General features: G+C 38.8%; 4 protein-coding genes and 1 non-coding gene across 22 annotated transcripts; 3 read left to right on the forward strand and 2 right to left on the reverse strand.

The window, feature by feature from the left end:
* The first annotated feature begins 34,205 nt into the window (after positions 1-34,205).
* Positions 34,206-45,474, forward strand: MSMB (microseminoprotein beta). The gene is made up of 4 exons (XM_059052826.2): positions 34,206-34,262; positions 38,206-38,302; positions 39,369-39,474; positions 45,368-45,474. Exons 1-4 carry the CDS (start codon positions 34,206-34,208, stop codon positions 45,429-45,431), a joined length of 324 nt encoding a protein of 107 aa, XP_058908809.2. The 3' UTR covers positions 45,432-45,474.
* NCOA4 (nuclear receptor coactivator 4) lies at positions 45,460-68,083 on the forward strand. 13 transcript variants are annotated; one of them, XM_059055126.2, is made up of 10 exons: positions 45,460-45,604; positions 59,291-59,445; positions 60,921-61,061; positions 61,252-61,340; positions 61,642-61,750; positions 62,514-62,603; positions 63,383-63,526; positions 64,611-65,624; positions 66,027-66,167; positions 66,518-68,083. In XM_059055126.2, the coding sequence occupies exons 2-10, from the start codon at positions 59,305-59,307 to the stop codon at positions 66,521-66,523; spliced, it is 1,875 nt and encodes a 624-aa protein (XP_058911109.1). In that variant the 5' UTR covers positions 45,460-45,604; positions 59,291-59,304; the 3' UTR covers positions 66,524-68,083. The 13 variants fall into 13 exon arrangements, with proteins under 13 accessions (XP_058911109.1, XP_058911107.1, XP_066881278.1 ...); XM_059055124.2 differs by having other exon boundaries at positions 45,479-45,604; positions 63,380-63,526; XM_067025177.1 differs by having other exon boundaries at positions 45,483-45,601.
* A 796-nt stretch (positions 68,084-68,879) lies between these two features.
* On the reverse strand, positions 68,880-91,574 carry LOC131751396 (mitochondrial import inner membrane translocase subunit Tim23). The gene is made up of 7 exons (XM_059055145.2): positions 91,307-91,574; positions 88,757-88,815; positions 82,607-82,700; positions 82,289-82,373; positions 79,494-79,552; positions 77,393-77,503; positions 68,880-69,411 (listed from the first exon to the last, which is right to left on the reverse strand). Exons 1-7 carry the CDS (start codon positions 91,410-91,412, stop codon positions 69,296-69,298), a joined length of 630 nt encoding a protein of 209 aa, XP_058911128.1. The 5' UTR covers positions 91,413-91,574; the 3' UTR covers positions 68,880-69,295.
* Positions 80,067-80,270, reverse strand: LOC131751686 (small nucleolar RNA SNORA74). The gene has a single exon (XR_009334255.1). It is a non-coding gene; the product is annotated as a small nucleolar RNA SNORA74 (small nucleolar RNA).
* A 28-nt stretch (positions 91,575-91,602) lies between the features above and the next one.
* PARG (poly(ADP-ribose) glycohydrolase) lies at positions 91,603-212,629 on the forward strand. 6 transcript variants are annotated; one of them, XM_067025186.1, is made up of 19 exons: positions 91,603-91,671; positions 98,361-98,427; positions 99,039-100,019; positions 100,921-101,104; positions 109,129-109,251; positions 109,386-109,469; positions 114,244-114,318; positions 129,506-129,556; positions 145,060-145,152; positions 150,968-151,125; positions 158,341-158,420; positions 163,126-163,186; positions 168,395-168,470; positions 174,020-174,167; positions 184,105-184,183; positions 185,606-185,714; positions 193,247-193,352; positions 211,099-211,227; positions 211,931-212,629. In XM_067025186.1, the coding sequence occupies exons 2-19, from the start codon at positions 98,390-98,392 to the stop codon at positions 212,083-212,085; spliced, it is 2,730 nt and encodes a 909-aa protein (XP_066881287.1). In that variant the 5' UTR covers positions 91,603-91,671; positions 98,361-98,389; the 3' UTR covers positions 212,086-212,629. The 6 variants fall into 6 exon arrangements, with proteins under 6 accessions (XP_066881287.1, XP_058911097.1, XP_066881288.1 ...); XM_067025185.1 differs by having other exon boundaries at positions 91,605-91,820; XM_067025184.1 differs by having other exon boundaries at positions 91,621-92,100.
* The last annotated feature ends 75,729 nt before the right edge of the window (positions 212,630-288,358 follow it).

A 288,358-nucleotide genomic window follows, 5' to 3' on the forward strand; every position in this document is an offset into this window, starting at 1 on the left:
TAGCAGATGCAAACTATTACATACAGAATGGATGAATAAGGTCCTACTGTATAATACAGGGAACTATATTCAATATCCTGTGGTAAGTCATAATGGAAAAGAATATGAAAAAAAGTTTATATATGTATAACTGAGTCACTTTGCTATACAGAAGAAATTAAAACAATGCTGTAAATCAACTACAATAAAATAAAATTTTTAAAAAATTATTTCACTAAAAAAAGAGAGCAAGCGTGCAGACGCCAGGGGGCGCTGAAGGGGTGGGTCAGCCGGGTTGCGCTTCAGCTGGAGGGCGCAGGTGGAGGCGCGTGGTTAGCCCCGGAAGCACGCAGGCCGCCAGGTGTGTTTAGAGAGAGGAGCCAAAAGGAGGTGTGGGAGAACAAGCATAGGGGCTTTAAACAACCGGCGATGTGGAAGGAGGAAGAGCTCGCCGCCGCTGCTCCTCTTCCTTGCTGAGTTTCCTCTGCCTGTCTGGCGGTTAGCCCAGATTTACTGGAGATTGATGTATCTGGCTGTCATCGTACTTTTAACGACGTGCTCGGTTTCAGCTCACTGTGTAGGGCCTCCTTAAAAATCCTTTACTCCCTCTGCATTGCCCTCAGACTCAAGTCCAAACTTCTCATATGACAGGCAAAAGCCATTTATAATCTGATCCCTGCATGTGAATCCATCCTCAACTTTCCCAGCTTCCCACGAGCGCTCAGTGATTTACCTATTCCACCTCACACTTCCTTGAAGGCCCCTCTGCAGAGTTCTTCTTCTTCCAGACCAACTTGCTTTTTAAAATGAAGATTCCGGCTTCCCTGGTGGCGCAGTGGTTGAGAGTGCGCCTGCCGATGCAGGGGACACGGGTTCGTGCCCCGGTCCGGGAAGATCCCACATGCCGCGGAGCGGCTGGGCCCGTGAGCCATGGCCACTGAGCCTGTGCGTCCGGAGCCTGTGCTCCACAACAGGAGAGGCCACAACAGTGAGAGGCCCGCGTACGGCAAAAAAATAAAAAATAAAAATAAATAAAATGAAGATTCCAATTTCTTTCCATTCCTGTGTGCCCAAGTTATTTAATCCCTGTGAGTTTTCCTCAGTGAAAGGAAGTTACAGGACTTGCAGGGATGTGATGTTAAATGTGATAATATTTGTAAAATAGCATGGTGCCTGTCATACTGTGAGCATTGAACATAGATCCTACCACTTCCCCTATGCCCTTTGTTTATCAAACTCTTGGACTTTGTTTTGTTTTTGCTTCTGTCTCTTTACTGAAGACTTCCCTGGTTATCCCAAGGATAGTTTTAAGTGCCCCCCCCAGTTATTTTCTACATGCTTGTACAAATATTCATCATAGAGTATCACATTATATTATAGTTTATTTATAATGTCTCATCTTTAATAACAATACCTAACATTTACGAAATGTTCAGCATTTACCACTTTATACATGTTAATTCATTTAATTCTCACAATGACTTGAGTTGGGTAGTCTTATGCTCATTTTATAGTTGAGGAAACTGAGGCACAGGGAGGATAAGTAACTTACTCAGGGTTAGACAGCCAGTAAAGGAACAGAGCCAGGAACCCACACCATTAGCCATTATGTTACTCTATAGCTAGTAGTTTCTTGAAGGAACTTTATTTTTTAATTGCAGTCTACCAACCTCCTGGCCATTCCCATACATTCATTTAAAATATTTTTAAATAAAACCACTTAAGAACTTGGTTGGTAAAATTGAGGTGAGCCAGTTACCAAACTTACATCTTATATAACATCATCATGGTCAACTTCGGTGGCCATGTGGATGACCCTGGCCTCAATGTGCCTTAATAACCTTAATCTACATTCAAATTCTCAAAGTCCGTGGATTACCCATACCCTGGACCTTAGCAGCTGAAACTTTCTGACTTTTAAATCTGGACTGCAATAGAGCTGCGTCTTAAACTTCCAAGTCTCTCTCTTATTCCCTGGTCTGTTCTCAACTAACCCAAGCCTCAGTCTCTCAGTGCCCCTCCTCCCCATTTCACCCTCTTAGCTTCATTTCCCTGCTTGTCCTGCCTGCAGCCCATGATATTAGCCTTCACCTTCTCTTGACAGCCCTTTAATATCCCCACCTTATGTTTCTGACACATGGTCCCTACTAACTCCTAGCTTTGAATCAGTCCAACTATGCCCTTTCTCCTTTCCTACACCTAGGTTACTCAAGGAAATCACTGCGATTTCATATTCTGCAAACTTAGCTGGCCCCTCAGCACTGACTGGCAGTTCTTTTACTTATACTTGCTCTATGTACTTATCCTTGATTAGATTCCTTACATACCTTTACCATGTGGTTCAAACTATCCATCCTATTTGCCTCTGCCAAAGAAAACAGACTTCTCACCTCAACTTAAAATGTTTCTGTGTCTACACCTTCTGTTTGTTATACAGTTCTTTCTTTGCACACAACATAATTTGACTGGCAAACTCAAACAAACCAGAATTTGGGGGAAAGATATTGCAGAGCTCACAGAACTTAAGGAAAGCAAGCAGACACTGGTCTTGGGAAGAGCATAAAGCAGAGGAACCTAGGGCAGTCTCCTGAGCCCCTGCCACTAGAAGGACTCAGTTCCAGTCATTTCTCTTCTTGGTTTCCTCCTCTGAATTTCACATTCCTGAGATAAATAGAATCTCATTAGGTTCCCTTGGGTCAGATTCCCAGTCCCCTAATTGGCTTTTCTATCAAGACCACATAGAATGGACAGAAGTGGTCCCCAAACAAGAAGTTGGGGGCTTCCCTGGTTGCGCAGTGGTTGAGAGTCCGCCTGCCGATGCAGGGGACACGAGTTCGTGCCCCGGTGCGGGAAGATCCCACATGCCGTGGAGCTGCTGGGCCCGTGAGCCATGGCCGCTGAGCCTGCACGTCTGGAGCCTGTGCTCCACAAGGGGAGAGGTCACAGCAGTGAGAGGCCCGCGTACCAAAAAAAAAAAAAAAAAGAAAGAAGAAAAAAAGAAGTTGGGACTGTTACCAAAAGCAGGAAGAAGGGATGCTAGGCAAACAAAAACAGCAGGCTGCATGCTGCCTCCACTCCTTTCTTTCAGTCTCTGGAAGAGTCATCCCCCCTTTCGCCCAAGGCCAGTGACCACTATGTTCTTGATTGAACCTTTCCTGCTTCTCCTGGGATGGTGCTGTTTTGAACTCCCCTTCCTGTGTGTTCAATCTTACTCTCTTTACTAGTATTCCTTCAAATGTTTTTGAGTCATGCTTTGTATTGAATTTGTTCATGTTAAAGAGATCTTGCACTGCAATAACCATGCCTGAGAATTCAGATAAATCTACCTGTCATACTGGTCATTCTCTTGCTATACTTACATGATTAAAACTGTCAACCAGTGAAAATCCTAGAGGAGCTTTCTGCCATGGTATTTGTGAAGTCAACTGTATCAGGGGAGATCCCAGGCCTAGAGCCTTAATCTGAGCTTCTCTGAGCTTAATTTGAGTTTCTGTGCCCAGGTGTCTGCCAGGGATCTTGTTAAAAAGAAGATTCTAAATGAATAAGTCTGAGATGGGGCCTGAGACACTGCATTTCTGACAAGCTCCAAGGTGATATCCAGGCTCCTGAAATTAAAGAATGTTGTGATAAAGAGCCAGGCTAAGTGTTCCGGGAGCAGTGCAGCTCCATGGTACTAACCTTGACAGCCAGTGTGTCTCTGTGTCATATGGAAAATGATTAAGAAAGAGCTGTCATAGTGGAGAGAGGCCAGGACTTGCTTCTGGAAGACCCCATGGAGGCAGGGAACTGGGCCCCACAAATTATGTAGTGGATCCTTGGTGGGAGCGGGGTGTATTGGGGCCAAACTCCTTGGGTGGTAATGGAAGAAAAGTGCTTAGGCTTAGAAACTGAAGTAGCCCTCTCTTGGACTGTTGGCTTTAGGGAGGCTCAGACTCAGCAGGACTCCCCACAATTTCCTTGCAACATCCTGGGCTAATGGACCACAGGGGAGAAGATGAGGGGTCTGCCCAGACATTGTCCCAGGCACCTAGCCAACACTAGCTCAGGGAACCAAGCATTAATGATGATTATACACCAGCTACTTCCAGATTCTAATCAATCAAGTAACCAATCAACCATTGCATTAGGAACTTCAAAGGAGAGAAAGAAATAGAAAGATAGAAGGAAACAGTGGTACAATACAATTGGCAATACTATAGGAATTCAATATTGTAAATTCCAAATGGATCCTGCAGATTATAACTTACTACTGGGGTTTCAGAGTATGGAGAAAGTTCTGAGAGCCGTGGGGGTCAGAGAGGAAGAGAGGAAACACACTGGACTTTGCAGTGTGGAATTTGGAGAACCAGAAAGAATTGTTGTTTTGATGTTGTCCTAAGTATTTTACTTCTACAACATCATTATAGAAGAGCTCTAATTAAATATTTCCAGGTTGCCAAATGGAAAGATTCATAAGCAGTTGGTTTGAAATAAGGGAAATATTTAAAATAGCAAAATGCATAAGCCTGAGACTAATCAGTGACGTAAAGAGTTGTTCTGGCTGTGTTTCCAACTTCTCATTGCCAAAGAGGAGAAGGTTCCTCCTTTTCTTGATGTTGCACATTAGAGCTCAGAAAGTGGATAGCTCAAGGGAGGTCACAAAAAAAATATTTAATAGTTTAGAAGCTGTAGGGTTCATTGTGCCCCTGAAACTTGACCTGAAGTATAATTTTTCCAGCGTACTTACATAAAAGATGACTTCCCAGCACACATACATGCGTACACACAAACACACAGCTTCACTTAGCGGGGTGCTGGTAACCTGCTTATTCAAGAGTGGGTGCTACCATCCTTAGTCCACAGCTGGATATGGCAGCCCCATTTCCTTACTTAAGATTCCAGCATCTGGGGAGTACTGTGGGGTAGAAGGGAGGGAGAAGAGAGGTCATGAATCCTGTTGTGCAAGGGTTGGTAAACCACTTGTGCCTACTCAGCCCGTTCCCTGAATGCCTAGATAGCCTAGGTTAGCAAATCTGCCATTTGTGCAAAGGCAGGCACATCCAGAGGAAAAAAATAACTGTAATCAAACTCATTCAACAAATAATACACAAATATTTCTTTGAAAGTAAAATCAGACTTTACAAAGAAGACTAAAGCCCTTGCATCTACCCCACCCCAAACTCTCCCCACAAGCCAGCACACACCACTCACTCCACTCTTCATCTCATCTCATCCACTCAGAGGCGATCTTAACTCTGAGTCTGATGTTTAAGACTTCAGAGCTTTTTCTAGGTGTTTATGTACATGTGTCTCTCTGTCTGTCTATCTACACACACAGTATTTATTTATGTTGTTTTACATGTATAAACTAATTCTGTACCTTTCATTCTGTGTATTTTTAAATATTCACAATATGCCTGTCCATATTATCACAAATAAATCTAAATTATTATTTTTAACGACTGCAGAGTATTCTGCAGTATGAACATGCTATGGCTTATTTAGTTGTTCTCCCAATTTTGGGAAACATTTAGGTTCTTTCCAATATCTCATTGTTATAAGCCATGCTGCTAGAATATCCTTGACTATACTTCCTTGCACCCGTATGCAAATGTTTTGGTTTTAATAGAGATGATAAATTGTTCTCCAGATTGTGCCAATATACACTCCCAATGGTGGGCTATAAGGGTAACTGCTTGCCCAACTTCCTAACTAACACATGCTATTACCAAAATTAAAAGTATTTGCCAATCTGCTCAGTAAAGATGGCATCTCAATGCCATATATTTGTATTCCTTGATAACTGGTGAGATTGAACATCTTTTCTTAATTTTAATTTTCCTTGAATGGTGTTTTCACATGAATCTCCCTTTTTTTTTTTTTTTTCGGTACGCGGGCCTCTCACTGTTGCGGCCTCTCCCGTTGCGGAGCACAGGCTCCGGATGCGCAGGCTCAGCGGCCATGGCTCATGGGCCCAGCCGCTCTGCGGCATGCGGGATCCTCCCGGACCGGGGCACGAACTCGTGTCCCCTGCATCGGCAGGCGGACTCTCAACCACTGAGCCACCAGGGAAGCCCTGAACCTGCCATTTTTTATTCACTTAAATCTTTTTTCCTATTATAGTCAATCATTTGTTTGGATTTAACCGTATTACCTTACTTTGTGTTTTCTATTTCTTATGGTCTCTTTGTTTCTTTTTTCTCCCCATTCCTGATTTCTGTTGGGTTGATTGAATTTTCTTTGTTGCATTTCTTTTCCTCTGTTGGTGTGAAATTTATACATTCCATTGCTTTTTTTTCTAATGGTTACTCTTAATTTTGTATACCCACACATAAAGTTATACTTGCCTAACAAAATCTAAAGGTAATCAGTATGTATATACTCTTCCTAAACAGGACAAGACATTTTCACTTCCTTCTACTGTTTCCCTTCTCCCCAACTCCCCTGTTCATATCATCCAGAATTCTAATTCTAAATTGTTTTAAACATGTTTGGCAATTAATACTAATTTAGTCTTAAACTATGGGATTGACTGAATTGTGTAAGATTGCTTGGCTAAGATTACGTTTTTTCATACTGCTTTTTCCTCTGTATTCCTTCAGCCTTTTTTGTATGTAGGCGTACATCTTAAGTAGTTCTTTCAGTGAGAATCTGTTGGTGCTAAACGTTCTTAAATGCTGAATACTTAAAATATACCTTCGTTTCGCCTGTGCTTTAAAGTGATACTGTAGCTGAGTGTAGAATTCTAAAATGACAGTTATTTTCCAACAGCTCATTGAAGATATCATCTCATTGTCTTCTTGGTGTGTTGCTAATGAAATTTACAATGAAAATCTGATCCTTATTTCTTTAAAGTTAAGCTATCTTTCTGCTATGATAGCTTTTAGCATCTTTTTCTTTCTTTCTTTATTATTTTTTTATTTTATTTATTTATTTTTTTGCGGTACGCAGGCCTCTCACTGTTGTGGCCTCTCCCGCTGCGGAGCACAGGCTCCGGACGCACAGGCTCAGCGGCCATGGCTCACGGGCCCAGCCGCTCCGCGGCATGTGGGATCTTCCCGGACCGGGGCACGAACCCGTGTCCGCTGCATCGGCAGGCGGACTCTCAACCACTGCGCCACCAGGGAAGCCCTTTTTCTTTATTTTGATGTTCTGAAATTTCTTAGCTTTCTTCACTTCTGGGGAATGCTTAGCCATTGATTAAATACTACCTCCTCCTTTCTCTATATATTCTCCCTCTGGAATTCCTAAATGAAAGGTAAAATGTCCTTATCCATTCTTTATGTCCCTAAACTTTCTCATCTTCTTTTTTTCTTTGTTCTATTCTGTAAGACCCCATAAACTTAATCCCCAGCTTGCTAATTCACACGGTGTGTCTGTTCTGTTACTCAGACTATCTTTTGAGGTTTTTCTTTTCAACAATTTGGGCTTTAATTTTCAAGATTTCTAATTGGTTCTTTTTCATAATTCTTTGGTTTTATTTTGCTTTATGTTGCTGAAGATACTACATGAATTTGTTTTCATTGATCACGTATAAGATCTTCCATTTGCTAGTTTTTAGATAGTTTGTTATCTATCTTCCATGGCAGTGGCATTCCTCGGACACTAGCACTTCTTGACTGTATACTAATTCTCTGGTTTACAATTCTCCCACCTGATTCAGGATTCAGCAGAATTCCTATGGGTGTAAACTTAGGTTTCCTGGGGGGGCTTGGCTTCTCCCATGGTTTCATATCAATTTCTTTCTTTGGGGGGCCACATTGTTTGTTTCTGTGCTCTCAGGCAATCCCCCTTCATGATTTCAAGCCGAGGCATGAAGTCAACAATTTATTTCTTATATCTGTTGTATCACTTATAAGGATACAGCATGGAGGGGAGTAACTTTCAGACTGTTTTTATTGCATAATCTTAAATCCCTAAATTACACTTTTTAAAAAATCTCAGCAAAAGTTTTGTTCTTTACTTAGGAGAGTAGAAAATATCAGACACAGGCTCAAAGTAGGTTTGTGTGTGTGTGTGTGCACGCATGCACATACTATGACATTTGAACTTGTTTTTACAATGTATTGCAATAATGTTTTAGTGTCAGTGCACTAAAGGGTTCAGTTTAACTTAAATATATGTCAACCTGGAATCTCTTGTTTAAAAAAAAAAGGAGGGTTAATATCTGTAGGGAGGACCTTAAAGGAGTAGCTGACAAATAATTCTAAATCTCATGATAATCTGCTTGTTTTTTTGTTTGTTTCTTTGGTTTTTTATAAATTTATTTTTGTTTATTTTTGGCTGTATTGGGTCTTCGTTGCTGTGCGCAGGCCTTCTCTAGTTGTGGTGAGCGGGGGCTACTCTTCGTTGTGGTGCATGGGCTTCTCGTTGTCATGGCTTCTCTTGTTGCAGAGCACGGGCTCTAGGCAAGCGGGCTTCAGTAGTTGTGGCACGTGGGCTCAGTAGTTATGGCTGTGGGCTCTAGAGCGCAGGCTCAGTAGTTGTGGAGCACGGGCTTAGTTGCTCCGCAGCTTGTGGGATCTTCCTGGACCGGGTCACGAACCCGTGTCCCCTGCATTGGCAGCCAGACTCTTAACCACTGTGCCACCAGCGAAGGCCAATCTGCTTGTTTTTTGATGTGCATATTGTTGCTCAGTCCAACCTAAAATAAAATTCACAGAGCTGGTTCAGATATCTCCCTCCTTGTCTCTCATTACAATCTGCAACAAGAATGGGGACTTTCTCCTCTGAGGCTTAGGTTTAACACTTAAACTACCAGGCAGGTGCCAGTGGGAAATATCCTCTCTGCCTTGGCTATAAATCTTGAGTCCTCTGGCAAAAGGCCACAGGATGATAACGTGATGCTTCGAAAAGAGATGCACTTCCTTTGTAACTGGGACTGACTCTGCAGTTTTCTTCAATGAAATTTTTCTTTATTGAATGTAAGAAAAGAGTTTAGGGATTTTTCTTTGTTGAGTGTAAGAAACAGAGGTCATTTTATGAATGTCTGTGCTTCTAAGCTTTGGAAAGGAGTCTTTTTAAAAAATTGTTTGAGGTATAACCGACATATCACATATTAGTTTCAAGTGTACAGCATAATGATTTGATATTCATGTATATTGCAAAATGGATCACCACAGCAGGTCAACTTAACATCCATCACCACACATAGTTACAAATTTTTTCCTTGTGATGAGAACTTTTAAGATTACTCTCTTGGCAACCTTCAAATATAAAATAAGTATTATTAATTATAGTCACCATGCTGTAAATTACATCCCCATGACTTATTTATTTTATAACTGGAAGTCTGTACCTTTTGACCACATTCACCCATTTCTCACACCCCCCACCCTCCGCCTGGGGCAATCCGAGTTCATTTTGAGGAGGAGCATTGTTTGCTTGCTTGGTTTTGTCTTTGATTTTATATTCCACATTTAATTGATATCATATGATATTTGTCTTCCTGGAAAGGAAGCTTTATAACCTATTCTGACCCTATGGAGATAAAAACATCTGTGTTTCTATCTTTTTTTGTTGTCTCTTGCTTCCTTTTGTCTCTTTCTTGATCTGTGAATACTATGCCATCTTTATCTTCTTTTTCTTGTCTTCTCCTTTGCCATCTGGGCCCAAGTTCTCATCTCTTTGGCCTTTGCTTCTTCTCATTTACTGACCATATGTGAACCAGAAAAATAATTATAAAAATGATTTGTTGTTTTAGCTAATATAAATGTATTATCCCTGTGTTCATTGCCAAGCCAATGAGTAAGAATTTTTACCATTCCTTCACTGAAAAAAACACACAAAAAACCTCTGCCCAAACTAACATAATTATTATTTGGGGGGGGATTATAATATACCTACAGAAAAGAGCACCTATTGTAGCTATACAGCTCAGCTAATTTTCACAAATGGAACAAAGTCATATAACTGGTACTTAGATCAAGAAACAGAACATTACAAACACCCCAGGAGCCCCACTTCTGTCCCCAGCCAGCTCTACCCAGACTTCTAATAGCATGGATTAAGTCTAGCTATTTTGGTGCTTTATATCAGTGGAACGAAATGTCCTAGTTTCACTTCCCTTAGGAGCTGACCTTGCAACAAGGACTTCAGAGCAGGTAGTTTATTGGGGAGGTAGAGTGAACACTAGGCAGGGAGTGAGGAAACAGAGAATGGAAGGCAGCAGCCAATGAAGGACGTATTAAGAATCAAGCTATCACAGTGAGTGACTGGAGCCTTCTCCTGTAGGGAGTCTTTGGAAGGCACCACAAAACACACTCCTCAGAATTCTGTCTTGGCGGGGGGAGCTGGTATATTCATATAGCCAATTATTATTTGTCCTTCTAATGCCTTTTCCTGCCCCAGCATCCCACCTAACAGCTCACATTGCATTCGGTTGTTGTGTCTCTTTAGTCTCCTTTAATCTGGGATGGTTCTTTAGTCTTGTTATTTTTAAAATTTTCCTTTCATGACCTTGATACTTGGAAAGTACTGGCCAGTCATTTTGTGGAATGTCCCCATTCTACAAAATTTAGGTTTGTCTGCATTACTCCTCATTTTAAGATAAACAAACTGAGGCTCAGAGAGGGTAAATAACTTACTCAAGGTCACACAGCTCACAAATAATAGAGCCAGTACTTGAATCCAGACCATCTGGCTCCAGGGTGCTTGTTCTTAACAACTAAGCAATGGTGAATTCTTAGACCATTTAACTGAACTATTTTATGTTACAAAGTGATAATACCATTCTTATCTGGAAAAAAATATCATTTTTGCATATATTAGAAAATTAATAAATATCGATAAAGCAATGAGTATTTAAGAACCGCAACAGTGCACAATTGTGTACTAAGTACTCAGAGTACAGAGTAATCATGAGCTTAGCACTGGACTGCAGTAAACCACCATCTAATAAATGATTGTGTGATCTAAATTCACAATATAGTGTGATTCGTGATGCTACAAAATTTGTTTTAGAATTAATGCTTAATATATCCTAATAACTCACTATTTTAATAAAAATACAACATGCTTTGTGTAAAAATAAAAACTACATCAAAAACTCACTTACGGAGAAAACAAATTTTTGTGCCTCAGTTTTCTCATCTGTAAAAAGGACAATAATCCCTATTTCACAGGGTTATGTACAATTAACGAGTTAATACATGCAGAGCACTTAGAAATGCTTGGCACATAGAAAACACTCAAGAAGAATGTGTGTCCTTAACATAATAAAGGTCATACATGAAAAACCCACAGCTAAAATCATACTCAATGATGAAACACTGAAAGCTTTCCCCCAAGATCAGGAACAAGACAAGCATGTCCACTCTTGCCACTTCTGTTCATCATAGTAATAGAAGTTCTAGACATAGTAATTCGGCAATAAAAAGAAATAAAAGGCATTCAAAATGGAAAGAAGATGTAAAACTATCTCTGCAGATGACATGATCTTATATATAGTGATGGGGTTCTGGATACACTACCCCAAAATATGGCACTGTGGCATATGGAAGCTGAAGGATTTTGAGAAAACAGCAGAAGCAAGGTCACTCAGACCTTTACCCCCTTACCCTTCTCCCCTGAAACAGATCATAAAACTCTCAAATTTGCCCTTCCTATGCCTGGAGAAAAAAGTATCTTAATCTCTGAAGACCAAAGGATGCCAAAAAGAATCCTAACAAAGAGGCCTTGCTAAGTTTCCTCCAGTTTACTACAATTACCTCATATGCTTTAAACTATCCTTTTCCTCCATGACTGTCCACTCTTGATTAAACCTAGTATAAATATACTCAAGTCTGTTTCTTTGGGTATTTATTTCCTTATAAAGTCTCCCGTATCACATAAAACTTATACTAAATGAATTTATATATGCTTTTCTCCTGTTAATCTATTTTTGTTAGTTTAATTCAGATCCAGCAAGGAACCCCAAGAGGGTTGAGGAAAAACTTTTTCCTTCTCTAAAGTAGAAAACCCTAAGGATTGTACAAAATAACTGTTACAGTTATTAAGCAAATTTAGTAAAATGGCAGGATAAAAAATGAACACACATAAGTCAGTTGCATTTCTATATACTAACAATGAGCAATACAAAAGGAAATAAGAAAACAATGCAGGGGCTTCCCTGGTGGCGCAGTGGTTAAGAATCCACCTGCCAGGGCTTCCCTGGTGGCGCAGTGGTTGAGAATCCGCCTGCCGATGCAGGGGACACGGGTTCGTGCCCTGGTCCGGGAAGATCCCACATGCCGCGGAGCAACTAAGCCCGCGAGCCATGGCTGCTGGGCCTGCGCGTCCGGAGCCTGTGCTCCGCAACGGGAGAGGCCACAGCAGTGAGGGGCCCGCATACCGCAAAAAAAAAAAAAAAAAAAAAAAAAAGAATCCACCTGCCAATTCAGGGGACACAGGTTCGAGCCCCAGGAAGATCCCACATGCTGCAGAGCAACTAAGCTCATGTGCCACAACTACTGAGCCTGTGCTCTAGAGCTCGCAAGCCACAACTACTGAGCCCACGTGCCACAACTACTGAAGCCTGTGCACCTAGAGCCCATGCTCCTAAACAAAAGCAGCCACAGTGATGAGAAGCCCACACACTGCAACAAAGAGTAGCCCCCGCTCACTGCAGCTAGAGAAAGCCCACACACAGCAACAAAGACCCAACACAGCCAAAAATAAATAAATAAATATTTTAAAAAAGAAAGAAAACAATGCAATTTACAATAATATGAAATAGAATAAAATACTTCAAAATAAATTTCATTAAAGTCTTGTACATGAAAAAACTACAAAAGACTTGTACACTAAAAACTACACAAAATTGTTGAAAGAGATTATGGAAGACATAGGTAAATGGAAACGTATTCTATGTACATGTATCAGAAGATTTAATATTGCTAAGATAACAATACTACCCAAAGCAATCTACAGACTCAAAGCAATCCCTATCAAAATTGCAATGACATTTTTTGTAGAAATAGAAAAACCCATCCTAAGATTCATATGGAATCTCAAGGGACACCACAAAGGCAAAACAATCTTGAAAAAAAGAACAAAGTTAGAGGACTCATACCTGTTGATTTCAAAACTTACTACAAAGCTACAGTAATCAAAATAGCATGGTATTGGCATAAGGACAGAGGTATAGACCAATAAAATAGAATAGAGAGCCCAGAAATGATCCCTCACATATATGGTCAACTGATTTTTAACAAGGGTGTCAAAACTATTCAATGAGGAACGAACAGTCTTTTGGTATTGGGAAAACTGCCATTTGGTATTAGGAAAACTGAATACATGCAAAAGAATGAAGTTGAACCCTTACTTTACACCATATACAAAAAATAACTCAAGCGACTTCCCTGGCAGTCCAGTGGTTAAGACTCCATGCTTCCACTGCCCAGGGCGCGGGTTTGATCCCTGGTCAGGGAACCAGGATTCTGCACGGTGTGGCCAAAAAAAAAAAAAAAAAAAAAAAAAAAAAAAAAAAACCTCAAAATGGACAAAAGATGTAAACGTATGACCGTGGCTCCTTCCCTGCCATAGTTCTGTTTGTTTAGAAAAGGTTTCTGGGGGCTTCCCTGGTGGTGCAGTGGTTAGGAATCCGCCTGCCAATGCAAGGGACGGGTTCGAGCCCTGGTCCGGGAAGATCCCACATGCCGCAGAGCAACTAAGACTGTGTGCCACAACTACTGAGCCTGCGCTCTAGAGCCTGCAAGCCACAACTACTGAGCCCGTGTGCCTAGAGCCTGTGCTTCGCAACAAGAGAAGCCACCGGGATGAGAAGCCCACGCACTGCAACGAAGAGTAGCCCCCGCTCGCCACAACCCGTGTGCAGCAACAAAGACCCAATGCAGCCAAAAGTAAATAAATAAAATAAATAAATAAAAAGACAGAAAGAAAAGGCTTCTGTTGGGAGCCCTCTCTCATGGATACAGCTCTCCCCAGATTCTGGTAACAGTTCCCACCCCTTACTCAAGCCTAGGGATGAGAAAGCCGCCCTGTTACTGGCAGTCTCTGGGAACATCACCTCTTGTAACCCACCTGCACCTTTGTAAACAGTCTCCTTGATAAATGTTATACCTTGAGAGTGCAATCCTTTTTGCAGCAGGAGTCTGACGGATATATCAGGGGAAAAAAAAGTGAAGAGGGCATGCTGACATGAGAAAAGGAAACAGCCTCTCTTATATGCCAGATACTGTTAGTTTTATATTTTATCTAATGTTGTCTTCACAACAAACTTGTGATGAAGATTCTATCATCTCTATTTTCTGAGAGATTAAACAATTTCTCTGGATCCCCCAAATAGTGAATAGAGTTGGGATTTAAACCCAGGTCTTCCTAAAAACAAAACCCATATTCTTTCCCCTGTAAGAATTGAAGGTTTATGCAAGATTCACTTCTATCTGTGCTGCAAAATTGTTATACATTACATCAATTAGTATCTGCCATGTAAAGTTCCACATGAGAAATTTATTTTATACATTTTAATTAAAAACTTTAAAAATTTTTTGTTATTTAAAAATTTTAGAAATCCAGAAGGGAAAACATATCTCTGTTAAGAATCTGGAATGCTTCTCTCTTTCTGAGAAGAACCATGTAACTTGCTTTGTTTTTTTACCTCCCTGGAAGCCAGGAATCTCCTGCCCAAGTTCTGATTGTATCCCTTTCACTCCCATGAATTCTTCTGTCTTATTTCCTTATCGTGATTAGCCCTTTCTATTTGACTAGCTTAATTGTATGACCCTTGTTTAAGCTTTGTTTAGAATTCCTTTGGGAAAAGTATGAAACTAATTATATATTTCACTTAGCTTTGCCCAGTTCTTAGTTGAAGACCCTGGCCTAACATCTTAAGGATGGCACTAAGAGGATCAAAATTGGGTGTAGACCACTGCTGGGCCTGAGCCAGTAGCAGGATAACCTGCCCTATAGCAGGAAATCAGTAGAGCTGTCTTTCTTTACAAAGAAACTCTTTCCATTGTTAATATGAACTTCAACTACAGTGAACTGATGATTAATTAAGGAAGAACCAATGTGTACATGCCATGATTTAAATCTAAAATATAAATATAAACATCTAATACATCTAAAGAATTTCCATCTTCTTTCATTAAGTCCTGTGTGCCCCAAGTATTTCATGGCTAACTTGCCACTCAGATAAGAAATTCCAAGAAGTCCCAAAGCTAATACTGTGATGACAAGATTGGGAAGATGCCAGCAGTTACATGTCACCATCCAAATAGGTTATAGCTACAAGATAATGGAGTTTGTTCATGGGAAATGCAAGTACAAATTTCTCTTTCTAATGAGTCAGTTTCTTTCAACAATGCCTGTCCATTCCTTGAATTCAAAGCACTGTGTAAATTTCTAGCCCCCAAATTTCTCAGAATCTGCCATCTTAAAACACCACAATTTCTTTCAAGTGGTGTGTTTGTGTGTTTGTGTGTGTGTGTGTGTTGTCTGTAATTGAAAGTTGACTGACACTAACAGCAAAAAGTAGAAGCTGCTAGCCTGCACAGGAAGAATTCCCCACAGTGACAGATGAATTCAAGGGTGAGCTGAAGGGATGTGGAACAGGCATTGACAGCATCTGCTACAGCAACATTTAAGAAAAAGTTGTTGACCAGGGACATCCCCCCCAACCCCCATAAAGGAAGAACTTGCTGCCCAGCTGCAGGGGGTGTGGTCAGTGGTTGGCCTCCAACTGTCTTGGTCTTACAGGGTGACCTTGGGTCACCCCAGGTTGCTGCCTTTCTGGGGCAGCCTCATCCAGCAACAAGGTGAAGCAGAGTCCAAAGCCTGACCATTCTGGTCTGAAGTGGACACTCTGATGGGCACTAGTTGCTCTGGGGTGCCCCCAGGTAGGCTGAGGCTTTGCAGCCTCTGCCCCATCTGCTTTCTGCCCGTTCCCTTCACAAGTGTTGAACTCTAATAAATATCACGCACCTGAAACTCCATCTAAGTGGCTGCTTTTGGAGAACTTAACTCTCAACAGAGCCCATCATATACCTCTCCCTATCTTTATACAGAGCACAAGGAAGGGCACCTTTTCCCCAGAAAGACCTTCCTGCCCACAGTCACTTGTCTTCTCCAAGACCAGGCACTTGGCTAAATCACATTGTAAGTTAGCATGTACCACTGGTCTTTGGTTTATTCCAGTCATAGATTCAGTCATTAGCCCTGATGCTCCTCAGTGGTCATGGGCCAGCCCCTCAATGCATTACCCGCACAACCATTAAGAAGTTATCGCACCTAGAAATACCCCAGAATGTCCTCTCTCCTGGAAACCTGGTGCTCGACAGGGCAGGTATCCCAAGCACCTCTGTAATAATTACACTGTTCTCCAGTTATTGATGGAAACCTTGCTCCAGTTCAAGAATGTACCTGGTATTCATTGCTGACAGAGATCCAATGGGGCACAAGGCATGGAATATAAACACAGTCATGCTTTTCTGGTCCTGCTGACTCAGGGCCAGAGTGAGGTTGACATGATATATTTGAATGACTGGTATAGATCCTAACACATTGTGGGCATTCCACTAAGGGAAGCTGTTATGACCCTGGTGTTTACTGTTACCAGGATACCTTCTTAGCAGCCGTCATCTTTTAAGGTCTTCAGTAACTAAGAGAATATCAGAATATTGGTTTTGCAAAAGCTTGGGAAGTTTCACTGGCCTCATTATGACCACCAGCTTCATGGTGAAGCAGAAGCAGGTCATAGGAATAAACGTTCATGATATAAGAATACCTCCATCCATATCTTAACATCATTCTCAGTCTTACTTAGGGCACTTTCAGCATCCTGACTGCACACATCCCATAAATAAGCAGTTTGGGGGACTTCCCTGATGGCGCAGTGGTTAAGACTCCACACTCCCAATGCAGGGGGCCTGGGTTCAATCCCTGGTCAGGGAACTAGATCCCACATGCATGCCACAGCCAAGAGTTCGCATGCCACAACTAAGGAGCCCACATGCTGCAACTAAGGAGCCAGTGAGCTGCAACTAAGACCCAGTGCAACTAAATAAATAAATAAACATTTTAAAAAGTGGTTGGGACTGTTATCAACAGAGAAAAAGGAGTATTTAATGGTTTCTTCTTGGCTCTTCTCTTCATCCTGGGATACTGGTCATTTCGTGGTTTTCAGAACTTGCCAGTTAGTTTTCTCTCAGTTTCCCGAGGCTCCAAGAGTTTAAGACTTCACATGAGTTTTTTTTTAAATGCTGCTAAAATCCACATGCATTTTCCCTGACTTTGAATACAGCTAAAACAAGTTATTCACATTATATACATCCTGCATAGGCAAGCTGAAGAACCACAGCTGTAATTATTATTTTTTAATTGAAGTACAGCCATAATTATTTAAGGAGACTAAACCAAAGAACAGGCAGTAGTGCCCCAAGGAACAAGGGGATGGTAGGCAAAGAGAAGAGGATGTCGCCTAAGGTGGGGGTCAGTAAGGAATTTTATGAGAACAAAGGGCCCAGGCTCAGCCAAAGAGGTGGCTTATAAATGCTCCCCACCCTAAACATTGTGAATCCTTAGAGAATTGGAGAACAAGGACACAGATTAGGCCTGGCAGGAGACAGCAGACTTCTGACACTTAGGAGGCCCAGTGTTGCTTGTGTCCATTGCATTTTAGTGTCTATGTTTTAAAACATGTTCACCAATACCTAATTCCTATTTATGCTAAGTGTTCCCCATCTGACAGAGCAATAGATATCAAGTGGACCAAATGTATGCTAATATTCCTTTTATCCCTTCCAAGTTATCATCTAGATTCACTAGTTGTTAATATTTTGCCACAGTTACTTTGTGTCTCTGTCTCTATTTTTCAGAAGCAATTTGATGCAGGTATCATGTCACTTTATCCCCAAATACTTCCATTTAGGGACTTCCCTGATGGTGCAGTAGTTAAGAATCGCCTGCCAATCAGTGGACACGGGTTCGATCCCTGGTCCAGGAAGATCCCACATGCCACAGAGCAACTAAGCCCGTGGGCCACAACTACTGAGCCTGCACTCTAGAGCCCGTGAGCCACAACAACTGAAACCCTCATGCCTAGAGCCCATGCTCTGCAACAAGAGAAACCACCACAATGAGAAGCCTGCATGCAGCAACAGACCCAATGCAGCCAAAATTAATAAATAAATAAATTTACCAAAAAAACCCAACTTCCATTTATATCATCTCCCAAGAACAAGAATATTCTGCTACATAACCATAATTATCACACTCAGGAAATTTGATATTGATACAGTATTGTTACTTAACATTGTCCATATTCAAAATTGCCCAGTTGTCCCAATAACATTCTTTATAGTGATTTTCCCCTAATCTTGGATACAATCAAGCATCACACATTGCGTTTATGTGTCTTGATTCCTGATAGTAATTTTCTTGGCTTCCAACTTGAGAACTGAACCATATATATTGCCTGATGACAACTGCATCTCATATTCGCTACAATTCCCCTTTTCCACATGAGTCTCTGTGGTCAGTCCTGACCCTGCATCTTCAAGCCAGACCCGTCACCGTTCTTTGTACTTCACCACATTCCCACTCATAGCCAATCAAAGAAAGTCCCAAATTGCCCAGGATCCTCTGTAGCTGTTCCTTGGGACTTTGCTCACTTCATGCCCGGCCTGCTCCAGTTCCACAATTGCATCAGATACCAATCATGAGTTGTATCTCTGAGTTGGGGACCAGTTTTAAGACCCTTAATCTTGGTGGGATACTTGCTTTCCTTGTTTTTGGCCACCAGCAAAAGACTTTGACTCAGATTCCCTGCTGTGATTTTTCCCTCATTTTGTCATTCCAAATACTAAGTTAAACCATATTAAGTTGAAACTGATATTTTTGTAGGTCAAAGACAAGTATTTCATATGGTTCAACATAAAAAATTACCCTTGAGTGACTCAAACACCTAGGGACCCAAAAGCTGGCACAAGCCCACTTGGCCAGAACTGCAGCAAGGCTGATTTCCAACTTAGTATACAATCTGTTTCAACTTTGCTTGCCCAAATATCTGATTATTTTATTATACTCTCTTTTTACCTCTGGTAAGTCCCTTCTTATTCTTTTTTCAGAATTATTTGAGCCACTGTTGCTTGTTACTGTTCCCAAATGAACATTAGAATCATTTAGTACCAAAAACATCCTGTAGATATTTTTAAAATAGATTTATAGATCAACTTAGGAAGAATTGACATCTTCATGATTTTGAATGTTCCTATACAAGAACAGAACATGCCTTTCCATTTATTCAAGTTGTCTTTTTAGTCCTTGGTAGAATTAATTCTTAATAAAAACTTTATTGAGATGTAATTCAAATACCACAAAATTCACCATTTTAAACTGTACAGTTCGCTGGTTTTTAGCATATTCAGTGTTGTCCAACTATCACCGCAATCAACTTCAGAAATATTTAGAATTTTAAAACCTCAAAGACAAACCCCATACCCCTTAGTTATCATTCCTCTGTCCTCCATTCTCCCACCCACTAGCAACCACTAACCTATTTTCTGTCTCTATAATTTTGCTATTTTAGATATTTTATATAAATGGAATCATATAATATATGGTCTTTTGTGACTGGCTTCTTTCAATGAGCATGTTTTGAACGTTCAGCCTCATTACATGGATCAGTAATCCATTCATTTTTATTGCCTGATTATATTTTTGAATGCATATGCCACATCTTCTTTTCCATTCAACAGTTGATGGACATTGGAGTTGTTTCTGCTTTTTGACTCTTGAGAATAATGCTGCTATGAACATTTGTGTAGAAGTATTTGTCTGAGTATCTATTTTCAATTCTTTTCAGTATGTACCTAGTAGTAGAATTGCTGAGTCATATAACAATTCTATATTTAACATTTGAGGAACTGCTAAACTATTTTCCAGAGTAGCTACACTATTTTACTTTCAAACTAGCAGTGTATGAGGGTTCCAGTTTTTCCACATTCTTATCAACACGTGTTATTGTCTATCTTTTTGATTTAGCCATCCTGGTATCTCATTGTGGTTTTGATTTGCATTTAATGTTGGCTGTTGACTATTGATGTTGAGCGTATTTTCATGTGCTTATTGGCCAGTTGCATGTCTTCTTTGAAATGTTGGTTTAAGTTATTTGCTCATTTTAAATCATTGTTTGAACTTTTACTGCTCAGTTGTTGCAGTTCTTCATATATCCTGGATACAAGTCCCTTAACAGATAGAAAATTTGCAAATATTTTCTCCTATTCTACAGGCTTTTTTTTTTGGCCATGCCCTGCAACGTGTGGGATCTTAGTTCCCCAACCAGGGATCGGTCCCATGCAGTCTTAACCACTGGACCACCAGGGAAGTCCCACCATGGGCTGTCTTTTCACTTTCTTGATGGTATCATTTGAAACACAAATTATTTTTTTGATGAAGTCCAATTTGGCTATTTTTTTTTGCCTCTTATGCTCTCAGTGTCATATCTAAGAGGCTTTGCCAAAACCAAGGCCACAGAAATTTACTCCTATGGTTTCTTCCAAGAGTTTTATAGTTTTACTTCTTACATTTAGACCCGTGATCCATTTTGGGTTAATTTTTGTGTATGGTGTGATATAGGTTTTTATTTCTTTTCTTTGCATGACTTTCCAGTTCTCCCAATATTACTTATTGAAAAGACTATTATTTCCCTATTGAATTGTCTTGGCATCCTTGTGGAAAATCAATTGACAATAAATCCAAGAGTCCATTTCTGGATTCTCAATTCTTTTCCATTGATCTATACAACAGTCCTTATGCCAGTAGCACACTGTCTTGATTACCTTAGCTTTGTAATAGGTTTCAAAATATGTGGTCTTTTGGACTGGCTTTTTTCACTTAGCATAATGTTTTCATAGTTCATACATGTTTAACATGTATCAACACTTCATGCTTTTTATTGCTGAATAATATTTCACTGTATGGATATACCGCATTTTGTTTATCCATTCATGGACATATGGGCTGTTTCCACCTTTTGGCTATTGTGAGTAATGCTGCTATAAACATTCAGGTACAAGTATGTATTTGGCACCTGTTTTTAATTCTCTTGGACATGTATCTAGGAGTGGAATTGCTAGGTTAAATGATAACTCTGTTTAGATTTTTAAGGAAAAACCTAAACATCCTCATCTTTGGTAATACTTGCTATTATCTGTCTTTTTGATTATTGCTGTCTTAGTGGGTGTGAAATGGTATCTCAGAGACTTTGATTTCCTTAATGAATATGATGTTGAGCATCTTTTCAAGTGCTTAGTGACCATTAAGAAGATACGTTTTAAAACTTTTTATTTTGACATAGTTTCACATTTACAGAAAAGTTATAGAATACTCAAAAAAGTTATGAGGGCTTCCCTGGTGGCTCAGTGGTTGAGAGTCCACCTGCCAATGCAGGGGACACGGGTTCGTGCCCTGGTCTGGGAAAATCCCACATGCCGCAGAGCGGCTGGGCCCGTGAGCCATGGCTGCTGAGCCTGCGCGTCCAGAGCCTGTGCCCCGCAACGGGAGAGACCACAACAGTGAGAGACCTGCATACTGCAAAAAAACAAAAACAAACAAACAAAAGTTATGATAACCCTTCACCCAGATTCACCCCAGCTATTAATATTTCATCCCATTTGTGTCATCATTTCTTCTCTCTGTCTCTGTCTCTTTCTACACACACACACACACACACACACACACACACACACACACACACACACACACACTTTTTTTAGTAATCTGAGAGTAATTTGCATATCATACCCCTTTATCCATGAATGCTTATGTGAATTTTCTGAGAACAAGGACCTTTTTATTAAATATAACCTCAATACATTTATCAAAATCAGGAAACTTAACATTGACAAAATAATGTTACCTAATCCACAGTCTGTATTTAAAATTTAGCAGTTGTCCCAATATTCCAGATTCAAGTCCAGGATCAAAGATTGCATTTTGTTGTCATATTTCTTTAGTTGCCTTTAACCTGAAACAGCTTCTCACCCTTTCTTCATTTTTTCATGGCCTTGGTATTTTTGAAGACTATGGACCAGTTATTTTGTAGAATAGTTTTGTCTGATGTTTCCTTGTGATTAGCTTATGTAATGCATTTTTGGCAGGAACTCCAAAATGTCCTAGGGCATGGTAGTAGGAAGCTCATTTTTACCCCATCATTGGCAATTAACTTTGGTTACTTGGTTAGAGTGGTATCACTTAGTTTGCATTGAAAATTACTGTTTTTCCCTTTTGTAATTAATAAGCAAGTTTGAGATGGTATAATATTCTGTCTTTCATTAAACTTCCATTCACTGGTTTCAGCATCCTGTGTCTTTTAAAAAAATCAGTTGTGAGGTAAAATTTACATACAATAAAAATTCACCTATTTTAAATGTCTAATTGGATGAGTTTTAACAAATGTGTAGAGTCATGCAGCCACCAGCATAATACAAATTTACATTTCCATTACTCCAAAAAGGCCGAAAGGGATCTCTTCTTAATTATGTGGAACAACAGACATAAACCTAGACATATCCTATTTTATTCTTAAGGAACTTTGAATTTCTTTCTGAACCAGGCCTGGTCTTCAAGATAATTGTCTTGGTAGGAACTCCAAACAGAAGCCAGTGTTGAGGGCCAAAGCAGAACAACGACCCCTTTGTTCAAGGTGGCACCCGCCTCTTCCCTGACTCAATGGGTGGGAGGCCTCCAGGCAACAGGACTTACAGAGCATGAAAACCCATCTGGAAATGTTGCCAAAAGTATCCCTCTGCACACTCAAAGTTCTGCTTGTCCTCAATGCAGGGCTCTTGCAGGCCCAATGGCCTCTCATAGGGCTTGGGGCACTTTTAGATATGCAGCCTCCCCACTCTGGGAACCCAGGAGACAGAGCAGCTTGTGCTGCACCCCACTGCTGTCACCATGTGCCATACTGTGGGGATGTTTCAAGACCTCGCTGGTTCTCCCTGGGACCCATGAGAAGTGAGCACAGCTCTCCTTTCCCACTCCAGGACCCTCCTACTTATTTGGGGCCTCTGCTGCCTATGCCCTTTCTTCTGCTGCCCTCCATAGGTGGGGTAATGAGTAGGACACAGAAGTCACATTCAAGGACTCATATCTAGGGCTTCCCTGGTGGTGCAGTGGTTAAGAATCCACCTGGCAGTTCAGGGGACATGGGTTCGAGTCCTGGTCTGGGAAGATCCCACATGCCGTGGAGCAACAAAGCCCATGCACCATAACTACTGAACCTGCGCTCTAGAGCCCATGAGCCACAACTACTGAGACCACAAACCACAACTACTGAGCCCACACACTACAACTACTGAAGCCCATGTGCCTAGAGCCCATGCTCCACAAGAGAAGCCACTACAATGAGAAGCCCGTGCACTGCAATGAAGAGTAGCCCCCGCTCGCTGCAACTAGAGAAAGCCCACGCGCAGCAACCAAGACCCAAGGAAGCCAAAAATAAATTAATTAAATAAATTAATTTTTTTAAAAAAGGACCCATATCTAGCCACATCTATATATTCATATCAGGGATCCATGACTCACTCTATTGCTCCCCTCTGCAACTCTCTCTTTTCCCCAGGCCTATGGGATCTTCATCTAGTCTGGGTGGCTGTTAGGTATTTTCTGTGTCTAGTTTTCAGGCTAAGAATTAAATTTGTTGATGCCCGCAAAGCCTTTTTCTCCTAAAGCTGTTGTCTCTGCCATGGGCTATGAAAGTCTGTTTTGAAATTAAAAGTTGAATATTGAGTCACTTCTTTTTGAATTACCGCAGGAAGCATCCCACTCTCAGCCCAGGGATACCAGAAAGTAGAGTAGGGCGGGAAGAAGGGGCAAGCCTCATTGACTAATGTTTGTCAATACCCAGCCCATCATTGTAAAGTTGATTTGGGAGACATAATCAAGACTTCATGTTTATCTACCTTAAATATTATCATTATTTATCTACCTTAGTCTCTCCTCCTTTTGACCTCAGAGCAAACCAGATAAGGAAATATCTTTATTTACTTTTTATTTTTCTTTTCTGGTAGTGTAGCACGTGGAAAGGGACTGGGAAAAGCAATAAGGGATTCGATCCTGTGATGGGATGTGAGTTTGGGCTTGTAGAACAGAGAGCCTGGGCCCAGAGGGAAAGAGAAGAACCTTACTAAGCAGCATGGAAGGTGGCATGTGTGCTGATCAAACAGTGTGAGGTTAACTGGAGAGAAAAGGAGACCATGTCCTCAAACTTCATCTCAACCTAGGTATGTTTATTGTACAATAAATACATTTATAAATACATAATAAATCTAATACCTTTTTTTTTTTTTTTTTTGGTGGTGGTACGCGGGCCTCTCACTGTTGTGGCCTCTCCCGTTGTGGAGCACAGGCTCCGGACGTGCAGGCTCAGCGGCCATGGCTCACGGGCCCAGCCGCTCCGTGGCATGTGGGATCTTCCCAGACTGGGGCACGAACCCATGTCCCCTGCATTGGCAGGCGGACTCTCAATCACTGTGCCACTAGGGAAGCCCAATCTAATACCATTTTAACTTTAACTTCTGCCAGAATTTTATGGATAGTTTCTCAGTGTCCATCCCAAACCTCAGGAGTGTTGGCTTAATTCTAGTGATTCTAGTGACTGTGACATCTTCATTTCTGTGTGGTGAGATCTGAGGCATCACTTTAAACAGTATGAGGGAATCAAAAGTACAATGATCTATCACCTCACACCTGTCAGAATGGCCATTATCAAAAAATGTACAAATAACAAATGTTGGCCAGGATGTGGAGAAAAGGGAACCCTCCTACACTGTTGGTGGAAATGTAGATTGGTGCAGCCACAGTGGAAAACAGTATGGAGGTTCCTCAAAACACTAAAAGTTATCATATGATCCCACAATTCCACTTCTAGAAATATATCTGAAAAAAATGAAAACACTAATTTGAAAAAATGCATGCACCCCAGTGTTCATAGCAGCACTATTTACAATAGCCAAGATACAGAAGCAACTCAAATGACCTTCAACAGATGAATGTATAAAGAAGATTTGATATATATATATGTATATATACACACAATGGAATATTACTCAGTCATAAAAAGAATGAAATTCTTTTTATGACTGCAGCAACATGGATGGACCTAGAGAATTCTGTGCTTAGTGAAATAAGTCAAAGACAAATAGTTTATGATATCATTTATAGGTGGAATCTCAAAAATAATACAAATAAATGTATATGCAAACAAACAAACTCATAGATATAGAAAACAAACTAGTGGTTACCAAAGGGGTGAGGGAAGGAGGGAGGGACAAATTAGGGGTATGGGATTAAGAGATACAAACTACTATTTATAAGATACATAAACAACAATGATATATTGTAGCCATTACCTTGTAATAACTTTTAATGGTGTATAATCTGTAAAAGTACTGAATCATATGCTTGTATACCTGAAACTAATATAATATTGTAAATCAATTATACGTCAATAAAAAGAAAATAATAAGGAAAATAAAGGTTTAATGTTAAAAATAAACAAACAACATGAGGGAAAGGGATCTCCATGCACTTGAATATATCAGATGAGAGGTAGGATGGGATTTGAGGAGATCTAATTTTGGAAAAATTTAGAACTGGATTTGAGTCCCTAATTGGCTAGGCACCTTTAAAGGTCATTCAACAGGCCCATCTGCAGAATGAGTATAATTGGACTACAGAACTAAAACAAAAAGGCAATATAAAAGAAACCATAAAACACTGTATATATTTAACTATTGTTGCTATTTAAGTTAGCCAATTGCTTCACAAGCTTGAAATTCTCTCCCAAGTCCCCTTTCTACACTCAAAATTCTTCCTTATGTTGCTTAAGACTTGCGAATCTCCCCCTGGATCTCCTTGAGTACTCTTGCTTAAACAAAGATGCACATCCTTGATTTTATGTGTGTGTCCATTTGCTTTTATATTCTTGTTAAAGGCATTTGGTATTAAAAGTTTCCCTGCTGTTGACATACAAAAGCTTGTATTTGGTGGAACCTGCCAGACACATCCTTAAGAGAGGATCACACTGGGGGACAGGGTTTCAACATATGTTGCAGAGGGTGGTACAAACATTCAGTCTATAATACCTGTCTAAAATTAGTCCGTTCTGTTTTCCAATAGTATATTCCCTGACCTCACTCTGATTTCCCACTATTTGCAAACAGCTGACCCTGTATTTCTTCCTTCTACAGGAGTTTACAATGAGCCTTAATACAAATTAAAATGCTTTTGGCCATCTCAAAAGCAAAAGACAGCGGAGAGCTTTAATTATACCTCAACACTATTATTCCATTCCCACATCTAGGGCTCCTAACACTTATCTAGTCTCTAGTATTCTTCTCCAAAAAGTTCTGCTTAGAGGAACTTTGTTAGAAAGAGGGAAGATGGCATTTAAATTGCAGGCCTTCTACCTCATTTTTTGAAATACTGTGTACTGACATTCTTAAAAGTATAAAAATATGCAAAGAAAATAATTTAGTCCAAGATCCCACTTCCCAATAACCCATACTGTTGTTTTTTAAAAGTAATCTGTGGGGGGCTTCCCTGGTGGTGCAGTGGTTTAAGAATCCACCTGCCAATGCAGGGGAAACGGGTTCGAGCCCTGATCCAGGAAGATCCCACATGCCGGGGAGCAACTAAGCCCGTGCACCACAACTACTGAGCCTGCATGCCACAACTTCTGAAGCCCGTGAGCCTAGAGCCAGCTCTCCACAACAAGAGAAGCCACAGCAATGAGAAGGCCGCGCACCGCACCGCAATGAAGTGTAGCCCCCGCTCACCGCAACTAGAGAAAGCCCACACGCAGCAACAAAGACCCAACGCAGCCAAAAATAAATAAATAAAATAATTTATTTTTTTAAAAGATAAATTTTTAAAAAGTAATATATGCATGAGATTAGAAAAATTCAGATGGTACAGAAAGTATAAAATGAAAGTAAAGCTCCATCCCTCACTGTTCCAATGCTTCACCCCAAAAGTAACTGCTGTTGATATTCATTCATTTAAAAATACTTGTTGGGCACCTACTATGTGCTGAACACTGTTCTGGTTGCTGAGAAACACTGGTGAGCAAGATATGTCAAGTCTCTGCCTCATGGTGCTTGCACTTTTGTGGACAAGGGAGGTGATAAACAAGCTAATACATGAAAGAGTATCAGGTAGTGGTAAATGCTGTGAATAAAAAGTAGCATGGAAGAAAAGAGAGTGTCTAGAGTAGAGGATTATTCTGAGCTATGACCTGCAGTGAAGGAATGAACCTAAGAGTACCTGGGGGAAGATCATTCTAGAAAGGGAGAGCACAAGTACAAAATTCAAATGTGAGGGGTTTCTTGGTTTGAGGAATAGCAAGAAGGCCAAAGTGGCCAGATCAGAGTAATCAGGGGGACAAGTGGTAGGAGATGAGACTTGAGAGCAAGCTGAGGGCCAGCTCAAACAGAATAAGATACGTACTTTGGACACCACTCTGTGTGTAATGGAGAGCCATTGGAGGGCTGGATCAAAGAAGTGACTGACTGATCATATATGTCTTAAATGTCCATTCTGGTGCTATGTGCACAATAATCAGCTAATGATGAGAGTGGAAGCACAGAGGTCAGTTTTTTTTTTTTTTTTTTTTTTTGCGGTATGCGGGCCTCTCACTGCTGTGGCCTCTCCCATTGCGGAGCGCAGGCTCAGCGGCCATGGCTCACGGGCCCAGCCCCTGCACAGCATGTGGGATCTTCCCGGACCGGGGCACAAACCCGTGTCCCCTGCATTGGCAGGCGGACTCCCAACCACTGCGCCACCAGGGAAGCCCACAGAGGTCAGTTTTGAGGCTATTACCTTAGCTCAGGTCAAAGATTATGGGGCCTTGGCTTAGGCTGTGAGAAGAGGTTGGATTTGTGATACATTCTGAAAATAGAGTGAGCAGAGATTACCTGTGAATTGGATGTGGTACGTAAAGAACAAAAGGAGGCTAGAATGGGCTGAAGTACTTTGGCCTGCACAACTGAGTGACCCCATTTCCTGAAACAGGGGACACTGCAGGGGAGGGGGGGTTATACTCCCAGAAATGTTCTTATGTGTATATTAGCACATTAAATCCTTATCTTTTAAAAGTATGCAAATAGGATCGAATTATACACAGTGTTACAGTTATCTGTTGCTGTGTAACAAACTACTCCAAAAGTTAGTGGCTTAAAATGACAATTTGTTATTATGGCTCCCAATTCTGTGGGTTAACTTAGCTCAGCTGAGAGGTTCCCTCTTGAGGGGGTGGTCATTCATGCGGCTTCAATCAGATAGCAGTGAGGTCAGCCCAGATGATCTGGGCTGGACATGCAGACTCAGTCCCCTGGGAACTCAACTAAGTTGACAGAAGGGAATGTTGGCATATGATCTCTTCATGAGGCTTGGGCTTCTCATGGGATGGCTAGTGGGTTCTGAGAAAGAGCATCTCAAGAGTGAACATTTTAACAGACCAAGGCAGAAGCTGCACAGTTTCTTATGACCCAGCCTTGGAAGCCCAAGACTGTTCCAGCTGTCATATTCCACTGACTAAGCAAGTTGCTTAACCAGCCCAGATTCAAGGGGAGGGGGAAAATGACTTTACTCTTGATGGTGGGGAGACAAGATTACTTTGCAGAAGGACGGATATAGTTATGGCTATAATTTGCCACACACAGTGTTTTGCATCTTGCTTTTCACTCTTAAAAGTATACTTGGAGTTCTTTTTATATCAGTGATAAATAACTACCTCATTTTTAAAAACAGCTGTGTAGTAGTCTTTTGTAATGATTATGAAAGATTATTTAACTAGTTCTCTATAGATGAGTTTTTAGATTCTCTCTCTTTCTAATAGAAACAGTGCTACAATTATTACTTTGGTTCTTATATTTTGGACATACTTCTGACGATATATCCAAAGGGTAAATATATGCACTTTTAAGGCTGTATGGTTATTGCCTGTGGTGTCATTTACAAATAATTGTAGTATCAGAAAATATCAGAAATCAAAGATATTTCAGGCCAATATTTCTGACATGTGATCCTTGGGCCTCCTACATCAGAGTCAAGTGAGGTGTCTAGCTAAAAACACAGATTCCTGGGCCCCAGACCTATGAGATTAGACTCTCCAGGGTTGGGTCCTAGGAATATGTATTTTTAGAGATTCCTTAAGTGATTCTTATGTGCTTTAAAGTTTTAGAACAATGGTTTTGTCCAAACTCCTCATTTTATAATTGGAAAAACTGAAAGTAGATTGATAGCTGCTTGGTACTTTCCTTATATTTCTGTTATATACCTTAACAAAAAATCTACTCTTCACAAAACTGAGTTACCCGAGAGAGGCCATATATTAAGTATCTCAATAATCCCAGGAAGTAGTGCCATGCTTGGTTTGCGATCAGAGCTTAGTCAATATTTGCTGGATGTCAAAATCAATTGACCACATATGTAGGGGTTATTTCTGAACTCTCAATTCGATTTCATTGATCTATATGTCTATCCTTATGCTACTACCACAGTCTTGATTACTGTGACTTTATCATGACAGACTCTCTCCCTGACCAAACTTTAGTCAGCTACCTCTGAGCCTTCTTCTTGACTAGCCTCCAGTAGTGACCTATGAGAACTTGAGACTCTCAGAACAAACAATTTTGTCCAGTACCACACCAAGACAATTGAACAAACACTAGCATAGTTTCTGATAAGTCTGCATGCCTGGAATGGTGACCCTGGCCCCCTTAAGTTCCTCCCTGACAAAGCCCAATGCTGCCAAAAGAATTTACTGTTTGTTCCAGGCACTACCTGATTACAGGCTCCTGACCTGCCTTTTCTTAGAGCATTTACTTTAGAAAACTAAAGTAAATTGTGAATCCTTTCTCTGTCTCTCTGAGATGTATCTTCTGTAACCCAGGAATTTATTTCTCAAGGACCTGGGAGCTATCCCTTTGAAATGTAATCATCAAGAAGAATGGGGTCTCCATCTCCCAATCTCTGTGGGAGGGTAGGAGCCTAACTTCCGTGAGCATCAGTTGGTGCAAGAGTTTACCCACAGAGGCTCTGGCCTCCCCAGTGGCTGCTGGGCAGATGGTTGTTGCAGCCATAAGTTAATTCTAGAATTAACTCCAATATGTGTGGACTTTGACCAGTGAGCGAGGAAATGGGAGAAAAGCAGCAGATATGTCGCTCACCCTCTTCCATACTTCCTCTACTCAAAACTTCCAAGACAAAAGACTTTCATACAGATTCTTTATTTTTTCTTTATTAAAAATTTTTTTTGTTGTTTTTGGCTACACCACGCGGCTTGTGGGATCTTAGTTCCCCAACAGCACAGAGTCCTAACCGCTGGACCGCCAGGGAATTCCCCATACAGATTCTGAAGATGTCCCACAAGACAGAGAAATCAGCTTCATTTGTGGCAAAGCTGTGGCCAGCTCATTACTTCACTCCCTCCTTCCCTGCCTCACTTTAATTTCCCCTCATTCTTGGTTCCCTAGAACTGTATTCCCAGCAAAATGTTAACATGAACGTTTTTTCTCTACTTTCTAAAGAACCCAGGCAGACAGAGCCTTAGAGGAGTGAGGTCACAAACTCGAAACCTCCTAAGTGGGATTTAACTCACTGACATTTTATTTAGCCTGGATGGTATTCTAAAACAACTGCATCTTGGCCATTATTTAACAATTGGGAGACTTCACATAAAACCTGGATTTTCTACTTGTCTGGTATAACTGAGGTCTTAAAACAGCTGGTGTGTAGTTCTGCTGGCCCTTTGGTCATGGGTTACTAACACTCCCTGGGCCAGTACGAAGCCCACCATCCCTATTGTCTTCCCCAACTGGGCTGGGTGTCAGCACAGTCACTTATCATCACACTCGCCCAGTTCCCTCTTACTTGTTACACATATGTCTCTGTCAGAACTGAGATAAAGCAAAACAGACTGGAAGTGATAACACATTTCATGAGAAACAGAGAAGGTAAATTTATTCAAAGTGAAGGCTCTTCTTACCTTGTGTTTAATATCTAAACACCACACCCACTTCATTTGGATACATTGCCTGATTTGCCCCTGAAGCATCTGAGCTTTCCGCTCCTAGAGGGGGCTCTCCCTCAGTTGCCAAAGAGGAATCTCAGACCTGGGGAGGGTGATCAATTTGCCCAAAGTCACATATTGAATTAGCTGTACGCTCCTTTACTCCTTTGCCTCCGTGGCAAATGTTAGTTAACCATGTCTGAGAGATGCTTATTTTCCTAGTGAATGCCTATAAAGAAGGGTGGTTTGAAAAATAAAAACAAAAACATGTGGGTTGTTAACTCTGGCCTAAATTGTTAGGCTTATTAGCATCTATTGGAATTTCCTGATGCCAAAGGTCACAGGAGGCTCAAACTCATTGTCAAGAGAGGAGGAAGGGAAAGGAGGAGGGCAGTGGACACCCCTGTCCCGAAAACCCCATCCAGGTGGCAGCTGCCATCCTGGTGCTCTGGTTCAATGGTGCTTAGTTCTTTTTGCTTGAATCCAGCTTCTGCAGGCCCTTCAGGCAGGTGTGTGAGGGATGTAACATGTCCATAAAAGGAGGACAGTTATATGTGGAATCTAAAAAAAAATGATACAAATGAACTTATTTACAAAACAGAAATAGACTCACAGACATAGAAAACAAACTTATGGTTACCAAAGGGGAAAGGGGAGAGGGATAAATTAGGAGTTTGGGACTAACATAAACACACTACTAGGTATAAAATAGGTAAATGACAAGGACCTACTGTATGGCACATGGAACTATACTCAACATCTTATAATAACATACAATGGAAAAGAATCTGAAAAAGAAATCAGATTCTTTTTCAGAATCACTTTGCTGTACACCTGAAACTAACACAACATTGTAAATTATATTTCAATTTTTAAAAATGGTTTGGGGGTTCCCTGGTGGCGCAGTGGTTGAGAGTCCGCCTGCCGATGCAGGGGATATGGGTTCGTGCCCCGGTCCGGGAAGATCCCACATGCCGCGGAGCGGCTGGGCCCGTGAGCCATGGCCGCTGAGCCTGCACGTCCGGAGCCTGTGCTCCGCAACGGGAGAGGCCACAACAGTGAGAGGCCTGCGTACCGCAAAAAAAAAAAAAAAAAAAGGTTTAAAATATAATTTTTAAGAAAAGGAGCACAGAAATCAAACAAGATAACATGCCCTGTGCCTAATCACCCACTCAACACAAGGGGAAGGCTCAGGAAAAGGGAGTTCTCTTCCTCTGCTCTTTCACATCAAGGGCAAATGCATATCAGGGGTGGGAACAGCAAGGGTAAACGTATAATTGGGGTGGAGACCTGATTTATTAATAACTCATAAATCATCTGAAACTGTAGTTTCCTGTTGATAGTCAACTCTCTGTAAACACTGACTGTGTCCTTGGTGTGTTATCTTTTCTAATGATGCCAAACATGTGGTTGCCGTCTCCGATATAAGTTCAGCATGACTTTCCCTGGATGCAATACCTGCAAGGACTCCTGCTCATCACAATGGAGGTAACTGGTTTCATATATAAAGGCCAGAAAAGAAAAAAAGCAGGGGATATATATATTCTTTATTTTAATATGCTGTGATGTGTGTTTCTACTGGATACTATTCAGGGGAAATGTGACCTGGTCATGAATCTTCTATAGATTACTTGCAATACAATGTGTAGTAGACTGAGCATCTGGGAGCTTGGGAACATCTTCATGAATTTAGCACTATTTCTGTTCTCTAAAGTCAAAGCTGTTATTTCTTCCAGTAATTTGGGGGTCAATTGGGTTTCATATATGTCTCTAATTCTTGAGCTTTGAGGGAGTGATTCGTGAAATTAAATATAACTTCAGCACTACAGCACTGCATCATTTTACAGATGAGGAAACTGAGCCTGGAGAAGGCAAGAAGCTGCTGCAAGGGTCTCACCAGGAGCCTCTGGGGGAGGAGAGTTATGAACCCAGGAGTCCCTCTCTCTAGGCTATTGGTTTCCAAACTTGCCTGTACAGTGGAATCATCTGGGGGTCTGTGAATAATACTGATACCTTACTCCCATCCCAGACACTGTGATTTAATTGGCCTGCAGTGAGGCCTGAGAATCAGGGCTTTTCAAAGTTGCCCAGGTGATTTTCATGTTCAGCAAAGTTTGAGAACCAACACTCTAGGCACTTTTCATTGTATCATGTTGTATTAAGAAAAAATTTTGCATCAAAATCTATAAAAACTCATCTAGGCCTCCTCTCTGTCTTTAATTCAAACTTGATCTTTTTCAAAGTATCCTTTCCTAGAGTGAGTAAAATGGAATGAACTGGGCTGTTCTCAGTGTGCAAAAGAAGAGGAAGGAAGTGGCCAACCCGCAGGAGTAGAAAGTGAGGTTGGAGAGGATCCTCCCTCAGGCCACGCCTCAGAGACTGGTCTTGAGACAGAGCTGGGAATAGTAGAAAAACAGTGGGATCCTCCTCAGACCCCCTCCTCCAGCCTCAGAGTGAACTTTGTAAGCTACAGCCCCGGCAGTGCCCCTGCTCAGCCTAAGACCCCCTTGAAGACACCTGACTCTTGATCCTACAGGGCAAGTCTCTTCAAGGAGCAGCGACTTACCTAAAAGGACACAATTTCTAGGGCCACCACCAGCCTGCTTCATCTCAAGGCCAGGCACAAAGCAGCACCATCTAGAAAATATAACATTTGCTGGCCTTATAGCTGCACTGTCTCCTGTGCCTGCAAGTACCAGGAGATTATGTTTACTGAAGACAGGAAAGGAAGCAGAAAAAGGAGGGAGGGAAGGTGGAATAATAGAATATGGGATCAGGAAGGAAGTTTAGAGCTTCTCTGGTCAGGGGTGGTCCTCAGACCAGGAGCAGTGGCATCACCTGGGAGCTTGCTAGAATGAGAACCAAACTCCACTGAAGCAGAATCTGCATTTTTTTTTCTTTTTTTTCTTTTTTTTTGTGGTACACGGGCCTCTCACTGTTGTGGCCTCTCCTGTTGCGGAGCACAGGCTCTGGACGCACAGGCTCAGCGGCCATGGCTCACGGGCCCAGCGGCTCCGTGGCATGTGGGATCTTCCTGGACCGGGGCACGAACCCGTGTTCCCTGCATCGGCAGGCGGACTCTCAACCACTGCGCCACCAGGGAAGCCCCAGAATCTGCATTTTATTTAATAAGATCTCCCGGAGTCTCATATGCACATTGAAGCAGCACTGGTTTTGATCATTTTTCTTGTGCTTCCCACCTGGGGGACTTGGTAAAGATTCAAAGACCATGACCCCATCCTTCTTCAATGAGCTTGAGACTGGGGGTTCCTTATTAGCAACCCAGGTAATTCTGATGCCCACCCAAGTGGAGGAACCTCTCTTTTTACAGGGGAGGGAACTGAGGGAGAGAGAAAGGTGCGGGGGAGGAAAAGCATGCCAGTGGCAGGCTATTTTTGAGATAGTGTCAATTGGTTAATCTCAAAACTGAATAATTGGTTCTCCCCTGTCATGTTTGGACTCCATCCCCCAGTCATTTAACTGGGGGCCTCTGCTCAGAGCTGTGGGAAATCTGGGAATTCTGCACTCCTCACTTGCCCTGGACTGCAGCCCTGGCTCATGCCTACTGATACCTCTGTTCTGTGACTTGGTGAAACAAGATTCCCATGATCACCACCATCTCCCGGGAGCTCCCTTTTTGGATGAAGAGAGCAGAAATTTTGTCAAGAAGCCTGGCCTCTTTCTTTCTTTCTTTGAGAAAAAAATTCAGGTTTCCACAATGACCTTAAGCTGAAGATTACGCAAAAGAATAAAACAGAGAGAGCAGGTGCACCCTCAAGTCCTGGTGTGAGCTAAATGCATGGAGGGTTTCTTGTAAGAATTGATTTATTTCTGTTTATAAAATCAATGCATTTCATTGTAGACAATTTAGAAGATAAGAGAAAAAGTCCGAAGAAGGAAAGTTGTCATAATCCTTCAGCTCCAAAATGACTTGTTAAAATGTGATACAGAACCTTCAGTATCTCTATGTATCTTTTTACATTATAGGAATCACACCAAGCAAACTGTTTTGTAACCTGTTATTTCACTTAATGAAACAGTGATCACTTTCTCATGTCATTTAATTTTCTCTTAGTTCCTCAGTTGACCAGTTTCTTTTCTGAATCATCACGTTCTCAACCAGCCCTGTTCCTGAGCATTTTTATTATTTCCATTTTCTCACAGCAGTGAGCATCCTTGAGGAGACAGTGATCTCCTTCTCTGTGCCATTCTTTTTTTTTTTTTGCGGTACGCGGGCCTCTCACTGTTATGGCCTCTCCTGCTGCGGAGCACAGGCTCCGGACATGCAGGCTCAGAGGCTGTGGCTCACGGGCCCAGCTGCTCCACGGCATGTGGGATCTTCCCGGACCGGGGCACGAACCCATGTTCCCTGCATCGGCAGGTGGACTCTCAACCACTGCGCCACCCGGGAAAGCCCTGTGCCATTCTTCTTAGGATCAAGTCTTAGAAGTGAAAAGACTTAGAAGTGATGAAGGCAAATACTGTAGTTTTAAGATTTTGGATATACACTCCATAAAAATTGTTCCAATACAAACCATCCTTGTGCAATTTTTTAAAATTTTTAAAATTTATTTTATTTTTATTTTTTTTGGCTGTGATGGGTCTTTGTTGCTGCACTCGGGCTTTCTCTAGTTGTGACGAGCAGGGGCTACTCTTTGTTGCGGTGCGCCGGCTTCTCATTGCGGTGTCTTCTCTTGCTTAGGGCACGGGCTCTAGGTGCACAGGCTTCAGTAGTTGCAGCATGAGGGCTCAGTAGTTGTGGCACATGGGCTTAGTTGCTCCTCGGCATATGGGATCTTCCTGGAGCAGAGATCAAACCCCTGTCCCCTGCATTGGCAGAAGGATTCTTAACCAATGCGCCACCAGGGAAGTCCCCATTCTTGTGCATTTTACTTCCCATATATGCCTCTATTTCCCTCTGGGTATTAGAAATTAAATAATTATTCTTGCTATTCCATTATGATTTTATTTTATCTACATGGTTACATTTCCTGTGTTATATGTCAGTTGAACTTTCTCATGTATTTATTCATCATTTCTATTAGGTTCTGTGCATGTGTGTGTGAAATGCCACTTTATTTCCTTTGTCATTTTTCAACTAAGGATGCTTCTCTTTTTCCTATTGATATATAGAAACTCTTCATACATTGATGTTGTTCTCCAAATTTGGTAATTGATTTTGAATTTTGTTTATGACTTACAACTTTTACATATTCAAATCTATTTATTTCTTTTCCTTTTATGCTTAGAATAAGATATTTGCCTATATTTCTGTGATTAGTTTATGATCTTGTAAAAATGTAACCTTTGAATCCTTTTAGAATGTATTTTATTGTGAGAACTAAAGTAGAAAATTAACTTCGTTTCTTCCTCAAATAGTTCACCGCTTGTTCTAATACCATTTATTGAATAATCATTCTCTACAGATTTCAAAGACTAAGTTTATTTTATAGTAAATTTATATATATATTTATTTATAAATAAATATATATTTTTTCTGGGTTTTCTATTTTGTTCCCTTTGTCTTTCTATTCTTATATCAGTAACACACTACTGCAAGTAGCATCAGCTCAAATTAATTTTAGATATCTTACAGAATACTATCACCACGTCCATTTTTTTTAGGTTCAATATTTTTAAAAAAATCACAGTATCATATTACTTTTCTTTGTAACCATTTTCCAAATTGTCTTCATATTGCCACATTAATTAATCATTGCTTGGAACACGTTTTTATGAATTCCATGACTTCCTCCCCAAAGTTTATCCTGCTATTTGCTTTACTCACCACAAAATTGTGTATGTGTTTTGCAGGGGAGGGTGTCAAAATCGGGGTCTAGGAGAGTGTGTGTGTAGCACATGTCTCATTCATCATGCATATTACATGCATCGCTCCATCCTCCCCACAGGACTATCTTTTTAAATTAAAGTATAGTTGCTGTACAATATTATATGTTACAGGCATACAGTATAGTGGTTCACAAGTTTAAAGGTTATACTCCACTTATAGTTATTATAAAATATTGGCTATATTCCTCATGTTGTATAATATAACCTTGTAGCTTATTTTATTTATTTTTGTGGTACACGGGCCTCCCACCGCCGTGGCCTCTCCTGTTGCAGAGCACAGGCTCCAGACGGGCAAGGTCAGCAGCCATGTCTCATGGGCCCAGCTGCTCCGCGGCATGTGGGATCCTCCTGGACCGGGGCACGAACCCGTGTCCCCTGCATCAGCAGGTGGACTCCCAACCACTGCGCCACTAGGTAAGCCCTTATTTTATACCTAATAGTTTGTACCTCTTACTCCCCTACCCCTGTATTGCCCCTCCCCCATTCCCTCTCCCCATTGGTAACTCCTAGTTTGTTCTCTAGATCTCCCACAGGACTCTTTTTATCTCCACTTTACAGAGCAGGTAACTGAGGCTTAGAATGGTTAGATATTCACATGGCTAGTTGTGGCCTGAGCTGGAATTCAAAACCAGGTGGTACGTGCCCAGCAACCACTGTGCTGTAACACTGCATCCCATTTGAAGGAAACAGCTGCAAATGAGCAGATGAGACCCGCTTATCACACCGTCCCAAAGACTGTCTCACCACATCTTCCTTTTTAAAAGGTTCTTGGAAATCCCCACCATAAAGTTTGTTTGTATGTTTTGCTTGCTCACCTCAAAATGATGACAAGAGCAGCTTGATACTTTCCTTTGTCCTACAGATCCAGTATCAGCATAGATGAGTTGATATGTTCATCAGCCATCAACGATGCCTTTATCATATGGAAAATGAAGTTCTTACCCTTGTGGTCTAAGAACTCTAACTAACCTAGTTAGCTCCAGCAAGTCTCCAATTGCGTTTTCTTTGTCACCGTAACTTTGTCAATGTTTTATTATCTTCCTGAAACTCTTCTCACTCCCTCATTTCTGTCCTTTAAATTATACATGCTCTGCAAACAGCTAAAAATCTCTTATCCCCAAGGGTTTCCTGAACCTCCTCTGTAATAAAATAGAACACTAACATTATTGCTCTATGACTTTTCACTCACATTTTGCTTTTCCCCAGTTCATTTTAGTAACTTGTATAGATCTTGTTCCTCTGCTAGATTATCTGAAGGTGGAAGCTTTACCTTCAAACCACTTGTCAGAGCCTAGCAGGGACCTCCATACAAGATACGCAGTCAATGATTACAACTGAATTCATTCATTCTTCTTTCCTGACCCTTCTTTACATTACAGAATGCTCTTCTGGGTAGCCCCGTGGTTTTAGCCACCTTTGTGACTTTATGCAATGCCCAGTGCTATATCATATCTAATCAGAACTCTACACCTAATAGTGAGTCCTGGCTTTTCAATGTTATTTGACTGCATCTTGGTAGATATAACCTGTTGGCAGATGAATGCCCTTAAATCTACATAAGATAGAAGGTTAGGGCAGATACATAAATGGAGTAAAATGAGGGACTTCAACTTGCCATTTGAATAAGATAGTAGTTCTCAATCTTAGCTATATGAGAATTGCCTGGGGAGCTTTTGAAGCTTACTAATGCTCAGATGGTTTCCATTCAAGACCAGGTAAATCAGAATCACTGGGATAGGAGCTACACATATAGAAGCTTCTTGATGGACTCCTACATGCAGTTAGTGTTAAGAGTCATTGATTATTCTAGTACTTCTCAAACTCTAAATGTGCATGCAAACCCTCTGGGAATCTTATTAAAGCACAGATTCTGATTCTGTGGGCATGGAGTGGACTGAGAGTCTTCATGTCTCACGGCCTCAGGTGGTGCTGATGTTGCTTGTCCCTCAAGTACACATGGACCACCATGGGTCTAGAGCAGTGGTTCTCATTCTTGGTTGAACATTTGAACCTGGTGGGGGAGCTTTCTAAAAAATATGGCAGCCTGGACCCCATGCCAGAGATTCTGATTTCATGGTTCTGGGTTGGGACCCAGATATAGATTTTCTTTTTTAATGCTCAAGATGTTTCACATGTGCATTGGGGGTTGAAAAGCAAAGCAAAGGGAAGAGGAGAAATGAGGCATTTATCCAGACATAATATAGCAGAAAAAAATTCACCCTAAGTACTCCTAGGCTCATAATAGCTCTCTGATTAAAGAGAGAGGGGCTTATATTTTCTTGAAATGTCTGTTCTGAAACAAACTCTGGATAGATTTAATCTTGCTGTAAGAAAACATAGTCAGTGGCACGAGTTGGATAGTACTGGAATTTAGCCACGAGTGAACACCTGAGCACATTTCTTACAATGCCTTTAAAATCATTGAGATTCTTCCTCTCTGGGTGGTGTCCAGAGGGCACGGGCTGGCCCCAGTGTCCTACAAGCCTTGTTCTGGTTGCATGACTTTGGGACCGTGCTGATGATACCACATGTATTATTTTAGAGTGCAAGGATCTTGATGGAGTCATACACCCGCTGAACTCAAAGTGGAAGACTGAGAACTGTGAGGAGTGTATTTGTGACCAAGGTGGAATTAACTGTTGCAACACGTAAGTCTCAAGCCAACAGGGCTGAGAGGCAGAGGCAGCTGCTGTTCTGTCTAAGGAACAGCTACTCCCTCTTTCAAAATCACATCCCGAAGGGGGTTTAGTTTTCAGTCCTATTTCTTTTCCTTTCTTTTTTGTTTTAACTGTGGTAAAATATACATAACATAAAATTTAGTATTTTATCCATTTTTTTGGTTTTTGTTTGGGTCTTTTGGCTTCACCGTGTGGCATGTGGGATCTTAGTTTCCTGATCAAGGATTGAACCTGTGCCCCCTGCATTGAGAGTGCAGGGTCTTAACCACTGGACTGACAGGGAAGTCCCTGACCATTTTAAAAGTTATGTTCTGTGGCATTAAGTACATTAACAATTTTGTGCAACCATCTCCACCATCCATCTCCAGAAATATTTCATCTTCCCAACTGAAACTCCATATCCATTAAACAATAACACCCCATCTCCTCCTCCTCCCCAGCTCCTGGCAACCACCATCTACTCTCTGTTTCTATGAATTCGACAACCCTAAGTGGAATTGTACAGTATTTGTCCTTTTATGACTGGTATTGGGAAGGAAGAAAACTTTCCTCCACCATTCTAGGTTCTTCTGGTTAAGAATTCAATTGACATGAGACAGATTAACAGGAAAAAAGTCAAGTTTAATTTCATATATGTGGGAAACCCATATACACGAGAGGTTTGGAGACAGAAACCTAAAGGCAGGTAAAATGAGGTATCTATGCCATCCTGAGCTAAGGAATGGGTTAGGGGCTTGGGGCTTCCAAGGACAGGAGAGTCATTTACAGGATGATAAGAATAAGAGTATATGTTTGGTAATCAGCTGTTTACCATGACATATAAATGGGGTCAATTAAATAAAATTTATCTCTGGTAATAACTCTTCTCTGGGAAGAATCCTCAATTTAATACTACCTAGGTAGTTAGTGGGGCAATAGTTTCTCTTGAACCTGCAAGGTGTCTATTGCCTTTAGCTCAGAATAATCCTCATGCAAAAGTGGCACACTTGGGGGAGGCTTGTCCTGAACCCCTACACTGGCTTATATCAATGTAACGTCCTCTAGAATCACCCATGTTGTAGCATGTCTTAGAATTTCCTTCCTTTTTAAGGCTGAATAATGTTCACTGTATATACAGTGAACATTATTCAGCCTTAAAAAGTAAAAACATGTATATTAAATATATTAAATTATATATATTATATATCTTGCATTTTGTTTATCCATGCATCTGTTAATGGGTTGCTTCTACCTCAGTCTTATTTCTTTTAAGTTGTTTTTGAATCTTGATAAATAACCTTTATTTTTAAATATCTAAATCCATATGGGTTGCTGAAGACAGGATAGTGTACCCAGTAGTCTGAAGCTATTCTAGAAGTGAGCTGGTTTTCACTTCAGTCTTGCTTGGCCCGTGGCAATTTGCAGGAACAGGAGTCGCTCTGAACACAGGCAGAGGGAATGGATGTGAGGAGTAAAGGATGATCTGTAGTGAACCTTGTACTCTAAACCCGAAGTTGCTTCACTGCTCAAGTTTAACTCACGTCAGCCCAAAAGTCGCGCAGATATTTTCTGCTGGGTTACTGTGGACTCCAAAGTTCTGGTACTTGGGCCAATAAAACAGAGTATCTGCAGCATGGCCCTATTTCCTCAGTAGTTACATCCAAATCAGCCAGCCACTCCACCTCCACTCCCCCGTGCCACCCCCCATCCATCTGATGTCTTCACATCAGCCTTGGCCCTATAGTGTTTTGCAAGAACAGGAGTGGCTTTGATGATAGAAGCATTAGCATAAAGTAGTGTTTCCCAAACTTGCCTGATCACAGACTCCTCTGAGAGGCTTGATGAAATACAGATTCCTGGGGCCCACCCCCAAACCTACCGAATCAGAATTTATAGGAGGCCATGCAATTTGAATTTTAACAAGTGCCTCAGAGAGTCTTACAATACCACCAGGAAGTAGAAGAGCAAGCACTTGACTTAGAACATCTGAATGCTACTGAAGTTTAAGTATCTGGAAAGTTCTGAATACATTTGTTGAGCATGCCCCATGCTAAGTGCTAAATGGAGCAAGAGGAATATCAGATCCAGAGACTGCATGTCTGGCTTCCCGAAGCAGGTTTGCAGGTATTGCCTTGGCTGGGTCACTGTGTATTACAACTGAACCTTGATTTTGTGCTCCTGAAATTTGATATTGTCTTTGTATCAAGTGTCAATGTGACTCTGGAGTGCGATTGTATCAGCAAAGTTAAGGCCTAGTGAGCTCTTCCTCTCTGACATCAGAGTGCACCTCCAGAGTGGCCAAAGCATCCTTGTCAACTGGATTTGACACCCTCCCATCCCACTCAGTGATGCATCATCACAGCCACGTCAGTATGACCCACTTCTAGGGGTCCTGTGGACCTAGTGTGGAAAACAGTGAAGTGGGAAGAGGCTCGATGCTGGAGCCAAAGTAACTGAGTCTGAATCTTCATTCCTTTGTATCAGCTGTGTGCCCCGTATAAGTTTCTTAATCTCTCTGAGCGTCAGTTTCCTCACTGTAAAACAGGGATCATCAGGTGGATATGAGAATTAAATGAGGGGGCTCCTGGCGGTCCAGTGGTTAGGACTCGGCGTTTTTGCTGCTGAGTGTCTGGGTTCAATCTCTGGTTGGGGAACTAAGATCCTGCAAGCCACGAGTGCAGCCCCCAAAATAAATTAATTAGTTAAATGAGATTCTGCATATAAATTCATTAACTTAAAACAGATATAACGCCTTCTCTATGCCAGTTATGTGTCCCTCAAGCCTGGGACAGTAACTGACTCCGAGTCAGGGCCCACAGAGCCCCTTCCCTCTTTCCTGCCACATTGCCTATCCCACTTAGCATAGTGCTCCACGTGCAGGAAAGGGGCATATTTTCTCTCCTGCTCAGAGCCGCCAACTCCTTTTTCCCCTATAATTATCTCACCACCTATGAAATTTCTCTCATGAACTTTTTTTTTGTGATAGCCAAATACACGTTTTGATTAAATTTTCTCTGGGAGAATTTTTTAACCCATTGCACTCTCTAAGGCAGTGGTCCCCAACCTTTTTAGCACCAGGCACTGGTTTCGTGGAAGACAATTTTTCCCTGGGGGTGGGGGCGGGGTGGTGGGGCACGGTTCAGGTGGTAATGCGGGCGATAGGGAGCCGCAGATGAAGCTTTGCTCCCTCTCCCACCACTCACCCTCCTGCTGTGTAGCCCGGTTCCTAACAGGCCGCGTACCAGTACTGGTCGTTGGTCCGGGGGTCGGGGACCCCTGCCCTAGGGGCCGTTGTCCAGATCTGAAGCTGCCTAGTGGCAGTCGAGGCTGAAGTTGGTGGCCCAGGCTGCTCTGGCCTCCCCACTACGCAGGCCACCTAGCCCAGGTGCCTTGGGAAAAGCTTCTTCCAGTCTTCCCTTTGGTTTCCAGATTACCCTTTGGGAAGAGGATTGAAAAGTCCTCTTTTGTTAAAATAAGTGAAGGGTCACCTTGTGGAAGGAAACATTGTCACAAAGGGCCCTGGGGATGGCTGTTCTGTGTACACCTTGGGGACGGGCAATTTAAATCTGGGGTTTACAGTTGGGTTCCAAGAGGGCAATGAGCCCTAAAATTGTTGGCACCCTTGAATGTGTGGGTGGATTTTCCTCAGGGAGATTGTTTCCAGTTTTCATCAGCTTTTCCCAGGGCTCCATGGTCCCTGCCTGGAGTGACTCGTTGTTTCTGTTGGCTGAGCCAGCTCCTGACTTAACAAGCCTCTATGCCAGGCTTGGAACGACCATTCCCTTCCCACATTCAAGCAGCAGTACTGCTGGCTACTTCTTGAGCAGGGAGGACAAGAAGAGCCAGGCTGAAGCAAGCTACCTGGCCTCAGAGGAGTCCAGACCTGCCTCTGGGCCTGTTGGAAGTTTCTGTGGTCCTGTATGGCCTCTAATAGTCTATGATTGTGTAACCCCACCTATCAGTCAAAAATGTTTTGAGCAAACACTTGAATATGTGTATACTTTTAGTTTATAAATTATGTTCGCATTGATAATACATTATAAAGCATGTAAACATTTAAAGGAGACAAAAATAAATATGAATAAAAGTTATTTTCCCTCCACTCCCATAGATCATTATGCATGCATGCCTTACTCAGGGGAGCACTGCTGCTTCTCTTGCTTCTGATAGATCTGTGCTCTGCTGCCCCAGTGTCCCACTATCCGGTGAAAAATTCAAAATATAAATGTGTCTTAAAGATGAAATCAGATCCTTTATTTCCTATGAGGTTTTCATGTTTATCCTTCCTTCCTGTTTTTCAGAGAGTATCTGCTGTGTCCCTCGTATAAATCTTTGTTTGCCTGAGGTTAGAGCAGGTTAGAGCAGGATAGCTTGGAAGAAGTGCCTCTAAGCCCATTTGCAGCCCAGTGGGGTGTTAAGAGGCCAGGAGTCCTGCCTTGTAGATGGGGAATGGCTTAGGTGCAGGGCTACAGTATCAGTACTCAAAACTTAGGGACTTAAAACAGTGACAATGCTGATCATCTTGCTGTTTTTGTGTTACAGAACATTTGTTCAGTCAGAAGGTCCTTACTGAGTGCCTGGCAGTGCTCTGGGCCTGGGGATACAGTAGTGAACCAGAGAGATCAGGTCCCTGCTCTCTTGGGGCTTAGAGTTGGGGGTGTGTGTACCTGACAGATCACAGACAGGCAAAGAGCCTTCTGTTGAACAATCCATGGGCAATCAGTAAAGAGCTTTATTTCCCCTCTGCCCCCTAACCCCACCTGTGCAAACATACTATGTGGACTAGTTAAGCAATCTAGGCAGGTCCTAGATTTGGGTCACCCTAAGATAATAAAGAAGTGCCTTGGTCACTTTTAGTTACAAAAAAAGTCTCAATCCAGAATCTGCCTCTGAATTGAAGAGGGAATGAAGGACAGTATGATGTCACCTTGGCTCCGTCTGCCTGTGGCAGTGTTTAAGATGATTTACTTCCTCATGAGGCTTTTGTGGGCCTTTGTGATATTCCCTACAGCTCCTCTTTCTCCACAGCTCCAGTCCTAATCACAGACCATGAGAGCCCTTTTAGCTTCTGCATCTGAACCTATGTTTCCTGTTGCTGTCTGCTGAGATAGCCTTGCCCCTTGTTTTTCTTGGGTGACATGCATAAAACCCAATTACAATCATTTGCTTTGCAAACCCTACTCAGATGGGAAATCTGAGAAGCAGTTAGCAGCTAGTATTGGGGACCTCTGTCAGAACTAAGAAAGATTCTTATTTTAACATCTGGTAATAAACAAATAAATAAAATTCCAATGTGGATAATTAATGCCAAAATGTGAGGGGAGGTACAGAGTGGTGGAATGTGGAGTGCAGAAAACTGTGTGGTGTGTGATATGGTGCAAACAAGAAAATGCTTTGAAGTCAGACGGTGTAATTTGGAACCTGGACTCTGACATTTATTTATTTATTTACTGAATTTTAAAAAATTGTGGCAAGATATACATAAAATTTATCATTGTAACCATTTTTGTGTACAACTGAGCGGCATTTAGTATACTCCTGTTGCTGTGCGACCATCACCACCACCCATATCTAGAACTTCCCATCATCCCAAACAGAAACTCTGTACTCATTAAACAATAACTTCCCCTCTCCAAGTCTGCGGCAACCACCATTCTATTTTTTGTCTCTATAAATATGGCTGTTGTAGGTACCTCATATATATGGAATCATACTTTGTCCTTTTGTATGTTCTGACTTTTATTTTTGCATCTGTACGTTAAGCCTAAATAATATCTGCCTTGTGAGTACATCTGGTGTGAGAGAATCACTTAGGATAGTCCTCGTTACAGAGCTTGCCTTCGACAAATGTTTCTTTCACTTAACCTTATTTATTCCTAAACAGCGAAAGGACCTTGATCTACCCCAGGAAAACTTGTGCGCCGACGCTCTCGCCCTCTGGAGAGTAAGGACCTCAGGCCGACTAGACTTGAGATCTCGCGAGACTGTCAAACATACGGTAAGAGGCGTGGGGAAGGTTGTGTTCTCGCGAGAAGTCTGCCTTTAGGTCCTTGGCTCGTGTCGGGCAGTGTTTCTGGCCGCGGAGGTCTCCTCAGAACGCCCGGAGCTGCACTCGGAGGTGGTAAGAACCGGAGGGGCCAGCGGGGCGGGCGTGCCTCCTCCCTCTCTCAACGCCTCGGGTCGGTCTGGGGCGCCATGGCCGCGTACCGGACCGGCCCGGGCCTGTCTGGGCCTGCCTTTCGAGGCCGGCCTCTCCCTCGACCCCCTTTCCTCGAGGGCGGCCTCCTCCTGCCTGCCCGCCGGCCTGGGCCTGCCTTCCTCTCTCTGGCCCTCGACTTTCGGCCTGAGGGCCACCTCTTTCTCCCTGCCCGGCCTGTTCTCCCTTCTTCGTCCTTAGACACTCTGGCTTGGGGACCACCAACGGCGGTCTGCCCGCCCGCCCCCCGGCCCCGGCTGTGACAGCTCCCAAGTTTTTGCTCCCTCTCGCCGGGGTCACTTGGAGCAAGGAGGGGCCTCTTTTCCCGAACGGGCCCAGAGTATATACATTCCTAACCTGTTGGGGGGAAACGCGAAGAAGATAACGTTTTTTTCGGCCCTCTACCTGCCAGCACAGCGTCACTTACCGTAAAGTGCTTGTAGTTCTCCCAACAGTCCCGAGAGGTACTTCCATTATCTCCTTTTTACAGATGAGAAAAGCGAGGCTTGCTAGTTCATTGACTCATTCCACCAACAATTATTTAATTCAGTGCCTATATGTTCAGGGTGTTGAGGATATAGCGATGAAAGAAAATGGGCACAGCCCGTATTTTCATGGAACTAAATTCTTGTGGCGGGAGCAACAATGATCATATAAATAGTCTTAAGTGTCACGTGATGCAACAGGGGTGATGCGATCAAGAATGGCAGAAGGCGGAGTGCTAGTGTCTGACCCCAAAGGCAGAGCTTTTTTCACCATACCATTTTGTGTTGTTTTCTAATCAGGGTAAGGTTCACCATAGCATAACTGTTTGAACCACGCACTTGGTAATATGGAAGTATGGTTGTAGGGACTATTGAGTTACTTCGGTGAGAACAGGGCAGGTAATCATAGCTGGCTCATTTCTGCACAGCGGTAGTAATGTGACATTTCTGAACTTTAAAGAACCTCAGAGCCTTTGAGGGAGACGCACCCAAATGCTGCAATGGAGGTGGGGGATGTGATGCATGTACCTTTGAGGCAAGTCACTTGGTTTGCTCTTTGACGGTTTGCTAGCTTGCAGATTTGTTAAGTAAGTGAGATGGTATATGTAAAGTCTAGCACGGTAACATTTCTTACATTTTAATATTCCTTCCTCCTTTTCTATTGTCCTTGGGTCCCCAGGGAAAACCTAGTGGTCTAAAGTTTTATGATAACTGTATTTTGTGTTTAAATAAACTTCTACAATTATATTATTACTTTTGGGCAAAGAGGTATTTCAAAAGTGGAGAATCCTGGTGAGCTATGCAGGGAAAGTAAGATGTGATTCTCAAAGAAGGAGGAGGTATCTTATTTTAGAATTACATAGGTTTCCCCACCCCACCCACATTTTATTAAGATTCAGTCTATTTAGCTGTGCCAGAATCTCAGGAGCCTGTGTAGGGGCTTCATAAAACTGCACAGGCTATTCTGATACATATCCCTTCTCCACTAGCTTCCTGGCTAGTGTTTTATGATCATTTCCTTCCTAGAGTAAGTCTTGGCATACTGGAAGGCATTCAGAGCAGTGGTTGCTGCTGCTGGACTTCTAAATCGCAGTCTATTTCAAAGTTTTCTTATTTTCTTAGTTTTCGGTGACTCAGTGGCACAAATTTTCCTCTAGATGGCAAGTTTACCATTTTGTCCTTGGGGACTATCACAGTATGTGTCAGCTTAGACACTCAATAAATATTTGTTGAATGAATAAAAAGAGATAATAAAATCTTGACACCTAAATGATCCCTTCAACATACATTGTGTGATTGGAGACCTTAGACTCATCTGGCATTAAATCTTGATTCTTTTACTTGGAATCCTGTGACTGTAGGTAATATATCTAACCTTGTCAAGCCTTAGTTTCTCTGTTTTTAAAATTGTGTTGATACATCACTAATCATTAGAGAAATGCAAGTCAAAACCACAATGAGGTATTACCTCCCACCAGTCAGAATGGCCATTATCAAGAAATCTACAAACAATAAATTCTGGAGAGGGTGTGGAGGAAAGGGAACCCTCTTTCACTATTGGTGGGAATGTAAATTGATACAGCCACTATGGAGAACAGTTTGGAGGTTCCTCAAAAAACTACAAATAGAACTACCATATGACCCAGCAATCCCACTACTGGGCATATACCCTGAGAAAACCATAATTCAAAAAGAGTCATGTACCACAATGTTCACTGCAGCTCTACTTACAATAGCCAGGACATGGAAGCAACCTAAGCGTCCATCGACAGATGAATGGATAAAGAAGATGTGGCACATATATTCAATGGAATATTACTCAGCCATAAAAAGAAACAATATTGAGTTATTTGTAGTGAGGTGGATGGACCTAGAGTCTGTCATACAGAGTGAAGTAAGTCAGAAAGAGAAAAACAAATACAGTATGCTAACACATATATATGGAATCTAAAAAAAAAAAAAAGGTTCTGATGAACCTAGGAGAAGACGGGAATAGAGATGCAGACATAGGGTATGGACTTGAGGACACAGAGAGGGGTAAGGGTAAGCTGGGCCGAAGTGAGAGAGTGGCATGGACATATATACACTACCAAATGTAAAAATAGATAGCTAGTGGGAAGCAGCTGCATAGCACAGGGAGATCAGCTCGGTGCTTTGCAATGACCTAGAGGGGTGGGATGAGGGTGGGAGGGAGGTGCAAGAGGGAGGGGATATGGGGATATATGTATACAGATGGCTGATTCACTTTGTTATACAGCAGAAACTAACACAACATTGTAAAGCAATTATACTCCAATAAAGATGTTAAAATAAATAAATACATTGTGTTGATAGTGCATACGTACCTTAAAGTTTTGTGAGGACTAAATGAGATAATGTGTAAAAATAAAAGTCTTGTCACATAGATATATTAAATACTTACTGAAGCCATTCTTTTTTTTAAATATAAATTTATTTATTTATTTTTGGCTACGTTGGGTCTTTTGTTGCTGCACGTAGGCTTTCTCTAGTTGCGGCGAGCTGGGGCTACTCTTTTGTTGCTGTGCCCATGCTCTCATTGCGGTGGCTTCTCTTGTTGTGGATGGAGCACAGGCTCTAGGTGTGTGGGCTTCAGTAGTTGTGGCTCACTGGCTCTAGAGCACAGGCTCAGTAGTTGTGGTGCATGGGCTTAGTTGCTCCATGGCATGTGGGATCTGCCCGGACCAGGGCTCGAACCCACGTCCCCTGCATTGGCAGGCAGATTCTTAAACACTGCGCCACCAGGGAAGTCCCTGAATCCATTCTTCCAACAAATATTTATTGAACATCTACTGTATAACAGTGAACAAAAAGACAAAGTCCCTGCCAGTGTGGAACGTATCTTCTAGTGTGTTTTCTGAAGTGGGATCAGAAAATAAATGGTTTCTATGTGTCAGATACTGATAAATACTAGGGAGATAATTTTAAAATAAAATATATTAAGGGGGAGTGTGTGGAAGGAAGACTAATTTTACATAGGGTAGTGAGGAAGATGACACTAATGAAGAGGAATGGGCACAATATCTGGAGGAAAGATGCAAGGGCCCTGAGGCATGCTGGAGGAGCAGCTCCAGCCTCAGAGAATGAAGACCTGTCACTATGCAGGATACACAGTGGAATATGCTGCTGGATCAGAGAGCACCTTCTGAGTGTTACTGAAATCAGTGAATTCAGTGTCTCTGTATACTTACTAGTTAAGTTGCAAGTCTAAAGTGATTATGATAAGGGACCAACCAGTATGTACATACTGGATTAAGTTCAGTTTCATGAAGGAACTATAGATTTACATGGCAGTTTTATTATTCTTCCTGCTGCTTTTTGGCCCTCTTAAAATTTTGCTCCGGGTTTTCACTTTGGCTTTGTTTCCAATATAGGTATGTCTAAATACATTGTTGCGACATACAAGATGTAAACAATGCAGGTGGCCTAGGCTGATAAGGAGGCCAAGTTGCCCACTTTTGCTCTGGTGAATTGTTTTAATAGTGTTTCTATCTATGCTTGTCAGTTAGAGGAGCTGCCATATAGTCCTTCTCAGCTTGTCTTCTTTGCTTGTTAAATCATAACATTACAGTCATAATTTGTAAATTTCCCACCTAGCCTACCATACCTCAAATCCTAGCAAGTCATCCTTAACTCTTTGAATTAAATAGATTCACTGGCAAGTGAACAAAAAGTTATCTTGAGGGTGCTTTTTTTTACTACTGACATAAATGCTCATTCTAACTCTCTTAGCCATTCTTATCCCATGTCCTCATCCCTGATTTTGCTTGGCTCAATTATGCAGTGGAATCAAGATGTTCTTTTTGAGGCAAGGAGTATGTTTGGGTGCTAAATATTCCTCTTATCTAGCATTGCCTTGTGTCCTTTACAAATGTAACAATTTGGTTCAGTGAAGGAGTGAGTAACTGGCAACATAGGTTAAAATGTTTTTGCTTGTCAGTTGCTCATAGACAGGAAATTAGGTCTTTTAATACTTGGACAATTACAGATTTCATAAGAACATGATCTCAGGTATGTTTTGAGTTTTGTTTTGGCATATTTTCTAGTCCCCCAGGCTTTAGAGGAGGGAAAATATTTTATAACTTGTTTACTTCTGTGGGGAAAACTGCAAGGTGTTTACCATATAAAATCAGGGATAAAATGATATTACTGTGATGGTAGATAAATAACATGTTTTCCTAACCTTGGCTAATTTATGGTGGGAAGTTTCAAGTTGAAGATAGGGTACAGCCCTACTTCTGAAAGCTTACCAAACTTCTGTGATGTCAGCTGGAATTTCTGTGGTACTGCAAAATCAGAGAAAAATATCCAGAGTTGACTGTAAATACAGTTAATGTTTCCCCTTTAACTCACAAATCAGCTGGTGCTTGTGAATCTGTATAGCTGGGCTTTGATGGGCTTGGCATCAGGAAAGACACAATATATTAATGCCTATCCTGGAATCATAGTTTTAGTAGCAATATCCTTGCTAGTTTTGTCTTGTTTGAAAGAGAACAAAAAGTAATAGTTATGATAGAAACATTTCCACTTCTGAAAAACCCTCCTGAATTAATGCAGGCCTTAGTGGGACATCAAGTTGATTACTTATGTTTGAAGCAGAATTCTACCATAGTTATTGTGGCTGGTCTGAAATTGAGCATTCATTTATCATTTATTCATCCATCCATTTATCAAACATGTATTAAGCCTCTCTTGAGTTGAGGGCTACAACACTGCACAACTCCAGGGACACCATTCTCTTTATGTCAATTCAATAGAGCACATAGAATGTAAAGGGCGGTTGGTAATGCCATGATACCGATAGCAGGCAGTCTGTTCAGCACTAGGGTGTACAAAGCCAAATAATATGTGGTCCCTTCTCTTGGGGACCTCTCAGGCCAAGGAGGCAGACATGTAACAGTAAGGATAATGTGTGTTATAGGTGTCATGCTGGAAACTTATACAGATTACAGTGAGCCCAGAGGAGGCAGCAGTTAACTCTTTAGGTCAAAACGATTGAGGAATGGGATGCTTGGTCAGGAAAGGCTTAACAGTGTTGGTGACTTAAGCATAGTCAGAAAAGCAGACAGGTGGGGAGAAGGGGGAGGAACTGGCTTTGCTGGCAGAGCCAAGCTGTACAAGGCAAACCAGCCTGGTCTATGCATGGAACTGCTGTCTGGAAGATCACGGTGTGGGCGCTGCTCTGGGGAGACAGCAGTAGAGTCAGGCTGAAGCCAGAAGACAGAGAAATTTATTTATTAAAGAAATTTGGACTTTATCCTGTAGGCAGGGGGGAACCATTGGAGAGTTATAGTTTATGCTCTCTTTAGATGAGATGATCTACCGGGAAATAAATGGTTCTCTTGTTGTGAGACAGCATAGAAATCTTGAAACATAAGAGAGGTAAAATGCCTTATGACTTTTCCCCCTTTAGAACTCAAACATTTCATAAATATGCCAGGGCAAATAACAAAGCTTAAGGGAGTAAAAAGGTGCCTGCAAAGTCTGAATGCAGAATTCTTGTAGATTTTTATGACTTTTTCTCTCCCCAGTCTTTTTATATTTATATACTCTTTAGTAAATCATATCATTATAGTAACAACTAAAGCTGTCATAAACAGAATAACACCAACTCTCAGTAACTGTAAGTTCAAGTGAAGAAGAGCTGCAGCATATAGTGTGCTGAGGCATTGGCCAGGATCCTTTAGAGAGGGCATAGAGACCACTGGTTATGTAAGTGATGGTCAACAAAGTTCCTACTGTATTTACATTGTAACTACTTTGTAGTGGCATATAAAAGAGAGGTGAGAGTACTTGACCGTAGTCATATTTTTACAGACTGAGAATTCCTTTTTTCTAGCCATTGACTTAAAGTATAAATAAAAAGGGCTATCAAAATTTAACTTTCATCATTCAGAGGTATGTATCTTCACAAAATATGTTCTCCAATGAAGAAATTTTGAATTCAGAGATAAGCTGTTTTCTCATTATTTTTGGTGGTGAATGTCTGAAGTGGGATCCCGAAACTGTGCAACACAGATAAAGCAGGCACTTCCATGAAGTCTGTTCATCTGAAATCTGAGGGATGCTTAATTGAGGGTGATAATCTTCAGTGTCCACTGGCCTATGCTTTTTGTCAAGTGCTTTTGCTTTACTCTTACTGTTTATGAAAATAGCTTCATATGCATAGATGAGAGTAAGTATTTTACATTAAAAAAATGGAAGGGAATGACAAGGCTGTATAGAATTCTGTCTCTGGTCTGATGGGATATGCAGACTTTGAGGATTATTTTCGGAGAAAAGGGCATCAAAGTAGAGTACCATGAGTGTAATAATCATCAGACAGGAAGTACTTACTATGTGCCAGGTACTGTCTTAAACATTTTTTTGTATATTAATTCATATAATTCTCATTGAGTTGGGCCCATTATTATTGTCCTCACTTTACAGATGGGGAAACTGAGGCACAGATTGGTTAAGTGACTTGTCTAAGGTTACAACGCATCTAAGTGCAGAGCCAGGTTTTGTATGAAAACGGTCTAGCTCCAGAGTTCATCCTCTTAACTACTCTGAATTACTGTCTCTCCTGGTGGAGCTTTCATTTCACTATTGTATTCCCAGCACCTAGAATAGCGCTTGGCATCTGGTTGGTGCTCAGTCAGCTTGTTGAATGAGAAGAATCCATGAGTGTTAAATGCAGCACTGGGTTGAGGCCCTTTGGGAGTTTGTTTGAGAGAGAGACAGAGGGACGCTGGGGTATCGGTAGAGGTATGTCACAGAAGTGAGATGTCAGAGCCTGAAACAAAAGCTGGGGCTTGAACCTTAGGCTGACAGTGGTCATCACAGAGGCAGTCAGGAGCTACTGGCCAGGAGCATTCCAATAATAACTCCGGAAGCCTTCTGACTGGCCCACGTTTGTTATTTCTTTGTAGTGATTAGCAGCAAAATCCTTAAATCAAAGACGTCTTGACGATTTGGGGCGCGGATCGGGGTGGACACAGGCTAAGCGCTGGAGCAGGTGGGCCGAGTAAAGGATGGAGAGGAGCCCCTGGCGTCCCTCGGGGCTCTGCGAGCTGGCTTCGACCTGAGCGGTAGGGCGGGGATGGTGGCATCCAGCCGGGAGCCCTAGCGGCTTGGAGCCACGCCGGAGCCTTGCGGGAGGCTGCGGGGGGGTGGGGTGGGGCGTCCTCGGGCAGCTGGAGCGTCTCGCGAGCCGCCCGAGTGGGCGGAGCCTCCAGCCCCACCCCGGCGCCGACGTGCGCGTTCCCGCCCACCCATGGGGCGCGGCCAGGCGCGCGGGCGGGGCGCGGCCTGAGGGTTCAGGGAACGTTTGTCATCCTGGTCGCGGATAAGGCAGCGTTCTGCTTGCCGGGCAGCTCGCACGGCGGGGACCTGGCCTGCAAGGAGGTACGTGTGGCAGCCCAGGGCAGCAGCGGGAGCCCTCGGGGTTCCCCTTGCCGGGCTGGGAAGGGCCCTGCGGCCGGGGCTGTGCGCATGCGTACTGAGCAGTGCTCGTGCCCGCTCTTAAGCGGAGAGTGAACGCGCGGCTACGGCTTCCAGGGAGGATGGGACCCAGGCTTCTTAGGGCGACTGTGCTCCTAGAAAGTGTTGGGGAACCTGGAAAGTCTCATGAGTCACTGTTGCTTTTGAACTAGAAACGCTTTACTTGGCATTAGATGGTAATGACCAATATTGTGGTTAGTTTTCAGTTACTGCTTCGGAAAGTTGAAGTGCTGGAGTTGATTGCTCATAGTTACATGTATAAAGGTAGATCTGAGCGCAGTAAGGTCTGAAGTGTTAAACGATCTTAAAATGTGCTATCGTGAATTTATTACCTTATTTTGTTTGTTTCTTCAGGAATTAACCTTTATTTAACAGGTTTTTAAAAAAAATTACGAAGAATCATCTTGAATTTCAGAAACTTAAAGAATTAAAGGGTTAGGATAAGATACGTATAGATAACCTTTGAGTTAATGAATTGTGATATAAAAAAACCTTTTATTTTTTAAAACTGACAGAAGAAAGAACATGTTTTGAAATGTCTCAAGCTAAAATTGCATGCGGACTATTACTATTTTTTTTTTCTGAAAATTTGTACAGATGTTCCTGATATATATTGTCTTATCAAAGATAACCAAATGGGCAGTTAGTGTTTCAAATTTAGTAATTCATAGAACATAGTATCTTATGGGTCTGTTTTTTTAGGGCTTGGTCTTTTCGTAGTGATTTAGATGCTAGGAAAATAAGTGAAAAGTGGACACCTTTTTTGGAGAGGAGGGCCATTTGGGAAGGGGGGACAAGCAGTGAGACCTGGAAGGTGCAGTTAGAAATGATATAAGCCTTCGTTCAGACAGAGGAATGGAATGCAGAATGGTTGTGATAAGATGTAAGATCAGAACCCAGGGCTCTTGCTCCTGTCCTTCATCTTGGAAGTGTTTTGATTATTCTGAGTCTATCATGATGTGCTGTTTATTTTTGTTAGCATTATTTAAGGAAGACGGTTCTGAAAAATTGTTATAATTTATTGAGGACTATGAGAATGGACTGAGATTCTTAATGGAAGGTGTTCCATTAGTAACCCATTGGAATGTTAATTTTAATCATTAGTGTTGGCAAATAAAAAGAATTTATGGGTGATAATACACTAAAGGAAGAACAAGCTGGTCAGAAGGAGAGAATCCAGGAGTAGACCCTAGGAACCCTAGTTCTAAACCCAAATCTACGTGTAATGGCTGTGGATGGGTCATTTAAACTCTCTGGGGCTTTGTGGCTTCATCTGTATAGTGAGAGTAGTCTTCTAAAGAGATGGCTAAGGTTTTTCCAACTTTAAATTGTGGTTTGTGTCGGTCACAAGAGGGTTATGGCTCTTTGGAAATTTTATGGTTAAACCATACGATAAGGACTTAGCTTCATTTGTGGTTTAGTTGCTCAATTCTGGTTCCATGATCTTTGGATTTCATAACTAGATTTGTGCAAAGCATTGTGCAAGTATGGCATATATAGTTTGTGGAACTCTTCTTTGAGGAAAGCTCCAGGTTTTCCTGGAGCCTTATTTATTTGTTTGAGGGTTGAGTGTGTTTCCCCCTCGATCTCTCTCCCCCTCCAAAACCTAGAACAGGAACCTTAGAGGCAGGGAAGTATTAGAAAGCACTTAAACTTTTAACTTGTCTCAAAAAAAAAAATACACATTTAAGGCAATCCTCTGTTGAAGGTGGTAGGACAGTAGTTTGGATTATAAAGGTGAAGAGAAAAAGACATTTTTAGTAGTCTTTCATTGATCTGAATTTTAGAATTAGAGCTGATTTGGTCCAATCTTTTTACAGGTAAGAGAACAGGCAAAAGTATATGTATACTTGGTATATATTAGAGAGTTTAGACTACTGAGTTTTTGCCATAAAAACAACTTGCCTTTTGCTGTGTTGTATAGTGAGAGAGTATATGGGGAGCTATATTTATTAAACAAGTACCACATCCTCACCCCTAAGTTTATGAGGTAAGTACTGTTATCCTCACTTATTTAATTAGGACATTAAGTTCAAAAAGGGCAAATGGTCCAAGGTCATAGCATTGATTAATGGCTAAATGATTCTAAGTCAGGGCCTCCTCACTTGAAAACCTTTTCTAGCTTCAGTGCTGCTTTCTGTATAGTCCATAGGTGGAGATTCTTAAGGTCCCCATAACTCAGCTAACCAAAAACAACCAAAGTGTTAAAAAGTGCAGTGAGCAGGGCCTGGGTTAAGTGCCTAAAGGCAGATATTGTCTCACTTTAACTTCTAACTTCATTGCAGCACTTCGTAGCTACTGTCATTGTCCACATTTTTCTAGAGGAAACTGAGGTCCAGAGGAGTTAAGTAACTCGCTCATGGGTCTGAAGGTTGCAGATGGAGCTGGAATTCTGGTTTGTCAGGCCTCAGAGTAATCTCTTAAACATCATGCTTGCTACATTGACTCTCCAACCTGAAAGGAATGCTGAATTTTTTTTTTTTTTTTTTTGAAATTGACCATATGAGCTAGATAACTCATACACGTCTCTTTGGATGTGACATTTCATAAAGCTAGCTCAGGCTTCACCTTATTGTGGTTTGAATTCACCCATGTGGTGAAGTTCTTAATTTCAGCTCTGAGGGCTCTGTCCTCACTGCAGTACAAGAAGGCAAACCTTTGCACAGCTTCTTTCTTGGGATTTAAGCTATGGAAGCTGACTGCCCCTTGACTGCTCCACAGGGAGGAGGAGGGTCAGAGCCAAGGGCAGCAAAGGGACAGACATCCCTGGGGCTGGCTGTAAAGGAATGAAATAGGTTTTCTTAATGGCTTTAAAGACCCTACTCTAACAAGGTGACTGTTTTGAAGGATAACACTCATTTTAGTTTGAAAACAAGGGATAAATATATGGGGAAAATCAGTTTTGTAACTTTTAAATCTCATCCTACTTTCTATCCATAGCTGATAAGGGGAAAATCCAATTTGTGTACTTTTGCCATATTCTGTTCTTGTTAGGCAGTTGTATAGTATTTGTGATGGACTTGAGAAGACTTCTCCAAGTCAGCACTGTATGCATTTGAATGTCTCCCACGTGATCTAGAGTTCTGGGGTTTTTGACCTTGTGAAGTAACATTTTGACTTAATGTTATTGTTTAAATTTTACACTGTGCCAGGCATTGTGGCATTGCACACACATGGTGAGGACCTAAGAATGGGAAATTTGGCACAGGTGAAAGTTGGTTAATACATTTGAAAGACAGCTAAACGTATTTTGCATATAAGTAACAAGTGAAAAGTGAAGCAACTTGTGGTAATGAGTTGACATTCCACTCTCTGAATATGAGCCAGCATTTCACTCTTTATGCAGGTATTGTTCAAAGTTCCTACAGTGTGCACTAAGTGCACAGTAATGGTGTGCTTAAAACAGGGCAGCTTACAGTGTGAGAACGAAGGTAGCAAAGTAGCTGCAGCTGGTGTTTCAAGGGTTGGAAAAAAATCTCCAAGGGGATTCCTGTTGAATCCAGTTAATGAAGCCCTTCCATTTTGGAGATCGTTATGGGGAAACAGACTGTGGCAACAAAATAGCAGGGGGAAGTTAGAAAATTTACTGAATCTGTCAGGAACTCTAGTTCCTGAATGTGAATTTTCTGCTGAGATGGTCAAAAGAAAGCCTACTGGGCTTCTTCCTCCCACTGTCTTATTTCTGAGGGCGGGGAATCACAGTGTTCGACCTGTTTCGGCTTCTAGCTAGCCACCTCGGCTTAAAGGTGTGGTGTAGGCCAGAGTTCCCTGTGTCTCGGATGAGCAGTCAGCCATTTGCACTGTGTAGACTGCTGTTCAGCCGAAAGCTGGCTTGCTTCTCTGAGAAGGTCGTTTCCTTCAGGACTGTTAGGAAGTTCTTTTATATGTTGCCTCACATGTCTCCTATTAATCCTCCTCTACTCCTTTGGGTCATTCTGAACAGGTCTCATTCTATTTGACAGGTCTCCAAGTATTCCAGAATAGTAATCTTGTCCTCCCAGAGACTTCTCTTATCTAGACTAAACAGCCTCCCTGGAGAAAGTTTTCATGGTTTTGAGGCCTCTTTCTTTTTTTTCCTAAATGCCTCTTTCTGAAGTTTGTTATTCAGAAAGAAATTTCAAAATTAGTCTAATAAACATGGAACAGATTAGTGGCAAACACTGTACTTTTGGTAAATGTAGTCAAATAGCATGTAAGTAATTTTCCCCTGAGATCCAGCACACTGCTAACTCATATAGAGCTTGCTTTCAATTAAAAATCTCCTTCCTTTTACATTTATTCTCTTCCACTTTGCCCTCCCCCGTTCAAGTAAAAAAAAAAAAATCTACATTTTTGTTTTATAAGATTTAACAGCTGGGTAGAGATTGTTTGGAATCTATTTTTGTCACAGCCCCATGTTATCTCCAACTTTAATGTCTGCCTTCTGTGTTTTCATCCAGGCAATTAGGGAAAACAGTTGAGTAATTGGGGAAAACGGGCATACCTCTAAATACTTAACAGACTGGTTTCAATTCATTATCCTTTGAGTACTTTGTAAAAAATAATTTTATGATTCAATTTAGTTGGCCTGTTTTGCCCATGTTCACTTTGTCCACAGAGATGGTATACAGCCTTGTCACAAGTCTTAGTATTGTCCAGATATATCGTGTCTAAAGGATTATGTTGACTGGCCAGTTTAGTAAAACTACCCAAGAAGGAAATACTTTTGGTGTCATAGGGCTTAGTGAATCTATGCTGGGCTACTGTGATCACTGCTTTCTTTTTGTAAGTGTTTAGAAACCATCTCTGATTCTAGATCTATCCAGGATAGACATCAGACTGTTCTTCCAGCAGTTTTTGTCAAGCTTTGCTTCATTGCTTTTCTGACAGTCTTCTGTCCCAGTCTCATCATTATATCTTGGATTATGTGGTATTTTTCCACTTCTGTTTTTTTCTCTCCTATGCTTATTAGCAAACTCTCTGTGGTTTCCCACACCAGTTTCTCTAAGTACCTCCCTTATAGCAGAATCCCATGAAATTATTTTGTCAGATGTACATTCCTGAGAGCTTCCTAGCTATGAAGGCATCCCTGAGTTCTTTCTAAATAAAAAAGGGGGGGGATAAAAAATTTAATCCTTCCAATAAATTTAGGTTAATGCCAGATCTAAACAATGTTCTAAACTCTGTATTAGGTTATTGGTTTGCAGCTTCTTTCCAAAGTAATTATGGGTCCTTCTAGACCTTTTAGTCTTCAGCTCTAAATCTGTAAAATGAGAACACATGCCCCCTATGACTTCAGGTATGTAAATAGAAACAATCTAGTGTTCTTTTAACTTTTTGGAGGCTATATGCCCTATCAATTCAGGCAATTTAGTGTATTTTTTCAGAAATATCTGTTCTCGTGTAAAGTGTAACTAAAGTAGATGCATAGGATTTTTGGGCAGGAACACAGTAGTGGTAGGTGGGGAAGAGGAGGTAATATTTATTAAGGGTGTACTGTGTACCAGGTCCTATGTCGGAAGTAATCTAAGTAGTTAGTAACTGGGAGCTGGTTGGAATAATCATTTGGGGGATGATTGCAGGGTGGTTTTTGGTTGTAATTATGGTGCAATTTGGATTGTTCTTCTTTTTTTTTTTTCTTTTCAAGGAACAGGGAGCAGAATGAGTACCTCACAGGACCAGAGTGGCTGCTCCAGTAATAAAGAACCCCATTTGAGGTGTTGTGATGCACGGAGGGAATTGGAGCTTGCTATTGGTGGAGTTCTCCGGGCTGAACAGCAAATTAAAGATAACTTGCGAGAGGTGTGACGTGTGCTTTTCTTTTCCCTTGTCTGAACTCTTATTACAGGGCTGGTTAGAGCATGGCGAAGGGATTGGCTTCTCCAAACCCAAAAGTTTTACGCCATGCCTTGCGTGGTCTGCCTGAAATGTTGGTGCCTTTGATTCCAAAGGGAAAATAAAGCAGATGTTAGAAGAGTCTGGAAACTCCTGCACCACCTTAGAGAATTCAGTCCAGTGTGCTTTTTTTTTTTTTTTTTTTTTTGGCGGTACGCGGGCCTCTCACTGTTGTGGCCTCTCCCGTTGCGGAGCACAGGCTCCGGACGCGCAAGCTCAGTGGCCATGGCTCACAGGCCCAGCCGCTCCGCGGCACGTGGGATCCTCCCAGACCAGGGCACGAACTCGTGTCCCCTGCATCGGCAGGCGGACTCTCAACCACTGCGCCACCAGGGAAGCCCCAGCATGCATTTTTGATTGCTTCTCTGTGTGGTCCCTGCGCCAGGCACTGCCATCCACTAAAAAGTAACAGAGTGAATGAACACAGCTCATTGAACTGGTCAGTTGTGTTCTTAATGCATAAAGGATGGCACTTCAGCATGTCCCCTACCATCTGTTAATTTGGTATTGGCATGGTTTTGGTGGTGGCGTGGTTCTATAAATGACTTAATTGTTAGAGCTAGCCAGAACGAAATCTGTTCCTTCTATTGGCCTAATAGCGTTCTGCTGGTGAGTGGGTAGACCAAGTGTTACATGACTTTGAAATACCACATTACTATCCAGAAAAAGGTGTTTTAAAATATAGTTTCTTATGTGGATTCTCCTGGATAATTTATAGCTGTTATGATTTTCTTCCTTAGAATTTTTATATTTATCCCTCTTTTGAATCACTCTTTATGCTTCCAGAAACATTTAGTTTATAATTTTACATAAACTGTCTACCCTAATGGTCTTATGGCTGTTGACATATAGTGACACATCTCTTTACTAAACTGGCCTACTGTAAATGTGTTGCTCATTTGTAGGGTGAGAAAAGAGGTAAGGACTAGTTATTAAGTTAATATTCTTGTCTTCTTCCACTGATGAATTTGTAAAACTCTAGGTTTTCAAATTATGTGGAAAACTTAGGGGCATCAGTATTGCATGACATATCCTTGTATTTTCTCTTGACTCCTTTAGGACACTCAAAATAAACCTGATCCTCTTAGAAGAAGGAGTACTGAAGGAGGATTTTGGAGCTTAGATATGCATTTATGGCTGGGATTCTTAAACTGGGTCCATGGGGCTTTGGTGATTCCATGGATGGGATTCGGGACTCAATGCTGAAATTATAGGCAAAATTTTGAATGTATGCATTTTTCTGGGGAGACACTCCATAAATGTCATTGGATAATCAAAAGGATTTGTGACCCCCCCCCCAGAAGTTTAGGGACCTCACCATTCTGTGGGAAACACCATTCTTTGAGCTTATAGCACTAGTGAAGCTAACATATGTTTTCTAGGTCAAAGCCCAGATTCACAGCTGCATAAGTCGTCACCTGGAATGCCTTCGAAGCCGTGAGGTGTGGCTCTATGAACAGGTAGATCTCATCTATCAGCTTAAAGAGGAGACGCTTCAGCAGCAGGCCCAACAGCTCTACTGGGTAAGATGACTGCAAGGCCGTCATTGGTTTGAATATGGTTTCTGGTTTCCAGAGACTATTTTTCCTGTAATGCAGCATTAATATAGATCAGATAAAAATTTAATCTCAAGTGCTATTTGCTGTTTGTTAACTTGGATACACTTGGTGCTTTTAGTATCATTGTGGCTAGATGGTTTCATTTTTCTTATAGTTGCTGGGTCAGTTCAATTGTCTTATTCATCAGCTGGAGTGCACCCAGAACAAAGATCTAGCCAATCAAGTCTCCGTGTGCTTGGAGAGGTAAAGACCCTTTTTGCTTGTTTTGACTTTGGCTCTTTGACTTTGGTGTATTAAAAAAGAGTCACTTTGAAACTCATTGCATGATTTGAATTTAACTTGACGTCTCTGTTCCTTGCATAAGATCATCCTGCTTTATATATTTAATATCATACTTGGTGGTACATGGTTAAGTCATCTATCTTTGGTTGAATTTCTTAGAAAAGTACAGTCATTTCAACTAACTCACAATTTGGTTTTTATTTTGGATGAATTTGAAATAGGTGTTTCTTTAAAATAGCCAGGTTTTATTTTTTTTCTCCAGACTGGGCAGTTTGACCCTCAAACCTGAAGATTCGACTGTCCTACTCTTTGAAGCAGATATAACTGCCCTGCGCCAGGCAATCACCACGTTTGGGTCTCTTAAGACCATTGTGAGTAGTGTTCTTCTCAGAAGGTTCATAGTGAGTTTCTCAGGTCTGTGGCCTCACAGGTGGTCTTAAAAATAGCACATTTTCACTGAATAGTGGCTTTCTTGAGAATTTGATAAGCTTCAGAAATTCCATTTTCTGATTAAATTTATAGAGCATTAGGCTGGTAGTGCTTGGAATGTGGTATTGACTCATTGATCATCTCTAGAATTCATCTTGTATCTCTTTAAATACTTTTGACTTCTTATGAAATTTATGGCTTGAATGGTCTTTAATATAGAGTCAACTATGGTCTCACTTGGGTCTTGTTAAAAGTAGTAATACTTCCGGGCTTCCCTGGTGGCGCAGTGGTTGAGAATCCGCCTGCTGATTCAGGGGACACGGGTTCGTGCCCCGGTCCGGGAAGATCCCACATGCCATGGAGCGGCTGGGCCTATGAGCCGTGGCCACTGAGCCTGCACGTCCGGAGCCTGTGCTCCGCAACTGGAGAGGCCACAACAGTGAGAGGCCCTCGTACCACCAAAAAGTAGTAATACTACCAATTCTGGTGAAGGTTTCTTACATGAAGATAGTTATGTAGTACAATAGATAGGGAACTCTCAGATTTTATAACTACTTCATAGGTCAGTGAATTTAGTGTAAAGACTATTTATAGTGAAATGTAACACTTTGCTTAATACTATTAAAATTTAGGGATTACAATTTCACTTTTTTGGTATGAAAGCATAATATTAGTAAACATGATTAATTTGCTTTTATCTTATAGCAAATTCCTGAGCACCTGATGGCTCATGCTAGTTCATCAAATATTGGGACCTTCCTGGAGAAAAGAGGCTATATAGCATTGCCAGAGCAGGTAAAATGTCATTTTGTTTCTTGTAACTATTACTTGGTTTATATTTCTTTTGGGTTTTGATTATATCACTGTTTTTTTTTTTTTTTTGGCTACCATTTATTTGTAAAAAGGCACCAGTGGTGATAAATTAGTTTATGCAATTAAATGCTTTCCTTGAGACTGAATGTCAGAAATTTAGAGGTTTTAGGGCTTCCCTGGTGGCGCAGTGGTTGAGAATCTGCCTGCCGATGCAGGGGACGCTGGTTTGTTCCCTGGTCCAGGAAGATCCCACATGCCGTGGAGCGGCTGGGCCCATGAGCCATGGCCGCTGAGCCTGCGCATCCGGAGCCTGTGCTCCGCAATGGGAGAGGCCACAGCAGTGAGAGGCCCGCATACCGAAAAAAAAGAAATAAAACAGTAACAACAAAAAAGAAATTTAGAGGTTTTAGAGGTGTTGAGTAAGAAAGTAATTGTTATCAGTTCATAAGAATTATAAATAGCTCTCTGATTGGGTTGGTTCTATCTTAGGGATCCTTCTCTTTATCATCCATAGAGGTGATTTACTTCTAAAGGCAATGTGAATATAGGATCCTAGAAGTTTTGAGTTGAGAAGAACCCTGGAGATCAGCTGTACTCCTTGTTTTGTAATTGTGAAAATGGAGGCTTAGGGAAGTCATTTGACTTGTGCAGGGTTAGCACCAAGCCAAGATTAGAGAACTTGGGTCTCCTGCTTTTCTGGCAAACTTTCTACTGCATTTGACATTGCCTTGTTAAGCAGCAAAGTATTATGTGATTAGCAGAAGTCAGCATCCAGCACCACAGCTGTCCCTCTCAGCGAATGGCTCCTTGGAAGCAAACCTGCCAGCGGTCGCCAGGCTCCTTACATACCCAGTACCAATCTGCAGGACTGGCTCACCCAAAAGCAGACCTTGGAGAATAGTCAGGTGTGTTGCTGCTTTTATTGTTTCTGAGATAGATGAAGTAATAGATGGGGCTAGTTATTAACTGATAGTATATGTCTTTGTTTGGTTTTTAGTTCTAGTCTGGGAAACATATATCTTTTAATAACTTTTTATTACAGTAGTGACACCTCTACACTGTAGATAAAAAGCTTAGAAAAAACTGTATAAAGAACTATAAGCCCATAATCCCACATGCAGAAACAACCACTGTAACATTTTTGTTTATGCATACATATACTTAAAAAAAAATCATTCTGTAACTTGTTTTGGCTAGCAGATTTTTTTACTAATAGAACATGAATATATTTCTCTGTCATTTAATTTCTTCCATAAAATCCATCACAGTATAAATATTACATTGATTGGCTCTAAACTTCAGTTTTTCTGAATATAAATACATTTCCTCTGCATGTCCAGGAGCTAATTATTTGCATACATTCTTGATTAGTTCTTTAGGAATAAATTCTTAGAAATGGCATTCCTAGATTATAGTTCTGCAGACCCTTTAAGACTTTTGATACAGATTGCCAATTTGGCTTTCCAGGAAGTTGATACCAGTTTATATTCCCACCAGCAGAGTATTGAAGAGACCTGCTTCCCTGAAACTTCTCTAATAGTGGTAGTCGTTTACAAGTTTGTTTCTCTGAATTTGACACAAATTAACAGTAAAAACTTTTGTTTTGAGTTTCTTAGATTAAGATGTAGGTTGAGTGTTTTTCATGTTTATTAGCCTTCTTTGATGACTTGTCTCATCATATCCATGGCTCATTTTTGTCTTCTTTATTCATAAAGTCACATTACATAGAAGTACTAGTCTCTTTTCTATAAACTGCTACAAATGCTTCCTCCTGGTTTGCCTTGTTTATTTTAAAACTGCAGAAAATTAAGTTTTAATGTAACCATATATTTTAATATCTTAATAGAGAAATCCCATACCTTTTGGCTATGTATATACTTAAATTTAGAAACATTGGGCAGTGTGGTAAATATAAGTAGAAGTCTTATCATTGAATCCCAAAGCAGTCATAATATTCTGGCAAACTAATATTGTGTACTTCTTATGTAGACTTCTGCCAGAGCCTGCAATTTCTTCAGTAATGTCTGGGGCAATCTAAAGGGCTTGGAAAATTGGCTCCACAAGAGTCAGCAACAAGAAGTTTCTGAAAAACCAAGTTACCAAAAGTGTAACAGCTATTCTACTACCAGTTCTTACTCCATTGAAATTGAAAAGGTTGGAGATCTAGAGCTTCTTGATCAAGATGAGATGGAGCTTTCTGATTGGCTGGTGACTCCCCAGGAATCCCATAAGCTTGAGAAGCCTGGGAATGGCAGCTGTGAAACTAGTGAGAAGTTTAAGCTCTTGTTCCAGGTGTTCCAGGAGTCCTATAGTGTGAATGATTGGCTTGTCAAGCCTGATACCTGTACCAATTGTCAGGGTAACCAGCCCAAAGGTGTGGAGATTGAGAACCTGGGCAATCTGAAGTGCCTGAATGACCACTTGGAGGCCAAGAAACCCTTGTCCACTCCCAGCATGATTACTGAGGATTGGCTTGTCCAGAATCATCAAGACCCATATAAAGTAGAGGAGGTCTGCAAAGCCAATGAGCCCTGTACAAGCTTTGCAGAGTGTGTGTGTGATGAAAATTGTGAGAAGGAAGCTCTGTGTAAATGGCTTCTGAAGAAAGAAGGAAAGGATAAAAATGGTATGCCTGTGGAACCAAAACCTGAACCTGAGAAACATAAAGATTCCCTGAATATGTGGCTCTGTCCATCCAGAAGAGAGGCAACAGAACAAGCTAAGGCACCAAAGGCAATGGCTTCTTCTAGAATTGCTGATTCCTTCCAAGTCATAAGGAACAGTCCCTTGTCAGAGTGGCTCATTACCCCCTCATGCAAAGAAGGATGTCCCAAGGAAGTGCCTCTTAGAGAGGACAGAGCTGGCATACCAAAGCTTACAAGCCACTTGGCCACTTCCTGGTGTCCCTTTAACACAGCTGACTGGGTCTTGCCAGGAAAGAAGACAGGAAATCTTAGCCAGTTATCCTCAGGAGAAGACAAATGGCTACTTCGAAAGGCCAAGGTGAGCACAACACATTAAAATAGCACCTTTTGAAGTATATTTAATACATTTTTACTTTCTTAATCCCAAACCTTGCAAATAGGCCAGATCGTTAAATATCTTAACTGTTAAATATGGTTTAAGTATTAATTTTGGTGCCATGTCAGCAACAGAATGGAGGATTTATGATTATTCAGACTGAAATTTCTGTGCATTTTCTAGGCCCCAAATCCCCATCTGGCCTATATTATTGCTACTTATGGATTAGGGGTAGAGAAAATACTTGTCAGCTTTGCTCATTGTTATTAGAATGCCCAACATTTACATCATTCTTTATAGACACTACACTATTTGAAGATGAATTGTTGGTCTCACGCCTCCCAGTTGTCATGTAGCAGCAATCCACCTTTTGTCTTCTTGCAGGAAGTATTACTTAATTCACCCCTACAGGAGGAACACAGCTTTCCCCCAGACCGTTACGGCCTCCCAGCAGTTTGTGATCTCTTTGCCTGTATGCAGCTTAAAGTTGATAAAGAAAAATGGTTGTATCGAACTCCTCTACAGGTGGGTACATGCCACTAGTGCAAATATTAGTTTTAGCTGCTCAAAGATATTTTGCCTTATATATGAATTCATACTTTGCCCACTGAACTGTATTCCTATTAATGGTTTCTATATTAGGTGAGGTGGGAAAAAGATCATAAAAATTTCATGTATTTCACTTGAACTTGCTCCATGAAATAACTAGGACATACTTGAAAGTGACCTTTCAAGATGATGTAGCTGTTGGGAGAATTTTTGGAGCCTGTGTGGATTCTAGTAGCTTATTGAGAAATGAGAGCTTCAGGGTGGGAAGAAACTTTCTTTTTATTCTGCAGTGAAGTGACTTTTTATCTATGGGCTTTTCTTTACAGATGTGAAGGAATGGAGTACTAGAGTCAAGCAAATTTTCTGCAGATTAGCACAAATCCATGAGCTGAGTGACTGCGGCTTGCCAAATCATTGCATTTCTGGGTCTGATGTAGTTCCTTTTCTGCCTAATTTTGAACTAGTGAAGAGAAATAATAAGTCAAATTATGAGTTACTGTGTAAAAGAAAAAGGCTGTTTGTTGATGCTGAGGTGATTCAGTTCCTTCTTACAAAAGTATTAATTCACCCCTACACTAGAAACACAGCATCATAGTGGGTAGGTCTTTTTCATAAGCCTCCACGGCTCCTTAGTTTGGGTTGTTATTAGAAGTACATTAAAGCACTGTAGTTTTAAAAATGAAATAGTTTTATAATCAAGGTGTGTTGATGTATTCTGAAACTAGTAAACTTACCTAACCTTTTGATTGCCCTTCTTTGGATGCTTATCCTTGTGGTGGGGTTTCTTCCATTAACGGTGAATTCTGTTTAATTAATGTACAATATTATTTCACACAAATAATTAACCTTGCCAATATAGTGGTTTTTTCTTACCAAAACATGTATTAACAATCTTGGCAATTTTTGACATTAATTACAAAACATTTTAGCTTACGTGCCAGATTCTACATTATTTTTTTTTTTGAAACAGACTCAACTATTTCAAGTTTTATCTTTATTCCCTTCTGTAAACGTTAGTATTGAAATATCTAGACAGCTCTTTCAGAAGGGCTCCATATTGCTTGAAGACTATATTCAGGGTAATCCTAGCCTCTTTCAAAATATTTGAAGAACTACAGGCAGAAGAGCCCCAGTGCTGACTAATCAAAAAGCAAAAGGCAAGACACGTTGGAAATGTAGTACTTGAACTATTCACTATCCTAAATGTTACTGGTGCATCCTGTGTAAATGAAAGCTGAACTGGACACCTGGTGCTTTTAACTAGGCATAAATTAAATGTCCTCTCACTGCAAGCATAGCATACCTGTACCTTATAATGCAGTGACATTTTAGTGAATAGGCCGTTTTGAACACTGTGCCTTGGGGTGTTTATTGAAGCTTTATGAAAAGTATTGATGTTTCCTTAGCATCCCTAAAGTTATGTCCGTGCTTTAAAAAGTTTCTCTGTAGGAGAGAAATGGTATTTATACCATGTTTTAAAATTCTGTAAGATGAGACAGCTGCTTTCCAGGCTTTTTACACTATTAAGCCACGCAACTTGCCTATATGTTATTGGAAATACTTTTAAAGTTTGTGATATGGCATCTAGAAAGCCCTTTTGGGGAAACTTCACGTTCCCAGTGCCATTGCCATACAACTTCATTAGAATTCTTGAACCACAGCTGAAACGAGCTTATTATTTAGTTCCCCGATACCATTTAGAACTTTAAAACTAAAGGTGGTGGGTAAAAATTTAAGGAGCCTTTCCATTATCTTACGTTGCAGGAAACTGTAGTTCTTGAGGTTTAACACATTGTGTATCCCTAAATTAACAATCACTGTGCTAATGAGTGTAAAACATTCTTTTGCATTGATGGATTTTGTGCCTCCCTCCATTAAAAGCATAACAGCCATATAGTTGTCCTGTGATTTGTAAAACATCTTGTCACAAAATTATATGAATGTGATATCCTTTGGTTAGGAGTACAGCTGAGAAACACTTAAACATAAAAACTTTTTATATTCACTTAAATATCAATGTATTTTATGATTCTTGAATTACCAAAGAATGTTATTACTAACTTCCATTTTGTCTTTCTTGCACACTCTTTATATCTACTTTCAATTTTTAATCTGCTGTTGCAGGTAAGATATTAAACTTCTTGCTTTTTTTAAAAACTAGAGGACTTCAGCTGAAGTTCAGTGCTTTTCTGCCAAATTCCTTCTAACAAGATGCATTCAGAAAGGCCCTACTTTACTTTCTCTAATCAATGAATAGCCACCAGTTGTTTAGTATTATGTATATGTATAACGTGCAGTGCAATCTTTTTGATTAACTTCATTTCAAAGAGAAGACAAACTCAGAAATTAAATAACTTGTCCTTATTTTCTTTAGCTTGCTTTCCCAAGGCTTCCTAAAAACTTACACCTCGTGTCTACGTCGTCTCTTTTTCGAATTATCCCCAGTAAGATGAGTTAACGTGTACAGAATCACGATTGTTGCAGATTGTTCTAGAACAGTACACTAATGGTCTAATGGTTAATGTGAAATATCTTGAGGTTGTGTAGTGTCAACTCTATTGGAGGAAAATTTTAACCTAGTTGCTAATGCTGCCAGTAGCCCTTCATTTCAACATAAACATGAAAACATGTTTTAGCTTAGTGGGGCAGAAACAAATGCCAAGAGTAACTTTGGAGACACCCACTAGGTTTTATGTTGGAGTTATGACTTTGGTTCTGTTTTTACCCTTTATTGGGAATACAGGGCAGTATTACAGTCTTGGATTATTAAATGAACAAATGTGGTGATACAGCATTGACAAGCATGACCTGAATTCTGGGAGTAAGTGGTTTTCCAGTTCAGGGGGTAGGAGAAAAAACCAGGTGCAAGATCTTCTTTAAAGGAGAAGAGAACCACATTACTCAGCCACCAAAGGGTTTTTGGCTTCAACTCATTAATGGCTGGAAGGAGTGCCAGTCCTGGTCAACCATCCATGATCTTCATCACAGCAAACTGGAACCTCCTTTTTCAAACTAGCTGCAGGTAAGAGTAAATGACTCCAGACTGACTTATAAATTGATCTGGATGACTACTAAAGTGTCCTCCATTCACCAGCTAGTAATCTTCAGAGAGACTGTTGGAGCAAGGAGCCTCTCATGTGCTCCCAGTTATTATATAGCGCATAGAGGCTCGTAAGGGTTAGTCCTGCCAGGCCGCCTCGTGCCACCCCTCGAAGACCACCTGCAGAGGAAAAACAAGAAAATAACAGCCTTGTATTGCATACTGTCCTAGCATCACAGGGTTAACTTAAGAGTTTCCTAAGGCTGAGACACACTGTTCACATTTATGCAGATTCCATTCCAAACAGGAGAATAAGCTGTAAAAGTAATAAAAGAAACCAAGACTGAAGTTCAGGAGAGAGAGATTCCCTAAATCACTTGTTTAATACATAAACTATATTTTCATATTCACAATGTTCTTTCACTTTTAATTTCACAATTTGTATCTAAGATCATCAGCATAATTTCTTGACTTTTCTCATTCTGACTTGATCCTAGAACACTTCTGGACAAGATCTTATGCTTACCATTGAAGTCACAGCCAGATCAGTAATTCCCTGCTAGTCATGTAATTTAGAACTTGGGACTTCCCTGGTGGCACAGTGGTTAAGACTCCAAGCTCCCAATGCAGGGGGCCTGGGTTGATCCCTGGTCAAGGAACTAGATCCCACATGCATACTGCAACTAAGAAGCCGGTGAGCCATAATTAAGGAGCAGCCCGCCGGCCATAACTAAGGAGCCTGCCTTCTGCAACAAAGACCCGGCACAACCAAATAAATAAGTGAAGAAGAAGAACTTAACTGGCACTGTCAACTGATTTAAGCCTGTATGTAAACACAGTGACACCCTCTTTGAAAACAGTATTAACAGCCTTTGGACTCTGCACGGGTCCTCTAAATATTAACTTTGAAGACTCAAGACAGAATGCTGGGTGATAAGATGGCTATAATCAAGCTTTGAGTTAGATGCTGATGAAGCACCAACTCCCCTGTTGCCTACTCCTACCCTGATGTGTCAGAAAATCTCAACTAATGAGCAATGAGTCACTTATCATCATACTAGTTGAAAAACATTCAAGGATTAGACTTTGAACTTTCTGCTTAACAACAAAAGAACAATTTTTTCATGTGGAAAAAGATTAGGAATAGATATTTCATTTGAAATGCAGAAACAAAAATGTTTCAGTCAGTTATCTGAAAATAGTCCCCAAGTCTAATAAGAGGAATGGGGGTACCCAAAGAAGCTTTTAAGAAATATTTGATGTTCTCTTACAGTTTCATAAATAAGTAGGGATCACAGACTTCAGGTGTAGCCTATATTGTACCTGTGGAGTATTTGTTCCAAGTCACATGTTAGGAAGGCAAAGGTCCAGTGGTTATACCTTATTATAGGCCCTTTAGCTACGAGCCAATAAATTCTGTGAAATTCATGACACTGCTGAGTTAGAATGCTTCAGACCAACCCTTTCTGCAATGAATGTCTTGCCAGATGGCTTCAGATGATAAAGGGCCACTCCCTCTAGGAGGCTCTCTAGCCTGAAGACTATAGCTGACCTGCTTAAGCTTCAACTATGAAGTGCCGTAATTATCTCTCTCAAACAGACCCAAACAGAAACTGCAGGCATCATCTGTGAACAGCTGTCAAATATGTGGGAAGGAGGATCAGAAACATAAAAAAATTAAAGTAAATGGGAAATATCTCCTAGAAGTCTACATCATCTCTTTATATCTTGCCACACAGACTAGGCATGACAGTTGAATTGGCAACTGTATTCAGTGTGGTTGAAAAATTAGAAAAATGATATAGGGGAGGTAATTGAAAACAATAATTTCGCAGACACCATTTCCTGGGACCATAATTCAACTTCAGACTAACTCCCCTGTACCTTTGGCCGATTACAGGTCCACAGGACTCTGAAGTCTGCCCACTGGTTTGGAATTGGCTGCAAACTGTTACTTTCAGCTGGCCTTTTGCTTTGAGTGTCCTAGGAACATGGTTTCTACTTGGCCATTTTAGAAGGAGCTACACACTACTCATCTATCAGATAGCAAGAAGCCTCCCTGGATATAGGTACTAGGAGTAATAATGAAATCGGGAACTATAAGGATTTAAGATTTTGGGGACATAAGTGGCACACTGTATCCCTTAAGAAAAATTTATCTCCTAGAAAGCCTTCTACTTTCTGACCAAAATGAAACAAACTTAGTTCAAATCAATTATGTTACTTCTCTGAAGGCTAGAAAAAAGTTGTTTCTAGCAAGAAGACACTAAACATACGTAAGTGCTTGATTTACTAATAATCACAGTAACCCTGACTCAAGGGTAGCCTTTTATTACATGTTTTAGTTTTAATTCTTTCCATTAATTTCAGGGTTTTCCAGCTGGTTGATCTGTTAAAAGTTTGACAGCCTTGGCTTTAGGCTTTCTGTAATAAAACAACTTTTGCCCAACTAAACACAGGAAGTCGATTAGCAAATAAACTTGCTTTGAACACAGAGTAACCAAATGAGGCCAATGGTTAATATCTATAAAGGAGAACAAACATGAGACTTGTGTGTCACAGTTTTATCTTCTATTTTTTGGATACTTATACAACTCTTCCAGAAAGGGCAAATATCACCTCTTCTAAACCTGGGAAAATGAGGCCCAGAATATTTAAACGCCTGGTTTATGGGGTATAGAGCTGATCACTGGCAGAGCTAACACACTGAACTAATAATTATTTTAGCACAAGGGTCAGCACATTTTTCTTGAGATGGCCAGAAAGTAAATATTTTAGGCTCTGAGAGTGCAAAGGCTATGTAGGTACTTAAATAGGTACTTAAATAACCATTAAAAATGTTAACTATTTAAAAATGTAAAATACATGCAGTGAAGAGACAGGTATCTGGCCAGCAGGAGTCTGTGGCCCTTGCTTTAGAGGAACAGCCTTACATACACAGAGATGGCTACAAAGTCCATTCAACAAATGTTTGTACTAAAATTTTTTTGTTAAAACTATTCTTTAAAACTGATAAAATACACATAACATAAAATTTACCATTATTAAGTGTACAGCTCACTAGCATTAAGTACACTGGCATTGGGCTACCATCATCCATCTCCAGAGAACTTTCATCTTACAAAACCGAAACTCTGTACCCATTAAACAACAATTCCCTCCTCCCCTTCCCAATCTAATGCCTAATTTAATTTTTATTACATTGATACATCTTTGCTCACTTCAATTTTTATTTTTATCAAAGTAGTCCATATAGATAATTTTAGAAGTCAAGATAGTACCAAAAGATTTTAGTGATGCACAACAGTCTGGGGTACTCATCATTTTTACCCTAATACCCAGTTCCCCAAAGCAACTACTTTCTTTGATTTTTTTTTTCATTCTTTTTCTAAAGAACATCTTTATCTTGCTATTTCTTGATATTTCAATCCTAGATATTGTCTATTGATTTCCTACTAGGAAAACTGTGTCAAGCCTCATAGGAATTGTACAAAATGTGCTTATGGCAGAAAGGTTTATATGTTATCTCATTTACAACTCTCTGAAGGGAATAGTCACCCTTGTTTTATAGACAAAGAAACTCAAATTCAGGTAAGTTACTCTCCTATTTACACATTTATTTAGGGATCCAGTGCTAGTCAAACCCAGTCTGACTCCAAAGCCCACTGTTTCTTTCAGCATACCAAATTGCCTCCAGCATAGAGAAAGGAGATTATCAGGGAAATTTCTTGAAAGGGGTACTAACAATTGAGCTGGGCCTTAAGGATGGACTGGATTTCAAATTTATCTGTTTGATCATACAACATGCATGAGAAAGCTGTGGGAGAAAAGGCTGGAAAGATAGGTTAAGATTGGAACATGGAAGGCTAGGGTGAGAAGTTTGAATTAAGATAGAAAGGAAGTGTGTCATCATCACAGGCTCCTGGGGAGGGAGTATTAGAATTAGAACCATCCTTGAGGAAGATTAAGCTAGAAATAGTAAGTAGGTAAGAGACTGGAGGTAGAAGTCTAATGTCAAAATGGTCAATGGAAAATACTGTTAGAGAAGTTCAGGGCTTGTGATAAGGGCCTCAACTCAGGTGATGGGTGTGGTAAACTTCACAACTGATGGAATGAGGGGACAGAGAAAGAAAGGCATAAATCAAAGGTGATTAGGCCTGCTTCCTGCTTCTTGTTTTTTCTTTCTTGGTTTTGTAACAGTAGAAGCTGTAGGTGGGACTTTGAACTGCACTTCTGGGCTTTCCTGGGCTTCCCGTACCACTGCCCCATCCAGTCCTTCCTTGCAATGCCAGTGCTTCCATGCAGGACCAAACTAAAATATCCCAGCTGTGTTTGAGCCCCCACGTTACAGTGTCCTTTTAGGACTAGTCTTTCGGAGGCTGTTTTTCTGCAGGTGGTAGGAAGTGTCCCAGACCCCTTTGAGAACCTTATGGAAGTTTTAGAGGATTTAGAAACCCTGACTAAACATCTCCTGGTGTAAACTCTGTACTCAGGAGAAGGGTGAAAGTTTAACTCTCTGGAAGTTAAAATAATAATTTAAGGCTTGTAAGTAAATGGAAATGCTCTAGTACTTAGATGGTAAGAATTAAAGTCCAGGTAAGCCAAGTCTTTACACTGGCCTATGAAGTTCTATCATCTATATGATTTAGTCCCTTCCCACTTTTCACTCCAGATTCTACTACTCTCCCATTGCCTTTTAACTCCCACTTCAGGGCCTTTGTTCTTGCTGTTACCTAAATTGCTCCCTCCAGACATCCACCTCATGCTCCCTCATCTGTCCGTCTTTGGTCAGATATCACCTTTTCCTTGAAGGGTGTCTTAAAACACCTTGGTACATAAAGTTTTGCATGTATGCCTTCGTGTGCTGTGGGATAAATTGCTGAAAATTAGATGACTTGAGCAAAAGGATCTACATATTTAAAATATTAATAACTAATGCCAAATTGCTCTTCAAAGTACTTGCTTACCTTTGCCAACAAGCATCATCTACCATCACTTTTTAAAAGCCAGGTTGTGAAAAATATTACCTTAATGTTTTATTTTGCTTTTCCCTGGTTGCTTGTGAGCAAACTTCAATTGTTTAGTGGTTGTTTGTCTTTCCTCTTGAAGGGCTTTGTCATATCCTTACTCCACTTTTTACTGGGTTTAAGTGACTTGTTGAAATGTTTTATATATTATGGCAGTTAGCTCTTTGGGAGAATGTTGATGCCAGTAAAAGAAAATGAAGTCATCAAGAGGCTGTTTGTGGCATATGAAGTTTAATTTTGAAGGCCTGGCATTCATTGAGAAGTAGTACCTTTTAACAATAACCCTGATAATTGCTTAATTTGAAGAACTGTATTTGTTTATCTTCTTACTTTTACTTAGCTTGCTTTTATAAGGTGACTTTCTCATGGAAGGCACAGGATTAACAGGTAAGGAATTTTCTGCCAGGGGGAAAGGGGCACCCATATTTTTTGGTTTCTGAGGCCTTGTTTCCTGAAGATAAGTGATCAGGTCTCTTCAACATTCCTAAACTTACACATGATAGCAAAACTACAGCTGTTCTCATTCTGGTAAAATACTGGTCATTAGATTTTCACACGGCATAGGAAACCTAATAATGACATTGCACACTCTCTGAAAAATATTTAGAGAGTTAATTAAATAAAGCATTAGATCTGAAGTAAAACCACACCATCAGAATTATTCCTTTAGCCTCTTTTTGGTCTGACAACTACCCACCTTCTCATGTATTTTCCCTCATGGTTTTTCTGTCTACAAAAGTAGCTTCCATACCTAAATTGAATCATATTGCTTTCATTCTAAACTTCCTTTAAGAAAAAAGAAAAAAATTCCTATTTTAGAAGAGTAAATTGGGGATTGGAAAGATTTTAGGTCAACAGGAATTAACCATTCTCTAAATGTAAACTTATTTCCTTAATGGTTTATGCTGATTCTAGACTTAAGAGTGCCTAAACTCTTTTGCAAATTCTTGAATCTAGAAGTTTTACAAATATTCCTGGCCACACAAAACTCATAATTCTGTGCTCTGTCTTAAGTAGAGTATAAACCAGAAATCAATAAGACACTGATATGCCTTTATTAGAGCAATTTTGATGCGTTGAGTTAAACTGTTCAGCCAGGAACTACGAACCAATGTTGGAATTCTCGGTCAGCAGATCATTTACCTCTTCTATGTTCCCCAATTGCAGTGGAAACTGAAATTTACTTGTCATCTGACATAGAATTAATGAATATTCTTTTTAGCCTTTTCTCTTCTGAGCCAAGAGCCTACTCTTCCATAATTGATGTTGGAGGTGTCCCAGGTGGTGTTCTAAATGCTATTCCTGCAAGGAAGTTCTGAATACAGAAAGCTAGGCTCTCCTTTTCTGGATAATACCAAGTATTCAGCCTTTCCCTTTTTATCTTTAAAATACATGTAATATGTCTTAAATGAGATGGTAGTTCAGTACATTTTTATACTCAGGCCTGCCCTCAACACAGGAAATGCCATAATGCCATTTCTTACCTTGAGCAAGAAAACGGGGATTGGTGGGAACTGAGCTGGAGCTTCAGTGCCCATCCACTGGGGTAGCTGCTCCCCAACCTCAGCTCCAGCCATCTGCCACCACATATAATGTGAGCTTAGTGTCTTCCATTTGTTCAAAAGAAGCTAAAATTTCCAGACTTTTGTGTGAAATCTCCTGTTTTTTATATTTTAATTTGATTTTTAATAAACATAGTTTGGGCCAACTAAACTCTTGATGGCTGAGTGCCACCCTTGTGGTGCCAATTAGGGTTTTCAATTCCTTTGTCTGATCCCAAAGATTTTCAATGTGGAAGTATTTTTAGGTTTTTAACAAGTTTCTTCTATGCCAAGGTAACACTTTCATGGACACAAAAGGTATTTACTGTCTTACCCTACCTGGGAGCTGTTGATGTGCGTAAGCACACGCACGTGTTGCAGAAAGTATTGTGAGCTCTTAAGAAGAAAATTCCCAATGTGATCCATTTTCAAAATTTAAAAAGCCTCTTACTCTCAGTTATATCAGGAAATTTTGGATTTTATAATTCTGTTGAGACTTCTCTCATTTCTTTCCAGTAAAAATGAGGCCAAAATGCTACTTGATATTTGTGATAGAGGAACTACATAAAAATGAAATTACTCAGTTAAACCAAGTGTGTAAAAGCATAATAAAGCAATCAAACAAAAGTACTTTTCAGAGGCTTGAGTACAGGACATATGTAGTTTAGGCAACTTAAAACAGAAATGTGAGAAAAATCTGGGGGCTGTCATAGTTATATGATCTTTTAAGAAAGATCATCTTAATACCGTGCTCATCTATAAAAATGGGGTGTGATAATTATCACTTCACAAAGTTTTAAATGAAACAAGTTATATTAACTGATTATTGCTGAGAGTGTAATAATGACTCAGTGAGTGTTAATTTCTTTTCCATCTTAGAGGAGAATTTGACATTTGATCTTCATCCAGTTAATTTTGACCCAACTCTCAGGGTTTTGATTTTTTTTTTTTTTTCCAAAACTGAATGGTATTTAGTCCACCCATGTTCATAACAGCATTATGCACAGTAGCCAAAGTGGAAGAAACAGAAGTGTCCATTGACAGATGAATGAATAAACAAAATGTGGGATGTACATACAATGGAGTATTATTCAGCCTTAAAAAGGAAGGAAATTCTGACACATGCTACAACATGGATAAACCTTGAGGACATTATGCTAAATGAAATAAGCCAGTCACAAAAAGAAAAATACTACATGATTCCACTTACGTGAGGTACCTAAAGTAGTCAAATTCAGAGAGATAGAAAGTAGAATGGTGGTTGCCAGGGGCTGTAGAAGGGGGAAATGCAGAGTTGTTGTTTAATGGGTATAGGGTTTCAGTTTTGCAAGATGAAGAAAAGTTCTGGAGATTAGCTGCACAACAATGTAAACACACTTAACATTACTGAACTGTACACTTAAACGGTTCGGATGGTCCATTTTATGTTATGTGTATTTTACAAAAAATAAAAACCAAAATCCCAAACCATGAGATGGCAGAGAACATTATACTACAAAAAAAAAGTATGAAGTTTCCTTTTAAACTACAGTATGGATAAAAAGCATACTTCAACTGTATTAAGAGACAGCTTCACCATTTAATAGTACCTACCTGTACATTTATACAACATGCCTGTCATGGTTCCAGCTGCTACTGTGTTGAGGTCATCTTCTGCACCTCGTGTTTTTTCAATGATGACACCAAATGCACTATAGAGCAAAGCTATAGGGGAAATGGAACTGATCAGTAATAAAAAAGTAAACTGAAAGTCAGTGTGGCAATTATATTTAGATAAATGTATTCTACAGACATTATAAGTATTCACAGACATATAAACAATGATCACTGGAACACTGTTTATAATAAAAATGGCCTAGCAACAAATAAAATGACCTTCAAGAGGGGACTGATCCAGAAAGAGACTTTCTTCTACATAATGGAATACTATGTACTCACTTAAAACGCAGGAAGAGCTCTATTCACTAATATTTAAAGCAGGCACATGTGTGTATGACTCTGGATATGCAAAGAAAATGTTTGGAGAGATTCAGAAGAAATTTATTAGCTATTTATGGAAAGTACTACTGGGGAGTCCCAGGAAGAATATCTTTAATTTACACTTCCATTTTATTCGTAACAGCACTTTGGGTTTAGAAATAAAAACAAAACACATGTATTTCTTCTTCTTCTTCTTTTTTTTTTTTTTTGCCGTACGCTGGCCTCGGATGCGCAGGCTCAGTGGCCATGGGTCACGGGCCCAGCCGCTCTGCGGCATGTGGGATCTTCCCAGACCGGGGCACGAACCCGTGTTCCCTGCATCGGCAGGCGGACTCTCAACCACTGCACCACCAGGGAAGCCCTGTATTTCTATTCTAAGAAAAACATGACTTCCAGAAACATGAGATCTGGTTCCTGCACATGTAAAAACCCTAACACTAGCACTAGTTTTAACAAGATCTTCCCCCAAACTGCCATTCTCTTATGCCCGCAAAGACTGATTAGCCATGAATGCATTAACCCTTCTCCTTACCCTTTCTCAAAATTATAGCCACATTTGACCCCTCAAAATTATACCAAACTCAGCCTTACAACTCCTCTGCTGTGATGTTTTTATACTTCTATAAGGGTTCTTCTTCCCGTTTCAATTTATTTAACTGAAACTAAACTTGAGCAGAACATTGTGACCGGTCACATTACAAGGGAAACATACAGGGTGACTGGCCACCCCAGTCTGTCCAGAATTGAGGGTTTCCTGGAACATGAACTTGAAGTGCTACAACTGAGAAAGTCCTGGGGAGACCAGCAAGACTGATTACTCTGGGCACACAGGTAAAAAAGGAGGGTGACTGTGCTTGGTGGAAGGGCACTGGGGTCATGGGCAGCATATGGAAGCAGCCATTTACTAGGATCCCAAATGCAAATCTGACTTTACAGTGTGAAACTGTACTGCTTCCAAAGCCCATGACAAGGCTAGGATCTCACGCTGTTAAACAGAGGCTTTTCCTATTTTTTCAACAAGATGCCTACATTTTCTCTTAATCTGCCACAAGTAAAAGATTTTCAGACTTTCAAATAAAGTGAACTTTGGATTAGGGCATAAGTGCCATAAGCAGGCTTATTATAAGTCATGAGTAATCAAAAGAGTCAATCATTCATAAACATTACAGTATGAAGGCATTTGGTCCTAAGTACTACTAAATTATCCCTTCCTTAGAACTGCAAATGTTTTCAATGTCTACAAAGGCCCTATTACAATTCTGGCAATTAAGTCTGGGAAATCTAATTAGGTCAACAGAATGATCAATGGTCTGTTAGGAAAACATATCAGGACGGCTGGATTAATCTATCATATCTTACTACAGTAACTTGAACCTCTCCTAACAAACAAAACCATTTGCCTTGAACCTAAATTATTTTAATTTCATTTAGTTAAAACATGATTTTATTTGGTGTCTTGCTGAGAGAGGAGAGTATGCAATGCTTAAAGCATTTAGAAATGAATGTATTTCACAATGGTATTAGCAACTGGGATTCTTTTGTTATAGTTTACGGTCTTCTCCTAAGTAGTATCTATACTACTCAACAGAGTGGATTTAAACATAATTTTTAACATCTTAGGACCAGGATTTTAGTTGATCAAACTGTTCAAAATACATGTACATTCTTTCTTTGAAGTAATAATAATTTATTAAAAAGTGAGATATCTACTTACCCAGAGAACCTAGAGTATTAGCCCAAAGTGCCCCTTGCCTGGTTACCATATTCAAGATCCTACCAGGGCAGAAAGAGAAAGAATCTGTATTTAGAACCAGTATTCCTTTAGTATTTAGAAAAACCATAATAATAGCAATTTTAAATGTATAAACGCAATACACAAAGTTTTCTTAATTTTTAAACTTACCACCTCAGAATTCAATTAGGATAGCTTTTACTTTATATAAATATAAATGAAGGTTAGATTAAAAACTCCAACATTTTGGGGCAACAGTAAAGAAAATTCTAATTATTAAATGTGTAAAACTATTATATATATTAAAAGGTTTGAATGATATCCTGGAATGTATTTTATAAAGAAGTTTACAGAAACTGATCTATGTTAAAAAAAAAAATGACATAACAGACAAACTAGCTTATAATTAAGTTTCTTATGTGTGTATGGGGTAGTATGTATACTTAGAATGTTAAGTAGAATCAAAATGTGGAATATCATGGAATATAAAGCAAAATTAAAGACAAATACTCAAAGGAAAAAGTCATCTAACTAGAATACATGAAGAAAGTGCACTGTGTCTGCTCCCAGACTAGAACTAAGCAGCCAAAGTGAATGCTTAGTACACTCTCAAGGAAGCACAGCGCTGCCCTCATCCAGTGCCAGACGTTACCAGAACAGTGACGGAGGCAACTGGAGGAAGAAGACAGAACACTGCTCTCCCAGCAGTGTAACACTGTTACAGGAATGGTTCTGTCCTGACAGCTGACTACTGCTGGAGATTATAGAATTACAACAACAAACAGTAAAAGAACTCATTTAATTAAAGCACTCATTTAAATTAATGCTCGGTAATAACAAAAATCTGTATTACTTTTAAAGGATTATTTTAAAAATTAGTAATGATTACAAATATTATGTTACACATTTAATTAATCTAATTATGGTACATATTTACTAATATATTACATTTAGCACTTAACTGTTTTTCATTTATAACAAGTATCTAAAACTATTAATTTTCATTATTGTATTGCTGGTGGCACTGCAAATTGCCAAAGTCCTTTGGAATGTGATCGGGCAACATACGTCCACTTAACTGGGCCCTTATGTACTTCCCACTTTAACCATCTCTCAATAGATTAAAGGCAGAAAGTAGGAAACTTACCCAAGATCCCAAAACAGTAAGCAATGAAACTGGGCTTTGAAACTACATAGATTTGTCTGGCCTGAAATCCAATTACCTTTCCTTTTTTTTTAATTTTTTTTTTTTTGCGGTACGCGGGCCTCTCACTGTTGTGGCCTCTCCCATTGTGAAGCACAGGCTCCGGACGCACAGGCTCAGCGGCCATGGCTCACGGGCCTAGCCGCTTCGCGGCATGTGGGATCTTCCCGGACCGGGGCACAAACCCGTGTCCCTTGCATCGGCAGGTGTACTCTCAACCACTGCGCCACCAGGAAAGCCCTAACTTTCCATCTTTAAAATGTTGTCTATTTGAAAGATAAGAATGATTATACTAAAAAATGGTATGTAAGATTTAAAAAATCTGACTTCAGAAATGCAAACCAATTTGACTATCCCCCCAAATTAGTAACTATGATGGTTTTAAGAAACAAAGGTTATCTTTTCTAAGAGACCTTCCACTTTCAAATTGGTGTTCAGTAATATGATGCTGGGGATTTGTTTCAAAATAATATGGAAGGGAAGAAGGGGGTGGGACACAACTGGTCCTGGTGCTGGTTGATGATTGTTGAGCTTGGGTTATAGTTCATAGATGTTCACTGTACTACTTTGTCTACTTTTGTATAGATTCAAAATTATCCATAATACAAAAAGTAAAAAAAAAAATTGGAGTAAAGAACGAATATTAAGAATATAAATACAAAAATATTCAAGGATCTGAACTTGTAAAGCAAGGGCAGTGATCCATACAGTAGTAGGAATATGAAAAACTTGACAGGCCTTCAGGTTTCCCAAGGTCCAGTTCTAACACACTGCTGCCATCTGCTGGCTAAGTAACATATAAGGAAAATGGAGCTTAAAGTGTCCTAAAATAAAAACCATAAGCCACTGAAGAACACATACTGTGTGATTCCACTCATATGAAGCATAAAAACATGCAAAACTAAACAATATATTATTTAGGGAACAGCAACAAGACCTGGTCATGTTTATTCCTTAAGCAGGGTGAAGATACATGTTATATACACTTTCTGACCTTAATTTCACTTTCCCTTTGTAAACTTCAGTTTCCTAAGAGAAGACTGTCTTACTCCTTTTGGAACCACCTCTAAGTTCTAGGGATTTCATTTAAATTTTCTGCACCTTTGCACTTAAGAAAAGGAGAGCGAAGTCAATGAGAAGCTCAAGTCAAATGTCGGCAGATTTAGCAATTACTCTATGTGCTTCTTATTTCTTCACTTATGATGTCCTATGGTTTTGCACACCCCTGAACAATCCAAATAATGTAGTTAGTAATTCAACAATTTGAAAAGCATGTTATATAGGCCTGCAGAATGGAACAGGTGTAGCTGAGAAGTTAGGTTAGGATAACACCAGCTGACTGAGGGACAACTGACTCAAAAATCACTCCTTCTAAAAGCTTAGACCCAGGACTTAATTCCTAAATTCCTTTTATTTTGAATAAGGGAAAAACAAAAACAAAACACCAGAAAAAAAAAAAGACAAAAAAAGTATACCAATACTCTAAACAACTGTAATCTCAAGGTCGTGCTCATCAAGCCAACAAAGTAGAGATTAATATTCAAACATAACTACATCATTACATGAGACTTACTGTACATTTCTTGGTTTGGACCAGGCCATGTTCTGGGTTTCCTTCAGTCCTAGCCGTAGACCATTCATTGCCCCAAATGCAGCCCCTGGCAAATCATAGTAACAATTCATTCAAATAATCAGCTATATATTAAAGAACTATAGTTCTAATTTTTTCATTTTTATTTAATAAGAAGAAAAATATAAACTTTATTTAATAAGAAGAAAAATGATTTTCAAAAAAACAACCCTGAAGGTATTATTTTTAATTGCCTTTGCTTTTAAGCACCTCTGACTACTTGGATTGAGGATACTTAAAAAAACATATATAAATACCAACCTGTCATACAACATCCTCCAATGGTAAAGAAGGCCAGTTCAAATCGGCCCCGTGTTTTATTAGCTCCAGTTGGTAAAATAAACTCATCTGTATCCTACAGGGATAATAATGAAAACCAAGTTGAGCTCCCCTTAAGACATTGTACTTGCAAAGTGTTTAATTTTTCAAAGGAGTTTTTCACCGAATGTAAATCCGTAAATTAACACTCAACTAAGTCAAACAAAAGTAAAACTTTCTGCAACAAAAAGAACATGTAAATCAAAATGAAATGAAATATACAACATATATAGTTATGTTCATTAGTTCTTAGGAGAGATTCTTGCCCAGAACTTTGCATCTCAATGTAAGTTTGATAGATTATAGGAAATTTGCCTTCATGATAAATTTGAAAGTTTAGGAAGGCCATCTCTAGAGAAAGGCAAACTGAAAGCTATGAGAGATAACAGAATACCAGTCTGGAAGGAGAAAATAACTTTCACTCTGTAGCTACTATTTATCCAGCACCATTTTACTATATGTAAGACCAATGATCATAAAAAATGATCATAAACTATAAAAGTACAACAGTTTGAATCACTTACGCAAGGGCAAAAATCACCTCCTTAACAATTCTTAACTAGTTGTTTGTAGGGCATATATTCTTTTGATACTCTTAGAAAGCTTACAGATCCACCTTCTAGTAAATGCATACACAAAATTTGGTATGCACCCCCTGATGGTCAGCCAAGAATCCTAGGTTGAGAAGTGCTACTGTAAGAGCACAATAGGATTGATTTCACAATACAATCCACTTTTTTTATGATGAACAAATACATTTTTGCCAAGCTTTCCATACAAAAATGGTTAAAATGAGCCCCTTAAAGGATAGCACACACCCTTAGCAAAAAAACACTAACAAGTAAACATCCCTCTGGCAAATACTGACCTTTGGTAAATGCATTCCTGATTAGGAAAACTGTACCTCTGCACTGATTTTTGATTTCTGGCTTGTGCACACGTTCTTACCAAAAACTGTACAATATACAAGCCCATGTACTCTCATCACACAGAAATGGTCTGTTGGGCAATGATAAGCAAACTCTGAAAAATTCCATGTCTAAATATATTTATTATACATAGATCTGTAAATTCTGGGTGCTTCCTGACTTTTCAATTAATGACTTAGTTTTAAATTGTGCTTCCTGTTTGAGGTTTTTAGAAATGGTATATTTAATATGATGAGGTAAATAATTATCCTTCAATCCAGAAATGGATCACTAACTACACACAGGAAATTTAAAAAAAGATGGTCATGATTAACATTAGTAAGTATTGATACAAGTGCATGTCATCACCGACTCATTCTTCAGCTAGTGAGTCAACCTTGTATTCCTGAGATATCCAACTACTGCTCTTTGAAGCTCGAGGTTGTAAACTGAGCTTTAATAAAAACCTACTATTTGCAACTTTATCCGTGTTGAATCAGCAACTTCTCCAAACTGAAGAAACAAAACCCACAAAAACAACCACCCCCAAACCGAAGCTAATATAAACCTTAAAATGTATAACACCCTAATTTCAAATGTTTGTATTCATCAGACCACTCTTATTTTCATAGGCTTTTGAATAATAATAATCTGATCTAATTAAATAAACTCAGGTAGTATTTTTTTCCCCAAATGTACAGATTAGGTTCAAGATTTCAGTAAAAAGATTCCCACTTTACACTTTCATTTACACTTAACTTAGTATTGATGACCTCTTATAACTTTGTAAATACTCACTCCAATATTTTTTATTGGGGTGCTTTTAAAATTAACTACTTGTTGCTTTTATTTATGTATTTATTTTTAATTTTATTTATTTATTGGCTGCATTGTGTCTTCGTTGCTGCGCACAGGCTTTCTCTAGTTGTGGTGAGCGGGGGCTACTCTTCGTTGCAGTGCGCGGGCTTCTCACTGCGGTGGCTTCTCTTGTTGCAGAGCAAGGGCTCTAGGCGCATGGGCTTCAGTAGTTGTGGCTCGCAGACGCTGGAGTGCAGGCTCAGCAGCAGTGGCACATGGGCTTAGCTGCTCCACGGCAGGTGGGATCTTCCTGGACCAGGGCTTGAACTCATATCCCCTGCATTGGCAGGCAAATTCTCAACTACTGCACCACCAGGGAAGCCCTACTTGTTGCTTTTAAATATAAATCTTTAATTTCTGCTCTGATCACTGCTCCTTCTGATCAAAGAAGTGCGTACAAAGAAGCAGGCAGCCATTGTTTTGTACCCTCTCCACCCCCACTTATTCCAGGGGCTTTAAAGAAGAGCTGGGAGCTGGTCTCCTTGCTGCTTCCCCATTCGTGAACTAGACATTAAAGACTAGAACATTCAAAAGCAATTGCATAAAAAGGAAAAATTAGAAAGTGACAACACACACCCAGGAAAAAGTGTAGGCTCATAAAATAACTGAGAAGAGCCTAAGTTTACATTTCAGGCTGGTCCTTGGCACATAGGCAGACTGTAATAATAATAATAATAATAATAATAATAATAACCAATAACCAGGGGCTTCCCTGGTGGCGCAGTGGTTGAGAGTCCGCCTGCCGTTGCAGGGGATACGGGTTCGTGCCCCGGTCCGGGAGGATCCCACATGCCGCGGAGCGGCTAGGCCCATGAGCCATGGCTGCCGAGCCTGTGCATCCAGAGCCTGTTCTCCACAACCGGAGAGGCCTCAACAGTGAGAGGCCCACGTACCGCAAAAAAAAAAAAAAAAAAAAAAAAAAAAAAAAAAAAAAAAAACCCCAATAACCAGATAAAAGCAAACCTTGGGGAAGGAGGGAGAATCTGATTTCCAGAGCTAACCACATTATTAGAGTCAAACGTCCAGTTTTCAATAACAAAAAATCACAAGGCATAGAAAGAAATAGGCAAACATGGCCCATTCAAAGGAAAATAAATCAACAGAAATGTCCCTAAAAAAGACCTGATAATAGGTCTACTAGACAAAGACTTTAAAACAAGTGTCATAAAGATGCTCAAAGAACTAAAGGAGATGTGGAGAAAGTCAAAACAATGTATGAACAAAATGGAAACAAAGAAATAGAAAACCTAGAAAGAAACCAAAAAGAAATTCTGAAGCTGAAAGAACAATAGCTGGAAAATTCACTAAAGGGATTCAAAGGCAGATTCGAACAGGCAGAAGAAAGAATCACCGAACTTGAATACAGAATAGAAATTATTGAGTCTTAGGAAAAGAAGGAGAAATGATTGAACAGAAGTGAACAGAGCCTAAGGGATCTGTGGAATACCACAAAGCAGACTAACATACAGACAATGAGTTATAGAAGGAGAAAGAGAATGTTTGAAGAAACAATGGCTGAAAACTTCCCAAATTTGATAAAAGAGATGCATATGAACATTCAAGAAGCTCAATAAACACCAAGTAAGATACATTCAAAGAGACCCATACTGAGACATGTTAAAATCAAACTTTCAAAAGCTAAAGACAAGGAGAGAATCTTGAAAGCAGCAAGAGAAGCAACTTATCACATACAAGGATCCTCAATAAGATTAACAGCTAATTTCTCAAGAGAAACTTTGGAGGCCACTAGACAGTGCGCCGATATATTTAAAGTGCTTAAAGAAAAAACTGTCCACCAAGAACCCCATATTCAGCAAAACTGTCCTTCAAAAGTGAAGGAGATATTAAGAAATTCCCAGATAAACAAAAGCTGAGAGAGTTCATGACCACTACACCCGCCCTGCAAGATGATCAAGGGACTCCTACAAAGTAAAATGAAAGAACACTAGACAGTAACTCAAAGCCTTATGAAGGGATAAAGATATTAATAAAGGCAAATACATGGACAATTATAAAAGTATTACTGTAACTTATACTTTTGACTCCACCTTTGTTTTCCACATAATTTTAAAGTTTAAAACATTTAAAAGAATTATCAGATTATGTTTTTGACCACATGATGTATAAAGATATAATTTGTGACATCAACAATTGAGAGAGGCAGGGACAGCTGGTAAAGGAGCAGCATTTTTGTATGTTACTGAAGTTAAACTGGTATAAATTCAAATTAGTATTATAACTTTAGAAAACAGCTATAGAATACATTTTTTAAAAAGGTTATGAGAAAGGAATTTAAACAATTCCCTACAAAATAAATCAGATAAACAATTCCACTTACAATAGAATCAAAAAGAATAAAATACTTAGGAATTAATTTAACCAAGGAGGTAAAAGTCTTGTACAAGAAAACTACAAAACTTGCTGGAAGTAATTTAAAAAGACATAAAGAAATGAAAACATATCCCATATTCATGGATCACAGACTTAATACTGTTATGATGTCAGTATTACCCAAAACAATCTACAGATTCAATACAATTCCTATCAAAATAGGAATTGACATTTTTGAAGAAATAGAAGAACCCATCTCAAAATTCATATGGAATTTCAACAAACCCCAAATAGTCAAAACAATCTTGAAAAAGAAGAACAATTCTGGAGGACTCACACTTGCTAATTTCAAAACTTACCAAAGCTACAATAATCAAAACAGTGTGGTACTGGCAATGTAGACCAATGAAATGGAAGAGAGCCCAGAAATAAACCCTTGTACATATGGTCAAACGATTGCTGGCAAGAATGCCAAGACCATTCCAAGCGGAAAAGACAGTCTTTTCAGCAAACAGTACTGTGAAAACTGGATATACACATGAAAAAGAGTGAAGTTGGACCTTTACCTAACACCATATACAAAAATTAACTCAAAATGGATCAAAGACCTAAATGTAAGACGTAAAACTATAAAACTCTTAGAAGAAAACACGGGAAAAGCTTTGTGACAATGGATTTGGCAATGATTTCTTGGATATGACACCAAATGCAAAGGCAACAAAAGAAAAAATACAAATATTGGCCTTCATGAAAATTTAAAACTTTTGTGCACCAAAAGACAACATCAACAGAGTAAAAAGGCAACCCACAGAATGGGAGAAAATAATTGCAAATCATGTATCTGATAAGGGGTTAATAATTAGAATCTATAGAGAACTCCTAAAATTCAACAAAAACCCAAATGAACTGATTCAAAACTGGACAAAGGACCTGAGTAGACATTTTTCTAAAGAAAATATACAAACGGCCAAGAAGCACATGAAAAGTTGCTTAACATGGCTAATCATTAGGGAAATGTGAATCAAAACTATAATGAGTTGCCACTTCACACTCATTAGAATAGCTATTACCAAAAAAACCCAGATAATAACAAGTGTTGGTGAGAATGTGAAGAAACTGGAACTCTTGTGCACTGTTGGTGGGAATGTAAAATAGTACAGCTGCCGTGGAAAACAGTATGGCAGCTCCTCAAAAACTTAAAAATACAATTACCATATGATCCAGCAATTCTACTTTTGGATATATAATCAAAACAATTGAAATGAGAGTCTGGAAGAGAGATTTATACACCAAAGTTCATAGCAGCACTATTCATGATAGCTAAAACATGGAAGCAATCCAAGTGTCCATTGGACAGATGAATGGATAAGCAAAATGGAATATTATTCAATGGAATATTATCCAGCTTTAAAAAGGAAGGAGATTCTGACACACACTACAATACAGATGAGCCTTGAGGACATTATGCTAAATGAACTAAACCAGTCACAGAAAAATAAATACTGTATGATTCCACTTATTTGAGGTACTTAAGAGTATTCAAAAATCAGACAGAAAGCAGAGAAGGGTTACCAGGAGCTGGGGGGAGGGTGGAAAGATGAGTTATTGCTTAATGGGTGTAGAGTTTCAGTTTTACAAGATGAAAAGCATGGAGCTGGTAGGTGGTGATGCTACAATATTAGGAATGCATTAAATACCCCTGAACTGTACAGTTAGAGATAGTACGTTTTGTTACTGTATTTTATCACAACTTTAAAAAATGGAAAAAACCAACCAAACCCCAAAATCCTTTAATCAACTAGTATCAGGAAGAGATGCAAGCCAAATCCCCAGAGTTTGTGAGGGTGAAAAAAGGGTGAATGAAGACCAGGGACTTGGTGCCTCCAGATGCACATATCACAGATCAAGTCAACATAGGTACCTGGGGTTATTTTTTTAAATGGTAAGATAAAGGACCAAATTAGTAAAATCATAAAAGGACTAGTCTTAATCTTACCTGCACGAGATACCGTGGATCCACATTTAAATAAGGAGACAGAGGGTTCATACCAGTTACTAGAGAGAAAACAAAGCATTATGTTGCAATAAAATTTTAAAACGTTATTTCATTTAGCATTAATTTTGCTTGTTTTGCAATTTTGATGCACAGGCTCAATGAATGTGAATTTTTCTCCCACTTTCTTAGTCTTATCCTTCCTGTCTGGCAGTTTAGGGGTTGCCTCTTACTGGTGTCCTCAATCTTGCACTGGTGTCTCAGGATCTCATATCAACAAGATACTGGCAGTGACGTGGATCAAATAATCAATGTAGCAGGAAGCATAGCCCAGGACAATAATAAAGCTAATTTCTTTCTACTTTACTACAAAAATGCTTGACAACTATACATATTGTAAAATAAAACTGACCAGAGACCAATCAATTTTATGAGAAAAACATCATTGGGGTTATGTGTTGTGTATAAATATCCTAAGGCAATTCCTTCAGATCTTAGTGTTGACAGTTGTTGACAGATTTGATTTGCAGGGTAGAGAATTCTTAGGTCATCACCAGAAGGAAGGGGTCAGGGCAAAAGAAATGGGCACTCTCAGAGGGCCAGACTTGAATTCTACTACATTTGAAGACAGAAAAATCAAGGAAAATCAACTTTCTCACATTTTAATCTTTGGATCCTTTTGTATCTCAGCTGATTGTTCACAAACCCATCCATTACCCAGGACTCTGGTTCTTTTCATCAATTCAAAGTCCTATTAGTTCTATATCCAATATCTATCCTGAATTGTGTTACTTACCATCTTTATTGCTACCACCCTAGGCCAACCACTAAATCTCACGTAGACTGTAGTAACTATCTCCTACCTAACTGGACTCCTTACTTGCTCTAGTCCCTCCAACTCACTTTCTAAATGACAATTAAAGTAACCTGTAACCAAATCCAAACTCCTTACAAAAGGCTTACACAACACTACATTAGCTGCCATTCCTTGCCCCTCTAATCTCATTATCTCCCACCAAACCAACTCTCAGAATAACTCTGTAGATACAATGGCCTAACATCTGATCCTCAAACACTTGCCTCCCCGCTTTCATTTGTACTGTATTCAGGTCAGCTCAAAGGTCAACACCCCTGAGTTGCTTCCCCTGGACCATTCTTAAATGGCTTCGGCTCCCATCACCATCTCAAGATCCTTTTATTGCCTTTACACACTTATCACTAACTGAAATATTTTTTACTTGGCTCACTTCAACAGGATGTAAGCTCTGTGAAAACAGCACTCATCTTTAAAAATTTAACTGCTGTAGTCCTGCACCCAGAAAAGTCCATCTCAAATACTCAGTGACTGGTGTTCACCCCTTGATCTCTTAATTTACCTTCAAATTTTAATTAATGTAACAATGCTTCTTCACATTAAGGCAGTGCCCTTTGTGCTCCAAAACTCAAAGGTCCTGAGACTAATATACAAACTACATAGAGTCATATCCTATAACTTATTACATACAAACTATGTTCTAGATTCAGGTTTTTTTAAAACTAAATTTATTTATTTATTTTTGGTCGCAATGGGTCTTCGTTGCTGCGCGCAGGCTTTCTCTAGTTGTGAAGAGGGGGGCTACTCTGTTGCGATGCGCGGGCTTCTCATCGCGGTGGCTTCTCTTGTTGCGGAGCACGGGCTCGCAGGCTTCAGTAGTTGTGGCAGACGGATTCTCAACCACTGCGCGACGAGGTAAGTTCTAGATGCAGTTCTAACACGGGTGACACCAGGACCTTTAAAGGGCGTTTTTGTTTTTGAACATAAGAGACCTAAAGAAATGGTACAGATTCTCAAGAGAAATCAGTTTTATGAAGCGCTTATCCTTCACCAACTTCCCACTATCTTTAACTCCAAGTTCTGTTCATCCAGTTGAATACCACAGTTAGAAAGTTCCAAAGATCTGGAATACATATTCACACTACTTTGGAGAGGGCACAGGCAGGGTATTCGTGCTTCGGCACCCTAGATCTTGAATATTTCCTTTCCTAAAATTCTTACCGGTTTCTTTCTTCATGTCTATAAAAGTTCTCTTCCAAGTTCCTCCAATTGTCTCGAGACGTATTTCTTTCTCTCCTGTATGCATCAGTACTGAGTGTTTTACCCTGACGGCTACTTCGTGGTTTTAGAATGTGACTTTGTGCTAAAAAGTTAAGTATGGGCTCGATACGTGGAATGCATTTACTTGCAAAAGTGGGCGCTCTTCTGCACTCAGGGCCAAGCACACAGCCCAACACAGAAGGAATTTGTGGGAGGAAAGATAAGACACGAAGCTTGAATATAAAAGGAAGAAAACATTCAACATCTTCTGGGTCCAGGTCAACCACAGAGAGCTTCTCGGAATCCATGGCTCCAAACACTCGTTCAGTGCTGAAAGAGCGGCCGCGCAGACACAATAACCCCACCACTGTTACTGAAGCTTGTGACCGCCAGCAAAAAAAAAGAACAGGGCACATCGCATATGTAGCGTGGCCGCAAGAACCAGTCAGAAATGTTCGCAAGCTAGGCCCGATACTTACGCGGGACTCCGGCCAAATCCGCGTGCGAGTAGCCTGCTCCACCGACTCCGAAAAAGCCGGCCAACCCCCCTGTGGTTTTGTTGCCGCTTCCGCCGCCGCCCTCCATGGTGTCGCAGCAAACCGCCTGTCTGCTTCTCCCCGCCGCCTCAGGCCGAGATCGCCTGCTCGGCCGTTTCTTCTCTGTAATAGTGGGGAGACCCGCGTAAACACCACCTCCTTCACACGCTGACCTTCCGGGCGCCGGCGCCCGCTGAACCTCGCACTTCCGCTTTACGACAGCGTACGTCCCGGAAGCCGGAAGCACCTGACGGCAGCTTTCCGGTGGTGGGAAAGTGAACGAAGCTAAGCGTCGCGTCTCGAGGAAGGTGGGGTGCCTGTGGAAGAGGGAAGGCAGGCGACTGGATAGGGTCTGGCTCGGGAGGCCGGCAGAGCAGCAGCTGCAGAAGCAGGCAGCGGCAGAGAGGGCATGGTGTCGGGAGGCGCCGAGAAGGAGGCGCAGTCCGTCCCTCCCAGGGTTAGTGAATGAGGCTCTCCGCCCGGGCTAGCCCGGGGACTGTGCGCTGCGGGTCCCAGAATGAGTGCGGGCCCCGGCTGTGAGCCCTGCACCAAGCGACCCCGCTGGGGCGCCGCTGCAACTTCTCCGCCGGCCGCCTCGGACGCCCGGAGCTTCCCCGGCAGGCAGAGGCGCGTCCTCGATCCCAAGGACGCTCCGGTGCAGTTAAGGGTCCCGCCGTCCTCGTCAGGCTGCGTCCCGGGGCGGGCGGGACCGCACAGAGGCAGCGCCACCTCGCTTGGTACGTGGGGAAATAAAGCTCTTTGTCCTTCGCCTCGGCCCAAACCTCTTCTTGGTCTCTGAGGAGCCAGGGACTACAGCACCGCCCCCCCCCCCCCTTTTTCTGGTCTTGTGTGCACCACTCTGAACTCTGAGGTCCCCTTGGTGAGCCACTAAGGCTACTAGTGGGAGAATGGGGCCGGATTTTTCCCGTGGCGATTGGTGGTGTGAGAAACCCTGATGAGCAGTCGCTCACAGGGAGGGAAGTGGTAGGATACTCCACTTGGTTGCTTTCTTCGGGTTTGAGTGAGAAATTGCCTTAGTTGTTAAGGAGGTTTAATTGTGTATGTGACGCTTCAGCCTCTAGATGGAAAGAAAGCTGCAAAGAAAATCACAGCTTATCTCAATTTACATTCTAAGTCCCTGGGTGCAGAGCTATTATTCTTAGCTTGCGTTATGCTTGTTTCTGGTGTACAGTGTTGAACAAAAGTAACTTGGTTTCTGTCTTCAGACTCTCAAATCTATCAGGAGAGAGAGACAATTAGGGAAGTTAACATAATAAAGAGTAATGGATGTTCCAGTTCATGAAGGAACAGAGCGTTGTGGTAGGAGTCAGGTGTACTTAATCCAGTTTGTGGGCTCAAAGGTATCTCCCAGCCAGAAGATAAGAACCTTATTCTGAGGACTGAAGAGTGATGAGTTAGCTAGATGAAGAGAAGTTAATGAAGTGATCCCAAAGTGCAGCTGATTCATATTGTCAGCAGGGGAGCATAGTGAGAGATGAGGTTGCAGAGAGGTAGGCAAAGATCAGATCATACTGGGCAACGCTAAGGGTTTTGAACTTTATTTCTAAGGGCAATGTGAAACTATTAAAGGGTTTCAGTAGGGGAGTGACTTGATTGGATATATATTTTTAAATATATGTATATTTATTTTAAAATATATATTTTAAAGGTCCTTGTGGCTGGTGTGTGGAAAATGAAGAATAGATTGAAAGGGAGCAGAAGTGCAGGCCCAAGATAGTTAAGGAGTTAGTCTAGATGGGAGATAATGATGATTAATAGTTGGTTGCAGGCAGTAGGTAGGAAAGGGGAAAAATGGATGGATTTAGGAGGGAGTGGGTTATGTGGCTTTGTACCTCATAAGAAATATATCTGTGCTGGAAATACAGGTTTGGGAGTTATTGTCACATACACCATAATTGATATGACGGTAGTAGATTAGATAGTATAAAGCATGTAGTGAAAATAAAGGCGGCCTAGGACAGACACCACCAAGAGTAGACTGAAGAGAAGCAGCCAGAGAAGTAGGAGGAAAGCCTGCTTTTGTTGTGTCATGCAAGGATGGGAGCATTTCAAAAAAGATGTGTTTGTCAGCAGTATAAGAGAATGGGCACAGGTTAGGAAGTCCTCTGATGAATGGTGTACACTTAGTTCTCTCAGGACTTAGAGGCAATGTAGAGCAGACCTGCCCTTAGTATTGAAGGATGAGCAGGATTTGCTGTATAAACCAAGGAAAGAAAAAATTATAGAGGCAGAGGGAGCAGCATGTACAAAAGGTGGCTTTTGACAGGAGACCGAATGACAAGACTCAGCTGAGGCTGGGGAGGGGAGCAAGAGCTTATTTATGGACGAACTCACGTGCCATTTCAAGGAGTTTGGACTTGATCTTTGGTTAACGGGGAGCCACTAAAAAGCTTGTAAGAAAGGGGATATCATTTGGTTAATATTTTATAAAGATGGCTTAGGCAGTGTTCTTTGGACCTTTCTGACTGCAACCCACAGTATAAATTTCACCTGGTACACAGAGTAAGCAATCAATCTCCCTCCCTCCCTCCCTCCCTCCCTCCCTCTCCCTCTCCCTCTCCCTCTCTCCCTCTCTCTCTCTCTCTCTCTCTCTCTCTCTCTCTCTCTCTCTCTCTCTCTCTCTCTCTCTCTCTCTCTCTCCCCCCTCCCTCTCCCTCTCCCTCTCCCTCTCCCTCTTCCTCTTCCTCTCCCCCTCTCCCTCTCCCTCTCTCCCTCTCTCCCTCCCTCCCCTCCCTCCCTCTCTCCCTCTCCCTCTCCCTCTCCCTCTCCCTCTCCCTCTCCCTCTCCCTCTCCCTCTCCCTCTCCCTCTCCCTCTCGCCCCCCCCCCTCCTGGTAAATAGTTCATATTTATAACAAATGTTTCATGAAATAATACTTTACTGTGTATGCTGCATTATCATGTTGTCTGTATTATTTCATTAAAAAATGTTGATCATTTGTAGTTTGTGAAATGCTGGGTCAGAGAAAGTCAAGACTGTAGACAAGGAGACCAGTTGCAGGAAACAAATGCAGTTGCCCAGTGAGTGATGTAACTGTTCTTTTAATATTGGTGCTGTTTTGAAGATGGGGAGGAAGGGATGGGTTTAAGATTTAGGATGTAGATTTCAGAGAACTTGTTGAAGGAGAGTGGAGGGGAGGAGAACTAAGGGTGACCTCCAAGTACTGTATCAGACTTCTGTGACAGGCTAATTTGTGGTCCTATTAACTTTATTTGCATGTAAAGGAGAAGGAGTGAGTTGTGGGGGCTGTCAGTCCTCACTAATTGGATTTCCTGATTTTCTGCGAAAGAGGGGGTGAATTAATACTTGGGCTGTACTTGTGCATGTGTGTAAATGTTTTCTCTATACCTGGCACAGGACACGAATTAACAAAATGTTCAAAATCTAAACTTGTGTCAAAACCTATTTGAGATTTTGGAATTCTTTTAGGAACTTGGTATTTAAACTGTGTATATATAGTTATCCTAGGAGAAGTGAGATAGAGAAATGGATATTCAGTATCTTTAAATTTTGTGTTATTTATCTTCCTGGGCATATTTCTTATACTGATTGAAATCTGCAAATCTGCATATAGGCAGAACTCAGCATGCTATTCACACTCTGATGGGGAATGGTTTATCCAGTTGTGTTGCTGTAGGAGCTCCCCTTTTCTGCCTGTTATAACTACCTAGAGTTTCTCTCCTCACTCCAGGGATGATCCAAGTGTAGGTCAGTGGTGGGTGGGTGGGAGACTGGAGCTGCCTTGTCCCCCATACCCCTTATCATTCTTTCAGCCTCAGTGCTGTCAAAAGCACCTTCAAACCTCTTTCCTCACCTCAGAACTCTCCCACTGTCCATTGCTCTTAGTCTCACCACACCCTTCCCATGCCTTATCTTGCTGCTGCTGGACGAAAGAGGCTTTTTGTGAAGGTCTGGGTGTTCCTTTAAATGCAGGTGAATTTTACTGCATTTTGTGCCTTTTGCCGGTATCTCTAGCACCTAATTGAATGATTTGCTCATTGAAATTTGCTGGTTACTGAGTGAGGTTACTTATGAGATTATATAAATGGTGTGAAGTCAGAGTAAATTTGGAGAACTACTGATCTCAGTGAAAAATGAGATTGGGTGGAAATGTTGTTAGAGAATCCATTTGTTGAGTTTCTGCTTTGTGAGATTGGCACAATATTTTCTCTCATTGATCCACATAAGCCTTGTAAATAGGTATTGTTAACCCCATTTCGCAGGTGAAGAAATAAAGGCTTAAAGAAATGGAAGTACATGCTAGTAAGTGACTGAGCAAAGAGCTCAGCCCAGGATTTTGTTTGACTCCAGATCTCGTATCTTTTGATATTTCATCACCTTCTGTTGCCTCCCTTTTTGTTTGCTGTGATTACTTCTAGTTAAAAGAAATTCCCCAGAACTCAGGACACATCGTTTTATGCTTACTTCAGGATTAAGAGGGTTACAACTGATACAGTCCTGTGATGTGTTGTGAAAGAAACCTTTTGAAGCCAGAAGTAGTGGTATTGGAAAGAGAAGTAGGCTGTCCTTTCTCTGGGGCCATCAGAAGGACTGAGGACCATTTTATTAGCAGGAAATGTCAGTCCCTCACCTCTTGCTTCTCCTCCTTCACCCTGTTCTCAGGCTTCAGGAATTATGATAGGAAGCCTGAAGCCAGAGACAGAACACATTCTCAGCGTCAGAGCTGCAGGAGGGAGACCTCTCCTTCAACTGCATTGAAACACTCTTCCTAGTTTTTTAGGAAATGATGCATGCACTCTTTAAGTTCTGTAGACTTGTCATCATAGTGCCATGCTTCATGTGTATTATAGGAACCTAGCCATTGCATGCCACTGAATCTTTACATTTATGGAAAAGTATTTTAAATTCTACACTGACCCCAAAAATGAATTTTTTGGCTCATTGCTGATTTGTACTTTGAGGATTTTCTATACTTTCTGTGTTTGATATAAGGAAATTAAATAGAGAAGATGGAACTGTAGAAGAAGTCTCAGAACCAAGTGGATCATCCTCTGACTCCCTTGTGACTGAATCTAATTTTTTCTCTGAAGCCTGATTTGCTGTAGAAGTAGTAACTTAATAAAGTCACGAAAGTAGTGGTGTTTAACAAGAAATATCAAATGTATATATAATTTTTGTGAAAGAAATGATTTTTAAAATGCTAATAAAAGATTTTGTGGAAAGTATAAATTATATGGCACTCAAATGCAGTGGTAAATAAATTGTTGATTTTCATATATTTGGGATGGCATCTCATGTTATGGTGTTTGAGGGGACACAGGTAAATAAGAGTTTATGACCTAAGGTACCTAGATTCTTACATTGTAATTTAGACAGTAGTTGAGAATGTTTAAGATTTTCTTATACTAAAATGTTATATACATGTAATCCATATGCAGTACATTAAATTTTGAAAGCATGCTTAAATTTCTAATGTGTATATAAACTGTGGCTTGAATTTATTTGTTACATGTCCCTTACTGAACCATCAGTTCTACTTTTGCTACTGTCTGCTGGTCATTTCTGTCTAGTTACCTTTTTGGCATTTCAAATTTAGTGTGTTCAGTATTGACCCAATCATATTTTTCCCCTAAATCCAGTTCTTTTATAGTCTACATTTCTATTTAATGTTGTCATCATCTTTCAAGTCTCAAGCATTAAAGCTTAGTGTCACCTTTAACTTCTCCTATCATTGTGAAGTCTGTAATGACTCTCACTTCTCGACTTTTTATTCTCTGTCCTTACAAGGGCTGTTTTTAGATCTTGACCAATATTTCTTCAACCTTGCTGATCATCAAAATCATTTTTTGAAAAAAAAATACAGATTCCAGCTTCCCTCATACCTCCATCACATATAGATTTTGATTCAGAAGGTCTAGGTGTGGCCCTTGGATCCATTTGTTGTCAGCCTCCTGATGATTCAGATGGTTTGGGAACCACTGAACTAGACCAGTACCTTCCTCACTGGCTTCTACTGACAGGCTGTTCCTTCTTGCCCCTTCACATCTGCCCTCCAGGCTATGTATCCTGCCTGACTTGGAGCCCCCTAGATTTGAACTCTGGCATTATAACTCTGAGTGTGACTTTTGACACTTTTTTGTACCTCTCTTTGTGGGTTATTCGGGGATCTCTATGGTACGGTCCTAGCTGACTTTTCAGCCATATTTTCTGTTGCTTGCTTTATATTTTTCTGCCATTGGTTCTGTTGCTTCTGATTTTCCTTTTATGTGATGACATGTTTATTCTTCAAGACACAATTCAAGCACTACTTATCAGATGATCCCATTTACTTCAGTTCCCTAAAGTAGTCTTTTCCTCAGAAATATCTTAATTTCTTCTCAGGATCTTTTAAATTTATTTTTAAAATTTATTATTATTATTATTTTGGCTGTGCCACACAGTTTGCAGGGTCTCAGTTCCCCGACCAGGGATTAAACCTGGGCCATGGCAGTGAAAACACCAAATCCTAATCACTAGACCACCAGGGAACTCCCTCAGCATCTCTTTCGATACTAATGATAGTTAAGAACTAATGTTTACTGAACTTATATCAGATAATGCCCTAAACACTTTGCAATGGTTATTATTTAATTTAAACCTCACAATAACCCCAGGAAAGATATATTAATTTGCATGTTTACTAATAAGGAATCAGAGACACAGAGAAATGACTCTTCACAAAGTCATACAGGAATCCAGTAGGAGAGCCAGGATTTGGATCTAGGTAATCTGATTTCAGAGCATGTACTCTCATCCATTAGGCCACACCAATTTTTTAGGGTCTAGTCACTTTCTCTTCTATGCCAAATGTATTATCTTCCATTGCCTGAGTGGGGAAGGAGTGATTAATCGTTGTTTAATCCACAGAACCGGTCATAATGCCTTACATGCATATATGCTGCTATAGGTATTTTCTCTTTGAAGGTATGCATGCACATACATTAATTAATTAATTAATTTTTTTTTTTTTTTTACAGTTTTCAAACAGAAGACTATTACCAGTTGGATGGACACGAAAGGACTCAAGACAGCTGAATCAGAAAGGTAAAGAACCATACCTATATAGAGAAATGAAGAACATGATATATGGATGTTTTATTGTGCTTCATGCTGTTTTCTCTTCTTTTTGCTTTCCCATTTTTATCTACATTTCATTTAATAAATAATAATTTTTTAGAGTCTCCTGTGTGCCAGGGATTGTCCAATATACTTGAGATACAGAGATGAAAGAGGAATAGTCTCTGTCTTTAAGATACTTATAGTGTAGTGATGCTGACAGACACCAAAACACATGATGATTACATGGTGTGATCAATGCAACAGTAAAGGTTTAAACAAGGTACAGTGGTGGTTAGCATATAAAACAGACAGTCAGCTTTACCTTTACAGGAAAGACTGCACAGGAGGTGAGTGAAGTTTAACACTGCACTGTGGCAGGTGTTTGCCAGGCACACAATTGGGGAAAGGGCATTATAGGCATATGTGCAAAGACATGAACCCGTGAAAGAGCATGCTGTATGCTCAGGTAATCACAAGTAGTTTAATTAATGCTGTGACATTGTAGGAGTGTGTTCAGGTAAGTGATTTTTTTGCATCATAAATCCTTTCTGTTGTATCATAAGTTCTGTTGTATCATTCTTTCTATTCTTTTGTAGTTTGCATAGTAAAGAAAACAACAATACAAGAGAAGAATCCATGATGAGTTCTGTACAGAAAGATAACTTTTATCAACATAACATGGAAAAATTAGAAAATGTTTCTCAGCTAGGTTTTGATAAATCACCAGTTGAAAAAAGTACACAATATTTGAACCAGCATCAGACTGCAGCTATCTGTAAGTGGCAAAAGGAAGGGAAACATTCAGAGCGGCTTTTGGAAAGTGAACCTCCAATAGTAACTCTGGTACCAGAGCAGTTCAGTAATGCTAACATTGATCAGTCACCCCAAAATGATGATCACAGCGACACAAATAGTGAGGAGAGTAGAGATAATCAACAATTTTTGACACCTATAAAGCTTGTGAATGCAAAACAGACAACAGAAGATAAACAGGGTGTAGAAGCCAGAAGCCACCAGAAGTGCAGCAAGGCTTGCCATCCCACCAAAGACTGTGCAGGGTGTCAGCAGGAAGAGACAGACGTGGTGCCAGAGAGCCCCTTGTCAGATATCAGTTCTGAGGATGTTTGTACTGGACAGAAAAATGCCAACAAATTGAGTAGACAAGAAAGTAGCCTAGGAAATTCTCCTGCATTTGAGAAAGAAAGTGAACCCGAGTCACCAATGGATGTAGATAATTCCAAAAATAGTTGTCAGGACTCAGAAGCAGATGAAGAGACAAGTCCAGGTTTTGATGAACAGGAAGATAGTTCCGCCCAAACAGCAAATAAACCTTCAAGGTTCCAAGTAAGAGAAGCTGACACTGAATTGAGGAAACGGTCCTCTGCTAAGGGAGGTGAGATTCGATTACATTTCCAATTTGAAGGAGAGAGTCGTACTGGAACGAATGATTTAAATGTCAAACTACCTGGAAGTACTTCTAGCCTGAATGTAGAGTGCAGAAATTCTAAGCAACATGGGAAAAAGGATTCTAAAATCACAGATCATTTCATGAGAATTCCGAAAGCAGAGGATAAAAGGTAATTTTTGCCATCAAGAGTATCTTCAGTAGTGTAACATGTTTTATAATTTTGTAAGGGGCGGGCTTAACAAAGTTATGGTTTACACTGAAGGAAAGAAATAGTTGTCTTTCTTGTTAACTATTTATGCTAAATTTAAACCTAGGTTCAAAATGTTAAATTCTAAAAATCCCAGAAACAGAAAGCAAGAAGTAATAAATAATCAGACTTTAGTTTCATGAACTTCCTTCTGAGATTTATGGGAATTACTAGAACATAAATATGATAGTAACTGCTGTTTTCTTAGGCCATTATGCACCTTCTCTAATGCTCTAACAGGCAGGCAGGTGTTATTGTACTCACTTCACAAATGAGAAAATTGAGATTTGGGTTAGAGAATTCACTGAAATTATGTAACTTGTGGGTAGTAAAGCTGGGATTTAAATCCCAGTCTGATTACAAAAAAAAATGTAAATGTAAAAATTTTATTTATGCAATCATCCCATATGATATCTTAAAGCCTGCTCCATAATTTTTGCGATCTTTTATGGCAGGCATGCCATAGTAAGTTCACTTCATTGAAAATTACTGTCTAGAGTCCTGAGAAGTAGCTGATACTGTGAATCATGACTCATTTGGCAGTGTACATATTTTTACATGGTCCCTTTTTTCAGAAGGTGGTTTACGTGTGTTTGGAAATTCCTTCCACAGACTATTGAAAATAAGCTCTTGGGTTTTACTGTAAACCTTATAAGGTTTTTTGTTGTTTTGTTTTGTTTTGTTTTTTTCTAAATACCAAGGAGAAAGAGCAAGTTTGGCACATTTTAAACAATAACATTCTGGGTAAGTTTTTTCACTTGTGTATCTAAGTAAATTTAAACGGTAAGTGGTTTGTGACTGAATACATTTGTTTTGATCTTAGAAAAGAACAATGTGAAATCAAACATCAAAGAACAGAAAGGAAGATCCCTAAATACATTCCACCTCACCTTTCTCCAGATAAGAAATGGCTTGGAACTCCTATTGAGGAGATGAGAAGAATGCCAAGGTGTGGGATCCGGCTGCCTCCGTTGAGACCATCTGCCAATCACACAGTGACTATTCGGGTAGGTGTTACCTCTTACCTATAAAGAGAGAAGATGCTAAGTCTTAATTTATTCTGATACTTATAAATGTGAAAAACAGACCAAAGCATAGAAAGTGCTTCTCTTTTCTGCATATATACAGTACTGAGAATTCTACAGGATGGAGAAATATAATGATAGCTTACTTAACATGGTACTTAACAAATCCATAAGATGAATCCTTGTTAGCTGGTGAGAAAATTGATTTTTCTGTATTTTTAAGAAAATTTATTGGATTTAAAAAAAATTCAATTGACAATATTTTTTGAGTACCCACTACATGTTAGGTACTAAAATTCAAAGTTGTATGTGGTTCAATATCCTCAAATCATTCTTCAGTTTTACCCTCTTTTCTGAGCTTTAGATTTGTCTAGACATCTCCATCACTGTCCCAGAGGTATCTCAAACTCAACATTTTTAAAACAAACTTTATTTTTAAAAATTGTGGTTATACATATACCATCTTAACCATTTTTTTTTTTTTTTTTTTTGTGGTACGCGGGCCTCTCACTGTCGTGGCCTCTCCCATTGCGGAGCACAGGCTCTGGACGCGCAGGCTCAGTGGCCATGGCTCATGGGCCCAGCCGCTCCGCAGCACGTGGGATCTTCCCAGACTGGGGCACGAACCCGTGTGCCCTGCATCGGCAGGCGGATTCTCAACCACTGCGCCACCAGGGAAGCCCATACCATCTTAACCATTTTTAAGTGTACATTTCATTGGCATTCAGTCCATTCACAATGTTGTGCAACCGTTACCACTATTCATTTCCAGAAGTTTTTCATCTTCCCACACAGAAACTCTGCCTACTAAACAATAACTTCCCATACCTAACTAACCCCATGTAACCTCTTTCACACTGTCCATGGGTTCTTTTTTTTTAAAACAACAACAACAAATTTATTGAGGTATAGAAAATTAACCCACTTTAAGTACTCAATTCAGTGATATTTAGTTAATTTTTTAAAAGTTTTTATTTATTTATTTTTGGCTGCATTGGGTCTTTGTTGCTTCACATAGGCTTTCTCTAGTTGCAGCTAGCGGGGGCTACTCTTTGTTGTGGTGCTTAAGCTTCTCATTGCGGTGGCTTCTCTTGTTGCAGAGCACGGGCTCTAGGTGCACGGGCTCTAGTAGTTGTGGCACAGGGGCTCAGTAATTGTGGCTCGTGGGCTCTAGAGCTCAGGCTCAGTAGTTTTGGTGCATGTGTTTAGTTGCTCCGCAGCATGTGGGATCTTCCCAGACCAGGGCTTGAACCCCTGTCCCTCCTGCATTGGCAGGCGGATTCTTAACCACTGTGCCACCAGGGAAGCCCATATTTAGTTAATTTACTGACTTAGGCAACCATCACCATAATCCAGTTTTAGAAGATTTCTATCACTCATAGAATAGTTTTAAATATTCATCTCTTGGGAATTCTCTGGTGGTCCAGTGGTTAGGATGGTTAGGACTCAGCGCTTTCACCGCTGTGGGCCTGGGTTTGATCCCTGGTCAGGGAACTAAGATCCTACAAGCCGTGTGGCATGGCCAAAACAAACAAACAAACAAAAACCCATAGAGGATTAAATATTCATCCCATTTATTAGTCAGACGCTATATTAGATTTCACAGGGGCTACTTAAAAGAAATCCCTTTTCTTGTACAACTTAGTCTACATGTGATTAAATACTTTGAAGTATAAAATTTATTAACATAGTTAGGGAGCAGCAACATTGAGCAGGATGGTGGGGTTTGATTGAGCTCCTAAAGATAAGCAGAAATTTCTGAGGTGAAGTTAATTTAGTAAGGCAAGGGAATTCCAGACAGATACATAATCTGTATAGGCAAAGGCTGTGTGGTTAAAAACTATTTGTTTTAGAAATGAAAAACAATTGATTTGCTAGAACTGAGAATTTGGATGGGAAATGGTGGAAGAGAAGACTTGGAAAGTGGATAGGGTCCATATTGTAGAGGGCTTCAGGTGCTAGGAACTGGACTTGAGTCTATAGGAATTGGAACTCGTTAAAATGTCTGTGTAGACAATAGTTGTACTGTATGTATAGCAAGATTGATCAGACAGGTATAGGTAAGGAAATCTGAAGTGAGGATACATTGGAAACAGGGGAAGGTAATGTAAGAGCTCAGATAAGAAATGAAAAGTAAAGAAACAATAATTATCAAATTGTGCTGCATGGAAGTGGTTCAGGGGTTCTTTTGAAATTGACTCTTGTTTCTCTTCTAAATTATATTTTTAGCTACGAAAAACCTGTAGTAAAAGAACTAACAAATGCACTCAAATTTTAAAATGCTTAATACCATATTTTAACCAGCAGATTTTACCAAGAGAACTCATTTTTATGCAGATCATAGAATCAAGGTTCTCTTGCCACTGCTGTTTGACTGAAGAATTTCCTTAAGCATCAAATTATCAGTTAAAAAAGGTTACCATTTGCAACTATTTTGGTGTGTGAATAGGATTTTCTTAATACTGGGTAAGATATATAAATAGTAGATTGATGTAAGCTTTAGCTGTCATCTCTAACTCCTGATTCAGATTTTATCGTCCTTAAAGTAACCTCATTGCTATTGATGTTAGAATATGTAAAGTTACTGTAAAAATTATATTTATTTAAATAGCTTATGTTTAAATATAATGATTTTGTATCAGATTTCTTAGGGAAAAAAAGAGTTTTGCTATTTTAAAAAGTTTGGAAATAACTGAGACGATAATAACCATGGGAATAAAAAGAATAAACTGTTGCATTGTTTTGAGGTAATATTGATAGGACATGGTGAATTCTTAAGTATGGGTGATAAGGGAAAAGGAGGCATTGATAATGTGTGTAAAATTAAGAAAAATTTGGATGACTGACAAGATGTTAATGGTGAAGATTTGGAGAAAAGGTTGATCGGGGGAAGTAAGTGATATTTTGACCTTTCCTGCTTCCTCTTTCCCACTACCCACAGAGAAAACCTGAAGCATCTTATACCATCATTACTTAATCTCTGTAACTACTGTTTATTTATTGTTAGATATCCAATGAATTTATGAAAGTTTTATTTTATTACAAAAGTAATATAGGCTCAATGGGAAAAAAAAAAAAAGCGCAACTGTTATGTGAAAGTGTATACCTCAAAACCCAAGTGTCTCTCAGTCCTATTCCTAGAGTTTAACAATTTGGTGTATTTTCTTCTAGATTCTTTTTCCTGAATATGGTAATATGATATGTGTATAATTAATAGTTAGTTATTAAATAGATAGTCCTTAGTTACATTTCTAAGATGCCAGATATTAATAGTTACAGAATTTGAAGTAATAAAGTAAAGCTGATATTTAGCATTAGAAATGTAAGGCAGTCTGAAATTGCATGGACATAATAGTCAGTGCTTGATTATCTGTAAACACATGCATGCACACACACATTCACACACCAATATGTACACACATAAGGCAAACACATGTAGGTGCATGCACTACACACATGCACACACACATTTAGAAGACATCCAAAGCATATTCTTATATATATGTTCCCCTATGTGTGAACCTCTACTGGTACCTGTTTTCGTCACCTCAGATTACATGGAACATCTTTTTTTTTTTTTTTTTTTTAAACATCTTTATTGGAGTATAATTGTTTTACAATAGTGTGTTAGTTTTTCCTTTACAACAAACTGAATCAGTTATACATATACATATGTTCCCATATCTCTTCCCTCTTGCATTACCCTCTCTCCCACCCTCCCTATCCCACCCCTCTAGGTGGTCACAAAGCACAGAGGTGATCTCCCTGTGCTATGCGGCAGCTTCCCACTAGCTATCTAATTTACATTTGATAGTGTATATATGTCCCTGCCACTCTCTCACTTCGTCACAGCCCACCCTTCCCCCTCCCCATATCCTCAAGTCCATGCTCGAGTAAGTCTGTGTTTTATTCCCGTCCTACCACTAATCTCTTCATGACATTTTTTTCCCTTAGAGTCCATATATATGTGTTAGCATACGGTATTTGTTTTTCTCCTTCTGACTTACTTCACTCTGTATGACAGACTCCAGGTCCATCCACCTCATTATAAATAACTCAGTTTCATTTCTTTTTATGGCTGAGTAATATTCCATTGTATATATGTGCCACATCTTCTTTATCCATTCATCTGTTGATGGACACTTAGGTTGCTTCCATGTCCTGGCTATTGTAAATAGAGCTGCAATGAACATTTTGGTACATGAGTCTTTCTGAATTATGGTTTTCTCAGGGTATATGCCCAGTAGTGGGATTGCTGGGTCGTATGGTAGTTCTATGTGTAGTTTTTTAAGGAACCTCCATACTGTTCTCCATAGCGGCTGTATCAATTTACATTCCCACCAGCAGTGCAAGAGGGTTCCCTTTTCTCCACACCCTCTCCAGCATTTATTGTTTCTAGAGTTTTTGATGATGGCCAATCTGACCGGTGTGAGATGATATCTCATTGTAGTTTTGATTTGCATTTCTCTAATGATTAATGATGTTGAGCATTCTTTCATGTGTTTGTTAGCAATCTGTATATCTTCTTTGGAGAAATGTCTATTTAGTTCTTCTGCCCATTTTTGGATTGGGTTGTTTGTTTTTTTGTTATTGAGCTGCATGAGTTGCTTATAAATTTTGGAAATTAATCCTTTGTCAGTTGCTTCATTTGCAAATATTTTCTCCCATTCTGAGGGTTGTCTTTTGGTCTTGTTTATGGTATCCTTTGCTATGCAAAAGCTTTTAAGTTTCATTAGGTCCCATTTGTTTATTTGTGTTTTTATTTCCATTTCTCTAGGAGATGGGTCAAAAAGGATCTTGCTGTGATTTATGTCGTGTAGTGTTCTGCCTATGTTTTCCTCTAAGAGTTTGATAGTGTCTGGCCTTACATTTAGGTCTTTAACCCATTTTGAGTTTATTTTTGTGTGTGGTGTTAGGGATTGTTCTAATTTCATTCTTTTACATGTAGCTGTCCAGTTTTCCCAGCACCACTTATTGAAGAGGCTGTCTTTTCTCCACTGTATATCCTTCCCTCCTTTATCAAAGATAAGGTGACCATATGTGTGTGGGTTTATCTCTGGGCTTTCTATCCTGTTCCATTGATCTATATTTCTGTTTTTGTGCCCATACCATACTGTCTTGATTACTGTAGCCTTGTAGTAGAGTCTGAAGTCAGGGAGCCTAATTCCTCCAGCTCCATTTCTCGTTCTCAAGATTGCTTTGGCTATTCGGGGTCTTTTGTGTTTCCATACAAATTGTGAAATTTTTTGTTCTAGTTCTGTAAAAAATGCCAGTGGTAATTTGATAGGGATTGCATTGAATCGGTAGATTGCTATGGGTAGTATAGTCATTTTCACAATGTTGATTCTTCCAATCCAAGAGCATGGTATCTCTCTCCACCTATTTGTATCATCTTTAATTTCTTTCATCAGTGTCTTATAGTTTTTTGCATACAGGTCTTTTGTCTCCTTAGGTAGGTTTATTCCTAGATATTTTATTCTTTTTGTTGCAGTGGTAAATGGGAGTGTTTTCTTAATTTCACTCTCAGATTTTTCATCATTAGTGTATAAGAATGCCAGAGATTTCTGTGCATTCATTTTGTATCCTGCAACTTTACCAAATTCATTGATTAGCTCGAGTAGTTTTCTGGTAGCATCCTTAGGATTCTCTATGTATAGTATCATGTCATCTGCAAACAGTGACAGCTTTACTTCTTCTTTTCCTATTTGGATTCTTTTATTTCTTTTTCTTCTCTGATTGCTGTGGCTAGAACTTCCAAAACTATGTTGAATAAGAGTGGTGAGAGTGGGCAACCTTGTCTTGTTCCTGATCTTAGTGGAAATGGTTTCAGTTTTTCACCATTGAGAACGATGCTAGCTGTTGGTTTGTCATATATGGCCTTTATTATATTGAGGAAAGTTCCCTGTATGCCTACTTTCTGCAAGGTTTTTATCATAAATGAGTGTTGAATTTTGTCAAAAGCTTTCTCTGCATTTATTGAGATGATCATATGGTTTTTCTCCTTCAGTTTGTTGATATGGTGTATCACGTTGATTGATTTGCGTATATTGAAGAATCCTTGCATTCCTGGGATAAACCCCACTTGATCATGGTGTATGATCCTTTTAATGTGCTGTTGGATTCTGTTTGCTAATATTTTGTTGAGGATTTTTGCATCTATGTTTATCAGTGATATTGGCCTGTAGTTTTCTTTCTTTGTGATGTCTTTTACATGGAACATCTTTACAGAATCACTTGGGATCCTCATATGGAGGTGAAAATACTTTTGGCATCATTGATGACTCAGCCACTTTTGACTACTCTTTATTCTTTCCTCCTTGGAATATTCTCATCCTTTGGATTCCTTGACACCATATAATCGTGATTTTCTTCCTACCTCCTTAAGCCACTTCTTATGTTCCTTTTAGCTTTTTTTCTACATGTGGCCCTTAAACATCGTTGGAGTTCCCCAAAGCTTTTTCATAGGTCCTCTTCTCCTTCTCTCTCGGGGTACACACTCATGGTTTTAATGGTTATCTATATAAATGGCATATAAATTTATTTATCTTGGGTTGCAGACTTTTAATGAAGCTGCCTATTTGACAGCAGCTTTCCCTTTTCAAGGCTGTTCCCTTTTCTTGTTTCTTCCGCCTTTTCCTACTTCTTTTTATCCTTTGGAGTTGAGCTCAATTGCTACTTCCTCGAAGCCTTCCCTAAGCTTACCAGATAAGCTAAAATTGTCTAGAAAGGTTCTTATGACACTATGAACCTCTCATTTATAGCATCTTACAGTTGAAATTTTATATTTATTTATGTGATTATTTGATGATCTACAGTGAAATTCTGATTTATGCTATAGCATGGATGAACCTTGAAAACATTATGCTAAGTGGGAGGCCAGGCACAAAAGGTCACATTTTGTATGATTCCATTTATATGAAATGTCCAGATTAGGCAAAATGTAAAGCTATTTTGTTTTAAAGTATCTTTTTCCTCAAACATTTACTTAATGCTTATTATAAGTAGCATGTATATATATATGCGTACATATACACACATACATACATATACATATATGTGTATATTTACATATTCAGTTGACCCTTGAACAACTCAAGGGTTAGGGGTGCCGACCCTCTGGGCAGTCCAAAATCCAAGTATAACTTTACAGTTGGCCCTCTATATTGGAGATTCCACATCCACAGATTCAATCAACTGCTGATTGTGTGGTACTGTAGTAAGTATTCATCGAAAAAGATCCTTGTATAAGTGGACCCATGCATTTCAAACCCGCGTTGTTCAAGGGTCAACTGTATGTATGTAAACATACGTATTAGAAACACAAGTCAGGCTGTTGTAAATATTCAAAATACAAAGTTAATATAATTACTATTCTCAAGAAGTTTAGAGTCTAGTGGGGGAAGGGAAAAAAGTGTGCTCTAGTATGATAATGATCTAATAAAACAAGAGAGAATACACTTCCTGCCTATTAGAAAGTTTTTAAGACTTCTTAGAGGAAATGAAGATTGAGCTGAGTCTTGAAGGTCAGAATAGATGTTTACCCAGATAGTGTTTGCAGTAAGAGAGGATGTTAAAAACTGGAATCATTTAGAATCAAAGTATAGGCAGAGGGGAGCCATTATAGGATTAGAAGCTTGGGGATACTTTAGAAACATACTGTTATTCCCAAGTGGGGATAAGGGTTTTATGGGGGATGAATGTGTCTGGGAGTAGTTGGAGTTAGGGAGAGGGATAGAAAGCTGTTACTACAAATTCAGGCAATGAATAATGAGGACCAGGGGTGGCAGTGGGGGGCTGGATGGGATGAAGATAGAATGCCCAGGACATGGTGACTTGGAAACTGATTAACTGGAGGTAAGGAGTGGGAACAACTGAAAAAGACATGAGATTTCTTGCCTAGGAGCTGGTCTGTATTTTATAACATTTGCTTTGGCTGCTTCCTTTGGATTATTTTGTGTGAGAGGTATGCCTAGTTTTTATGCACTTAGAGTTTTCTTGTATTTCAGGTAGATCTTTTGCGAGCAGGGGAAGTTCCTAAACCTTTCCCAACACATTTTAAAGATTTGTGGGACAACAAACATGTTAAGATGCCTTGTTCAGAGCAAAACTTGTACCCGGTGGAAGATGAGGTAAGAACAAAACTGAACAGAACTGATGTTCTTTTAGTCTCTGAAAGGTATTTTAATACTTGCTGTTTGACTTCTGATTCTACCATGTAAAAGAACTTGGAATAGTTTCCTCATGTTTTTCTTTTTCCTTAAAGAATGGTGAGCGAACTGCAGGGAGCCGGTGGGAGCTCATTCAGACTGCACTTCTTAACAAATTCAGTCGACCCCAAAACCTGAAGGTGTGTTATTTTGCTATTCTTGTCTCTTACATGTATCTCTTAGAGATGGGCCCTGGTGTCCTCCCTCAGAGACATTTTTTGATCTTTAATAGTCTCAGGTAACAGCATTATTTATATGCTAAGTGCTTGCTTCCAGAGGAACTCTCTTTAGAGACGTTCTTGGTTTACACTCCATCACTAGGAAATGAGTAGAAGAATTGAGAGTTGTAAATGACTTGCCTGGAGCCACACAGAATAACTTGGAGAACCAGGAATAAGACCTCTGTTTCTTGATTCCCCATCCAGTTTCCTTTGGTCCTGGCTTCTCTTTTATTTTTGTTTTGGAATTATCATACTTCTGAAATGTCTTTAAATCAGGGAAGAATTATGACTTCAGCATTGTTTGCCCGAAGGGAAGCTGAGTTTCCTAATGATTAAAGTATACATTAAGCATTCTACTTTTTATTGCTCTTAATGTAGCTTCTAGCAGTTTCATAATTTATTTATCTTATATTTTGGCAATAATTCAATTTTTGAATTAAAAAATATTTTGTTTAAGACTATAAGGGCAACCATTAGATTGTTTTTTCTAATATTTAAAATATGAGTGAGAGTATGTTTATTTTTGGCACTGTAGCCTTATATAAACTTTTAAAGTTTTTATAACTATAAACAGATTTTTTTTTATACTTCTGTGAAAATGGGTTTCATTTTCTTTGAGAGACTTAATTTGTTGTGTGTGGTTTCTCAGGTTTAATACTTTTTTTTCATTTATTTATTGTTAATGAGTCCAAGCTCACTCTGCTGACAGCCTAATAAATCAGGAGACGAGGTGTTGAGGCAAGGAATATGACTTTATTCGGAATTATTCAGAAAACTGGCAGACTAATGTCTCCAAAAAAACCACCTTATCTGGGGTTTGGATGTCAGTTTTTTTTATAGAACAGAGAGGGGGAGGAGATAAGGAAGCAAAGTAAAAAGGCCATAAGTTTTGCAAATATCCCCTGGAATGGCCAGCCTCCCAGAGGAGATGTGTTAATTTCTTTTTTGCAGACATTCACAGGTGGACAGGGTCAGGATGCTTCCCGGAACAAAGGCACTTTGGTTTAACATTCAGGCAGAGGGGCGGGGTTCCCTGAGCCAGCCATTATGTATAGACAGTATCCTTTTAATGAACAAAAGCAGCTGGAAAGCAAAGTTTAAAGTAAAAGAAGCAGATCCAACAGGTAGTCAGATTTGGCTCTTCCCTGTTACATACTTACAAGTTATTCTTAACCTTTCTATACCTTTCCTGTAGCTCCTTTTTTATTTCCTTAGCTCTTTTTTTCCTTAACATGAAAAACAGTGATAAGTTGTACCATAATATATTTTGAAAATTTTATTTCTTAGGGACAGTGTTTCTCAATCTTGTAATTACTTCTTTTAAATGGGAGAAATTCTCAGGGTCTGCCAGACTTTACTTATTGTTAATATTTTAATTACGTCTGTAAAAACGTAAAGCTAAATATAAACTCTTTATAGTTATAGTATCCAGCCATATCAATTTGATTTTTTTCCATTTTAAGCATTATGACCCGTGATTTGAGTTGTGTTCATTATCACAGTCAAAACAATTTGTAATCAGCATTTCCTTTTTGCACAGGTTTTTAAACACTGATCTGAGCCTTAAAATAGTATGCTGAGAAACTTTAAAAAAATACTGTATACAGAAAACATTCTTTGTTTTGTATTTACTACTTTTTTTTTTTTTAACCAATCACAAACCGTTGGTGGATGTTGGTAGAGGCAAAGATGGGATCTGTATGCAGAACATCAGCTTGCGAATAAGTATGATGGTGACCACTTTGGTCCAGGTTTTTATGACTTTGGCATTCCTATACTGCAATGCATCTTACGATCACTCTCTCTCCACCATTTTTATGTATTTGAAGTACCAGCTTTCGTTTCTACAGTGTGTTGTTTTTTGGCCTTTGTATTCATTCCAAAACCACAATTATATACTCACAAACACAAGCAGGCCAATCAAGAATACTATCCTGACTCCATTTGAAAAACACTGACTTAGGGCCTTTATGGCCTTACAAACAGGATTATTTAAGAATTTACATATTTTTTCTTTAAACACAAATGCAGAATAATCATAGTGTTCTAAATTACATTGCTGCTTGCCTCTGTTAGCAATTCCTTAGTGCGCCGTGATTACCTTAGGAAGGGGTAATTGCTTTAATCTGAATTTCCCTTTCTTTTTTTTTTTTTTTTTTTTTTTGGTGTTACGCGGGCCTCTCACTGTTGTGGCCTCTCCCGTTGCGGGGCACAGGCTCCGGACGCGCAGGCTCAGCGGCCATGGCTCACGGGCCCAGCCGCTCCGCGGCATGTGGGATCTTCCCGTACCGGGGCACGAACCCGTATCCCCTGCATCGGCAGGCGGATTCTCAACCACTGCGCCACCAGGGAAGCCCTGAATTTCCCTTTCTTGTTTATTTTATGGTAGATTCAACAGAACAGTAATCCACCGAGATTTTCTTCTGGTTATGGTAATTGTTTCTTTTCCTGAAAGAACACTACGAGAGGGAGGGGGAAACATTAAATCCCTCTTATTGAATATAATAATATTTTTTGCTGTTTTTATGCCATTTGATGTTGAATTAAGAGGGATTAGAGGTGTTAAAAATGTAAAAAAGGAACAGTGTCCTCAAAAGTTGATCTACACTGTAATATTTCTATGAATAATGTGTCTGGTAATTTGTGAAGAAAGGACTTCTTTCTGCTCTAACTCATTGTGCTTATTATGAATTATGAACTGAAAAAAAGTCACTCAGCTAAGAATACTGTATAGAGAAGCATCCAGCGTTTCTGGTGATAGGAGATGTCATGGTGGACTATTTCTGAGACTTGAAGACTGAAGTAAAAGTAAATATTAGGAGTTAATGCCTATTACACAGCTCCATTAAAGAATTAGAGCATAAATGCTATTTAGAATGTTTTTCCTTACCAACTTTGAGGAATAATTTACATATAAGAAAGTACATCCTTTTAAAGAATGTAATTTGATGAGGTTTGACATTTGCATATACACTTGAAGCCCCCACTACAGTAAAGATACAGAACATTCCTGTCACCCTGCAAAGTTTCTTCTTACTTATTTGCGGTCAGTTTCCTCTTTCTGTACTGGCCCCAGGCAACTATTGATCTGCTTCTTTTACTTTTTTTTTTTTTTTGAACTATAGATCGGTTTACATTTTATATGAATGGAATCGTGTATTATGTATGCTAGTGTGTCTGGCTTCTTGCACTTAGGTGAAGATCTTTGAGATTCATCTGTGTTGTTGAATGTATCAGTAGCTTTTTCCAGTATATGCATTGTTTTTCCATTCACCCGTTGATATAGACATTGCTATTTTTTAAAATAAATTTATTTATTTTTTATTTATTTTTGGCTGCATTGGGTCTTCGTTGCTGCACGCGGGCTTTCTCTAGTTGCGGCGAGTGGGGGCTGTTTCTTGCGGTGCATGGGCTTCTCATTGCAGTGGCTTCTCTTGTTGCAGAGCACAGGCTCTAGGTGCACAGGCTTCAGTATTTGTGGCACGTGGGCTCAGTAGTTGTGGCTCGCAGGCTCTAGAGCGCAGGCTCAGTAGTTGTGGTGCATGGGCTTAGTTGCTCCGCGGCATGTGGGATCTTCCCAGACCAGGGCTTGAACCCGTGCCCCCTGCATTGGCAGGCGGATTCTCAACCACTGTGCCACCAGGGAAGCCCCGGAACTTGGGTATCTTCTTATTCCAAGTAGATAAAAGACATTTTGTTGCCTCATTATTTAACCTAGCTGCTTGGTAATAATTTATGTGGCATGAAGTATTTTTCAGGAAGCTCTTTGGCAGAGTGTTAATTTTTAAAAACTTCATCAATTCTGAGGAAATTTGGAAGGTTTATAGTAATAATATAATACATTGTCTTTCAGACTTAATATGCCTTCAGTAAAAAAATTTGGGGGTGTGTATTACAGTCATAAATGGTTTTTTATAAATTCTATGTATTTATATATTATAAAAGATAATCAAAATAGAAATTTTAAAGGATGAGATAAAATATAATTGTAAATAATTGTTCTTTTTGCATAACTAATGGATTGTCGTGTGCCTAGCCCACTCTGGTAACCAGGAAGTACTGCCTGTTCAGACAGTTGAAAATTACACCAGTAGATGGCGCACTAGTCTAACTTTTTACAAAAATACATAATTTACATGGACTAATGGGGAAAGATAACCATTTCTATGTAGCTTATAAAAATAGCTAATAGTAAAGGAAAAAAGACCATTTTAGGCTTTAAGCTAATGTTTCTCAGTCTTTTTTTCATTATTGCTCTCTTCCCCAGGGAGCCTTTTTAGATATTTTTTCCTAATTTACTCTCCTAATGAAATCTTAATGCTGATGCGCAGTGTATCTGTACATGTAGTGTGACCCTGTTGAAGACCAAAAGTCACTATAATATTTACTTTTTTTTATCCCTAAGATCCAATTTTTATCCACTTGGATTATATCGCTTCTGTTTAGAGAGCATGTTTAGAGTAATTATGTTTTTCCCCCTTTTACTTGAGCTTTCTAATCTCATTTTTCTTAAGTGAATAATAAATTAGTATGCGCTCTTTTTGTTCATAGTTACTGACGTGGAATAGCTAATGGTAGGAGAAGCTTGCTCAACATTAAGAAATATACTGGAAATAGTTCATAAAGGAGACAGGCTGTTCATAGATAATTCACTTTACTATATCATGACATTTTGTTTATGCTTTTTCCATAGGATGCTATTCTGAAATACAATGTGGCATATTCTAAGAAATGGGACTTTACAGCTTTGGTTGATTTCTGGGATAAGGTAGAAGTATGCTTATTTCTTAAACTATGAAACTAATATGACAACTCTAATGGAAAAGTTTGAGAAAAATATGCATAATTCTGTCACACTAACACCATTATCATCTTTTAGTTTTATGAGAAATATTTCCTGTTATTTTATATGCGGCTGATTTTGAATTTTGCTTTAGTCTCTCATGATATGCATTTTCTGTTGTATTGTTGTACCATTTTCAGTATTATAAAATGGCATAGTATTTCATGTCTAGATCTTGAGAATTTAATGATTCCCATATTCTCAGACATCTAGGTTGCATAAGTTTTACTCTGTTCTCAATTACACTGTAGTAACATCTTTCTATATGTATGTGAATAAATACATGTATATGTTTTCCCAAATTTAATATTGTTTCTTTAGGTGATTCCCAGAAGTTAGATGGCTAGGTCAAAAGGCAAAGAACTTTTATGGCCCTGGATTTATGCTGTAAAATCATTTTTCCTCAGGGGACTGTAGCAGTTTAGTATGCTATCAGCAATGGGTAAGAATACCACTTTGATAGTACTGTTAGAAGAATAGGTCTCATCCATTTTGAAAAACTGGCAGTATACCTTTAAAAAAAACCACTTTAGGGCTTCCCTGGTGGCGCAGTGGTTGAGAGTCCGCCTGCCGTTGCAGGGGACACGGGTTCGTGCCCCGGTCCGGGAGGATCCCACATGCCGCGGAGCGGCTGGGCCGGTGAGCCATGGCCGCTGAGCCTGCGCGCATCCGGAGCCTGTGCTCCGCAACGGGAGAGGCCACAACAGTGAGAGGCCCGCGTACAGCAAAAAAAAAAAACAAAAAAAAAAACCACTTTATTTTGATATGATGATAGATTCACAAGAAATTTTAAAGAAATGTACAGGGAAGGTCCCATGCACACTTCATCCTGTCTTCCCCAATGTTGATAGCTTAAATAAGTATAATACAATATCAAAACTAGAAAACTGACACGAGACCGTATTTAGATTTTACCAGTTATACCTGTACTCATTTGTGTGTGTAGTTATGTAACTGTAGCTTCATGTAACCACCACCACAGTCAAGATACAGTACTGTTCCATCACCACAGTGCTCACTGGTGCTGCCCATTATAGCCACACTAACTCCTTCCTAACTTCTGGCAACCACTAATCTGTTCTTCATGTGCATAATTTTGTTACTTCAGAAAGGTTATAGTTTGTAACCTTTTCACATTGCCTTTTGGTTCTTTTTTATTGTTGAGTAGTGTTCTATGAGATTGTTGTATCATAATTTAACTGTAAATGCATTTAAGGACATTTGAGTTGTTTCTAGTTTTTATCTGTTAGAACTAAAGCTGCTGTGAACTTTCGTATACAGTTTTTTGCATAAACATAAGTTTTTATTTCTCTGGGATAAATCCCCAAGAGTGCGATTGTTGGATTGTTTGATAAATGTATTTTTAGTTTTAGAAGAAACTGCCAGTATACTTTTGCTAGGTAAGTAAGCCTTTCCAAAGAATGATACTTTCATATACAATCTGTTTAAAAGTTTTTTTATAATTTGATTTTTCTGCCCACAGTTTAATTATCCATGTTATATATGCTTCATTTACTAATACTAGAAACTGAATGTAATTTTTGAAATGGAAACATTTTGAATTAAAATATTTTCAATATTACACAACTTTAACTTACCTAATAGAGAATAATTATTGAACTTTAAACATGTCCTATTTTTTTTTAATTGTGGCCTTTCCCTCTCTGGTCTTTTTTTCAGATAAATAACTGTGAGATAAATAAGATAATAATTATTATTCCTATCATAAATGAGTAGTTATGATTTAGAAATGAACTTTCTTGGCCAAAGTGACATAGTTTGTCCCTGGTAGGACAGTGTAACCCAATCAGTGTTCTTTCCGCTATTGCCTGCAATCACAGTCTGATGTCCCTCTGCACACACCCTCCCCTCCTACTTGCTGCTCATTTTCTCTGTAATTAGAGACTGATATGCCCCCTTCCTCCATTTTTCCATATTGAAGTTCTATCTCCCGAGACTAACATTTTCCTGTCTACTCCCTCCAAAATGAGATGTCACCTTTCTTTGAATTTCCATGACAAATTTTAAAATTTATCTTGTGGCACTCCCTCTCTTTGCTTTGCTTTATTCTAGATGAAATGTTGACATCCTCTGGTATGTCAAAAGTCTCTTGGGGCAAAGACTGTATCTTTCTTAGCTTTGTGTTTCGTGTAGCATCTATACAATGTCTTATTTATCATGTGTGTTCTGTAAGTAGTTATGGACTGGATTTCAATAGGAGATCAGGCAGTCATATTGGTTTTCATGGTTACCAAGGTCATGAGAATATTATCTAGAAGTAACGGTTTGAATTAATAAAAACTGATGTTTCTTATTCCTTCTCTCACTCCCTGCCCAGGCGCACAACACATCTAAATTAGACTCTTCCTTCTCTGAGCATTTTTAGCTAGTGATGTTCCAGTGTTCTTGTTACTTCATTTCCTATGATGTTACTGAAGATCAGTCTGTCTTCAGGGTTGCTGGTGGTAATCCAGAAGAAAGTGGTTGTTTAATTACATGGTCAGGAATCAAACATTAAGATTATTGTGAACCCTTATTTGAGTTACAAATAAGGAAGAACCTGAAAATGTGAAAATGAAATCGACAGTGTTATGAATAACACCACTGCTCCCTTTTTTCCGGTAGTATTTTTGATTATTTCACAAAAAGTATCCGTGAGGCAGCATGATATAAGCAGTTGCTCTCAGATTTATTGTGTATCTGAATCCTGGAGGGCTTATTAAAAAGGTAGCTGCCTACCATCCTCTCCAAGTTTTCTGATTCAGTGGGTCTGGGATGAGACCTGAGAGTTTGCATTTCTAATAGTTTCCTAGGTGGTACTGCTATTGGTTCAGGGACCATGCCTTGAGAATTGCTGGTGGAAAAAAGAGCATAGAATTAGAAATGAGTATTATGGTTCTTAGTCTCAACACTGTGTAACCTTGGGTAAGCCACATGACCTCAGCGTTAGTTTCCTCATTTGTGAAATTGACAAAATAACCACTTTATCCATCTTGATGACATGTTTTAAAGATCTAGCTAACTAATGTATCTGAAATCACTTTTTAAATTCTGGAATGATAATCAAATATGTTACTACTTTCTTACCTCTGTAAACTCTTTTGCCTCTTTACAAAAAAAGTTTTTTCTGTCATTAACATATCTGAATTGCAGATATGTTATGTTGGAAAAATATAAGAAGTAAGACAATAAAAATTACTTGTGCTTTTGCTACCCCCAAACAATCACCTGAAACAACAATCTGTTTCAGGGCTTTGTATTCTCTTCTGGTTAATTTGTCTATTACTGCAGTAGTGCCACAATGTCTTAATTGCTATAGCTTCATAATAATTCTTGATATCTGGTAAAACGAGCCTCTCCTCATCAGTCTTCTTTCTCACAAGTGTATTGGCTATTCTTTATTCTTTCATGTAAATTTTAGAATCAGCCTGTTGGTGTCCATAAAAATCCTGTTGGACTCTTGAGTAGAATTGCATTAAATATGCAGATGAATTGGAAAAGATTTTATATCTACATAATACTATATATTCCTCTCCATAAGGATGGTATGGGTCTTCATTTATTTAGGGTTTTCTTAGATCAGACAGGACCTTGTATTCCAATATTTCTTTTGCTTGCTGTTGTGGAAACCCTCATCATCTATTTCTCTATAGTATAACATGAGCTATGCCCCTTAATTATACATTCCTGTATATTGTCTTAATTGGTGTCTGCTCAATTGCTCAATTACTCTTAGGTTCCCTGGCATTTATCCCATTTGTGTTTGATTGCTGGCAGAGCCAAGGTGCACCCACTATCTTGGCCCTTGCCGTATGCTTTAGGGAAAGATGTGAGATTTGAGCATAAAAACACTTTGTCCCTTTCCTGGTGGGAGCTGTTGGGAAGTTCTTTAGCTTTTCTAAGCCTCAGTTTTCTTCCCATAAAATGGGATTAACAATAGCTACCTTGGAGTATGATGTTCTGATAATTAGTGGCTTCTTGTGGTTCTTTCTCTCAAGACTCCAAACAGGAGGGAATAGGAGCAACCCAGACAGGCCTTGTTCCATCTGTCCATCAGCAGTCGCCGTAGGGCAAGAGCTGGAGGGAAGGTGCATTAGTCAGGGAAGCAGCACCAATGGGAGAGAGATATATTTATCTATCTATATCTGTCTATCATCTATATATATATGTGGGGAAGAGAGAGAGGAAGATTTTTAAGGAGGAATTGGTTCACACAATTATGGGGGGGCTGGCAAGTCTAAAATCTGCGGGGTGGGCTGGCAAGCTGGAGACCCAGGGATGAGCCGATGTTGCAGATGATGTCCAAAGGCAGCCTGCTGGCAGAATTCTCTCTTGCTGAGGTAGGTCAGCCTTTCATTCTATCCAGGCCTTCAAGTGATTGGATGAGGCCCATCCACCTTATGGAGGGCAGTCTGCCTTACTAAGAGTCCATTTAAAAATGTAAATCTCATCCATTGATTTAAATGTAAAACATCCTCACAGAAACATCCAGGATAATGTCTGATCAAATATCTGGCCACTGTGGCCCAGCCAGGTTGAAACAAAATGAACCATCACACAGGGGCTTTGGAGATCTCTTTCTTGTAGCACTTCTCGCTCTTCTTCTGTAATTACATTATTTGAACATACGTAAACATCAGGAAGATTTGCAATGTGCCTCCACGTCCATTCCACAGAGATAGGATTTTAGAGTGGTTAGGAGCACAGATATGGGTCCACATGGCCTGGGTTTGGATCCTAGGTGGGTAACCTGAGGCATCCTCTCAGTGCATCATTTTCCCCATTGGGAAATGGGGGTGAATAATAATTTCCCTCACAGAGTTGTAGTGAGGGTTAAATGATGTAATGTATGTAAAGCATAGATCAGTACCTGATACCTGGCCATTTTTATCACCCACCTTTTAGAGTTAATACATTTGAACATCATGATATGGTATGTTTCTGCCAAATATTTTAATGAAAAATAATATAGTTAAAACCTCCTTTGTTTCTCTCTGCAAGTTCTTTTCCCTTTCTCCTTCATTGAAGGCAGCATTGTCCTAAGTGTGGCATCTGATTTGGCAGTTATTTTTTTTTCTACATTTTAACTACATATCCATTAACAAGAGATAGCAGTGTTTTCTGTGTTTCAAATGATGGAATATAGTATCACAGTGTACATAATATTCTGTAACTTGCTTTATTTTTACTCAGCAGTATGTCGTTGGGATCTAACGATTCTGAATATATACAGAATTGTCTCATTTTAATGCTGATTAGATTCCTTGTGTATGAATAGTTTACCTTCCTGTGCCCATACTGCTGGATGTTGGGGAGTTTCTAATGTTTTACTGTCACAAGCAGTGCTGTGATGGACACAGCCTATGGCTATCTTTGTGCCCTTGTGATAAGCTGCAGGGTACGGCAGGCATATTGGAGGTTCCCTGGGTATCGACAAAGAACTCTCCAAGATAGTTAGTTGTACTTTATTTTTCACACCCTGGCCAATGCTTGGTTGATGTTGTCAGGCTTTAAAGTCTTTGCCTGTCAGATGGCTTTTTTTTTTAATTAAAAAAAATTTTTTTAATGTCTTAATTGGAGTAAAATTGCTTTACAATGGTGTTTTAGTTTCTGCTTCATAACAAAGTGAATCAGCTATACATATACATATATCCCCATATCTCCTCCCTCTTGGCGTCTCCCTCCTACCCTCCCTATCCCATCCCTCTAGGTGGTCACAAAGCACCGAGCTGATCTCCCTGTGCTATGCAGTTACTTCCCCACTAGCTATCTATTTTACATTTGGTAGTATATATTGCCACTGTCTCACTTTGTCCCAGTTTACCCTTCCCCCTCCCCATGTCCTCAAGTCCATTCTCTATGTCTAGTGATGTCTTGCGAAGCACAAAAGTTTTTAATTTTGATGGTCTAAATTAATTTTTTCTATTTTTGGTGTCATATCTAAGAAGCTAATCCAAGGTTGCAAACATTTACTCCTGTGTTTTCTTCTAAGAATTTTATGGTTTTAGCTCTTACTTTTAGGTTCATAACTTATTTTGAATTGATTGTTGTATATGGTGTGAATTAGGGGTCAAGTTTTATTTTTTGGCTTGTGAATAGCCATTTTGTGTTAATTTTCACATACGATGTGAGACAGAGGTCTGATTTCATTATTTTTCATGTGGATGGCTATCTGGTTGTCCCAGCACCATTTGTGGAAAAGACTTATATCCCTATTGAATTGTCTTGGCACCCTGCAAAAACCAATTGACCATACATGTTAAGGTTTATTTCTGGCCTCTCAATTCTATTCCACTGCTCTGTATGTCTGTCTTTATGCCACTTCCACACAATCTTGACTACTGTAGCTTTGTAGTAAGTTTTAAATTGGGAAGTATGAGTCCTCCAGCTTTGTTCTTTTTCTAATTTGCTTTGGCAGTTTTGGATCTTTTGTGCTTTCATGTGAATTTTAGGGTCAGCTTATTAATTTCTGAAGAAAGTTAGCTGTGAAGGGTAATTTCTATAATCATATTAATAGAATCCATACTAATTCTGCATCTTGAGACAGGACCAGTCAATTTCAGGGTTACCTTATTGAGCTTTTGAACCCTATGATGTTTAAAGGTAGGAATAAAGTAATGGAGGCCTTATGGCTATGTCAGAATATCTTTGTATCTAAATGTCTTTCACTCTTAAAGAGATGTAATTTTTGATGCAATGAAAAGTTGACCAAACTGATAAAATCTTTGTCACTTAAGTTATAGTATATAGATGGTCTATTTGCGTTTTGTAATTTTCGTGCCTTAAACTAGTTACAGTTGTTAATTTTGGTAGGTACGTTTGATACCTTGTGATGGCAGTAAAACATGCCATTGGTTAAAATACCTCTGTCACCTTGCTATGAGGTAAAGTAGTCGTTTTTTCCTCTCTGCTTAATCACTCTACTCAGACAGGACCTTGTTTCCCTTTTATCTGGTGACCTTGACCAGAAACATTCCTGTAAGAGTAATATATAGCAAGTTTTGGTGTGTTTAGTGTAGATCATAAATATGAGGTGATTACCAAGGTGCTGATGATAGTTTTACAGTCCTCTAGAGAGAGGAGTCATTGCATTTTTGACCTTCTGATTTTTATTTACTTTGTAAACATATGGGAGGGTTGGGGGAGTCATCACAATTGTACCAAATATTCATTTCTTATTGTTTTCTTCAAGTTTTTGTCTCTCTATTTTTTATAGTTATATCTAGATATAAAATTATATTTAAAATATTTTAGGATATATTATAAAGCTGTGTTACATAGCTTTATCATTTTTAGTCTTAATGGTTGCATAATATTCCATCAAATGATATGTCATTTGCTTAGCCATTCTAGTGTTAGAGATTTAAGGAAGTCTCTTTGTGTAAAGCATATCTAGAGATTTAAGGGTGTTCTTCCCTATGACTGTTGTTTGTACATTGTCAATGTACTTAACAGTAGACCTTGGATATTTAATACAGTTGTTTGTTTTTCTGTCCTTCAAATCTCCAAAGGTATTAGTATAGAACTTTACCATGTCACGGCCCACAGGGATAACATTGCCCAGGATTACAGGGGTTATTGAGAAGTAAGTATTAGATACATATGTGGTGGGATTGGAGGAGTAAAAAGAGATCTTTAGTGCAAGGGAAGCAGTTGTTTAGCTAGGTTTTAAATTATAAATGAATTCTATTTGCTTTGCATTGTCTGTGTCCACATTTTGGAGTAAGAATGCTTCTTTTAAAAGGGCTCTTAAATGTTGCTTATTAACAGTATTTGGGAATTCTTTACTTAAATGTCACACCCAGCTCTGAGTAACTTGTTTTGCTAAGGAAAAAAATGAAGTTTAAATTTAACATTATATCAATTTTAATATTTTACAGTTAAGTTGATTTTGGGGCTGTTAACATTTATCTCCTTAAAACCTTGCTTTGGCTGGTTCTGTGAGTAGTAGGTTTGTAACCCATACTACTTTAGAACAGGAGGTGTTAATATCAACAGTCATTTAGTGTGATTCCATGTTACAGTTACTACCTAAATGCTAGTATTTAGAGCAAGAAGTAAGAGACCCAGAATCCTGGTAATCCTTTGAGCATCCTTATTTAGGATAAAAGCAAGGAGTGTTGCCTAAGCTTTTTAAAAAATTTTTTCAGAGACCAGCAAAGATCACAGAAGTCAACCTGTTATTTTGTAATTCGTAGTTAAATATTTAGGTGCTACTGAGTTGAAATGGCCGTTATTTAGTGTTTTCTGCATCTTGAATGCTAATAGTTTTCCTCCCTGCCAGCTGTTGGAAGTGCTAGGAACAAATAATCTGTGTTTTATGGCCCTCCTGGGTGGTGTTCCACAAAATTAAATTCAAACACATCTATAATTCGTATTCTAACTGAATCGATATACTTACTGCTGACATTTTTCACAGGAAAGTTTAACAAAATGTCCTATATATTAAGAAAGTTTCTCTATTAATACATTTTAGATGCATTTTAAATAGTTCCCTCTTACAACAACTGTAGCACTATTTCTTTTCATTCTCAGTGAATTAACTTGTGAAATTTACATAGCACATTATGGCCATAGTGATGGAAGAGGGGTGTGGGGATGGCATACGTTAAGAGTGGTTACTTCTGTTTCTGTGATCCTGGCTTCTGTTTCTGGACTTGGATGCTAGCTAAAAATGGATGTTTGCCTTACAGTTATTCATTAAGCCATCCATATACGTTTTGTGTACTTTTTGAACATATATTTCACAATAAATGTAATTATCAATTCAAAATAAAGAACTTTAAATTCTAAAATTGGTTTGTATAGTGAACTTTTTCAGTAAATGGAATAGTTGTTGAAAGGAAACCTAAGGATTTTGGTGACTTTCATCTTCCTTTCCATGTTTAGTTTTATGTCTGGAATAGAAAATATAGGAATGAGTAGGTCTCTTATTTCCTCACTTATGTTAGTTAGTTTATCCATAAAGGCTTCCATAAATACCAAAATCAGGGTTTTTTTTTGTTGTTGTTGCTTTTGTTTTTTTTACATCTGTGATTGCTAAAAGTGGAGAGTGAGAGATAGGAGTACAGGAATGAGGTCATTTAAAGTAAAAAATGGAAAAATTTAAACTTTAAAGTTCAAAGGTTTTGTTGCGGTGGTTAGGCTAGAAATAGATTCCTCTTTGGAAGCCACTATTTTTAAAAAAATAAATACAGCATGAAGTTTATACCTCAAGTCATACATACACAGTAAATTCTTTATGGCAACTCAGTAATTGTGCATCTCTTGCCTTTGCTGTAGTTATTAAAATATTGAGTATGTATTGTCCTGTCTGCTCGTGTCCTATGACTTGTCAGAGAAAGGTTGTGTAAAGCCTCTTTTCCTGTAAATGAGGATGTGTAAATCTATCAATAATAAACTTGCATTCTTGCTATGTACTACTTAATTTTAAAAGGTAAATAGGTGTCATAGTGAGTTTTGAAGGATGCACACTAAGTGGAGCAAGCTATTATGCCTAAGTCATCTTTTCCTTCAGAGTTCTTTTTGTTTAGTTTTACATTTAAAAAACAGGTATATCAGAATTCTTTGTCCCAAAAATTGAGACGTGTGCTGTTATAGCCATGTTTAACTAAAATGACATTTTTGAACTAATGTGACCATGAGAAACCTTAAAAATTATCATTATTGACAGAGCAACAATAGAAACTCAGGGAAAACTAATATAAGCTTGTATTAAAATGGATTACCAAGAAAGTTATCTCACGTATATAAAGTAATGGCTAGAAGGAATTGTTTTGACTCCTATCTTTATTATGGGATAAAAAGTTAAAATATAATATATTGAAATTATTAGGCAAAAATCATAGTGTAAGACACCCATCATTAAATAGCGTAAAACACAATAGTTGTATGTTTATGCATCACTTGGGCATCATATGTGCATTCATACGTAAGTGGTGTCTTTCAGACTTCGTGGCCTTCTGGTGCATGCCATACTATTATGGGCAGCTTATCTAATAATAACTATATCGAACGTACTTAGTACTTTTTTGTATGTTAAAATATTTTTTAAAATTTATTTATTTTGTTTATTTTATTTTTGGCTGCACTAGGTCTTTGTTGCTGTACCTGGGCTTTTCTCTAGTTGAGGCGAGTGGGGGCTACTCTTCGCTGCGGTGCACTGGCTTCTCACTGGGGTAGCTTCTCTTGTTGCAGAGACGGGCTCTAGGTGCACAGGCTCTAGGTGCTGTTAACCACAGTGGTTAAGAATCCACCTGCCAATGCAGGGGACACGGGTTCGGTCCCTGGTCCGGGAAGATCCCACATGCCGTGGAGCAACTAAGCTCGTGCGCCACAACTACCGAGTCTGGACTCTAGAGCAGGCAAGTCACAACTATTAAGCCACGTGCCACAGCTACTGAAGTCCTTGCGCACCACAGAAGAAGCCTGCACACTGCAACGAAGAGTAGCCCCTGCTTGCAGCAACTAGAGAAAGCCCACGCTCAGCAACGAAGACCCAATGCAGCCAAAATATATATATATACACATATATAAGAAAAAAGTTTTAGAACAAAAATATTAGAGGATTTTTTTCTTTTTTGTCTCTCCATTCCCTCACCCCTATCCCCATTCCCCCCCACCCCCGCCACCACAATCTCTATAAAACGTTTCATGGAACATTAGTGTGTTTTAGACTAGTTTTGGAAAAGCTGAGGTAAGGCAACATGTTGTTAACCACTGTTTCAAATCAGAACAAATGTCATTAACCAATAACCAGTAAAAATTGTGGGCTTTCACAATAGCCTTTTTTTTTTTTTAATAGTGCAGAAGTAAGTTTCTGAATGTATATAAACACATTACTCCTTAGCTTCCAGTTCCAAGTGGAATTCTTCCTAGCGAATCTATCTCTGGACCTTTCTTCAAAACTTAAAAGATTTAAAGTATCCTTGTTATTTTTGTCATTAAAGAGCCTGTAGCAAATTCCTAATCACATGAAAGCAGCCTTGACTGTTTCACAAGACTACAGCTAATGTCTTTATTCCTCTAGCTTTCGAACGTCTGATTTGGAGCTCAGTGGAAATTTAACCTTTTTGGACTTCTTCCCTTAGTGACTCACAGTCTCTAGAATCAATAAGGTCTGCATTGCTTTTGCAGCTTGATTTGATTTAATTCATGAGAACTGTAGGAGCCAAAAGAAAGCTAATCAGAGTCAGCAAAATATTAAATTTTAGATTTGTATGAAATATGTGGACTTCCTCCTTGGTTTGGTTAATGTATCTTTTGGTTTGGAGCATATGTTGAGGGTCTCATTCATGATTTATTTTAAATAGTGCACCTCTCATAGAATTAATTGCTCCAATTGGAACTAGGCATGTTGCTTTATAAACTTGCTGAGGTGTAATGGATAATTAGTCTTAGTTGATCCCTCCATGCACTAGATCATTGATGAAATTAGAGTTGTTATTATGTGTTTGTGAAACACTGTGTTGTATTTATGTGTGTGGAGGACAAGGAGGATGGAAATTATAGACATCCAAAAGTGAAAATTTATTTAGTAGAATTCCTCCTGTATTCTAAAAATGAAATTAATCTAGTACATTAATGTCCTGTAACTCCAACCCTACCTACTCTGTTCAAATAGCTATGGAAGCCATTAATTTGAAATGTTGCTGTGTCATTGATTTCATTATCTAGAAATCTACTCTGTTGGAGGGGTGATAATAATTTCATGTTCTAATCTCTCCTGTGATTTATATCTCTATCAACTAGCTCTGAGCTGTTTTCATTTTTTAATGCAATTTGACACCATGCTTTGATTTATAATTCCTGTTAGATTACTTCTCAGATTATTTACTCATCTTATGCTCCTAGTCATTAAAAATAAATTCTGTATTCCTTTTGGTTAAGCTCCTCGTAACACTTTTATCCACATGTAAGATCTCATGTTTAACACTAGAAGGATTTTCACAGTGTATATTACCTGAAGATAAAAATAGTAAGAGGAAATAAAAACAATATAAATCTGTTTTTCAAATTTATATACTGTTTCTGTGTGTAGCCTGTATAAACAGTGCAGTAAACTCGGTAGTAAAGACTAAATAGGTCCATTGAATAGGTCCATTGTCCTCGTGATGCAGGGAGTGGTACACCATTAGTGCCATGGTAGCCACGTGGTGGCTGCATCTTAGAGGACTGAGCCAATAGCTCTTTCCACATTTTACTTTTGGTACTAATTGTGAAAAATACTTATCCATGATTTATTGCTATGGTAATGACAAGTAATGATTAACTGCATGGGGCAATCAGATTCTAAGCTGTCTGAGCAATTATTCTTTACAGTGTTAAAGAAGTTTTTAGTAAGCTGAGTGGCATAGTACCTTGTTGCCTCAGTTGCTCTTTGATTACATGAAAAGCACTACAAAAACATTTTCTGTAAGAAGAACCATTTCCAGCATAGTGAAATATGGAATATTTTCAAATGGACTCCCAAGCTAAGCTATTGGTCTAATCTGCCTTAGCCCTGGGAAGCCCAGCTCAGATATAAACAAGGTGTCTTAATCCATTCAGGCTGTTTTAACAGAACAGACTGGGTGGTTGATTTATTTCTCACAGTTCTGGACACTGGCAGGTTCAAGATCAAGGTGTTGGCAGATTCAGTGTCTGGTGAGGACCTGCTTCCTGATTCATAGATGGCTGTCTTCTTGCTGGGTCCTCACAAGGTTGAAGGAGCAAGAAAGCTCTCGGAGGTCTCTTTTATTAGGGCACTAAATCCCATTTAAGATGGCCTCACCTTCATGACCTAATCACCCCAAGGCCCCACCTCCAAATACTATCACATGGAGGAATAGGTTTCAGCATACGAATTTTGGGGGGACACAACATTCTCTCTGTAGAACCAGAGTATCTTCTTCCATTGGGAGTGGAATTTAAAAGTACTTACTGTCACAGCACACTGGGTTGAGCAGCTGTATAAATAGCCTCTTTCTCCATGGTTGACTTTTGGCTCCCTTTTCAACCCTTTTTTTTTTCCTGGCTGACTGCTTAAGCTGCAGACCATTTTATCTTCATGTCACATGCAAACCCTTATCCATTCCAGGCTTAACCCTGTCTCCTCCTGGACTTACCCCTTCTACAAAGTTCACCTGTAGATAATCTCCTCAGTGTTTGATGTGGACATCCTACTTGGTTATCTGTGGTAGAGACAGTAGTGGTGCTTATTATTGAGAGCTTTACTATGTACTAAGTACAGTGTAAGCAGTATATTTTATCTCATTTGATTCCCACTAATACCTCATTATATAGACACTGTATTTTACAAATGAACAACTAAAAATTCAAGGCTTAGAGAGTTTAAGTAATTTGTTCAAGTGATGAAGCCAGGAGTTCAACCCAGGTGCCGCGCACTCCAGAGTCTTAGCTCGTAACGACTATGATCTGTTGTGGTAGTTCTCATCCGTGAGTTATTCTGCTTCCCAGGGGACCTTTGGCAAGGTCTGGAGACATTTTTGATTCTCACAACTGGGGGAGGTGCCACTGGCTTCTGGTCGGTAGAGGGCATGGATGCCACTAAACATCCTACAATGAACAGGATGACACTCCCGGTAACATAGAATTATGCAACCCAAAAGGTCAGTAGTGCCTAGATCAGGAAACCCTGCTCTTCTGCAGTGGTTCTCGAGGTTTGGTCCCTGAACCAGCAGCATCACCTGGGAACTTGTTAGAAATGTAAATTCTCCTGCCCTACCCTGAACCTTGCAAATTAGAAACTCTGGGGGTGACGCCCAGCCATCTTTGCTTTAACAATCCCCTAGCTAATTCTGATAGATGTGAAAGTTTGAGAACTGCTCTGCTGTACCATCTTTCTCAAACCTCTCCTAGAAGAGTGCCCGTTCCTCAACTTTTTACCTTGGCTAAAGGAGCTTTTCCTATTGGCAGTTTTTCCTTCTCAAGTAGAACTTGCTGGAATGAAGAGGAGGAGTTGGTTTTCTCCTCAGCCCCCACTGCTGATTCCTGTCCATTGTTGAATTGTTTGGCCATGACCTAGATCTGTGAAAACCCAGGCTGATACCTGTAGAGCTGGGCTGAGGTGGGTCTCCTCTTATCTGTGCCCTGTGGTGCATGCCATCAGAGCTAGCCTTTGACTTAGCACCTAGAGAGGAACTGAGTCAGTCAAACATACTGCCCAAACATTAGGGCAGCTGGAAATGAGTCAGTTAAGGGACAGAATTGTCCTAGAAACTAATTAACTAAATCTAGGGAGGCCTGAAGAGGTCAATGATTTGAATTATAAGTAGAAAGAAGAGGAGCCTGGGAAAAATCCTCTTAAAAAAAGGTGGCTTTAGTGGCCTATGGCCTTAGATCTGGCATCATTAAAAGCACTGACTTAGGGAGGGTACCTGCCAACATCCAACAGCCTTTGTTCAGTTGATAATCATGTTGGTGACCTATGAACTAGTCTGACTTAAACCTATATGTGAGACTCTTCTACGATATTAACCTATGATCACAAATTGGATCTGGTTATGACCTGGGCCAGTTCCTTCTCTAACATCATTAGTTCTGCATTTCTTTCCTACCATAGCCTCCTAGTTTTCTACTCACTCCTATAGCACTTTCTGTTTTTAAGGCTACTGCTTCCATCCCTTTTCTTTTGGGCCGCTGTTTTCCAGGTTGTGTTGTTCTAATACTTTTAAATAAAGGGTTGAATGCTCAAGTTAGTTTGCTACATGTTATGTCCTCCTACTGGGAATAGTTCTGAGGAGTCTTACAGTGAAGAAATCTGCTTTAGTTTTGGTTAACTAAACATTTTCCCCAAACTTATTTATAAACAAAGCCCCCTTCTGCGTAACGGCTTATGATTTCCCTTGTAGCTAATGCCCATGGAACACACCTTGCAAAACAGTTGTAATCTATTGGCTTTTTCCTGCCTTCCTATCTTTTCCTGCCCAGCCTGGTACCTGCACATTTGACCCTTGAACAACATGGGTTTGAACTGCGTGGGTCCACTGATATGTGTATTTTTTTTCAATAGTAAGTACTATAGTGCTGCACGATCCACAGTTGGTTGAATCTGAAGGAATTAGCGGTGGGGGCTGAGGAGAATAACAGCTCCTCCTCTTCATTCTAACAGGTTCTACTTGAAAAGGAAGAACTGCCAAGAGGAAAAACTCCTTCAGGCAAGGTAAAAAGTTGAGGGACAGGTACTATTCCAGAACCATGGATATGGGGGAACCGTGGATACACAGGGCCAAGTATAAATTATATGCAGGTTTTCGGCTCTGCGGAGGTTCGGTGCCTCTAACTCCTGTGTTGTTCAAGGGTCAACTGTAGTCTCCCTTTTAAATCTAGTTACTCCTTGGCACTTAACATAGTGCCAAGAGCTTTAAATACCACTTAATGACGGGCACACTCAAATCTTTATCTTAAGCTCCTTCTCTCTGTCAGCTTCTTATATTAAGACATAATAATTTAACTTCCTAAACACTTCTTGAGGCTCACCTCTATTTCTGTTATACTTGGCTAATCCATGCTGTTATCGTGACTCATATGGTATATTGCAGCAGTCATCCAGCTGACCCCCATGTTCAGTGGCGCTCCCTTCAAATCCATCCTTCATGCTGCTCACCCACAGTGAGCTATCTGAAGCATATATCTTCAAACCCTATGTGGCACCTCATCTATTTTCAGTTCTACTAGATGATGTTTATGGTATTCCCTGGCCTTGCCTCTACCCATTTCTCCAGCATCACTTCTTGATACTGAGCTTCTCCACACCTGATATTCTGATGAATGAATTCCTTACGGTTCTCTGGCATGCTGTTGGCTTGTTCTTAATCCATCCTTCCAGACTTAGCTCAGTCTTTATCTCCTCTGGGAACTCTTTTCTGTCCTCCCAGCCTCTACTAAAGATTCCACTCGGTGCTCACAGTAGTACCTGTGCCTGCCTCCATGCACTTGCCACATAATGCAAGATCTTTCTATAAAATGTCTGCATCTTTCATGACGCTGAACCACTCCAGGGCATCTTAGTGTTTTCTAGCTTATGGCTGGTGCTCAGTAAGTGTTTCTTGAACTAACTTCAGTATACTTAAGGAGAGTAGATCAGCACACAGAAACGTGGGTCTTAAGCCACAGTCTCTTACTGAAAGATGTAGGAATTATTTGTGTAAAGTGACAGTTGACCATTTGAGATTGGCAGTTGGTAGAGAGAAAAGATGAGGCATGTACACATAACCCTTATGTCTGTTTATATGGCATTTTTACCCTAAAAAGTAGTAAGTTTCTGGAGGATAGAGACCTTGCTTTGTGTTGTTTACCTTTCTGTTTATTCCTCACTGCTCAATATGACATCCTGGGCAAAGTGGACACTCAATATATGCTTGAACTAAATGTCAACGTACTACTAACAATATGCCTAACTTGAATTAAGTATAAAGTAGAGGCTGGATCAGTTGGGCTGTTCTCTTTCTTGGATTTCTGAGCTTAGCTAATTCACAGTTCAGGGGCTCGCTTGCCTTTTTATTCTCTCTATGTGAGAAAAGAATGAATGCCCCAGATGATAGATTGAACCTGAGCTTGTAATCTGTTTTATTTGATGTAGCTAAATGGTGTACCAGTCGTCACATGTCTTCAGTTTTTATAGGCTGTAAAGCCAAAAATTATTTCAAAAGGGATATTTTACCATTTTCAAACTCATCTGTATTTTCAAATGAATTGCAGTTACCAAAAAGTAATCCAATGCAATGGAATAAAATTAGGTGCGTTAAGAATCCCCAAACAAAATGGTACAGGTCTAATCATATGTATTTGCACCATCCAGCTGTACATGTGTCTGGGAACCTTTGGCTCTTCCTTGGATTGCTCTGGTGACTATTTCTATTTCATTGGAGTGAAGTAAAGAGTAGGACTAGATTTGTGTTGTCCAAACAATAAGCCAATAGCGATATATGGCTATTTACATGGAATTTAATTAAAATGAAATAAAATTTGAAATGCAGTTGCTCAGTCTCACAGGCCACATTTCACATGCTCAGTCAACACATGTGGCTGGTGGCTGCCGTCTTGGACAGTGTAGAAAGTTCTGTTCTGCCCTGAATGAGATCATCTCTAAGGTTTTTCTTCTGCATCAGACACCTTGCTAGTCCTGCTACCTAGGAGCTGCTACTGGTCAGATCTCCTCACAGGGAACTTCAGAGATTTCCCAACATTCTTTGACCACATTTTGAATTTTTTCTGGATTGGATGTTACCTGTAATAATTGAGTTACTGAGTAGAACTTGGTCAATTTCTTAAAAAGATACTTTCATTGTAATGGTATTTGTGGGGTTTTTTCCCCCTGCCAAAAGTCTGCCACCAGGGGGTGCCCTCAAACCTTTTGGGAAATATGTTTGTTTCAGCCTTATTAATGAGTGAAGTTTGGACTATAATATTGAGTATTCATACTGGATAATTTAAGAATTAAATTAAGAGTTAAGCATTATAATATGTATGTATGCACATTACTTGATTTGCATGGCAAATCACTTTCCTAGTGGTGTGAGTGCGAGAAGCTGTCATTGAACTATCTTAAAAATTAGGTAAAAGTAAAAATAAGTAATTTAAAAGTATTTCTTATAGTTCAAAAATATTTTTATTAAATTTAAAACTGTTAACTATAGTAAAAGAATGAAGTTATTGTTCACTTATATTTCTTAGACAAATTAAGTCCATTTTGCTTCCAGGACTAGAAAACTTCCATTAACCATTAGCTATTTCTCTGAAATCTTGTCCTGCTGAGTTTGATTGCCTGTCTATAAAAGATGGATAATAGTGTGACTATATGTTATTGAAAATATCTGTTGGCTTGTGTGTAATAGCATTGTGGTTTGGTGCTGTTTGCTAGAGTGATTGATGGTTATGGCCATGTAGTCATACAGTAATAAGAGTGAGAGATGAGAAAGACCTGTCTTGTGCTAGTCTGAGATCATTCCCTAAAGAATAATCATTTACCATAACGATATTGAGAAGTAAATTCTTCTAGGAGACAGAGGATAATGAGGGTGTGTTATTATGTTTTATCCTTCTAAGGCAAAAATAATTTGTGCATTTTATTATTAGCATGAAAAAAGATAATGATTACTGTTTAGAGAAGAGCCTCCTTCATGTGTCATAAACCTACACAATTTTGTTCTTCATGTTTAATCTAATGAAATTTGTATAGGAAATAGTGTGACTGGTTTTGATTAGAGGCATATTTTGTTTCAAGAACTGGATGATGGTATTCTTCCTAAAGTGATTGTGTTCCCAAATTTGTTGTTACTTATTTGGGTTTTGGAGTATATGATGGTGAAATTTCCCCACCCATCTACAAAAGTCTGTGAATTTTAAACTACTAATGGCTTGTTTCCTGAAGTGAGAAACTAGTTCATAGTTCTGTCCTGAGAAACAGAACAAGGATTGGGAGAGTGGAAGTGGAGTTGAGGTGACCTGCCGAAGAGCTCTTTATCACTTCATCCTTACTTCCTCTTCCCTTTACTGGCTAATAAGAGTTAGGCTAAGGGATTGGAGGTTAAGAATCTCTTTGATTCTAGAGACACTGCTTTGGGAAAGATCCCGATGTTCTCCTTACTTGCTGCAAGTAATAATCCTTCATTCCCCTGGTGGGGGGAAGAAAAGAATAAAAGGAGATTCTAATGCTAGGAACTCTTTTACTCCTGCTGGCACCCATTGATGGGGAGAAAAAGGAAGTGTGTAGCAACCTGATTTATCCCATATTAAACAACTGTTAATTTAGTGACAAATACAGATTATTTCTAGTGTAAGTTACAGGGCAAATACTTCAAAGGATCTTTTGTATTATCCTTAAAACAGATCATTTCAAATGCTTATAATGAGTTGTGATCTTTATCAGTGCTTCTCAGGTTTGTGTCATAACATTTTGAAAATTACTTAGGAAGCTCTTAATAGCTGTTTGAAGAGAAAACCAAACAAAGGGACAATAGAGAGACAGGGTAGCTTCTCAGCACATCACCTTGCCCTCGCCACCATATTCATTTTGTACCTCTTTTGTTGCCATAATATAAAATTTTTGGAAGTCTTATTTAAGTCCAGAAATTAGCTCACTAATTTGTAAAATGTGCCTTCTTAAATATGAAAATATTAGATTGGCTATTTCCTGAAAACCAATTGGACTTTATTAAAATTTGGAGAACATTTTTATTAAAGCCATAATTGTCATGGGTGATACACATGAGAGATCACCCTGTGGTTGGCTTGTCAGACTTGCATGAGCTTTCAGAAATTAAGGGGAATGAGTGAGTTTGTTTTCTTGTAAGCTGTCACATTCTTCTCTTCAAAGTGTCAGCCTGAATCATGCACAAGTAAATGTTAGAAACATTCACCTTTCCAGTTGATTTTTTTATCCTTACATAACTTAGTGCTATAATTATTTTTGTCCTCTAATGTTTAATTTTTGTAGTCTAAAATCATGTCTGAAGAAGAGGTGGATCTGAAAGATCTTAATAATTCTGACTATGTTCTTTCTTTTTTTCTTTGTGGTACGCGGGCCTCTCACTGTTGCGGAGCACAGGCTCAGCGGCTGTGGCTCACGGGCCCAGCCGCTCCGTGGCATGTGGGATCTTCCCAGACCGGGGCACATACCCGTGTCCCCTGCATCGGCAGGTGGATCCTCAACCACTGCGCCACCAGGGAAGCCCTGTTCTTTCTTTTAAATCTTTGTAATATGAACCTGTCTCTCGAACTTGGGAAGCTCTGGAGGTAGTTCCAGTACATTTTTTAGGTGTACTATAGAAAACTCAGTTCATATGCAGTTTAATTTACTAAAAAAAAAAAATCAAAAACCTCTCCAGGGAGATTCTGATAGGCAGTAGAGAGAAGAAAGAGGGAGAGCTTGATAAAATTACCTAGCTGTGGTAGAAAGTGTCAGTTAATTTAACAAATATTTTTATTGAGAACATTACATATGAGTATGTTCTAGCATAGTGAATCAATGTCAATCTTGTATGAAAGGAACTTGTAGTAAACTCTAGAATGCATGTCCATAAATAACTGCAGCATAAAGCAGGAAGTCTTAGTGTCTTGTGAAAAAACAGACAAATTATAAGAGGAAGAGTTACCTTGTAGTTGGTGAGTCCATTTGGATAGACTTTGAAGCAGTGTATTGTTTGAGCAAGACATTAAAAGGTTAGGTAAGTTTTAGAGTAGGAAAGATATTCCAGGCGTAGCACAGATTGTATCTGTGGAAGCACAGGTAGGTGCTAGAGAAGAGTAAATTGCTGAAATGTCTAGTATGTAAAATGCACAGAAGGTAGTTTGAGAGACAGAGAGAGCCCTAAATAAGACTAGATAAGCATCTAGGGCCAGATAGCTTGATTATTAATTGAAGGATTTGTACTGTACTGAAAAGTCAAGGAAAAGCCATTGAAAGCTTTCAAGTGGAACAGGAACACACCAGGGTGTACTTGGGCTAAAACTGAAGGGCTAGCAGCAGGGCAACAGTTAGATTACTGTAGTAATCTTGGTGAGACTGGATGAGGGGCTGAGTCAGGGTAGTTTAGTAGTGATTAAGAGGAGGTAATGAATATGTGACGCCCTGCTGGATCAGTCAGTAGGACTGACAGTTAATTGATATGGGGGGTGTTGAAAGAAAGAGGAGGCTCCAGAAAGGTCATAAATTACTGGCCCAGTCGATAATACTTTGCATTTATATATGGGGCTTTAGAATTCATAAAACACTGTTATAGCTGAGCCTTCATAACTCTGTAAGGTAAACAGAGTTCAAATTATCCTTATTATTCCATTCCAGTTTCTTGGCCAAGTGCTCCATTCTCTAAAATACCCTTCCTTGTGAACCTGGGAAGAAAAGTCCTGGCATCTAGTCCCGATGTATGCCATTGCGTTTGAATGTGGGAGATTGGCTTTACCTTCTTTGAGCTTCAGTTTCTCCAGATGTCCTTCTGCTTTCTGTTTTGCAGGGATGCTTGCAGGATAAAATGTAATTTAAAAATTTTCATCAACTCTATTTAGCAAATAATAATGAGTACTAAATATTATGCTTGGTACTAGAATACAAGATGTATAAAATACAATCCTTATTTTTGCAGTGTCACAGATTAGAGAAGGAGAGGAGAAGAACATGTAAATAAATAATTATAATAAACGATAATAAGTGCTGTACTACAGGTATGTGCATGTGACTATAGAGTCACATGAGGAAGAAGGAATTAGGAAAGTCAAGGGAGGCTTCCTGAGGAGATGTGAAGTTAGCCTTGACACATAATTAGTGGTTTAACTGTAGTAAAAGGTTAAACAAGGCAGAGGGTACAATATGCATCATCACCATAATAGTAGCCACTATTTGTTGAAAGCTTCTGAAAGCCAAGGAATTCCAAGGATTGCCCATAGGCACCAGAAGCTTGGGAGAGGCAAGGAAGGATTCTGAGAGCCTTCAGAGGGAACATGACCCTGTTGGCACCTTGATTTCAGAATGCTAGCCTCCAGAACTGTGAGAGAATGAATCTTTGTTTTTCTAAGCCACCTAGTTTGTCATAGTTACAGCAGCCCAAGGAAACTAATATAGTGTGGTCCTGGCATAAGAATCAAACTGATCACTGGAAAACCCATAAAACCCAGAAATAGACCCATACTTATACAATCATTTGATTTTCAACAGAGGTGCCAAAGCAAGCGATGGGGGAAAGAAACATTTTTGAACAAACGGTGCTGGGAAAACTGGGTTTCTTTATGGGGAAAAAAAAATGAACTTCAACTCTTCGTATACACCACACATAGAAAATAACTAAATGCAAAAGCTAAAACCATAAAGATTCTAGAAGAAAGCATCTTTTTGACTTAGGGATAGACAAAGATTTCTTAGGACACAGAAAGCATTAAGCATAAAAGAAAAAAACTAATAAATACTTAACCAAAGACATTAAGAAAATGAATAGACAAGAAGACAAGGAGAAAATGTTTGCAAAGCATGTATATTTATCTGACAAAGGATTTATGTTTAGAATATATAAAGAACTCAATTTAAAAATAAGACAAACCACCCCATTAAAAAAAATTAAAACAGTTTAAAAGACAGGTCACCAAAAAAGATATACAAATGACCAATTAGTACATTAAAAAATGCTCAGTGTCATTTGTCATTGGGGAAATGCCAGTTAAAACTAGAATGAGGTATTAGCGCACAGGCACTAGAAGGGCTAAAACTAAAATGAATAGATGTAGCTAGAGATGTGGAGCAACTGGAACTCTCATACTTTGTTGTTGGGTTTGTAAAATGGTACTACCACGTTAGAAAAAGGTCTCGCAATTCTTTAGAAAACTAAACATATACCTGCTCTATGACCTATGCATTTCATTTCCTTTCTAAACCTACCCAAGAGAAATTAATATATGTGTACAAAAAATCCTGTGTTTATTGAAGGATGTTTATAGCAGCTTTACTTATAATAGCCAAATCCTGGAAATAGTGCAGTTGTCTATCAACAAGAGAATGAATAAACAAATTGTGGTATAATTATACAATAGAATAAAATAATAGAAGAGAACAAAATCACTGATACACACAACATAGATGCATCTCAAAAGCACAGTGCTAAGGGGGGAAAAAAAAGCCTTACACAATACAGTACATGTCACATGTTTCCAATATATGAAGTTTTACAAGAGACAAAACTAATCTATGGTAGAAGAAAATTTAGAACAGTGGTAGTCTCTCAGATGTGGGAAAGTTGCATGGGAAGGGGCATGAGGGAACCTTCTAGGGTGATAGTATAATAATATCCTATATCTTGATAGGGATTTAGTTTATGCAGGTGTATACATTTGTAAAATGTAATTGAATGGTACACTTAGGGTTAGTTCATTTCATTGAATTTAAATTTTACCTCAAAATGAAAAAACCTGTAAACAAATGTTAAATTATATTTATATGGAGGCTGAAGTGGTCAGGGTGAAATGTACTGATGCCACCCCAACTTACTTCAAAATGCTTTAAAAAAGTGGATTGATAGATGGATAGATACGCAACAAAAATAGAGTAAAATGTTAACTGTAGAAACTGAGTTTATGGGTGTTCAGTGTATAGTTATTTTAGCTTCGCTATATTTTTGAAATTTTTCATAATGCTGGGAAAGTTAATTGCCATCAATAAGGAATGGTTAAAATTGTATATGCATGCTGTGGATAATACTGTAGCATTTATCATTCTATTATGTGGAAAGACTTCTAAGGCTTTCTCTTAAGGCAAAAAACAAGTTGCAAAAAAATATAGTATACCATTTAGTTTAAAAATTAATGTAACAGAAAGCTAAATTTCTGTATGCACATATGTAGAAATGCTTAGAAGTAGTTTGGTAAGGAGACAAGCATCTGTTTATGTCTGAGAAGTAGCTTGGAATTGGGGATTTGTGGTTAAGAAGAGCTTTGACTTCATCTGAATAGTTGGACATTTTTAAGGCAAGAATATCCACATATACTTAAAAATTAAAAGAAAAGAAGGATTAAGGCTCATCACAGAGGAGTTAGTATACATGGGGATAAAAAGTTCAACATCATTAGTAATTAAATAAACAAATTAAAATAACAGTGGTGTCAATTTAGTCTATCAAATTGCGAATAAAACAAGAATATGAGAATTCACAGTATTAGTAAGGTATGGAGTTAAGTACTTTCTTATACAGCACCAGAATATAAATTGATAGAACCTTTCTGGAAGGTGATTAGACAGCATATATTAAAAACCTTTAAAAAAAAAAGCCTATGCTTTTTGATATAGCATTTTCACTTATAGAGATATTCAAATAGTTGCAGAAAGATGTATGTACAAGGATATTCATTGCAATGGTAATTTTAAGAGTGGAAAATTGGCAACAAACTGTAGATCTATCAACAGAATTAGGTAGGGAAGTAAGGTATGGTGTGTCCAAATTGTTAATAGTACTCAGCTATTGAAAATGGTGATATAGGATTCTATTTATTTACATGGGAAAATGTCCACTATGTAAATGAAAACAAAATACAGACTGGAAGGATATATGCCAAAATGTTAGCAGTATATATATTGATAGTGGATTTGTGGGTGGTATTTATTTTCTTTTTGTTTATGTTAATTTGCTACAGTGGAAATACATGACTTTTTAAAAAAACATTTTGTTGCTAGTGATGTTTATGAAGACTATACAGCACAGTGGAAAATTCTTTTGTCTAATGAAAAAATTATATAGAATTGTTAGAGTAACGTGATTTTAAGTAATTTTTTTCTGTGTGAGAAGGAAAACAAATACCTAAGTGTAACAAACACTTAAATGGTTATATTAACTTTAGGATCATAGGACTATGAGGTTTTTCACCTTCTCTATTTAGATTTTGGGATGATATATGTTTTATATTAAAAAATTGTTTCATAAAATTTAATGTTATAGACCTTTTATATAAATTTTTTTGAAATTTTTAATTAAAAAAGAGTATTAGTAACTTTTAAAATTTTTACTAGGATCTTACCTAGGTTTACATCAATAGATAACATGGAGTGACTTGAAGTATTTATTATATTTGTTGATTTGTGACTGATTAAAAAGCTGTTTCCTATGAACTCTTTGAAGAAGTAGATCTATGGAAATTTTCTCCTTCATTAAAATATCACTAGTTTTCTGATTTTACCAGCTGCAGATTTCACTTCCTCATTCAAAGTTCAGTAGTATTATTTATTTAGTACTGTCTGTGTGCCAGGCACTGTACTTAGTCATGCATGAATATGCCTTTAGTATTAGAGCACAGTTCACAGATTTAGTTTTAGTTGATCAAGCATTCTAAGAAAGAAGAAATAAGTAAAAATCTCTTTTCTATATATACACTTCTAGATATTTAAATCATTCATCATGTTTTGACATTTGACAAATGAAGTTGCTCTATTTTAGTAGTTTGTTAATGCTTCTATCTGCTAAGGAAGAAAGATAGCTTCTCCGCGACCACTGTGATGAAATTGCAGTAATTACTATCCTTCAAGGTGAAGGCTGATATATTGAGGGGATCACAGAAAGAGCATAGGACTTTCTGCTTTGAGATTCATGAGGTCAGTGATCATGTCTGTTATTGTTTACCGTTCTGTCGTCAGTCCTGGCACAGTGTCTGGCATATAATAGTTACTTAAATTATTTACTGGTTAGTTGAATGGATGAACAACTCTATAGTCTAAAGAGAGGAAATGGGTAAAATAGCATTATAATTTTGAAAATCTTTGTATCAGTTCTGAGTGAAACATGTACATAATCAACTTTTGGGATGAGAATAAAAGGATGGTATATACACACACGCATACACACAAACACTTGCCATATATAATTATGCAGACCCTCCAATAGAGGGCAGGGAGAATTTAATGAAGCTTTCCTTTTAATCATCATGTAAATGCTTAATTTCCTTATAATCATCATCATTGTCGTAAATAATATAATATATGATATATTATAAATAAATATTATTTAAGGCTCTTCTTCCCTTGAAGTTAAGCAATGATTTACATTTTAAAAACTTTTTAATACTAATGTCTTGGTTTGCATTGTATAGATTAATAAATTGTGCAGATTAATAAATAGTAAATAATAATTTGTAAAAGGTAAGATTTGCTTAAAGATACTAATAATATATGAGAGGGCATAAGATTATACTAGTTTTTTAAATTATGCATTCCATCTCAAATGGTAGTTGGGTTGGTTATGTTCTCAAATGACATTTTTTATCTTCTCTTTTGTGTTTTCAAAGCAACGTTAGACATAGGTCTGAGGCGTTGACAGAAGTCCAGTGCAATAATGCTTCATCAGATAAATAAGTGATATTTTAAAGCTTGTGACGGTCAGCAAAGCATGGCAGCAGCTACTCGTATGTCAATTTTAAAAGACAAGGACAGGTACCCAAAGGAGAAGAAGCTGTCAGCCTGTTTAGACACTTAAGGTTAAATGTCTTTAGGTTAAAAATGTTTGGATAGACACTTCTCCTTATCCTCCTACTAAATACAGCTGAAAACCCAGGACACTATAAAAGAATAAGAAGACTCTGAAAGGTGGAGAAAAGACTGACCAGCTAGAGTCTGTGGGGCTGTTGGAAAAATATGGCACCTGGGTGGTATCAGCAGAGGCCTGGTGGGGAGCCTGAACTTTCACCCTCTGCATCTGCCCCACCGCCCCCCAACCCAGAGGTATCAAGATGCCTTTCCCCCTCCCTGCCCTGGGAGTCAACAAGGGCAGTAGAATTTTCACTCCTGACTGGTAGTAATGAGGTGGCTCTCCCTTCCTGTTCACAGAAGACCTGCTAAAACAAGATTTAAATAAGATCCAAAGTCTCATAACATAAAATCCAGGTTTCAATAAAAAATCGCTCCACGAAGAACCAGGAAAATCTCAACTGAAATGTGAAGACAATCAACAGATACCAACCCTGAGATAACAGAGATGTTAGAATTATCTAGCGAGGGCTTTAAAGCAGCCATCATAAAAAGGCTTCAATAAGCAATTACAGCTCCTTGAAACAAATGAAAAATAGACAGTCCCAGCAAAGAAATAGAAGCTATAAAGAAGAACCAAATGGAAATTTTAGAAATGAAAAATACAATACCTGATTTTTTTTAATGCAATGCATGGGCTCAGTGGAGAGTGGGGGTGACAGAGGAAAGAATTGGAGAACTTGAAAAAGAACAAAGGAATTAGTCTGAACAACAGAAAGAAAATAGACTTTTATGTCATTTTTTTCTGAGGTGACTCAAAAGTTAGAATGATTTAATAATTTTGGTCTAAAAGTGACTGTATTTTCAGATTTTCTCATAATGTAGAAAATAATAATAGCATAATGGTCTAGTATATATAATTTTGGGGTTTATATTGGCTTGAAAATCTGAATTAAATTCCTAAATTTCCTATACTGGTTGTACTGGTCAAACAAGCAAACATTACATCCAAGAAAGATTAAAATTTATTTTTTAAAAAGTGTAAGGACCTATGGAACTATTAAAAAATATTTAACAATCATGCCTTTTTAGTACTGGAGGGAGAGGAGAAAAGGGGCAGGGATGAAAAAATACTCAACAACAAAAAATAGCAGCTGAAAACTAGAAATAATAGCTGAAAATTTCCCAAATTTGACAGAAGACATCAAGAAGCTGAGCAAACCTCTTACAGGATAAACCCAAAGAAATCCATGCCAAGACATATCATAGTCAAACTCCCTCAAACTAAAGGCAAAGAAAAAATTTTTGAAAGCATCCAGAAAGAAATAACACATTGCCTATAGGGGAAAAACAGTTTGAATGTTGTTGGATTTCTCATCAGAAAATATGGAAGCCAGAAAGAAGTGACATATATTTTTGAAGGAGTAAGAGAAAAGAACTGTTAACAGAGAAGTGTATATCCATTGAAAATATCCTTCAGAACTGTAGGAGAAACAGTGACATTCTCAGATGAAGGAAAGGAAGAGAATTTGTCATTAATAGACCTATCCTAAAAGAATGTCTAAAGGAATTTCTTGAAACAGAAAGGAAATGATAAAATGGAATCTTGGAAGACCAGGAGAGAAGAAAGAACAGTAGAAAGAGTAAAAATATAGTAGACTTGGGCTTCCCTGGTGGCGCGGTGGTTGGGAGTCCGCCTGCCGATGCAGGGGACACGGGTTCGTGCCCCGGTCTGGGAGGATCCCACGTGCCGCGGAGCGGCTGGGCCCGTGGGCCATGGCCGCTGAGCCTGCGCGTCCGGAGCCTGTGCTCCGCAACGGGAGAGGCCACAACAGTGAGAGGCCCGCGTACCACAAAAAAAAAAAAAAAAAAAAAAAAAAAAAAATATATATATATATATAGTAGACTTTTCTTGAGTATTCTAAATAGTGTTTGACATTTTTTCACTATTTTCAAACATTATAACACTATCAAATGTGGTTCTCAATGTATGTGGAGAAATATTAAAGAAAATTATAATGGGGGTGGGTAAAGAGCCTTAAAGAAAGGTAAAGTTTCTATACTTTACTGCAACATGTGAAATGTTGACACCAGGAAACAGTGATAAGTTATATATAACGAATGCCTAGAGCAGCCAATTTAAAAAAAATCTGTTCAAAGAGATGTGTTCAAATATACTTTAGATAAATAAAAATGGAATTCTAAAATATGTTCAAGTAACCCATAGGAATGAAGGAAAACAGGTAAAGAGAAAATTAAAAATGAATATGTTCTAACTTATCAATGATTAAATGTAAATGTCAAAGTTCACCAATTAAAAGATAGTGATTTACAGAGTAGATTAAAGAAAACCTGACACATTATATGCTGCTTGCAAGAAATTATTTCAGACATAACAGTATAGGCAGGTTGAAAGTAAAAGGCAACTTTGTAATAGCCAAAAACTTGAAACAACCAAAATGCCCCTCAGTAGGTAAATGGTTAAACAAACTGTGGTATATTCATACTATGGAATACTACTCCACAGTATGAATTAACTGTTGATACATGCATGAACTTGAATAGATCTCAAGGGCATTACATTGGGTGAAAAAAAGTCTATCTTAAAAGGACACATACCATATGATTCCATTTGTATAACAGAACAGAATTACAGAGATGGAAAACAGATTGGTGCTTTCTAGAGCTTAGGGATGGTTGGAAGGAGGGTGTGACTATAAATTAGTAGCACAAAGGAGACTTGTTATAGTGGAACACTTCTGCATCTTAATTTTGGTTACACAAATGTACACGTGATAAAATAGCATAGAACGATACACACGTACTGTACCAATATTAATTTCCTGGTTTTGATATTGTGTTATAGTTAATCTGAAATGTAACCTTTAAGGGAAACTTGGTGAGGGGTAAACCGGACCTCCATGTATTATTTTTGCAGCTTTCTGTGAATCTATAATTATTTCAAAATAAAATGTTTTAAAAAACAAAAAGATAAATTATGAATAAGAAGAATTTGAATATCTTAAATAAATACATTAATATGTTTATGCATTTTCAGGCACAGGAAAGCAAGTATCTTTAATATATGCAATAAAATTCTAAAATAGCAGAATGCCTTCTATGTATGATTTTTTAAATTTAGTTTTTCTTTTTATTAGCATTAAAGAGGCTTGTAATGAAGAGGCTTTGAACCTTTTAGCCTTTATTTATTTTTTTAGTGTGTTAACTTCCCATTAGAGAAGATTAAGATTTAGCTATTGTTTACTTAACCCTATCACCACTAACAGCCTTATTTATGTTTCCCCACTTTTCCACTGTAGATACCATATTCATTTTCAATTAGATCAGTATTCTGGTTTTTTAGTAGGATGGTAAAAACACTGTTCATATCTGAGATCTGATTCCTTTTCTACTCTTGTACAGCTTTTTGTTTTCCCCAGAATTAATAATTGTCTTGTGTTCTTCACTTGCTTTTTTATATACCTATGATTAATTGGATCCCACACTCTGAATTGCAAATATTTTTCTGTTCATTCTGAATATCAATTTTCCCATTTTCCTAATTTAAAGAGGGAGGTGGGCATAGGTTTGGATTTTAGAGCTTTGGTATAAAGAAAATTCTTAGTGTTAGAACTTTCTTGTAAAACCAAAGTGAATGTAAATTATCTTTGCTACTTTTTCTATTTATACACATACTGTGTCCAGCTGTATATAGACAAATGAATATTCCTTTATTTCAGCTTAGCTCCTGATAGCAAAGAGAATCTATAGATATTTGTAAAGAGTCTGTATCCTCATCAATCCCAAACATTGGTCACATAGAGAAGTGGGGAGAGCTGTGGAATATAGGCCAGAATACTTGGGTTCTAGTTCTGATTTAGTTGCTAATTGACATTTTCAGTCTAGGATAATCAGGTAACCTCCTTGGCTTCAGTTTTCTTTTCTCTTTAATAATGACAGGATCAGACTGGATTATAACTGAAATGTCATCTATCTAGTTCAGATGTGATTTCAGATACATGATTTACTTTGATCCTGACTGTATATATAGAATCTCTAGATTAAGAGTGTTTTCATTTTCAGCATTTTAAAAGAAATACTCTGATGTTTAGAGAGAAACTGGATTAAATGGCCTAAAGTAATTTCTAAAGCATTGAAGAGATGGGAAATTACAAAAGACAAAAATAGGCCATGAATGTCGTCTTTCTTGTACTTCAAATTATGATATGGGAATTGTGGTTTTTAACTTCCTAAAGGTGCCTAGAAAAGGAAATTGTAAGTCACCTGGAACTTCATTGTTTACTACCCAGTAGGTTAGATTTGACACATATAATATGCTCTGAAAGGATTAGGGTGGCTTTTATGGTGATTTCTTTAAATTACCGACTGTAGAAGCTTGAGGGCTTCTCAGAGAGTTCTTGGTGGTCTAATAGTTTTTAGTTGATGTAACCGAGGTAAGAAGGTACTGTTTTTCACATGCAAGCATTTATTTAGTTGCAAATGTGATATGATAGATATTTCATATTTGGGATACTCGATTCATTTTCAGAGGGCATTTAGGTGAATTACATACATTTGGAAATGAATTTGTAAGTTCCTTACTGCACCTGTGCATGTGTTCAATGATGCTGATAATATGGCTTCTTATGGGATCCTATATAAAGCAGATATGTAATTTAATAACAAATATTTGTTCATTGGTTATTATTCACTGATAACATTTTATTGGTTTTCAGGTACTAGAAGAAGCAGAAGCTCAACACTTATATCAGTCCATTTTGCCTGATATGGTGAAAATTGCACTCTGTCTGCCAAATATTTGCACCCAGGTTGGTGGAAATTACTTCTTCCTCAGTAGCTTTCTTGAGACTCACAGTTGAATTTCGTTTAATTGTCAAGGTCATACAGAGAGATGGGAAACAGTTTTTGCCAGAGTATGATGATTTTGCTATACTAAGGAAAAGGGTAGAGGCTACAGAGAACACTGCAAGTGGACATTAAAAATGCAGCATTCAATTTCTGAGCTTCAGTTTACAGTGTTGATGTTTGCTTACTTCTTTTTCTCTTTTTTTAAAACAATCTCTGACTTTCAAAAAAGGATAGTCATTATTTCAAAGCATACTAATGGATTTAGAACATTTTATCTTCAAAATGGCTTAATACCTACTCCTTCCTCCCCTCTCCCCAAAGTAGTGTATTGTATAACAAATGAGTTCATGATACACTCTTAACTTTTAAAAATAAACGAAAGAATCTGGTATTATATTGTTTTGTGTGGGAGTATATTAATTATTTATTGCTACATAACAAACTACCTCAAAATTTAGTGGTTTAAAACAGGAAACATTTATTATCTCAGTTTCTGTTGGGAATTTGGGAGCAGCTTAGCTGACTGGTTCTGGCTTGGGATCTCTCTTGTGGTTGCAGTCAGTGTGTTGGCCAGGGCTGCAGTCATATGAAGGTTTGACTGAAGCTGGAGGAGCCACTTCTCAGTTCACTCACTCACATGGCTGCTGGCAGAAGGCCTCAGTTCCTTGCTGTGGGGCTCTCTGTAGGCTGATTGGGTATCCTCATGACATGGTTGCTAACTTCCCCAGAAAAAGCCACCCAAAAGAGAGAGACAGGAAGAGGCAGTCAGTGCCTTTTTGACCTCGTTTCTGAAGGCACACACTATCGCTTTCACTATTCTTTCTCTGCATTAGAATTTAGTCAATAAATCTAGCTCATACTCAAGGAGAGGATAATTAGACTCTGCCTCTCAAGGGGGGAGAGTATCAAAGAATTTGTAGATGTAATTATAAGAGGTTGTTGGTTTGTTCTTCATAATTTTTTTCCTGTGTTTCTTGCAACAGTAGCTTGAATTCGCCTCTGTCATTTATTTCTAGGGCCAGCCCCCTGGCTTCATGGATGCTAGCCAGGTTTCTGCTAACATTGTTGATCCACAGGGGCCCTAGGAACAATTTGGGCGGAGCAATTTCTGAATGTGTAGGATGGTCCCACACATTGCAGTCTATCATTGGAACAGCACAAAAAACACAAGCATAGTCATTGGGGCAACCAAAAGCCATGTCCGAATGCCTGAATCCAAATGTTGAGAACCACTGAATGTTTCTCCGTGTGCCATATTTGTTAGCATTATACTGTGATATTTCCAATTTTAGGTAACTGTAATTTCACCTCATTAATTCATTGTGTCTGAAATAAGTTTTTCTATTGGGCAGAGAAAATATATTTTAAAACTCAACTTATTGTTGTTTATGTTGGAAGTTATTTGCTTGCTTATGTTTCATGTTCATTCTTCTCTCTTTTTCTCCTTGCTTTTTTCCTTATGTAGTAAAATTTCTCACTACCTCTTAGGTTCTGCCCCTTGTGAGGCCTTTCCTACCTCTCCCAGCCAAAGTTTATCACTCCTGTAGCACTCAAATCATACTTACTAGCACATTATTTTGTAATTTATGTTTTTATATATCTTCTCCCCTAGATTATATTCTCCCTGAAGGGGGATCATCTTTGTGTCCCCAGGTCTAACATAGTGCTTAATTAAATGCTTTCTTAATTCACTGTAGTTCATAATTAACCGAATATAGCCTTTAGATAGGAATCACTTTCTTCTCTTCTCTTCCCTTCATGCTTTAGAGAGAAGATTTCCCTATTGTACTTAATGAGATATGTATTCAAAAGCACCCAAGTTTGTAATCTATAACAAGTCAGTGGGTGGAACCAAAATCAGATTCGCGGCTCCCATCTCTTTTTCCTGGCTTAAAACAACTTTGTCCTTCCATTAGTGTACTAATGGGAGAACATTTTAATGTTGTCCTCTGCCCTCGACTAAAAGGTAAATCTCTGCTGTGAAAGTTAACATTTCAATTTGTTATTGAAATATATCTTTGGCAAGTTAAATTGCATATGTTGTTATTTAATGATTTATCATATTAATGTTCTCTAGGCCAAATCTAAAAGGTAAATTTTAGATTTATAAAAAATAAAGGAAACAAATTTTGGACATGAACTTTTTGAAAGATCTTCATTCATGTTTTTTTAATTAATTTTTTATACAGGAGGTCCTTATTAGTTATCTATTTTATACATATTAGTGTACATATGTCAATCCCAATCTCCCAATTCATCCCATCCCCACCATTCCCATTCGCCCAGGTGTCCATACGTTTGTTCGATACATCTGTGTCTCTATTTCTGCCTTGCAAACCGGTTCATCTGTGCCATTTTTCTAGATTCCAGATATATGTGTTAATATACGATATTTGTTTTCCTCTTTCTGACTTACTTCACTCTGTATGACAGTCTTTAAATCCATCCATGTCTCAACAAACGACTCAGTTTTGTTCCTTTTTATGGCTGAGTAATATTCCGTTGTATATATGTACCACAACTTCTTTATCCATTCATCTGTCGATGGGCATTTAGGTTGCTTCCATGACATGGCTATTGTAAATACTGCTGCAATGAACATTGGGGTGCATGTGTCTTTTTGAATTATGGTTTTCTCTGGGTATATGCCCAGTAGTGGGGTTGCTGGATCATGTGGTAATTCTATTTTTAGTTTTTTAAGGAACCTCCATACTGTTCTCCCTAGTGGCTGTATCAGTTTACATTCCCACCAACAGTGCAAGAGGGTTCCCTTTTCTCCACATCCTCTCTAGTATTTGTTGTTTGTGGATTTTTTTTTAAATTTTTTTGTGGTGCGCGGGCCTCTCACTGTTGTGGCCTTTCCCGTTGCGGAGCACAGGCTCCGGACGCGGCGCAGGCTCAGCGGCCATGGCTCACGGGCCCAGCCACTCCGTGGCATGTGGGATCTTCCCGGACTGGGGCACGAACCCATGTCCCCTGCATTGGCAGGCGGACTCTCAACCAGTGCGCCACCAGGGAAGCCCTGTTTGTGGATTTTCTGATGATGCCCATTCTAACTGGTGTGAGGTGATACCTCGTAGTTTTGATTTGCATTTCTCTAATAATTAGTGATGTTGAGCAGCTTTTCATGTGCCTCTTGGCCATCTGTATGTCTTCTTTGGAGAAATGTCTATTAGGTCTTCTGCCCATTTTTTGATTGGGTTGTTTGTTTCTTTAACATTGAGCTGCATGAGCTGTTCATATATTTTGAAGATTAATCCTTTGTCCGTTGATTCGTTTGCGAATATTTTCTCCCATTCTGAAGGTTGTCTGTTCATCTTGTTTATGGTTTTCTTTGCTGTGCAAAAGCTTTGAAGTTTCATTAGGTCCCATTTGTTTATTTTTGTTTTTATTTCCATTACTCTAGGAGGTGGATCAAAAAAGATCTCTCTGTGATTTATGTCAAAGAGTGTTCTTCCAATGTTTTCCTCTAAGAGTTTTATAGTGTCTGCTCTTACATTTAGGTCTTGAATCCATTTTGAGTTTATTTTTGTGTATGGTGTTAGGGAGTGTTCTAATTTCATTCTTTTACATGTAGCTAGCTGTCCAGTTTTCCCAGCACCACTTATTGAAGAGACCCTCTTTTCTCCATTGTATATCCTTGCCTCCTTTGTCATAGATTAGTTGACCGTAGGTGCGTGGGTTTACCTCTGGGTTTTCTATCCTGTTCCATTGTTCTGTATTTCTGTTTTTGTGCCAGTACCATATTGTCTTGATTACTGTAGCTTTTTAGTGTAGTCTGAAGTCAGGGAGTCTGATTCCTCCAGCTCTGTATTTTTCCCTCAAGATTGCTTTGGCTATTAGGGGTCTTTTGTGTCTCCATACAGATTTTAAGATTTTTTTGTTCAAGTTCTGTAAAAATTGCCATTGGTAATTTGATAGGGATTGTATTGAATCTGTAGATTGCTTTTGGTATGGTCATTTTCACAATATTGATTCTTCCAATCTAAGAACACGGTATATCTCTCCATCTCTTTGTGTCATCTTTGATTTCTTTCATCAGTGTCTTATAGTTTTCTGAGTACAGGTCTTTTACCTCCTTAGGTAGGTTTATTCCTAGGTATTTTATTTTTGTTACACTGGTGAATGGGATTGTTTCCTTAATTTCTCTTTCTGATGAGAGGTCTTCATTCATATTAACCAGTGTCTTATTTTACCTAGCTGAGTGCTCGATGATAAGATTTACATCCTCTAGTTTAACCCAAGTATTAGCTTTCAGGCATTTCTCCTCACCAGGAGGACAAATAACTTATTATATTTTAAATTATACTTATTTAGTTATTTGGGAAACAAGAAATGTTTGTGTTTAAAGTCCATTAAGCCTAAACTAGTTTTTGTGGATAACCTGGTAAATGGTAGTTAAAAACTCATTTCTTACTAAAACCAAGGAACAGTGTGCTTTAAGCCATTGATACTTTGTCACCTTTTCTAAACTCATGGCTGGGCTGTAAATAAATGTATAGGAAGGAAAATGAAGATCAATATGAGCTCTCTATTGCTTCTTTCTTAGAACTGGTGTTTGCTAAGGCCTAAAAGGAAAGAATTTTGGATACCCTAGTGAAAATAAATTCTTGATATTTCCTGTTTGTTTACTTTTATATTTTCCCAAGGCAAAATAGTTGAACTGCATGTTTAGCATTTTCTTTTTCTAGCAAACTCTTATTCTAGCAATGATGTATGTTTTCTGTTACTTAGAGAAAAGCTAATTGTTATAGTTGATTTGTCTTGCCTGCCTTTCCTCAGTTTCGTTTTGAGTGTTGATTCGTGAGATATGATCAGGACAGTTCTCTATGCATACTGTTCTGAATTAAAGTAGATAGCCAGGATTCTTAGTTCTGGGTCTTATTAAAGGGAATAGGAAAAGCATCTCTAAATATTATGTTGGAGCATTTTGAAATTTAACAACTGATGTAAATTGGCAGTTGGTCTTTGGCTTTCCCAGCATGTCTTTAAAAACATACAGTTTAGAATAAAACTCACTGAACACAATACTCAGGTCCTGTGGAATACACTAAAAATAAAAGGTTAGTCAATTAGGGTTTGGTATAACTGGAAGACATTTCAGATGTAAAAAACTTGAGGGAGGAATGTCATGCATCTTCCTTGACTTGAAATGATTATGTAGGAAATGCCTATATTCTTACAGGTTATACATAAGTAAGTCTGTGTGCACATGTTCCATTAATTGCTTTAATAAAATTAGATTTGGGTCATATAAATTGTCAATGAGAAGTATGACTCAAAATTAGAAGGAAAAGACTTATTTATTGAATTATTTTCCTTAGATCATTTTCTTTAGGACTGAAATAGAAAAATTCCTCTGTCCAGTAATCTTTAATATAAGTGAGAACAAAATTTAGCATATGCAGTAGTAGCTAAACTCAGCATTATGTTTTTCTGTTCTATCCTTTGTTTTAATTTTTCATTACATGTGTAATGTGTTTTTATTTCTTACTTGCTAAAGGAATCTCGTTTTTCCCTAATACAAGTAATGTTTTGTGTTCTCTTCACTATCATTATTATTGATTAGAAATCTGCACTTCGTCAAACAAGTACATTTTCCCAGTCATCCTGATGAACTGCTCTTGACTTCAACAGTATTGCTGATTTAAGGATTCAAGAGTGGTCTGAAATTATTCCTGCCTTAATTTAGCAAATGCAATTTGGTGCCTCTGCTTTTGAAATTGCTAAACTAATTATTGCTCTTCTTGTCTGTATTTGTGTTTCCTCTGTCAGCCAATACCGCTCCTCAAACAGAAGATGAATCATTCCATCACAATGTCACAGGAACAGATTGCTAGTCTTTTAGCTAATGCTTTCTTCTGCACGTTTCCACGGCGCAATGCTAAGATGAAATCGGAGTATTCTAGTTATCCAGATATTAACTTCAATCGGTATGTTTTCAGCGAATACCTTTTTAACATTAAAATGGAGAAGGTTGGCATTGAGTGATTTGCCAAACATTTTATGTACAATTATCTAATTTAATCTTTACAATACAGTGAGTTAAGTGATATTTTTGCTACTTTGCAGGCAAGATAATTAAAGTTCATTGTTAACAAAACTTGCTTTGGGTCCAGGAGCCAGTATGTCACAGAGCTAAAGTTTAGTCTCAGGTCTGTCTTACTCCAAGGCATGTGTTCTTTCCACCCTGTCAGGTTGTCCTCCTCCTCTAAGTACCCTGAATTCCTTATGCCTGTTCGGTGTGATTATTTAGTCACAGGGCATTTGTTGTACATTATATTCTTTGTATGCTGAGATAATGTTAAAGTTGGAGTACAAGTACTCGTTTCTGTAAAGTGTGAGTTTAGAGTCATGAGACTGGCTGTCTTATGAGACTTGAAAATACAGTTCTTAAGACAAAAAGCAAAAGTGAAAGTTGACTTTGACTTTTTATAGACATGATTAATTTATTAATCTAATATTTTTTAAAAGGCAAAATAATGTTTAAATTATTTGATTAAAGTAATGTATTGTGAAGATTGATAAAGTTTTAGATTCTAGCCATTTTCCCACATTATTACTTTCTCCATCATTTACACAAACAAAAACATTGTAAAATCTTCTTGGCAAATGAATATCATTTTTCCCTCCCTCCAACCCCCCCTCCATCCCCCATCTCTGTTTTTCACCTGAGAATTATCTTTATGGGATCTGTGAGTAAAATGTTGAGTTTTTTCCCCTAATGTCAGGAGTGGGCCTTCAGAAAATTGTTCCAGTATATGCTTCTCTTTCCCAGTAGACTGTGGGTAATGTCCTCCTCCATTACCTCCCTCTAATCCCCATCTCCTGCCTCTGAGGGGTGGGGCAGTGTGGACAGGGTACAGAGAAGGCGATGTAGTGATGGAGCAAAGTCACATGACTTTGCTCAAAGTTGACAAAGCTCTGTTGGCGTTCTGTTTTTGTGTTCAAAGTTGATTGGTGTGGTAATTCCACTTATTTTAGTTTACCTTTTTAATGTTGTCTCGTTAAAAACTTTATTTTTAATGAATTTTAGATGTGTAAAAAAGTTGCAGAAATAGTACTGAGAGTTCTTGAATACAATTCTCCTAACTTCCCCTTATGTTAATATTACTATGTAACCATACTTTGTAACCATAGTAAAGTTATCCAAACCAGGAAATCAACATTGGTATAATACTGTTAACTGAACTACAGACCTTATTTGAATTCCAACAGTTTTTGTACTGTATTTCTCTGTTCCAGAATCCTCCCAGTATCCCACACTGTGTTTACAGTAGTCCCCTCTTTTTTTTTAAAGACCATTTATTTAATTTATTTAAAAATTTTTTTATATTTATTTATTTATTTGGTCGTGTGGGGTGTTAGTTGCAGCAAGTGGGCTCCTTAGTTGCAGCACATGGTCTCCTTAGTTGTGGTATATGGGCTTCTTCGTTGTGGCATACAGACTCTTAGTTACGGCATTCATGTGGGATCTAGTTCCCTGACCAGGGATTGAACCTGGGCCCACTGCACTGGGAGCGTGGAGTCTTATCCACTGCACCACCAGGGAAGTCCCTACAGTAGTCCCTTCTTATCTGTGGCTCGCTTTCCATGGTTTCAGTTACTTACAGTCAACCACAGTCTGAAAATATTAAATGGAGAATTCCAAACAATTTATAAGTTTTAAATTGCACACCATTCTGAGTAGCATGATGGAATCTTGTACCATCCCACTCCTTCCCATCCAGGACATGAATCATCCTTTGTCCAGCGTATCCCACCTATTAGTCACTTAGTAGCCTGTCTTGGTTATCAGATCAGCTGTTGAGGCATCGCAGTGCTTGTGTTCAAGTAACCCTTATTTTACTTAATAATGGACCCCAAGCACATGAGTAGTGATGATGGCAGTTGGGATATGACAAAGAAAAGCTGTAAAGTGCTTCTGTCCATGGAATTGAGAAGAAGGAAAAAGAAATTTATGGTAGTTTTGCTGTTATACCTCAACTTGTGCTGTTACACAAGTTATGGCCAATGTGTGTGATAAGTGCTTAGTTAAGATGGAAAAGGCATTAAATATATGTACAATAGGATATTTTGAAAGCTAGAGATCACATTCACATAACTTTTATTACAGTATATTAGTATAATTGTTCTACTTTATTATTAGTTATTGTTGTTAATGTCTTACTACTGTGCCTAATTTATAAATTAAACTTTATCATTAGGTATATATCTATAGGGAAAAACATAGTATACATAGAGTTCCATATTGTCCGAGGTTTCAGGCAGCCACTGGGGAGTCTTGGATTTCCTACAGGTAAGGGGGGACTGCTGTCTAAGTCTGCTCTACCATGTTATTTCGTTTTTCCTTTTCTTTCATGACTTTGACACTTTTGAAGACTACTTATTAGTTATTTTGTAGTATGTTCTTCAGTCTGGGTTTGACTGACTTTTTTTTCACAAATGGAGTGAGGTCACTGAATTTTTGACAGAAATAGCAGAGAACTGATGTTGTGTCCTTTTCTGTGCATCATATCAGTGGGCTCTTTTTAAAATAAATAAATAATTTTGTTTATTTATTTATTTATTTTTGGCTGTGTTGGGTCTTCGTTGCTGTGTGCGGGCTTTTCTCTGGTTGGGGCGAGTGGGGGCTACTCTTCGTTGCAGTGAGCAGTCTTCTCATTGTGGTGGCTTCTCTTGTTGCAGAGCATGGGCTCTTGGCACACGGGCTTCAGTAGTTGTGGCATGTGGGCTCAGTAGTTGTGGCTCACGGGCTCTAGAGTGCAGGCTCAGTAGTTGTGTCACACGGGCTTAGTTGATCTGAGGCATGTGGGATCTTCCTGGACCAGGGTTCGAACCCGTGTCTGCTGCGTTGGCAAGAGGATTCTTAACCCCTGCGCCACCAGGGAAGCCCTATAGCCTCGTTTTGAATGAATCAGATTAATAGTTTTTTACATCATAGGTAGTTAGAAATTAGAATTATCCCCAGAAATAATCCTTGATCTGTAAGAATTATTTCCAGTACAGAATGACCATGAGGGATTTAAGCTTGCAGTATCCCGGTAGCATTTTTACCAAATAAGACTTTAAGTAGGTAGTTCTGTTGAAGATTTGAAACCAGGCATGCTCTTGTCTTCCTGGCTGATGGATGTTCTTTTGGTCACCAAAACACTGAAAATTAATTAAGGCAGGTGAAACCTGTGGTAGATTCCACAATTGTTTTAGGGAATCCTCAGCAGTCTTGATGTCTGCACTTGTCTCTCAGTGAGATGAATGTGTTTTCATAAGCCGAAAACAGCCAACAACCGCAACTATTCGCAATCATTGATGCTGTCTATTGGCAGCTCACTTTGATTCTATCTCTGGAAGTTTCTAGTTGGGAAGCTTCTATACTAATATGTTCAGTGAGAGTAAATGACCTGTAGCAGAAGTGGGACTTGAACACTGTCTTCTGTTCAAACTTGTTGCTGTTTCGTTATGTCTCACTTCCTCTCAAGAGCAAAATGCTGTGCGTGCACTCCAGAAATGAAAAACAACCAATAGTTCCCCCTTTTCGTGTGGCTTATGAAAGATCAGCTACCTAATTTGATGAGCCATTTGGTAAGCAGATTATGGAGCATTTTGTTGTTGTCATGTTTTCTTTTTTGCATAATTTCTGTTTATGATTATAGTTTCTGCCAGTTAGGAGTTGTGTGTGTGTGTGTGAGTGTATTTAGTCTCAAAAGGCTAGCCAGTTGATTGAATAAGAAAAATGGTAAGAGTTTGTGGTGGCAGGCTGACGTCAATAAATTGAATAAGTCTTCCCTTTTTTATTTATCGTTGTTTTCTTCCAGCCCTGCTTAGTTACGTTAAATACCCCTGACCTTTTCCCCTGCTTGCCTTTCAGGGCCTAAACATTCTTATAAAGGCTTCCAATGTGATTAGCATCGATGCTTCTGAGATTGCTTAGAAACTGATGGTCAGAGATTAATTGTGGGTTGCAGCAGTGGTCAGCCCAGGAGGCTTTTACATCTGTCTCTTCCATGGATTGAAAATGCTGTCAGGGCCATATGGCACAGTACTTCACAGAAAAGCCAAGAATGACTTTCTGGCTGGGTTCCGGATTATCATTTGCTTCTACTTTAAAGTGGAGGTTATAGTGCTTTAGGTTTGATTTACTGTATACTAATAGGATTAATCCTTAACTTGAAATCACATGGGAGTATGTGTGTGTCTAGAATCCAATTCGAGTAATGTTATCAATATTCCATTCAAGGAAAGATTTTATTAAACTATGTTTCTCTTTATATGTATGGGGAAAAAAGCACCAGTTAATAAGTAGCTGACCCTTGATTGACTTATTCCCTTGAAAATAAAAGTTTTGTTTAGAACAAGAGTGAGGTTGCCTAACTGGCTTTTTCTGTTTATTTTCTTTAATAATCTGTAATTATCATTTGGTTAAATGCTAAAATGTCTTCCCTAGGAGGGGTTATTATGGCCTAGTTTATGTGCATGTTTACATGCACGCCTGCTGACTCAAAATATGCCTTCAAATATACATACCCAGGGAACCAGGGACTTCCCTGGCGGTCCAGTGGTTAAGACTCCATGCTTCTACTGCAGGGGGTGCGGGTTCGATCCATGGTCTTGAAACAGATCCCACATGCTGTGCACAGCTAGAAAAAAAACAAACAAACCCAGGACTTGAAAATCTAAATTAACAACAGCAACAAAAAATGGTGTTGAGGAGTTAAAAAAAAAATTGGATGGTGCTTGATTATTATGAGAAGGTCTCATTCTCTCTGAGTCTCTTTTTCTGTTTGTCTCTCTGAGTGTCTTTCTCTGCGAGTTTCTGTCTCTCATACCCTCCTTCTGTCTTCAACCCAACTTCTGTCTCTTTCTCTTCTCTCTGTCTTGCCAGCCCCATCTTTCTGTTTCTTCCTTTCTAGGGCTCTGTCCTCAGTCCCTTTGTCTGTCTCCCCACTACTACCCGCCCTCCCCCCACCGCCACCCCAAACGCTGTCCTTCAGGTACATCACTCTTGTGGCTTTCTCTCATGCAGATTGCCTGTGTTTTTACGTTATTTTCACTTGCTTCCATACCAGAATAACTCATTTTATTTAGGTGGCTCTTCGTAGTACTTTAAAATTTTACAAAGCAAAATCTGAGAATTGATGCAAAGGTTTTAAACCTGCTTCATCTTGCCTAATTTTCTACCTCCCTGTTGTCCCAGATGCCACCCCACACATGCTTCTCCATGAGGAAGATGGAAAGCATATTTGGTTGCATAGTGATTTGAAATTAGACTTGGAGCAATGAAAAAAGAGAATGCATTGAGATTCTGCTTGATTTGTACCTGTAAGATTTGGACCTGTAAAATAAACAGTAGTGCTCATTTGTAGTGGGTGATAATAACAGACATATAATCTTTCCAGGAAAGTCCATATTGCTAAGGTAATAAATATATAATCCCAAGAGTCTTCTAAGGTTAATAATTTGCCATCATGGTTATTAAATATGTTAACTTTAATGTGATTTTATAAATAAATGATCACATGCTGAAGCTAGGGATGCTTTTTACATTTGGGGGAATTATTTCTTAAGGGCAATAGCCATTTTCACTCAGTATGCAACAGTTCTATGGAAGAGGAACTTTTTCCCCTTAATTGAGTTGTATAGTAAGTACATCAGTTAATCTCCAAAAAAAGGTGATAGCTGCCTTTGTATTTTTCCTGATTCCCTCTACTACGTAGTAAACCTAGAACGGGATTTTGTAATGGATCCCAAGGTATTCATTCGGTAAATCATATTTATTTGATACAGGATGTTTAATTAAACTGCCAAGTGGCTTCTTCACTTTGACTGTCATTTTGATTTAAACAAGCTCTATTCTGGCTGACATTTTGCAGAAGAAACCGAACTGAAAACTGATCTCAAAGATTCTTTCTTTCAGCAGGCAGCTGGATTTTAAGAGTATTTGTTATAAACATTTTAGAAAATACAGTCTTTTAGATGAGAAAAATTTTCACACAGGCACTCAATCTACTTTTAAACATTAATTAGATTTCAGATTTCGTTAAAATGCTTTCTGACATTTAGCATTCTTTTCAGGAAATAAGTATTCATATAAATTGTTTTCTTAGAAATTGACCCTGAATAAAGAATATCAGATCATTGGAAACAGGATCATTTGAAATCTACATTTCCTTCCCTTTTCCTAATTCATTTCATTTGCTCAATAGGATTTTCTCATAGAATTAACTTTTCCCTCTCTGCATAGTTACATAAGCTTGTTTTTCTAATCATGAAAAATTTTACTCATTTCAGCACTTATTAAAGTGGACTTTTACTTGAAGGGTTTCTGGTTTTAGAGCAAGAGTATATGACTAGAAGCACATGACTAATACTTCATCGTTTATAGCCACAGAATTTCTTTGCAATTTTTAAATGCCTTTGTAAAGCTAGATCTTGTGCCTGAAAGCATGCTTTTGTGTTAGAAGTCTTTTGGTGAACTACTTACTCAGGTCATATGCTTTCAAAGCCTTGCTTTTCTTTCCTCAGGATAAATTGCATTATGTGTTACCAATAACAATCCCATGTCATTTCAAAGAAAACTAAATTAAGTAGTGCAAGTCCACGTTGCTGGAAACTGGATGACATAGGGTAGGCATTGTTTTGGTTACCATATGAAAGGTATATGTGTTTAATCACCAAGGATTGGTCAGTCCGCCAGTATCTTGTCATACCTGCTTGTTGTTGTCCTGGCTGCACCCCACCCCAAGCAGTCATGTGGATTATTTTTCAGATACCATTTTCGTTCAATCATTTAACTACCTGGTAATATTATGAATTATATATAGTATTTGCCATGATCAAGCATTAACTCATTGGTCTAATTGACTTTGGGGGACCAGATGGTGCCCCACAGAAAGATAGACTGAGGAATGTGGTTGTTAGAGAGTGCCATCTGACACGAACAACTTTGAAGAAGCCTGGTTCTAGTTGGTCTCAGTCCTCTCCAGATGCTGTTTGAATCCAAACAGTTTCCCAGTTTTCTGTCATTGCACAATTGCCTTCTGGAAGAATTACTTCTTTTATTACTTGGTAGCAGTATAGATTTAGTTTTCTGTGAATCATTAAGGCATTTAGAATCATCCTTACCCTCTTTTATTTTCAATCTCTTTCAGGTTGTTTGAAGGACGTTCATCAAGGAAACCAGAGAAGCTTAAAACACTCTTCTGCTACTTTAGAAGAGTCACAGAGAAAAGTACATTCCTTTCATTCTTACTGTAATTTTTGTCACTGAGGGGGACAGTTCAGACAGGTCAAGAACATTTTGTGTTTAAAATACACTTTCCTGCCCAAACCACATTAAAACAATAATAATTCAGTATCTAGATTTTAATGCATTTGTTGTGTGTATACGTAAATGTGTGCTATGAATGTGTGTGGGTTTTATATACTCTGAAATAAGACTAGTGTAACATACGCTAATGGATGTTCTTGAATAAAAATAGTAAATTAATACTTTCAAAAGTATATTGACTGGAAGATACATTTTAGGTATTCTTTATTTAAAGAAACATTGACTATTACAATTAGTTTATTTGCAGAGGTTAACCAATTCATTGCCTTCCTACCCATCCCTCTCTTTTGTGCCTCCTTTATGCCCTTTGTAGAGTTCTTATAAAAGAGTGTTTGTACTTAGAGTTTACATGTCTTTCTTCCTCTGTTGGACCTTAGCCATCTTCTTTTCCCAGAGGCTAATCATAGCACCTGAGGCAGTAGTGGTAAATGTCTAGCCAGTGCTGTTAGTGACCAGCTAATAATAGATGGGTGTTGTCACCCTTAACCTAGGAGCTGGGTGATCACAGACCCACAGACAAGTTTCTTAACATCTCTAGCCTCAGTTTCTTCATCTGTAAAATAAAAGAATAATGATAACTTACCTCATAGGGTAGTTGTAAATATTAAATCAGAAGTTACATGCTTAATAAATGTTAGCTATTATCATGGGTAGCCTTTCCTGCAAACCAATTAAAAAGGAAACCAGAACATCTCAGAAGTTTACTTTTGCTAAGTAGAACAGGTCAAGTGAAATGAGTTCTTTTCAGTTCTGGTTGTCCAAGTTGTGGGATTGTCTTAAAATATATCACTGAATTATTTTAAGGTCATTTTTCTCATCCTTCCCTTAGTAAGTAATCTCCCATCCTAGTGTACCTGGCATTCTTTTCCTTTTGAATGTATTGCTATTGGACATTATTCAAATTTGGGGGAACCAAATCAATGATCAGGATTTTGCTAATTTAAGGGGAAAATTCATAGGCTTCTTTTGATAGAGGGTTATTTCTTTTTTTTTCCTGTTTTGTTTTTTTGTTTGTTTTTGTTTATTTGGCTATATCAGGTCTTAGTTGTGGCACGTGGATCTTTGTTGCAGCATGCAGGGAGTTATTTCTTAGCTTATCATTTTTCATTTTGTGCTCTGTACTGAATGAAATAGTAAGGAAAGTGAAGGCTCACTGGGGCTTATGAGACATGAAACCTAATTAGAATTTGTACTAATTTGTTAGAAAGATGAGTATATTTTTTGCCATTCTATATCTAAATAGAATGAATTCCATTACTGTTTCTAAGTAATTCAGGGTTTACTTTTGTGTCCCTGAAGTCAAATCCTGCATGTCTGCTCTAAAAGCCAGCTTGCCTTTCCAAATTTTAGGATTTTAAACACTTTTTTTTTTTTTTTCGCGGTACACGGGCCTCTCACTGTTGTGGCCTCTCCCGTTGCGGAGCACGGACTCCAGACACACAGGCTCAGCGGCCATGGCTCATGGGCCCAGCTGCTCCGCGGCATGTGGGATCCTCCCAGACCAGGGCACGAACCCGTGTCCCCTGCATCGGCAGGTGGACTCTCAACCACTGCGCCACCAGGGAAGCCCCCAGATTTTAAACAGTTTGAGAGAAAAAGCTAAAATTTTGTTTTTTCAACTAGAAATTTATAAATCATCATACATATTTTTAAAAAAATATTTATTTGGCTGCTCTGGGTCTTTAGTTGCAGCACGTGGGATCTTTGGTTATGGCATGCAGGATCTTTGGTTGTGGCATGCGGGATCTTTAGTTGTGGCATGCGGGATCTAGTTCCCTGACCAGCATTGAACACTGGGCCCCTGCATTGGGAGCACGGAGTCTTAACCACTGGACCACCAGGGAAGTCCCTAAATCATCATAAGTATTGGGAATTAGGCTGAAAAAATAAAGTGTAATTAGACATTTTATTTTCTGACTTTTTCACTGTACATGGTAATTTGGTTCTTTGTAGAAATATAGTAAGACATGCTATAGGTTTTTAGGATGTAAAACTACAGGTTTGAGGAAATACTAAATAGAATAAAAGAGGTTTGCAATTTAATAATTACTTTCTATAGAAACTTCTAGAGTCTACTGAATAGAAACTATAGAAACCTATTTAAAGTACCATATTTCGGGCTTCCCTGGTGGTGCAGTGGTTGAGAGTCTGCCTGCTGATGCAGGGTACATGGGTTCATGCCCCGGTCCAGGAGGATCCCACATGCCGCGGAGCAGCTGGGCCCGTGAGCCATGACCGCTGGGCCTGCACGTCCGGAGCCTGTGCTCTGCAACTGGAGAGGCCACAGAAGTGAGAGGCCCGCGTACCGCAAAAAAAAGAAAAAACAAACAATAAAGTACCATATTTCATCAACTCTAGGACATGATATATGGTAAGAAGTTTCATTATGTTAGGTACCACTACAAAGGAAAAAACACTCAGGATGGGGAGTTGTAGGAGATATCTCTTACAAAGCTGGTATACCAGATCTCTGTACCCTTAGTCTACGAATAAGTGAGAAATTAACTTGGCCATGCAGAAAGGGGACAACAAAGAAACTGCAAGTGTCAACCTAGGTAGAGAGGGCACCCAAAAACTCTTCCCTGAGAATTTGAACCACGAGCTGCAAGTCTGAGGTCTGAAGTCATATTACTAGTGTGCTCCACAGAAGCCTGCAATGGAAGATTTAATTCAGACTGATTTCAGGTTGGTGGTGGCCCCAGATGATGGTGGAAGCAGATGCACATCTTCTCTGGAAAAATTCATCTTTAATGCAGACCAATAGCAATGGCTAGATACCTTTGACTATATGAGATATGTCCTAGTTTCAGAAACTTAATACATGAAAAATATGCTTTTTAGAATTGATAAAATATAATTTCATCAGGACCACCTTTTCAAGAATGTCAGTATATATTTTATATTTGTAGTGAGGCTCTTGAGACTGAAAGATTTTAAAGAGCTTTCTGAATTATTTTCAATATAATTTTAGATAAAACTATCTTATAAATGGAATATTTAAAAAGTGATAGCTTGTGACTTCCCTGGTGGTCCAGTGGTTAAGACTCTGCACTTCCAATGCAGAGGGTTTGGGTTCAATCCCTAGTCAGGGAACTAAGATCCCATGTACTGTACGGTGTGGTGAAAAAATTTAAAAAAAAATAAAAGATTAAAAAAAAATTTGGGTGATCTTAAAAAAAAAAGTGATGACTCATATGCAGTATATATTGTGATTTTATTAAAGGAAATATTTGATTAACCAAAATAACCTATTCTGGTGTGAAAGGTGCCTTTTTATGGAAGAAAGGTAGTAGGCCTGTTCTCAAGGGGTTTTTTTGTTATTAATTATATCTAAAGAGCCATGTTTTTCTGCCTTTTCTCTTGCTTTGCCAGAAATTTTCATTTTTAAATTTCTCTTGGTCTCTCCTAGTATATATGAGACACATTTAATGTTCTTTCTTTTCTGCTAAATTTTTGAATGATGACACAGACATTAGTTTCCTATTAATAGAATTGCTTCTCTAGTGTTTGAATTATTTGACTTGTGAATTTTAACTATGTTATCCATTTGTCTTAAAGAAAGTTAGACATCTAAAGAATATTTTGTAACTCATGTTAACAAAATTCTGTTTTCTACTGTAACTACTCCATATGATTTTTGAATTGTTGCTGCTTGTGACTGAGAGCAGAGAAATGTGGAATCATCCGAAGGAATGAAATGATTGCCAGGCTTTCACTGGGACTCTACCATCATTATCACTAATAGTTCCTGACATATCTCTCTCTGCTTAAGAGCATTTAAAAAGAAAAAAAACAGAAGAAAACAGAAATGGCCTGGCCTTTTTAGTTTGTTCTTTGATTTGAATCAAGCAAATTACTTATGGCCAGATGATTTATTTTTTGCTTTTGCCACTATTTAAAAAAAAAAAAGTAAATCTAACAAAAAAGGATCTTATCCTCTAAAATTTACTGCATTTTGATCCTCTCATATCTATTGCTCCTTGAAAACTATGTCATCATTCTTCTCTAACCTCTTAGAATACAGTAATTCCTCCTTCTGGCAAAGGTGCCTTTAAATAGAGCACTTGCATATCATCTAAGCCCTGGGTTTAGCTGTGTCAACCTCAAAGGACATGTCAACAATTTTCTTTTTTAATCTTAGACATATTATTTTATTATAAAACACATAAATGTGTATACATTTACCAGTCTTTAGGTGTAGGGTTAAGACTTTTTGTTTTTTGAGGAGTTTACAAATTAAAATTTAGTTTGTCTTTGTTGTATAAGCTATATCCATTATGCATCTTTTTTCCCCCAAGGATATTTTAAAAGTATATTCAGTTTGAAAAACTTAATCAAAACGTACCAGCACACACATCCTACTATCGTGCTAATTTCTGTATAGTTTTGTGTCTTAAGGAGGGCTTATTTACTATTTTGTTGAAAGAATTCCTGTTGTAAGGATAATATTATTTTAAATCAATCTTCTGTTGTGTTCCAGCACCAGGCTTGGTTTTTCCTGATTAGCTTTACAGCCAGTGTTAGACCCATTCTTTTACTGAATATGTATAATCTTTTCAAACTCAATACTTATTTTGGGTGTGTTTCTCTTTTATTGCTTTTGTAGAACCTACTGGGTTGGTGACATTTACAAGACAGAGTCTTGAAGATTTTCCAGAGTGGGAAAGGTAATAATAATGTAAATAATCCTGGAATCTTAGAATTAGAAGGACTCTTTCACCATGAGATGATTGTATTTTACAGCCCCTGAAAAGATGGTTTCCCAACCTCCTAATTACCCTAGTACCAGGGAGTTTCTTCTTAAAATGATCAGTTGATAGCTCTCATTGTTAGAAAGGTCATGCCTGTTTTTTTTTTTTTTTTTTTTGTGGTATGCGGGCCTCTCACTGTTGTGGCCTCTCCCGTTGCGGAGCACAGGCTCCGGACGCGCAGGCTCAGCGGCCATGGCTCACGGGCTTAGTTGCTCCGCGGCATGTGGGATCTTCCTGGACCGGGACACGAACCCGTGTCTCCTTCATCGGCAGGCGGACTCTCAACCACTGCGCCACCAGGGAAGCCCCAGGTCATGCCTTTTGAATCAAAGTCTGCAACCCTTTTACTTCTACTCTTTTCCCTTAGTTTTGTCTTCTGAAACAAAGTCCTATTTAGAATTTAGGAGTTTTCTGTGTGAAGACACTAACATTAAACACCAATATTTAATGTTCCTCCTTACCCTTGGTTTTATGGTTAATGTTTGTATTTTATCGCTTTTCTTTCTGGAGGACAAAATTAGGAAGTTTTTTTTTTTTTTTTTACTAAACTAAAATGTAAATCGTAATTAGTATTTGTCTGAGTGACAAGAGTTTTGAAGTTTGGCTGTCAGCATGTACTATTGGCAATTTTGTGGAAGTTGCTAATTTACTAGGGTTTTTTCTTATTTACCTGCAAATACTGAGGAGAATAATAAGCAATCTGAGTTTATTCAGATACGTAAGTTCCTTTAGTGCCTTGAAATAGTCAACACATTTTCTAACCTGGAACAAATCCCCAAAGCACTTAGAGAAGAATGTATCTACTTTTTCAGTGCATGTGAGGACATGATTAAACATGCTAAATGCATATTTAGGATGTGCATTCATGTTAATCAGTGCCTCTTCATTTTCACTTTCTAATAGTTTTTATCGTAGTTTGTCATTGTTTTGTTTAGAATTAGTGATGAAAGGGACTCACTCTTAAAGGAATTAACTTGAGAAAGCACATATGCTTAGATGGCTTTCCTGTGTTTTCATCCATCAAAGATGTTTATTTGTGAGGTGAAAGAAAAACACTTACTTTAGGAGGCTGACTCCATGGCTGAGATGATTATTAGCAGAGGGAAGTGCATAAAAGATTAAGCAACCAAAAGAAAGACAAAAATAACAAAATTGAGTCAGAAAGGAAGAGAAACATGGACAGCATTTCAGAATCATGGCATATTAGAAATTAAAGGGACCCCAGGAAGTCATCTGGTCCAGCTGCCTACTAAAAGTAATCAGCTCTGTAATACCTATAACAGATGGAGACTAGGTAGCCCTGGTGATGGGAAATTCACTGTTTGGCCGCAGTCTATCCCACTGTTGGCTGCTTGTGTTATTGTCTAATACTTTCATTTACTAAAAAAGTCTGTCTTCCAAAAATCTCCCCACCCCGCCAAATCCCATTCTTCGTTCTTCCTTCTGGAGCTACAATAAATAAAACTAATTTTCTTTAACATTTGACCCTCCTTCATGTATTTTAATGCTTTCTTGATCCACCCCCATCTCTAACAATACACACAGGTCCATACTAAACTACTCATTTCTTCTGTTTCACATATCATATGGATTGTAAACCCTTTAACTCTGCTGTTGATGTACCCTAGGCCATTGGTCCCTCTTAAAATATGGTGCCTAGAACTAATAAAGTAACAATCTGCTGTGTTATCTGCCCAGACTAGAGTACAGAAGGTTGCTTTTCTTAGCTCTTCTATTAGTCTCTAATAGGAACACAGATGTTTTTGTTCATGTTGCTTTTGTGTAGATTTTATAGATCATTCAGAGGGATTGTTTTTAATTCAGCTCAGGATCTCTACTCTGCATCTGGCATTCATTTGGCACTAATGTGAAAGGACACCTATTTGTACACCATCTGGGAGAGAAGGGATAGGTCAAAATGCAGAGATTGGTGAGGCTGCTGTGTCAGTAAGATAATTTTGCTCTTTAAATAAGATCAAGATATTCCCCTTAACCTAGATAGGCAGAATTTAACTTGAAACTTTTCATACTTTTTATTTCATTGATCTCTTTTTTGTTTTAGCTGCTTCTTAAGTGAGTTGCAGAATGCAATTAAAATCCATCTCCCAGATTACACAGAACCAGAAACATGTGTTCACTTAAAGAGAGAGGATGAAGAAGAGATGAGGATCGTTGGTATTCTCAAGAGTAAGGGACTAAATGGGTGCCAGGAAGTTAAAGGCTTTTCTGAGTTTCAAGATTCTGGCATTATAGTTAACCCTATGACTATCAATAAATACCTTAGCCAGGCTTAGTTAATCACAGAGAACCAGAATAATCTGTCTTTGATTCCTGGGGCAGTGGTATGAAGAATTTGCTGGGGCCAGAAGGGGAAACCTATTAGGAAGTTGGAGGATGCTTATTTTAAAAAAATAGTTTCTAGCAATTTCATAATTTTGAGAAGTGTACTATAAGGTGACAACTACAGTCACAGAATAGTTGACAGCAGATGAGACTTCTGGATCATGCTTCTTTATCTTTTCAATAGTATCCTCACAGGTAGTCTCCCTTGGAATAAAATGGCTAGGAAAGTAGGACGCTGCAGAAAAGGGAAGTTAAAAAAATCAAACTTATGGTACTTTCTCCAAGAGATTTAGAAAGTAATTTTTCTAAAAGCATAGCTTACTAGTTAAGAGCTTGAACCATTACCTTAGGCTTTCTGGGTTCAAATCTTTGTTGCTAGTCTTGGACAGGTTACTTAAATGCTTTTTGTGCTTTATTTTCCCATCAGTAAAAGGAGATAGTAATAGGGATGTTGTGAAGATTAAATAAGTTAATACAAATGAAGCTTTTAGAACAGAATCTGTACTGAATTATTTTACCTTCTGAGTAAGTTCAGTCAGTTGGACTGAAGCTTTACCAGAAACGTATTTGGACTCATTGATACCAGGATAAAAGCAAATCCCAATAAACAAATAGTGCTTCACAGCTAAATTTTTTAATATAATTGTTTTAAAAAATATATAATTCCCCTCCTTCCAAAAATTCATGCCACTGTGTATAAGTTAGGGGTTTACTATCTGTTACATTCTATTATAGTTTATTTTTATTCAGTAAGTAATCAGGAGAAAAAAAATCTAAGGAAAAATGTCATCATCAACTGCTATTAATAAAAAGGAATTGTTTTTTTAATATGATTTAAGCAGATAAACACTATAGGGCAGGAAAAAGTTTTTCCTCAATCCTCTTAGAGTCCCTCGCTGGGTATGAAAATTAAAGTGAGAAGGATTAACAGGAGAAAAGCATACAAATTTATTTTATATAAGTTTTGCATGATACAGGAGCCTTTATGAGGAAATGAAGACCCAAAGAAACAGATCTATGTACTTTTATGCTAGGTTTGGTGAAGAATAGACAGTCATGGAGGAATATGATATGTAAAAGAGTATGAGGTGATTGAAGTAAACTGGGGGAAACAGCAAGTTCTGGTTGTCGGAATTCTTCTTGGCATCTCTTTGTCTTCAGAGATAATAATACTCCTTTCCTCCAGGTATAGGTAGGGTCCCTCATGTGAGGGCTTTATGGCTTGTTTCAGGTAAGAAGGGTGAGAGGGGGAGGAGGTCAGAGTGACTTTTCTGCTTCTGCCATTTTCTCAAACTTCTTCAGCTTAAAATATTCACTATGCCAAGATGCCAAATTTAGGGGTAGTTTATCTGAACCCCATAAACATCTCAGTGACCATGGTTTATGAAAAGGAAAGAAAATAATTGTGACTTACAGGTACTAGACTTACCTATCAATTTTATTAATATAAAAATACCATAGATCAGGATTTCTGTAGCATGTATTTTCATCAAGACACCCCCCACACATATACGGTTTCCAAAGTAGTGAAAATAGGGCCCCTCTGAGAATCATATATAATTTTTTGTAAAATTTTTCTATATTTTTCCTTAGGTTGCCAACTCTAGCATAATAATAAAATTTCATAGATCTTAATTTTTTTTTTTTTTTTTTTTTTTTGGTGGTACGCGGGCCTCTCACTGCTGTGGCCTCTCCCGTTGCGGAGCACAGGCTCCGGATGCACAGGCCCAGCGGCCATGGCTCACGGTTCCAGCCGCTCCGCGGCATGTGGGATCTTCCCGGACCGGGGCACGAACCCGTGTCCCCTGCATCTTCAGGCGGATTCTCAACCACTGCGCCACCAGGGAAGCCCTAGATCTTCATTTTTAAAAATATTTTGAGAAGTTTTTCAACTTTTAAAGAGGAGAAACTTGAACTGGTGCAGCCACTATGGAAAACAGTATGGAGGTTTCTCAAAAAACTGAAAATAGAACTACCATATGACCCAGTAATTCCACTCCTGGGCATGTATCCAAAAAATAATTCGAAAAGATACACGCACCCCAGTGTTCTTAGCAGCATTATTTATAGTTGCCAAGATATGGAAGCAACCTAAGTGTCCATCAACAGATGAATGGATAAAGAAGATGTGATATATATGTACAGTGGAATACTACTCGGCCATAAAAAAGAACAAAATTTTGCCACTTACATCAACATGGATGGACTGGGAGGGCATTATGCTAAGTGAAAGAAGTCAGAGAAAGACAAATTCTGTATGATATCACTTACATGTGGAATTTAAAAAGTACAACAAACTACTGGGTATAACAAGAGGATACTCACAGATACAGGGAACAAACGAGTGGTTACCGGTGGTGGTGGGTGTGGAGCAGTGGGAGGTTCACACTGTTGGGTGTTAGATAGGCTCAAGGATGTATTGTACAACATGGGGAATGTAGCCCATATTTTGTAATAACTGTAAATGGAAAATAACCTTTAAAAATTGTATAAAAAATTAAAAATATTTTTTAAAAAGTGGAGAAACTGATATTTTGTAGGGGCAAAACAATTTTCAAAACAGTATGTTATCCCATTTTAATTTAAATATGTGTATTTATATATTTGAATTAGAAAAATTGGGGGAGACTATCCCAAGAATGTTGAGTCAATAAGCATCTATTTCTGACTTTTGAGATTTGGAATAGTTTCAGTTTTTCTTTTATAGTTAATCTGTATTTTCAGACTTTTCTGTAGTGAAATACAAAAAAATAAATAAGGAAATATCTTTCTAAATCGTAGATGTGAGAAACTCCTGACTCGATTGCATGTCACTTACGAAGGTACCATAGAAGGAAATGGTCAAGGCATGCTACAGGTAGGAGAATTACAGCAGTGGGGGCATGGGGGGAAGGGACGACTGTCTCTTGTCAAGCTTCCGACAGCAAAGGAAATATGAAAAGCTGTTTTTTATCTTCTAAGCTGATTTAATGCAATGAAGCATAATAGCAGAATGGAGAAAAACACCAAACAGATCACCTTGACAGCCTTGGTAATACTGTTATCTGCTGATGTACGTTCTCTGTTTCTTACGTGTGCCTTTTTTTTAAAAGCCTTTGACAGAAAATCCAAGATCTGGACAACATCAGACCTCTTGGTTCAGATATAGCTTGTAGATTGACAGTGGAGGAAGTTCCCAGGGTATGGTCTTGACAAGCTGTCACCAGGCAGTTTTGTTCTCTTTCTTTAAAGGCTCTTGCTCTGCCCTAAAAAATGACCAGCTTGAGATGTTTTTCTGTCACCAACTTTGTTTAGGTCTAGGAGGCAGACATCTAAAACGGATTGATAAGAAAGTTCTCTCTCCCATCTGTAATAGTTTTAGCCACGAGCCAAATATACTTGCCATCTCTTCCCTGTTTTAGAGCAAGTAATTTTGTCCATCTGTCAATCTTTGTTATTAATCTGTGTTCCTGCCATTATGTAAAAAAAAATATTTTGGAAAAAGGAGTTAACAAATAAAACACTGTATCTAGCTTTAACTTGTTGTAACACTTAACCTGAACATGTGCTTTCCTTTTGTTTTATAGTGATCTTTTTTTAAAAAATCACTGAGCAGAGACGAAATGTTAGTGTTTTGTGTTCTTATTTAGAAGAGCATTGTAATCCTAATTTTCTTTGAAAGAAGCTTGTACACCATCTTGTTTATACTGAGACTAGCTGATTTTTTTCTTAGATCATTATTAAATGCTTATATAGGGTGAGAAGTTAAATAAAGCAGTTGCCTCATAATGGACTATTTGTGTGAATAACTTAATTTTTATTATAAAATGACTAGACTGATTTGCATTTGGCTAGTTATTTTATATGTATGCTCTAAGTGCCTACGTTTGTTTTAGAATGGGCTTTTATGTAGACATATTTGTATTTAAAATTTTCAAAGAGGCAAACCATGTTTTGTTTTAAATCACCTCCCAGTGATTAAAATTATAGACAAAAGTAATTAGGATAACTGAATTAATATTTGTCCTGTACTTAAATTTTTTTAATATTTATACTTAATACGTCCTTTTTCTTCTATTTAAAACAATAATTTTGAAATAAGGCTAAAATTTGTTTCAAATGACTATCACTTTTTCCCCCACATTTCCATCTTGACAAGGTTCTTTCCTACATTAACATCTTGGATTAACTGAGGGGAGCTTAATACACATGAAATAAACAAAGCTACTGGTGGTTAGCACCACAGGAATGCTGACCTTCCATTACAGTACAATTCATCAAGGAGTTATTTAACAACATTTAAGGTTGAGATTCTCCCCACTTCCCTGGAATGTATTATAGATGAAATGTGAAACCTCAGTAGATTAAAAGAATACCATAAAGGCTTCTATTTATTTTTCTCCCTACCCATGCCATGTATCCCCAGGAGATCAGGGAATATTGTATTGCAGTGCTCCAAATCTTCTTGTGTAGCGTATAAATTACATTATGCTGAGTGGCAACAACAACAAAACCTCTCTAAGGAGTGTTATCATTTCTCTCTTTTCATCAAGTTATAATTCAGAACTGAGTAAGTTGAACAAGTAGCTTTAAAGTAAAGTGAGTTAGAAAATGGCTAAAAATAAGGCAGCACTCATGTATGTTTTCATGTACTGGAACAGGTTTCTCACCTGCAATAGAGAGCCTTTTATTAAGAACTTTTTTAAGTAGTAGAAACTGATTTTCTAAAAGACCCCTGCTTTCAGAGGCATATTGAGTTTAGTGTATTTGTTTCTGTGCATACCTTTAAAGTAATAAATGTTGGCCTTTTATTCAAAGAATGAACAGTAGCATGCACATTGAATGTATTTCATTTATCATTTCCAAGTAGTGCATAGATTGGATAGAGCTTATCTTTTAAATTTAGTTATGTATCTTGTTCCAGTAACAATTAAGTTTAGCTGATCTCAGACCTTCTTTGTTTCTCATTTGTATTCCGAATACCATGATACTTAGCCAGTCTCTCACTTTTCAAGAACTGTCCATTTTATTTCCTTGCTGGGTCTCACTTCTTTCCCCACTGACCTATTTGAGGCCCTAGTAGTGCTTGTCTAAACTATTCAGTATTTACCTAGCCAGCCTTCCTGCTTTTACTTTTCCAGTTCATTCTTTAAACTTCAGTCTGAATTATCTTTGTAAAACACAGACACATTTGTTACTTTTCTTCTTAGAATCCTTCCCAGAATCCTCAGAATTAAGTAAAAATTTCTTGGACCCCAGACCAGCTCATTACCAACTTTAACTCTCCACACACTGTACACTGCAGACAGGTATGAGGAATCTGCTTACCACTCTCCTCATACAGCTCTTTACATTGGTTTTTCCTGTGGCCTTTTGCAGTTATTCCCTTAGCTTGATTGTCATCAAAATCTCAATTGAATGCCACATCCTTTTGTAACGCTCCCGTATCCTCCCCATGCGCCAATTTTAGTTAATTGTATTATTTGAAAAGTATCAAATACATCCTAATAGGTTCTTTAATAATCATCTTATCATTCTACTTATGTGCCTCACTCCCATCTAGACTGTAAATGCTATGAAACCAGGAACCACATCTTATTCATCTTTGTATTCCATGGTTCATAGCATAATATTTCATCAATACTTGTTTAATTGAACAACTTAAGCTATAAATCACCCAATGTATAAAGACTTCATATGTAGTAGGTAACTATTTCTAATCAGTGGACTAGTTTAACCAAAATTATTTTTCTATATAAGCTGAAGTTTTAGTGTTGATTTATTATGCCAGAATATAAACCCAAATGATTCACTTTTGTAACTCATTTCAAGAACTTGTCCAGTCATATTTTTCAGTATTTTCTAAGTTCTTCTGTAGTGAAAAAAGACTACTTTATCTTCTATTAATTTCTCTCTTTTCACATATAATATTTTTATGTGTCAGAAGATTCATATTCTTGTTTTACTGTTTTGTAAAACAGGCTTCACATTACCATTTCTTATAATTGCTTTAGAGATCACAAACAAGTTTTACAAAATCTCATACTTGACAATAGTCTGGAAGTATATGTGAAATAATAGGAAATATATATATTAGTCTCTACAACCTGTTCTTGGCACAGAGCTCCTAAAACCCTTGTAATCTCCTGAGTGGTAAGAGCACTAGGAGCATCTTTTGTTCTAATATTTAGTCTTTGACCCCAATTCCTGACTCAGAGCTCCTAAACCCCTTGGAATTTCCTGAGTGATAGACATGTCTTTTGTTCTAATGATGCAGCTCTTGGTGGGCTCCTGGGTAGCTTCAGGATGGGGATGGTCACCAGAAAGACTAAGCCATGATTAGAAGTTTGGAACTTTCTGCCGCTCCTCCCATCCTCTGGGAAAGGGGGAGAGGGACTGGAGACTCAGTTAATGATCGGTCATGAGAATGTGATGAAGCTTCCATAAAAATTTCAGAAGTACAGGATTTGGAGAGCTTTGGGGTTGGTGAACATGTGGAGGTGCTGGGAGATGACTTGCTTGGAAAGGGCGTGGAAGCTCTGTGCCCCTTCCCTCATACCTTGCCCTGTGTGTCTCTACATCTGGTTGTTCATCTGTATCCTTTATTATATCCTTTTTAATAAATCAGTAAATGTAAGTAAGTGTTACCCTGAATTCTGTGAGCTGGTCTAGCAAATCATCAAGCCTCGGGTGGGGTATTGGGAACTCCAATTTATAGCTGGTCAACTAGAAGTACAGGTGACAGCCTGGGACTTGAGATTGTCATCTGAACTGGGACAGTCTTGTAGGACTGAATCCTTAGCCTGTGGGATCTTTCACTAATTCCAGGTAGACAGTGTCAGAACTGAACTGGATTGTAGGACACCTAGCCAGTGTTGCAGAATTCCTTGATGTGTGGAAAATCCACACATCTGGTGTCAGAAGTGTCGAGAGTGTGGTAGTGGTGTGAGAGTAAAGAAGAGACACAGGATTGTGTTTTCCCTAAATAGTATAGAAGCCTCTCTTACGTTACTTACTAAATTCTGGCAGGGGGCGGGAGGGGGTTGTGTATGACTGTATGTGTACACAAGTTGTGTGTATGTGCGTATGTGTGTAATCTAACTCCCCAAATAGAAAAATCTAAGACAAAGTCAGAAACTGTTTCTTACATATTGCCCCATAGAGCCTAGCATACTGTTGGACACATTGGAATGCATAGTAAGTTTAAGACAAACAAATAATTCTGGCAAGTTGAGTTTGCTTTCTCTTGAGGATTGTAACTCACCTTTATCAATAGGAGCTTGGGGATGCCATCATAGTACTCCATAGAAAACTTACGTATAGTTTTTAACTAAATTGGAAATATTAATTTTTTTGAATCTTTGTTGTTAAACTAGACTCTTTTGTCTTCATTTTTCTTCCCCTTAGGTGTTTGTTTTTTTTTTTTTAAGTTTGTAATGTTTTTGCAGTTTGGGGTTTGCAGTTGAATTTAGAAGGAAGAATTTTTCATCCCTTTATTCCTTCACAAAAGAAAAAAGTTACCAAAGAGGTTAAATCCTAAACTTTTCAAACCCTTAAGGACAAGTGTTTGATTTCCATATTATCTAAGAAAGGTACAGGCTATATAGTTTGGAGATACCATGGGTTCGTTTCCAGACCATTGCAAAAAGTGAGTCACATGAATTTTTTTGGTTTCCCAGTGCATATAAAAGTTACGTTTATACTATACTGCAGTCTTTTAAGTGTCCAATAGCATTATGTCTAAGAAAATGTACATGCCTTAATTTAAAAGTACTTTATTGCTAAAAAAAAAAATGCCAACCATCATCTGAGCCTTCAGGTCGTAATTTTTTTTGCTGGTGGAGGGTTTGAAATATCGCAAGAATTACCAAAATTTGACACAGAGACACAAAGTGAGAAAATGCTATTGGAAAAATGGCACCAATAGCCTTGCTAGATGCAGGGTTGCCATTAACATTCAATTTGTAAAAAATGCAATATCTGTGAAGTGCAATAAAATGAGGTATGCCTGTATAATTATATTAAAGTCATATGAAGTACATAAATGGAAATTGAGGAGAGAGTGGTAGAAAAGTGATCTTGAAACCTTTCCAGATAAAAACCTCCCTTGATTTGTGGCCCTTGGAACACAAGTAAGGTTTATAAACAAGAGTCCATATAATTACATTGAGGCTTTTGCCTAAAAGCTCTATTTTCCGTGTTCCTTCTAACATTTTGGAATCCAAAGAAATACTCAGAGATGTTAACTGCAGTGAGGTGGAAAGAGTGCAGTCAACCAGAATCTGTTCTCCGTGGGAAGATTACTAATTTGGGGATTGATTTATGTGGGAAAGGAAAGGAAGATCAGAGCTTAGAGGGAGTATACTTCTTTATAATATATGTAGGTATTTTAAATTGTCATTTAACATGCCACATTTTCCCAAATAGGTGGATTTTGCAAACCGTTTTGTTGGAGGTGGTGTAACCAGTGCAGGACTTGTGCAAGAAGAAATCCGCTTTTTAATCAACCCTGAGTTGATTGTTTCACGGCTCTTCACGGAGGTGCTGGATCACAATGAGTGTCTTATCATCACAGGTTAGTTTTGAGAAGTCTGGACAATGGGATAGTGTTCCCCATCTGTGACGATCTATCATGAAGACTAGAGGCCACTCAGATAATAGCTTTTCTCTACCGTGGGCATTAGTCCAATATTTTAATTCATTAATTTATACTTGTTCTTATTAAATTGTTACAGTTTCATTTTCATAATCTTGAGTAAGACATTTTATCCCCACTTTTTCTTTCTTGGTATCTTTATCTGAGGAACAAGGGTAAAAATGATTAAACTACTCTCCAGTTTGAAATTTTATGATATGGTGTCTGTCCTTAAAAAGAAGATAGTGATATATTTTTGAGCATGTATCCTATTATTATTCTTCCATTATATTTCCAAAGTGATTTGTTGTACTTCAGTATGAACACACTGTGTAAATATGAAAAACAGTTACGGTGTTTGGAGAGAGTCAGTACAACAGTGAGCTTTATAGAAGGGAAATAAATCAGAACCCTTATGTTTATTCTAATTTCTAATCCTAAGAGAGAAAGTGTGATTATCTTAGTGCCTCTCTTTGATTTAAATTATTATGGGAGGAGGAGAGAAGGAAACATAGTCAAATTTATACTTTAGGCCTATTAATCAAGATTTACATTTTTTTCCCTTAAGTTTCTTTAGATTGCAATATCACTATGTCTCAGTATTTTCTTGTGTATAAGCTACCATAAAAATTGATGATTAACTCATAACTCTTAAGAAACTCTTAATCAGCCACTGTAGGGAAGTTAAGCCTTTTATTCAGGTACCTAAAAGAACATCCCCCCCCCGCAAAAAAAGAGAACATTCTCATATAAAAGCCGTAATCAGCTGTCAATTGCTGATGTTTTTTTCTTTCTGCAAAGGAGGATTTCTTATTTCCTCTTTGAATCTATTGCCACTTTGAGATTAGTATAGGAGACTAACAGGCTAAGTGTAGGAGAATTTGGTTGATTGTTATTTTCAAAGATTACAATGGGATGAAAACCATCCTCTTTTAGTTTTATCAAATGTATAACTCAACTAATTTATGTCCAAAGTGGTACATGACAGAATTAAGTCTCTGAGACCACACATCTCAGATACATTTGTAGGCAACCTTCAGGAGAGCATCTAAATTTTGTCACTTATGTTTTGCTTTCAGGATTCCCTCTTTGTCTTTCAACTGTTTATGATGTGAATAGGTGTGGATCTCTTTAACTTTATCCTGTTTGGGTTCATTGAATGTCTTGAATGTTTAGATACATTTGGTAAATTTTTGGCCATTATTTCTTCAAGTATTCTTTCTGTCCCTTTCTCTTCTCTCCTTCTGAAACTCCTGTTATGCATGTGTTGGTACATTTGGTGATGTCCCATTGGTCTCTGAAGCTCTGTTCATTTTTCTTCATTCTTTTTGTTTCTCAGACTGGATAATTTCTACTGACCTGTCATCAAGTTCACTGATTCTTCTGTCTGCTCTAATCTGCTTTTTAATCCCCTCAGTGAAATTTTTATTCCAGTTATTATGCTTTTCAAGTATAGAATTTCTATTTGATTCTTTTTAAAAATAATTTTTATCTCTATTGAGATTCTCTGTTTGTGAGGCATTATTCTCATATTTTCATTTAGTTCTTTAGACATAATTTCCTTTAGTTTTTTTAAATGGATGTCAAACAGCTGACTTAAAGTTTTTGTTTAGTAAGTCCAACATCTGGGTTCCTCAGGGTGGGTCAGTTACTAATGAATACTTTTTTTCCCTGAGTATGGACCCTACTTTCTCGTTTCTTTGCATGTCTCAATTTTTTTGTTGAAAACTGGACATTTTAAACGGGGCAACTCTTGAAATCAGATTTTCTCCTTTTCCCAGAGTATGTTTTTGTTGCTGTTTGTTTAGTGACTTTCCTAATCTAGTTCTGTGAAGACTGTATTCTTTTTCATGTGTAGCCACTAAAGTCTCTGCTTGGTTAGATTAGTAGTTATCTAATGATTGGACAGAGATTTTTTTAAATGCCTAGAGCCAGTAAGTCAGTCTTTGCCAAAGGGCTCTGTGTATATGTTGGGGCTTACCTTCAACACTCCACCAGGCAGTTGACACTTCCTTCCTGCTTGCACAGAGCCTCAAGATCAGAGTGAGGGGAGAGGTTAGGACCTTCTCAGGTCTTTTTGGAGCCTGTGTACAGCCATGGGCATGTGTGTAGATGTCTAGATTCCCGAGGATACTTAGAACTTTTCAAAGTCCCGTAAGTACTTCACATTCCTTAGCTTTTCCTCTGAAGCTTTTTGGTTAGCCTGTTTACCCCAACTGTAATCTAATGCCTCAGGCAGCTACACTGTTAAACAATTGACTATAATTGTTTTCAACAAACACACCTGGGAATTAGGCTTTTCACCCTGGACAAAGTCCAAGTCTGGTCAAATAAAGACAGCCTTGTGAGTGAGGTCTTCCAGGGAATTACCAGACAGGTCAGATGATTACAATTCTCTGAGAATGTGGCTTTGAAGGAGCTTCAACCCTTCTCTGCCCCCTCTGGTGGCAACCAGGCTGCTTTGATTACAGGTGGTTGGTTTTTAAGGCTACTATGGATCTTGGGAAAGTGGAATAGGAACAGGGCAAGTTAAAACACCATACAACTCACTGTGTTTACCAATATTCAGCCAATTTTTCTTAATAAACACTCCTCAGACTGCTGCAAGCCTTTGGTTAATTCCCACAGTTCAGAAAAAGATGATTCTTACAAGTTTTGCCAGTGTTCTCAGTATTTTTTTTTTTTTTCTTTTGTGGTACGCGGGCCTCTCACTGCTGTGGCCTCTCCCATTGCGGAGCACAGGCTCCGGACGCGCAGGCCCAGCGGCCATGGCTCACGGGCCCAGCCACTCTGCGACACGTGGGATCCTCCCGGACTGGGGCACGAACCCGTGTCCCCTGCATCGGCAGGCGGACTCCCAACCACTGCACCACCAGGGAAGCCCAGTTCTCAGTATTTTTATGGAGGAAAGAGTTCTCTGAGATTTTTACTCCATTGTTTTTGTTGATGTGTCCGTATCTTTTATAAGTGCTTGTGGATAAAAGGGCTTTCAAGCAGTTATTCCACATCTTTTAGATAATCCTATATTATTTCTTATAATATCCTTTTGATTCTGCTGTTTTGGTGAGATAAGGCAAAAAATAAAAATTGTTGTTTGAGTTTATGTAGGAAGTTTAGAACTTCAGCAGAGGAATTTCTTCTTTGATAGAACTGCAGCTATTTGAAGTTAATAACCTGAAGTATTTCATCCAGAATTCTGAGGTTGTGATCCAAACTGTACTGAAATAGAAACATAAAACCCTTTTATTTTCAGCATTGTCTCAACTCACATATTAGTTGTCTATCTGCATTTGTTGTTTATTATGTATGCAGATAAGAAGGGTGTAGTTAGAAGTTGTTAGGGGAGAAAAGAGTGTAAGGAATTACAGAACAAAAAAATTAAACTGTCATAAATCCATTGTTGGGCAAATGAATACTTTGAATATTGATCTCAGACTGTTTTAGAGAGCACTGAAGTTCTGGAATGTGACCGTCTCCAGCATTTGGGTGTATCAAATAATACTTTAAAAGAGTTTTAATTTTTAGCAATTAAGCTAGATTTGAATTGAAGACTGAGAACAAATACCCCATCAATTTTTTAGGATGAATTTACATTCTTGAAATTAAAAAGTTGGTAGAATGCAGGGCATTTTAACTCAAAGCTAATTTGTTTCATTCGCTTCATTTCTGTTGTACTAGGGAAGTAGTCCCTTGTCATCTCCCATTAATGTTTCTGTAAATAAAGGATGTAATTTCCTTGGGAATAGTAAAAGGAAAACATTAGACTTTTTTTCTTTTTTACGGATAATTTGTCCCCAATCTTAAAAAGCATCATCACTCTGGAGTTATATCTGGTGTCTAACTTACCTGCAGCCATTGTAAAATAGATAGAAAATTGCAGATCCATGACTCACCTTCACACCTGTAATTACCTTAGGCTAAGGACACTCAGGGTGACTTTTAACTCAGCATTTTTTCCCCATATCCACTTAACTCTATTATAGTGCCTGCTAATTAATATCTGTGATGTGATGTTCCCTTAATGGAAATGGCCATTTCATCATCTATTTGATGTTGGATTTCTGCCATCTCCCTTCTTAGGAGACTCTTAACTATGCACTGCAGTCTCTCTGCCTGATCAATTCCATTCCTTCAATGATTCAACCAGGCTCAGTGAGCTAATGGCTGTGACTGTGCTGCCTGAATCTGTAGAAGAGTTTGAGAAATTGGAAATAAATTAAATTTATCATCATTGTGGGGCATCTGGTTGGTATCAGACTTTTAAATGAATATGAAACAGGTCATGCAAACAGGCAGATACTTTTATCCAAACAGTGTTATCCCTCTACTTGCTGTGATCCTCCCTGGAGCAGTCATGAGTTAAAACCTTTCAGTAAGTATAGATTGAGGAAAAGAATTAAAACTCCAATCTTCCCCTTTTCCCCCCTCTCTCGTGTTCCTTCACAACGTCCAGTAAAAGCTTCAATACTAAAAGGTGTTACTGTGGTGCTGGGAGATTATTTTGTTGTTTCTCTGTGGTGAGAACATAAAGCAGATGCCTAGACATGAAACTTACTGAGCAGAATGTTGACACATTTAATATAAAACCTGCCCTCTAGTGAATCAAATCGTCCCAAACACCACAGGTCCTTATGTCTTTTGTGAGTGTCAGCAGAACTGATAGAAAAGACAAAAGCAGACACCATTGCTTATAGTACCAGTACTTTTCATAGAGTTAACAACACTAGAGGTGCCCATCACTACAAAAACTGCCCAGTGCTTACTAAATGACACTAGCTCATTGGGAAAGATCCAAATAAAGTTGGAGTTTGGCTTTTCTTAATTTTTATTAATCATGGGAATGAAAGGCAAGGGTGTTTTTTTTCTGCTGCATAATCACCATTGTTTTAATGATCCTAATAAAAGTGGGGTAGATGGTTTTGTATAAATCTTCTTTCTAAGGGCATAACCCATTAGTAAGTAGAATTTCTTTAATCTCCAAATATTTTTTGCTGTGTTCATCATAAACTTTCATTACTAGTAAAAGATAATAAGAATTTTTCTTACTACTATAAAGTCTAAGAACTCATAAAGTTGTAATGAGCTCTTTAAAAGATTTAAATGGGTTCCTTAAAAAATTTTAACTTAGGTGAAGGTCTGTCTTTGAGTATGCAGTCTTAAGGCTATATCTCTAGAGAGAGCTATCACAAAGGTCATTGTCTTCTGTCTCTTTTTTGCTGTTATCACTGTTCACCTTTGCATTTTCAGAAAAGTTTATCAGTAATTTTAAATTTAAAGCAAGCTAAGGGCATTTGTTTTTCAGAACAAACAACATAATTTTGAAAGATGTTTACTTAGAAAACTCAGGATTTAATTTTAGAGCAAAAGCATCTGTATGTGCATTTTTTATTTCCCAAACCTGAAGGAAATAAACCTAACCTTGTTTCTGTTAGGAAAGAAGACAAAAACCATTCTAATTTGAAATAGAAGTTGATCATTGATATTTTATATTTTTCAACCACTTTTCAAAAGACAGAAGAGGTGTTTATTTTCATAATTAAGAGATCAGAGTAGGCGTTATTATTATTATTAATAATAATAAACAGGGAAAATGAGGCTTGTCCACTTCAGGGCAAAAAGCAAAAGAACAGGACTCTTCCCGGCTGTCTTTATTCCCAGTCAGGCCAGTAGACCACGTGTCTTTTAAACCCCACATAAATAGAGTCATATATCTTTGGTTTCTCTACTCCCTTACAAAGTTAACTCTGATGACACCAATACCAACCCGTGTATGGTATTGAAGGATTTTAAACTCATCTTATTTGGTTTTCCAAGCTATTCTATGAGGTAAACAATATAAGAATTATTGAAAAGCCTAATTTTTAGATGTTGAGATGAAGTCCAATGAGATTTGGTTACTTAAGGATTCACTTTGGGTTCCTCGTGACTCAATCTCAGTGTGGTGCTCTTTTTGCCATGCCATACTGTCTTTGTAAATGAATTTTTTAATATGTCAATTATATAATACTTAGTCCAGATTAAGTATTTCTGGACTCATCATTTTAACCTCAGTGTTCTTCCTGTTTCGCTCCTTAATTATGTTTATGCAGCAAGTACTTACTCAACTGCTTCTATATTTTTTCATTACAAGATGTTAATGTAGGCACACATGTTAATAATATATAATCCCTGCCCTTGAGAAGCTGTCAGTCTAGTGAAGGAGTCAGATTATTGAGGTATAATTGACATACAACAAACCGTATATATTTAATATAAAGTGTGCAATTAGGTAAGTTTTGACATATGGCTATGCTCGTGAAGCCATCTTTTTGCCTGTGTTTTAATTGGGTTGTTTGTTTTTTTATTCTTGAGTTTGGAAGTGCTTTATATATTTTAGGTAAGTCTTTTATCAGACATATGAAGTATGTCTTTTCATTATCTTAACAATGACTTTTGAAAAACAGAAGTTTCTAATTTTGAAGTCCAATTTATTAATTTGGGTTTTTGTTTTTTTGGTTCTTTCTGGTTTGATTACTGTAGCTTTATAATAATTCTTGAAACCAGGCTGTGTGAGTCCGCTAACTTTGTTCTTCTTCAGAGTTGTTTGTTGAATTTTATAATGAGTTTGTCAATATTTACAAAAAAGCTTGCTGAATTTTAATTAAGATTGTTTTGAATCTATAGATCAATTTGGGAAGATGACTTTTAAAAAAAATTTTATTGAAGTATAGTTGATTTACAATGTTGTATTAATTTCTTCTGTACAGCAAAGTGACTCAATTATACACACACACACACACACACACACATATTTTCATATTCTTTTCCATTATGGTTTATCAGAGGATATTGAATATAGTTCCCTGTGCTATACAATAGGACCTTGTTGTTTATCCATACTACATATAGTAGTTTGCCTCTGCTAATCCCAAACTCCCATTCCTTCTCTCTCCTACCCTCCCTTCCCCTTGACAACCACAGTCTGTTCTCCATAGTCTGTTTCTGTTTTGTAGATACGTTCATTTGTGTCATATTTTAGATTCTACATATACGTGATATCATATGGTATTTGTCTTTCTCTGACTTACTTCACTTAGTATGATAATCTCTAGGTCCATCCATGTTGCTGCAAATGGCATTATATCATTCTTTTTGATGGCTGAGAAATAGTCCATTATATATATATGGACTATATATACATAACACATCTTCTTTATCCATTCATCTGTCAGTGGACATTTTGGTTGTTTCCATGTCTTGGCTATTGTAAATAGTGCTGCTATGAACATAGGGGTGCATCATTATTTTGAATTATAGTTTTGTCTGGGTATATGCCCAGGAGTGGGATTGCTAGATCATATGGCAACTCTATTTTTAGTTTTTTGAGGAACTTCCATACTGTTCTCCATAGTGGCTGCACCAATTTACATTCCCACCAACAGTGTTAGAGGGTTCCCTTTTTCCACACCTCTCCAGCATTTGTTATTTGTAGACTTTTTAATCATGGCCATTCTGACCATTGTGAGGTGATACCTCATTGTAGTTTTGATTTGCATGTCTCTTATAATTAGCAATGTTGAGCATCTTTCTGTGTGCCTATTGGCCATCTGTATGTGGGAAAACTTGACTTCTTAACAATATTTAGTCTTTGACACATGAATGAGATATCTTTAGTTAGGTCTTATTTAATTTCTCTCAGTCATATTACATACTTTTTATTATACTTCTTTTACATTTTCTCAGACTTATCTCTGAGTATTTCATATTTTTGTTATTGTAAATGTAGTTTTAAAATTTCAGCTTTTGACTGCTCGTTGATACTGTGTAGAAATATAATTGATTTGCAAATTGCAATTTAATATGTTAATTGCTCTGCTGACGCTGTATGCATAGTACTGCAGAGCACAAAGAAGGAACAACCAACTCTACTTACAGTGTCAAGGAAGCCTGACAGAAACAACATTAATTTTGTAGTTATTTTCTTGATTTGTAGCAGACTATTTTACCCAAAATACTAGGTGAGTTTATAGTAATTAAACTGTAAATTATTTAAAATTTTGAAAAATTATTTTTAAGAAACAGTGTGCTCAGTAATAGACTAGGAACTCTAGTATTGAGTTTAAATATTTCAAGTTTTTATTATGGAATATTTTAATCATTTATAAAAATAGAATAGTATTTTTCATAGCTTTATTTAATATTTACTTATATTGTGTATCTATGTTTATATTTGTATATGTATGAAAATTTTCAGATCTACAAAAAAGTTGCAAGAATAATACAAGGAATTTCCATATAATTTTCACCTAGATTCACCAGTTTACATTTCTGCCCCATCTGCTATATCATTCTTTCTCTATTTTCTTTTCCTGAACTAGGAGTATATTGGAGACATTCTGCCCTTTTACCCCAAATATTTTATTGTATAGAACTAGGACATTCTCTTACATTAGCACAGCATAGTTAATCAAAATTAGGAAATTTAACATTGATAAAATACTATTAGCTAATCCCTAGTCAATATTCTATCAATTATCCTAATTATATCTTTTGTAGCTTTCCCCCCACCCAGTCTACAGTCCAATCCAGGATCAGACCTTGAATAGACTTGTCATGTATCCTTTAAGCTGGGACAGTTTCTCAACCTTGTTTGTTCACCTTGATATTTTTAAAACATTGAAGCCAGTTACTTGGTAGAATATCTCTTTTGGGGGATTTGCCCAGTGTTTCTTCATAACTAGATTCAGTTTATTCATTTTGGTAGGAATCCCACTGAAGTGTATCTTTTGAAGAGAAAAGTAGTACCGTAAAATTCGCATATAACTTATATGCGTATATAACTTCAGTTAGTCCTTTGAATACACATTTCCTTCATATATGGGGACCACCTCTGTGGATTCAACCAACTGCAGATTGTCTAGTACTGTATTTATTTACTATTGAAAAAAATCTACAGCGTAAGGGAACCCATGTAGTTCAAACCCATTTGTTTGAGAGTCAGCTGTACTAAAAATATCATCATTAATCTTAGTTCTCATTGTTGTCTTTTCTTTTTTTTTTTTTTTTTTTTAATATGTGAAAAGTATAATCTTGCTCAAGGTTTTCAGCTTTTAATTTTACTGTTTTGTTGATTCTTATCAGGTCAAGTAATTACTGAGTTGACCATAGGAGTTGGAATGAGCTTATTTACTTAGTTAAATAGAACACTTTTGACACCATCCATTTTGATATGTTCAGGTCCAATGAATTAGAAATCTATGTTATGTGCCAAGCTTGGTACATCTTTACATCAGATGAATGTTAATTATGCTTTTTTCCCTCCCTGTCTTCTCAGGCGTAATATCCTAGTTTTACAAAGTCCTTTGAAGTACCTTGCCTGTTGATAGGCAAATCCTAAATTTAGTTTTATTGACACTTTTCTTAGGGAATGTTTTTATGTAAAATTTATTTTTTCAACAACACAAAAAACCATCTGATCACTGACATTGAAGACTGGACTTTGATAAAACACAATCTTTATGTACTCCTTAGAAAAAAATGAGTATGACAGACATTTTGTTTTCTTTGTTGATTGGGACATTCATTCACTGTATGATAATTGCGGTGGCATTTGGAGGCATCATTTTTTTCTTTATGGGAAGTAATAACAAGTCATTAAGACCAGTGGGGTTTTTTATTTGTTTGTTTCTTAACAGAGACGCTTTAGAAGGTGCAGTTCTTAAGAAATTTTTTTCTGGGGGCAGTGGTGGTGGGATGAATTGGGAGATTGGGATTGACATACATATACTAATATGTATAAAACAGATAACTAATAAGAACCTGCTGTATAAAAAAAAATAAAATTCAAAAGGAAAAAATTTTTTTCTGAAAAATAATAGTGTCACATTATTTGTTTCAGGTACTGAACAGTACAGTGAATACACAGGCTATGCCGAAACATACCGTTGGGCCCGGAGCCACGAAGATAGGAGTGAAAGGTGAGTTCATTTCTGATGTTAGCATCTCATGGCCAAAAGCTAAGGAATGTGGGTTTGACCCTGGTACAGTCTGTCTCCCATCTATTCTTATTTCAGAAATATAATTTTCTTCTTAAATTCAATAGTACAGTTTCATTAGTAGTTAAAACACTGTCACCATCTCCATATACCAAAGGGAACAACAGAGAAAAGCCAAATGTCTAAACCAAGAAGAAAGGCACAGCTCAGCTGCTAATTGTAAGCAGCCAGTGGAAGTTAACTTCCAGGGTCAAACTAATTAGAGCTTAAAGCCTTTAAACAGCTTATTTAGTCATCCTTACCTTTCTGTAAGATTAGGTTAAGTGGGGGAAACCTATGCTGGGACAGTTTGCCTGATGCCACAAACAGTTGATAGCAGAACCTATGTTGAATTTTGCTGCTGCAGTCTCATAGTTCTTATTGAAATATATTTTTACACTTTGACAGTTTTGCTTCCCCAAAGTTGGTTTACCAGGGGTAAATTTTTACAGAAAATGTGTGTGGCCTGTGTATGTATGTTTCAATGCAAAAGAGCCATTGTGGCAGAAAGAATCAGCTATTGCCCATGTAGCCATACAACCTTATCTTTGTAATATCTCAAGTCCAGTCCCTAGTCTCTTTCCCTTTGTTTTGGTTAAAATATGTGGTTGCAACAATTATCCATGTGAATGTTTAATTCCTGATAATTATTTACAGACTAACATGAAGGTTTCTGTGGGTATTCTTCAGTGTGAAAAGTTGACTGCCATATCAGCATATGCATGTTTATAAAGAGATGAAATATTTGGAATTTCACATTTCCAGAATCACCATCTCAGCCAGTTTTTCCTGTCTCCTTGGGCAAATTGTTATCCTCTGCTTTGATTTCTTTGCCTTTTTAAAAATAGTTTTGCCCAGTCAGCAACTGAGCACAGTAGGTAGAATTTTGTACTGAACTATTACACATTTTTTACAGAACTTGACTTTTTGGGATTCGTTCTTAGACAATAAATGGTGATGTTACAAACTCAATGACTTAGAGCAGTTCTTTCAGAACAAAGGAGGAATGAGCTGTTGTTGAGATACAAATACCATGTCTTTAGTATTGGAGGAAAACAAAGAACTAAATTCCTTTCGTTTGCCCCTGAAATCTTTTAACCTCGAAGACTCATTGTTAATGATGTGTCTGTTTATAATACATACTATTTTTTCATTTTACTGTTTAATGCCTGGCAGTCCACAATATGTATGCCTTGGAATTTAAAAATAAAATGGTGTTTTTCTACCCTCCTGATTTGCTGAGATATATATCCACTGGTTTGTTTGTAATGTATTAACCCTGCCAAAGTCTCAGAAAACTGACCCTTGTGAGGGTTTTATTTTGTGAGTACCTTTCCCCATCTTCCCCCATCTGTCCTGCCCCAGGGACGACTGGCAGCGGCGCGGCACTGAAATCGTTGCCATCGATGCCCTTCACTTCAGACGCTACCTCGACCAGTTTGTGCCTGAGAAAATCAGACGCGAGCTTAACAAGGCCAGTAACCTTATTTCTTAGTTCATCTGGCAGCTGTCATTTATTTACTGCCATTTTATTAATGCTGAAATTAATGCTTTCTGGTAGTTCTTGCAGTGTCAGTACGTCTGCCCACAGCTCTCCTGATTTAATGGGTCTGTCAGCTTGTACAGGATGTACTTTCCATTTCGTAATTGTTTGATTACTGATGCCAGATAGACTGTTGCTTGATATTAAGCCTCACACATGCATTTATCTCATCAAGTACATTTAGTTGCTTTGGAACATTATCATTGTAAAACCATATAGAAATGAATGAACCCTGAAAGTTTTTATCAGAACTGCCCAATGACATTTTTCTCTACAAGGTGTGCTGCTTATCAGGATTAAAACAGATAAACCATGAAAGTCAAGTCACTGTTGTTCTAGTGTAGGTAAGACTGACATGTAAATTATTTATTTGGTAATTTGACATATTTATGATGGAATCTGTGGTTTTCTGTGCTACTTAGTTTTGTCTCCTATAGTCATTTTCTTTTTTATTCATTGTGTTACAGAAATAGAAAAATGAGCCAGACCTATTATTAGTTTAAATTTTTACTGCTGTTAACCATAGTAAATAAACTGTCATACAATAGTGTTCTAAGTCTATTCTGTAGATAGATAGGGCCTTACCAAAACAGTTGATGTCTTCTTTAGTTCCTCAAATTACTCTCACAGCCAAGAAGACTGACCCAGTTCTGAAAACCATTGTTTAACTTCCATGAGTAGGATTTCATCATGAAATTCATTATTAAGATAATGAGGTTGTGGTTTTGCATGACTACCCATGTGCCAGTCCCTACACAGACTTCTGGGAATGACAGCAGACTAGGTGTGCCATTGCAGGCGGACTGGGACTGCCCTTGGAATGGCATGTGTGACATTCAGTATATCATCTTCACATCTTTTCCCTGGGTCGTACCACAGGAATGACCTCTCTGTGGTGCTCTGCCTATCCCAGCTCACCCGCCTTGCCTCTCACATTGTTAGTAAAATAACCAAATAATCCAGAAAGACTTTAGTACACTTAAAACTTAGTAGATATTTCAAATATAATTACATTTATTATCATATTCTAATGTACTCAAGAATCTAATTTACTGTTAAACATGTTTTTTAATATATAATTTATTAGGTTATTTTAATGTTTGAAGTTCTCAAAGGAATCTCATAAAAGTTTGAAGAGTAAATGCACTATTTTCCAAAGTTCAACTTACACACAGATTCCATTTTTCTTTTAAGTAATTCCTCATAAAAGCTAGCCAGGGCTTCCCTGGTGGCACAGTGGTTGAGAATCTGCCTGCTAATGCAGGGAACACGGGTTTGAACCCTTGTCTGGGAGGATCTCACATGCCGCAGAGCAAGTAGGCCCATGAGCCACAACTACTGAGCCTACATGTCTGGAGCCTGTGCTCCGCAACAAGAGAGGCCGCGATAGTGAGAGGCCTGCGCACCGCGATGAAGAGTGGCCCCTGCTTGCTACAACTAGAGAAAGCCCTCGCACAGAAACGAAGACACAACACAGCAAAAATAAATAAATTAATTAATAAACTCCTACCCCCAGCACCTTCTTAAAAAAAAAAAGCTATCCAAAAAGACTATTCTTTGATATATCAACAGGTATAATTTCTTTTACCTGATATTACTGAGGAATATCTTTTATTATACTAGGTACCTTTTAATTGTGAGCTTGCATTCACTATTCTAAACTCTTGCCTAAAAGCAGTTGTCTCCAAGCACATGATGTTTTTATTACATAGCATATCAAGTAGAATAAGAAGATTTATATTTAGCTTTTCATCAGATGTGTATGTGAATTTGTCACATGGTCATTGATACTAGAAGACATTTATATAAGCAGTAGGTATGGGTCCCCCCCTGCCCACCGACTATTCATATGTTGAAGCCCTTACCCCAGTAGGTCAGAATGTATAGAGATGTGATTAAGTTTAAATGATGCCAGGGAGCACCCTAATCCAATCTAACTAGTATCCTAATAAGAGGAGATTAGGGCATAGAAAAAAAATCAGGGGTGCATGCCCACAGAATAAAGATCATATGAGGGCACAGCATGAAGGTGACCATCTGCAAGCCAAGGAGAGAGGTCTCAAATGAAATCAAACATGCTGACACCTTGATCTTCAACTTCTAGTCTCCAAAACTGTGAGAAAATTAATGTCTATTATAAAGTCACTCAGTCCATGGTATTTTGTTATGGCAGAGAAATACATGAAAAGTTTGGAGAGAAGCATATGAAAAGAAAATGTATTTAACCATTATCGTACATTAACACACATTTAAAGCCTCCCCCCTTTTTTTTTAAACATTTTAAAAAATTTATTTTTGGCTGCATTGGGTCTTTGTTGCTGCACACGGGCTATCTAGTTGCAGCGAGCAGGGGCTACTCTTAGTTGCAGTGCATGGGCTTCTCATTGCGGTGGCTTCTCGTTGCAGAGCATGGGCTCTAGGCACATGGGCTTCAGTAGTTGCAGCACGTGAGCTCAGTAGTTGTGGCTTGCAGGCTCTAGAGCACAGGCTCAGTAGGTGTGGCGCACGAGCTTAGTTGCTCTGCAGCATATGGGATCTTCCCGGACCAGGGCTCGAACCCGTGTCACCTGCATTGGCAGGCTGATTCTTAACCACTGTGCCACTAGGGAAGTCTTAAAGGTTCCCTTTTTTTTTCATGCTGACATTTATATTCCCACAAATACTTTCCTGGAGGAGCTAGATCATTCACTTTTAGAAATTATCTGTAAATATGATCTTTTTAAAAGATAACACTGGACATAAATAAATCTTCTCTTTTTAAATTGCCCATGGCTAACTGATACTCTCTCCATTTACTTGGATAGCACTAACCTTCAGTTTCCCATCCTCAAAGACACCAGAAATTTTAAACGTGTGAAGCCTTGGTATATGTGAATAGGTTAAGTTAGTTGTAAGTATTACCAACACTGAAAAACATTTATTTGTACAATATAAAGTCCTTATGAGACATACTTTATAGAAAAAGACTGAGTCTTTAAATAACCTAGCAATAGAAGTTTTATTTCATTCAAGTCAGATTTTTTTTGTTGTTATCACCAAATTTGGAAGGGGATTGTACAAAATCAGAGCTTGATTAACACAACTGATCAATACTTGCTGCTGATAATTCTAAGAAGCTCAACATTTGATCATTTATAATCTTCTTGAAGTCTGTGTTACTTTACTTCTCAGGAATATTAGTTCAAATTGTATAATTTTTAATGAGCTTTCCCTTAAGTTTCTCAATGTATAGAATCAGGATAACCATAGAGAAACCTAATCTTTGATTTCACACATGAGAAATCTAAGGTCTACATGGTGTTTTCATTTTATATTGCATCTTTTAAAAAAATTTTTATTTATTTATACTTATTTTTTAAAATTTATCTTTGGCTGCGTTGGGTCTTTGTTGCTGCACGTGGGCTTTTCTGTAGTTGCGGCGAGCGGGGGCTGCTGTTTGTTGCGATGCACGGGCTTCAGTAGTTGTGGTGCATGGGCTTAGTTGCTCCACGGCATGTGGGGTCTTCCCAGACCAGGGTTCGAACCCATGTCCCCCTGAATTAGCAGGCGGATTCTTCACCACTGTGCCACCGGGGAAGTCCCTATATTGCATCTTAAAAAGGCAAAATCAATTTACTAATGTTACAATTATTTTAAAGATAAAAAAATCATCTATAATTTTTACATTTCAAATAATTGTTTCCATTTTTGTATGTCTTTCCACATGAATACTAATTTTCATATAAATGTGTGCAAAAGTTACCTATAATATTGTATTTATCTATTTAATTTATCCATAAATTGTATTTTTCATACTTTCTAATGATCTTCATGATGTTTTTTTAAATAAATTTGATCTTTTTAAATCTTATCTATCTTTCTATCTATCTTTCTATCTATCTATCTATCTATCTATCTATCTATTTTTGGCTGCACCACATGGCATGAGGGATCTTAGTTCCCTGACCAGGGATTGAACCAGTGCCCCTTGCAGGGGAAGCACAGAGTCTTAACCATTGGACTGACAGGGAAATCCCCATAATAATATGTGTAATGGCCACAAAATTGGTTGGATTGATATACTAGGACTTAGCTACTGATTTTGAACTAATAGGTGGTCCCAAGTTTTTCTCTATTATCTATAATGTAGTAAACATCTTTGTACAGTTATTTAATCAAATAAAAGAAATTTACAAAAGAAATTTATAAAATTACTTACTGAATCTAAGTATAATTTTAAGACTTAATTATTATTTTATTCCCTTCCAGAAGATTCTTAAGGAACTTTTTATGTTATGTTTGTTTTTAAGAAATCACAGTATTCTAAAACATCAGAAAATCATTATCAGTGCCAACTCTGTATTAGTTGAAGTTGGACGACTATAGTAGATTGATTTCATATAAACAACTCTTTTTTTAAAAAAATTATTTTATTTTTGGCTGCGTTGGGTCTTTGTTGCTGCGTGCAGGCTTTCTGTAGTTGCAGAGAGCGGGGGCTACTCTTCGTTGCAGTGAGTGGGCTTCTCATTGTGGTGGCTTCTCTTGTTGTGGAGCATGGGCTCTAGGCACATGGGCTTCAGTTGTTGTGGTACGTGGCTCAGTAGTTGTAGCTTGCGGACTCTAGAGCACAGGCTCAGTAGTTGTTGTGCACAGGCTTAGTTGCTCCGCAGCATGTGGGATCTTCCCGGACCAGGGCTTGAACCCGTGTCCCCTGCATTGGCAGGTGGATTCTTAACCACTGCGCCACCAGGGAAGTCATGAACAACTCTTTAGGACAAAAATTGTTAAATTATTAATTTAGCAAACAGTATAATGTATTTACATTATATAATGTCCTCCCTCCCTGTGCCCCCCCATCCCACCCCACTAGGCCATCATAGAGAAATGATTGGTTCAAACAGAATAAAAGAATTTTGTAACAGTAGCCAAGATATGGAAGCAACCCAAGTGCCCTGCCCATCAACAGACAAATGGATAATGTAAACAATGAAATATTTCTCAGCCATAAAAAAGAATGAAATTCTGCCTTTTACAGCAAAGTGGATGGACCTAGAGAATATTATGCTTGGTGAAATAAGTTAGACAGAGAAAGACAAATACTATATATCACTTACATGTGGAATCTAAAAAATAATACAAACAAATGTATATGCAAAACAGAAACAGTCTCACAGATATAGAAAACAAACTAGTGGTTACCAAAGGGGAGAGGGAAGGCGGGGAGGGGCATACTAGGGGTATGGGATTAAGAGATACAAACTACTATGTATAAAATAGATTAGCATCAAGGATATATTGTATAGCACAGGGAGTTACAGCCATTATCTTGTAATAACTTTTGTTGTTGTTTTTGGGTTTTTTTGTTTTTTGTTTTTTTGCGGTACACGGGCCTCTCACTGTTGTGGCCTCTCCTGTTATGGAGCACAGGCTCCAGATGCGCAGGCTCAGCGGCCATGGCTCACGGGCCTAGCCGCTCCATGGCATGTGGGATCTTCCTAGACCGGAGCACAAACCCCGTGTCCCCTGCATCGGCAGGTGGACCCTCAACCACTGCACCACCAGGGAAGCCCTTGTAATAACTTTTAATTGAGTATATTCTGTAAAAATACTGAATCACTATGCTGTATACCTGAAACTAATATAATATTGTAAATATACTTCAATAAAAAAGAATTTTGTGTTTAATCATCACAGTTATTCTTTATACCTAATTACTATGTAAGTATTTTATATCATTTAATTTCTATCTGATTACATTTTTAAAGTTTTATTTTACTTAATCAGAACACCAAATGCAGGTTAATTTCAGTTTTATAGGGTTTTTTTATGGTCATTTTTCAAGATAGATTTTTTTTAAGTAAAATTGGTTAGATTTTGCTTCTAATAATCTAAATATTTCAAATTCTCTGTTGTTAGGCCTTAGTTTTACTAAGCTATTTTTGCTCATTAAAGAAAAGTTAGCCCAGATATGTAGAGATAGCAGTGTGAAAGAAACTAAAACCATTCTGATGGTATAAAACAGATGACACAAACTAGGAGGCTAAGAAATCTTCCTCTTCTTCTAGGCATATTTGGAGAATTTGACAGGAAAGCAAGTGGCAAAGTTATGTCTATTCTGACAGAAAGTCTGTTCACCCCCTTGTTGGCATAAAGGCAGAGACTGTATCTTTCAAAAACCTACTCAAAAAAATTGAGCTCTTTGATAGTTTTGACCTGAAAGAGATTTTCAGGTGCTCCATGCATCTGATTATACAGGTAATTTGTGAGTTCTAGTGTAAGCTCTGTACCACAGTGTTGAGTAATGGTCTGGTACCAACTTATAATTAATATCTGTCAGGATTTACAGCCTAGGAGGGGGTGGAAGGCATAGCCTTGTTAATCCACCCAGACAGGTATAAAATACATTTTTATACCCTTGTAGCAACTTCAGAGAGCAATTTACAGTATTACTATGTGTGGGTTTCAAAGAAGCATCTTTCTTTATCCTTGGTTTTTCTCTGGGAACATTTGTCACACATCATTCTTTCTATTTTATTTACTATTATACATAAGCTATATTTTAGGCTTTGTTTGGTACTTGAGAAAGCCCAGGGAGATTTGCTTTGCTATTATTTTAAACCTCTTAATATAGTCTGATAGTTTCAGAAAACTAAGAACCTTTTGGAGGCAGAAAGACCAACTTGTCTGACAGCAAAGAAATAGAAATCAGAAACTCTGGGACATTAAACTGCAGTCTTCTCATATACAAAATGAGCTGTTCATTTAATTAAAACTTAGCATCCTCAGGATATATTGTACTTTTCTCAGGTTACTGGCAAATTTTAAAATATTCTAGCTTAAAACACAGCTGTGAAACTAGAGAATCTTGGAGCTGGAAGGGATATTAAAGGTTATCTTGTAACCAGGTATAGGAATCCTTTTTATGTATAGTTACTTGCTCATTTTATATATAGTTGCTTAAGCATTTCAATGGCAGGAAGCACATTTAATAGCTAATCATATTTATTAATCTAAGTCCCAATAATTCAGAGAGAGAGAGAGTGGTGAGGAAGCATAATAGTAGTAACTCTTTACCTTAATGAAAAAAATGGTAATCAAAAGTTTTCAAATAAAATAGTGTCTTAAATGCCTTTCTGTCCTTTAGTCCCTTGTGGTTTGTGATAGGGATTCCATTAGTTCTTAAAATATCTCTGATATTTTCCTTTATATTTGTTTGAATTGGAAAAAGAAACTGAGACCTGTAATGGTTTAAGGGCTTTGATTTGCCCAGCATCAAAGCAAATAAATAGCACTGATCATTTCTTACTCTCTTCCTTATGTAATCCCAGGATTTTCTCTTTTTCCCCTCTACTTTGGCCCCTAGGAAAAAAAGAGGAGAGAGAGATAACATAAGCTTGATAATGGATACTGATCCTAGTACATCAGTCAGAAGTACTGTTAGTGTCTAGTCATTCACGTGCTTTGATATTTCTTTCATCCTTCAGGCTTACTGTGGATTTCTTCGTCCTGGAGTTTCTTCAGAGAATCTTTCTGCAGTGGCCACAGGAAACTGGGGCTGTGGTGCCTTTGGGGGCGATGCTAGATTAAAAGGTGAGTCAATCAGTTGTTATAAGAAGGATAATAGTATTTTGACTAAGGAGAAGAGTTAGTCCTTCAAACCGGATTTCTAACCACAAACCACAAAGATCTAAAAGAAGAGAGAAAGAATATTTGACACCATCCTTTTTTTTCTTATTGTATATGAAGGAATCCGTATTTTTATTTACTGTTTACCTGCAGAGGTCACTTATCTCTTTGATCTGTAAGACACAGTATTTAGTTGAATAAAGAGAGGGAAGAGGCCAAAATTTCTATGAAGTTTCAAACCAAAACACCCATTCAAGCATGTTCCTTTACAGAAGTGATTTTTTTTTATAGACAGAGCTATTTGATGACTGACTCGTTCATTCACCAAACTTATGGCACATCTGCCACTCTCTAGGCACTGTGGTAGGCTCTGAGAATACAAAGGTGAATAAGATGTAGTCCCTGCTTTGGAATTCACAGTCTAGCATATGAGGGAGAGGCATAGACAAATGCAGCACATAGTAATGAGTGCTTTAATAGAGGTACACAGTGTGTGGGACTGTAGCTTGGGAGAGCTGCATGAATGGCATAGATAAGGAGGCATTTGGGTACTCAAGAAGGATAAACATTTCTTTCCCTTTATTTATAGTAGAAAAATCACAAACCTATCAACAAAGCTATTGGTCATTTACCATATTATGACGTTTGCTTTCCTCTCAGGAGTGTCAGTTATAGAGAATAGTATTACTTAGGATGGTTACTATTCTTTGTCAACCCAGCTGGTGACATGAGCTGGGTGTGCTACAGTACAGTCTTGACACTAACTCCCTGGAGTTAGTACAGACCCTCCGGTTAAGGACACCCATGCTCCACAAGACTGCCCCTACTGCAGACTCTAGCTGCAAGTCTGGGGAGGGTGTGTCCCCCCACCCACCTGCACCTCTTATCAGCTGTCTACCAGTCTTGGGAGTTTTCCACAACCAACCCCTCTAAGGTTTGATAATTCATTAGAATGACTCACAGAACCCAGGAAGGTGCTATTATAATTTTATTACAAAGGATACTCATAGGGTTTATGTATTTCAGCCTGTTGAGTTATTGTCACATGGAGTTATGTTTTATGTTTACATTTTTTGTGGCATGCTTAGAAAAATCTTCTCTATTCCTTTATTCTAAAGGCTTTCACCCATATTTTCTTCATATTCAAAAACAAAAACCACATGTCAGTTTTGGTGTTTTGAATGTCTATAGAAGAAGGAATTTCTGGGTTTTATTTTATGAAACTCTTTATCATCCTGAATTTGTTTGAGGAAACCTGTTTTTCACTCTGGGCTTATTGATCTTATGACAGACACTTTTTTCTGTTTTTCTCTTAAGTAAAATAAATGAGTAGATTCATATCATCAATCCAGAAACCAGGTCTACCATAAGCCTTGGTCATTTGTGATGGACAATTTGGGAAGCTTTATAAATCTATTCATTTTGTTTCTTTTCTTCATGGCATAAAAGCCTTTCTCTCAGACTGCGGCTTTGCTTGCTCTGGTGACTATTAAGGGTAGTATAGTATACACAATATTCTCATTGTGTAATTTTCTCAATTGTCGAGATTATTTTTCTGTTGTGAGCATATATTTTGTTGGTTTTTTCCAGCTTTACTGAAATATAATTGACATAGAGAACTATATAATTTTAAGGTGTACAACATAATGATTTGACTTACATACATCATGAAATGAATATCAAGTAGGTTTAGTGAACATCTGTCATCTCATATAGATACATTAAAGAAGTAGAAAAAAAACTTTGCTGTTTGATGAGAATTCTCAGGCTTTATTCCCTTAGCAACTTTCATTTATAATGTACAGCAGTGTTAATTATCTTTATCATGTTGTACATTACATTCCTAGTACTTATTTATCTTATAACTGGAGGTTTGTACCTTTTGACTACCTTCATCTAATTCCCTTTCCCCCACCCTCCTGCCTCTGGTAGTCAGAAATCTATCATATTTTCCTATGAGTTTGTTTGTTTATTTGTTTTTGAAGTATAATTGATCTACTTACACTACGTTAGCTCCTGGTATACAACATAGTGATTCTATATTTCTATATATTTCAAAATGATCTCCATGGTAAGTTTAGTTGTCTTCTGTCACCATGCAAAGATCTTACGTAATTACTGACTGTATTCCCTACACTGTACATTTCATACCCATGACTCATTTATTTTGCAACTGGAAGTTTATACCTCTTCTGCCTCACCTATTTCTCTCCTCCTCCCTACCCCCTCCCTTCTGGCAGCCACCTGTTTGTTCTCTGTATCTATTACTCTGTTTCTGTTTGGTTATGTTTGTTCATTTATTTTGTTTTGTTTTTAGATTGCACCCATAAGTGAAATCATACAGTATTTGTCTTTCTATTCCACTTAGCATAACACCCTCTAGGTCCGCCCATGTTGTTGCAAATGGCAAGATTTCATTCTTTTTTATGGCCAAGTAGTATTTCATTATATATATATACCACATCTTTATCCACTTATCTATTGATGGGCACTTAGATTGCTTCCATATCTTGCTATTGTAAATAATGTTGCAATGAACATAGGGGTACATATATCTTTCCTAATTAGTGTTTTCATTTTCTTCAGATAAATACCCAAAAGTGGAATTGCTGGATTGTATGGTAGTTCTAGTTTTAATTTTTTGAGGAACCTTCATACTATATTACATATATATTGCATTAATATATATTCTCATCAGCAGTACACAAGGGTTTCCTTTTCTCCACATCCTCACCAACACTTATTTGTTGTCTTTTGATAATAGCCCTTCTGAAAGGCGTGAGGTGCAATTTCATTGTGGTTTTGATTTGCATTTCCCTGATGATTAGTGATGTTGAGCATATTTTCATGTGCCTCTTGGCCATCTGTATGTCTTCTTTGGAAAAATGTCTAGGTCCTCTAGCCAGTTTTTAATCTGGTTGTTTGTTTTTTTGGCATTGAGATGTATGAATTCTTTGTATATTTTGGATATTAACCCCTTTTTGGATATATCATTTGCAAGTATCTTGTCCCGTTCAGTAGGTGGCCCTTTTCGTTTTTTTGGTTTCCTTCACTGTGCAAAAGCTTTTTTGTTTGCTCTAGTCCCATTTGTTGATTTTTGCTTCTGTTTTCATTGTCTCAGGAGACATATCCAAAAAATATTGCTAAGACTTATGTCAAAGAGCATACTGCCTATGTTTTCTTCTAGAAATTTCATGGTTTTAGGTGTTACTTTTAATCCATTTTGAATCTATTTTTGTATATGGTATGTGAAAGTGGTCCTGTTTAATTCTTTTGCATGTAACTGTCCAGTTTTCCCAACATCATTTATTGAAGAGGCTGTCTTTTCCCCATTGTGTATGCTTGCCTCCTTTGTTATAGATTAATTGCCCATATAAATATGGGTTCATTTCTGGGCTCTCTATTCAGTTCCATTGATCTATGTGTGTGTTTTTGTTCCAGTACCGTGCTGTATTGACTACTGTAGCTTTGTAGTAGAGTTTGAAATCAGGGAGTGTGATTTGTCCAGCTTTGTTATTCTTTGTCAAAAATTGCTTTGGCTATTCAGGGTCTTTTGTGTTTCCATACAAATTTTAGAATTATTTTATTTCTGTGAAAAATGCCATTGATATTTTGATAGAGATTGCATCAAATCTGTTACTGTTTTTGTAATTTAAAAAAATCTTATTAAAAATGTTCTCAACAACATGGATGACCTTGAGAGAATGATGCTAAGTGAGATAGACAGATACCATATGATCTCACTTATATGTGGAACCTTAAAAAAAAAAAAAAGAGCTTATAGATACACAGATCAGTGGTTGCCAGAGGTATAGGATGGAGAGTGCGCAAAATGGGTGAAAGAGGTCAAAAGGTACAGACTTCCAGTTATAAAATGAATAAATCATGGGGATGTAATGTATAGCATGGTGATTATAGTTAATAATACTGTATTGTATATTTGAAAGTTGCTAAAAGAGTAAATCTTGCAAGTTCTCATCAAAATATGTAGCTATGTGTGGTGGTGGATGTTAACTAGATTTATTGTGGTGATCATTTTGCAATATATACCAATATCTAATCATTATGTTGTACACCTGACATGAATATAATGCTATATGTCAATTATATTACGATTGTATAAAAAAAAAGTCAGCCGTCGAAACTGTATAAAACCTCTTTTATAAGCCCACTTTCTCATTAGCCACATAGCAGACATGAGCAAGGGAGCATTTAAATCCTAGATTAATTTCCAAGAAAAGAGAGCATTAAGAAAGATGTTCACTGATAAACCAACATTAGGGAGGCAGAGCAGGTGCACAGAGAAGAATCAGAAGGTATGATCCAGTTCAAAGCATTGATAGATTAAATAAAGTTGGTAAACAAAAACCCTTTGAGAGCAGATAAAGACAGGGCCAATATTAACTTCTCTGAACTGGCCATCATTATCTGTCCCTAGGTCTTAGTAATGTTTCAGGAAGACTCATCTGAACCATCAGAAGCTATCCCTACCCTGTAAGAAAGAAGGGAGGAAGGACAGTTAAAACAAGCAAACAGAAAACTTCATGGAGGGAGAACGTGGGCATATATAAACCCTTAAACTTACATTTCCTTTATTAGAAATAAGGCTAAATATTTTTTAACATGCTTGTTGCTTGTGCATGAGTTTTTCAATTTGTAACAGTTTAATTTTGAATGGCTTTCAATGCACGTTATGCTAACAACTAGTAAGAGAATATTTTTCATATATGCATTCATTCAACAGACATTGATTAACAGCTTTCTGTCCCAGGCAGCCAATGGCCCTATGAGCCAGAGGGTAGGAAAGAAGGGACATAGGGAAGAGGGGCTTGATGCCTGTCCTCCAGTAGCAGCCAGTTACCTCCTGCAGGCTTGTGGAACCAAAGGGGCTCTCTCTGTCCTCCTGCCTGGCCCCTCATCTTTCTGAGAACCCTATGGAGTCCCGTGGAAAAGAGCTTTTGAGTGAATGTGAATTCTCCTTTCTGGGGCTCATAGCTATTCCAAAGTGACACTACCCCCACCTCCAGTTCACACTTGGCTTTCAAAATTTTATTCTCAGCCATTTCTATGGTAGCTACCTCTTTCTCCTGTGTTCTTTCAAGATAATAGTTCATGTGTTTTGTCTCTTTTTGGTAGAGCTTGTTGTACTTAGGTTGCCCTGAAAACTCAGCTCTGTGGTAGACTCAGGAAAAGTTATGATTCTGTAGATTACTTGGCCTTTTCTCATTGTTAGAGTAGAAGCACTGTTTTTTGCTTTTTTTGTTTGTTTTTTGCAGCATTATTTATCCCATCTCAGTAGAGACTGTTGAGTGGGCTCCTGCCCCCTAAGTGTACCACCAGGCACCCATGAGATTTTTAGGAGATAACTTGAAACCATTTCTAAATGGTTTTTAAAGCAAATTATGTTTGTTTCATCTCTTATTTCTAATTTTGTTGCATTGTAATCAAAGAGTATAGATAATATTATCTCTACTTTTTAAGAGTTTTTTGAGCTTTTACTTGTGGCCTAACATAATTGTATATATTATGTTGGCACTTGAAAAGATGTCTCTGAAGGGTATAGAATTTATACTTTGTCTGTTAGATTTTATACCTATTAGATCAGACCTGATATTTCTCTAGTTTTGTCTGCCTGCTTTCTGAAGGAATCAAGTGGTGCTCTAAAGTCCTTTCAATTGTGTTTTTGTCAATTTCTCATTGCACATCCTCAGTGTTTATTTTTTGTACCTCTCCATACTGTGTTATCTGACTTGTGAAAGATTATGCCATTGCTAGTTTACCATAATTTGAAGCTGTCTTGATGCAATCCTGTGCATTTTCTTTTCTATCCCCATTCACTACCTAAAAGTGACTTGCAAATAAAATAAGCTTAATGAATTTCTATTTGACAAATAGAAATTTCAGCTCCACTGCTTTCTGGCTCTGTGACCTTAGACAGGTTAATTAATCTTTTGGTGCCTTTATTTCCTGATTTTCAAAATGGAAATAATACTAACATTTATTCAGTTTTTGTAAGGATTAAGTGAGTTAATCCTTGTGAATCTTGAGTTTGTCCTTTAAAAAAACTGCTAGAACATTCAGCATGCTACAATATAGAGCTCAGTGTTAGCAGTTGTTACTAATGTAACATGCTAATGGCCTCAGACCATACCTGTGGTATACAAGTATCCATGGTTTTACTCATTTTTTGTTTGGTTCATTTGTTACAAGAGGACACTGAATTGTTTTTTGACATTATTCATATTTATTTGAAGAATTTTCACAGCTTAACATTGATGCCAAAAAGAAAATTAAAACCATGCTCCCTGCAGGTTAATTTAAGTGATTGTTTTGGCACCTAGTTGTGCTTGAAGTTAGAATTTGATGGTTTTATATCATACTTGGAGTCAGTCCATACACCCTATTAGATTTGTGATTTATTCTCATCTAACTTGTGATACAGGAGAGTTCATTTAAATTGTGAGACATAATTGTCTAGATTTGCAGAGATCTTGGGGATGTAGTGAGGTCTGAAGACAGTTCTGTTTAAAATGATCTTTTGTTAGTGACTACTGATGTATTTAAGGTCAAGATTAATTTAAATTTCTGAAAATTTCCTTTGTGTATTTATAGACTAATATCCAATGCAAGGAGAAAAATTTTAACAGATTATGGAATTATACTCTGAAAGAGTCTTTAGGGATCATCTGATTCAACTTCTTTGTTACACAGATGGGGAAAATGCAGGCAGGAGAGTTAAGTGATTTGGCCAAAGTCATAGAGCTTAGATAGCTAGCAGAAGGGCAAGGCCTAAGCTCAGGTCTTCAGTCTCCAGTCCCAGCTTTTGTTACCGTGTGTACCCAAACAGAAATGGATATGAAATCAAGAATGTAATGTGAACTGGTTCTGTTATTAGGATCCAGCCTCTTTTTTGGTAGATCTGTCAAGCTTAGCTCCAGGAGCCTATCCACAGGGGCAAAATGACCTGTGAAGCATTTAAAACTTAAACTCTATAGGGAGATATATTTTAAATGTCTTTATTAATATTTTATTTCATAAATGGCAAATGACCAGTGATCTAGTATTTCTGTATGTAAGGAGGAAGTAGGACTAAAAGGAGTTTTCTTTGGGTCTCTCTCTCCTCTCTGTCTCTTAAATAGGAAGTACTTAAAGCCAAATTTCATTAAAACCGAAAGATTAAAAAATGATATCTCTTGTTAGAAGAAGATAACGATTCATTGGTTTTCCTTTTTATATGTAGTTTAGGTTAATTAGGAACCTTTTAAAATTGAGTGCACTGAAGCTTTAATGTATGTACAAGTTGGTTGAGTGGTTTTAATTAAAACGTATCTCTATTTTGAGATAATTACTTTCAACACTCCAAGATTAATGAGGCCTAGTCATGGTACCTCACATGTTGGGGATACTCAGTAAATATTAGTTTGGAAATTAGGAAATACTTTGGTATTTTAGAATCTCACATGTATTCTGATGTCTTAGATTGTTCCCAAATTTGGGGATACTCAGCTATATCAAATTAACTAGTTCATCTTAAAAATATTTTTCCTTCCTACATAATTTTTTTAACTTTTTATTTGAAAATAATTTCAAATTTACAAAGTTACAAAAAGTTAAACTCTGTGTGTTTATGTACATATATGCTTGTGTATTATATACAATTTTTTTCTGAACGATTTGAGCTTAAGTTATATACATTATGCCCCCTTTCCTAAATACTAGTGTGTTTTCCTGTTCTCTTATATAAACCCATTACAGTTATAAATTCATAAATGTACATCAATATAATATTTTTATCTTCTCATCTGTGTTGCAATTTTATCAGGTGCCCTAATCAAACCTGTTGTAGCCCTTTTGCCCTCCGATACAGGGTCCAGGGTCAGGTATTGCATTTAGTTAGTCTTTGAGCCTCCTTTTGAATCTGGAGTATTTCCACAGCCTTTCTTTGTCTTTCTTTTATGACACTGACATGTTTGAAGAATACAACATTCCTTGAGTTTATCTGCTGTGTCCTCATACTTAGGGTTATATTATGCATTCTTGATCAGAGCAGTACATAGGTGATAGTGTCTGGAGGCACTTAGTAGTCATCTGACCCCATTAGTGATGTTAATTTTGATCACCCAGTCAAGGTGTTATCTGATTTTTCCACTGTTGCAGAGTTTTTTTCCCTCTTGTAGTTAATAAGTAGTCTGCAGGAAGACACTTTGAGACAAAATTTCCCTTAGGTTTAGCATCCTTTATTGATCTTTGCCATGATGGTTGCAAAAAGAGGATTATCTCGTTCTAGCACTCCCTCCTGACTTAACCAGTTAGTCTTTGGCTTTCTCCTGTGAGTAAAAGCCCTTCTTTCTCTCTATTTTTTATATATTATTGTGAACTCAGGAATTTTATTTTTTCAGTGATTTTAAGTTATTACAGTACATAATATTTTGCTGCTTAGCTTGTCCAGATTTGGCTAATAGGAGCTCCTTCAAACTGGCTCCTATATGCTTGTGACAAACATCCATCAATTTTCCCGTTTTTGAGCACTTCTTCACTTTCTGGTATAATAAAACATTCTGGGTTCATCTTGTACCTGTTCTGTCCTAACCATGGAATCAGGTATTCCCTGAGGAATACAGCTCTCTTTAGGTGGAATGGTATTAGAGACCAAGATCTGCACACTAGATGTGCTCATTGCTACTAAGATGTCTTCTTTTTGGCCCTCTCAGCAGACAAAACTAAGAAATGCACACACACACACACACACACACACACACACAATCACTCACACACACACACAAATATACATATTTTAGAGGTCATGAGTACATACCAGTGCCTTCCATTTCAATCTATCAATCACCACACAGTTCTTTTTTGTCTTTTCCCATTACATGTTTGTTTATTCTCTCTTCCATACTGAGAAGTACAGCTCCAAGCAGCATCAACAAATTAATTCATTTGTTCAATCCTGAAATATATTTTAAAATACTTTCAGAATTGCTTCACCTGTATTACTATGGTAAGCAAATCCAGTAAAAAGAGTCTGGGAATTGTTTGCAATTCTTTCCTCCTTGCCCAAGACTGAAGGCCTATTAGTCAAATATTGTGTTCATAAGTTACTTGGATTAATTCTTACTTTCATCCTTTCCTTTTTCCTTTCCATGTAGTGCTATTCTCTTTTTTTTAACATCTTTATTGGAGTATAACTGTTTTACAATGGTGTGTTAGTTTCTGCTTTACAACAAAGTGAATGAGTTATACATGTACATATGTTCCCATATCTCTTCCCTCTTGCATCTCCCTCCCTCCCACCCTCCTTACCCCGGCCCTCTAGGTGATCATAAAGCACAGAGCTGATCTCCCTGTGCTATGCGGCAGCTTCCCACTAGCTATCTATTTTACATTTGGTAGTATATATGTCCATGCCACTCTCTCACTTCATCACAGCTTACCCTTCCCTCTCCCCATATCCTCAAGTCCATGCTCTAGTAGCTCTGTGTTTTATTCCCATCCTACCACTCATCTCTTCATGACATTTTTTTTTCTTAGATTCCATATATATGTGTTAGCATATGGTATTTCTTTTTCTCCTTCTGACTTACTTTACTCTGTATGACAGACTCCAGGTCTATCCACCTCATTACAAATAACTCAGTTGCATTTCTTTTTATGGCTGAGTCATATTCCATTGTATATATGTGCCACATCTTCTTTATCCATTCATCTGTCGATGGACACTTAGGTTGCTTCCATGTCCTGGCTATTGTAAATAGAGCTGCAATGAACATTTTGGTACATGACTCTTTTTGAATTATGGTTTTCTCAGGGTATATGCCCACTAGTGGGATTGTGGGGTCATATGGTAGTTCTATTTGTAGTTTTTTAAGGAACCTCCATACTGTTCTCCATAGTGGCTGTATCCATTTACATTCCCACCAGCAGTGCAAGAGGGTTCCCTTTTCTCCACACCCTCTCCAGCATTTATTGTTTCTAGAGTTTTTGATGATGGCCAATCTGACAGGTGTGAGATGATATCTCATGGTAGTTTTGATTTACATTTCTCTAATGATTAATGATGTTGAGTATTCTTTCATGTGTTTGTTGGCAATCTGTGTATCTTCTTTGGAGAAATGTCTATTTAGTTCTTCTGCCCATTTTTGGATTGGGTTGTTTGTTTTTTTGTTATTGAGCTACATGAGTTGCTTATAAATTTTGGATATTAATCCTTTGTCAGTTGCTTCATTTGCAAATATTTTCTCCCATTCTGAGGGTTGTCTTTTGGTCTTGTTTATGGTAGCCTTTGCTGGGCAAAAGCTTTTAAGTTTCATTAGGTCCCATTTGTTTATTTTTATTTTTATTTCCATTTTTCTAGGAGTTGGGTCAAAAAGGATCTTGCTGTGATTTATGTCATAGAGTGTTCTGCCTATGTTTTCCTCTAAGAGTTTGATAGTGTCTGGCCTTACATTTAGGTCTTTAACCCATTTTGAGTTTATTTTTGTGTATGGTGTTAGGGAGTGTTCTAATTTCATTCTTTTACATGTAGCTGTCCAGTTTTCCCAGCACCACTTATTGAAGAGGCTGTCTTTTCTCCACTGTATATCCTTCCCTCCTTTATCAAAGATAAGGTGACCATATGTGTGTGGGTTTATCTCTGGGCTTTCTATCCTGTTCCATTGATCTATAGTTCTGCTTTTGTGCCAGTACCATACTGTCTTGATTACTGTAGCCTTGCAGTAGAGTCTGAAGTCAGGGAGCCTGATTCCTCCAGCTCCATTTTTTGCTCTCAAGATTGCTTTGGCTATTCGGGGTCTTTTGTGTTTCCATACAAATTGTGAAATTTTTTGTTCTAGTTCTGTAAAAAAAAAATGCCAATGGTAGTTTGATAGGGATTGCATTGAATCTGTAGATTCAATGCCTTGGGTAGTAGAGTCATTTTCACCACGTTGATTCTTCCAATCCAAGAGCATGGTATCTCTCTCCACCTATTTGTATCATCTTTAATTTCTTTCATCAGTGTCTTATAGTTTTCTGCATACAGGTCTTTTGTCTCCTTAGGTAGGTTTATTCCTAGATATTTTATTCTTTTTGTTGCAGTGGTAAATGGGAGTGTTTTCTTAATTTCACTCTCAGATTTTTCATCATTAGTGTATAAGAATGCCAGAGATTCCTGTGCATTCATTTTGTATCCTGCGACTTTACCAAATTCATTGATTAGCTCGAGTAGTTTTCTGGTAGCATCCTTAGGATTCTCTATGTATAGTATCATGTCATCTGCAAACAGTGACAGCTTTACTTCTTCTTTTCCGATTTGGATTCCTTTTATTTCTTTTGCTTCTCTGATTGCTGTGGCTAGAACTTCCAAAACTATGTTGAATAAGAGTGGTGAGAGTGGGCAACCTTGTCTTGTTCCTGATCTTAGTGGAAATGGTTTCAGTTTTTCACCATTGAGAATGATGCTGGCTGTGGGTTTGTCATAGATGGCCTTCATTATGTAGAGGAAAGTTCCCTCTGTGCCTGCTTTCTGCAGGGTTTTTATCATAAATGGGCGTTGAATTTTGTCGAAAGCTTTCTCTGCATCTATTGAGATGATCATATGGTTTTTCTCCTTCAGTGTGTTGATATGGTGTATCACGTTGATTGATTTGCGTATATTGAAGAATCCTTGCATTCCTGGAATAAACCCTACGTGATCATGGTGTATGATCCTTTTAATGTGCTGTTGAATTCTGTTTGCTAGTATTTTGTTGAGGATTTTTGCATCTATGTTCATCAGTGATATTGGCCTGTAGTTTTCTTTCTTTGTGACGTCTTTGTCTGATTTTGGTATCAGGGTTATGGTGGCCTCATAGAATGAGTTTGGGAGTGCTCCTGCCTCTGCTATCTTTTGGAAGAGTTTGAGAAGGATAGGTGTTAGCTCTTCTCTAAATGTTTGATAGAATTCGCCTGTGAAGCCATCTGGTCCTGGGCTTTTGTTTGTTGGAAGATTTTGAATCACAGTTTCAGTTTAAGTGCTTGTGACTGTTCTGTTCATATTTTCTATTTCTTCCTTGTTCAATCTCGGCAGCTTGTGCATTTCTAAGAATTTGTCCATTTCTTCCAGGTTGTCCATTTTATTGGCATAGAGTTGCTTGTAGTAATCTCTAATAATCTTTTGTATTTCTGCAGTGTCAGTTGTTATGTCTCCTTTTTCATTCTAATTCTATTGATTTGAGTCTTCTCCCTTTTTTCTTGATGAGTCTGGCTAATGGTTTATCAATTTTATTTATCTTCTCAAAGAACCAGCTTTTAGTTTGATTGATCTTTGCTATCGTTTCCTTCCTTTCTTTTTCATTTATTTCTGATCTGATCTTATTATTTCTCTCCTTCTGCTAAATTTGGGGGTTTTTTTGTTCTTCTTTAATTGCTTTAGGTGCAAAGTTAGGTTGTTTATTCGAGATGTTTCCTGTTTCTTAAGGTAGGATTGTATTGCTATAAACTTCCCTCTTAGAACTACTTTTGCTGCATCCTATAGGTTTTGGGTCATCGTGTCTCCATTGTCATTTGTTTCTAAGTATTTTTTGATTTCCTCTTTGATTTCTTCAGTGATCACTTTGTTATTAAGTAGTGTATTGTTTAGCCTCCATGTGTTTGTATTTTTTCCAGATCTTGTCCTCTAATTGATATCTAGTCTCATAACATTGTAGTCAGAAAAGATACTTGATACGATTTCAATTTTCTTAAATTTACCAAGGCTAGGTTTGTGACCCAAGATATGATCTATCCTGGAGAATGTTCCATGAGCACTTGAGATAATTGTGTATTCTGTTCCATCCAAAATGTTCTATAAATATCAATTAAGTCCATCGTGTGTAATGTATCATTTAAAGCTTGTGTTTCCTTATTTATTTTCATTTGGGATGATTTGTCCATTGGTGAAAGTGTGGTGTTAAAGTCCCCTACCAAGATTGTGTTACTGTCAATTTCCCCTTTTATGGCTGTTAGTATTTGCCTTATGTATTGAGGTGCTCCTATGTTGGGTGCATAAATATTTACAATTGTTATATCTTCTTCATGGATCGATCCCTTGATCATTATATAGTGTCCTTCTTTGTCTGTCTCTTGTAATAGTTTTTATTTTAAAGTCAATTTTGTCTGTTATGAGAATTGCTACTCCAGCTTTCTTCTGATTTCCATTTGCATGGAATATCTTTTTCCATCCCCTCACTTTCAGTCTGTATGTGTCCCTAGGTCTGAAGTGGGTCTCTTGTAGACAGCATATATATGGGTCTTGTTTTTGTATCCATTCAGCCAGTCTGTGTCTTTTGGTGGGAGCATTTAATCCATTTACATTTAAGGTAATTATCGATATGTATGTCGCTATTACCATTTACTTAATTGTTTCGGGTTTGTTCTTGTAGGTCTTTTCCTTCTCTTGTGTTTCTTGCCTAGAGAAGTTCCTTTAGCATTTGTTGTAGAGCTGGTTTGGTGGTGCTGAACTCTCTCAGCTTTTGCTTGTCTGTAAAGGTTTTAATTTCTCCATCAAATCTGAATGAGATCCTTGCTGGGTAGAGTAATCTTGGTTGTAGGTTTTTTTCCTTCATCACTTTAAATATGTCCTGCCACTCCCTTCTGGCTTGTAGAGTTTCTGCTGAAAGATCAGATGTTAACCTTATGGGGATTCCCTTGTGTGTTATTTGTTGTTTTTCCCTTGCTGCTTTTTAATATGTTTTCTTTGTATTTAATTTTTGACAGTTTGATTATTATGTTTCTTGGTGTGTTTATCCTTGGGTCTATCCTGTATGGGACTCTCTGCTTCCTGGACTTGATTGACTATTTCCTTTCCCATATTAGGGAAGTTTTCAACTATAGTCTCTTCAAATATTTTCTCAGTCCCTTTCTTTTTTTTGTTTTTCTTCTGGGACCCCTATTATTTGAATGTTGGCCCAGAGGTCTCTGAGACTGTCCTCAGTTCTTTTCATTCTTTTTTCTTTCTTCTGCTCTGCAGTAGTTATTTCCACTATTTTATCTTCCAGGTCACTTATCCGTCCTCCTGCCTCAGTTATTCTGCTATTGATCCCATCTAGAGTATTTTTCATTTCATTTATTGTGTTGCTCATTGTTGCTTGCTTCCTCTTTATTTCTTCTAGGTCCTTGTTAAATGTTTCTTGCATTTTGCCTCTTCTACTTCCAAGATTTTGGATCATCTTTACTATCATTATTCTGAATTCTTTTTCAGGTAGACTGCATATTTCCTCTTCATTTGTTAGGTCTGGTGGGTTTTTATCTTGCTCCTTCATCTGCTGTGTGTTTTTCTGTCTTCTCATTTTGCTTATCTTATTGTGTTTGGGGTCTCCTTTTTGCAGGCTGCAGGTTCGTAGTTCTATCTGTTTTTGGTGGCTGTCCCCAGTGGCTAAGGTTGGTTCAGTGGGTTGAGCAGGTTTCCTGGTTGGGGGGACTAGTGCCTCTGTTCTGGTGGATGAGGCTGGATCTTGTCTTTCTGTTGGGCAGGTCCACGTCTGGTGGTGTGGTTTGGAATGTTGGTAGCCTTATTATGATTTTTGGCAGCCTCTCTTCTAATGGATGGGGCTCTAGGCCTGTCTTGCTATTTGCTGGGCATAGGGTGTCCAGCACTGTACGTTGCTGGTCCTTGAGTGAAGCTGGGTCTTGGTGTTGAGATGGAGATCTCTGGGAGATTTTCACCGTTTGATACTGTGTGGCGCTGGGAGGTCTCTTGTGGACCAGTGTCCTGAGGTTGGTTCTCCCACCTCAGAGACACAGCCCTTATGCCTGGCTGGAGGGCCAAGGTCCTTTAATCCACACGGCTCAAAATAAATGGGAGAAAAAATAGAAGGGAAAGAAAGGAAGGAAGAAAGAAATGAAGAAACAAATCAAGAAAGTGAGGAAGGAAGGGAGGAAGGAAGGAAGAAAGAAAGGAAGAAGACAAAGTAGGATAAAATATAGTTATTAAAATAAAAAATAATTATTAAGAAAAATTTTATTTAAAAAATACAAAAACGGGTCAGTCAGAACCCTAGGACAAATGGTGAAAGCAAAACTATACAGACAAAATCTCACAGAGCAGCATACACATACACAGTCACAAAAAGAAAAAAAGGGGAAAATAATAATATATCTTGCTCCCAAAGTCTACCTCCTCAGCTTGGGATAGTTCGCTGTCTAGGTTTTCCACACATGCAGGGCACTTCAAGTTGATTGTGGAGCTTTAATCCGCTGCTTCTGAGGCTGCTAGGAGAGACCTCCTCCTCTCCTCTTTGTTCGCACAGCTCCTGGGGTTCAGCTTTGGACTTGGCCCCGCCTCTGCACATAGGTCGTCCGAGGGCATCTGCTCTTCGCTCAGACAGGACGGGGTTAAAGGAGCAGCTGATTCGGGGGCTCTGGCACAGGCCGGGGTGAGGGAGGGGCACGGATGCGGGGCGAGCCTGCGGCGGCAGAGGCCAGCATAACCCTGCACCAGCCCGAGGCACGCTGTGCATTCTCCCGGGGAAGCTGTCCCTGGATCCCGGGACTCTGGCAGTGGCGGGCTGCACAGGCTCCTGGGAGGGGAGGTGTGGAGAGTGACCTGTGCTTGCACACAGGCCTCTTGGTGGTGGCAGCAGCAGCAACCCTAGCATCCCACACCCGTCTTTGGTGTCCATGCCGACAGCCGTGGCTCACACCTGTTTCTGGAGCTCCTTTACGCGGTGGGCTTAATCCCCTCTCCTCTTGCACCAGGAAACAAAGAGGCAAGAAAAAGTCTCTTGTCTCTTCGGCAGCTCCGCACCCGTCTCTGGAGCTCCTTTAAGCGGCGCACTTAATCCCCTCCCCTCGCGCACCAGGAAGCAAAGAGGGAAGAAAAGGTCTCTCTCCTCTTCGGCAGCTCCAGACTTCAACCGGACTCCCTCCCGGCTAGCCGTGGTGCACTAGCCCCCTTCAGGCTGTGTTCACGCATCCAACCCCAGTCCTCTCCCAGCTTCTGCCCAAAGCCCGAGCCTCAACTCTCAGCCCCCGCCCATCCTGGTGGGTGAGCAGACAAGCCTCTCTGGCTGGTGAGTGCTGATCGGCACCGATCCTCTGCGGAATCTCTCCGCTTTGCCCTCCGCACCCTGTTGCTGCGCTCTCCTCCGCGGCTCCGTAGCTTCCCCCCTCTGCCACCTGCAGTCTCCGCCCGTGAAGGGGCTTCTAGTGTGTGGGAACCATTCCTCCTTCACAGCTCCCTCCCACTGGTGCAGGTCCCGTCCCTATTCTTTTGTCTCTGTTTGTTCTTCTTTCTTTTGCCCTACCCAGGTACGTGGGGGTTTCTTGCCTTTTGGGAGGTCTGAGGTCTTCTGCCAGCGTTCAGTGGGTGTTCTATAGGAGCAGTTCCACGTGTAGATGTATTTCTGATGTATCTGTGAGGAAGAAGGTGATCTCTGTGTCTTACTCTTCCGCCGTCTTCTCTCTTCCCCAGTGCTATTCTTTTGAAATAAAATTAGGCTCATTTGTTTTAGTTTGCTTTCAGTTATAGGTTTCTCCCCATTCCCATTCTTCTTGTTTTAATTTTGTTTTGAATATGTAGGATATTAACCTGCTCTCAAAAAATCAAAACTATGTTTATCCTCCACAGTGTTTTAGTTTGATTCCCACCTCCCCTTTTATGAAGGAAATGATACGTTACTAGCAAAAGGCCATTTATTGTACCTTTGTTCATTTTTGTTATTTAAAGTAAATTTTGTCGGGCTTCTTTGGCGCAGTGGTTAAGAATCTGCCTGCCAACGCAGGGCATACGGGTTGGAGCCTGGCTCCAGGAATATCTCACATGCCGTGGAGCAACTAAGCCCGTGCGCCACAACTACCGAGCCCACATGCCTAAAGCCTGTGCTCTGCAACAAGAGAAGCCACCACAGTGAGAAGCCTGCACATCGCAACAAAGAGTAGCCCCTGCTCTCTGCAACTAGAGAAAAGCCCATGCATAGTGACGAAGACCCAATGCAGCCAAAAATACATAAAATAAATAAATTTATTTTTAAAAATAATTTAAAAAATAAATTTTGTCTATTGAGATTAAGATTATAAAGGAATTTAACTTTTGGAAATATACTCCAGTCTGAGTGATTTGTAACTCTGATTTGTGGGGACAGTGGTTCTCAATGATTTTCCTTTTCCAGTACACCAGAGTTACTGTCCAATGTTTTCAGTAACATTCACTCCATGCTGTAGTTATTGGGTGGAGGTGGGAGTGCAGGAGGGATAAGGGTGTCTTCTCTAACCCATTTTTGAGAATGCTTGCTTGCTGTAGGGTTAATGAGAACAGTAGAACCTCCCAAGTATATTGGTCACAGAAAAGCAGAGACTCCTTTGACAGAAAAAAAAAACAATGACTATGTATAAGATAAAATAATTAAGTCAAGCAAGCAAATGCAAAAATTTTAGTTCCAGATTAATGTAAGTGGAAAAAAAAAAAACCCACTTCAGTGCCTTAACTGCTGCCTCAGATGCACCTTCCTTCATTTTCCCACAAAGGTGCTTACTTACGTGGGAATTCTGTGGCTTGATGATATTCTCAGCAGCATGTCTGGAAAGTCACACAACTAGATGATTTATATTCATCCTGTATTTGCCATTGCTAATAATATGTATATTAGGTTTATAAATCTTTAATCCAGGATAAAGCTATGACACACCAGCTATAATTTACCTGGTTGAAAGAACAGAAGGTATCTTGATGTGAAGTGTCATAATATAGTTGTGTTTCTTCTCTTTGATACAGCCTTAATACAGATACTGGCAGCTGCTGTAGCTGAGCGAGATGTGGTTTATTTCACCTTTGGGGACTCAGAATTGATGAGAGACATTTACAGTATGCACACGTTCCTTACTGAAAGGAAACTGACTGTTGGTAAGTAGGGGATAGTCTTGACACTTGGTATCTAGATGGATTGTACACCATCCAGGAGGAGCACTTGCTAAATCTGGATAGATCACAGTGGATAAGAAAAAATGGAAGTGTGACTTTGATGGGGGGACAAGGTCTTAGAGGGGCAACACTTGCAGAATCTTTTTTTCTGGCAAATTTTCATCCTCAATCTTGAATGAGTATGTCAGCTTATTAATTTAAGGCCAATAAGTTGGAGTTCGTGTCCATTTTTTACTTTTGTGTGTATAGAAAACTGAAAGAGGGAAGGTATTGGTGGGTAAGTTAAAACCTAAGCGGCCTCACTCTTGAGTCATGTTTATCAGACATGCCAGCATCCTCCATCTACTGTTTCAGCTGGACCTGAAAGGCCTTGCTATCATGGGAGCTAAATGTAAAATTAGACTTGCCACAAACTCCCAAAACAATGCATGGATGATGTACCATGTATAGCCTGCTGTAATTATGAACTAATAAGTAGTTTCTTCAAGGTATTCTAAATATATTTTAACTTTGTATCAGGAAAGCCTTCCAGACTTTTTTTTTAAATAAAGCCTTTGTGCTCTATTTTCAGAAGCCAAATGTGAGCATATATTATTTAGATTCAGGTAAAACTGAAGTGTTCTGTAGTAGTTTTATCCATCTACATACCTTAATGTGCAAATTGGTCTGGCTTTCTACTCTTCAGGAGAAGTATATAAGCTGTTGCTACGATATTACAATGAAGAATGTAGAAACTCTTCCACCCCTGGACCAGATATCAAGCTTTATCCATTCATATACCATGCTGTTGAGTCTTGTGCGGAGACCACCAACCAGCCAGGACAAAGGACTGGGGCCTGAGGATCCAAGTGAATAGAACCTCCTTCCACCTCTCATGAGAAACATCCTTTCTGAATTGTCAGGTGTAACATATGAACTGACTTAATATAAATGTGTATATAATCCACATTTGTAGGCAAGGATACAGTCCCTTCCACAAACATAGACTCAGACATATTGTTTCCATTTTTTTCTATGTCAGTCTTCATTCTTTGATTTTTCTTTCTTTTGCCCATCAGATTTCTTGTGAAATTTCATGAAAGTTTGTGCTCAGCCTGTCAGGTCTCTTTTTTGATGCCTGTATATTATACAAATTGCCTCTGCAGCTAGCAGGTGCCAGGGAAGAAGGTGAAATCCTAGAATCTGTTTAACTAACTGGGTCTGCTAAAGATCTCCCTGTGAGCCTTTCACCCCCTACTCTTGTTATGATTGCGTTGTTGGAGTTTTTGATTTTTGAAAATTAAGAGTTGGGTTTTTTTATACATGTTACATAATGCAGATCCCCTATGTTAAAAGTTTTGTATTTAAGGCAGAATAATTTCCATAAAGTTATTTAGTGACATCACCTTTATCTGTAATGATTTGTCTGTCCTTTTTCCCTGATCAATTTTTATTGATACTGTTTTTGGAAACTGACCGAAATGGAAGGAAATGTAGAATAAAAGAGTTTCCCAAATGGTGTTTAAAAAACAAACAGATTCAAGAGACTTGAAGGATCTTTTGTTTCTTGGGTTTTTTTTTTTTTCTTTCTTTTTGAATTAGGATTATTGTTTGTTCCTTGGTGCTTGAGGCATATTCATATAACCAAAGTTTAGAAACTGGGAACTTCATGGTGATCTGTACATAGTGAAGTTTCTCTGGTACTCAAAGGTTATATAGTTAATAAATTTTCATTAATAAATCATTTGTCAAACTCCCATATCATCTATATTTCATATATATATAAAAATATACGTTCTTTAAGTGTCTACATGCAAGCACGTAAAATCTAAGTAAAACTGGAATTGTGGAAATGATTAAGTTTAGGCTTTATTAGAGGCTCTGTTTAAAATCCTGTATTTACAATTGTGTCCATTTAAAATGGGCAATGAACATAAATAATAATGTTTCTCAGAAGTTAAAGCCAATGTCAATTCTGTGTTAACTGAGAGTAGAGTTTAATCACAAAAGCACTTATTTAATATTTCTAAAGTAATTCTAAACCATACTGTTGAAGTTCTAGTTTATAGCAACTGTCAGGGAAAGCTATTGGTGGTCAAATCCTATTAATAAGGAGTTTAAGTAGATGTAGATGATCCAAACACCTGGTAATCAATATTGGCAGGGAAAAAATGGGGCCTTGGCCAGCATCTCTAACTCTTTTTGTTTATATAGAGATAGAGAGGTTACTGGAATTTGGCACCTGAAGGCAGCCACTTGTCACTGATGAGGTTTTTTAAGATTTTTCATCATCTCTGAGTCCAAGGTGTCTGGCTTTATTTCTATTGGTACTAAAGTCTTCTCTTTCCTTCCCAACCCATTCCATGCTTTGGTTAAGCATTCATGGTATATTTCATTTCTTTTTATCTATCTCTCTATTCTTTCCCTCTTATCTAGCCCCAAGACTAAGTAAACAGTTCTTTAAAATGTTGCATGAACAGTTTAGGAGGTTCATGTGGTAGAGAAATCATTGAGTCCAGGTAAGAAGACCCCAGAGCCTAGTATTACAGAATACAGAATCTAAGACTCAGCTCTTAGTACTGAACAGGTTGGTGACCAGGCCATCTTCCTGACTGCCTTTCTTCTATTGAGGGGTTTTCAAGAATAAAAATCTGCCTACTTCTTTGTCCCAGTACATTCTTGAATTGGGACGGTTTAATCATGTGGAATGTATAGAACTAATATCCATTTTTTGTGGTGGGGAGGGTGGTGGAGAGAACATGATTACTTTGTTCCTAAAGGCCCTCTGTAAAAAGAGGGACAAAAATCAGTCATCGAACTAACATTTGTATCTATTTTAAGACATTTAACAGCACCTTTTTGTTCTCTTTCATTTAGGGTTTCTTTAATTACATGTTGTTTACCCTTCCCTTCTTTAATTTATTGAGGCATGAAAGTATATTTTCAGTTTAGAATTCTTAGGGTTTTAATATAACTCACTTGCTTTTCACTTTCTATCTAGCTCACTCAAATGTACAATAACAGTTTAAGGAAACAATGTGGACTAATGGAAAGGGCATGAGATTTAAAATCAGACCAGCTGGGTTCAAATGCTAACTGTATCCCCAGCTAACATTTTAACCTTCTTTGGATAAACTAAATTGCTGAGCCTTACTTAACTAATTCAGAAAATGGGTTATTAGCACCTACCAAGAAATACTGTATATAAAGCAACGAACATAGGGTCTGGCACTTAGTTGGTCCTTAATAAATGCCAACTATTTTAGTTGACCAGAAACATGTATGGGGCACCTACTGTACATTAGGGACTGTGCTCTTTGCTTTATATATTTTAGCTCGTTTCACCCATGGGCTAACAGATGCCCAGACGTTAGGGAATACCATCTCAACTTCCAGGAGTTCATTATGAAAGGAGACTTACTTTGTAATCTGATAGAGCAAAGGTTCTGACACTCTTGTTCTCTACCAAGTTCGTAGGACAGCTTATTCTTCATCATGAATAACTAGTTATCAGTGGGAATTGTGGGATTAAATGTATAAATTAAATTATAAATTATAAATTAAATTATATTAAATGGTCTCTGAGAGACTTACCTCTTTTCTTCCTGGTTGAAGTGACACTAAAGGCAAGAAGATAGGTATTTGAAAGTGAGATTGAAAAGAAGATCTAACCAAGCTCCAGGATTGCTATGTCAGTTACTTAACCAATAATATATTGCTTTGGAAACCAAGCGTTAAGTTGCCCCACTCCAAGAATATGACGGAACAAAGAAGTGACTGGATTATATTCTTTAACACTTCAACAGGAAGAGGAGCAATTGCATAGATTCTCACCTGATTTCTTCTGTCTTCTCCAATCCATGTGGCTGCATATTCATGGCTTTTTTCTGATGTAAGGAAGAAGTGCATCCTAGGATGTCTGCTTTAAAGACAAACAAAGGTTAAGAAGGTGTGTCCTTCCTCCTCTCAACCCTGTGGATCTGCCCCAGTCCTTTTTCTGGAGGGAAGGGAAAGACCAGCCATTCCTGGAACTTGAGCTCAGAATATTTAATCCTGTCCTTTGGGGGCTGGAAGTGAGTCCTAACGTGGTACTTATTAGAACAAACTGCCGGAATCCACTGACCCACTGCTGTTCTCTGTGCCCATTGGAGTCCCCTTAGTCCCTCCTCACGAGATTCACACAGATCTACTGAGCCTTTAGAGTGGAAGGTTTCCCAAAGAAGACAACCAAAACTGTTCATCTGATAACTGGTTTTATTTTTCCTGACTGTTTATTTTAAATGTAGGGCTAACAGGTCATGTTGATTTTGAACCTGGGGATAAGGAGAGATCTGTGCTAATGTTTACATGATTTTTCTAGGAAGAGAATAAAGAAATTTTGATCCCCTTGGTACCACCTAATATACATACTCTCATTTTATTTTATTTATTTATTTATTTATTTTTGGCTCCGTTGGATCTTCATTGCTCCACACGGGCTTTCTCTAGTTGCAGAGAGCGGGGGCTACTCTTTGTTGTAATGTGAGGGCTTCTCACTGCAATGGCTTCTCTTGTTGCAGAGCACAGGCTCTAGGTGCACAGGCTTCAGTAGTTGTGGCATGCAGGCTCAGTAGTTGTGGCTCGTGGGCTCTAGAGCACAGGCTCAGTAGTTTCGGTGCACGGGCCTAGTTGCTCTGCGGCATGTGGGATCTTCCTGGACCAGGGCTCGAACCTGTGTCCACTGCATTGGCAGGCGGATTCCCAACCACTGCACCACCAGGGAAGCCCCATGCTCTCATTTTAAAAATGTATTGTGTGTCTTGGGTATTTGGTTAAAGTTTTTGCATATAGATTTGTTATTCCACATTAGGTGTTAGGCATATAGAAACGGTCACGGGCATAAGAAACTTTCCAAAGGTAAAGAGAATTCAGGCTGCATTAGTTTTTCTTCCTTGCCAGGTTCCTGAGGTCATGTTTCCTGTTCATCTCCTTTTCCTAGTTTCCATCTTCCCTCAAGAGAGCTCAAATAAGAAGATGTCTTGAAGGTTCTGAGGACCACTGTCCTTCCATTCATTCACATATTCACAAACACAAGTGCCTTCTCTGGGCAACCACTGAACTGTCTGCTCAGGGATGCAAAGATGAACGACTTGTCCTCTGCACTCAGATCTAAACTGAGGCACAGAGAGAGGGTGATACAAAAAACCCCACAAATATCATTTTCTTTTCACTACTGTGTTACAATTCAACCTAGAAAAACAAATTGATTTTTTTTTTTTTCTTTTTCTTTTTTTGTGGTACGCGGGCCTCTCACTGTTGCGGCCTCTCCCGTTGCGGAGCACAGGCTCTGGACGCGCAGGCTCAGCGGCCATGGCTCACGGGCCCAGCTGCTCTGCGGCATGTGGGATCTTCCCGGACCTGGGCATGAACCCGTGTCCCCTGCATCGGCAGGCGGACTCTCAACCACAGCGCCACCAGGGAAGCCCCACGATTTGAATTTTTATGCTAACAATTTAGAAATTCGAATAGGCCCCTGGACCATGTCAGTTCACCAGAGTGTTTAATGCCCTTACACAACTTTCTCTGTTGGAGAGTTGTATAAACAAATGGCCTAACTTATATAACATTAAGATGGGCTACCTAAATGCCCTTTCTTGACAATATATGAGCTGGCATGTGGCTTCTTGCCATCTTGATTCCTATCAATCATCTCAAGTGCCTGCCATCTCTGATTCTTGGATTCTGAGAAAGTGGCACTGGACACTAAAAAGTAGATTTCCTAATAGAAATGTTAACTTTTCCCTATGGTGAGTCCACACAGGGTAGGTAGAAGGTCAGGTTTATTTTAGCTGGAATTATATTGCCTCAGTTTGAATACTATACATTTAATAGATGAAAAATGAAAATTAGCTTTTACTTGATATCAAGAAAAAAATAAACTTTACTTGGCATCAAAATATTTCAAAATATGGGAACCTTGGGGATAAAATAATAAAAAGGTCCTTGGTGGTAAAAAGATGGGAGACCATGGCAGAGTGTTGCATTTTCTATTAAGATTTGTAACAAGAACCTATAAAGTTGGGCATAAAAATTTTCAATATTTGGGAAGAAATATACTCACTGTAGAATTGATAATACTCTCAGAAATATACCCTGATCTGCTCTTGAACATGTATGAAGCATCATCATCAGAATCTTGACCTTGCAGTATTTTAGAGTATTCATTTATTCCACAGATATATTTCATTAATTCTAAAACATTTTTTTCACATTGTAGCATCTGAAATCCAAATACTTCTAAAACTTGGTGGTATATCATAATTTAATTTGCAGTATTTTTTAATGGTACATAAAATAAACGTATTTTATAATCTATGGAATCTTATATTTGAGGAAACATGGTAATTAGAATGCCAACAATATACCAGTCAGTTTTAAGCTTTGGAGCTGTAATTGTGACGAAGATAGACTGGGTCCTTGTTATCAAGTTTACACTGTAGTGGAGAACACAGATAAGAGCTTGTAACATGACTTAGACTGGGTAGTCAGGAAATGGTTTTTTGTTTGTTTGTTTGTTTTGCGGTACGCGGGCCTCTCACTGTTGTGGCCTCTCCCATTGCGGAGCACAGGCTCCGGACGCCCAGGCTCAGCGGCCATGGCTCACGGGCCCAGCCGCTCCGCGGCATGTGGGATCTTCCCGGACCGGGGCACAAACCCGTGTCCCCTGCATCGGCAGGCAGACTCGCAACCACTGTGCCACCAGGGAAGCCCTGCTTTTCTTTTTAAGGGGAATTTCAGACATACACAAAAATAAAGTAGGGTAATAAATCTCCATATATGTATTATCACCCATCTTCAACAATTATCAATTCATAGCTAATCTCGTTTGCTCCATATTCCTACCTGTTACCCACCCCAATTTTTTGAAGTTCACCCCAGACATAATATATGTCTTTAAAGACTATACCAACAATATCATCACACTAAAATAAGAGAAAGAACTTCTTATTCCAAAAGATGGAGTACACAAACATTTCCCTATTCTTCCTGCTAAGTACAGCTAAAAACCATGAACATGATATATAAAACAAATATAAAATTCTGAAAGGGGGAAGAGAGAAGGCAGACTGGCTAGGGGAATTCTGGGAACCAAGGAACAATACAGTGGTAAGTTCCTTGGATTTTTTTATTGGTCGTATATCCTATAGCGATTACTGGAAAAGGCAGCCACCTGGAAATTCTGAGTGCAGATAAAGAAAGGCCCAAGAAAAGCCTACTCTCTTTAGCCAATGGACCAGGAAAGTGGCAGCCTACAAGACAGAAACTTTTATGTAATAAACCCTCTATTCAAGCCAAACACACAACAACAACAAAACCAAGACCCTACCAGCAAAGATAATGTATAGAGCCTAGACTTTCACCCTTTCCAGGTTATAACAAAATGCTCCAGTAGGTCAGGTGGTAAAGGGGGTCTCTCCCAATGCAGTGTGAGTGGAGAACACATGCGAACACTGGACTTCTATCTCCACCTGGGCTAACATGGCTCCTCCCATTTCCTGTTAGGTTCCACTAGGAAGTGTCAGAGGAAGCCTAACTGACAGAACTTTTTCCCACTTCTCAGCAGAACTGAAGCCATTCATGCACTTCCATCTACCATTCTGCATTGTCAATGGAGAATACATGAAGAGCATCAGGGTGCTCCCCTTCCTAGCCAGAATTATGTCAGCATAGCTTACAGTGGAGCCTGAACTCCAGTTTCTACCCAGCAGTGACAAGGAGCCCTCCCCTCTGTGTGTCGACTGAGGCAGAGAGGAGAATCTGAACATCCATCTCCATCTGGCTGTAATGAGGCAGCGTCTTATTCCCCAGCTGGAGCAGTACCTGAGGCCAGCTAAAACAGGTATCAGAGGAGGCCTACTAAAACAAGATTTAATGAGATCCATATTCCCATAATATCCAAAATGTTCAATGAAAAATCACTTTGAATGAAAAGTCACTTATCATACCAAGAACCAGGAAGATCTCAATTTGAGTGACAAAAGGCAACCAACAAACAGCAATATGGCGATGACACACATGTTAGAATTACCTGATAAGGATTTTAAAGCAGCCATCATAAAAATGCTTCAACAAACAATTATGAACACTTGAAATAAATGAAAAAGTCTCAGCAAGGAAGTAGAAAGTCTCAACAAAGAGGTAGGAGATATAAGAAAAACCAATTTTAAATTGTAAAACTAAAAAAATACAATAACATTTTATAAAAAACCTCCAAGAATGAGCTCAACAACAGAATAAAGAGGATAGAGGAAAGAATCAGTGAACTTGAAAATGGAACCATAGAAATTCGCCAATTTGAACAATGATAAAAATAGACTGAAAGATAAAAAATAGGGCCTCAGGAAAATCTGAGACTATAACATGATATAACATTCATATCACTGGAATTCCAGAAGACAGGAGAAAGATGGTGTGGGATGAAGAAGTGTTCAAAGAAATAGTTTCTAAAAAAGTTTCCCAAATTTATCAAAAGACATAAAAACCTGTAGATTCAAAAAGCTGAGTGAACTCCAAACAGGATAAACTAAAAAAAATCCACACCAAGAGCACATCATAGTCAAACTTCTGGAAACAAAAAAGAAAAATTATTGAAAGCAGTCAGAAATGACATCTTACCTGCCAGGGCAGAGGCCAGGAGACATCACAGTGGTGGGTCTATATGGCGGCAGCTCTGTGGGGCTGTCTGGCTCTTACACTCGGCTGCCACTAGCTCCTACAGGGTCTTCTGCAAGGGGCTGACCCAAATACTGCTTGTTTTCGACCTGGCCTGGTGGTTGCGCGTCAACTTCCCCTACGTCTTCATCATAGCTTCCATGATGCTCAAAGTCCACATGCAGGTTCATATTGAGATCCATCGAAGGCCTTCCTTGGACTGACAGACGTGTCCTTAAGGCTCAGGGCATCAGAGAACACCTAGCATGAGGGACTCTCAGCATCCGCCACGCAGAAGAGAAGGGAGCAGGTGATGACTCAGACAAAATACTGTATAGACTTAACAGAACGCAGAAGGAGAGTCCTTGCCCGTCAGATATAACTTCCAGGACAAATAAGCTTGCAGTTGATGTAAATGGTAATTCACAAAATGAGGAGTTAACATTGGAAATGAAAATGATCTGAGTGAGGTCAGCTTCTTGCTTCATGATGACAACAAAGCACTTCCATGTTTGTAAGAATCAATAAGAAGAAATTCAGCTTCATCAGCTGCTCAGAGGAAGACTGGATCTGTTCTTTGCTCCTGCAAAAGAGTGTTTTGCTGGGGTGTCCTGTGGCACTGGTGAGGCACTGGGTGGGAGGAGGGCCCACAGCCACTGAGAGCCACAGAGGACAGAGCCACAAAGGAGAGCCTGGGGAATCAGGACTACCATCCTCTCAAAAATGGACAGAAATGGGGATTTGTGAGGATAAACCACCAAGTGCTTTTCTGGAGAGGCTAGACTCTGAGAACTGTCTTGCCTGCATTCCATCCTGTCTACACTGCTGCAGCACATCCCCAAATATTCTTGAATGATGAGACAAAATGTGTTTTCCATGGCCATTCAAAGCTCATGTTTTCAGAGCAAACAGTAGAATACAAGAAAATGCTTTCATGTGAAAAAAGTACCTCAAATGATCTGCAGATAACACTGGCATTACAGGCTCTACAAGCTTTTGAATTAGCAAACCTATTATGTCATAATTAAGGTACGAGCAGAACAATAAAAATAGTGAGATTAATTTTAAAAGTTGTCCTAAATGATTTCTTTTGCATTAAGTCTGGATGCAAACCATGCAGCCATGAAGCTCCTACTTTGGTTTGTATGATCAGATAGACTTAAAGTAAGTGGAATTCAAATTCATGGAAAGTTGGTTGATATGGAAGGAAATTTTTGACTTTTAAATTGTGCTTGAAAGACATTCAGGACTGGGAAACCATTTCAAGGAGAATATTGATATATCCTACATAAATATCAGATTAGACCCTAAAGATTTAACATGAAGCCTTTAATATTCCTTCAACACCCATTCTAAAGGGCTATGGTCCCAGATACTGTCTCTTCAGACTGTCTCTGACGATCTAATGGAAGTGGATATTTGTAAAATCAACCCCTCTGTATTTGCTCTGAGCCAGGCTGAGTTGATGGTAAGCTGTTACCATTTCTGCATTTTGTAGAATAATTTTGGTCAACAAAATTTGATTTCTCTTCTCACATGCCTTCCTTCCACTTCAAATGCAATAAATGGAGGCTCTACAGTGAAAGCTGCAACATTAACCTTACCTTTAGATAAACCTTTCTCTAATTAGGAACCCTAGCAGTGTTATTTGAAATAAAAATCAGCTTGAGGCTATCTGTCGTTGCTCAGTTATAGAGAGGCAAATCAAGTATTTCCCTTATAGAAGGTTTCGAGTTTATAGGAGTCAAGGTATCTCTTACACTTCGATTTTTCTGGGTTAACTCCTTTTGTTGTGTGTTGATAACTTTGATAAAAGGCACTTAAGAGTGTAAGTTTTTTTTTTTTTTTTTTTTTTTTTTTTTTTTTTTTTTTTTTGCGGTATGTGGGCCTCTCACTGTTGCGGCCTCTCCCATTGCGGAGCACAGGCTCCGGACGCGCAGGCTCAGCGGCCACAGCTCACGGGCCCAGCCGCTCCGCGGCACGTGGGATCTTCCCGGACCGGGGCACGAACCCGTGTTTCCTGCATCGGCAGGCGGATTCTCAACCACTGCGCCACCAGGGAAGCCCAAGAGTGTAAGTTTTTACGGAGTCCCAAAGTAAGACTTAACCAATTTCAGAATTACTTGACTGCATATATTAGCTTATATTGTGTGCTAAATTACTATGCAGTGTGCTATTTTAGTGTTTTGGGAAAATGAAAAAGCCCATTCTTTGGCATAATAAATGTCTCATTTTATGTGTGTAAAAGAAAATTACAATTGGTTTCTCATCAGGAACAATGAAGGCCAGAAGGATGTGGCACAACACTTTTCAAATTCTGAAAGAAAAGAACTGCCAATGCACAATTCCGTATCTAGTAAAAATATGCTTCAGGGATGAAGGGGGAATATCAAGGCATTCTCAGATGAAGGAAAACTAAGAGAACTTGTTTCCAGCATACCTGCCCTAAAAGAATGACTAAAGGAAGTTCTTGAAACAGAAAGGAAATGAAAAAAGAAGGAATCTTGAACATCAGAAAGAAAAAAAAGAGTAAAAATATGGATAAATACAGTACACTGTATTTTTCTTGAGTTTTCTAAATTATGTTTGTTGAAGCAAAAATCATAGCTGTCTATTGTGGTTTTTCAATGTATATACAGGAAATAAGACGATTATAAATGGGAGGGTCAAGGGCATAAAAAGAGGTAAGTTTTTTATGCTTTGCTCAAACTGTTAAAATATTGACACCAGTAGGCAGTGACGAGTTATGTATTTATAAGGTAATACCTAGAGCAACCACTCTGAAAGCTATAGAAAGGGTTACACTCAAAAATGCGATAAACACATAAAAATGGAATTTTAAAAAAATGTTCAATTAACCCACAGATAGGCAGGAAAACAGAAAAATGTAAACATAGAGAACCAGAAAATAAAAAATAATGGCAGACTTAAATATGCATAAATCATAATTACATTAAATAACAAGACACTAAATATTAAAGACAGAGATTGGCAGTGCATTAAAAATGTGACCCAATTATATTAACTATATGCTGTCTGTAAGAAACTCACTTCAAACAATGATAAAGGGAGGTTGAAAGTGAAAGGATGGAATAAAAGATATACTTTGAAACATTAATCAAAAGCAGGAGTGGTGGGCTTCCCCGGTGGTGCAGTGGTTGAGAGTCCACCTGCCGATGCAGGGGACACAGGTTTGTGCCCTGGTCTGGGAAGATCCCACATTCCATGGAGCGGCTAGGCCCGTGAGCCATGGCCGCTGAGCCTGCGTGTCCAGAGCCTGTGCTCCGTAACAGGAGAGGCCACAACAGTGAAAGGCCCGCTTACCGCAAAAAAAAAAAAAAAAAAAAAAAAAAAAAAAAAAAAAAAAAGCAGGAGTGGCTATATTGGTATCAAATAATGTAGACTTTAGAGCAAGAAATTTAGGAATAGGGAGGGATGTTTCATAGTGATAAAAGGGTCAATCCACTAAGAAGACAGCAATCTTAAATTTTTATGTACAAAGTAATAAGGATGCAAAATATGTGAAGCAAAAACAGACAGAAATGAAGGGAAACAGACCAATATAAAATTATAGTTAATGACTTCAACATCCCTCTCTCAACAACTGATAGAACAATTTGATAGAAAATCAGCAAAGGGAGTTCCCTCGTGGTCCAACTGTTAGGACTCTGCACTTTTACTGCTCGGGCTGCGGGTTCAATCCCTGGTCGGTGAATTAAGATCCCAGAAGCCATGTGGTGTGGCCAAAAAAAAAAAAAAAAAAGCAAGGATAGAGAACTCAACATCATCCCATCAATCAATCAATGTGATCTAAACACTTAAAAAACACTCCACTTGGGCTTCCCTGGTGGCGCAGTGGTTGAGAATCCGCCTGCCGATGCAGGGAACATGGGTTCATGCCCCAGTCCGGGAAGATCCCACATGCCGCAGAGTGGCTGGGCCCGTGAGCCATGGCCGCTGAGCCTGCGCGTCCGGAGCCTGTGCTCCACAACGGGAGAGGCCACAGCAGTGAGAGGCCCGCATACCACACACACACACACACACACACAAAAAAAAAACCACTCCACTCAACAATGACAGAAAGCACAATCTATTCAAGTACCTGGGGAATATATGCCAAGATAGACCATTCCTAACCTATAAAACAAACCTCAACAAATTGAAAAGAATTGAAATAATATAAAATATGTCCTCTGGCCACAATGGAATCAATTAGAAATCAGTAACAGAAAGCTAAAAGGAAAATTTCCAAACACTTAGAAACTAAACAACACACTTCTAAATAATTCATGGGTTAAGTCTCAAGGGAAATTTTAAGATAATGTTGAACAGAATGAAAATGAAAATATATACACACTACTGTAAATAAAACATAACCAACAAGGACCTACTGTATAGCACAGGGAACTATACTCAATATTTTGTAATAACCAATAAGGGAAAATAATCTGAAATATATATATATATATATATATATATATCTGAACCACTGCTGTACACCTGAAACCAACTACATTTCAATTAAAAAGAGGAAAGATTGCAAATCAATCAAGGCTACTACCTCAAGAAACTAGGGGGAAAAAAGCAAACTCAAGCAGAATGCAAAAATAAAGAGCTGAAATGAATGGGATAGAAAAAAAGTTAATTGAGAAACACAAATGAAACAAAAAGCTTTGAAATGTTCAATCAATTTGACAAACCTCTCACAAGACTGAAAGGGAAAAATAGAGAAGACTCAAGTTACTAACATCAAAAATAAAATAAGGGATATTACTACAGACCCTGCAGACATTAAAAATATAATAATGGAATTCCACAAACAACTCTACATATATATCTGACAACTTTGATTATATGGAGCATTTCCTCAAAAAGTACAAACTATTATAACTTATCAAATATAAAACATATAATTTGAATAACCATATAACTATTATGGAAATTGAGTTTGTAATTTTGTAACTCTCACAAAGCAATCTTCACACCTACATGGTTTCATTGGAGAATTCTACCAGATGTTTAAAGAATTAACATGTCTATACAAACTCTTCCTGAAAGAGAAGAGGAGGAAAAACTTCCCAATTTGTTTTATTACCTTGATACCAAAGCCAAAGACAGTAAAAACACAAACAGAACTGCAGACCAATATCTCTCATGATTAGAGATAAAAAAAATTCTTAATGAAGTGTTAGCAAATAGAATTCAGCAATACAGTAAAAAAAATCATACACCATGACCAAATGGGATTTATCCCAGGTATGCAAGGCTGGTTCAATTAATGTAATCATAGCAATGGGCTAAGGAAGTCATATGATCATATCAAAAGATGCAGAAAAGGCATTTGACAAAATCTAAGACATATTCATGATAAACACTCAGCAAACTAGAATAAAGGGGAACTTCCTAAACATGACATACACACACAAAATCTACAAAAGTCTACAGTTGACATCAGAAATATATCTACACGTGGAACTGCTCCTATAGAACACCCACTGAATGCTGGCAGAAGACCTCAGACCTGCCAAATGGCAAAAAACACCCCACAAACCTGGGTAGGGCAAAAGAAAAAAAGAATAAACAGAGACAAAAGAATAGGGATGGGACCTGCACCAGTGGGAGGGAGCTGTGAAGGAGGAAAGGTTCCCACACACTAGAAGCCCCTTTGCGGGCAGAGACTGTGGGTGGCGGAGGCGGGAAGCTTCGGAGCCGCGGAGGAGAGCGCAGCAACAGGGTGTGGAGGGCAAAGCGGAGAGATTCCCGCACAGAGGATCGGTGCCGACCAGCACTCACCAGCCAGAGAGGCTTCTCTGCTCACCCACCGGGATGGGCGGGGGCTGGGAGCTGAGGCTCAGGCTTCACTCGGAAGCTGGGAGAGGACTGGGGTTGGATGCGTGAACACAGCCTGAAGGGGGCTAGTGCACCACGGCTAGCCAGGAGGGAGTCCGGTTGAAGTCTGGAGCTGCCGAAGAGGCAAGAGACTTCTTCTTGCCTCTTTGTTTTCTGGGTGCGAGGAGAGGGGATTAAGCCCACCGCATAAAGGAGCTCCAGAAACGGGCACGAGCCACGGCTGTCGGCGCGGACAGTAGAGACGGGTGTGGGACGCTAGGGTTGCTGCTGCCACCACTAAGAGGCCTGTGTGCAAGCACAGGTCACTCTCCACACCGCCCCTCCCGGGAGCCCGTGCAGCCCGCCACTGCCGGGGTCCCGGGATTCAGGGACAGCTTCCCCGGGAGAACGCACGGCGCGCCTCAGGCTGGTGCAGCGTCACGCCGGCCTCTGCCGCCGCAGGCTCGCCCCGCATCCATGCCCCTCCCTCCCCACCGGCCTGAGTGAGCCAGAGCCCCCGAATCAGCTGCTCCTTTAACCCCGTCCTGTCTGAGCAAAGAGCAGACGCCCTCGGACAACCTACACGCACAGGCAGGGCCAAGTCCAAAGCTGAACCGCAGGAGCTGTGCGAACAAAGAGGAGAGGAGGAGGTCTCTCTCCCAGCAGCCTCAGAAGCAGTGGATTAAAGATCCACAATCAACTTGAAGTGCCCTGCATCTGTGGAAAACCTGAAAAGACAGCGAACTATCCCAAGCTGAGGAGGTAGACTTTGGGAGCAAGATATATTATTATTTTCCCCTTTTTTTTCTTTTTGTGAGTGTGTATGTGGGTACTGCTGTGTGGGATTTTGTCTGTATAGCTTTGCTTTCACCATTTGTCCTAGGGTTCTGACCCACCCATTTTTCTTTTGTTTTTTTAAATAAAATTTTTCTTAATAATTATTTTTTTATTTTAATAACTATATTTTATCCTACTTGATTTTGTCATCTTCCTTTCTTTCTTCCCTCCTTCCTTCCTTCCTCCCTTCCTTCCTCTCTTCCTTCCTCCCTTCCTTCCTCCCTTTCCTCCTCTCTTCCTTCCTTTATTCCTTCCTTCCTTCCTCCCTTCCTTTCTTCCTTCCTTCCTTTCTTTCTTTCCTTTCTATCTTTCCCCCTTTTACTTTGAGCCGTGGGGATTAAAGGCTCTTGGCTCTCCAGCCAGGCGACAGGGCTATGTCTCTGAGGTGGGAGAACCAACCTCAGGACACTGGTCCACAAGAGACCTCCCAGCTCCACGCAATATCAAACGGCAAAAATCTCCCAGAGATCTCCATCTCAACACCAAGACCCAGCTTCACTCAAGGACCAGCAACGTACAGTGCTGGAAACCCTATCCCCAACAAATAGCAAGACAGGCCTACAGCCCCATCCATTAGAAGAGAGGCTGCCTAAAATCATAATAAGGCTACCAACAGCCTAAAATCATAATAAGGCTACCAACATTCCAAAACACACCACCAGACGTGGACCTGCCCAACAGAAAGACAAGATCCAGACTCATCCACCAGAACAGAGGCACTAGTCCCTCCAACCAGGAAACCTACTCAGCCCACTGAACCAACCTCACCACTGGGGACAACCACAAAAAACAACGGGAAGGGGGGGAGCGAGAAGATGGCAGAAGAGTAAGATGCGGGGATCACCTTCCTCCTCACAGAGACATCAGAAATACATCTACACGTGGAACTTCTCCTATAGAACACCCACCGAACGCTGGCAGAAGACCTCAGACCTCCCAAAAGGCAAGAAACTCCCCACGTACCTGGGTAGGGCAAAAGAAAAAAGAATAAACAGAGACAAAAGAATAGGGACGGGACCTGCACCAGTGGGAGGGAGCCGTGAAGGAGGAAAGGTTCCCACAAACTAGAAGCCCCTTCGCGGGCGGAGACTGCAGGTGGCAGAGGGGGAAGCTTCAGAGCCGCGGAGGAGAGCGCAGCCCGAGGGTACAGAGGGCAAAGCGGAGAGATTCCCGCAGAGGATCGGTGCCGATCAGCACTCACCAGCCCGACAGCCTTGTCTGCTCACCCGCCGGGGCGGGCAGGGCTGGGAACTGACCCTCGGGCAGATCCCAGGGAAAGGTCTGGAGTTGGCAGAGTGAAAACAGCCTGAAGGGGTTAGTGCACCACGGCGGGCCGGGAGGGAGTCCTGGAGAAGTCTGGAGCTGCCGAAGAGGCAAGAGACCTTTTCTTCCCTCTTTGCCTCCTGCTGCGCGAGGAGAGGGGTTTAAGCACGCCACTTAAAGGAGCTCCAGAAATGGGCGCGGAGTTGCCAAAGAGACAAGAGATTTTTTCTTACCTCTTCGCTTCCTGGGGTGCGAGGAAAGGGGATTAAGGGCACCGCATAAAGGAGCTCCAGAAACGGGCGCAAGATGCGGCTGTCGGCACGGACAACAGAGAGGGGTGTGGGACGCTAGGGTTCTACTGCCGCCACCAAGAGGCCTGTGTGCGAGCACAAGTCACTCTCCACACCGCCCCTCCCGGGAGCCTGTGCAGCCCGCCACCGCCAGGGTACCGGGATCCAGGGACTGCTTCCCCGGGAAAACGCACGGTGTGCCTCGGGCCGGTGCAGCGTCACGCCAGCCTCTGCCGCCGCGGACTCGCCCCACATCCATGCCCCCCCCCCCCCCCGCCTGAGTGAGCCAGAGAGCACGAATCAGCTGCTCCGTTAACCCCGCCCTGTCTGAGCGAAGGGCAGACGCCCTCGGACGACCTAGGCGCAGAGGCGGGGTCAAGTCCAAAGCTGAACCCCAGGAGCTGTGCGAACAAAGAGAGGGGGAGGTCCCTCCCAGCAGCCTCAGAAGCAGCGGGTTAAAGCTCCACAGTCAACTTGAAGTGCTCTGCATCTGTGGAAAACCTGAATAGACAGTGAAATATCCCAAGTTGAGGAGGTGGACTTTGGGAGCAAGATATACTATTATTTTCCCCTTTTTTCTTTTTGAGAGTGTGTATGTGAGTGCTGCTGTGTGAGATTTTGTCTGTATAGCTTTATTTTCTCCATTTGTCCTAGGGTTAGACCGACCCATTTTTTTGTTTGTTTGTTTTTTTTCTTTAATAGAAATTTTTCTCCTTAATAATTATTTTTTAATTTTAATAACTGTATTTTACCCTACTTTATTTTGTCTTCTCCCCTTTCTTTCTTCCTTTCTTCCCTCCTTTCTTTCCTATTTCCCTCCTTCCTTCCTTCCTCCCTTCCTTACTTTATTCCCTCCTTCCTTCCTCTCTTCCTTTCTTCATCCCTCCCTTCCTTTCTTTATTCCCTCCTTCCTTCCTCCCTTCCATTCATCCTCCCTCCCTTCCTTTCTTCCTTCCTTCCCTCCCTTCCTCCTTCCTTCCTTCCTTTCTTGCCTTTCTATTTTTTTCTCCCTTTTATTTTGAGTCGTGTGGATTAAAGGATCTTGGCGCTCCGGCCAGGTGTCAAGGCTGTGTCTCTAAGGTGGGAGAACCAACCTCAGGACACTGGTCCACAAGAGACCTCTCAGCTCCACGTAATATCAAACGGCGAAAATCTCCCAGAGATCTCCATCTCAACACCAAGACCCAGCTTCACTCAAGGACCAGCAACGAACAGTGCTGCACACCCTATACCCAACAAAGAGCAAGACAGGTCTACTGCCCCATCCATTAGCAGAGAGGCTGCCAAAAATCATAATAAGGCTACCAACATCCCCATACACACCACCAGACGTGGACCTGCCCACCAGAAAGACAAGATCCAGCCTCATCCACCAGAACAGAGGCACTAGTCCCCCCAACCAGGAAACCTGCTCAACCCACTGAACCAACCTCAGCCACTGGGGACAGCCACCAAAAACAGATAGAACTACGAACCTGAAGCCTGCAAAAAGGAGACCCCAAACACAATAAGATAAGCAAAATGAGAAGACAGAAAAACATACAGCAGATGAAGAAGGAGCAAGATAAAAACACACCAGACCTAACAAATGAAGAGGTAATAGCCAGTCAACCTGAAAGAGAGTTCAGAATAATGATAGTGAAGATGATTCAAAATCTTGGAAATAGAATAGACAAACTTCAAGAAACATTTAACAAGGACCTAGAAGAAATAGAGAGGAAGCAAGTAACGATGAGCAACACAATAAATGAAAAGAAAAAGTCTCTAGATGGGAACAGTAGCAGAATAACTGAGGCAGAAGGACGGATAAGTGACCTGGAAGATAAAATAGTGGAAATAACTACAGCAGAGCAGAAGAAAGAAAAAAGAATGAAAAGAACTGAGGACAGTCTCAGAGACCTCTGGGACAACATTAAACGCAGCAACATTCGAATTATAGGGATCCCAGAAGAAGAAGAGAAAAAGAAAGGGACTGAGAAAATATTTGAAGAGATTATAGTTAAAAACTTCCTTAATATGGAAAAAGAAATAGTTAACCAAGTCCAGGAAGCACAGAGAGTTCCATACAGGATAAATCCAAGGAGAAACACGCCAAGACACATAATAATCAAACTGTCAAAAGTTAAATACAAAGAATAAATATTAAAAAGCAGCAAGGGAAAAACAACAAATGACACACAAGGGAATCCCCAGGGTAACATTTGATCTTTCAGCAGAAACTCTACAAGCCTGAAGGGAGTGGCAGGACATATTTAAAGTGATGATGGGGAAAAAACCTACAACCTAGGTTACTCTAGCCAGCATGGATCTCATTCAGATTTGATGGAGAAATTAAAACCTTTACAGACAAACAAAAGCTGAAAGTTCAGCACCACCAAACAAACTTTAAAACAAATGCTAAAGGAACTTCTCTAGGCAAGAAACACAAGAGAAAGAAAAGACCTACAAGAACAACCCGAAACAATTAAGTAAATGGTAATAGGAACGCACATATCAATAATTACCTTAAATGTAAATGGATTAAATGCTCCCACCAAAAGACACAGACTGGCTGAATGGATACAAAAACAAGACCCATATATATGCTGTCTACAAGAGACCCACTTCAGACCTAGGGACACATACAGACTGAAAGTGAGGGGATGGAAAAAGATATTCCATGTAAATGGAAATCAGAAGAAAGCTGGAGTAGCAATTCTCATAACAGACAAAATAGACTTTAAAAATCAAAACTATTACAACAGGCAAAGAAGGACACTACATAATGATCAAGGGATTGATCCATGAAGAAGATATAACAATTGTAAATATTTATGCACCCAACATAGGAGCACCTCAATACACAAGGCAAATACTAACAGCCATAAAAGGGGAAATCGACAGTAACACAATCATAGTAGGGGACTTTAACACCCCACTTTCACCAATGGACAGATCATCCAAAATGAAAATAAATAAGGAAATGCAAGCTTTAAATGATACATTATACAAGATGGATTTACTAGATATTTATAGGACATTCCATCCAAAAACGACAGAATACACAATTATCTCAAGTGCTCATGGAACATTCTCCAGAACAGATCATATACTGGGTCACAAATCTGGCCTTGATAAATTAAGAAAATTGAAATCGTATCAAGTATCTTTTCTGACAACAAAGCTATGAGACTAGATATCAATTACAGGAAAAGATCTGGAAAAAATAAAAACACATGGAGGCTAAACAATACACTACTTAATAACAAAGTGATCACTGAAGAAATCAAAGAGGAAATCAAAAAATACTTAGAAACAAATGACAATGGAGACACGACGACCCAAAACCTATACAATGCAGCAAAAGCAGTTATAAGAGGGAAGTTTATAGCAATACAATCCTACCTTAAGAAACAGGAAGCATCTCGAATAAACAACTTAACTTTGCACCTAAAGCAATTAGAGAAGAAAAAAAAACCCCAAATTTAGCAGAAGGAAAGAAATCATAAAGATCAGATCAGAAATTAATGAAAAAGAAATGAAGGAAACAATAGCAAAGATCAATAAAAGTAAAAGCTGGTTCTTTGAGAAGATAAATAAAATTGATAAACCATTAGCCAGACTCATCAAGAAAAAAAGGGAGAAGACTCAAATCAACAGAATTAGAAATGAAAAAGGAGATGTTACAACTGACTCTGCAGAAATACAAAAGATTATTAGAGATTACTACAAGCAACTCTATGCCAATAAAATGGACAACCTGGAAGAAATGGACAAATTCTTAGAACTGCACAACCTGCCAAGACTGAACCAGGAAGAAATAGAAAACATGAACAGACCAATCACAAGCACTGAAATTGAAACTGTGATTCAAAATCTTCCAACAAACAAAAGCCCAGGACCAGATGGCTTCACAGGCGAACTCTATCAAACATTTAGAGAAGAGCTAACACCTATCCTTCTCAAACTCTTCCAAAAGATAGCAGAGGTAGGAACACTCCCAAACTCATTCTACGAGGCCACCATCACCCTGATACCAAAACCAGACAAAGACGTCACAAAGAAAGAAAACTACAGGCCAATATCACTGATGAACATAGATGCAAAAATCCTCAACAAAATAATAGCAAACAGAATCCAACAGCACATGAAAAGGATCATACACCATGATCAAGTGGAGTTTATTCCAGGAATGCAAGGATTCTTCAATATACGCAAATCAATCAACATGATACACCATATCAACAAACTGAAGGAGAAAAACCATATGATCATCTCAATAGATGCAGAGAAAGCTTTTGACAAAATTCAACACCCATTTATGATAAAAACCCTGCAGAAAGTAGGCATAGAGGGAACTTTCCTCAATATAATAAAGGCAATATATGAAAAACCCACAGCCAGCATTGTTCTCAATGGTGAAAAACTGAAACCATTTCCACTAACATCAGGAACAAGACAAGGTTGCCCACTCTCACCACTCTTATTCAACATAGTTTTGGAAGTTCTAGCCACAGCAATTAGAGAAAATAAAGAAATAAAAGGAATCCAAATAGGAAAAGAAGAAGTAAAGCTGTCACTGTTTGCAGATGACATGATACTATACATAGAGAATCCTAAGGTTGCTACCAGAAAACTACTAGAACTAATCAATGAATTTGGTAAAGTAGCAGGATACAAAGTTAATGCACAGAAATCTCTGGCATTCTTATACACTAATGATGAAAAATCTGAGAATGAAATTAAGAAAACACTCCCATTTACCATTGCAACAAAAAGAATAAAATATCTAGGAATAAACCTACCTAAGGAGACAAAAGACTTGTATGCAGAAAACTATAAGACACTGATGAAAGAAATTAAAGATGATACAAATAGGTGGAGAAATATACCATGTTCTTGGATTGGAAGAATCAACATTGTGAAAATGACTGTATTACCCAAAGCAATATACAGATTCAATGCAATCCCTATCAAATTGCCACTGGCATTTTTTACAGAACTAGAAAAAAGAATTTCACAATTTGTATGGAAACACAAAAGACCCCGAATAGCCAAAGCAATCTTGAGAACGAAAAATGGAGCTGGAGGAATCAGGCTCCTTGACTTCAGACTATACTACAAGGCCACAGTAATCAAGACAGTATGGTACTGGCACAAAAACAGAAATATAGATCAATGGAACAGGATAGAAAGCCCAGAGATAAACCCACACACATATGGTCACCTTATCTTTGATAAAGGAGGCAAGAATATACATTGGAGAAAAGACAGCCTCTTCAATAAGTGGTGCTGGGAAAACTGGACAGCTACCTGTAGAAGTATGAAATTAGAACACTCCCTAACACCATTCACAAAAATAAACTCAAAATGGGTTAAAGACCTAAATGTAAGGCCAGACACTATCAAACTCTTAGAGGAAAACATAGGCAGAAAACTCTATGACATCAATCACAGCAAGATCCTTTTTGACCCATCTCCTAGAGAAATGGAAATAAAAACAAAAATAAACAAATGGGATCTAATGAAACTTCAAAGCTTTTGCACAGCAAAGGATACCATAAACAAGACCAAAAGACAACCCTCAGAATGGGAGAAAATATTTGCAAATGAAGCAACTGACAAAGTATTAATATCCAAAATTTATAAGCAACTCATGCAGCTCAATAACAAAAAAACAAACAGCCCAATCCAAAAATGGGCAGAAGAACTAAATAGACATTTCTCCAAAGAAGATATACAGATAGCCAACAAACACATGAAAGAATGCTCAACATCATTAATCATTAGAGAAATGCAAATCAAAACTACAATGAGATATCATCTCACACCGGCTAGATTGGCCATCATCAAAAACTCTAGAAACAATAAATGCTGGAGAGGGTGTGGAGAAAAGGGAACGCTCTTGCACTGCTGGTGGGAATGTAAAATGATACAGCCACTATGGAGAACAGTATGGAGATTCCTTAAAAAACTACAAATAGATCTACCATATGACCCAGCAATCCCACTACTGGGCATATACCCTGAGAAAACCATAATTCAAAAAGAGTCATGTACCAAAATGTTTATTGCAGCTCTATTTACGATAGCCAGGACATGGAAGCAACCTAAGTGTCCATCAACAGATGAATGGATAAGGAAGATATGGCACATATATACAATGGAATATTACTCAGCCATAAAAAGAAATGAAACTGAGTTATTTGTAATGAGGTGGATGGACCTGGAGTCTGTCATACAGAGTGAAGTAAGTCAGAAGGACAAAAACAAATACCGTATGCTAACACATATATATGGAATCTAAAAAAAAAAAAAAATGTCATGAAGAGATGAGTGGTAGGATGGGAATAAAACACAGACCTACTAGAGCATGGACTTGAGGATATGGGGAGGGGGAAGGGTAAGCTGTGACGATGTGAGAGAGTGGCAGGGACATATACACACTACCAAATGTAAAATAGATAGCTAGTGGGAAGCTGCCGCATAGCACAGGGAGTTCACCTCTGTATTTAGTGACCACCTAGAGGGGTGGGATAGGGAGGGTGGGAGGGAGGGTGACAAAAGAGGGAAGAGTTATGGGAACATATGTATATGTATAACTGATTCACTTTGTTGTAAAAGAGAAACTAACACACTATTGTAAAACAGTTATACTCAAATAAAGATGTTAAAAAGAAAAAAAAAAGAAACAGGTAACATCTCGAATAAACAACCTATCTTTGCACCTAAAGCAATTAGAAAAAGAAGAACAAAAAAACCCCAAATTTAGCAGAAGGAGAGAAATCATAAAGATCAGATCAGAAATAAATGAAAAAGAAAGGAAGGAAACGATAGCAAAGATCAATCAAACTAAAAGCTGGTTCTTTGAGAAGATAAATAAAATTGATAAACCATTAGCCAGACTCATCAAGAAAAACAAGGAGAAGACTCAAATTAATAGAATTAGAAATGAAAAAGGAGACGTAACAACTGGCACTGCAGAAATACAAAAGATTATCAGAGATTACTACAAGCAACTGTATGCCAATAAAATGGACAACCTGGAAGAAATGGACCAATTCTAAGAAATGCAAAACCTGCCGAGACTGAACCAGGAAGAAATAGAAAATATGAACAGAACAATCACAAGCACTGAATCTGAAACTGTGATTAAAATCCTTCCAACAGGGCTTCGCTGGTGGCGCAGTGGTTGAGAGTCAGCCTGCGGATGCAGGGGACATGGTTTCGTGCCCCGGTACGGGAGGATCCCACATGCCATGGAGCGACTCGGCCTGTGAGCCATGGCCACTGGGCCTGTGTGTCCGGAGCCTGTGCTCCGCAACGGGAGAGGTCACAGCAGTGAGAGGCCCGCGTACCACCAAAACAAACAAACAAACAAACAAACAAACCAAAAACCTTCCAACAAACAAAAGTCCAGGACCAGATGGCTTCACAGGCGAATGCTATCAAACATTTAGAGAAGAGTTAACAACTATCCTTCTCAAACTCTTCCAAAAGATAGCAGAGGGAGGAACACTCCCAAACTCCTTCTATGAGGCCACCATCACCCTGATACCAAAACCAGACAAAGACGTCACAAAGAAAGAAAACTACAGGCCAATATCACTGATGAACATAGATGCAAAAGTCCTCAACAAAATACTAGCAAACGGAATCCAACAGCACATAAAAAGGATCATACATCATGATCAAGTGGGGTTTATTCCAGGAATGCAAGGATTCTTCAATATACGCAAATCAATCAACGTGACACACCATATCAACACACTGAAGGAGAAAAACCATATGATCATGTCAATAGAGGCAGAGAAAGCTTTTGACAAAATTCAACACCCATTTATGATAAAAACCCTCCAGAAAGTAGGCATAGAGGGAAGTTTCCTCAATATAATAAAGGCTATATATGACAAACCCACAGCCAGCATCGTTCTCAATGGTGAAAACCTGAAACCATTTCCACTAAGATCAGGAACAAGACAAGGTTGCCCACTCTCACCACTCTTATTCAACCTAGTTTTGGAAGTTCTAGCCACAGCAATCAGAGAAGCAAAAGAAATAAAAGGAATCCAAATTGGAAAAGAAGTAAAGCTATCACTGTTTGCAGATGCCATGATACTATACATAGAGAATCCTAAGGATGCTACCAGAAAACTACTCGAGCTAATCAATGAATTTGGTAAAGTAGCAGGATACAAAATGAATGCACAGAAATCTCTGGCATTCTTATGCACTAATGATGAAAAATCTGAGAGTGAAATTAAGAAAACACTCCCATTTACCACTGCAACAAAAAGAATAAAATATCTAGGAATAAACCTACCTAAGGAGACAAAAGACCTGTATGCAGAAAACTATAAGACACTGATGAAAGAAATTAAAGACGATACAAATAGGTGGAGAAATATATCATATTCTTGGATTGGAAGAATCAACGTGGTGAAAATGACTCTACTACCCAAAGCACTGAATCTACAGATTCAATGCAATCCCTATCAAACTACCACTGGCATTTTTTTTTTTTTTTTTTTTTTTTTACAGAACTAGAACAAAAAATTTCACAATTTGTATGGAAACACAAAAGACCCCGAATAGCCAAAGCAATCTTGAGAACGAAAAATGGAGCTGGAGGAATCAGGCTCCCTGACTTCAGACTATACTCAAAAGCTACAGTAATCAAGACAGTATGGTACGGGCACAAAAACAGAAATATAGATCAATGGAACAGGATAGAAAGCCCAGAGATAAACCCACACACATATGGTCACCTTATCTTTGATACAGGAGGGAAGGATATACAGTGGAGAAAAGACAGCCTCTTCAATAAGTGGTGCTGGGAAAACTGGACAACTACATGTCAAAGTATGAAATTAGAACACTCCCTAACACCATTCACAAAAATAAACTCAAAATGGGTTAAAGACCTTAATGTAAGGCCAGACACTATCAAACTCTTAGAGGAAAACATAGGCAGAACACTCTATGACATCAATCACAGCAAGATCCTTTTTGACCCAACTCCTAGAGAAATGGAAATAAAAACAAACAGAACCTAATGAAACTTAAAAGCGTTTGCACAGCAAAGGATACCATAAACAAGACCAAAAGACAACACTCAGAATGGGAGAAAATAGTTGCAAATGAAGCAACTGACAAAGGATTAATATCCAAAATTTATAAGCAACTCAGTCAGCTCAATAACAAAAAAAACCACAACCCAATCCAAAAATCGGCCGAAGAACTAAATAGACATTTCTCCAAAGAAGATATACAGATTGCCAACAAACACATGAAAGAATGCTCAACATTATTAATCATTAGAGAAATGCAAATCAAAACTACAATGAGATATCATCTCACACCGGTCAGAATGGCCATCATCAAAAACTCTAGAAACAATAGATGCTGGAGAGGGTGTGGAGAAAAGGGAACACTCTTGCACTGCTGGTGGGAATGTAAAATGATACAGCCACTATGGAGAACAGTATGGAGGTTCCTTAAAATCTACAAATAGAACTACCATATGACCCCACAATCCCACTAGTGGGCATATACCCTGAGAAAACCGTAATTCAAAGAGTCATGTACCAAAATGTTCATTGCAGCTCTATTTACAATAGCCAGGACATGGAAGCAACCTAAGTGTCCATCAAGAGATGAATGGATAAAGAAGATGTGGCACATATAGACAATGGAATATTACTCAGCCATAAAAAGAAATGAAACTGAGTTATTTGTAATGAGGTGGATAGACCTGGAGTCTGTCATACAGAGTGAAGTAAGTCAGAAGGAGAAAAACAAATACCGTATGCTAACACATATATATGGACTCTAAGAAAAAAAATGTCATGAAGAGATGAGTGGTAGGATGGGAATAAAACACAGACCTACTAGAGCATGGACTTGAGGATATGGGGAGGGGGAAGGGTAAGCTGTGACGATGTGAGAGAGTGGCAGGGACATATATACACTACCAAATGTAAAATAGATTGCTAGTGGGAAGTAGCCACATAGCACAGGGAGATCAGCTCTGTGCTTTGTGACCACCTAGAGGGGTGGGATAGGGAGGGTGGGAGGGAGGGAGACACAAGAGGGAAGAGATATGGGAACATATGTATATGTATAACTCATTCACTTTGTTATAAAGCAGAAAGTAATACACCATTGTAAAACAGTTATACTCCAATAAAGATGTTAAAAAAAAAAGTCTACAGTTAACACTGTCCTCAATGTTTAGAAACTAGATGATTTCTTCCTAAGATCAGGAACAAGGCAAGGATCTCTCACTACATCTATCCCATATCATATTGGAAGTTGTAGCTAATGCAATATAACAGTAAAAGGTATACAGGTAGGTTGGGAAGGAAGAAATAAAACTGATTTTGTTCCCAGTTACATGATTATTGTTGTAGAAAATCCCAAAGATGAACAAAAAACTCCTGAACTAATAAGCCATTGTATTAAGGTTTCAGGATACAAGGTTAATACACAAAAATCAATTGCTTTGGGACTTCCCTGGCGGCGCAGTGGTTAAGAATCCACCTGCCAGTGCAGGGGACATGGCTTCAAGCCCTGGTCTGGGAAGATCCCACATGCCATGGAGCAACTAAGCCCTTGCGCCTCAACTACTGATCCTGCACTCTAGGGCCCGCAAGCCACAACTATTGAGCCTGTACTCTAGAGCCTGCAAGCCACAACTACTGACCTGTGTGCCACAACTACTGAAGCCCACGTGCCTAGAGCCCATGCTCTGGAACAAGAGAAGCCACCACAGTGAGAAGCCCATGCACCTCAATGAAGAGTCGCCCCTGCTCACCACAATTACAGAAAGCCCACATGCAGCAACGAATACCCAGTGCAGCCAAAAATAAAATAAATTTATTTTTAAGAAATCAATTCCTTTGTTATATACCAGCAATAAACAATTGGCATGTGAAATTTAAAATATAATGAAATTTACATTAATACTCCAAAAATAAAATAATTAGGTATGTCACAAAATACAGGATCTGAGGAAAACTACAAAACTGATTAAACAAATCAAAGATGATCTAAATGAATGGAGACATAATCCATGTTCATGAATAGGAAGACTCAATATTGTTAGGATGGCACAATATGCATTGATCCATAGATTTCTATGCAATCTCAGTCAAAATCCCAGCAAGTTATTTTTGGATATAGACAAACTGATTCTAAAGTTTATATGGAAAGGCAAAAGACCCAGAATGGCCAACATAATACAAAACAAGAAAAGCACCACCAGCAGGCTTACATTACCTGACTTCAAGTCTTACTATAAAGTACAGTAATCAAGACAGTGTGGTATTGCCAAAAGTATAGACTAACAGATCAATGGAACAGAATAAAAAGCCCAGAGATAGAACCATATAAATACAGCCAATTGATCTTTGGCAAAAGAGCAAAGGCCATTCAATGGAGAAAGGATAGCCTTTTCAAAAGATTTTCAAAATGGACATCCACATGTAAAAATATTAATCCAGACCTTACACCTTTCACAAAAATTAACTAAAAATAGGTCATAGGCTAAATGTAAAACACAAAACTCTAAAATTTCTTTAAGCTAACACAAGCCAAAATCTAGGCGACTTGGGCTTGGTGATGAGTTTTTAGATACAACACCAAAAGCATCATCCATGAAAGAAAAACTAGATAGGTTAAAACGAATAACTTATCCTCTGCAAAAGACACTATAAATGAAATGAAAAGGCAAGCTACAGACTGGGAGAAAATGTTTGTGAAACACACACTTGATAAAAGACTTGTACATTCCAAAATGTATGAAGAACTCTTAACAACTGAACAATAACAATCCAATTAAAAAATAGACAAGAGAACTGCTACACATGTATTAGAATGGTTAAAATCCACAGCACTAATAATATCAAATGCTGGCAAGGGTATGGAAATAAAGGAACTCTCAGTCATTGCTAGTAGGAGTGCAAAATAGTACAGCCACTTTGGAAGACAGTTTGGTAGTTTCTTACAAAAGTAAAGTTAGTCTTATCATATGATCCAGCAATCACATTCCTACATATTTACCCAAATGAGATGAAAACTTAGGTCCACAGAAAATTCTGCACATGAATGTATACAGTGGCTTCATTTATGACTGTCAAAACTGGAAGCAATCAAGAGGTCCTCTGATCGGTGAATAGACTGTGGAACATCCATACATTGGAATATTATTCAGTGATAAAAACAAATAAAATATCAAACCACAAAAAGACATGGGAGAACCTCAAATTCGCATTGCTAAGTGAAAGAAGCCAGTCTGAAAAGGCTACATATTGTATGATTCTAACTATATGACTTTTGGAAAAGGTAAAACTACAGACATAGTAAAAAGAGCAGTGGCTGCCAGGAGTTTGGAGTGGGGAACAGAGATGGGGGAAGGAGTGAAAAGTTGGAGCATGGAATTTTTAGGGTGATCAGACTATATGATAATGTAATGTTAGATACATGACATTATGCACTTGTGAAAACCCACAGAACTGTACAACACAAGCAGTGAACACCAAAGTGAACTAAGGACTTCAATAATAAGTAGCAATACTGGGACTTCCTTGGTGGCGCAGTGGTTAAGAATCCACCTGCCAGTCCAGGGGACATGGGTTCGATCCCTGGTCCGGGAAGATCCCACATGACATGGAGCAACTAAGCCCGTGTGCCACAACTACTGAGCCTGCGCACCAGAGCCTGCGAGCCTCAACTACTGAAGCCCACACACCTAGAGCCCGTGCTCCGCAACAAGGGAAGCCACCGCAATAAGCCTGTGCACCACAACAAAGAGTAGCCCCCGCTTGCCACAACTAGAGAAAGCCCACGTGCAACAACAAAGACCCAATGCAGCCAAAAATAAATAAATAAATAAAATAAAATTTAAAGACCCAACTATACTCTAGATATAACATACCTTTATGGATTTTTTGTTCTTGAAAAGTCCCACCTCCCTTCAGCCTTCCCCCAAGTGAATTAAAACTAAATCTAGGAATAGTAAATGGTAAGCAAAGGGGAGAGAAAGGGTTATCCTGAGGGTGGGTGCCAAAAATTGCAATATTTGTATTACTATACTTTGGGCCAATAAAGAAGGGGGAATCACTAGGCAGATTAGAAGAAGATTCAACTAAAACCAAAAGAAATGGAAAATAAATAGGTTAAATGACAGATTAGACACAGTTGAAGAGACGGTTTGAGATTGGCAGCTATATCTGATTACTCAAAGTGAGATACAGAGAGGCAAGTCAATGGATAAAAATTAAATGAGATGGTTCACTTGATGGCCTTCACAGATCTTTTTTTTTTCAGTACACAGGCCTCTCACTGTTGTGGCCTCTCCCGTTGTGGAGCACAGGCTCCAGACGCACAGGCTCAGTGGCCATGGCTTACAGGCCCAGCTGCTCCACGGCACGTGAGATCTTCCCGGACTGGGGCACGAACCCGTATCCCCTGCATCAGCAGGTGGACTCTCAACCACTGCACCACCAGGGAAGCCCACAGATCTGTCTTTTGATTCAACAGTATTTGGATGGACGATAACCCAGGACTATTCTCCTTCTAGGCTCTGACCACACTTCAATGTTCTGTCCAACCTCAGCCTCCAAAGTACCTCTGAATCAGCTCATGTCTCATGCCTCCAAGACCAGCTAACACTGTATTTTGTGGCCAGTGCCTTGTCTCCAACAAGAGCTCCCAGATCCTTCAGAATTATTCAAATAAGGCCAAGGCCACTCACTATCCACTATCTGGCCAAGCTGCATTTGTGAATCTCTAACACCTGACTCTCTCTGGGCTTCTTTCTTCCTTCCTCTTCCTTTCTTCATTTCTCTTCCTTTCTCTTTCTTTCTTTCCTTCTTTCTTTCTCTCTTTCTTTCTTATTTATGCCATGTTGGGTCTTCATTGCTGCGCATGGGCTTTCTCTAGTTGCAGCGAGTGGGGGCTACTCTTTGTTGTGGTACACAGGCTTCTCATTGCAGTGGCTTCTCTTGTTGCAGAGCACAGGCTCTAGGCGTGCGGGATCAGTAGTTGCAGCACATGGGCTCTAGAGCACACAGGCTCAGTACTTGTGGCACGCAGGCGCTAGAGCACAGGCTCAGTAGTTGTGGTGCATGGGCTCAGTTGCTCCGCAGCATGCGGGATCTTCCCAGATCGGGGATCAAACCTGTGTCCTCTGCACTGGCAGGTGGATTCTTAACCACTGCACCACAAGGGAAGTCCCTAGGCTACTATTTTAATTGCAACAATGTGGCCCTCTAAAGGGTGTGTGGCACTTCTGGAAGTTGTCAAGGCAGAAACACAAAGGCACCAAATGCCTCCTTGCAAAACTAGTTTACTGACTGTGCCTTCTTTGAGGATAAACAGAAGCCATCTCAAGATGAGTCAGGTTACACCTTGGATGCCTTAGAGGAGAAGAACTGAAGCTGGCCCTAATAGATCTGCATCCTCTGGGCTCTGACAGCACAGCTCCTCATGTCTGTGACTTCTGAAAGCACCACTTCCTAAAGCAGGAAGTGAAACGCATCAAGATGTGCTTCCACCTGACCAACCTCTACAGGTTAGGCTCGGGTAGTACCTCTTTGAAAGACTCACACTCAAGCATGATTAGGGTCCTCCTGAATTCAGTGGCCCTTGAGGGGCACTCTTACATTCCCCTGGCTTCAGGGACTCCACCTGAACTTCTGCTCCCATCTGAAGGGCAACTGTTTATATACTCCTCCAGACACTTTTCCAAGCTGTGAACAAGGTGGAAACAATATTTTTCTTTTTAACATGGAAGAAGTTTAAATTTAAAATAACTAAAGACAGTGGCATGGACTTATATATACTACCAAATGTAAAAGAGATAGCTAGTGGGAAGCAGCTGCATAGCACAGGGAGATCAGCTCGGTGGTTTGTGACCACCTAGAGGGATGGGATAGGGAGTGTGGGAGGGAGACGCAAGAGGGAGGAGATATGGGGATATATGTATATGTATAGCTGATTCACTTTGTTATAAAGCAGAAACTAACACTCCATTGTAAAGCAATTATACTCCAATAAAGATATTAAATAAATAAATAAATAAATAAAAATAACTAAGAGAAGTGGAGGATAGACTCAGATTTCAATGGGTCTGATCGGAGTCCCAGAAAAGAATAGGGACAGTAGGGCAAAGGCAATACTTGAAGATCATTTTCTAGGACTAATGAAATACATTCCTAAAAACATTGGAGTGAAACTGCAGAACTAAAGCAGAGACTAAAAGCAGATCTTAAAAGCAGGAAAAGAGAAAAGAGTGATACTCTGTTTAAAAAAATTAATGAGGCTTCCCTGGTGGCACACTGGTTGAGAGTCCGCCTGCCGATGCAGGGGACACGGGTTTGTGCCCTGGTCCGGGAAGATCCCACATGCCACAGAGCGGCTAGGCCCGTGAGCCATGGCCGCTGAGCCTGCGCATTCGGAGCCTGTGCTCCGCAATGGGAGAGGCCACAACAGTGAGAGACCCGCGTACCGCAAAGAAAAAAAAAATTAATGAAATAACAATGTTATTATAACATAAATATAATTATATTACTATAATCATAAATTTTTGTATATTGTGTCTTGACTTTTATTCATTGGAAATTAAAAATAATATATTAGTGAATAAAATTTATGAAATAACATCTTTACATGCTGGAAGAATAGTCGTTAACCCACTTGACCATATTTCAAGAATGAAAATAAAGACAGTTTTAGGTAAAACAAAAATTAAGTGTTTACCATATCAAGTTTTACTAAAGCAAACTCTAAAAGGATATACTTTAGGAAGAGTGATGAAGAAATAAAATAGTAATGTATGTATAAATATAATTTAAAAAACAAGAAAAACATTAATGCCTAATTCATGAAGTTAAAAATAAGGACTAAAGTAAAATAATGGTTAACAATAGCATGGAATTTTGGAGGCAAGTGATCAGAAATAATGTTTTCACATTCTTGTATTTTTCAAGTGGAGGTATAAGTCATTGTTAAATATAAATGTTTAATATGGATGTTAAAAATTTCATGAGTAATCATTCAAAGAATAGAAATATGAATGGAAATATATATATGTATGTGTATGCATATATATATTCTAATGATGAGTGGTCCTAAATAACCAATGGGTCAAAGAAATCAAACAGAAAATCAGAAAATATTTTGCAATGAATAAAAATGAAAAAACAATATACCAAATCTTATGAGATGCAGCTAAAGCAGTGCTTAGAGACAAATTTGTATCTGTAAATGCCTACACTAAGGAAAACGAAAGATCTCAAATCAATAACTTAACCTTCCACACTAACACACTGGAAAAAGCAGAACAAATTAAACCTACAAATAGAAGAAAGGAAACAATAAAGATTAGAGCAGGAAAAAATGAAACAGTGAAAAGAAAACATGGAGATAATTAATGAAACAAAAATCTGGCTCTTTGAAAAAATCAACATAATTGATATACCTTTAGGTAGTTTGACAAAAAAGAAAAGAGAAGAGTCAAATTACTAGAATCAGAATTGAAAAAGGGACATTAGTACTAATCTTACAGTTGTAAGAATAATTATAAAGGAATACCATGAACAATTATTTGCCAACAAATTAACTAACGTAGGTGAAATGGACAAATTCTTAGGAAGACCCAAACTACTGAAACTGACTCAAGAAGAAATAGACAATTTGAATAGACCTATAGCAAGTAGAAATATTGAATAGATAATTTTTCAAAACGAACCACAAAGATAAGCCTAGGCTGATATGGCTTCACTGCTAAATTCTACCAAACATTCCAAGAATTAATACCAACCAATTCTTCACAAAGTGTTCCAAACATAGAAGAGGCAGTAAAACTTCCCAAATCCTTCTGAAACAAGTATTATTCCAATAATAAGAGTAGACAACACAGTACAAGAAAACTTCACACCAATATCTCTTATGAATATGGAAGCAAAATCCTCTAGAACACACTAGCAAACTAAATTCAGCAAACATATAAAATAAGTTATACACCTTGACAAAGTGGGATTTAACCCAGGAATGCAAGGTTTGGTTAACATCTGAAAATCAATTAATGTAATGCATCATATCAATGGAATAAAAACAAAAATCACCTTATAATCTCAATAGATGTAGAAAAAGCATTTGACAAAATTGAACATCCTTTCATGATTGAAAGTACTCAACAAACTAGAAATACAAGGGAATTTCTTCAACCTAATAAAACACATCTACAAAAAACCCTCAGGTAACATCATACTTGATGAAAGACTGTGTCGTTTCCCGTAAGATCAGGAATGAGACAGGGATTTATGATTTCACCACTTCTATTCAACATTGCACAGGAGGTTCTATCCTGGGCAATTAAACAGGAAAAGTAAGGAATAGACATTTAATTTGGAAAGGAAGAAATGAAAGTATTTCTATTCACAGATGGTATGATCCTGTACACAGAAAATTCTAAGGAACCCACTGACAACTTTTAGAACTAAGAAATGAGTTCAGCAAGGTTGCAGGATACAAGATCATGTACAAAAATTAATTGTATTTCTATACACTTGCAATAGTCTATTTGAAAATGAAATTATGAAAGGAATCTCTTTTATAATAGCATCAAAAAGAATAAGGTACTTCGGAATAAATTTAACAAAAGAAGTGTAAAATTTATACTCTGAAAAATACAATGCATTGTTGAAAGCAGTTAAAGATCTAAATAAATGGAAAAGCTTCCCACTTTCAAGGATCAAAAGACAATATTGTTAAGATAGCAGTATTCCCCAAACTGATCTTCAGATTCAGTGCAATCCCTAAGAGAACCCCAGCTGACTTCTTTATACAAATGATGAGGTGATTCTAAAATTCACATGGAATTGCAAAGGAACCAGAAGAGCCAAAATAATCCGGAAAATAGAGAATAAAGTAAAATGATTCACATTTCCCAATTTCAAAACTAGTACCAGGATAGATATATAGATCAATGTAACAGATTGTGAGTCTAGAAATAAACTCATACATCTGTGGTCAATTGATTTTCTGTAAGGTTGCCAACACCATTCAGTGGGGATAGAATAGTCTTTTCAACAATGGTAATAGGACAACTGGATAGCCACATGCAAAAGAATGAAATTAGAACTTTACCTCATACCATGTATACATATAAGTTAACTGAAAATGGATCAAAGACCTGAATGTAAGAGCAAAAACTATAAAACTCCAAGAAGAAAATGGAGATGTAAATCCTGATGACCTTGCAGTTCCTCAAAAAATTAAACATTGATTTACCATTTGATCCAGCAATTCTACTTTGGGTATATATACAAAAGACTTGAAACCTGGGACTCAAACAGATATTTGTACAACAATGTTCATAGCAGCATTATCCAAAATAGCCAAAAGGAAGAAACAACACAAATATCTATCAACAGATGAACTGATCAACAAAACGTGATATGCATATACTGGAATATTATGTGGCTTTAAGAAATAAGGAAATTCTAATATATGCTACAACACAGATAAGCCTTGAAGACATAATACTAAGTGAAATAAGCCAGATTTAAAAAAGGACACATATTGTATAATTCTACCTATCTGAGGTACCTAGAATAGTCAAATGCATAGAGACAAAAAGTAGAACAGTGTTTACCAGGGATGGGGGAGTGGAGTATAGGGAGTTACTGTTTAATGTGGACAGAGTTTCTGTTTGGTTTGATGAAAAAGTTCTGGAGATGGGTAATGGTGATGGTTGTACAACAATGTGAATGTACTTAATGCAACTGAAAAGTCCACTTAAAATGGTTAAAATGCAAAAATTTATGTTATGTATAATTTACCACAATAAAAAATAAAATTAAAAAATTCTTCATGACCTCAGATTTGGTAAGAGGTTCTTAGCAATGGCAATAATAGTAAAAATGGTAAAAGAAAAACTGGGAAGTTGGACTCTATAAAAATTTAAAAGGTTTGTGTTTCAAAAGAAACAAGAGGGCTTCCCTGGTGGTGCAGTGGTTGAGAATCTGCCTACCAATGAAGAGGACACGGGTTCAAGACCTGGTCTGTGAAGATCCCACATGCCACGGGGCAACTGGGCCCGTGAGCCACAACTACTGAGCCTGCACGTCTAGAGCCTGTGCTCCACAACAAGAGAGGCCGCAAAAGTGAGAGGCCCGTGCACTGCGATGAAGAGTGGCCCCGGCTTGCCACAACTAGAGAAAGACCACGCACAGAAACGAAGACCCAACAGAGCCAAAAATAAATAAATAAAAATAAATAAATTTACAAAGACAAAAACTCTTATAAAAAAAAAAATGAGGGCTTCCCTGGTGGCGCAGTGGTTGAGAATCCGCCTGCCGATGCAGGGGACACAGGTTCGTGCCCCGGTCTGGGAAGATCCCACATGCCGCGGAGCGGCTGGGCCCGTGAGCCATGGCCGCTGAGCCTGCGCGTCCGGAGCCTGTGCTCCGCAAGGGAGAGGCCACAACAGTGAGGCCCGCATACCACAAAAAAAAAAAAAAAAAAAAAAAAATGAGAGTGAAAAGACAACCCACAAAACGGGAGAACACTTTTGCATATATCTAATAAGGGATTTGTATTTAGAATACATAAATAACTATCACAATAATAAAAAGAAAAATAATCGTTTTTTCTTTTTTGATTTTAAACATCTATATTAAACTATAATTGCTTTACAATGGTGTGTTAGTTTCTGCTTTATAATAAAAGTGAATCAGCTATATATACACGTATGTCCCCATATCTCTTGCCTCTTGCATCTCCTTCCCTCCCACCCTCCCTATCCTACCCCTCTAGGTGGTCACAAAGCACCGAGCTGATCTCCCTGTGCTATGCGGCTGCTCCCTACTAGCTATCTATTTTATGTTTGGGAGTGTATATATGTCCATGCCACTCTCTCACTTTCTCCCAGCTTACCCTTCCCCCTCCCTATATCCTCAAGTCCATGCTCTAGTAGGTCTGCATCTTTATTCCCGTCTTGCCCCTAGGTTCTTCTGACCTCTTTTTTTCCTTTTTTTTTTTCCCTTAGAGTCCATATATATGTGTTAGCATACGGTATTTGTTTTTCTCCTTCTGACATACTTCAGTCTGTATGACAGTCTCTAGATCCATCCACCTCACTACAAATAACTCAATTTTGTTCCGTTTTATGGCTGAGTAATATTCCAGTGTATATATGTGCCACATCTTCTTTATCCATTCATCTGTTGATGGACACTTAGGTTGCTTCCATGTCCTGCCTACTGTAAATAGAGCTGCAATGAACATTTTGGTACATGACTCTTTTTGAATTATGGTTTTCTCAGGGTATATGCCCAGCAGTGGGATTGCTGGGTCGTATGGTAGTTCTATTTTTAGTTTTTTAAAGAACCTCCATACTATTCTCCCTAGTGGCTATATCAATTTACATTCCCACCAACAGTGCAAGAGGGTTCCCTTTTCTCCACACCCTGTCCAGCATTTATTGTTTGTAGATTTTTTGATGATGGCCATTCTGACTGGTGTGAGAGGACATCTCATTGTAGTTTTGATTTGCATTTCTCTGATGATTAATGATGTTGAGCATTCTTTCATGTGTTTGTTGGCAATCTGTATATCTTCTTTGGAGAAATGTCTACTTAGTTCTTCTGCCCATTTTTGAATTGGTTGTTTTTTTGATATTGAACTGCAAGAGTTGCTTGTGTGTTTTGGAGATTAATCCTTTGTCAGTTGCTTCATTGGCAATTATTTTCTCCCATTCTGAGGGTTGTCTTTTCATCTTGTTTATCGTTTCCTTTACTGTGCAAAAGCTTTGAAGTTTCTTTAGGTCCCATTTGTTTATTTTTGTTTTTATTTCCATTTCTCTAGGAGGTGGGTCAAAAAGGATCTTGTTGTGACTTATGTCATAGAGTGTTCTGCCTATGTTTTCCTCTAAGAGTTTGATGGTGTCTGGCCTTACATTTAGGTGTTTAATCTATTTTGAGTTCATTTTTGTGTATGGTGTTAGAGGGTGTTCTAATTTCGTTCTTTTACATGTAGCTGTCCAGTTTTCCCAGCACCACTTACTGAAGAGGCTGTCTTTTCTCCACTGTATATTCTTGCCTCCTTTATCAAAGAGAAGGTGACCATATGTGTGTGGGTTTATCTCTGGGCTTTCTATCCTGTTCCATTGATCTATATTTCTGTTTTTGTGCCAGTACCATACTGTCTTGATTACTGTAGCTTTGTAGTATAGTCAGGGAGCCTGATTCCTCCAGCTCCGTTTTTCTTTCTCAAGATTGCTTTGGCTATTCGGGGTCTTTCGTGTTTTCAGACAAATTGTGAAATTTTTTGTTCTAGTTCTACAAAAAATGCCAGTGGTAGTTTGATAGGGATTGCACTGAGTCTGTAGATTGCTTTGGGTAGCAGAGTCATTTTCACAATGTTGATTCTTCCGATCTAAGAACATGGTATATTGCTCCATCTACTTGTATCATCTTTAATTTCATTCATCAGTGTCTTATTATTTTCTGCATACAGGTCTTTTGTCTACTTGGGTAGGTTTATTCCTAAATATTTTTTTTTGGTTACAATGGTAAATGGGAATGTTTTCTTAATTTCACTTTCAGATTTTTCATCATTAGTGTATAGGAATGCAAGAAATTTCTGTGCATTAATTTTGTATCCTGCTACTTTACCAAATTCATTGATTAGCTCGAGTAGTTTTCTGGTAGCATCCTTAGGATTCTCTATGTATAGTATCATGGCATCTGCAAACAGTGATAGCTTTACTTCTTTTCCAATTTGGATTCCTTTTATTTCTTTTGCTTCTCTGATTGCTGTGGCTAGAACTTCCAAAACTAGGTTGAATAAGAGCGGTGAGAGTGGGCAACCTCGTCTTGTTCCTGATCTTAGTGGAAATGGTTTCAGTTTTTCACCATTGAGAACAATGCTGGCTGTGGGTTTGTCATATATGGCCTTTATTATTATTATTGAGGAAAGTTCACTCTATGCCTACTTTCTGCAGGGTTTTTATCATAAATGGGTGTTGAATTTTGTCAAAAACTTTCTCTGCCTCTATTGACATGATAATATGGTTTTTTCTCCTTCAGTGTGTTGATATGGTGTATCACGTTGATTGATTTGCGTATATTGAAGAATCCTTGCATTCCTGGAATAAACCCCACTTGATCCTGGTGTATGATCCTTTTCATGTGCTCTTGGATTCCGTTTGCTAGTATTTTGTTGAGGATTTTTGCATCTATGTTCATCAGTGATATTGGCCTGTAGTTTTCTTTCTTTGTGACGTCTTTGTCTGGTTTTGGTATCAGGGTGATGGTGGCCTCATAGAAGGAGTTTGGGAGTGTTCCTCCCTCTGCTATCTTTTGGAAGAGTTTGAGAAGGATAGGGGTTAGCTCTTCTCTAAATGTTTGATAGAATTCGCCTGTGAAGCCATCTGGTCCTGGGCTTTTGTTTGTTGGAAGATTTTGAATCACAGTTTCAATTTCAGTGCTTGTGATTGGTCTGTTCATATTTTCTATTTCTTCCTGGTTCAGTCTCGGCAGCTTGTGCATTTCTAAGAATTTGTCCATTTCTTCCAGGTTGTCCATTTTATTGGCACAGAGTTGCTTGCAGTAATCACTCATGATCATTTGTATTTCTGCAGTGTCAGATGTTACTTCTCCTTTTTCATTTCTAATTCTATTGAGTCTTCTCCCTTTTTTTCTTGATGAGTCTGGCTAATGGTTTATCAATTTTGTTTATCTTCTCAGAGAACCAGCTTTTAGTTTTATTGATCTTTCTTAACGTTTCCTTCATTTCTTTTCATTTATTTCTGATCTGATCTTTATGATTTCTCTCCTTCTGCTAACTTTCGGGTTTTTTGTTCTTCTTTCTCTAATTGCTTTAGGTGTAAGGTTAGGTTGTTTATTTGAGATGTTTCTTCTTTCTTAAGGTAGGTTTGTAAAGCTGTAAACTTCCCTCTTAGAACTGCTTTTGCTGCCTCCCATAGGTTTTGGGTCATTGTGTTTTCACTGTCATTTGTTTCTAGGTATTTTTTGATTTCCTCTTTGATTTCTTCAGTGATCTCTTGGTTATTAAGTAGTGTGTTGTTTAGCCTCCATGTGTTTGTATTTCTTACAGATTTTTTTCCTGTAATTGATATCTAGTCTCATAGCACTGTGGTCAGAAAAGACACTTGACATGATTTCCATTTTCTAAAATACCAAGGCTTGATTTGTGACCCAAGATATGATCTATCCTGGAGAATGTTCCATGAGCATTTGAGAAGAACATGTATTCTGTTGTTGTTCGACAGAATGTCCTATAAATATCAATTAAGTCCACCTTCTTTAATGTGTCATTTAAACCTTGTGTTTCCTTATACATATTCATGTTGGATGACAGTCTATCCATTGGTGAAAGTGGGGTGTTAAAGTCCCCTACTATGATTGTGTTACTGTTGATTTCCCCTTTTATGGCTGTTAGCATTTGCTTTATCTCTTGAGGTGCTCTTATGTTGGGTGCCTAGATATTTTCAGTTGTTTTATCTTCTTGGATTGATCCCTTGATCATTATGTAGTGTCCTTCTTTGTCTCTTGTAGTAGTCTTTGTTTTAAAGTCTATTTTGTCTGATATGAGAATTGCTACTACAGCTTTCTTTTGATTTCCATTTGCATGGAATATCTTTTTCCATCCCTTCACTTTCAGTCTGTATGTGTGCCTAGGTCTGAAGTGGGTCTCCTGTAGATAACATATATACGGGTCTTGTTTTTGTCTCCATTCAGCCAGTCTATGCCTTTTGGTTGGAGCATTTAACCCATTTACATTTAAGGTAATTATCAATATGTATGCTCCTATTACCATTTTCTTAATGTTTTGGTTTTATTATTGTAGGTCTTTTCCTTCTCTTGTGTTTCCTGACTAGAAAAGTTCCTTTAGCATTTGTTGTAAAGCTGGTTTGGTGGTGCTGAATTCTCTGAGCTTTTGATTTTCTGTACAGCTTTTAATTTCTCCACCAAATCTGAATGAGATCCTTGCTGGGTAGAATAACCTTGGTTTAGGTTTTTCTCCTTCATCACTTTAAATATATCCTGCCACTCCCTTCTGGCTTGTAGAGTTTCTGCTGAAAGATCAGCTGTTAACCTTATGGGGATTCCTTTATGTGTTATTTGTTATTTTTCCCTTGATGCTTTTTAATATTTAATCTTTGTATTTAATTTTTGACAGTTTGATTATTATGTGTCTTGGCGTGTTTCTCCTTGGATTTATCCTGTATGGGACTCTCTGTGCTTCAGACTTGATTAACTATTTCTTTTCCCATATTAAGGAAGTTTTCAACTATAAACTCTTCAAATATTTTCTCAGTCCCTTTCTTTTTTTCTTCTTCTTCTGGGACCCCTATAATTCGAATGTTGCTGCGTTTAATGTTGTCCCAGAGGTCTCTGAGACTGCCCTCAATTCTTTTCATTCATTTTTCTTTATGCTGCTCCACAGTAGTTATTTCCACTATTTTTTCTTCCAGGTCACTTATCTGTTCTTCTGCCTCAGTTATTCTGCTATTGATTCCTTCTAGAGAATTTTAAATTTCATTTATTGTGTTGTTCATCGTTTGCTCTTTAGTTCTCTGAGGTCCTTGTTAAACGTTTCTTGTATATTCTCCATTGTATTTCCAAGATTTTTGATCATCTTTACCATCATTTTTCTTAATTCTTTTTCAGGTAGACTGCCTATTTACTCTTCATTTGTTAGGTCTGGTGGGTTTTTGCCTTGCTCCTTCATCTGCTGTGTGTTTTTCTGTCTTCTCAGTTTGCTTATCTTACTGTGTTTGGGGTCTCCTTTTCACAGGCTGCAGGTTTGTAGTTTCTGTTGTTTTTCGTGTCTGTCCCCAGTGGCTAAGATTGGTTCAGTGGGTTGTGTAGGCTTCCTGGTGGAGGGGACTTGTACCAGTGTTCTCGTGGATGAGACTGGATCTTGTCTTTCTTGTGGGCAGGTCCACGTCTGGTGGTGTGTTTTGGGGTGTCTGTGGCATCATTATGGTTTTAGGCAGCCTCTGTGCTAATGGACAGGGCTATGTTCCTGTCTTGCTAGTTGTTTGGCATAGGGTGTCTTGCACTGTAGCTCGCTGGTTGTTGAGTGTAGCTGGGTTAAGATGGAGATCTCTGGGAGATTTTCGCCATTTGATATTACGTGGAGCTGGGAGGTATCTTGTGGACCAGTGTCCTGAATTTGGCTCTCCCACCTCAGTGGCAGAGGCCTGATGCCTGGCTGGAGCACCAAGAGCCTGTCCTCCATACGGCTCAGAATAGAAGGGAGAAAAGAAAGAAAGAAATAAACAAGATAAAATAAAATAAAATAAAATAAAATAAAATAAAGTTATTAAAATAAAAAATAGGTCTTCCCTGGTGGCGCGGTGGTTGAGAGTATGCCTGCTGATGCAGGGGACACGGGTTCATGCCCCGATCCAGGAGGATCCCACATGCCGTGGAGCGGCTGGGCCCATGAGCCATGGCCACTGAGCCTGTGTGTCCAGAGCCTGTGCTCCACAACGGGAGAGGCCACAACAGTGAGAGGCCCGCATACCGCAAAAAAATAAATAAATAAAATAAACAAATATTATTAAGGAAAAACAATTTTTAAAGTAATAATAATTTTAAAAGGACAGACAGAACCCTAGGACAAGTGGTAAAAGCAAAGCTATACAGACAAAATCACACAGAGAAGCATTCACATACACACTCACAAAAAGAGAATAAGGGGAAAATATATATATATATCATTGCTCCCAAAGTCCACCTCCTCAATTTGGGATGATTCGTTGTCTATTCGGGTATTCCACAGATGCAGGGTACATCAAGTTGATTGTGGAGATTTAATCTGCTGCTCCTGAGGCTGCTGGGAGAAATTTCCCTTTCTCTTCTTTGTTCGCACAGCTCCCGGGGTTCAGCTTTGGATTTGGACCCACCACTGCGTGTAGGTTGCCTGAGGGCGTCTGTTCTTTGCTCAGACAGGATGGGGGGCTCTGGCTCACTCAGGCCAGGGGAAGGGAGGGGTACAGATGTGGGGTGAGCCTGCAGCAACAGAGGCCAGTGTGATGTTGCACCAGCCTGAGGCACGCTGTGCATTCTCCCGGAGAAGTTGTCCCTGGATCACGGGACTCTGGCAGTGGTGGGCTGCACAGGATCCTGGGAGGAGAGGTGTGGAGAGTGACCTGTGCTTGCACACAGGCTTCTTGGAGGCGGCAGCAGCAGCCTTAGCATCTCATGCCCGTCTCTGGGGTCTGTGCTGATAGCCGCAGCTCGTGCCCATTTCTGGAGCTACTTTAAGCAGTGCTCTGAATCCCCTCTCCTCAGCACCAGGAAACAAAGAAGCAAGAAAAAGTCTCTTGCCTCTTAGTCAGGTCCAGACTTTTTCCTGGACTCCTGCCCGGCTAGCTGTGGCGCATTAGCCCCCTTCAGGCTCTGTTCACGCAGCCAACCCCAGTCCTCTCCCTACAATCTGATGGAAGCCCGAGCCTCAGCTCCCAGCCCCCACCCGTCCCAGTGGGTGAGCAGACAAGCCTCTTGGGCTGGTGAGCACTGGTTGGCACCGATCCTCTGTGCGGGAATCTCTCTGCTTTGCCCTCTACACCTGTTGCTGCGCTCTCCTCCATGGCTCCGAAGCTCCCCCTCTCTGCCTCCCACAGTCTTCGCCCTCGAAGGGGCTTCCCAGTGTGTGGAAACCTTTCCTCCTTCACAGCTCCCTCCCACTGGTGCAGGTCCTGTCCCTATTCTTTTGTCTCTGTTTTGGGTTTTTTTTTGCCCTACCCAGGTACGTGGGGAGTTTCTTGCCTTTTGGGAGGTCTGAGGCCTTCTGCCAGCATTCAGTGGGTGTTCTATAGGAGTTGTTCCACATACAGATGTATTTCTGATGTATTTGTGGGGAGGAAGGTGATCTCTGTGTCTTACCCTTCCACCATCTTGAAGCTCCTCCCCCAATCCAGTCTTTAAAATGGGCAAATGATCTGAATAGGCATTTCTCCAAAGAAGAGACACAAGTGGCAAGCACATGAAACAATGCTCAACATCGTGAGTCATAAAGAAAATGCAAATCAAAATCACAATGAGATAGCACTTCATGCCCAGTAGGATGACTAGAATTGAAAAGTCAGATAATAATTGTTGGTGAGGTTGTGGAGAAATTGTATCTCTGATACACTGCCAGTGGGAGTGTAAAAGTAGCCCAACACTTAGGTAAACACTCTGGTATTTCCTCAAACAATTAAACAAGATTACCATATAACCCAGGATTCCACTCTAGGAAACAGAACACGAGAAGTAATACATGTCAACACAGAAATTTCTACATGAATGTTTATAGCAGCATTATTCACAATAGTCAAAAGGTAGAAATAACCCAATGTCCATCAGTGGATGAATGGATTAACAAAATGTGGTATATTCATACAATGAAATATTATGTGGCCATTAAAAGGAATAGAGTACTGATATATGCTACAGTATAGATGACCCTTGGAAACACTATGTTAAGAGGAAGAAGCAAGTCTAAAAAGACCACACTCTGTTTCATTCATAAGAAAGTCCAGAATAGGGATATCTATGGAGAAAGAAAGTAGATTAGTTGTTGCTTAGGGCTGAGGACAAGGAATGGAGGGATAAGAGTGACAGCTAAAGGATACCATGTTTCTTCTTAAGGTGATGAAAATGTTCTAAAATTGTCTGTGGTAATGGTTGTACTTGTCTGTGAATATATTAACAACCAGTGAATTGAACAATTTAAATGGGTGAATTATATGGTATGCGAATTACATGTCAATGAAGCTGTTAAATAATTTAAAATTCTGAAAAAGTTTTACAGATCAGGGTAATATAACCAAAAGGAAGGGACATTAAAGTTTATGGGACTCAAGTGGAAGCTTTGAAAGGCATTGCTTCTAGGAGAGAAGGATTATTTTTTAGGGGAAAAAAAAAAAAAGCAACACTCTTCCATGACAAAAACTCTCACCAAGCTAGGAACAGAGGAAACTTCTTCAGAGTGATCAAGAGCATCTCCAAATAATGTACAACTAATATCATATTAATGATGAAATATTTAATTTTTCCCCCTAAGATCAGAAACAAGGCAAAGTTGTTCACTCATACTACTTCTATTGGAACTGGAAGTCCTAGCCATTCTAACAAGGCAAGAAAATGAAATGAAAGATATAAAGATCAGAAAAGAAAATGTAAATCTGTTTCCACTTTCAAATGGCATGATTATTTACATAGAAAATCCTAAGGAATCTACAAAAAAACAAAATTAGTGAGTGAATTTTGCAGTCATAGTATGAAAGATTACTATTTTAAAAACTCAATTGTGTTTTATGCACCAGCAGCTAATAATTAGCGATGAAATTTTAAAAACTGCACTTACAACAAGAGCAACAAAAACACAAACTACTTTGGAATAAATTAACTAAAGACCTGTACACTAAAAGCCATAAATCCTTGCTAAGAGAAATTAAAGGAGATCTAAATAAGGTTAGAGATATACCATGCTCATGGGTTGGAAGATTCAATATTGTTGATATCCATTCTCCTCAAATTGATTCATAGATTCAACATAATCCTAATGAAAATCCCACCAGCCATACTGCAGAAATTAACCAGCTGATTCTAAAATGTATGTGTGGGGGGGGGGTGCAAGAAGATGGCGTAAGAGTAAGACACGGAGATCACCTTCCTTCTCACAGATACATCAGAAATACATCTACACGTGGAACTTCTCCTATAGAACACCCACCGAACGCTGGCAGAAGACCTCAGACCTCCCAAAAGGCAAGAAACTCCCCACGTACCTGGGTAGGGCAAAAGAAAAAAGAATAAACAGAGACAAAGAATAGGGACGGGACCTGCACCAGTGGGAGGGAGCCATGAAGGAGGAAAGGTTCCCATACACTAGAAGCCCCTTCGTGGGCAGAGACTGCGGGTGGCAGAGGGGAAGCTCCAGAGCCGCGAGGACAGCGCAGCAACAGGGTGCAGAGGGCAAAATGGAGAGATTCCCACACAGAGGATCGGTGGCGACCAGCACTCACCAGCCCGAGAGGCTTGTCTGCTCACCCACCGGGGCGGGCATGAGCAGGGAGCTGAGCCTTGGGCTTCAGTCAGATCCCAGGTAAAGGTCTCGAGTTGGCAGAGTGAAAACAGCCTGAAGGGGTTAGTTCACCACAGATAGCCGGCAGAGGTCCGGTTGAAGTCTGGAGCTGCCAAAGAGGCAAGAGGCCTTTTCTTCCCTCTTTGGTTCCTGGTGCGCAAGAAGAGGGGTTTCAGCCCGCCGCTTAAAGGAGCTCCAGAAACGGGCGCGGAGCTGCCAAAGAGACAGGAGACTTTTTCTTGCCTCTTTGCTTCCTGGTGCGAGAGGAGAGGGGATTAAGCGCACCGCATAAAGGAGCTCCAGAAACAGGCGGGGAGCTGCCGAAGAGACAGGAGATATTTTCTTGCCTATTTGCTTCCTGGGGCGCGAGGAGAGGGGATTAAGGGCACCGCGTAAAGGAGCTCCAGAAAAGGGCACGAGCTGCGGCTATCAGCGCTGACAGCAGAGACGGGTGTGGGACGCTAGGATTGCTGCTGCCACCACCAAGAGGCCTGTGTGCGAGCACAGGTCACTCTCCACACCGCCACTCCCGGGAGCCCATGCAGCTCGCCACTGCCAGGGTCCTGGGATCCAAGGACAACTTCCCTGGGAGAACACGTGGCACGTCTCAGGCCGGGGAAGCGTCATGATGGCCTCTGCTGCCGTAGGCTCACGCCACATCCGTGCCCCTCCCTCCCCCCAGCCTGTGCCAGTGCCCCCGAATCAGCGGCTCCTTTAATCCTGTCCTGTCTGAGAGAAGGGCAGACACCCTCGGACGACCTACATGCAGAGGCGGGGCCAAGTCCAATGCTGAACCCCAGGAGCTGTGCGAACAAAGAGGAGAGGGGGAGGTCTCTGCCAGTAGCCTCAGAAGCAGCGGATTAAAGCTCCACAATCAACTTGAAGTGACCTGCATCTGTGGAAAACCTGAATAGACAGCGAAATATCCCAACTTGAGGAGGTGGACTTTGGGAGCAAGATATACTATTATTTTCCCCTTTTTTTCTTTTTGTGAGTGTGTATGTGTGTGCTGCTGTGTGAGATTTTGTCTGTATAGCTTTGCTTTCACCATTTGTCCTAGGGTTAGACCGACCCATGTTTTTCTGTTTGTTTTTTGTTTTTATAGACATTTTTCTTAATAATTATTTTTTATTTTAATAACTATATTTTATCCTACTTTATTTTGTTTTCTTCCTTTCTTCCTTCCTTTCTTCCATACTTCCTTCCTTTCTTCCTTCCTTCCTCCCTCCCTTCTTTCATCCCTTCCTTCCTCCCTTTCTTCCTTCCTTCCTCCCTTCCTCCTTTTTCTTCCTCTCTTCCTTCCTTCCTCCCTTCCTTTCTTCCTTCCTTTATTCCTTCATTCCTCCCTCCCTTCTTTCATCCCTTCCTTCCTCCTTCCTCCCTTTCTTCCTCTCTTCCTTCCTTCCTTTCTTCCTTCCTTCCTTCTTCCCTTCCTTTCTTCCTTCCTTCCTTCCTTTCTTTCCTTTCTATTTTTCTAATTTTGAGCCATGGGGATTAAAGGATCTTGGCTCTCCAGCCAGGCGACAGGGCTATGTCTCTGAGGTGGGAGAACCAACCTCAGGACACTGGTCCACAAGAGACCTCCCAGCTCCATGCAATATCAAATGGCGAAAATCTCCCAGAGATCTCCATCTCAACACCAAGACCCAGCTTCACTCAAGGACCAGCAACAAACAGTGCTGGACACCCTATGCCCAACAAACATCAAGACAGGACTACAGCCCCATCCATTAACAGAGAGGCTGCCTAAAATAATAAGGCTACCAACATCCCAAAACACACCACCAGACGTGGACCTGCCCAACAGAAAGACAAGATCCAGCCTCATCCACCAGAACATAGGCACTAGTCCCCCCAACCAGGAAACCTACTCAACCCACTGAACCAATCTTAGCCACTGGGGACAGCCACCAAAAGAAACAGGAACTATGGACCCACAGCCTGCAAAAAGGAGACCCCAAACACAGTAAGATAAGGGAAATGAGAAGACAGAAAAACACACAGCAGATGAAAGAGCAAGATAAAAACACACCAGACCTAACCAGTGAAGAAGAAATAGGCGGTCTACCTGAAAAAATATTCAGAATAATGATAGTAAAGATGATCCAAAATCTTGGAAATAGACAAATTGCAAGAAACATTTAACAAGGACCTAGAAGAAACAAAGAGGAAGCAAGCAATGATGAGCAACACAATAAATGAAATGAAAAATACTCCAGATGGGATCAACAGCAGAATAACTGAGGCAGAAGAACGGATAAGTGACCAGGAAGATAAAGTAGTGGAAATAAATACTGCAGAGCACAATAAAAAAAAAAAAAGAATGAAAAGAACTGAGGACAGTCTCAGAGACCTCTAAGACAACATTAAACACACCAACATTCGAATTATAGGGATCCCAGAAGAAGGAGAGAAAAAGAAAGGGACTGAGAAAATATTTGAAGGTATTACAGTTGAAAACTTCCCTAATATAGGAAAAGAAATAGTCAATCAAGTCCAGGAAGCACAGAGAGTCCCATACAGGATAATCCCAAGGATAAACACACCAAGACACATAATAACCAAAACTGTGAAAAATTAAATACAAAGAAAACATTAAAAGCAGAAAGGGAGTCCGGAGCCGTGGATGAGAGCACAGCAGCAGGGTGCAGAGGGCAAAGTGGAGAGATTCCCGCACAGAGGATCGGTGCCAACCAGCACTCACCAGCCCGAGAGGCTTGTGTGCTCACCCACCGGGGCGGGCGGGGTCTGGGAGCTGAGCTTCGGCTTCGGTCGGATCCCAGGGAAAGGTCTGGAGTTGGCAGACTGAAAACAGCCTGAAGGGGTTAGTCCACCAGGGCTAGATGGGAGAGAGTCCGATTGAAATCTGGAGCTCCCAAAGAGGCAAGAGACCTTTTCTTCCCTCTTTGCTTCCTGGTGTGCAAGGAGAGGGGTTTAAGCGCGCCGCTTAAAGGAGCTCCAGAAACGGGCGCGGAGCTGCCAAAGAGACAGGAGACTTTTTCTTGCCTCTTTGCTTCCTGGGGCGCGAGGAGAGGGGATTAAGGGCACCGCATAAAGGAGCTCCAGAAACAGGCACGAGCCACGGCTGTCGGTGCGGACAGCAGAGACGGGTGTGGGACGCTAGGGTTGCTACTGCCGCCACCAAGAGGCCTGTGTGCTAGCACAAGTCACTCTCCACATCTCCCCTCCCCGGAGCCTGTGCAGCCCACCACTGCCGGAGTCCCGGGATCCAGGGACGGCTTCCCCGGGAGAACGCAAGGCGCGCCTTGGCCTGGTGCAGCGTCACGCTGGCCTCTGACATCGCGGACTTGCCCCACCTCCGTGCCCCTCCCTACCCTCCCCCCCCCACCCCCGCCTGAGTGAACCAGAGACCACAAATTAGCTGCTCCTTTAACCCCGTCCTGTCTGAGAGAAGAGCAGACGCCCTCCAACAACCTACGCACAGAGGCGGGGCCAAGTCCAAAGCTGAATCCCAGGAGCTGTGCAAACAAAGAGGAGAGGAGGAGTTCTCTCCTAGCAGACTCAGAAGCAGAGGATTAAAGCTCCACAATCAACTTAAAGTGACCTGCATCTGTGGAAAACCTGAATAGACAGTGAAATATCCCAACTTGAGGAGGTGGACTTTGGGAGCAAGATATACTATTATTTTCCCTTTCTTTCGTTTTGTGTGTATATGTGTGTGCTGCTGTGTGAGATTTTGTCTGTATAGCTTTGCTTTCACCATTTGTCCTAGGGTTAGATCGACCCTTTTTTTTTTAATAGAAATTTTTCTTCTTAATAATTGTTTTTTACTTTAATAACCACACTTTATCCTACTTTATTTTGTCTTCTCCCTTTCTTTCTTCCGTTCTTTCTTCCTTTCTTCACTCCTTCCTTCCTTCCTCCCGTCCTTCCTCCCTTCCTCTCCTCCTTCCTCCCTTCCTCTCCTCCTTCCTTCCTTCCTCTCTTGCTTTCTTCCTCCCTTCATTTCTTCCTTCCTTCATTTCTTCCTTCCTTCCTTCCTCCCTTCCTTCCCTCCCTCCTTCCTTCCTTCCTTCCCTTTCCTTTCTATTTTTTCTCCCTTTTATTTTGAGCCATGGGGATTAAAGGATCTTGGCGCTCCAGCCAGGCGTCAGGGCTGTGTCTCTGAAATGGGAGAACCAAACTCAGAACACCGGTCCACAAGAGACCTCCCAGCTCCACGCAATATCAAACGGCGAAAATCTACGAGACATCTCCATCTCAACACCAAGACTCAGCTTCACTCAAGGACCAGCAACGTACAGTGCTGGACACCCTATCCCCAACAAAGAGCAAGACAGGTCTACAGCCCCATCCATTAGCAGAGAGGCTGCCTAAAATCATAAGGCAACCAACATCCACAAACACACCACCAGACGTGGACCTGCCCAACAGAAAGACAAGATCCAGCCTCATCCACCAGAACAGAGGCACTAGTCCCCCCAACCAGGAAACCTGCTCAACCCACTGAACCAACCTCAGCCACTGGGGACAGCCACCAAAAACAGACAGAACTACGAACCTGCAGCCTGCAAAAAGGAGACCCCAAACACAGTAAGATAAGCAAAATGAGAAGACATAATAACACACAGCAGATGAAGGAGCAAGATGAAAACAGACCAGACCTAACAAATGAAGAGTAAATAGGCAGTCTACCTGAAAAAGAATTCAGAATAATGATAGTAAAGATGATTCGAAATCCTGGAAATAGAATAGACAAACTTCAAGAAACATTTAACAAGGACCTAGAAGAAATAGAGAGGAAGCAAGTAACGATGAGCAACACAATAAATGAAAAGAAAAAGGCTCTAGACGGGAACAATAGCAGAATAACTGAGGCAGAAGGACGGATAAGTGACCTGGAAGATAAAATAGTGGAAATAGCTACTGCAGAGCAGAAGAAAGAAAAAAGAATGAAAAGAACTGAGGACAGCCTCAGAGACCTCTGGGACAACATTAAACGCAGCAACATTCGAATTATAGGGATCCCAGAAGAAGAAGAGAAAAAGAAAGGGACTGAGAAAATATTTGAAGAGATTATAGTCGAAAACTTCCTTAATATGGAAAAGAAAATAGTTAACCAAGTCCAGTAAGCACAGAGAGTCCCATACAGGATAAATCCAAGGAGAAACACGCCAAGACACATAATAATCAAACTGTCAAAAATTAAATACAAAGAAAATATATTAAAAGCAGCAAGGGAAAAACAACAAATGACACACAAGGGAATCCCCAGGTTAACATTTGATCTTTCAGCAGAAACTCTACAAGCCTGAAGGGAGTGGCAGGACATATTTAAAGTGATGATGGAAAAAAACCCTACAACCTAGGTTACTCTAGCCGGCAAGGATCTCATTCAGATTTGATGGAGAAATTAAAACCTTTACAGACAAACAAAAGCTGAAAGTTCAGCACCACCAAACAAACTTTAAAACAAATGCTAAAGGAACTTCTCTAGGCAAGAAACACAAGAGAAGGAAAAGACCTACAAGAACAACCCGAAACAATTAAGTAAACGGTAATAGGAACGCACATATCGATAATTACCTTAAATGTAAAGGGATTAAATGCTCCCACCAAAAGACACAGACTGGCTGAATGGATACAAAAACAAGACCCATATATATGCTGTCTACAAGAGACCCACTTCAAACCTAGGGACACATACAGACTGAAAGTAAGGGGATGGAAAAAGATATTCCATGCAAATGGAAATCAGAAGAAAGCTGGAGTAGCAATTCTCATAACAGACAAAATAGACTTTAAAATAAAAACTATTACAAGAGACAACGAAGGACACTACATAATGATCAAGGGATCGATCCATGAAGAAGACATAACAATTGTAAATATTTATGCACCCAACATAGGAGCACCTCAATACACAAGGCAAATACTAACAGCCTTAAAAGGGGAAATCGACAGTAACACAATCATAGTAGGGGACTTTAACACCCCACTTTCACCAAAGGACAGATCATCCAAAATGAAAATAAATAAGGAAACACAAGCTTTAAATGATACATTAAACAAGATGGACTTCATTGATATTTATAGGACATTCCATCCAAAAACAACAGAATACACATTTTTCTCAAGTGCTCATGGAACATTCTCCAGGATCAATCATATACTGGGTCACAAATCTAGCCTTGGCAAATTTAAGAAAACTGAAATCGTATCAAGTATCTTTTCCGACCACAACGCGATGAGACTAGATATCAATTACAGGAAAAGATCTGTAAAAAATAAAAACACATGGAGGCTAAACAATACACTACTTAATAACGAAGTGATCACTGAAGAAATCAAAGAGGAAATCAAAAAATACTTAGAAACAAATGACAATGGAGACACGACGACCCAAAACCTATGGGATACAGCAAAAGCAGTTCTAAGAGGGAAGTTTATAGCAATACAATCCTACCTTAAGAAACAGGAAACATCTCGAATAAACAACCTAACTTTGCACTTAAAGCAATTAGAGAAAGAAGAACAAAAAAAAACACCCAAATTTAGCAGAAGGAAAGAAATCATAAAGATCAGATCAGAAATAAATGAAAAAGAAATGAAGGAGACAATAGCAAAGATCAATAGAACTAAAAGCTGGTTCTTTGAGAAGATAAATAAAATTGATAAACCATTAGCCAGACTCATCAAAAAAAAAAAAAAAAAAAAAGGGAGAAGACTCAAATCAATAGAATTAGAAATGAAAAAGGAGAGGTAACAAGTGACACTGCAGAAATACAAAAGATTATTAGAGATTACTACAAGCAACTCTATGCCAATAAAATGGACAACCTGGAAGAAATGGACAAATTCTTAGAAATGCACAAGCTGCCGAGACTGAACCAGGAAGAAATGGAAAATATGAACAGACCCATCACAAGCACTGAAATTGAAACTGTGATTCAAAATCTTCCAACAAACAAAAGCCCAGGACCAGATGGCTTCACAGGCGAATTCTATCAAACATTTAGAGAAGAGCTAACACCTATCCTTCTCAAACTCTTCCAAAAGATAGCAGAGGGAGGAACACTCCCAAACTCCTTCTATGAGGCCACCATCACCCTGATACCAAAACCAGACAAAGACATCACAAAGAAAGAAAACTACAGGCCAATATCACTGATGAACATAGATGCAAAAATCCTCAACAAAATACTAGCAAACGGAATCCAACAGCACATGAAAAGGATCATACACCATGATCAAGTAGGGTTTATTCCAGGAATGCAAGGATTCTTCAATATACGCAAATCAATCAACGTGATACACCATATCAACACACTGAAGGAGAAAAACCATATGATCATCTCAATAGATGCAGAGAAAGCTTTCGACAAAATTCAACGCCCATTTATGATAAAAACCCTGCAGAAGGCAGGCAGAGAGGGAACTTTCCTCAACATAATAAAGGCCATATATGACAAACCCACAGCCAGCATTGTTCTCAATGGTGAAAAACTGAAACCATTTCCACTAAGACCAGGAACAAGACAAGGTTGCCCACTCTCACCACTCTTATTCAACCTAGTTTTGGAAGTTCTAGCCACAGCAATCAGAGAAGCAAAAGAAATAAAAGGAATCCAAATAGGAAAAGAAGAAGTAAAGCTGTCACTGTTTGCAGACGCCATGATACTATACATAGAGAATCCTAAGGATGCTACCAGAAAACTACTCGAGCTAATCAATGAATTTGGTAAAGTAGCAGGATACAAAATGAATGCACAGAAATCTCTGGCATTCTTATACACTAATGATGAAAAATCTGAGAGGGAAATTAAGAAAACACTCCCATTTACCACTGCAACAAAAAGAATAAAATATCTAGGAATAAACCTACCTAAGGAGACAAAAGACCTGTATGCAGAAAACTATAAGACACTGATGAAAGAAATTAAAGATGATACAAATAGGTGGAGAGAGATACCATGCTCTTGGATTGGAAGAATCAACGTGGTGAAAATGACTCTACTACCCAAAGCACTGAATCTACAGATTCAATGCAATCCCTATCAAACTACCACTGGCATTTTTTTTTTTTTTTTTTTTTTTTTACAGAACTAGAACAAAAAATTTCACAATTTGTATGGAAACACAAAAGACCCCGAATAGCCAAAGCAATCTTGAGAACGAAAAATGGAGCTGGAGGAATCAGGCTCCCTGACTTCAGACTCTACTACAAGGCTACAGTAATCAAGACAGTATGGTACTGGCACAAAAGCAGAACTATAGATCAATGGAACAGGATAGAAAGCCCAGAGATAAACCCACACACATATGGTCACCTTATCTTTGATAAAGGAGGGAAGGATATACAGTGGAGAAAAGACAGCCTCTTCAATAAGTGGTGCTGGGAAAACTGGACAGCTACATGTAAAAGTATGAAATTAGAACACCCCCTAACACCACACACAAAAATAAACTCAAAATGGGTTAAAGACCTAAATGTAAGGCCAGACACTATCAAACTCTTAGAGGAAAACATAGGCAGAACACTCTATGACATAAATCACAGCAAGATCCTTTTTGACCCATCTCCTAGAGAGACGGAAATAAAAACAGAAATAAACAAATGGGATCTAATGAAACTTCAAAGCTTTTGCACAGCAAAGGATACCATAAACAAGACCAAAAGACAACCCTCAGAACGGGAGAAAATAGTTGCAAATGAAGCAACTGACAAAGGATTAATATCCAAAATGTATAAGCAACTCAGGCAGCTCAATAACAAAAAAACAAACAACCCAATCCAAAAATGGGCAGAAGAACTAAACAGACATTTCTCCAAAGAAGATATACAGATTGCCAACAAACCCATGAAAGAAGGCTCAGCATCATTAATCATTAGAGAAATGCAAATCAAAACTACAATGAGATATCATCTCACACCGGTCAGACTGGCCATCGTCAAAGACTCTAGAAACAATAAATGCTGGAGAGGGTGTGGAGAAAAGGGAACACTCTTGCACTGCTGGTGGGAATGTAAATGGATACAGCCACTACGGAGAACAGTATGGAGGGTCCTTAAAAAACGACAAATAGAACTACCATATGACCCTGCAATCCCACTACTAGGCATATACCCTGAGAAAACCATAATTCCAAAAGAGTCACGTACCAAAATGTTTATTGCAGCTCTATTTACGATAGCCAGGACATGGCAGCAACCTAAGTGTCCATCAACAGATGAATGGATAAAGAAGATGGGGCACATATAGACAATGGAATATTACTCAGCCATAAAAAGAAATGAAACTGAGTTATTTGTAATGAGGTGGATAGACCTGGAGTCTGTCATACAGAGTGAAGTAAGTCTGAAGGAGAAAAACAAATACCGTATGCTAACACATATACATGGACTCTAAGAAAAAAAAAAAATGTCACGCAGAGATTAGTGGTAGGACGGGAATAAAACACAGACCTACTAGAGCATGGACCTGAGGATGTGGGGAGGGGGAAGGGTAAGCTGTGACGATGTGAGAGAGTGGCAGGGACACATACACACTACCAAATGTAAATTAGATAGCTAGTGGGAAGCTGCCGCATAGCACAGGGAGTTCACCTCTGTGCTTTGTGACCACCTAGAGGGGTGGGAGGGAGGGTGACGCAAGAGGGAAGAGATATGGGAACATATGTATATGTATAAATGATTCACTTTGTTGTAAAGGAGAAACTAACACACTATTGTAAAACAGTTATACCCAAATAAAGACATTAAAATATAAAGAGAAAAAAGGAAAAAAAAAAAATAGAAAGAAAGAAAACTTCCCTAATATAGGAAAGGAAATAGTCAATCAAGTCCAGGAAGCACAGAGAGTCCCATACAGGATAAACCCAAGGATAAACCCGCCAAGACACATAATAATCAAACTGTCAAAAATTAAATACAAAGAAAATATATTAAAAGCAGCAAGGGAAAAACAACAAATAACACACAAAGGAATCCCCATAAGGTTAACATCTGCAGAAACTCTACAAGCCAGAAGGGAGTGGCAGGACATATTTAAAGTGATGAAGGAAAAAAACCTACAACCAAGATTACTCTACCCAGCAAGGATCTCATTCAGATTTGATGGAGAAATTAAAACCTTTACAGACAAGCAGAAGCTGAGAGAATTCAGCACCACCAAACCAGCCCTACAACAAATGCTAAAGGAACTTCTCTAGGCAAGAAACACAAGAGAAGGAAAAGACCTACAAGAACAAACCCGAAACAATTAAGTAAACGGTAATAGGAACATACATATCGATAATTACCTTAAATGTAAAGGGATTAAATGCTCCCACCAAAAGACACAGACTGGCTGAATGGATACAAAAACAAGACCCATATATATGTTGTCTACAAGAGACCCACTTCAAACCTAGGGACACATACAGACTGAAAGTAAGGGGATGGAAAAAGATATTCCATGCAAATGGAAATCAGAAGAAAGCTGGAGTAGCAATTCTCATAACAGACAAAATAGACTTTAAAATAAAAACTATTACAAGAGACAACGAAGGACACTACATAATGATCAAGGGATCGATCCATGAAGAGGACATAACAATTGTAAATATTTATGCACCCAACATAGGAGCACCTCAATACACAAGGCAAATACTAACAGCCTTAAAAGGGGAAATCGACAGTAACACAATCATAGTAGGGGACTTTAACACCCCACTTTCACCAATGGACAGATCATCCAAAATGAAAATAAATAAGGAAACACAAGCTTTAAATGATACATTAAACAAGATGGACTTCATTGATATTTATAGGACATTCCATCCAAAAACAACAGAATACACATTTTTCTCAAGTGCTCATGGAACATTCTCCAGGATCAATCATATACTGGGTCACAAATCTAGCCTTGGCAAATTTAAGAAAACTGAAATCGTATCAAGTATCTTTTCCGACCACAACGCGATGAGACTAGATATCAATTACAGGAAAAGATCTGTAAAAAATAAAAACACATGGAGGCTAAACAATACACTACTTAATAACGAAGTGATCACTGAAGAAATCAAAGAGGAAATCAAAAAATACTTAGAAACAAATGACAATGGAGACACGACGACCCAAAACCTATGGGATACAGCAAAAGCAGTTCTAAGAGGGAAGTTTATAGCAATACAATCCTACCTTAAGAAACAGGAAACATCTCGAATAAACAACCTAACTTTGCACTTAAAGCAATTAGAGAAAGAAGAACAAAAAAAAACACCCAAATTTAGCAGAAGGAAAGAAATCATAAAGATCAGATCAGAAATAAATGAAAAAGAAATGAAGGAGACAATAGCAAAGATCAATAGAACTAAAAGCTGGTTCTTTGAGAAGATAAATAAAATTGATAAACCATTAGCCAGACTCATCAAAAAAAAAAAAAAAAAAAAGGGAGAAGACTCAAATCAATAGAATTAGAAATGAAAAAGGAGAGGTAACAAGTGACACTGCAGAAATACAAAAGATTATTAGAGATTACTACAAGCAACTCTATGCCAATAAAATGGACAACCTGGAAGAAATGGACAAATTCTTAGAAATGCACAAGCTGCCGAGACTGAACCAGGAAGAAATGGAAAATATGAACAGACCCATCACAAGCACTGAAATTGAAACTGTGATTCAAAATCTTCCAACAAACAAAAGCCCAGGACCAGATGGCTTCACAGGCGAATTCTATCAAACATTTAGAGAAGAGCTAACACCTATCCTTCTCAAACTCTTCCAAAAGATAGCAGAGGGAGGAACACTCCCAAACTCCTTCTATGAGGCCACCATCACCCTGATACCAAAACCAGACAAAGACATCACAAAGAAAGAAAACTACAGGCCAATATCACTGATGAACATAGATGCAAAAATCCTCAACAAAATACTAGCAAACGGAATCCAACAGCACATGAAAAGGATCATACACCATGATCAAGTAGGGTTTATTCCAGGAATGCAAGGATTCTTCAATATACGCAAATCAATCAACGTGATACACCATATCAACACACTGAAGGAGAAAAACCATATGATCATCTCAATAGATGCAGAGAAAGCTTTCGACAAAATTCAACGCCCATTTATGATAAAAACCCTGCAGAAGGCAGGCAGAGAGGGAACTTTCCTCAACATAATAAAGGCCATATATGACAAACCCACAGCCAGCATTGTTCTCAATGGTGAAAAACTGAAACCATTTCCACTAAGACCAGGAACAAGACAAGGTTGCCCACTCTCACCACTCTTATTCAACCTAGTTTTGGAAGTTCTAGCCACAGCAATCAGAGAAGCAAAAGAAATAAAAGGAATCCAAATAGGAAAAGAAGAAGTAAAGCTGTCACTGTTTGCAGACGCCATGATACTATACATAGAGAATCCTAAGGATGCTACCAGAAAACTACTCGAGCTAATCAATGAATTTGGTAAAGTAGCAGGATACAAAATGAATGCACAGAAATCTCTGGCATTCTTATACACTAATGATGAAAAATCTGAGAGGGAAATTAAGAAAACACTCCCATTTACCACTGCAACAAAAAGAATAAAATATCTAGGAATAAACCTACCTAAGGAGACAAAAGACCTGTATGCAGAAAACTATAAGACACTGATGAAAGAAATTAAAGATGATACAAATAGGTGGAGAGAGATACCATGCTCTTGGATTGGAAGAATCAACGTGGTGAAAATGACTCTACTACCCAAAGCACTGAATCTACAGATTCAATGCAATCCCTATCAAACTACCACTGGCATTTTTTTTTTTTTTTTTTTTTTTTACAGAACTAGAACAAAAAATTTCACAATTTGTATGGAAACACAAAAGACCCCGAATAGCCAAAGCAATCTTGAGAACGAAAAATGGAGCTGGAGGAATCAGGCTCCCTGACTTCAGACTCTACTACAAGGCTACAGTAATCAAGACAGTATGGTACTGGCACAAAAGCAGAACTATAGATCAATGGAACAGGATAGAAAGCCCAGAGATAAACCCACACACATATGGTCACCTTATCTTTGATAAAGGAGGGAAGGATATACAGTGGAGAAAAGACAGCCTCTTCAATAAGTGGTGCTGGGAAAACTGGACAGCTACATGTAAAAGTATGAAATTAGAACACCCCCTAACACCACACACAAAAATAAACTCAAAATGGGTTAAAGACCTAAATGTAAGGCCAGACACTATCAAACTCTTAGAGGAAAACATAGGCAGAACACTCTATGACATAAATCACAGCAAGATCCTTTTTGACCCATCTCCTAGAGAGACGGAAATAAAAACAGAAATAAACAAATGGGATCTAATGAAACTTCAAAGCTTTTGCACAGCAAAGGATACCATAAACAAGACCAAAAGACAACCCTCAGAACGGGAGAAAATAGTTGCAAATGAAGCAACTGACAAAGGATTAATATCCAAAATGTATAAGCAACTCAGGCAGCTCAATAACAAAAAAACAAACAACCCAATCCAAAAATGGGCAGAAGAACTAAACAGACATTTCTCCAAAGAAGATATACAGATTGCCAACAAACCCATGAAAGAAGGCTCAGCATCATTAATCATTAGAGAAATGCAAATCAAAACTACAATGAGATATCATCTCACACCGGTCAGATTGGCCATCGTCAAAGACTCTAGAAACAATAAATGCTGGAGAGGGTGTGGAGAAAAGGGAACACTCTTGCACTGCTGGTGGGAATGTAAATGGATACAGCCACTACGGAGAACAGTATGGAGGGTCCTTAAAAAACGACAAATAGAACTACCATATGACCCTGCAATCCCACTACTAGGCATATACCCTGAGAAAACCATAATTCCAAAAGAGTCACGTACCAAAATGTTTATTGCAGCTCTATTTACGATAGCCAGGACATGGCAGCAACCTAAGTGTCCATCAACAGATGAATGGATAAAGAAGATGGGGCACATATAGACAATGGAATATTACTCAGCCATAAAAAGAAATGAAACTGAGTTATTTGTAATGAGGTGGATAGACCTGGAGTCTGTCATACAGAGTGAAGTAAGTCTGAAGGAGAAAAACAAATACCGTATGCTAACACATATACATGGACTCTAAGGAAAAAAAAAAATGTCACGCAGAGATTAGTGGTAGGACGGGAATAAAACACAGACCTACTAGAGCATGGACCTGAGGATGTGGGGAGGGGGAAGGGTAAGCTGTGACGATGTGAGAGAGTGGCAGGGACACATACACACTACCAAATGTAAATTAGATAGCTAGTGGGAAGCTGCCGCATAGCACAGGGAGTTCACCTCTGTGCTTTGTGACCACCTAGAGGGGTGGGAGGGAGGGTGACGCAAGAGGGAAGAGATATGGGAACATATGTATATGTATAACTGATTCACTTTGTTGTAAAGGAGAAACTAACACACTATTGTAAAACAGTTATACCCAAATAAAGACATTAAAATATAAAGAGAAAAAAGGAAAAAAAAAAAATAGAAAGAAAGAAAACTTCCCTAATATAGGAAAGGAAATAGTCAATCAAGTCCAGGAAGCACAGAGAGTCCCATACAGGATAAACCCAAGGATAAACCCGCCAAGACACATAATAATCAAACTGTCAAAAATTAAATACAAAGAAAATATATTAAAAGCAGCAAGGGAAAAACAACAAATAACACACAAAGGAATCCCCATAAGGTTAACATCTGCAGAAACTCTACAAGCCAGAAGGGAGTGGCAGGACATATTTAAAGTGATGAAGGAAAAAAACCTACAACCAAGATTACTCTACCCAGCAAGGATCTCATTCAGATTTGATGGAGAAATTAAAACCTTTACAGACAAGCAGAAGCTGAGAGAATTCAGCACCACCAAACCAGCCCTACAACAAATGCTAAAGGAACTTCTCTAGGCAAGAAACACAAGAGAAGGAAAAGACCTACAAGAACAAACCCGAAACAATTAAGTAAACGGTAATAGGAACATACATATCGATAATTACCTTAAATGTAAAGGGATTAAATGCTCCCACCAAAAGACACAGACTGGCTGAATGGATACAAAAACAAGACCCATATATATGTTGTCTACAAGAGACCCACTTCAAACCTAGGGACACATACAGACTGAAAGTAAGGGGATGGAAAAAGATATTCCATGCAAATGGAAATCAGAAGAAAGCTGGAGTAGCAATTCTCATAACAGACAAAATAGACTTTAAAATAAAAACTATTACAAGAGACAACGAAGGACACTACATAATGATCAAGGGATCGATCCATGAAGAGGACATAACAATTGTAAATATTTATGCACCCAACATAGGAGCACCTCAATACACAAGGCAAATACTAACAGCCTTAAAAGGGGAAATCGACAGTAACACAATCATAGTAGGGGACTTTAACACCCCACTTTCACCAATGGACAGATCATCCAAAATGAAAATAAATAAGGAAACACAAGCTTTAAATGATACATTAAACAAGATGGACTTCATTGATATTTATAGGACATTCCATCCAAAAACAACAGAATACACATTTTTCTCAAGTGCTCATGGAACATTCTCCAGGATCAATCATATACTGGGTCACAAATCTAGCCTTGGCAAATTTAAGAAAACTGAAATCGTATCAAGTATCTTTTCCGACCACAACGCGATGAGACTAGATATCAATTACAGGAAAAGATCTGTAAAAAATAAAAACACATGGAGGCTAAACAATACACTACTTAATAACGAAGTGATCACTGAAGAAATCAAAGAGGAAATCAAAAAATACTTAGAAACAAATGACAATGGAGACACGACGACCCAAAACCTATGGGATACAGCAAAAGCAGTTCTAAGAGGGAAGTTTATAGCAATACAATCCTACCTTAAGAAACAGGAAACATCTCGAATAAACAACCTAACTTTGCACTTAAAGCAATTAGAGAAAGAAGAACAAAAAAAAACACCCAAATTTAGCAGAAGGAAAGAAATCATAAAGATCAGATCAGAAATAAATGAAAAAGAAATGAAGGAGACAATAGCAAAGATCAATAGAACTAAAAGCTGGTTCTTTGAGAAGATAAATAAAATTGATAAACCATTAGCCAGACTCATCAAAAAAAAAAAAAAAAAAAAAGGGAGAAGACTCAAATCAATAGAATTAGAAATGAAAAAGGAGAGGTAACAAGTGACACTGCAGAAATACAAAAGATTATTAGAGATTACTACAAGCAACTCTATGCCAATAAAATGGACAACCTGGAAGAAATGGACAAATTCTTAGAAATGCACAAGCTGCCGAGACTGAACCAGGAAGAAATGGAAAATATGAACAGACCCATCACAAGCACTGAAATTGAAACTGTGATTCAAAATCTTCCAACAAACAAAAGCCCAGGACCAGATGGCTTCACAGGCGAATTCTATCAAACATTTAGAGAAGAGCTAACACCTATCCTTCTCAAACTCTTCCAAAAGATAGCAGAGGGAGGAACACTCCCAAACTCCTTCTATGAGGCCACCATCACCCTGATACCAAAACCAGACAAAGACATCACAAAGAAAGAAAACTACAGGCCAATATCACTGATGAACATAGATGCAAAAATCCTCAACAAAATACTAGCAAACGGAATCCAACAGCACATGAAAAGGATCATACACCATGATCAAGTAGGGTTTATTCCAGGAATGCAAGGATTCTTCAATATACGCAAATCAATCAACGTGATACACCATATCAACACACTGAAGGAGAAAAACCATATGATCATCTCAATAGATGCAGAGAAAGCTTTCGACAAAATTCAACGCCCATTTATGATAAAAACCCTGCAGAAGGCAGGCAGAGAGGGAACTTTCCTCAACATAATAAAGGCCATATATGACAAACCCACAGCCAGCATTGTTCTCAATGGTGAAAAACTGAAACCATTTCCACTAAGACCAGGAACAAGACAAGGTTGCCCACTCTCACCACTCTTATTCAACCTAGTTTTGGAAGTTCTAGCCACAGCAATCAGAGAAGCAAAAGAAATAAAAGGAATCCAAATAGGAAAAGAAGAAGTAAAGCTGTCACTGTTTGCAGACGCCATGATACTATACATAGAGAATCCTAAGGATGCTACCAGAAAACTACTCGAGCTAATCAATGAATTTGGTAAAGTAGCAGGATACAAAATGAATGCACAGAAATCTCTGGCATTCTTATACACTAATGATGAAAAATCTGAGAGGGAAATTAAGAAAACACTCCCATTTACCACTGCAACAAAAAGAATAAAATATCTAGGAATAAACCTACCTAAGGAGACAAAAGACCTGTATGCAGAAAACTATAAGACACTGATGAAAGAAATTAAAGATGATACAAATAGGTGGAGAGAGATACCATGCTCTTGGATTGGAAGAATCAACGTGGTGAAAATGACTCTACTACCCAAAGCACTGAATCTACAGATTCAATGCAATCCCTATCAAACTACCACTGGCATTTTTTTTTTTTTTTTTTTTTTTTTACAGAACTAGAACAAAAAATTTCACAATTTGTATGGAAACACAAAAGACCCCGAATAGCCAAAGCAATCTTGAGAACGAAAAATGGAGCTGGAGGAATCAGGCTCCCTGACTTCAGACTCTACTACAAGGCTACAGTAATCAAGACAGTATGGTACTGGCACAAAAGCAGAACTATAGATCAATGGAACAGGATAGAAAGCCCAGAGATAAACCCACACACATATGGTCACCTTATCTTTGATAAAGGAGGGAAGGATATACAGTGGAGAAAAGACAGCCTCTTCAATAAGTGGTGCTGGGAAAACTGGACAGCTACATGTAAAAGTATGAAATTAGAACACCCCCTAACACCACACACAAAAATAAACTCAAAATGGGTTAAAGACCTAAATGTAAGGCCAGACACTATCAAACTCTTAGAGGAAAACATAGGCAGAACACTCTATGACATAAATCACAGCAAGATCCTTTTTGACCCATCTCCTAGAGAGACGGAAATAAAAACAGAAATAAACAAATGGGATCTAATGAAACTTCAAAGCTTTTGCACAGCAAAGGATACCATAAACAAGACCAAAAGACAACCCTCAGAACGGGAGAAAATAGTTGCAAATGAAGCAACTGACAAAGGATTAATATCCAAAATGTATAAGCAACTCAGGCAGCTCAATAACAAAAAAACAAACAACCCAATCCAAAAATGGGCAGAAGAACTAAACAGACATTTCTCCAAAGAAGATATACAGATTGCCAACAAACCCATGAAAGAAGGCTCAGCATCATTAATCATTAGAGAAATGCAAATCAAAACTACAATGAGATATCATCTCACACCGGTCAGATTGGCCATCGTCAAAGACTCTAGAAACAATAAATGCTGGAGAGGGTGTGGAGAAAAGGGAACACTCTTGCACTGCTGGTGGGAATGTAAATGGATACAGCCACTACGGAGAACAGTATGGAGGGTCCTTAAAAAACGACAAATAGAACTACCATATGACCCTGCAATCCCACTACTAGGCATATACCCTGAGAAAACCATAATTCCAAAAGAGTCACGTACCAAAATGTTTATTGCAGCTCTATTTACAATAGCCAGGACATGGCAGCAACCTAAGTGTCCATCAACAGATGAATGGATAAAGAAGATGGGGCACATATAGACAATGGAATATTACTCAGCCATAAAAAGAAATGAAACTGAGTTATTTGTAATGAGGTGGATAGACCTGGAGTCTGTCATACAGAGTGAAGTAAGTCTGAAGGAGAAAAACAAATACCGTATGCTAACACATATACATGGACTCTAAGGAAAAAAAAAAATGTCACGCAGAGATTAGTGGTAGGACGGGAATAAAACACAGACCTACTAGAGCATGGACCTGAGGATGTGGGGAGGGGGAAGGGTAAGCTGTGACGATGTGAGAGAGTGGCAGGGACACATACACACTACCAAATGTAAATTAGATAGCTAGTGGGAAGCTGCCGCATAGCACAGGGAGTTCACCTCTGTGCTTTGTGACCACCTAGAGGGGTGGGAGGGAGGGTGACGCAAGAGGGAAGAGATATGGGAACATATGTATATGTATAACTGATTCACTTTGTTGTAAAGGAGAAACTAACACACTATTGTAAAACAGTTATACCCAAATAAAGACATTAAAATATAAAGAGAAAAAAGGAAAAAAAAAAAAAATAGAAAGAAAGAAAACTTCCCTAATATAGGAAAGGAAATAGTCAATCAAGTCCAGGAAGCACAGAGAGTCCCATACAGGATAAACCCAAGGATAAACCCGCCAAGACACATAATAATCAAACTGTCAAAAATTAAATACAAAGAAAATATATTAAAAGCAGCAAGGGAAAAACAACAAATAACACACAAAGGAATCCCCATAAGGTTAACATCTGCAGAAACTCTACAAGCCAGAAGGGAGTGGCAGGACATATTTAAAGTGATGAAGGAAAAAAACCTACAACCAAGATTACTCTACCCAGCAAGGATCTCATTCAGATTTGATGGAGAAATTAAAACCTTTACAGACAAGCAGAAGCTGAGAGAATTCAGCACCACCAAACCAGCCCTACAACAAATGCTAAAGGAACTTCTCTAGGCAAGAAACACAAGAGAAGGAAAAGACCTACAAGAACAAACCCGAAACAATTAAGTAAACGGTAATAGGAACATACATATCGATAATTACCTTAAATGTAAAGGGATTAAATGCTCCCACCAAAAGACACAGACTGGCTGAATGGATACAAAAACAAGACCCATATATATGTTGTCTACAAGAGACCCACTTCAAACCTAGGGACACATACAGACTGAAAGTAAGGGGATGGAAAAAGATATTCCATGCAAATGGAAATCAGAAGAAAGCTGGAGTAGCAATTCTCATAACAGACAAAATAGACTTTAAAATAAAAACTATTACAAGAGACAACGAAGGACACTACATAATGATCAAGGGATCGATCCATGAAGAAGACATAACAATTGTAAATATTTATGCACCCAACATAGGAGCACCTCAATACACAAGGCAAATACTAACAGCCTTAAAAGGGGAAATCGACAGTAACACAATCATAGTAGGGGACTTTAACACCCCACTTTCACCAAAGGACAGATCATCCAAAATGAAAATAAATAAGGAAACACAAGCTTTAAATGATACATTAAACAAGATGGACTTCATTGATATTTATAGGACATTCCATCCAAAAACAACAGAATACACATTTTTCTCAAGTGCTCATGGAACATTCTCCAGGATCAATCATATACTGGGTCACAAATCTAGCCTTGGCAAATTTAAGAAAACTGAAATCGTATCAAGTATCTTTTCCGACCACAACGCGATGAGACTAGATATCAATTACAGGAAAAGATCTGTAAAAAATAAAAACACATGGAGGCTAAACAATACACTACTTAATAACGAAGTGATCACTGAAGAAATCAAAGAGGAAATCAAAAAATACTTAGAAACAAATGACAATGGAGACACGACGACCCAAAACCTATGGGATACAGCAAAAGCAGTTCTAAGAGGGAAGTTTATAGCAATACAATCCTACCTTAAGAAACAGGAAACATCTCGAATAAACAACCTAACTTTGCACTTAAAGCAATTAGAGAAAGAAGAACAAAAAAAAACACCCAAATTTAGCAGAAGGAAAGAAATCATAAAGATCAGATCAGAAATAAATGAAAAAGAAATGAAGGAGACAATAGCAAAGATCAATAAAACTAAAAGCTGGTTCTTTGAGAAGATAAATAAAATTGATAAACCATTAGCCAGACTCATCAAAAAAAAAAAAAAAAAAAAGGGAGAAGACTCAAATCAATAGAATTAGAAATGAAAAAGGAGAGGTAACAAGTGACACTGCAGAAATACAAAAGATTATTAGAGATTACTACAAGCAACTCTATGCCAATAAAATGGACAACCTGGAAGAAATGGACAAATTCTTAGAAATGCACAAGCTGCCGAGACTGAACCAGGAAGAAATGGAAAATATGAACAGACCCATCACAAGCACTGAAATTGAAACTGTGATTCAAAATCTTCCAACAAACAAAAGCCCAGGACCAGATGGCTTCACAGGCGAATTCTATCAAACATTTAGAGAAGAGCTAACACCTATCCTTCTCAAACTCTTCCAAAAGATAGCAGAGGGAGGAACACTCCCAAACTCCTTCTATGAGGCCACCATCACCCTGATACCAAAACCAGACAAAGACATCACAAAGAAAGAAAACTACAGGCCAATATCACTGATGAACATAGATGCAAAAATCCTCAACAAAATACTAGCAAACGGAATCCAACAGCACATGAAAAGGATCATACACCATGATCAAGTAGGGTTTATTCCAGGAATGCAAGGATTCTTCAATATACGCAAATCAATCAACGTGATACACCATATCAACACACTGAAGGAGAAAAACCATATGATCATCTCAATAGATGCAGAGAAAGCTTTCGACAAAATTCAACGCCCATTTATGATAAAAACCCTGCAGAAGGCAGGCAGAGAGGGAACTTTCCTCAACATAATAAAGGCCATATATGACAAACCCACAGCCAGCATTGTTCTCAATGGTGAAAAACTGAAACCATTTCCACTAAGACCAGGAACAAGACAAGGTTGCCCACTCTCACCACTCTTATTCAACCTAGTTTTGGAAGTTCTAGCCACAGCAATCAGAGAAGCAAAAGAAATAAAAGGAATCCAAATAGGAAAAGAAGAAGTAAAGCTGTCACTGTTTGCAGACGCCATGATACTATACATAGAGAATCCTAAGGATGCTACCAGAAAACTACTCGAGCTAATCAATGAATTTGGTAAAGTAGCAGGATACAAAATGAATGCACAGAAATCTCTGGCATTCTTATACACTAATGATGAAAAATCTGAGAGGGAAATTAAGAAAACACTCCCATTTACCACTGCAACAAAAAGAATAAAATATCTAGGAATAAACCTACCTAAGGAGACAAAAGACCTGTATGCAGAAAACTATAAGACACTGATGAAAGAAATTAAAGATGATACAAATAGGTGGAGAGAGATACCATGCTCTTGGATTGGAAGAATCAACGTGGTGAAAATGACTCTACTACCCAAAGCACTGAATCTACAGATTCAATGCAATCCCTATCAAACTACCACTGGCATTTTTTTTTTTTTTTTTTTTTTTTTTACAGAACTAGAACAAAAAATTTCACAATTTGTATGGAAACACAAAAGACCCCGAATAGCCAAAGCAATCTTGAGAACGAAAAATGGAGCTGGAGGAATCAGGCTCCCTGACTTCAGACTCTACTACAAGGCTACAGTAATCAAGACAGTATGGTACTGGCACAAAAGCAGAACTATAGATCAATGGAACAGGATAGAAAGCCCAGAGATAAACCCACACACATATGGTCACCTTATCTTTGATAAAGGAGGGAAGGATATACAGTGGAGAAAAGACAGCCTCTTCAATAAGTGGTGCTGGGAAAACTGGACAGCTACATGTAAAAGTATGAAATTAGAACACCCCCTAACACCACACACAAAAATAAACTCAAAATGGGTTAAAGACCTAAATGTAAGGCCAGACACTATCAAACTCTTAGAGGAAAACATAGGCAGAACACTCTATGACATAAATCACAGCAAGATCCTTTTTGACCCATCTCCTAGAGAGACGGAAATAAAAACAGAAATAAACAAATGGGATCTAATGAAACTTCAAAGCTTTTGCACAGCAAAGGATACCATAAACAAGACCAAAAGACAACCCTCAGAACGGGAGAAAATAGTTGCAAATGAAGCAACTGACAAAGGATTAATATCCAAAATGTATAAGCAACTCAGGCAGCTCAATAACAAAAAAACAAACAACCCAATCCAAAAATGGGCAGAAGAACTAAACAGACATTTCTCCAAAGAAGATATACAGATTGCCAACAAACCCATGAAAGAAGGCTCAGCATCATTAATCATTAGAGAAATGCAAATCAAAACTACAATGAGATATCATCTCACACCGGTCAGATTGGCCATCGTCAAAGACTCTAGAAACAATAAATGCTGGAGAGGGTGTGGAGAAAAGGGAACACTCTTGCACTGCTGGTGGGAATGTAAATGGATACAGCCACTACGGAGAACAGTATGGAGGGTCCTTAAAAAACGACAAATAGAACTACCATATGACCCTGCAATCCCACTACTAGGCATATACCCTGAGAAAACCATAATTCCAAAAGAGTCACGTACCAAAATGTTTATTGCAGCTCTATTTACAATAGCCAGGACATGGCAGCAACCTAAGTGTCCATCAACAGATGAATGGATAAAGAAGATGGGGCACATATAGACAATGGAATATTACTCAGCCATAAAAAGAAATGAAACTGAGTTATTTGTAATGAGGTGGATAGACCTGGAGTCTGTCATACAGAGTGAAGTAAGTCTGAAGGAGAAAAACAAATACCGTATGCTAACACATATACATGGACTCTAAGGAAAAAAAAAAATGTCACGCAGAGATTAGTGGTAGGACGGGAATAAAACACAGACCTACTAGAGCATGGACCTGAGGATGTGGGGAGGGGGAAGGGTAAGCTGTGACGATGTGAGAGAGTGGCAGGGACACATACACACTACCAAATGTAAATTAGATAGCTAGTGGGAAGCTGCCGCATAGCACAGGGAGTTCACCTCTGTGCTTTGTGACCACCTAGAGGGGTGGGAGGGAGGGTGACGCAAGAGGGAAGAGATATGGGAACATATGTATATGTATAAATGATTCACTTTGTTGTAAAGGAGAAACTAACACACTATTGTAAAACAGTTATACCCAAATAAAGACATTAAAATATAAAGAGAAAAAAGGAAAAAAAAAAAAATAGAAAGAAAGAAAACTTCCCTAATATAGGAAAGGAAATAGTCAATCAAGTCCAGGAAGCACAGAGAGTCCCATACAGGATAAACCCAAGGATAAACCCGCCAAGACACATAATAATCAAACTGTCAAAAATTAAATACAAAGAAAATATATTAAAAGCAGCAAGGGAAAAACAACAAATAACACACAAAGGAATCCCCATAAGGTTAACATCTGCAGAAACTCTACAAGCCAGAAGGGAGTGGCAGGACATATTTAAAGTGATGAAGGAAAAAAACCTACAACCAAGATTACTCTACCCAGCAAGGATCTCATTCAGATTTGATGGAGAAATTAAAACCTTTACAGACAAGCAGAAGCTGAGAGAATTCAGCACCACCAAACCAGCCCTACAACAAATGCTAAAGGAACTTCTCTAGGCAAGAAACACAAGAGAAGGAAAAGACCTACAAGAACAAACCCGAAACAATTAAGTAAACGGTAATAGGAACATACATATCGATAATTACCTTAAATGTAAAGGGATTAAATGCTCCCACCAAAAGACACAGACTGGCTGAATGGATACATAAACAAGACCCATATATATGTTGTCTACAAGAGACCCACTTCAAACCTAGGGACACATACAGACTGAAAGTAAGGGGATGGAAAAAGATATTCCATGCAAATGGAAATCAGAAGAAAGCTGGAGTAGCAATTCTCATAACAGACAAAATAGACTTTAAAATAAAAACTATTACAAGAGACAACGAAGGACACTACATAATGATCAAGGGATCGATCCATGAAGAAGACATAACAATTGTAAATATTTATGCACCCAACATAGGAGCACCTCAATACACAAGGCAAATACTAACAGCCTTAAAAGGGGAAATCGACAGTAACACAATCATAGTAGGGGACTTTAACACCCCACTTTCACCAATGGACAGATCATCCAAAATGAAAATAAATAAGGAAACACAAGCTTTAAATGATACATTAAACAAGATGGACTTCATTGATATTTATAGGACATTCCATCCAAAAACAACAGAATACACATTTTTCTCAAGTGCTCATGGAACATTCTCCAGGATCAATCATATACTGGGTCACAAATCTAGCCTTGGCAAATTTAAGAAAACTGAAATCGTATCAAGTATCTTTTCCGACCACAACGCGATGAGACTAGATATCAATTACAGGAAAAGATCTGTAAAAAATAAAAACACATGGAGGCTAAACAATACACTACTTAATAACGAAGTGATCACTGAAGAAATCAAAAAGGAAATCAAAAAATACTTAGAAACAAATGACAATGGAGACACGACGACCCAAAACCTATGGGATACAGCAAAAGCAGTTCTAAGAGGGAAGTTTATAGCAATACAATCCTACCTTAAGAAACAGGAAACATCTCGAATAAACAACCTAACTTTGCACTTAAAGCAATTAGAGAAAGAAGAACAAAAAAAAACACCCAAATTTAGCAGAAGGAAAGAAATCATAAAGATCAGATCAGAAATAAATGAAAAAGAAATGAAGGAGACAATAGCAAAGATCAATAAAACTAAAAGCTGGTTCTTTGAGAAGATAAATAAAATTGATAAACCATTAGCCAGACTCATCAAAAAAAAAAAAAAAAAAAAGGGAGAAGACTCAAATCAATAGAATTAGAAATGAAAAAGGAGAGGTAACAAGTGACACTGCAGAAATACAAAAGATTATTAGAGATTACTACAAGCAACTCTATGCCAATAAAATGGACAACCTGGAAGAAATGGACAAATTCTTAGAAATGCACAAGCTGCCGAGACTGAACCAGGAAGAAATGGAAAATATGAACAGACCCATCACAAGCACTGAAATTGAAACTGTGATTCAAAATCTTCCAACAAACAAAAGCCCAGGACCAGATGGCTTCACAGGCGAATTCTATCAAACATTTAGAGAAGAGCTAACACCTATCCTTCTCAAACTCTTCCAAAAGATAGCAGAGGGAGGAACACTCCCAAACTCCTTCTATGAGGCCACCATCACCCTGATACCAAAACCAGACAAAGACATCACAAAGAAAGAAAACTACAGGCCAATATCACTGATGAACATAGATGCAAAAATCCTCAACAAAATACTAGCAAACGGAATCCAACAGCACATGAAAAGGATCATACACCATGATCAAGTAGGGTTTATTCCAGGAATGCAAGGATTCTTCAATATACGCAAATCAATCAACGTGATACACCATATCAACACACTGAAGGAGAAAAACCATATGATCATCTCAATAGATGCAGAGAAAGCTTTCGACAAAATTCAACGCCCATTTATGATAAAAACCCTGCAGAAGGCAGGCAGAGAGGGAACTTTCCTCAACATAATAAAGGCCATATATGACAAACCCACAGCCAGCATTGTTCTCAATGGTGAAAAACTGAAACCATTTCCACTAAGACCAGGAACAAGACAAGGTTGCCCACTCTCACCACTCTTATTCAACCTAGTTTTGGAAGTTCTAGCCACAGCAATCAGAGAAGCAAAAGAAATAAAAGGAATCCAAATAGGAAAAGAAGAAGTAAAGCTGTCACTGTTTGCAGACGCCATGATACTATACATAGAGAATCCTAAGGATGCTACCAGAAAACTACTCGAGCTAATCAATGAATTTGGTAAAGTAGCAGGATACAAAATGAATGCACAGAAATCTCTGGCATTCTTATACACTAATGATGAAAAATCTGAGAGGGAAATTAAGAAAACACTCCCATTTACCACTGCAACAAAAAGAATAAAATATCTAGGAATAAACCTACCTAAGGAGACAAAAGACCTGTATGCAGAAAACTATAAGACACTGATGAAAGAAATTAAAGATGATACAAATAGGTGGAGAGAGATACCATGCTCTTGGATTGGAAGAATCAACGTGGTGAAAATGACTCTACTACCCAAAGCACTGAATCTACAGATTCAATGCAATCCCTATCAAACTACCACTGGCATTTTTTTTTTTTTTTTTTTTTTTTTACAGAACTAGAACAAAAAATTTCACAATTTGTATGGAAACACAAAAGACCCCGAATAGCCAAAGCAATCTTGAGAACGAAAAATGGAGCTGGAGGAATCAGGCTCCCTGACTTCAGACTCTACTACAAGGCTACAGTAATCAAGACAGTATGGTACTGGCACAAAAGCAGAACTATAGATCAATGGAACAGGATAGAAAGCCCAGAGATAAACCCACACACATATGGTCACCTTATCTTTGATAAAGGAGGGAAGGATATACAGTGGAGAAAAGACAGCCTCTTCAATAAGTGGTGCTGGGAAAACTGGACAGCTACATGTAAAAGTATGAAATTAGAACACCCCCTAACACCACACACAAAAATAAACTCAAAATGGGTTAAAGACCTAAATGTAAGGCCAGACACTATCAAACTCTTAGAGGAAAACATAGGCAGAACACTCTATGACATAAATCACAGCAAGATCCTTTTTGACCCATCTCCTAGAGAGACGGAAATAAAAACAGAAATAAACAAATGGGATCTAATGAAACTTCAAAGCTTTTGCACAGCAAAGGATACCATAAACAAGACCAAAAGACAACCCTCAGAACGGGAGAAAATAGTTGCAAATGAAGCAACTGACAAAGGATTAATATCCAAAATGTATAAGCAACTCAGGCAGCTCAATAACAAAAAAACAAACAACCCAATCCAAAAATGGGCAGAAGAACTAAACAGACATTTCTCCAAAGAAGATATACAGATTGCCAACAAACCCATGAAAGAAGGCTCAGCATCATTAATCATTAGAGAAATGCAAATCAAAACTACAATGAGATATCATCTCACACCGGTCAGACTGGCCATCGTCAAAGACTCTAGAAACAATAAATGCTGGAGAGGGTGTGGAGAAAAGGGAACACTCTTGCACTGCTGGTGGGAATGTAAATGGATACAGCCACTACGGAGAACAGTATGGAGGGTCCTTAAAAAACGACAAATAGAACTACCATATGACCCTGCAATCCCACTACTAGGCATATACCCTGAGAAAACCATAATTCCAAAAGAGTCACGTACCAAAATGTTTATTGCAGCTCTATTTACGATAGCCAGGACATGGCAGCAACCTAAGTGTCCATCAACAGATGAATGGATAAAGAAGATGGGGCACATATAGACAATGGAATATTACTCAGCCATAAAAAGAAATGAAACTGAGTTATTTGTAATGAGGTGGATAGACCTGGAGTCTGTCATACAGAGTGAAGTAAGTCTGAAGGAGAAAAACAAATACCGTATGCTAACACATATACATGGACTCTAAGAAAAAAAAAAAAATGTCACGCAGAGATTAGTGGTAGGACGGGAATAAAACACAGACCTACTAGAGCATGGACCTGAGGATGTGGGGAGGGGGAAGGGTAAGCTGTGACGATGTGAGAGAGTGGCAGGGACACATACACACTACCAAATGTAAATTAGATAGCTAGTGGGAAGCTGCCGCATAGCACAGGGAGTTCACCTCTGTGCTTTGTGACCACCTAGAGGGGTGGGAGGGAGGGTGACGCAAGAGGGAAGAGATATGGGAACATATGTATATGTATAACTGATTCACTTTGTTGTAAAGGAGAAACTAACACACTATTGTAAAACAGTTATACCCAAATAAAGACATTAAAATATAAAGAGAAAAAAGGAAAAAAAAAAAATAGAAAGAAAGAAAACTTCCCTAATATAGGAAAGGAAATAGTCAATCAAGTCCAGGAAGCACAGAGAGTCCCATACAGGATAAACCCAAGGATAAACCCGCCAAGACACATAATAATCAAACTGTCAAAAATTAAATACAAAGAAAATATATTAAAAGCAGCAAGGGAAAAACAACAAATAACACACAAAGGAATCCCCATAAGGTTAACATCTGCAGAAACTCTACAAGCCAGAAGGGAGTGGCAGGACATATTTAAAGTGATGAAGGAAAAAAACCTACAACCAAGATTACTCTACCCAGCAAGGATCTCATTCAGATTTGATGGAGAAATTAAAACCTTTACAGACAAGCAGAAGCTGAGAGAATTCAGCACCACCAAACCAGCCCTACAACAAATGCTAAAGGAACTTCTCTAGGCAAGAAACACAAGAGAAGGAAAAGACCTACAAGAACAAACCCGAAACAATTAAGTAAACGGTAATAGGAACATACATATCGATAATTACCTTAAATGTAAAGGGATTAAATGCTCCCACCAAAAGACACAGACTGGCTGAATGGATACAAAAACAAGACCCATATATATGTTGTCTACAAGAGACCCACTTCAAACCTAGGGACACATACAGACTGAAAGTAAGGGGATGGAAAAAGATATTCCATGCAAATGGAAATCAGAAGAAAGCTGGAGTAGCAATTCTCATAACAGACAAAATAGACTTTAAAATAAAAACTATTACAAGAGACAACGAAGGACACTACATAATGATCAAGGGATCGATCCATGAAGAGGACATAACAATTGTAAATATTTATGCACCCAACATAGGAGCACCTCAATACACAAGGCAAATACTAACAGCCTTAAAAGGGGAAATCGACAGTAACACAATCATAGTAGGGGACTTTAACACCCCACTTTCACCAATGGACAGATCATCCAAAATGAAAATAAATAAGGAAACACAAGCTTTAAATGATACATTAAACAAGATGGACTTCATTGATATTTATAGGACATTCCATCCAAAAACAACAGAATACACATTTTTCTCAAGTGCTCATGGAACATTCTCCAGGATCAATCATATACTGGGTCACAAATCTAGCCTTGGCAAATTTAAGAAAACTGAAATCGTATCAAGTATCTTTTCCGACCACAACGCGATGAGACTAGATATCAATTACAGGAAAAGATCTGTAAAAAATAAAAACACATGGAGGCTAAACAATACACTACTTAATAACGAAGTGATCACTGAAGAAATCAAAGAGGAAATCAAAAAATACTTAGAAACAAATGACAATGGAGACACGACGACCCAAAACCTATGGGATACAGCAAAAGCAGTTCTAAGAGGGAAGTTTATAGCAATACAATCCTACCTTAAGAAACAGGAAACATCTCGAATAAACAACCTAACTTTGCACTTAAAGCAATTAGAGAAAGAAGAACAAAAAAAAACACCCAAATTTAGCAGAAGGAAAGAAATCATAAAGATCAGATCAGAAATAAATGAAAAAGAAATGAAGGAGACAATAGCAAAGATCAATAGAACTAAAAGCTGGTTCTTTGAGAAGATAAATAAAATTGATAAACCATTAGCCAGACTCATCAAAAAAAAAAAAAAAAAAAAAGGGAGAAGACTCAAATCAATAGAATTAGAAATGAAAAAGGAGAGGTAACAAGTGACACTGCAGAAATACAAAAGATTATTAGAGATTACTACAAGCAACTCTATGCCAATAAAATGGACAACCTGGAAGAAATGGACAAATTCTTAGAAATGCACAAGCTGCCGAGACTGAACCAGGAAGAAATGGAAAATATGAACAGACCCATCACAAGCACTGAAATTGAAACTGTGATTCAAAATCTTCCAACAAACAAAAGCCCAGGACCAGATGGCTTCACAGGCGAATTCTATCAAACATTTAGAGAAGAGCTAACACCTATCCTTCTCAAACTCTTCCAAAAGATAGCAGAGGGAGGAACACTCCCAAACTCCTTCTATGAGGCCACCATCACCCTGATACCAAAACCAGACAAAGACATCACAAAGAAAGAAAACTACAGGCCAATATCACTGATGAACATAGATGCAAAAATCCTCAACAAAATACTAGCAAACGGAATCCAACAGCACATGAAAAGGATCATACACCATGATCAAGTAGGGTTTATTCCAGGAATGCAAGGATTCTTCAATATACGCAAATCAATCAACGTGATACACCATATCAACACACTGAAGGAGAAAAACCATATGATCATCTCAATAGATGCAGAGAAAGCTTTCGACAAAATTCAACGCCCATTTATGATAAAAACCCTGCAGAAGGCAGGCAGAGAGGGAACTTTCCTCAACATAATAAAGGCCATATATGACAAACCCACAGCCAGCATTGTTCTCAATGGTGAAAAACTGAAACCATTTCCACTAAGACCAGGAACAAGACAAGGTTGCCCACTCTCACCACTCTTATTCAACCTAGTTTTGGAAGTTC

The sequence above is a fragment of the Kogia breviceps genome, chromosome 2 (assembly GCF_026419965.1).
Source record: "Kogia breviceps isolate mKogBre1 chromosome 2, mKogBre1 haplotype 1, whole genome shotgun sequence".
NCBI lineage: Eukaryota > Metazoa > Chordata > Mammalia > Artiodactyla > Physeteridae > Kogia > Kogia breviceps.

Coding starts and splice junctions, on each gene's coding strand:
- MSMB (XM_059052826.2), top strand. CDS start 34,206: ATGACCCCATCCTTCTTCAATGAGCTTGAGACTGGGGGTTCCTTATTA. Junction 34,263..38,205: donor GTTCCTTATTAGCAACCCAG/GTAATTCTGATG, acceptor TTTACATTACAG/AATGCTCTTCTGGGTAGCCC. Junction 38,303..39,368: donor TCAGAACTCTACACCTAATA/GTGAGTCCTGGC, acceptor GTATTATTTTAG/AGTGCAAGGATCTTGATGGA.
- NCOA4 (XM_059055124.2), top strand. CDS start 59,305: ATGAGTACCTCACAGGACCAGAGTGGCTGCTCCAGTAATAAAGAACCC. Junction 59,446..60,920: donor TTAAAGATAACTTGCGAGAG/GTGTGACGTGTG, acceptor TATGTTTTCTAG/GTCAAAGCCCAGATTCACAG. Junction 63,527..64,610: donor AGACCTTGGAGAATAGTCAG/GTGTGTTGCTGC, acceptor CTTCTTATGTAG/ACTTCTGCCAGAGCCTGCAA.
- LOC131751396 (XM_059055145.2), bottom strand. CDS start 91,412: ATGGAGGGCGGCGGCGGAAGCGGCAACAAAACCACAGGGGGGTTGGCC. Junction 82,701..88,756: donor ATCCACGGTATCTCGTGCAG/GTAAGATTAAGA, acceptor TTATCCCTGTAG/GATACAGATGAGTTTATTTT. Junction 77,504..79,493: donor TAATACTCTAGGTTCTCTGG/GTAAGTAGATAT, acceptor TTTCCCCTATAG/CTTTGCTCTATAGTGCATTT.
- PARG (XM_067025184.1), top strand. CDS start 91,881: ATGAGTGCGGGCCCCGGCTGTGAGCCCTGCACCAAGCGACCCCGCTGG. Junction 100,020..100,920: donor CCGAAAGCAGAGGATAAAAG/GTAATTTTTGCC, acceptor TTTTGATCTTAG/AAAAGAACAATGTGAAATCA. Junction 185,715..193,246: donor TCAGACGCGAGCTTAACAAG/GCCAGTAACCTT, acceptor TTCATCCTTCAG/GCTTACTGTGGATTTCTTCG.